At 43.0% G+C, this 288,358-nt stretch overlaps 10 protein-coding genes, 1 long non-coding RNA gene and 1 pseudogene across 16 annotated transcripts in view; 6 read left to right on the top strand and 6 right to left on the bottom strand.

Moving 5' to 3' along the window:
• kcnk12 (potassium channel, subfamily K, member 12) overlaps nucleotides 1-14,551 on the bottom strand; it is a 26,425-nt gene extending 11,874 nt beyond the window's left edge. The window contains exon 1 of the mRNA XM_076285074.1: nucleotides 14,215-14,551. Within this exon, the coding sequence (XP_076141189.1) occupies nucleotides 14,215-14,551 (337 nt within the window). The remainder of the gene's footprint in view (nucleotides 1-14,214) is intronic.
• A 9,959-nt stretch (nucleotides 14,552-24,510) lies between these two features.
• On the bottom strand, nucleotides 24,511-26,110 carry LOC143123795 (uncharacterized). The gene is made up of 2 exons (XR_012986906.1): nucleotides 25,095-26,110; nucleotides 24,511-24,754 (listed from the first exon to the last, which is right to left on the bottom strand). It is a non-coding gene; the product is annotated as an uncharacterized LOC143123795 (long non-coding RNA).
• Nucleotides 26,111-61,026: 34,916 nt separating this feature from the next.
• msh6 (mutS homolog 6 (E. coli)) lies at nucleotides 61,027-71,623 on the top strand. Its single transcript, XM_076285805.1, has 10 exons — nucleotides 61,027-61,386; nucleotides 62,296-62,498; nucleotides 62,743-62,918; nucleotides 63,445-66,031; nucleotides 67,368-67,660; nucleotides 69,075-69,192; nucleotides 69,663-69,752; nucleotides 69,861-70,015; nucleotides 71,057-71,256; nucleotides 71,455-71,623. The coding sequence occupies exons 1-10, from the start codon at nucleotides 61,133-61,135 to the stop codon at nucleotides 71,534-71,536; spliced, it is 4,158 nt and encodes a 1,385-aa protein (XP_076141920.1). The 5' UTR covers nucleotides 61,027-61,132; the 3' UTR covers nucleotides 71,537-71,623.
• fbxo11a (F-box protein 11a) lies at nucleotides 71,623-96,625 on the bottom strand. Of its 2 annotated transcripts, XM_076285807.1 has the most exons (23): nucleotides 96,344-96,625; nucleotides 93,349-93,488; nucleotides 80,534-80,667; nucleotides 79,880-79,961; nucleotides 79,456-79,600; nucleotides 79,123-79,252; nucleotides 78,837-78,920; nucleotides 78,612-78,744; nucleotides 78,379-78,485; nucleotides 78,122-78,233; nucleotides 77,668-77,774; nucleotides 77,345-77,482; nucleotides 76,708-76,925; nucleotides 76,239-76,419; nucleotides 75,970-76,092; nucleotides 75,468-75,553; nucleotides 75,284-75,360; nucleotides 74,977-75,120; nucleotides 74,404-74,514; nucleotides 74,203-74,310; nucleotides 73,973-74,081; nucleotides 73,787-73,885; nucleotides 71,623-73,561 (listed from the first exon to the last, which is right to left on the bottom strand). In XM_076285807.1, exons 3-23 carry the CDS (start codon nucleotides 80,645-80,647, stop codon nucleotides 73,432-73,434), a joined length of 2,538 nt encoding a protein of 845 aa, XP_076141922.1. In that variant the 5' UTR covers nucleotides 80,648-80,667; nucleotides 93,349-93,488; nucleotides 96,344-96,625; the 3' UTR covers nucleotides 71,623-73,431. The 2 variants fall into 2 exon arrangements, with proteins under 2 accessions (XP_076141922.1, XP_076141921.1); XM_076285806.1 differs by lacking the exon at nucleotides 93,349-93,488.
• Nucleotides 96,626-110,628: 14,003 nt separating this feature from the next.
• On the top strand, nucleotides 110,629-135,541 carry foxn2a (forkhead box N2a). 4 transcript variants are annotated; one of them, XM_076285802.1, is made up of 6 exons: nucleotides 110,629-110,759; nucleotides 122,613-123,208; nucleotides 128,240-128,364; nucleotides 128,811-128,860; nucleotides 130,338-130,406; nucleotides 131,798-135,541. In XM_076285802.1, the coding sequence occupies exons 2-6, from the start codon at nucleotides 122,627-122,629 to the stop codon at nucleotides 132,274-132,276; spliced, it is 1,305 nt and encodes a 434-aa protein (XP_076141917.1). In that variant the 5' UTR covers nucleotides 110,629-110,759; nucleotides 122,613-122,626; the 3' UTR covers nucleotides 132,277-135,541. The 4 variants fall into 4 exon arrangements, with proteins under 4 accessions (XP_076141917.1, XP_076141919.1, XP_076141915.1 ...); XM_076285800.1 differs by lacking the exon at nucleotides 110,629-110,759 and adding an exon at nucleotides 116,682-116,854; XM_076285803.1 differs by lacking the exon at nucleotides 110,629-110,759 and adding an exon at nucleotides 118,034-118,237.
• Nucleotides 135,542-137,298: 1,757 nt separating this feature from the next.
• On the bottom strand, nucleotides 137,299-151,290 carry smc2 (structural maintenance of chromosomes 2). Its single transcript, XM_076285799.1, has 24 exons — nucleotides 150,968-151,290; nucleotides 149,535-149,684; nucleotides 149,291-149,413; nucleotides 149,162-149,200; nucleotides 148,964-149,074; nucleotides 148,705-148,749; nucleotides 148,351-148,584; nucleotides 148,019-148,168; nucleotides 146,706-146,939; nucleotides 146,022-146,181; nucleotides 145,628-145,745; nucleotides 144,150-144,288; nucleotides 143,544-143,663; nucleotides 143,189-143,393; nucleotides 142,786-142,921; nucleotides 142,389-142,513; nucleotides 141,791-141,984; nucleotides 140,853-140,996; nucleotides 140,319-140,513; nucleotides 139,797-139,997; nucleotides 139,227-139,343; nucleotides 138,916-139,076; nucleotides 138,199-138,346; nucleotides 137,299-137,675 (listed from the first exon to the last, which is right to left on the bottom strand). The coding sequence occupies exons 1-24, from the start codon at nucleotides 151,133-151,135 to the stop codon at nucleotides 137,493-137,495; spliced, it is 3,600 nt and encodes a 1,199-aa protein (XP_076141914.1). The 5' UTR covers nucleotides 151,136-151,290; the 3' UTR covers nucleotides 137,299-137,492.
• A 575-nt stretch (nucleotides 151,291-151,865) lies between these two features.
• On the bottom strand, nucleotides 151,866-153,431 carry exoc1l (exocyst complex component 1 like). The gene is made up of 3 exons (XM_076285073.1): nucleotides 153,072-153,431; nucleotides 152,668-152,831; nucleotides 151,866-152,444 (listed from the first exon to the last, which is right to left on the bottom strand). Exons 1-3 carry the CDS (start codon nucleotides 153,190-153,192, stop codon nucleotides 152,187-152,189), a joined length of 543 nt encoding a protein of 180 aa, XP_076141188.1. The 5' UTR covers nucleotides 153,193-153,431; the 3' UTR covers nucleotides 151,866-152,186.
• A 3,110-nt stretch (nucleotides 153,432-156,541) lies between these two features.
• On the top strand, nucleotides 156,542-171,932 carry ppp1r21 (protein phosphatase 1, regulatory subunit 21). The gene is made up of 22 exons (XM_076285798.1): nucleotides 156,542-157,743; nucleotides 158,400-158,468; nucleotides 158,735-158,881; nucleotides 159,037-159,138; nucleotides 159,258-159,422; nucleotides 159,794-159,852; nucleotides 160,164-160,258; nucleotides 160,484-160,536; nucleotides 161,017-161,166; nucleotides 161,267-161,368; nucleotides 161,458-161,546; nucleotides 161,651-161,787; nucleotides 162,105-162,197; nucleotides 163,422-163,549; nucleotides 165,216-165,368; nucleotides 165,798-165,890; nucleotides 166,832-167,104; nucleotides 167,555-167,590; nucleotides 167,891-168,007; nucleotides 168,891-168,989; nucleotides 169,144-169,272; nucleotides 170,075-171,932. Exons 1-22 carry the CDS (start codon nucleotides 157,690-157,692, stop codon nucleotides 170,102-170,104), a joined length of 2,373 nt encoding a protein of 790 aa, XP_076141913.1. The 5' UTR covers nucleotides 156,542-157,689; the 3' UTR covers nucleotides 170,105-171,932.
• A 1,753-nt stretch (nucleotides 171,933-173,685) lies between these two features.
• On the top strand, nucleotides 173,686-182,450 carry ston1 (stonin 1). Its single transcript, XM_076285794.1, has 4 exons — nucleotides 173,686-173,889; nucleotides 178,531-180,478; nucleotides 181,146-181,348; nucleotides 181,706-182,450. Exons 2-4 carry the CDS (start codon nucleotides 178,597-178,599, stop codon nucleotides 181,769-181,771), a joined length of 2,151 nt encoding a protein of 716 aa, XP_076141909.1. The 5' UTR covers nucleotides 173,686-173,889; nucleotides 178,531-178,596; the 3' UTR covers nucleotides 181,772-182,450.
• A 774-nt stretch (nucleotides 182,451-183,224) lies between these two features.
• gtf2a1l (general transcription factor IIA, 1-like) lies at nucleotides 183,225-203,694 on the top strand. 2 transcript variants are annotated; one of them, XM_076285796.1, is made up of 10 exons: nucleotides 183,244-183,305; nucleotides 183,545-183,593; nucleotides 184,002-184,103; nucleotides 184,324-184,447; nucleotides 185,021-185,073; nucleotides 186,868-186,961; nucleotides 187,791-188,356; nucleotides 189,746-189,982; nucleotides 202,899-202,991; nucleotides 203,182-203,694. In XM_076285796.1, exons 2-10 carry the CDS (start codon nucleotides 183,570-183,572, stop codon nucleotides 203,287-203,289), a joined length of 1,401 nt encoding a protein of 466 aa, XP_076141911.1. In that variant the 5' UTR covers nucleotides 183,244-183,305; nucleotides 183,545-183,569; the 3' UTR covers nucleotides 203,290-203,694. The 2 variants fall into 2 exon arrangements, with proteins under 2 accessions (XP_076141910.1, XP_076141911.1); XM_076285795.1 differs by having other exon boundaries at nucleotides 183,225-183,593.
• A 1,268-nt stretch (nucleotides 203,695-204,962) lies between these two features.
• LOC143124354 (lutropin-choriogonadotropic hormone receptor-like) lies at nucleotides 204,963-233,067 on the bottom strand. Its single transcript, XM_076285797.1, has 11 exons — nucleotides 232,901-233,067; nucleotides 232,677-232,748; nucleotides 210,136-210,210; nucleotides 209,886-209,960; nucleotides 209,723-209,794; nucleotides 209,028-209,102; nucleotides 208,460-208,528; nucleotides 207,553-207,627; nucleotides 206,887-207,072; nucleotides 206,397-206,462; nucleotides 204,963-206,115 (listed from the first exon to the last, which is right to left on the bottom strand). The coding sequence occupies exons 1-11, from the start codon at nucleotides 233,062-233,064 to the stop codon at nucleotides 204,963-204,965; spliced, it is 2,082 nt and encodes a 693-aa protein (XP_076141912.1). The 5' UTR covers nucleotides 233,065-233,067.
• A 3,034-nt stretch (nucleotides 233,068-236,101) lies between these two features.
• LOC143123792 (LIM domain-binding protein 1-like) lies at nucleotides 236,102-258,871 on the top strand (annotated as a pseudogene).
• The last annotated feature ends 29,487 nt before the right edge of the window (nucleotides 258,872-288,358 follow it).

The raw sequence follows: 288,358 nt of genomic DNA, 5'->3' as shown, positions 1-288,358 counted from the left end.
GACGAGACGCAGCCGATCAGCAGAACCAACTCCACACTCCTCTATTCAGACACAGACAGAGCTTCCATTTTTACAATACAAAATATACAAACCTTGTCAGATATAACACAACACTCTGCACTCATTGCAAGACAAACGACCAGTCATAGTTTCTTTACTGATGCCCATCACGTTCCATGCGTATCCAGGCAGAAGGAATCATACCCTCCTGAGAACCAAGAAAAAAAAGTGTCCAACAATTTCTTTTTTGTTGTGATTTCCTTTCTATTTAGGATTAAAAAAAAACATCTTACAATTTTTATTTTTAAAAAATGTATTTTTATTTTAAATTTTATAGCATGTCCCCTGTGGTGGACAAAAGGACCGTTTTAGTATGAAAAGGTAGCCATGGAAATAGACAAAAATGGACAAATTATGCTTTTAGTGGTATTAAATTAAGGGGAAACTTAACCAAATATAAGGGAAAAGGTTATTTATCCTTCTAGACTACTTTATTTGCCTTTTTGGACAGTTGTATTTCTTTTTTCTGGATTGTTCATTTCATTTTCATGTTTTTCTTTCATCTGCGATAATTCATTTTTTAGTCTTACTCTTCCTCGCTATCTTCTTGAGGCACAGGTTCATAGTCCTCATCTCTGTTTCACTCACTCATCACCTGAGAGCTCCAAATCTGACCCCCCCCCTCATTCATCCTATACAATTGATCTCCTTAATTTCCCAAAAAATCTAAATATTTTGGTCTTGGTATCCATTATAATGGACATTCATAAAGTCACTATTATTTCAAAATGTAAATAACTTAACTTCTTTCAAAATGAATCATATGATTCCTGACATTTTCATTAACAAGACCATATATTGCCATCATAATGAATGCTTAATAAGAAGACACTATTTGACTTATCTCTCCTCCTTCCATAAAATGTGCTTGTTTTGATGTCAACCATTTTTGAGAACAAGAAAGAGGAGGTTCCCAGCAACCCAGCCAATCACATGATATATCATTAGAAAGCCCAGGATCCTCTTTAAAAGACCACAGGAATTGATAGAATAGCTCAAAGGGGTAAAGGGGTATGCATCTAGAATATGCATCTTATGTCCACTACAGAAGACATAGGTCTATGGATTCGATCTCAGGAGGATAAACTAGATGTACCGCATAGCAGTACAAAATATGACCGCCGCTCAGTCCTGTACATCCTTTCCGCGAAAATAAATCACACTAATCAATTTGTCTCCATCTTTTACTCCATCCCCCACTCTTGAAACTTTTATGTATGCTTGTTTGGCATGCCTGTGTGTGTGTGTGTGCGGCTGCACAGAAAGTAGCCTACTGGCGCTGAAAAGGTGAATAGATTGTAGAATAGCCAAAGAAGTTGTAGCATTGTTATAAAACCTTTAAAATCTCTAAACAATCACAAGTAGGGCAGTTCATTACAGTTCATCCATTGCAACTGGATTGATGAAAGGTCACTTACACCTGTAGGCTACATTGTATTTGGGAAAAGCAAAAGGTATCAGCATAATGTTATATTTTTATTTATTTATTTATTTATTTATTTATTTATTTATTTATGTATTTATTTATTAATAAACAAAAACATCTCTGTCAGTTCCATGCCGTTTTCAACAGCTATCAAAAACAAAGGTAATTTTTGGATAGATGGATTTTTTGTGAATGTTTCTTCTTCTGCATAAGATTTTAGTCATCTTTAGTTCATGTGATACTTTATTGTCAATGCACAAATTAAGTAACAGTAGTCTGAAACGAAATGCTGTTCTACATACATCTAACCAGTGGTGCAAATAACTGACATGTCCAAATAGGCCTTGATGAAATGCGTCGCTAGACATTTTAACGGGCCAAAGTTGAAGAGCTGTTGTCCGTTGTTGTTCGTGCAAATATAGGCTGATTCATGTTCCCTTGCATTGTGTAACTGAGGTCCATGGCTTGTCTGGCTTTCACCAGACCAAGCTCAATCTTTTAAGAAATCAAAAATAAATAGCGGGCAGATCAGGCTGGGTTCACCCAGCCTAGTCCATAGGCGCCCGATATTGTTTAATTTTCCGATTGAGATATCCACGCTCTGGCTATTCTAAATGCAAAAATGCATCAGGGAGTTATGACAAAACTGTAACTAACAAACTAGATCCTAATAGATCCTAAGCTACAGGTAGGCCTATAAGGTAGGCCTATTTACAACATAAATTGTCAATAGGCTATGCTGGCGACACAAATAAAATCTCCTTTGGAAACCTCTCCTATGGCTTACGCCTTACAGTAAGTATCAAGCGGACTTAAACTGCCATATCGTGTGAAAAGTTGTAATAAAATTCACGCAGCTCCATGAGTCAAGGAAAGCGCGAATGAAGTAGCCACTTCTAAATGGGACCCACTACACAGTAGCTCAAGGTGTGTTGCTAAAGCAGCCATAATGAAATGAAGGTGTCATTGTTTGGATACTTCACACACACGTGCTTTTTAATCTCACAGACTACAATTACCAAGCTGGAATCAAAGCACATCGATTCCCCTCTCACACCCTGCACGCACTTCAAAAAAATAAACAGGCGTCTCAGTCTCGCATGTATAGGCAAAACTGTATCAGACCGGTGTAACGTTGGTAAATCTTCCATTGCACAGAATGATTTTTGTAGCACATGCAACAAATGACAGTCGAAAGATACAATTACAGTGCTGCTATCAATTTGCTTGGTATAGTTTTCTACAAATGCAATCAAATTGGCCTCCATCACTCAACCAACGCTAACGGTCACATTATTGTACCTAGGTCCTTATTGATATTATAAGATTAACGTACCTGCAGTAAAAACCAAGCATGTCCGATAAACATTCTCAGATTTATTTCGGCTTCAAGAAGAAATGGGAATTACATTTCATGTGAACATCGTCCTATCCTTATTAGACGTTCTCTGCGGTAAACTACAGTCCTTGTAGGAAGCGTCCATTGTTTTTCCAACCCACTTTTAACTTCCAACAAAATTACGTCTCACTGCAACGATGCGCCATCTAGTGGACAAACGACTACTTATCGCCAATACTGGAAATGCAGCCATGATGATGATGATGAATATTTGGCTTTCTTTTAATCCTACTGAATTTGTAATTATGTATCGGCCATTCTAATACCGATAGTATGTGCGTACCTGTGTGTGTGTGCATGTGTATATGTGTGCACCGCCATCTACAGGCCAATGAGTGTACAGTCACTAAATGTACACATAACCTACATTTTTTTAGACCCCCCCATGGATGAAATTCTACGAAACTTGGCATACCCCCAGAGAATGCCAGGTCAATCAAACACATAGAATTTGGTGCAGTTCTGAACATCTTAACTGAAGATAGAGGCGATTAAAGCAGAATGATATTGCATTTTCATTTTTTACCGGGGGGGTGCAAATCACAAATGAGTGATTATGGGCCAGGTTGATGTGGGCCCTTGAGACCAACATACCATAAAATATTCTTCATCCTCAGTGCCACGGTTCAGGTAGTTATTTAGGAAAAACTGCTTTTTTTGCGGTTCGGGGGGCCCAGCACGGGGGGGGGAGTGGCCCTAGCTTCGCTAGCAGCGGTCATATTTATTATGGGACCTCCACATAATCACAAATCACAAATGAGTGATTATGGGCCAGGTTGATGTGGGCCCTTGAGACCAAAATACCATAAAAGATTCTTCATCCTCAGTGCCACGGTTCAGGTAGTTATTTAGGAAAAACTGCTTTTTTTGCGGTTCGGGGGGCCCAGCACGGGGGGGGAGTGGCCCTAGCTTTGCTAGCAGCGGTCATATTTATTATGGGACCTCCAGCACTTCCCTCTGGTGGTCTTTTCCCCTGTGATCTCCTCATCAGCCTGATTTCCTGCACAAATCAAAAAACCGTCCTGACCTCTGCCCCCTCCGTGGTGTCCTATTGATGTCCTAAGCAGTGGACAACTTAAAAACAGATGGAATTATTCACTGTCGTTAAGAAAGCATCCCTGATGATCCACTGGCAATACCTAACAGCATCCAGTCCCCAGCCTCATCAGGTTTTTATTGAGCAGAGTTTAAAGAGGTGGCAGCGTAGTCACAGATGTCATTCAATCTGTCTGTCTGTCTGTCTTCATACTTCTTGGAAGGAGAAGCTTTGGACCACTTCTATAGGCAAAACCCTGTATTGAGTTAAGAAGCACTCCCTGAATGAACTAGATGTACCGCAGAGCGGTACAAAATATGACCGCCGCCCAGTCCAGCACATTTTTTCCACAAAAATAAATCACGCTGAAAGGCCTATATGATTCTAACTGTCTCACTAAATTGCATTATCCACACTCAATTCTCACTGGTATCTGCTAGACAACAAGTACCAAAACATGATTAGTTCATAGATTTCACATGTAAAATTCATTTTATACAACCCCACCTCCATCTTGCCTGTTCATAATTCTGAGAAATTCTTGAATTGTGTGCATGTGTGCATGTACATGTTTTGTGTTTATGTTATGTGCGTGGGTGTGTGTGTGTGTGTGTGTGTGTGTGTGTGTGCGCGTGCTTGTGTGTGTGCCTGCGTATGTGCCTGTGCATGCAAGCGTACATATGTCTACTGTGTGAGTATGTGTCATAAGTATGATTACTGTGAATGTATGTGTGTGTGTGTATCTGTTTGTGCACATGTGTGCACATGAAATGGGTTAACATGACCCCTGGAGGCAAACATACGGAAAAAAATGGTCATCCTAGTCCCTACAGTTCTAAAGATATTCACAGAGAACTGTGTCTGCCCTACCCTCCTTTCGGGGGGTCCAGTCCAGCGGGGGGGCTACAGATCAAAACGAAAAACGACGGTTCCATGCTATCCATGTGGGGTTACATGCCCACCAAGTTTTGTGTACCCCGGTCTTTCAGTGTCCCAGGAATCCTTGTTGGTGTACGTCACTAAATGTACACATACATTATTTTATTGTAAGGCCCCCCATGAACGAAAGTACACAAAACTTGGCATGCATTCGAAGGGTGTCATAATGATCCTACACTTTTAATTTCGTGCAGTTTTGACCTTGTCAGCCAGAGATATTGTGATGAAAACACCTAATTTTTTGCTTTTTAATTTTTAACTAGGTGGCGCTATACATGAAATAAGTGGTAATGGGATGGGTTGACATGCCCCCTTAAGACCAACATACATTAAAAAGGTGGACCTCCTAGGCCCTACGGTTCTCGAGATATTCACAGAAAACTGTCTCCGGCCACCTACAGGCCAGTTGGTGTATATTAACACAGATCAAAACGAAAAACGATGGTTCCATGCTATCCATGTGGGGTTACATGCCCACCAAGTTTCGTGTACCCCGGTCTTTCAGTGTCCCAGTAATCCTTGACGGAAATTTGGGCATGCGAAAAAGAAAAAAAAAAAATCTGACTAAACCTATATGACCGCTTCGCTGCGCGGTGGTCATAATTAATCCTCAAATACAGCCTACAGTTGGAGAGTCAGACTATCTGAGCTTCCTTTAAAGAGGCTTTGACTGCATGGTATGGATGTCTCATGTGTTTCGAGGACCAGGCATACTTTCTTTATAAGACCCTCAGTTGTGTTCAAATGGGTAGTTCATATTTGCACAATTTAATGATATAACATACATTTTTCAGAGAAAATGTATTATCATAGCATAAACTGGCTTACATTTAACACATGTAAGAGTCAACAATTTTGCCTGGGTGAACCCAGATGAACCTGTTAGCAAATTTTAATTTGGTTCTGCAGATTGGTCTGGAAAGGAGCCCTTTGACGTCCGTTTCCGAATCACCACAAACCCAGGAACATGTTTTCTTTAGAATTGAGGAAACAACTGCATTTAAGACCTTCCTTTACAAGAAAGCTATGTTTGCTGCACTTCTGAAACAAATTTGGTAAGACTTTATGCTGCGTTCCATTTGTCCACCTGAGTTGATTGGATAAATCTGTCTAGATGGGCCAAATCCACAGCGTTCTTCTAATGCCATTTTTTAACATACAAGTTTGGTAAGTAGCTAACGTTAACGTTTTTAAACTTACCATTTGTATGTGACATAAACCTCATCAACGACAATCCCCACCAAGTTTTCATGGTAGGCTACACTTCTGAAGAAAGCATATTCCTTCCTGTTAAGCATATTCCTCCCATTAAGTAACTAAGATTCAGGGCTACCAAACACTAACTGGAATTAGCTGTGTCTGTGTCTGTGTCCTTCATTCCTCCCAGCTACACTGCAGAGACTTCTAGATTCCTAGCTTCCCCAGGAGTACTTGAATATTCGGATAAAACTTCAGCTAAAATAGCTATTGTATGCTCATCTCATCCGTGGACGTCGCCATGTTATTTAGATTCAACAGTAGCTTCTCGTTGCGTCACACCTATACCCGCCTCAAAACCAACGCTGATTGGACGTTCGTTTGGTGAACTGCTCCAAATTTTCTCTATCGGAGAGATGCCAGACTGATCTGCGAGTGAAAATCTGAAACTCGCAAGATCAGGATTGTCTCACGAGGCTACCTAAAACTAGCTGTTCTAAAATCAGTGTAAACTACGGACTTCAATGGCTTATTGTTTTTCTAAAACGGTTACTACATATATCTGACAAGATTTCATAAAATAAAGGCACAGCAACGATAAATGTAACAATTTATTCATAGATAATCATTCTTCCGCCAAGAAATATATTTCCTCTATCAGAATGGTTGCCAAGCAACTTTGAGACGCAGCTACTCTAACTTTTGTTGTGGTAGCGCAGTAATATAGAACGAAATGCGGTCAAGGTGTATATTTGTGCTGGATTTTACAAAGGTATCGAACACGATTCAGCCAATCATAATCAAGGACCAGAACTATCCGTTTTAGAATACCAAGTTGTTTTCCCAAGCTACTAACAGGAAGTTGCAAATGGAACGCCCCCTGAAGTTCTATCCCGACTCATCATCTTGTTCAAACCCCGAGTACCCCTGTTCGAATTTCCAAGATGACTGCGCCCATTACTATAACAATAAATGAGAGCAATAGATATGCACTGTTTATTAGCAGTTCTGTCCGATTTGTGTCTCATTAAAGCTGCAGTTGGCAAGTCTGACAGATTAAGGGGACTTTAGCCAAAATGTTTAATGTTTACAACTCTCATGCCCCTCCCCCACTACCACCGAGCACCCTCTCATCGAGTTTGTGCTCGTCAGTGCGCACCAGACTGTACCAGACTGTAATTGACAGTCAGATCTCACACAGCCCTGCTCTGATTGGACCAGAAGAACCGGGAGCTGTGGATTTTTGCAAAACAAATAACAGTCTCTGGGTGGAGGTAGAAGTGCGGGTTTTTTTCTAAAACCGGTTGATTTATGTTGTTCTGTCGGAGCGTAGTGTCAGTTTCAGTGAATATGATCACTGAAGTAGAAACAATAGTGTTCAACCTCTATACGTGGCTATGTTGCTATGATGTTTGTTTGTGTAAAATACTGTGTAATGCTTTGTTACAAACTGGTATTGCTATATCTGGTAAAAAACTGCTAACAACAGACAACTGATAACAAACAATAGCCTTTTGTTTTGTTTTTCTTGTTGACAACTGAAACGCAACCAGCTCCGGTGTTTACATGAATGGGACATCATTCTGAATCACTTGTCATTTTATGAGACAACTGGAACATGGCATTAATGCCCAAATTTATGTTTAATTTCACTGCTGGTTCTCCCTGTAGAAGTCATAAAACAGGCGTTTGGACGTTTGGAAACGGGTGCCAATGGGATCCTTTCAAAACATTAGCAGCATCTATGAAAGGACAACTGGGAAGTATACCCAATCATTACATTGTATCAAACTGACGAAATAACTAGAAACAACACCTCAATCCACTATTTTTCCACTAGATTTTTATCCACTAGATTTTTACTGCATAAACCAATATGTCCCCTTTTGCTATCTTTTCTGTTTGTGCAGAGAAGAAACTTGCAAGAATAAAAAAGAAATAGCAATTTAGACCAATGTCCATCCACCCTAGTACACAGAGTTCTCATATGCAGGATGTCACTTATTTTCACAGAACTGGTGTTTACAAACACTACAAATACATTTACAGTAATCTTTTCCCATATGTGCTTTGCACATTTTGGATACATTTTATATCGATTCAAGTCTTCCCTTCCTCAAGCTTTGTGCAAATCTTTGTCCTGTTTTAGAGCTTTCCACTCTGCCTCTGCAGTGCTCCCAAACATGCTCTCTCTTTAGCATGAATCTCAGCAGCCTAATTAATTCGTTCTCATGAAACGCAATGATACCCGCATGCATGTGTTACTATTCTATGAATGGTAATGTGCCGAGTTTTCATTAAAAGGGTCAGCACACTGAACTCAGCATGATGGATTAAAATGAAATGAGAGTGAAGGAGAGGGAATAAGTCAGGCACGCAGGCAGGCAGAGAGAAGTGCAGGTTCAGATCCATCCCTCTGATTTGGAGCGATGGAGAGAGTGTCCAAGCTGAGACCCGGGGGGGAGGATGGAGGGAGAGAGGGAGAGAGGGAGAAAGGGAGAGGAAAAAGAAGAGAGAACAATGATGCATGATCCAATCACAGGGTGATGTTCACACCGCCGTGACCAAGTGGCTACTATAAAAGAATGACAAGGGGGAAGGAACAGGGAGAGAGAAAGAGAAAAAGTGTGTGTGTGTGTGTGTGTGTGTGTGTGTGTGCACGTGTGCGAGTGAGAGAGAGACAGAGAGAGAGTATATGTGTGTGTGTGTGTGTGTGTGTGTGTGTGTGCATGTGTGAGTGAGAGAGAGACAGAGAGAGTATGTGTGTGTGTGAGTGAGAGAGTGAGTGTGTTTGTTTGTATGTGTGTGTGTGTGTGTGTGTGTGTGTGTGAGAGAGAGAGAGAGAGAGAGAGAAACAGAGAGTGAGAGAGACAGGAAGGGAGAGAGACAAGAAGACGAAGTGAATTTTGACTGTGGTGGTTACAGAGATAGAATCTTGGATATATATTTGTGGCCCCGGACCCGAACAAAAACATTGCTCCAAACCAGCAGCCTCAGGCTTGCTCAAGACCTGCACACACAGTAGCATTTGCCACCCTGCAGTTTCACTGACGTTCAGCTCAGGCTGCGCTGCCAAGTATACAGTATATGGGAAGTATACTCGAGAATAGAGGTATTGTTAACGCTAATGCTTTACAGTTGACTGCACCAGTGTTCCTGTTATACATAACATAATAAATAATGGCATTTGGAGAGCATGTGAACTCAGTTCCTTGACTCAGAATTTCCAGCATGACAAGGTACGTCGACATAAGGGATGCCAAAAAGGCAATGAAATGGAATGAGGATTACATGCACAACCAAATGAAAATGACCACTACAGTCCTTTAATTTGGACCCTACATGACACTGATGCTGAACAAGCTGTTTTGACGCAAGAATCAGTTTCGCCCCTTTCTTGTACAACAACAAGTCTCTCAAGCAGTGAACAGAAACAAGTTTAAATTGAGAAGGTTTTTATACCTGCTGTGCTAGCCAGGGCTCCAGCAAATCAGGTGCTCACAGCCCATGGACTCTACCACAGCCGACTGAGGACTAAGCACCTGTAAAAGCCTGCAAAATCCTGTCTGTGGTAAGACAGGTGTGTCAAACACCTTCCCGTTCCACCTGGTTAAGTCTCTCACCCTGGTCATGCCAAAGGGAATGCCGGCTCCTCAAATGGGAAAAAAAGCACCTTGGCCATGGGGGCTTAGAGGGAGAACTGCCCGAATGTCTTTCTTCATTTCACAGCAATTCACTGCAGAGCTGACTGACAAGCATTCCTTTGGGAGTTAGAAGAGAAGAGAGAGAGAGAGAGAGAGAGAGAGAGAGCTGTCATTAATTCTGGGCGAGGTAAATATGGAGCTACGTCAAATCTAAGAGTCAGTTTCGAGCCAGAGGATTTTCTCCTCAGCCGCCAGCTGAGTTAGGAGAGCCTCCTTCCCCCATTTCAAAGTCAATCTACGCGTTTCCACTTTTATAGACTGCTGATGAAAATAGGCTGTGCACAGCGAGGAACTGCTCTGTCTCTACGTACGGCGTGAGATACATTTTGGAGCTGTACTAATTTTTGTCTGAAGGCTCACCAGGACCACCCTCCCCCTGAGCACCTAAAACTCTCACCCAGACCAAACTATGACAGGATACGGCAATGGATGTACCTCACCAATTATTTTCCCTGTCACAATGTCAAAGCACTGCGTAGTGGGAGAGGCAATGGGCAGCACAGCCATCCAACCCCCTCTATTTGTCTGATTGTGGTGGTGACAGCAGGAGCAATAAAACACGTGGCCAGACTACAAGGCTAGCTGGACACAATGCCAGACAGCCGTGAGCATTCTGTGAGAGAGTGTAAGAGAGAGAGAGAGAGAGAGAGAGAGAGAGTAACAAAGCCTCAGACATCTGTGGTCAAGGGGCGCAGGAGATAGGGCACAGGGCTCGAAGAGATAAGAAACAACGCGGCCTTGGGTCGGCCACAGGACAAGCAGCACACTGACATACAGAGCAGAGCAGAGCAGAGAGGAGCAGGGGGGAGGGTAACCGAGGCTTTCATCTTTATCTCCCAAACACACTTGCCCGGTGTATCTGGGAATGAATGTGTGGGGATTCTTTTAAGCACTTGAGTTTGGGGTCTGCTTTTAAAAACGTGGCAGAAGAGGTCCAGGAAAGATGTGATCACTGGGCAATTCAGATAGTTTTGTAAGAAACAGTGCCCAAGGTTGTGTTTGTGTGTGTTTGTACAAGCATTGTGTTTGTGTCGAGGTCACCTACACAAATTCTCTTGACACTTTATTTCATCAGCCGGTATAGGCTGCCATAAGTGACAATGTTACAAATATTCAACAAATCTTCAGCTTATCACATCAGCCTACAGTAACTCTGAACTACAGTACACCCCGGTTATCTGTCAACTAACCCTCCCTAACCCAGAACTGCTCTCCACTGCTCTCTGTCAGCAGAGCATCCACAGATGGCTTGTCGATTGCCTTTGGTGGGGCATCCAAATAAAGTAGGCCCCAAACTCCAGAGAGTACTGTATGTCTCAAGAACTGTGTCTATTAATAGACATGTTGTTGCTTCGCAGTCGCAGTAATTAGCCTCTGGACATTAATGACGTTTCCCAGTTTGACAGTCTTGCGTGCTCCAGCATGATTGATAGAGGGAGCCTGGTACAACACGATTGGACTGGATACATAATTCCCAGAAATGGGATTCTGACTGCATGCAGCATTGTCCGCATCTCCTTTTAGTGACGTCCTACCGTCGACTAATCCAGTGGACAAGACAAACAAGGGACGTATTTGGTGATTTTACACAAAAATAAAAACACAGGAAGAAAAAGGGTTCACATGTTGATTGAGCAGACACTAGCCGCCATATAAATGCATATTTTATGCTCTGTCAGCTGCTATTAAACGCACAGAGCAAGAGCTCCCGGAGAAGATTTACATAGCAAGGCTACACACTCATGATCGCATCATGAGTAAATACCTGGCCAATCGATCACTTCAAACACACACCACTTTCAACAGGAAGCATATTAAATGCACTCCGCCACTCTTCTCAGAGCTGTGCATGGTGCACAAAGGCTGTGTATTTCATCTGAATATCTGCCCAGGGAAATGGAAATGTGAATGTGACCCCATAACTTCAGATTACCAACACATTATTTTAGCAGTTGATCTATAGTAGGAAGACAGGGCACAAACTCAGCTCAATCTCCCAAACCTTCCATTGTTTAAGTGGGAGTGGAATAGTCTGTACTCTTAAAAAGTCATCATGAGAGGCGAAAGCATTAATCTGACATGGATGATGGTGTGTTCTGGAACAGACTGTACTGAGGCAGACTTAAGAGGTTGTTGGGTTCGGGTTTTTACGGCTGTAGATTGTAAAGATGTCACTCTCTAAAGTTGTGGATGAAGGTAGTTTTCTGCAGGGTGCGGTGTACCAAGGGCAGCATATGCAGCACTGAGAAAGCCTCCCTTGTACCCTCGCATACCATATGCACACACATACACACACACACACACACACACACACACACACAGAATACAATATGCAATGGACCAGCTAACACATGTCAAGGCTAGCTGACACATTCACTCACAGTCTCGTGTGCACTTGCAAACACACACACACACACACACACACACACACACACACACACACACACACACACACACACACACACACACACGTGCACACACACATGCACAGTGCGTAGTGTGTTCACACGTGTCAGTCCAGAGGAACTGCATGGCATCAGCACCTCCGGGGAGTGACTCCTGCCCGTTTGTTCAGCCAGTCACGGTTTGACAAGGCCCCTGTGTTTCACTTTCCCATCTCTCTCTCCACTATCATTCTGTTCTTATCTTGCGCTTTGTCCATTTCTTTTTTCCCAAAACGCTGAATGTCAGTTTTATGAGTATACAGGGTTCATGTCAGCTGTCTCTATCATTGTGTGTGTGTCTGTGTGTGTGTGTGTGTGTGTGTGTGTGTGTGTGTGTGTGTGTGTGTGTGTGTGCGTGTGTGTGCGTGTGTGCACGCGTGCACATTTGTGCCTGTCTACTGTGAAGTGAGTCTGCTGTCAATTTCACTGGCAGTAAAAAAAAAGCCAAAAACCCTTTCCCTTCTGCAGGCACAGTAAGAGCACATCCCTTCACCTACTACAGACACAGATAGGGTGAAAACAAGGGGGAAGAGAGAGAATATGTTTTAGAAAGGCTGCCAGTGTTTCTCTCTCACACACACATAGACAAATAGGTGCGCGCGCACACACACACGCACACACACACGCACACACACACACACACACACACACACACACACACACACACACACACACACACACACACACACAGTTAATAGTCCACTCCTACTATTCCATTCCCACTACTCAAATCTCCTGCACTTGATCATTCATCAGTTCTCAGAGGAGGGACAAATTGCCGTCTGTGGACTGGATTGGAAATAGACCACTTGAGTCCAGCTGACCAGGCAGAAGGCCTAGGATTGCCTCAGCTACTGTTAACCATCACTGGCAGACGTTTTGAGAGCTGGCCTGACCTGGGACTACAGAGACCGATTGCTCTTTTGTGACCTATTGCACGAGAATTGTAAATGCTACGCAAGCAGACCAGGGGAATGAATAATGACCCTGTTCCAGGACTTGAAGCACGGTGGCAGCTCTGCAGCTATGATAGGCCACAGGAGGTAATGGAACCCAAGCCCAGACCATGGGCTGCCAGATTAACCAGAGAACTGCGCTGCCAAACGAGCGGCAATGCAAGGGAAATGGCACAGCAACAAGAAATCATCGTGTATCCTGGTGTAAAGCCAGTGGGGAAAGTAAACATGTAAACCGGGATCTGTTGTCTTTTGTACTCCAGCACTCTGCATATGAAAGAAAACATAAGAAATGTTGGAGAACACATCTTTGAAGAGGGGATGTGATATACATGGCGGATCAACAAAAACAACTGTGCTTGCTTAAAAAATGCCTACTACAACTCCCGGAACACCTAGCACAGAGAAGCAAAAGCCTGAGGAACTACCTTGGAGAGATGGTAGTTCTGGGGGAAACCTGTGTGCTCTCCCCCATCTCTCAGGTGTAGCCCAAAGGGGCATTCATATCAGGATAAGGAGACTGATGGCAGAGGACATCTCCTGTGGACAGAGTGGGATGGTACTGAGAGAGAGAGAGTAAGAGAGTGAGGTGGATGCCTCAGCTGTGCTGTAATGATTAGGGTCCATCCGCTCAATGGTCCCCCTGGGATTCAATTTAATTCACACTGATGTAAGCCCACCGAGTCCACCATGTTTGTACGTCCTTCTGTTATATTTAGAGAGGCCATGTCTTGAATGAAGGTTGAGAAATCCCAAGGACATACTTGCCTTAATTTTCGTAATGTGCTAAAAATCATTAATGTGTTTCTACGGAAGAGTCTGGAGACCAAGGTGGAAGGAAGGACACTGTGCAATGCATTGTGCAACACCTGACATTCAATACAACAGTCCTTCCTTAAATGATATAACCATTAGAGATAGCTGTAATCAGATGAGCTTATTATTCAGTTTCAGAATCATATAAATTCAAATAACCCAGGCTGTTCAGGAAACATCTTAAAAGTAACGAAAAGGATGATTGATAAAACATGGTGTATGAAGATTGTAACTCACCTATAGTTGACACCACTGTCCCAACAAAGTAAAAAGCTCCTGTAAAATCCCATCTTGGTCTTAAAGAATCAACTCGAATGCCGGCGGCGATAGCAGCCTCGTAGTCCCGGAGGAGAGCGTTCAGATCCTGCAGGCTGATGTTGAATGTCTCGCTGAAGTTGAAAAGTGCCTTGTTCCAGCGCCCGTGGGCTTGGAGCTCCGAGGGCCTCTCGACTGCGGAAAACACCGCAGCACCGCAAAGCAAGTAGAGTATAATTAGGATGGCAAGAAGCAAGAAGCGGCCGTTGTCTTCGTTTAGGTGAAGGGAGCGGCAGCCTTGCAGTCGCAGTCCAGGCATTATCCAAATTTCAGCACCACCAGCGCAGGGGACAGCGACCAGCTCAGCACAGACGGAGGGAACGACATTCGCTTGGATCGCACTTAAGTAGCTTACCTTGTTCCTCCCCAAAGTGTTATGGCCATAGACAGTACAATAATAGTACAGTACACTTACTATTAGTTGTACTACTATTAGTATTACTACTTAGTCTTAGATTGCTTAGTCTACATTATAATTTAGTAAGCCTAAGTCATACCGCTATGGGGGAAAGCTCACACCACTTGTAGGTTTATTTTTTAAAAATCAATACTTTTCTCGCATACCGGAAAGAGTCCTATCACATCCTTAGTTATCCCTCGGATCCAGATGATCACCGTACAATGCAAAATTGTTCGTGATGGTTACATATCCAAGAGGAATTTCAAAGTGTTGTTGTCTATTAAATCCACTATGAATAAAAACAAAGGATCCTCGCAATGTTATTGAAGTCAGCTGAGTTGATGTCTTTACCATCTAGCATGCCACCGATGAATTGACCGCCAGCTCATCCTTTGCTTCGCTGCACCAAATAGTCTCCTCAGAAATCATGTCACTTTTGGTCGCAAGCCTTGTATTCAACCCGTTCAAATAAAAGGTTTGTTGAGGGGGAAAGAAAAAATAGTTGCGCTTCACTGATCCGGGTACGTCATATTTATTATTCACATTTGTTAATTCTTCTCTTTTCCCACAAACTCACTGTGTATCTCTGGCGGGATCTATGATGCGGATATAATGCGCAGCCTGGTATCCAAATGTAGACGAATTCGTCTGTTGCAGTAAATATTACATCCCGTAACAAAACTCATCGTCATCCGGAGTCCAGTGCCAGGCTTACCTCTCCCATACCAGTCAACAGGCAAGCGGTGAAAAACACCAAAAAGAGCGATACTTTCTTAAAAATTCAATTCAGCACGCATGTGTTCGGATACTTGTGACTGATTGCAAAGCAACACAATCGCGCCCCTTGCTTCCATGAAGTGAAGTGAATTCGTTGGAGAAAGCGAGTAATCTCACACGGTGTAGGGTACGAAAGATCGCCTTTCCTCCTACCGCTCCAAATGTGTGTCTTGGCCGAAATCCAAGGGAACTCACAGTAGAGCGACATGGTTCATGGTAGCCTATCGCTAGTTTGAATCAACTCTTCTGTTGTTTCCGATAATAGGTGTTAATGTGACACCGTGCTACTGCACCTTGTCTTCTGAGTTGTGTGGGACTGATATGATTCAGATGACAGACCCTGCGCTCCCAGAAGACAGAATCAACGTGTTGCGTTGTCCCTCATATCTCTGTCAGACTTTCTCTCCAGAAAAGCCGTTCTGAAATAAGTCAAACTGATGAAGGCGCATCTCTCTCTCTCTCTCTCTCTCTCTCTCTCTCTCTCTCTCTCTCTCCCTCGTGTTCAGAGCCAAAGGCGTTCCCAAATGCGCAAAAAGACGCTTAGCTGGCAAGAGTGGCAACCATTTGAAATCATTGTATTGGCCTATGAAAAAAGGTAAAAATTGAGAGTGTGGGACACCAATACAGACACAGAAGTAAGAATATCAAAATTGTTTGACCAATTTCACAAATAGGCTCATCAAGTGGGTCCGACCCTGTCAGGTTAGAATGTCATTTTAGTGATCTGCAGTTATTTGATTTACCGTGTCTGACGGTGGAATACTTTCAATAGAATAGACGTCAGTTGACAAGACTCATTTAGGCTATTTTTTTTTAATGAAAGTTAAAATGATCAATAGTCAATGGTCAATCGTTGAATCTAAATGGTAACATATATAAACCCAAGCATAACTGTCCAGTGCTTTCAGCGCAGATCAATGTCATGCATTGGCAGGTCATTTAGAACATACACACAATTATATCTATAGGTCATCGAAAAATACGGGATAGTTTGACAGGGACATTGGATAAAAAGTACTCCGGAAAAAAAAACCTTACATAACCCCCCCACCCAACCCCTGCAAAACATGCCTGTGTTCTGCAGCCTTTTCTCAAGGAGGGAAATAATTGTAGATCACAGGAGTGCAATCCAGCAAGTTAATGAAAATAGTTGAATCAATTATGTAATTAAAATGCCTTATCTAATAAACAACACAAGCACTGTGAGACTACTTGCTCTACTTCTTTAGATGCAGTATATTACTCAGAGGGTGTGAAATTAGCCTTGGATGCCCAGCCATATTACAGGCTTAACAGTACTAAAAGGAATGGCTGGAGGTGGAGATGGCAGAGGGCATTTCAAAGCAGACTCCTATGCCAGGATACCTTGGGCCAGGCTTTTGTTTGGGGCTGGAGGGGGAATTAATTAGACTGCTGAGGGATGATAGGCACAAGAGCTACAACAAGGAGCGAGTCCTCTCTGATTGGTCCCCAGACCACGGTCTCATTACCCCATACCACCTTATCTCGCTCCCATTGACTGCTCATGAGGAAAAGCCCATCACCAGGCAAAGAGAGACGCTTTTGAAGAACAAATACAGATATCAAATGGCTGGGCAGACGGTAATTACCCTATTCCTTTATCACTTCACATCTTTCAGGTAAGATAACCACACACGCACACACTCACACACACACTCACACACACACACACACACACACACACACACACACACACACACACACACACACACACACTTTAATGGACAGTGGTGTATGCAGACTGAGGTGAATTATGTGATAATGTTTGTGTACTGGACAGTGCTGATTCAACAGAATATTTGCTAACTCCAGCCTGTGCATATCACCAGCAACTCAGAGATGATGGATGACAAAAACCCTCTGACAAATCCAAAGTATGAGAGTATCAATGCATCATCACCATTCAATTACAAAACTTACATGTATATATTGTAATGCTTGTATATAAGATTTCAAAATAATCAAATAAATGCCATTTATTATGATAGTGGAATTACCTATAAAAATACAAACGCTGAAATGGTGCAGCTGAAGAGTTCTGGCAGCATATGGAGCAGATGCCTAGAGATCAGAGCCTAGTTCACGTCAGGCTGATTTTGGCTGCAGGTTACAAAACACTGAACCATCAACGGCTCCCACTGGCAGGAGATAATGCCTTATGTGGCAGCCTCCACCACCGGCAGATGAGGGGCATAAAAGTTCAGTCATTATAGTGCTCTCAGTGGAGAAGTACTGTGTAAATGTGGGCCATTCACCATTTACCTGCCAAGAGGTCCACATGGTGTTATCTAGAGAAGAGGGAAATCTCACCTTGTGGAGTGAGTTGATGGGACAGTTGGCAGCCTCTGGGGAAAGAACCAATATGCATACAGAATCCATGGATGAACATCATCTGGAATCTGAAAAAAGAGAAAACAAACATCTATTCACATCCTGCCCCCCCCCCCCCCCCCAACACGAGGGCAGCTGCCAGACTTCAAACTTGTCTGGTGTCAGTTTTTGTCTCTATGCTTTTGTCTTTGTTCATGTAGCAGAGTTGGCAGAATGGACTCCTAGCATATGTCAGCATCAATCACCTGTCAAGCATCACTCCACAAGATGCACTTCCTTATTAATTACATAAGAAGAAAGCGTCACACCCCCTGAGACAGACAGCGAGAGAGAGAGAGAACTGTGGAGACTACCGCAGAGAGAGAGAGAAAGAGAGAGAGACAGAGAGAGAAGAGTAGTGGTATACTGAATATTGATCCAGGAGCTGTTGTGAAGTGTCCGGTGGTGTGGAAATAACCCTTGGCGTGGGGCCATGGTGAGAAAGAGAGAGCAACAGAGCCTGAGGCAAATGATTTGCCGTTCACCAGCTGAGCGCCACGTCTAAGGGCTCGCCGTGGACTCGTCCTCATGGGGTCAAGGGTCAGTGTAGCGTGAAGACATCAATGAGTTGCTGAAGTCCTGTGCGTGTCAATACATTTGTGTTCTTGCTGAGGGAACCAAATTCAACTGCCTTTTATATTAGTAGTTAGTAATAGTTTAACATAAATCAAAATTATTATATATTCAACTAAATAAATGAATCTTTCGAAGTAGTATTTCCCTACTGTCAGCAAGCTGTTTCTGGTGGATGTATAATGGTTCATTCAATTAGGCTTGAGTACTTTCAATTTGTTTAACTCTCCATGATAGTGAACATACACATGCACATGTAAAAACATAATGTGTGTTAATTGCTATGTTAATCACTTCTTACACTTACTTTATTTTCATACTTCAACTCATCAATTATCCATGAGATGTGTTCTGTACACAAGATGCCAGGGATATGGGAGGTTCTGACTGGCATCTTTAATGTGACAAAAAAAACCTTAGATATTATCTTCACCTTAGATATTATCTTCACCATATTTCTTAGAATTCACTAAATCTGAACTGAACAGATGGCTGTCCAAAACTGCAACCATTTATGAGGGATGGAGGTACAAGATATATTTCATTGCAGGTGGAGAATACAGAGGTCACCTCACACATTTTGCCCTCCACTCGTCTGGCATTCCTCACACAGCACAGACCTGATTTGTAAAGTTGAATTACTTTACAAATCAGGTCTGTGCTGTGTCCATGCAGCAGCTTGCTGGTCTCCTCAATGTGTTCTGGCCGGAAAAGAGCTCCATTTCATTAACTCAGTGATCAGGGTCAAACCTGCTCAAACCACCCACACCCTCCGGCAACTGGAGGTCGAGGAGTGCATTTCCATTCCAGGGAATTGGTGACAATTCTGGCCAAATTGGGATTCAGTCGTCTTGAGGGCCAATTAAGAAAACCTTGTTTCATTCTTTTTTTGTCAATAACATGCTAGAGCAAGCTGCAGATGGGTGTGATGGCACCTCAGGCAGAAGGGGATGTGCTGGAATTCAGCCTCTTGATTAGACATATTGATCAGTATTCTTTGATTTCTCTGTGCTTACTTGGAAGTGCACATCTTCTAAGGAAGAGTGGGGGTGATCAACTCCCTGGGGGGCAAGTTCCTTCTGTGTCATTTGTCTTGCTTGCAGATAGATCATTTAACAGTGGCCTCCAACATGACACACTGACAGTCATTCAATCTGATATATGCTCACATCATTCAAAAATGTATGAAATATCATATGGAAATTTTAATAATGACGTTTCAAGCATACATGAATATGCAGTGGCGTAACAAACCAATGGTAGGCCCAGGTGCGAGAGCACTATGCGGGCCCACATCGACATACTTTGGCCCAGGATGAATTAGCTCTGATACATGCAATACACATTAAGGGTGACTTCAATTGTTTATACAAAGGGCCAGAGGCACCGAAGTAGTTTAGTATTTACATATTACAATTTTAAATAAAAAACACACGACTACATAGGATGCATTACATGTGAAAACATTAAAAACTAGATGTACCGCAGAGCGGTACAAAATATGACCGTCGCCCAGTCCAGCACATTTTTTCCACAAAAAGAAATCACGCTGAAAGGCCTATATGATTCTAACTGTTTCACTAAATTGCATTTTCCACACTCAATTCTTGGTATCTGCTAGACAACAAGTACCAAAACATGATTAGTTCATAGATTTCACATGTAAAATTAATTTTATACAACCCCACCTCCATCTTGCCTGTTCATAATTCTGAGAAATTCTTGATTGTTTGTGTTATGTTTATGTTATGTGTGTGGGTGTGTGTGTGTGTGAGTGTGTGTGTGGGTGTGTGTGTGTGTGTGTGTGTGCTTGTGTGTGTGCCTGCGTATGTGCCTGTGCATGCAAGCGTACATATGTCTACTGTGTGAGTATGTGCCATACGTACATGTATGATTACTGTGAATGTATGTGTGTGTGTGTGTGCATCTGTTTGTGCACATGTGTGCACATGAAATGGGTTAACATGACCCCTGGAGGCAAACATACGGAAAAAAATGGTCATCCTAGGCCCTACAGTTCTCAAGATATTCACAGAGAACTGTGTCTGCCCTACCCTCCTTTCGGGGGGTCCAGTCCAGCGGGAGGGCTACAGATCAAAACGAAAAATGACGGTTCCATGCTATCCATGTGGGGGTACATGCCCACCAAGTTTTGTGTACCCCGGTCTTTCAGTGTCCCGGGAATCCTTGTTGGTGTACGTCACTAAATGAACACATAAATTATTTTATTGTAAGGCCCCCCATGAACGAAAGTACACAAAACTTGGCATGCATTCGGAGGGTGTCATAATGATCCTACACTTTTAATTTCGTGCAGTTTTGACCTTGTCAGCCAGAGATATTGTGATGAAAACACCTAATTTTTTGCTTTTTAATTTTTAACTAGCTGGCGCTATACATGAAATAAGTGGTAATGGGATGGGTTGACATGCCCCCTTAAGACCAACATACATAAAAAAGGTGGACCTCCTAGGCCCTACGGTTCTCGAGATATTCACAGAAAACTGTCTCCGGCCACCTACAGGCCAGTTGCTGTATAGTAACATAAATTAATTTATTGTGTGGCCCCTCATGAACGGAATTCCACAAAACTAGGCGTGCATACAGATGGTGTCATAGTGATCCTACACTTCCAATTTCGTGCAGTTTTGACTATGTTAGGTCACAGATACCTTCAATTACAACACCTAATTTTTACTTTTTTGTGTTTAACTAGGTGGCGCTATACATGAAATGAGTGGTTATGGAATGGGTTGACATGGCCCCTTGAGATCAACATACAAAAAAAAATGGTCCTCCTAAACCCTACGGTTTTCGAGATATTCACAGAAAACTGTGTCTGCCCTACCCTCCTTTCGGGGGTCCAGTCCAGCGGGGGGGGCCACAGATCAAAACGAAAAACGATGGTTCCATGCTATCCATGTGGGGTTACATGCCCACCAAGTTTCGTGTACCCCGGTCTTTCAGTGTCCAGGGACTCATTGACGGAAATTTGGGCAAAAAAAAAAAAGAAAAAAAAAATTCTGACTAAACCTATATGACCGCCACTTCGCTGCGCGGCGGTCATAATAATTTTATTAACAGCCTGCAGGCCATGGTAATCTAATATTACTGCATTAACATCAACTCGCATGGAATTATGGGAACACTCAATGCGCTCAATGCGCTTCTTCAACCCTCTGCTGAAACTGCAAGCGTTGCTTGCTTAAAAACTCGCACTGCGCAGAAACAAAACTTAATGTAGACTAACTTATTTAACCGTGCAGAAACCAAATAAAATCATTCATATGCATACAATCCCCAATATGCGTGAATTAGGCCATTAGAAGAAGGCCATCTTACGAGCCTTTCGTTGAATCGTTAACGATGTTCCCAATTAATGCTCTGGCTCTCGTATTTTCAATGGACAGGATAGCTAACCCACTGAGCCTCTCCTGCCCCATGCTGCTCCTTAGGTAGGTCTTAATAAGTTTGAGTTTGGAAAAAGATCGCTCAGCTGTTGCCACAGTCACAGGCAATGTCAGAAACAACATGAGAGCAGTACACACTTCCCCGAATGCACGCACGCACACGCACACACACACAATATTCAATATTCTAGATATAACACTAGCATTTAAAGCAACTCTTGGAGCAGCCTAGTGCAGACACATCAGCCCAGTCAATGCACAGCCTTACACAGCCTGGTGATGTGCTGTACCGTTCTTTGGCTTTATCAAAGAGCTGCCCCAGAAAGCAAATTTATCAGTGGAGCAAGTGAGAGAAAAATGTGCTCTCGTTCTCTCTCCAAGCTCACGTGGTTTAGTCACACAGTGTTTCTTCTATTTGAATTGAGGCTTTTGGAGAGCCACCATTACCCAAAAGCACCTTGCTTGCCCTAGCTGCAGCATATGTGTGATGTATGTCATTAGGACCAGGTCGTCCTGTCTAGTGCCTGTTCTAAAAGCGATGAATGACCCACTACTGACAACACCCTGCTTAGAGCTGTCTCAAAAGTATCTACTTGGAAATAGAGTACACACCACTGCTGCATACTGTGTATTTACATAAAATAACACGTATTTTATACACATTATATACTGTAAGTATATACAACATGAATGACATGATACACCACTTTGTGGTGATCTAAAGAGGCCATCAGATGTTTAGGAACCTTTTCCATTTCATGGTGTCATGTCTGCGGTTCAGCCCCTGGCTTCAGCGACTCATCTGTCATGGGGGTATCCCAGGGCTGGACCTCACTGGATATGATAATCACATGGTGGACTGCTCCACTAACCACACCACTCAGGGAGCTGTGCGGCTGGCTCATCACCACCACTCTCTCTTTTTTCAAATAAGGGAGCATTTCATCTCAGAATGAAAGACAGAGGCCATGGGAGAAATAACGCAGGATATTCAAGCATCTGAAACGGCAACGGAAACATTTGTCGAGAGCTTTTTGCGACAGCAACTGGAAGTTAAAATGTCGGTGAGGAATTATCGGTGGAATGTCTTAGAGGAAAAGGCGATAAAGGCCACTGGTGCCATTTTTTCCAGACCTTACATCAAACTGTTATCTGGAAAACAAAACTTCAGTGGCTTTTGTTTTTTGTTCTGCCAGTACCACAAGGAACACTTAATGTGCAGTCAATGTGTAGCCACTTCATGCGTGGAGCACAGTAGCATTATATACAACAGACCTCCCCAGAACAGAGAGGCAATAACCTGTCCAACCAGCTGACTTTCCAGGATCAATTATCATCCGAGGGTTGAGGTGACCAGATTCCTATAGCACCGAATAAAGCTATACATCCCATTATAAAATCCTGTCTCAGCTCTTCGAAACTATTGTTTATCTGGTAAATGCAGTGTTTTACTCTAAAGTATGTAGTTTCCTCTTATGTAGTCTCTGTTTACCAGATATCTTTGTACTGTTGTCTCTTTGCATTTGTAATATTTTGCTACTTTCTTAGTCCTACACAAATAAATTGAGGATATTAAATCAGTGAAGACACAGATGCCCTTGTCAGCACAGATAAATACATCATTAGGTGAACCTGCTTTGAGTTTTACTACAGAATAAAACCAGCAGGCTCCAAGGCTAAAGCATTTCTTGTTGAACACTGTGGACAGAGGCCTCCTCTTAGACTTCAACAGCTTCTAAACCTGCCACATCTGTTCACTGAGATGAAGCAGGAGTCCCAAGAGAGACGTGGCAGAATAAAGTGCTAGACAAACAAAGCATTACTTCCTGACAAGCCAAATGACCTGGTAGCCTACAACACAACCAAGCATGCTTTGGCTGTCTAATGGGCACACGTACGGCTGGCTGAGCTCTCCATATGGAGCTCTCTAGGAAAAACCTAGCTTCTTTACTATGTCATCTGTAATCTAATATACTGTGTGTGTGTGTTTGTGTGTGTCAGTATCTGTGGTATAATTAGCCTTATACATTTCCACCCCTATTTTGAGTTTTTCCTCGAAATTGCACACCGCCTACTTAAAATGGCCCTGTTGCCACATACTTTGACTTACAATCAAGTGCCTGACCTCTTTGGAAAGCTAAGGCCTTGTAGAATTTTTTGGTACCAATAGATTGACTGTGTGATGAACTATCAGAGAGTGGCAAAGGGTAGAATGATAGTTTTTTTTATAGGCGGTTATGTACATCTCTAGAAATGACCACATTCTGCCCTCTTGGTCACTTATTTTCTCTTGAAAACACCACTGAGGCCCACTACCAGGTCTTGTGAATCTGTATGTCAAAGTAGATCCTTATAGGATGATGTATGACTGTGTGGGACCCATATTTGTGTGGGCATACACATGCGTTTTGCTAAGTGTCCATTTGGAGACTCCAAAAGGACCTTTGGTTACCCAAAACTAAAATGCTTCCTATACAAGAACCCCTTTATGTAGAACCATGATCTTGGTGTCAAATGAAAGGTTACACTCTCTGTGTCATGTTGCTTGTACCTGGAGTGCTTTGCAGTGGCTGTGCCATGAGTCCAGAGAAGCATTATCTGACCTGAAACTCTTACTTTTGCTCCTACGCCTTTGAGATTTCCATGAAAAAAGGACAAACAAGGTAATGCAGTGAACATTTGTATTATAAAATGAAACAAAGGTAAAAAATAGCAATACCCTGGCAAACGAAACATCAAATGATTCACATTCAATGCAATAGAAATGTATTTGTGTTGGCAACCACGGTCAACAAAATGGAACGTGTTATGAACAACTGAAATAGTCTCGGCCACCGGCTCCTCTTCCTCAGACACAGGATCCTCAGCTCTTGTTTTTTTGCTTGGCGGGGCCCAGTCTTCATCGCTGTCACTGAAACAATTGTACAGATGGAAGTTAGGCTCAGACCCACTAAAGTATATGAAAACCCTTCCCAACAACTTACACAAATGATATAAATGTGTGTACTCAGGTCACACCTCCCCCTGCTCTCTCTTTTACACACACACACACACACACACACACACACACACACACACACACACAAACACACACTGCATTCTCACCTAACTCCCCTCCCCCCAGGTACCAGAACACTGTTCACACTGTTCACACTATGAAACAAAGCTAAATGAAAAACTATGCACTAAACATTACAAAAGCAAACTAAACTGTATCTGTAACTGTATATGGATATAAGTAGTCTACTCACAGCTCAAAATCGGGGTCCTTCCCAGCTAAAAAGTTCTGCTCCTCCTCGGAGTCGCATTCCGAGAAAATGCTTTCTTCTCCTTCATCGATGTCCTCCAGATCTTCAATGTCCTCGGGTTCTTCGACATGTTTCGTCTTTTTTTTGTCTCTTTGGCATGTTTTACGAACAAAAACCTTCAAAAACATGTATCTTGCTTGTTTAGTAACAAACTTCCAAACCACTGCTTCGGAATCTGGTTACGCATGGGCTATGCGCCTTGAGTTTAGCCGACAGGGAAGTAGAATGGGACGATGTGTCACATGTCTAAAGAAAGCTCTCCTCATTGGCTACACGGACATCTAGGTCCCATCTCATTGGCTCACTCAGACGCAGCGCTATGACCATTCAAAGACTGGTTGTCAGATTCATCGCTTACGTGACTCATTGGCTTTGATGGCATCTATCTCGACTCTCATTGGTCCTACAGACATGTAATGGGTATCGATGGAATCAGAAGAGCCTCGTGAACACGCGGAGTACCGTGAATCCAGCGACAATAATGGAAGTAAAACCGAAATATCTGGATTTCCGCGAAAAATAAGTGTTTACTTCGCTTCTTTTCGTATGTATCTGTTTTGTTTGTACTGGCGTGTACAACTACTCAATATATTGGCAATATAACAATGTAGATATTTTACATCTATGGATTCTTACGAAAATTTCAAGACCAAGCATGCTGGGCTAACTTATTGGTACGGCCATACAGACAAGTGACAAAATATGAACGCAGCAACTTTGGGGGGTGGTGGAGGGGGGTATTCTGATATGTTATATATCGGGATAAACTTATATTTTACACACGAAATATATGTTAATTCATGGAAAGCTTTACATATATCGATTCTTGAGTTTCTCAGCTTTAAAATGGTATATAGCATGACTATGGTAGTTCATGATAAGGTGCAAAGAAATGCATGGGGGTTGTTGGGGGGAGGTGGGGGGCACTGTATTTGCCCGAATACGGGTCACCCGTAGTGTACTGGGTTAGAAATGTGAGAATGTTACTCTTTATTGCCTCTGCCTCTTTTGATGTTTGCCTTCATTAACGTCACAATCTAAAACTTCCACACAAAACCCCCCAGCTATTTAGCATCTTACACCATCAGCATCATCGTTGTGCATATTTTTGTACATCCCGACAGACCCTCACTCACTCTCAATCAAAAACAGCTCAAGAACAGATGAGGATCCCTGGGTCTGAACAAGAAGGGATACCCACCCAGGATAAAACAGCAACAAGGGACGGGATTATGTTCGCGCGACGGCTGGCTGAGCTTCTGCACTTCCTTCCTCACATCCTCCTGACCGAGGCCCCATGTATCTAAGGCTCCCTAAAGAGGCACATTTCACGGTCCACTAGCGCTACCCTAAACCGCGCCTATGTATGCGGGACTGGAGGCAGTGTTCCCTGTACCGGAGAGTTTATCACTCCGCAAATGTCGATTCTCAATTACGCCACCAGCAGCAAGCTTCAGATGCTACAACAATGAGTCTCTACAGAGCTAGCACCTTATCTACCGCCTTTGAGAAATAGAAGGACATAGGGAAGCAGGGTAATTGACGTCACTTCATTGAGCCAATATCATAATAAGGTTTTTACTTACTGGATAACCACTAGTTTCCTTTATAACTAAAGAATGTATGTATGCACCATGTGACATAATATGCTATATTATAGCATTGTCAACATAATATTTCGACACTAGCCTATAAAGAGTAGAGGTCAAATGATCAACATGCTTCCCATACCTCATATCCTTTCTCTATTCTTTTTGTACATTTTTATACAAATTCTTTAATCCAAACTACCTACTTTTTAAAAGAAATACTGTTTGTAACATTCCTTATACAGTTGCATAGTTTACACATTTTTGTAGTTATGTGCATGTATTTTGTGTTTGTAGACAGATGTTGTATAGGGTGTGTGTGTGCTTGCAGTGTAAGTGTGAGTGTCCCTATCTCTGCTCCACTGGGAATACCAAAGATTCACTGTCACCCCCTACTCCTGTCCCCACTTCTCTTTCCATTATGCTCTTCTACATCCTCTCTCTTTCTCTCTCTGCTCTCCTCTCTTTCCCTGTCTATGTCTCTTTTTCCTCTCCTCCTTCTTATCCTCCTTGTCCTCCTTGTCCTCCTCCCCTCTCCTCCCGTGCTCAGCTGTCTAAGGGCCTCTCCAATTTAGATGCAGGTTAAAGATAGCTGCCCGACTAGCGTGTGCCAGCAAAAGATCTGAAAAAAAAAAGAGCCATATCTGGAAACAGCAGGGCTGCAAGCGTCCAGCAGCACAAACAGGATCAGAGCAGTACAGATCTGTGTCTGGAGCCCTCCGCGGTGTGGGCTGCCGGAGACTGGCTTTCAGCCTGACGCAAGGGTGACTGAGAGTGGTGAATTCTGGGACAGCTGGAGGTCCAGGTCAATGCTTTGGATCCAGTGTTCAGATATGCTCTGTGACCACACTGATGACATTTTTTGGAAATAGAACATGTTTTGTTCTGTTAGCTAAATGCACCACTTTTGCCTAGTTTGAAGAGTTTGAACAGCAAGGCTAAAGACAGCATATGACTTGCAAGAAAAAATTCAAATTAAGACAGCGAATTCAAATAAAGGAGAATGGTTTCTCATAGTTTGTGTTCCCTTTTAACTTAGTCAGCGACAGGATAACTCTATTATTAGTACTCTCGCCCATGAGAAGGAGAAGGTATTGTAACTGTCCATCTGTCTGTCAGTCTGTCTGTGTGTGTGTGTCCGCTTACATAGCTAACACTACTGGTCCGATTGCACTTTCAGTGGTGCTGCATTTCACTGCAGTCCGTATGGAAAGGGAACCCTTTGGAACACTGTCATGTGGGGGGGGGGGGGGGCCTATACTGTAGGGCCCATCATGGCACCCTTATAAGGTACCTTATAGGGCATTACATTACGTTTTCACCACAGAAGGGCACTTGTTAAGACATTGAATTTCCTCTGTTAAAGAGACAGATCCTCTGAACTTATTGCATGAAGGGGCATTCTAGAGGACACTGAATATATATTTCCCATGAGAAGGCCAGCCAGGTCATAGTATAGTATAGTATAGTATAGTATAGTATAGTATAGTATATAGTATATAGTATAGAATCTTGATTGTCCTATAAGGATATTCTTTTTCACACACATCATTTACATTCCATGCAGGATATACACAGCCTCACACATATCACATATAACATAACACACACCATACCACACACCATTCCCCCCCCCCCCTCTTGATTGTCACAGGAGTTTGTTAAGTGCAGTGATAGCTGAGGGTACAAAACTTTTCTTAAAGTGCGCATAATATTGGTGCTATAGGACATGATAGTGATTTCTACAGATAGTCTGAGCTTGATCACCACAGGCCAACTGAACCCACATTACTGTGTGAGTAAAAATATCTTTACAGTACAGTGGCAGGGGAAACTGGCGACTTCCACCAACTTTACTGCATGACCACTGTAAACCCTCAAAATCTCTCTCCCCACTCATGACATTATGCTGATCAGACACCACTCAGTCCTAGCATTATTACACTCCAAGACAGAGAACAATGTAGACTATATATGGTGAATGCAACGCAGTTTGAGGATTAAAACTGACTTGACATTTTATATTCCACTGGAGCCTGTTAATGTTTTGTGACAGAAAACCATAATCCCACCCCCTAAATAATTTCAACAACGGCAATGCTGCCAGTGTTTGTCTGGGTGTTGCTAAACTCAGAGAGAGTGGAGAGAGAGAGAGAAGGTGGGAGAATGTGTGTGAGCGAAAGAAAGAGGCAGAGGAGGTTGAGAGAGAGAGAGGTGTTGAGAGTGTTACAGAGAGATGTGCAAAAATATTGAGCTTCATTGTTGGGAGTGGCAGTTTTGGAATACATTGGGGAACAGAGCAGTCAATAGTGTAGAAATCCATCCTAACTCACACCATGTGTTTATGCATCTCAGTAGGAGGAGGATGCACTGGCTGTTCTCACAGTCAGACCCCTGCAAGGACACTGTGCACATCTCATAAATATCAGAAAGAGACAAGACAAGAGGAAAACAGAGAAAGCAGAAAACTGCATAACATACTGTATAAGAAAACATGTTTGTCTTGGGAGAGGGAAACTGCAGAAAACTGCATGACATATAAGAAAACATGTTTGTCTTGGGAGAGGGAAACTGCAGAAAACTGCATGACATATAAGAAAATATGTTTGTCTTGGGACAACTAGAAATGTTAGAGGGAAACTGCAGGTGCTTTATCTGCATGCTTGGCATGTTGCTTTTTCATGTAATTCAGAAACAAGGCTAGAAGAAATGCTATGGGAGGTGTTGCCTTGGGCATTTCAGGTGGAATTACGTGCAATAATAAAAGCCTACTGCATCTCCAGATCTTACTGCAAGGGGAAAAAGCAAATTGAACAAAACAGAGATGCCAAGCCAAAAAGACCCTCTCAGACACACACACACAACACACACACACACACAGGTTTGCTTTGTGTTCTTCTGGTACAACTAAGAAGATAAATGGAAGATTCTGATCATTCAGTCATAAAGACTAAGGCCACTAGAGGCCATGGCTTAAGGAAGAACTGGTGGGGTCACACTCATAGTGATACTCTTTGGTGCTACTCTGGGTCTCAGAGGCGTTTACAGACACATGCACAAAAATGGACACATGCACACACGCAAGCACACAAACACATACACACGCATACACACACGCACACACATACACACACACACAGACAGACAGACAGACACACACACACACACACACAGACACACACACTTTTTTATTGACAAAAACACATACTTTTAAGTGGCAGCTGTATTACATATATATATGTACACAAGACCCTACTCACATTGTGGAAAAGACTGCATATATTTGTATAAAGGTAGATGAGACACACACACACAGACTCATACATGCTCAAGTAGACACATGCTCCAGGTGACAAATTGTAGAATGCAGAATGCATTTCTTCTGCTGATGACACAACAGATAGTGCTTGAGGTCCATTATCATCATGTATTCTTTTGTCATTGATTCACTGTAGAAACACACATACGCCCCAACGTCGTCTTCCAGGCAGCGCTGCATCGAAGGCACTTGGGTTAGGGTTAGGGTTAAGGTTAGGGTTAGGTGCCTTGAAGTTGACGGTCGCAGCACTGCCTTGAAGTCGACGGTGGGGGCTTAAAACACCATCGAGCCACACATACACACCCACACATACATACATACACACACACACACACACACACACACACACAGTATAAGTATAAGTATACAGTAAGTATATATATATATATATACTCTTTTGATCCTGTGAGGGAAATTTGGTCTCTGCATTTATCCCAATCCGTGAATTAGTGAAACACACTCAGCACACACTAATCCCGGCGCAGTGAGCTGCCTGCTACAAAAGCGGCGCTCGGGGAGCAGTGAGGGGTTAGGTGCCTTGCTCAAGGGCATTTCAGCCGTTCTTACTGTTCGGGGTTTGAACCGGCTACCCTCCGGTTACAAGTCCGAAGCGCTAACCAGTAGGCCACGGCTGCCCCCAAGTAGGCCACGGCTGCCCCCATACAGTGGTGTCGTTGAAATGAGGATTATCTATTCGTGGGGATTAATAAAACTGTTCATTGCCAAGATGCTACAAACAGCAAACACATTAGATTGGTCCTCTGTTCTTTCAAATACCCATGCCTACGCTTTCTGAGATGGCCATTGGAATGTAATGTTTGTGTGGATTTGAATTTCACAGTATAGAGAGCACAAAGGGGTCAGTTTAATTAGCCACAGTTGAAGGGATCTTCTCTGCACCACATGGAAGTCAGTAATCTATTCCCAACCATGTGACCTTCCCAATCAAAACCCATCACCCACTCGCCACACACAAAACACACACATGCACATGCACAACCTTACACATACACATTTTCCAATGACTACAAAAAATATTAACTGAATGAAAATGTCTGCCCACTCAAGCAGGTACTTAAGGTTTTGCATATGGTATTTGCATTTGGTTATAAAATATATTGTGATTGCTCCTTATAACAAACTTAAAATGAGGGGATTTATATTGTGCATATAATTATATGGTAAGGAACAATCTAGTGCACAAATAGATTTAACAGATAAAACTGCCTCCCCATGCAGTGGCATTACAAATGTATTATCTGTATAAATAGAACAATTTGCAGGCCAATAGAATATCTAATCATGTTTAATAATAAGCTTTTATACAATTGTTGTGCTACTCACAAATGCTGCCCTTGGCTAATGTGTCAAAATTTAAAAGGGTGAAATAAATATCAGCCACATAAAGCTAATTGGGTGTGTAAACACAGACACAAAAACAGGCATTCCCTCTTTCAATATTGTTCTCTGGATTTCTCTCCACCCTTTCTCTGTCTCTCACAAACACAGGCACCACTGAACGAGATGAACCCAGTGAACACACACACACACACACACACACACACACTCACAGACACACCAACACACACACACAGAAATACACACACACAACTCTTCTGAGAGGGAGTCAAGTGATTTTCCGACGAATGACCGTCGCAGGAAGTTGCGTCCTAACAAAGGGACGCCAGACCCTCTTGTTACAGCTGTACTCCGCTCCACTTATACTGCAGACTCGTAAAAGTAGTTAGAAAATAAGGCAGAAAAATGACAAGTTTCCTCATGCTGCTTCCTTATGTTGGAATATGCAAAAATGTACAAACAATCGAGGGGATGCTTTCTTGTATGTGATTTCTGCAACAGTGATACTGCAAACGTGTTGATAGCCTATTGTTGAGCCTATTTTTATGCTGTAGCCTAGTGTAAAGCATGTCACACAGTAGCCTAGCCTACAGAAAACACTTAATTGATGTGATATTATGATAACTTGTATGCCTACAATGGTTTATTAAACATCATAGTCATTTATTTAGTCAGTCATCATGTTCATGTTAATGAATAGGAAGGACATATAAACGATACCAACATTTAAACTAGAAATGCAATTCCAAGGAATTACCAGTGCATGAAAATGCTAAAGTTGTGATGTAAAATATCATGTATAGTTAAAACAGATAATAAAGAGATGGTTACTACGGTGATGCTAGGATAGACATGGTGGTTGCATAGCTTAATAAAAGTTGATAGTTTAAAAGTAGACTGTTTAAAAGTTGAATGTAGATAGTTTAAAAGTTGTTGATAGACAGTAGATAGTTTAAAAGTTGTTGATAGACAGCTAGTTTAATAGATAGTTTAATGATAGTTTAAAAGTAGACCGTTTAAAAGTTGAAGGTAAATAGTTTAAAAGTTGTTGACAGACTGGAAGTTGAATGAATGTTGATATTCAAATAGTTTAATGGCTGTGCATAGGTAGATATTTGACGATAACTGAAAGTTGGAATGGCTCTAATGTTCGCTAGCAGTTATGCTAAGATTTTTAACTATGCTAACCATGTTACTTATCTAATGTTTTATAGCAGTGCTAGCAATGCTAACCTGCTAACCATGCTACTTAGCTAACGTTTTCTAGCAGTTTAATGAATGTTGATATTCAAATAGTTTAATGGCTGTGTATAGGTAGATATTTGACGATAACTGAAAGTTTGAACGGCTCTAATGTTTGCTAGCAGTTATGCTAAGATTTTTAATTCTGTTAACCATGCTACTTAGCTAATGTTTTATAGCAGTGCTAGCATGCTAACCATGTTACTTAGCTAACTTAACTAACATTTTCTAGCAGTTTTACTAAACATGCTAACTATGCTAATAATGTTAGCATGCTAACTATGTTAACCATGTTACTTAGCTAACTTAGCTAATAATTTTAGCAGTTATGCTAACTATGCTAACTAGCATGTTAACTATGCTAACCATGTTACTTAGTTAACCTAGCTAATCATTTTTAGCAGTTTTGTTAAAAATGCTAACTAGCATGCTAACATGTTAGCATGCTAACTACGCTAACCATGTTACTTAGCTAACTTAGCTAATCATTTTTAGCAGTTTTGCTAAAAATGCTAAGTAGCATGCTAACATGCTAGCATGCTAACTATGCTAACCATGTGACTTAGCTAACTTAGCTAATCATTTTTAGTAATTTCGCTAAAAATGTTAACTAGCATGCTAACTTGCTAGCATGTTAACTATGTTAACCATGTGACTTAGCTAATCATTTTTAGCAGTTTTGCTAAAAATGCTAACTAGCATGCTAACATGTTAGCATGCTAACATGCTAGCATGCTAACTATGCTAACCATGTGCCTTAGCTAACTTAGCTAATCATTTTTAGTAATTTTGCTAAAAATGCTAACTAACATGCTAACATGCTAGCATGCTAACTTGTTAGCATGCTAACTATGCTAACCATGCTAACTAGCTACAGTGGGTAGGAGTCATAGTTGATGACAAGTAACAGTTACAATGGCTAAACAGTTAAAAAGTTCAGTAGTTTAAAGGGTTAAATTGTTTAACAGTGAAATATTGTAGTGAGGACTTTTATTTTGAAACAGTTTTTGGCAGAGGAAGCAGTTTAACAGGATGTGTAGTCTTAATAGGGCCAGTTTGTATGCTTAAAGCCTGAGACTGGCAGTTGAGATCCAGGTGGCCTGAACACCTGCCATAGGATTCTAATTGCTTAATGGCCGTATTATGATGTCATAATCGGCAATGTTAAGTCTATGGGGATTTTTAAAAAGTTTTTCTTTAATAGTTTAAAAAGTATAAAAGTTTCAAAGTTGAAAAGAGATAGCAACCCGATCTGTTTGAAGACCTACGTTACAAAGTTTGAATGAAGTTTCTAAGTTAAACTGCTCAAGAGAAATTGCGTCTAGAAAAAGTGGTAAGCGGAATAATAATAAGAAGAAGAAGAAGAAGAAGCCTAGGAAGAACAGTACAGTGCATTTTCATGCACTGTAATAAACCAACATTTCGCGCAAAATCTGCCTTGAGTCCCTATGCGTGAGTCACGAGCTCCTCCCAGCTGACTCTGGCAGATCACGTGGACAGTCAGTCGCGATCGATTATTTAATAAATACATGTGAATTACGAATAATAATAAAAAGATTCTACCTAATGTGACTATTTTTTCCATGAACTGTAAAAGAAAACACGTTTTTTCCCACTGTATTCTCCATAAAGAGTAAAATAAATTATTTACTTATTTCTGGAATTGACGTCACTTCCTGGACTCGTCTGAGGCTGGTCTAATGGGTCATTCGTCTCTATAAGACTTGACTCCTACTGACTCTTCTGAGATCCCGTCTCGTCATGTTTTCACCTTCCGCTGCTGGGGTGGCTAGCGCTAGCGCTGCAGTGCACAGCAGTGTAGCCTCTGGGACGTTATCAGATTACTCTCCTCTCACGTCTACTAATGGGATCTCCCCTCCATACCCCCCCCCCCCCCACACACACACACACACACACACGGCCCACCCTTCCACCCTGAGGAAGGCGAGCAGATAAAAGTTATCATCCTCCACAGCCAACAGCACTGCTTTTAATTACCACACCGGCACAGAGCAGCCCCACAGCAGCCGACAGGATAGGCGCGACAGTGGCTCTAAAATGCCCTCCCCCCAGCGTCCTAAACTTTGAGGAATGACTGGAACGCACGGGGCCCATAGTGACTGCGAGGTTTAAACACTAGATGCAAGAATGTTTACTCGACAGTGTTTCTAGGCAGCGAACTCTGTGTTTTTAATGAGCTCAGGTCAAGGCAGAGGTGTACTGTAATTAGGGGGAGAGCGAGCCTGGAGAGGAGTGACATGACAGATCCGTTTTGAAGGCGAGGTGTTTTGAGATTTGTTATACTCGAGGCCTTATCGAAGCATCTGTCTGACAACAATTTGACTAATTAAAAGTGGCAGGGTACTACTCACACAGGTGTAGCCAGACACAGATACACACACACACACACACACACACACGGCACAGTATAAGCACAAATGATCCAGAGATATTGATACGGCTCTAATTATGCAGTATAACCTCCTGAATCAATATTTAGATTGCAACACATCACACATATTATCACACATTACCCTAGACGGCTCACAGCGTGGCTGCCTGCCCAGAGACGACATTCAGACTGTTTTATAAAACAAGAGTGGGAAGGCAGTTAGAGGATGTTTACTGAAGAATGTTTTCATATGGATTACGGTACGATGGATGGCCTGTTCCTTGATGTCTCCCTCCCCATCCCCATCCCCACCCCACTCCTATGTGTCGTCCACCCCAAACCCTCCCCTGGTGTCGTCTCCTCTCTCCTGCCACCGATGATCTGAAGGGCAAACGTGGACATGTTCTGATCTGCATGGACGGCACGGTTTGCCGTGCGCTATTACGGGGCACAACCTTTTGACAAGCGGAGCCGAAACGACGTCACGGCAGAGATGTTTCACCAGATGGCCCGGCAGCTGCCACGAGCTACGACACGCTCCGCCTGATTTTCAGTAACGAAAGGATGTTGAAAAAGACTGAAAAGAGATAGAGGACGTGAGAGACAGAAATAAAGCGAGAGAGAGGAGGATATATAGATAGATGGAGTGATAGAGAGGGAGACGGAGAGAAGATCACCCGGTCGTAACGAAATTTTATCCTCCCTTGACGTGATGAATCTTTAATGGAGTGGCTTTGATACCCTCACACTCTCACGCTGCCTGTCGGAGGGGCCCGTGAATTATTGCCATTAAACATTTCATTGAGAGCAGAGTCATCTTTCTGCCACAGACACCCTGTTTAATCCAGTTTGCTTTTGTTTGCCTGAGGTAGCTGTGGAGGGGTAAATACATGCGCGTAGGCATAAAATAAATCGATGCGGCGAAGTCAGTCCTTCCGCAGGGCCAAATTCATCATCGCTTGGGGTTCCAGCTCAGACGCTGCAGGTGGAAAGAAAAACTATGTATCCCAGGAGGGAGATAGAGGGAGGAAAAAAGAGGAGGAACGTGTTTTTAAAGAAGGAGGTGGGATCCTCCAGTCAGAAGCGGCTGCTTCCTGAGTGAATCATGGCCGGAAGGTAATGCATTGCGATAGCCTTGCACCTCAGCAGGGGGAGTGGACTTTAATTGGCTTACTGGTCACCCCCAGCACACAGAGCGATCCTTACTACTCATTTGTATCCATGTATGTGTGTGTGTGTGTGTGTGTGGAGGTGGTGATGGGTGTTTGACCTTGGCCACAGTGGCGCAGGAGCCAGTAACGGGTCTCGTGACTGCCGTTAAGCGTGAGTCCTATGCGCAATGTGATGCACAGCGGGCTCAGACAGATTGTTGTCATTACGCGCAGGGCTCCCAGGGGCGCCGTCTAAATCGCCGTGCTAAAGTATTACCTCACAATGGATTGGGGCCATCGCTCCCACGCACCCCCGGGCATTGAAAGGGAAGTGTCACAGGGAGGCTATCTACCTTCCCCGTTATTCCACACAAGAGATTTCATGTGACTTACACACGCACACACACACACACACACACACACACAGACCTGCTGACCGCACTATCAGACAGTATGTTGATTCAAAACAGCAATCTTTGGAATCACTGAATAATGAAGTCATAAGATTTACCAAGCAGTGTTTGTTCTACGTCTTTACACCATCCTCTCACACCATCTCCATCCCCCTCTTACCCTGGGGTGGGGGTAACATTCTGTTTCAAACGGATGAGTCCACTGTGAGATTTTTGCTCTGTATGACAGTTTCATTTTGATGTTTCATCCAGCGGAACAGTTTCATTAGTGTGTGTGTGTGTGTGTGTGTGTGTGTGTGTGTGCATTGTGGAGGGATGGCCATGGCTGCCATATCCTAAACACTACTACATGGCAACACACACTCTTTGTGTGCAGTGACATTCTCCTTTCCACTCACTGCAGGCCTTCTCTCAGGGTTCCATTTATCGACGTTCCAAACTTCTGTAATTAGACTATGGCTATCAATATCATATTAGAAGGAGTGGAATGACGACATTGGTCTGTGTAAAACGTGTATAAAAATGTCCAATTTTGCAGGGGACATCTGTTATGGCCAGCTTGTGTGACCACACAATGAAGAGCAGAAAGTTTTAGAAAAAGTTAGTCAGTGAACACTTCCATCTGTTTGTCAATGTGATACATCCAGGCCTATAGACAACATAAACACAACTGAAAATACCTGAGGAGCCTGAGAAAATACAGTATCAGAGGTGACCATAGGTGCAGTCCCACTAGCTTCGTCCAGGTATTTGAGATTGGTGGTGCTCTAAAAAAAAATAAAACACTTCCTTTTCAACATACACTCGTGAGAATGATTTGAATGTTTTGTCCATAGACTGTGTTTTATACAGTCTATGGTGTTGTCATTAAGTAGCCATTTTTTATCCAACACAACAGTTAAATGGGAAACAGAAAGGCTTCTGTCTTACCTTTCTGGCCATCAGGTCTTTCATCATCTTTTCCCTGCTGATAGCCACAGACATAAACGCAGACTGCAGGGCCTCCTCTCTCTCCCTCATCTGCCTTTCCCACTCCATTCTCTCCTGGATCCTATTCCTCTCATGGGCTTTTAGTCAGAGATGGGAAGTAATGAAGTACAAATACTTCGTTACTGTACTCAAGTAGATTTTTCAGATATTTTTACTTTACTTTACTATTTATTTTTGAAGCAACTTTTTACTTTTACTCCTTACATTTTAACACGAATATCGGTACTTTCTACTCCTTACATTTTACAAAACTGGCTCGTTACTTTAGTTTAAAATAATTTCAGCCTACCGTTATTATTTTTCGCATCATCAATAGCGGATCAGAATATAGGCTACATTGCACTTGACGCACCACTACAAGATGACTCGATTTGGGCGGCATTCATTCATATTCATGTTGTTTTATCCAATATTAGTTGTGCAGATGTATAGTCCATCTTATACACACACATGAAGCCAACAAAGAAAATGCAAAAATAGAGCCTTTTGTGTAATTTTTCCATTTTGTGTAGTCATTCTATATCAGAACCTGACACACAATCCAAATAGTCTACAAGAAACCTCAGAAATGCAGACTTTTATTGTCAGTATGCATTTTGGGTAACCAAAAGTCCTATGAGGAGTTTCCATAAGGCATTACAAAACACATGAGCATACCTTGGCAAATAATGGTCTAAAATACTGATTTTTCATTTTATATTGATCTACTTTTGCACACAGCTTTCACAAGACCTGGTGCTAGGGCTCAATTGTGTTTCTAAAATCATATCAATTGACCTAGAGGGCTGAAATGTATAGTCAGTTCAGAGATGCTTGTTATCTCGCAGAAAGAAAAAAAAAATATTCTAGGCTCTGTAACTCTGTGCCAGTGCTTCCTAAGAAACTACAGGATCTTAGCTTTCTAAAGATGTCCAGCATTTGATGATAGGCCAAAATAACACACTGCCCTCTGAAGTAGGCAGTGCAATGTTGGGGGAGAAAGCCAATAAATGGCCAAACAGGTTATGGGAAGAAAAGAGAGACTGGCACTCTTGCAATTTGTGTGGTCCAGGTGCTGTTGCATAAAAAATGGTTGTCATTCACAAGACTACTTTTACTTTTATACTTTAAGTAAATTTCCAAGCCTGTACTTTGTTATTTTTACTTGAGTAAAAAAGTTAAACCAGTACTTCTACTTTTACCAGAGTATTTTGTACTTCTACTTGAGTATGGAAAGTGAGTACTTTTGCCATCTCTGCTTTTAGTGCCATTTCGTGTTCTTCCTTCTGCTCTTGCAGGAGATCCTGGAGGTTTCTCTTGTCCTCCTCAAAGTACTCCTCCAGCTCCCTCAGCTCAGAGGCCCTTCTCCACCGTTCCACAGGTCTTCATCTCTTTGAAAGAGGTGGTGTTCTCCTCCATAAAACAGGCCCTGTCCTCCTGCTGCATCTTTCCTGGAGGTCTCCACCTCCATCTTTACCTCAGGTACCTCAACTCTCTTCATAGTCAAAGATTCCATTGTTTATCCAGATTTCTACAATGGCAGAACACGGAACTGTCATAAAAAATTCATACCACAGACTCATAATAAAGATTCACATCCATTAGCCTAAGAGTTCTTTGCAGTAGCCTGCAATGCATCGATGTAGATGGCAGGCTATTTTATGGTATTCCGAAGTTACATTTCTTTTCAGTACTTAAGGCTTTTTTTTATTGTTTCGTATTGAATCGATTGTTTGAAATGAAGTTGGGTTGTGTCTATTAACCATTAACTGTTCGCATCAGGTTGCCTTCTACGTAGTCTACAACTTCAAAGAAGCCCAGTTCAGGTCCTCAGAGATGTGTACTCCCAGATACTAACTCTCTCTACCTTTATTCCATCAATCAAGAGAGGGGTGTAAGTCTGCAGCTGCCTCCTTCTGAAGTCTACAATTACCTCTTTGGTTTTGCTGACATCTAACTGGAAACAGTTTGCCTGACACCAGGCAATCAGCCTCGTCACCTCCTCCAAGAAGGCAGTCTCATAGTTGTTGGAGATGAGGCCCAGGACTACTGTATCACCAGCAATCTTAACGATGGAAGTTGTGAGATGACACAGTCATAGGTGTAGAGAGAGTAGAGCAGTGGGCTCAAGGCACAGCCCATCCTGTATTCAGAATGATGGAATTAGAGGTGAGATGGCCTATTCTCATTACCTGGGGTCAGCCAATAAGAAAGTTCAAAACCCAGTCACAGAGGGGGTGTTCAGTCCAAGGTCTTTGAGCTTAGAGTTCAGCAAGTGAGGAACAATGGTGTTGAAAGCTGAACTATAATCAATAAATAGCAGCCTCACATAATTCCCTTTTCCACTATCAATATGCCTAAGGGTGGTATAAAGGACATGAGAGATGGCATCCTCAGTAGATCTATTAGATCGGTAAGCAAATTGCTTTGTGTACTATCATACTTCCAGTGAAATGAGAGGTCCAGGCTAACAGCAAAGACAATGATTGGGGGGCTAGTTATGTTGTCAATGGTGTACAGATAGGAGATAATGAACAGGCCAGCAGCTCACCAGCACCTTGGACAGCGACCAAACCACAGCCCATAACAAAAGCACACAGACAGACGCAGACATAACAACAGAAAAAAAACAGGTCTAGGGGTGCATGGATGCAATGTGTACAGGGCATATCTGAGATCTGAGGGAGAAGTGCAGATTGTGGACAATCATCTAATCAGCTCCTCTGCACTGCCCGCAGTCCACACACAACCACGGCACTGCAGTGGGTCGCAACACCTCAGTGACACTTATGGCTGTGGATACCAGTTAGTGCACTAACGAATCAGTCTCATACCCATGTTTTCATTTAACAGCACACGGAACTTTGTGTCCCTGGGGAAATGAGTCTCCATTCTACGCTTACTGATTATTTGGCTACACCTCGGTGAGCTCACTGCCGATATGTTATGGAGACGGTCTCTTTCCTACTGTGCCCCATGTACTCTGACTGTACTCTGACTAGAAAGAGCTTGAAGGCAATCTGTGGGGATCTGCAGGCTGTCTGGCAGCCCCCAGCGCCGGGAGAGGAGGATGGCCGCCACATGGGATCATTAGAGAGGCAGAGCTCAGTCCTCTTGAGCTAATATGTGTCAAGGAGGAGTTGAGATTAGTGGAGGGATGAAGATAAGGGTAAGAGAGAGAGAGAGAGAGAGAGGGAGGGAGATGGAGAAAGAGAAAGGATGGAGAGAGAAAGGGATTCTTTCCTGAGTAGGTGGCACTTCAGTAATCACCAAGGGGTATGTCTTACTCCTCTGTCTTATAATTACAGAGTTATTTGATGTTGCTCTTTCTTCCATCTTTCTCTCAATTGCCCTTGACAATACATGTGTTGAATACCACCATATTGTCAACTGGGATCTGCAGTCTTGCTTTTATATAAAGACTTAGTCACAGAGCAGCTTCATCCCAATACCAAGACATTATAATTTAGACACATTATTTAGAACAGTCATAGAGAAGTTAATTCAGTTGTTTTTTTTTTAATTTATGGAACACTCAACCTAAATGCACAAAAACAGTTGTGTTTGGGGCTCTCGGTTAAAAGTTAAATAAAACATCCACATTTACAAAGGGTGCTCTTTTAGACATGTCTAAGTTGGGTAAATGATACACAATGAACAAGATTCAAGATTGAAAATGAATCACCACATTAGAAAGGGTGCCTATCTAAGAGGAATTTAAAGATAGACATCTGTGGTGGCTTGATAAACACATGTCTAATGCAGTGGTCAGGGCAGTTGACCAAAGGTGTACACTGCAAACACTCAAGCTTGCTCGAGAGGAGATAGAAGAACAATGTCACCCCATGATGGGAGTTCAGACTAGTCAGAAGAGTCTAAACATCCACATTCACAAACATTCACATGCTGAACCTAACATTGTCCACCTATGCAAGACTTTTTCCCCCTCAACCCATTACTAAAGCCCCCCACAGTGGGCCACTAGGTGCAATCTAAAGGGCACGGCCCACTGCTGTCAGTTTAAGCCTGTGCCCCATCATGTGCCCCAACAACGACCAGGGCAGAGAATGACAGCTCCCATTACGGACACAGCTAAGGACACAGCTGAACAACAGACAGCGACGTTGGAGGGAGCCAACACCACACATTAGGGGAGAGAGGAACGAGATAGAGAGAGCTGCCTTCCACAGATAAAAGAGCAGCAGTGACAATTTCTCTCTGGATCGATCGCCTCTGTCTCGGTTTGAGACTTTAAAGATCCTGACAAAGGACTCAGGCACCTCCTTTGAGCCACCCCCCTACTGATTATAGCACCCCACGAGCCCTGGCTTCTGCTTGCCTGTGGCTTTTCAGACAACTTTTTTTTTACAGCATGTGGGGAAAGGTATCTATTTATGTCTCTATATAAAGACTCTCAAATAACCTGAGGCTCTGAGATGGACAGGTGGCCTAAGTGGGACTAAGTAACAGTAAGAAAGCGATAGAGGTCGATGCACTCCTGAAGGCCACTTTTACCGCTGAGACTAAGATACTAAATACTCATTCCGTGCCGAGCAACTTGCTGAGCTGGCATGACTTCCAAAGTCAGTGATCTTTAAAGACCATTGTCAGGTGAGGTTTGGATAGGCTCTGGTTCAACCCCAGTTAGGAAAGAGTCAAGCTTGACCTTCCTTACAGGGCCCATCACTAGTCTGTGGAGACATTTCTAATAATTTATTGCTCATGCTGCTTCAGTGCAAGCAGCTCTCTCCTCATTATGCGTGATCATCCTCACGTTGTGCTCATTAGCTACGTGTCCACATACACTTCATCATCCGGACACAGCCATTTATTACGTCCGTAAACAAGGTGTGGACGAGAGACTGGTTCCATAAACCACTCAACTCCACAAGCACCCACCGTGCAGTAGGCATCCAATTTCCTACTATAGTTTCGTTACATATTTTACTGCCAAGATACTGTAGACCTGCACCAAGTATTTAAAATGCACTTCTTAGAGCAGTAACATGATATATTATGTTTTGGAGTGCTGAGACACAAAGAGAGATAAAAAGGTAAAAAAAGGAAGTGCATGAGAGAGAGAGAGAGAGAGAGAGAGAGAAATATAAAAATGAAGGAAATGTTGTATGAAGATTAACACTGTCCTCAGCTCTGACTGTGCACCGTCCATTTCACAGCTTTTACAATATGTGCATACAATTGCAGCTACTGCCAACTCCCCTAAAAAGGTGCCCTGGAGGGCCTTCAGAAGCACAGAGCCTCTGAGACATGGACCACGCTCCTCTGAATCACACACGTCCGATCACCACAAAGCACTTAAAATAATGACACCACTCAAGAACATTACACAACAGACTGGCCCAAGAATATGAACCATGATGTTGTTCTTGGTTATTGTTAACATTCATCATCAGCATGCTGTTTTGTTCCAGGGGCCAGTGTTTGGCTGTTTTGAACACGTGTAGTCGTTTCACCATATTCGACCTGCTTGTCCCTCTTCATCATCTCTGATGTGTCTGCTGGAAAAAAGGAAACGTCAAATGTCCCCATGGCAAAGGGTACGGCATCAATCAATAACTTACCTTCAGCTTGGGAAAAAAACAAGGTCCACCCCCACCACCGAGACAAATGTGGGTTTGAGTTTAATGTTATTAGGCAATGTCATTAGAGACTAAATACTTAACCGTGTTTTTGAGATGTGGCTGTTCGGATTATTGCACTAGGAATGATATGACAAATTGTGCTGACAGTGATGAAGCGGAGCAAACCCACTCGCCTGCTCGAGAGACTCCCTGTGGGTAGAAAAAAAAAAGTTTTTTCCCCTCTTCCAAAAACAATCCTTGAGAAAAGAAAATACATTTGGACACTGGCCGGGTACTCCAGTGTCTGGCTGATGCATTGATGTGGACACCCCAATGCGTTACGTAACTGACTGCTGCGTGGCTCTCGAAAAAAGCATGTGCTTGACGGCGAGTGGCATCCACATCCATTTTCCACCGCACAGCTGTTCATGTGATTAGAGTGGATCGGAAACCCATGAAAGGAAGCCTTGGTAAGAAGGTGTAATTCCTAAGTAGAGGTGATACCTTTGCTAAGCACCTTAAGCTGTTCACTTTTTTTAAGGAAAGCCAGGGCACCTAGCCCCAGTGGAAGCCTCTGACAGCACCTCCTGAATTCATCGCAGAGTGACTCAACTGCATCAATTAAGAGGTAGTGTTCCCATCCGTGAGTCTTTTGTTAGTGTCAAGGGGAAAAGGGCCCTGTTAGAACCGAGCCGGGGGGAAAAGCCTACTAAGGGGAAGAAGAAAAAGAAATCAATAAGGCAAGACCAGCTCCCTGCTATGTATAGCCTGTCCTCACTCCACCTCCCAAACTCCAACTCCTCCTTCGCTCTCCTCAATTAACTTTGTTTCTCCGGCACCTTTGGGGAGGTGCTCTGGAGTTTGCTAATGATGAAGGCTTCATCTCTCTCCCTCTCATCTGGTGGGGAGTGAGCCATTTTAAGAGCTGTTACCTAACGCCCATCTAACTCCTGAATTCATTACTTGAATGGCTTGATGAAGAGTCATTCAATAGCTTTGTTTTTTTTTCATAACCTCTGCCTTCCTGTGGAGATGGCGGTGGTGAGTTCCAGACAGCTAAATGAAAGTAATGTGTTCAGGGTGGCTTCAGGTACATTTGGTGAAATGAACAAAAATTACCACAGGGAGTAAAGTGCATTTGGCATTAGACAAAAAAAAGTTTCAGACACTCTCCGCTAAAACCTCACCTCACCTCCCCTCACAAAGCACAAATGGAGGAACACCCTCTCTTCTACTACCAAGGGGAAAGTCATGAGAGAAAGATTTCCCATGCTCTCCCAAGGCATCTTGTCCAATTACACATTTTTCAAACAGTGTGAAATCTGCTTAGAGAAACAGTGTATGTCAAAGTAAGATTGTTGCCACTTTTCATAGTCTCTCTTAGGACTGAGGACAAAAAGGATTACGAGTACACCAATAATGTAAAAAGACAGGAGCAAGGCTCAGTATAGAAAAAAAGACATTTGATGAGGCCATATAGACTTAAATATCCAATTATCAAACAAACGGTCCACTGGTTTTCCAGTAATTGGGATAGGAATTGTGTTTAAATTATTCACACTTAATTAGTGATTTCTGCCATAGTGCATGTAATGCACAAATATTGCAGGATTTGTCATTTTCCCGAAATACTGTTCTTCAATGAACCTCAATGATTAATACGTCTGCTGTTTACAGAATTATTTTTAAAGTGCTGACTGGACAAAAATGATTCATCCATACTCCACAGTGTTTCCAGGGCTCCCTGTATCTTCAAAACATTCACAAGACCAAGATTCGGTCTCCTTCTCAGCTGCTCCTTGAAGAAGAACTGCAGGATTGTATGGCATGTGTGCAAGTAGAAATGTACAGCTAAGATAGGCAGAGGATGGAGCCAAACTGCTGTTTGGTTGTCCTTGAGTAATATATTGCAGTCTCCTACAGGCTCAGCATGATAAATAACCTACAAAATATAAGCTATAAACCACTATATTTTAAAGTATGGTGATCCAGTTCAGGATGTTTCTGACCTCACTCTATAAGGACAAAAATTATGGATTTATCTGAACTAATTATTGTAGAGAGTGCGCAAACAGATGATGCATCCTGCACAGAAATGTGCGATCAGGAGGTCTTGGCTATTAATTTGCTAAGGAGACGCCTACTCAGCAAAAAATGGGGAAAGGATGAAGTACCATAATTTCTCCATTATTGATAATATATTCGCCGCGGGCGAGTGGTTCACACAAGGACATCTCTATTCAAGTGCTTCAGGCCGGGGGGTGTTACTAAGGTGAGAGGGAGGTATGTGCTGGAAGGTAAGAGGACACAATTAGATTGTCAAGAGATATTCTGCCTGCCTGTCCATGCCTAAACACATATGCAATGACATGCAGTACAGCGTATGCACACATAAGCAGACAGCAGCCTGTTGCAGCATCCCCACGATGGACCTTGGTTAATCTCATCACTGATTTACAGTGCCTATAAAAACTATTTACCCCCTTGGATATTTCCCCTTTTACTGATTTTATAAATGGAATCTTCATCAATTTAATTGGGCCTTTTTTACAATAATTCACAAAAATCCCTTCTTCAATGTCAAAGTGAAAGCAGATTTCTACAAAGTAATGTAAATTATTTAGAAATATATAATACAAAATAAGCAATTCCATAAATACTCATCCCCTTCAAGTGAGCATTTAGTAGATGCAAATTTGGTGGCAATTAAAGCTTGGAGCCTGCATGATATAGGTCTCAATTAGGCTTGCACATCTGCTGGATACTGCAATTTTACTCCATTTTTCTTTGCAAAACTGCTTAAGCTCTGTCAGGTTGGAAGGGGATCGAGTGTGAACAGCCATTTTCAAGTCCAGCCACAGATTTTCTAAAGGATTGAGGTCTGGGCTTTGACTCGACCACTCCAGAACATTCACCTTGTTGTCTTTAAACCATACTGTATGCTTCGGCTCATTGTCTTGCCAGAAAAGTAAATCTTTGTAAGTTGTAGTTCTCTTGCAGACTGAATCAGATTGTCCTCCAGGATTTCCATATATTTTGCTGAATCGAGAAGTATCCCCACAGCATGATGCTACCACCACCATGCTTCAAGTTAGGGATGGTGCATTTTTGGTGATGTGCAGTGTTTGGTGTCCGCCAAACATAGCATCTAGTCTGATGGTCAATAGCTCAATTTTGGTCTCATCAGACCAAAGAACCTTCTACCGTCTGACCTTGGAGTCTCCTACATGTCTTTGGCCGAACTTTAGCCAAGATTTAATAACTGGCTTTGACTGGTGAAGACCTCTGCTGCTGAAGCTTTCAACTTCTTCAGAGTTGTCATAGGTGCCTTGGTGGCCTTCCCCACCACTATTCTTCTTGAACGGTCACTCAGTTTGTGGTGACGACCTGCTCTTGATTTGTACATTTGCCATATTCCTTACATTCTATGGATTTCAATGAACTCCAAGGGATGTTCAGTGACTTGAAAATTTTTTGTATCCATCCCCTTACTTATGCTTTTCAATAACCTTTTCTCTGAGTTGTTCATGGTTGAATTATAGCCAGGAATACTGACTGACCAGTGACTGGACCTTCCAGACACAGGTGTCTTTATATTACTATACTATCAACATTCACTGCACTCAGGCAATCTCCATTTCACTAATTGTGAGACTACTAGCACCAATTGGCTGGACCGCTATTGATTAAGGTCAGTCACTTTAAGGGTGGTGAATATTTATGCAATCGCTAATTTTCCATTATATATTTTTAATTAATTAACATTATTTTAGAAATTTGCTTTCACTTTGACATTAAAAAGGAATTTTTGTAAATTATTCTAAAAAAAAGCCAAATTAAATTGATCAAGATTCCATTTATAAAAGCAGTAAAAGGGGAAATATCCAGCAGGGTGAAGACTTTTGTGTGATCATGTTGATTATGCCATTGCATAAAAGACCCTTAACAGAAAACATCTATTCTCCGAGACTCTGCAGCTGTGGTGATACAAATCTCATAAATGCTCTGTCTGAGTGGTGAGTGGTGACATCAGTCTTTAAAAAGCTGATCCTTATATTAGCATGCTTCAGGGTGATGGAAATCACAATCCCTGGCTAACACTGGCTCCCCATTAAGCTCTTATTCACTACCTGTCTAGATCTCCTATTGATTACGGTACTCAAATACCATGGCAACAACTTCATTTTGTTTTAACCTCTATTGTTAACATTGTAAATGTAAATGAAACTAAACTCAGAAATTGGAGCATACCAGGAAAAAGAAAATGAATACTCAGTAGGCATTAGAACAATCATCTTTCTCAGAAACACCACTGAAATAGTGCTAAACCAGATTGGAATACAAATTTGAATGAATTAGTTGAATGAATGGGAACCACACATGACGGGTTACAATTTACATTAAAGGAAATGTGTTTTTTTACATTAAAGGAAAAGTATTTCTGTCAAATGAAAGTTTCTGGATGTTCTCAAAAATTGACCAATCATAAACGATCATTGGATGACTGAGATGGTGAAATCCTGAATAGTCGAAAGCAAGAACACTCAGATAAGCACTGCATACATTTAGACATCATGTCACAGTTAGGTGACCAAGGGCGAAATCTTCATCAGAACACCATTCTTTGACTCAGCAGGGGAATATTATACATATTACATTTTGTTTGTTATAATATTGTAACCTTATATTGCATTATAGAGAAGAAAGCTCAAGGTGAGAAGCTGTTTAAATGGCAAAATTTGAATGTGCCATGAAGCAATTTCCAAGTGACAGTAACAGTAAAAGCAAGTGACACACTATGTTTTTCTATTCATAAAACAGCCTGTAATTTAAAACTGGTCTTTGTTGTGTTGTGCTGTTATCTCCTCGTTGCTATTTTAGTATCTTGCTGATCCACTGTATGCATGAACACCAAATTCTAATGAAGTGTGGAATAAGGCCAATTTGGCTCAGTGTCCTCTTTACTAACTGATAGAGAATAATGCAGTCAAATCTGTGAATATGGGAACAAATGACATACACTTCAAAAGGAAAGTAAAATATAGTGATTATGGACCAACACCAAGCGACCACAACTATACGCACAATTCATCCAACTTAATGCCAGAGCTTATCAGCTTGGACAATGGCGATGTCTGTGAGCTAAGATAAGTGCCGCCATGCAAGCATCAATCAATCAACCCCGTTTCACCAGTCCCACTGATGCCCTCTTACATGACCGGCTTCAAGATTTCGGTTCCTATATCATTAGTGGTGGGTGTCACTGTAGCCACACCACCACTCAGCACACCATTTAAGAAACACTGCTTTACAACTAACAGCAGGCTGAGAAGTCGTTTATCATCTAAAATGAATAGTCTGTCTGACCTTGTGGCCTCTGAGCTGACTTTCAAATGTCTTTTAGTGGGGGGAGATCTTTAAAGTAAAGCCCTGCGTTTTACATAGAAAGCAGAATGGGAGACTATGAAGCCTTTTGCATTTTATTTTGCAAAGGTTCATTGTGCTTCCTTATCCTGTCACAGGATTCACAGCCTTAGCTGTGTCTTTAAATCCCCTGTCAATATTGTGTCTGGATGACAAGAAAGTCCTCATTAAGAGCACATAGGCAGAGCTAACAGGGCCATCTCGAGGCCTCATTAGCAGAGCGAACCCTGCTGTCTAGCATTCAACGGAAAAAAAAACTCCTTACTCAGCCCTGAAAGTCAAAACATACTGTACTTCAATATGTCTTTAGACATTAAACTGTCCCATCTTCTTGTCCACCCCATCGCACTTGAGATTCGGCCAGCCCCTGGACCGTGGACAGTTCCATCTTGGAGGAAATGAGCGAGCCGGGGGCCTTCATGCCTCAGAGAGCCACAACAAGCAGGGACTATGAAAATGGAACGCATGTCACAGCTGCAGCGGTGACAGACAGACATGGAGTGGGTGAGGAGGAGGGGGAGGTGGCTTCTGGCCTCCAGAATAGCCAGTGCCTGTCTTCTCATCAAGGAAAGAGAAGAGCAGCGGCTTAATGAAGGCTTGGGAGGTCAGCCAGCATATATGGCAAGGCAGGTCTGCCAACTGTCCAGAGCCAGCCTTTAGTAACCATGCTGCAGTATTCTCTTTTTTGCCATCCCCATCTTTTTCACAGTTTTTTTTAAAAAACTTACAGTGTAACACAGTCCATTATATATGCCTACCTCCCTCGGTCTAAAAGGCAGTGTGCTGTCCATCGACAAGTGCAGGAAAGAGCATGAATAATGGTAAGCCTTCTTACATATGCTTTTAGCTGGAATTAAAAAAGCTGTAGAATATGTAAAAGCCAATTATGCCACCTTCCAAGGCCACAACCCATTGTGGAGGTATTAAATTTGCATTTATTTAAACCTCTCAAAGGCGGATTTAGGATATCTGGAACTCACAGAAGCGGATGTAAATGTTGCAATAATTGTCCTGGGATGTATGAATGTCACAGTGCTAACTATCATAACATTTTCAACATACATGCATCACAAGCACATGTCTTCTGTCCAGTTGTGATTACTGAATGTTTTATGAGCTACTTTACACTGGATGTAGCCAGTGTACAAAGGACTTAAAGACAATGACCACAAAAGCTTTCACTATTTTGTTTGTCTTTATTTGATTTTCCTAGCTAGCTTAGAAATGTTAAATATGTTGAGGCCTAATTTGAAACTGCTATGGTTCAGTATGAACAGGCATTGGTACTGTTACAGTTAGAGAATTGTTTATTACAATATTACAATTTTAGCATATTGCCTGTCGCATTGCGCATAATTCAAATTAGGGCCCTTAATGATGTTCATGGTATTCACTATAAGATTCAGATGTAATTGTATTTAAATGTAGACAACTTGGCTGAGTTAAAAGTGTTATTCCATTTATCATCACACTTTGAATATTTCCTATGGCATACCTCATGTTAATGCCAAACTGAGTTTTAGCCTACGTATTCTCCTTAATGAGAGACAGCAGGGGGATGCACAGTATAAGTATGCCACCTAACCAGAGTAATAAGGCGATAAGCAGAGGCTTTGGTGCCTTTGTTTAGCATCTAGAAGATCATTTGTTGGGTAAATGGTGTGTGGGTCAAGCGGAGCATACATCCTCATTAGGCAGAGTCTATGTGTCCTCACCTCTGGGTAAACCACGAAGAAGCAGTGGGGTGTTTAAGGCCATCAGTCCAGCTTTGGATGCCAACTTCATCACATTGGAACCAGCAATGTTATTATGGCTAGATTACCTGGGGAAATAAGCAGGAAATCCAGTGGACACATAGCAAGTTCTATGCGATGCCTGAAACAGCTCTCTGGACGGGCACTTCATCCATACCTGCTGCATGCCAGGCCGCAGTGGGAAGCGATTCTGAGCAACATGAGAGCATAATTGCTGTGTTTCTGCTTGCCTGTTCGCAGGTTTGTTCTTGTTAAACTTAAACTAACCCATTATTCACTGGGAGATCAACCCTGAAGTGCACTGCAGTGCATAGAGAAGAGATTATTTTCACGTGGCACTCGAAATCCCCTTGAAACAACCACTCATAGAGAAACAGCTGGTGCAATTTTCAACATATTAAAGGGTGGAGCATGTGAAGTGTTTGTAAAAAGATACAGTCATACTGGAGGAAAGAGCTCCAGGACGTGTTTATCATTACATATGGGCATGAAACAATGGTCTACCTGATTCTAATTACAACACTATACTAATCTTTTTTTATTAGTTCCTCATAAGCATAGATGACTCAAATGTTTTGTTAAACACATCCTCAGTGCTCCTAACTTCTTCCTAATTGGCATTCCCAATTGAAGCAGGGTTGTGTTTTGTTTTATATATACATTTTATTTTTTGTCTCCCTCAAGGTTCACTCACACCCTTCTCAGCATATTTAAAGGGCTGCTGAGGGAAACCATGTCAGAACAAAGTGTGAATAATTACCCATGTGTCTTTGTATCAAAGTGTGTGTGTGTGTGTGTGTACACTAGAGAGAGAGTGATAGATGTAGAAAAAGGGAGAGAGAGATGTGGAAAAAAGAGAGCAAGCGAGAGAAAGAGAAAGAGAGAGGGAGAGAGAGAAAGAGTTTCATATGCCTACCTGATCTGATCTGCATAGGCTGCATTGATGGAATTCCTTCCAAATGAAGGTGATTGGATTTTCTCCAGAGGCCCTCTTCCCCCAGACCATGGAGTGAATCCCAATGAGTCCCCTTCATCAGAAACGTCTAATTTCTCCCGTTTTCAATTTGTGGTCTGACGTCTGCCCCTCAGCTTCTTACTCTAGACCGGTGTCATGAGACTTCGCTGAAAGGCTGGATGAGAAAGGAAGGAGTGGACACAGTCACAAACAGGAAAATTGGTCCGGTAGTTTTTGCATAATCATGTGCATATAGACAGACAAACTGCACTGACAACAAGTCCTCCTTCACAGAGATAATTAATGGCAAAAGTGAAATCAGAGTTTGAAGAACAGGATCAACAAACAAAATGCATATAACTGAGACATTGAAACACTGGGCCCCTTCTCTGCAGGGTTAGTTTTCATTGGGTCTTCCATCTATGGTCATCATTAGGACTTTGACTGATCCTTGGTCCTTTGGCCTGTGCTTTATTCTCATCCTAGTTTACTCCAGCTGCCCATTGCAGCACTGATTCTGGTAGATTAAATTATACATAACTGATTACAATATTACACTTCCTAGTATTGTGGCTTTTTATTTAGCCAGCTAGAGGATGAAAAGCGACAGCCTCTGGAAGTAGCTTTATGGCAGTGGGGAAGGCCTGGGAGGTGGTCAGCCAGATAAGCCCAGCAGATTTATGATCTATGACAAGCACACACACACACTCTCTCTCTGACAGCCTGGTGATAATGGGTTTAAAGGCCTAACGAGCATCAGAGCAAACTGTGATCAGGGAAACGGTGCCTAAGGGAATAGCAGGACATGAGGTGACAGCCAAGAGCCTTCGGCAGAGGCAAATCCAAACGCCAGAGCAGCAGTCGAAGATGTTACTGTGTCAAAATAGACAAGCGACAACGACATCACACAACTGTTCAAAATCATTCAGCAAGCATTTTTTCCTTAAACTTATTTTATTTTAATGTTTGCGTTTGTTTACATACACAGGACGGTGCTGTTGTGCCAGTCAAATTTCTATACTTTCTATTGACTGTGCCAGTCAAATTTCAATCAAAAGTATTTCTTATTCTTATTACATTTGCAAAAACTATTACAAAAGCTACTCTTGTTAGTACAGCTGCTAAGGCCAGATTTTTACCTGAGTTTTTGCAGAAAGCACGAAACTTGGTACAGGTATAGTACTACCCCTAGTGATCAAAAATTGAAATGGACCCCAACACATAGCGCATGATTTCAAATACAGCCACCAAAATATGCCCTTTTTTTCTACATTTATAATGCTATGCTGCTTTTAACACATACTATGACGTGTCTATAGCCATCTTTCAGCATTAAGAAATGCATAATGAGACAATCATGCATAATCAAAATGGCAGACATGTTGGATTATAAGGAAGTAGCCATACATTCTGACACCGAGTCAAAAACTGGGGTGTGCGTTTAGGCTATGTGTTAAGTTTCGACTGTGTGACTAAACCCTGTACTTGCCTGGGCTCAATCCTTCTAATTTGCCCCCTAGAGGCTGGCATGCTAGCAAGGAGGCTAAAACCCATGGATGCTAGCATCTGTCAAGTCTCTTAAAGAAACATATGCTGCCTTTTGGGAAATTAGCTATTTTGTCTTTTATCCTAGAGTTAGATAAATTAGTACATAACCCAGTCCAACACATCCTACTGTTAGCCTAATTCAATTGAGGTGGGTGGGGCCAATTAGCATATACTAAAGTTTCTTTTAAAGGAAAATTCCGGTTTTTAGCACTTTCTGGTTCTGGTTTCACCACTAACCACTCGGTGAGTTGCACAGTTTTGAAAACGAACGTTAAGGGTTGTTTTAGGACATGTTTGAGTAGCCTACTACAGTATGCCCATTGCCAGCCACCCTGAGAGGTGAAAAGGCGATTCAAAACGAGTCAGAAAAGTCGAGACAAGACCAATCGTCAAAATTTCGGTGTCCACCACTCTAGTTCATCCAAAACAAACCAGAAAAGGGCCTTAAAGTGCTAAAAACCGGAATTTTCCTTTATGGCTTATAGTGATTGTTTGAAAAGGTCTATTTTGTTTTATTGTAGTTTAACATTTTGCATCCCATAAAATGATTATGCCTGTCAATGAAGCTAATTTAAATACGTAATACCTTATGACTTTAGCTCCCTCCTGGCACATTAGGGCTCATGCTAGTAGTCAGTGAACCAGCACTTTTAGGACACTTGCTAGTGCATTCAGCGCCCAGTCCTTGGGTGTGCTTTGTGGTGGAAACACCAAAAGCTCAAGACAGGTAAATTTGAGTATCGTCTGCATAGCAGTGATAATCAAATTCATGGGAGCGAATGGTCTCACCCAAGGAAGTTTGTAAATAAAGAAAAGTAGGGGCCCTAATACTGATCCCTGAGGCACACTTGTGGTGAGGTCATGTGCTGTTTAAGGTAGGATTTAAACCAGTCAAGGGCTTTCCTAGACATCCCAGTTCAGATAGTGTAGAAAGGAGAATGTCATGGTTAACAGTATCGAAGGCTGCAGATAAGTCTAGTAGAATGAATACTAATGACTTAGCAACTTAGATGAGGACTTAGCTACTCTCGGTCACAGACAGAAAAGCAGTTTCAGCACAATGACTCTTGAAAACAGACTGGATAGGGTCTAGCAGGTTGTTCTGATATAGTCCAAGACTTGCTTGAAGACAACTTTCTCCAAAAACTTTCACAACAAAGGAAGAAGGGAGATAGGTCTGTAAAAACAGGAATGGTTTTAGAGGTGGTGGCAAATGATACATTTTGCATCTTTATCCTCCTTGAGTGATTTTTCACTAGTTTCACATTTGGCTAGGGTCAGTGTCACTACTGGTAGCATAAGCCAGTACCTGGAGCCTACAAACGTTGCACAGGTAGTCCAATCCCTCCAGTATGGCACACCAATACGTTCCATTGCCAGAAGGACTGCTGTGTCTCCCAGCGCAGTCTCAAGAGCATGTAGGAGATTCCAGGAGACAGTTGCTCTAGAAGAGCTGGGAAGGATGGTAGAGGGTCCTTAACCCAGCAGCAGGACCAGTATCTGCTCCTTTGTGCAACAACAAACAGTAATCTGCCAGAGCCCTACAAAATGACCTCCTCCAGGCCACTGGTGTGAATGTCTCTCACCACACTGTCAGACTTCATGAAGGTGGCCTGAGGGCCCAATGGCCTTTGGAAGGACCTATGCTCACTGCCCAGCACCGTGCAGCTCAATTGGCATTTTGCCATAGAATACAAAATTGGCAGGTTCGCCCTGTGCTTTTCAATTCAATTTCAATTTCAATTTCAATTTATTGTGCTTATAGAGCGCCAAAACATAACACATGTATCATGGCGCTTTACAGAATGTAGGCAATCAGAGAAAGAAGGAAAGAAAGGAAGAAAAGAAAAGCAAGAGAGAGGCCCATGGGTAACAGGGGCGAGGAAAAACTCCCTAGAATTGGAGATATATATAGGAAGAAACCTCGAGCAGATCCACGACTCAAGGGCCTGACCCATCTGCCTAGGGTCAGTACATGACAGTAAGGTCTGTATACATGACAAATGCATATGATAGTCGGGTGTAGAGAATAAGACATGGTGTTAAGCACTTGAGCTGAAAGTTACAAGAGGTGGGATGATTACGTATCCGTTATGGTAATTCATTATTCCTGATTTAGTGACAGAAATTTCAATAGTCCAGCGTTGGAATTGTCCAGGGGAAGGGAGTTGTCGAGGGGCATGCGGTGGGTTGGCAGACGGGCCAGTAATCCAGGCAGAGTTGTCATAGGCTGGTGGTGGGTTGCTAGGCTGTACGGGCCAGGAGTCCAGATAGGGGGCAGTAATAGGGCAGTCGAGGATGGGACTTCAGGTGAGATGGGTGAGAGGAGGGCCAACACACGGATGGTTGATGACTGGTGATGATAAACCTCACAAGTGAGGTACAGTAAGGGGGAAGAAAGAGAGATGTAGAGTGGGTTAGTATTACTGAAAATCAAAATGGTTAATGTCAATAAGTAATCAGTAGTACTATATATTGTTACAGTATACCATGGTGGGAATAGGCAAGAGAGGGAGAGTTGAGGGAGAGAGGGAGAGAAGGGGGGAGAGGAGAGGGGGGGGGTTGTACGGCGTGACACATGAAAAGTCCATGACAGCACTATGCTATAGCAGCATAACTAAGGCATGGTGAGGGGTAGTCGATACCAGCGCAGGTATGGTCAGTGACCACCATCGCACGCGCGACTGGGGTGCCAGTCACACGAGGACTCAGCAGGGTGGTCCATTCCAAAAACCCTGAGGTGGGTGAATTTCCACGCACCATACCTAACTATGGGAGGCAGTAAAGAGGTATGTTTTAAGTCTAGACTTAAAAATAGGGAGGGTATCTGCTAGTCGAATTGAGGTAGGAAGATTATTCCAGAGGAGGGGTGCGCGATAGCTGAAAGCTCTGCCTCCTACTGTAGTTTTTGAGATTCTTGGAATTACAAGAAGGCCAGTATTCTGTGATCGTAGCGGTCTGGGTGGGTTATATGAGACTAGGAGATCTTTAATATATTCTGGTGCCTGGCCATTAATGGCTTTGTATGTTAGAAGTAATATTTTGAAGTCAATGCGACTTCTAACAGGCAGCCAGTGTAGAGATGCCAGGATAGGGGAAATATGTTCATATTTTTTAGTTCTAGTGAGCAGCTGCATTTTGTATAAGCTGTAAGCTCTTTAGACAGGTGTTATTGCAGCCAGCGTATAGAGCATTGCAATAATCAATCCTTGAGGTGACAAAAGCATGGATTAATTTCTCAGCGTCTGATAGGGATAAAGACTTCCTTATCTTTGAAATGTTCCTTAAATTATAGAATGAAACTTTGGTAATCTGTTTTATGTGATTACTTAGTGATAGGTCTTGGTCAATTGTAACTCCTAGATCTTTAACACATGTGGATGAGGATAGTCGGAGATCAGTAAATGTAGCCTGCGATGAGGATAGGATATCCCTCATCTTTTTAGGACCTAAAACCATGACTTCTGTTTTATCGGAGTTCAAAAGCAGGAAATTGTTTGTCATCCATGTCTTTATGTCTCGTATACATGTGTCAAGTTTGGCTAACGGAGTCAATTCGTCAGGTTTTATGGAAAGGTATAGTTGTGTATCGTCTGCATAAGAATGAAATTTAATGCCATGTTTCCTAATTTCTGAGCCTAGAGGAAGCATATAGAGAGAAAATAACAGGGGCCCTAGTACTGAGCCTTGAGGCACCCCATATTTTACCATAGTCTGGGTAGATGGTTCATTGTGAACCTGTACAAATTGTCTGCGGTTGGAAAGGTATGATCTAAACCAAGCGAGTGCTGAGCTGGATTAAGGAATGGGCCTTCTGATAGGCCTACCACATGAGTCCGGAATGGGGCAAGCGTAAGCGAATTTTTTTCAAGAAAGTCTGCATTAGTTTTTTCAGATAAGCCGCGGCTGTAGTATTCAGCTAAATTAGGTACTGCATGTTGTAATGACATTGTAAAAGTAATTAGATGGTGGTCAGTTAAGGTCGGGTGTTGTGGCAAGATTGTTAACTGCTCTATGTTTATGCCGTATGATAAGACTAGATCAATAGTATGGTTATGTCGGTGCGTGGGTGAATTAACATTTTGGCAGAACCCGACATGGTCAATTAGGGATTGAAATGCAATTGTGAGACAATCGTGCACATTATCCATATGAATATTAAAATCACCCAATATAAGTATTTTTTCTGTTTGGATAGTTAAAGTGGAAAGGAAATCAGAAAATTCCTCTAAGAAATCAGTGTAGGGGCCAGGGGGTCTGTACAATGTGACCACAGTTACAGGCTGATCAGTTTTCACAAATGAGACCAGGTTCACCCTGAGCACATGTGACATACACACTCTCACACACACAGACACAAACACACACACACACACACAGACATACACACTCTCACACACACAGACATACACACATGCACTTTGCCTGCTGCTCTCACACACCCACCTGCAGATACACACACACACACACACACACACACACACACACACATGTGTGTGTATGTGTGAGTGTGTATGTCTGTGTGTGTGTCTGAGTGTGTATATCTGTGTGTGTGAGTGTGTATATCTGTGTGTGTGTGTGAGTGTGTATGTCTGTGTGTGTGTTTGTGTCTGTGTGTTGTTTATTTACCAGGAGCTTGGGCTCGTTAAAATAGAACCCTGAATGTGTATGTCTGTGCGTGCGTGTGTGTCTACATGTAGTTGTGAGAGTTAGTGTATATGGCCTGTGTGTGTATCTGCATGGGGTGTGAGAGTTAGTGTGCATATTGTGTGTGTGTGTGTGTGTGCGCGTGTATGTATGTATATATATATATATATATATATACATATATATATATATATATATATATACACACACATATACATATACATATACATACACACATATATATATATATATATTATTTTTTTTGTGTGAACATTTTTGTGTGTGCGTATATATATATATATATATATATATGCACACACACACAATATGCACACTAACTCTCACAACTACATATACATACACATATATACATATATATATATACATATACATATATATATACATATATACGCACACACACACACACACACACAATATGCACACTAACTCTCACACCCTATGCAGATACACACACACAGACCATATACACTAACTCTCACAACTACATACAGACACACACGCACGCACAGACATACACATTCAGGGTTCTATTTTAACGAGCCCAAGCTCCTGGTAAATAAACAAAGTTTACATATTTTTCATATTTATTATTGCCATTGGTCTCAGTGTTCATTTCAGTTTGAAAAGTCCTGTCAGAATACCTTTATTTTAACAAAAAAGCAATTTGAGCAACCTTTAATTGAGTATACGCATATTATCCCACCGGTCACAATTGTAAAGTGATAATTGAAAAGTGATAAAACTCACTTTTTCATCTACTTTTCTACATTTAAAAAAAATAATAATTCTTGATTACTTCAAAGGTTTGCTAATAACACATGATTTGCATATTTGCATGTCTGGGAAAAATTTGGGCTTAAATGGGTTAAGCAGCTGCCAATTAACCAGGGATGCTGCTAAATAAAAATAAACACTGCAAAGCACCCCTATGCCAAATTAAATACTACCTACCACCACCATCCTGCTCACTGAATTATTACTGCACACCCAGCATTACAGATAGAACTGTGGAGCTCTTGCGCCGGTACTGTGCCAAGGGAAATGGCGAATTGCTGATGGAGACTTGCAGATCTCAGGAGAAATGAGAGTTAGAGATAATCTTAAGAGGACATTTATTTTGTGCCATCACTGTAAGTTCCAGTATGCTGACGACACCTTGTCCTCCCATGCCCTTCAAGGCCTCTGCCAAATGGCTTTCCAGGAAATTCTGAAGTTTGTTTTCTGCCTAACTCTCACTTACTGTGTGTGTGTGAGAGAGAGAGTGATAGAGAGAGAGAGAGAGAGAGAGAGAGAGAGAGAGAGAGAGAGAAGGGGGTAATCACTTTCCTTGTTTAGCCTTTATTCTATTTCATGTGCACAAAATCTAATAGCACCAGTCATGAGGACAATGTGTCATTTCACACTGAACTCTTGAAATGCCAGCATGTGCCCATGTTATCTCTCGTCTCTGACATGACTTTCTTGTGAAGATAATGCATATTTCCCTATTCAGATTCCTCCGAAGCCTGGCCAATTCTAGGTGCTCCCCTTTTTAACATCTGATTTATACATACCACTCTTAAAGGTCTAATGGCTCCTTTATCTTTTTTTCTCCTCTTGCTCCCTTGTATCTCCCCCATGGCCACTGCAACACAACAACACCATATGACCCACTGAGGTCCTATTTATACAACTGTGTGATATTGCATTGCTGACAGATGCTACCCCAACAATGCAAAGAAACACTGCAGATGAAAACACAAGCCCCACAGCTCACAGGGCTACATGCATAGTGTAGCACACAGTGTGTGTACTGTACATCCTGTCATGATTCATCCTAGAGACAATGGTGACTCAACATCTCAAACACTGCTTGTGTTATTTTTATCCAGTTTTGAGTTCATGTTGATTGGGCCTTCTTCCATATGTGCTTGCAAACATATTCGTTCAGAAAGTGAGAAAAGCTGTGTCATTTTCATAAATGAACAGAAACAATACTGTTGCTGTAATGTCTAGGAGTGTAAGCTTTGTCCGACAGCACATGTAGCCCACATGTGTTAGAGACTGAAGATGTCACATCAGAAAACATGCCCTGGTGCAGCATGAGTGAATATGTGGTCAGGACAGAGAGAGAGAGAGGCAGAGGGGGGCCATATAGATCAGTATTAAATAAATAAATAAAAAAATAAATCCACAATCTGAAAAAAGTATATTTTCTCTGAAAAAATACAGAGACCTAACATAGGCTTGCATAATTATACAAAGGCTCACAGTAACTTCTTTAGCTGTGTCCCGTTTCAGGAGTATGGTTAAGTATAAGAATAAATACAATATTTACATCTGTACATTGCGGCTGGGGATGTCCGCCTCCTTGTTGTCCCTGTCAAGCTTGCCGAGTCGTGGACACCTCAACAGGCACAGGCCAGATGCAATATACAATTGAAAAGAGGGTGGGAATAGTGCAATGTCATATACTGTAGACTGAGGTTTAAGATTAAATCTAAATATAGTGCAAGGCAGTTCAGTGCAATGATAATGTATTAATAACAATATTGTAACTGTAAGATTGAAGTACACATGAGGTAGATACGCAGAACAATGTTGATGACTTTGTTCAGTGCAAGGGTGGGGGCTGTTTCTGAGTGTTCAACAGAGTGACTGCTTGGGGGAAGAAGCTGTCTTTGTGTCGTGCTACCTAGCACTGGTCTTCTGTGACTGCATAGACCGGACTTGGCTGGACCAAATTTTTTTTAAATGAGAGCCCAAAAGAACGGAATAAGAGGTAAAACATAACTGAGGAGACAGACACAGCCTGAGCTCTCTGACATTCACTGATGTGCTGTCCAAAGAGCATAGACAAACCGTTAACAAATATAAGGCTAATATAGGCTAATGAAAACCAGAGTAGGTTATATTATTTCCAGAAGTTACCATCACAATCACACCACTAAAGGCCTCCATGTTGCCCCCCTTCTCCATAGGCCTATACCAGGTCATTGTTTTGCACAAGAACATGTGTTTCCCTGGCTGGAAACTTCTTGTGAAGTTTTTATATATATACGAAAACACTTTAAAATTTGACATAAGGTGATCTTCACCTACATTTCTTTGTTCTTTGTCATCTTCAAAGAAAGTTATTGACAGACAAAGCAGACTTTGGACCAATGGCCCTGTTTGGGATCTATAATCAATCAACATCAGCAACAAGACGACGTCTGCTCTCTGCCGGTCAATGTTGGAAGTTCGGGAAACGTCATTATAAGGGGCCTATGTAAAAGACATGGAAACATTCGTAATTTTAAAACTTACCCTCACTTAAATGCATTCAAACCATGTAACTAAAAACAACAGTGCGATTACTTGTTCAACTGTGAGAAAGGTTCATCAGGTCAGGAGCTCAACAGACAGTGTCAGTGTGTCTAAAATGTTTCCGGTGTGTTCAAAGGAAATCCAAACTCTCATTGGCTAAAAAAAGCCGATGACCGAAGGAGTCCATCCCACATCCGTTTCACTCTTGTGGCAGATTTCCCGCGAAGACTGTAGCATGCTTGCATGTTGTCGAGAGTGGACCAACCTGCATTATGCAAGATCTTCTTAACGTATATCCTCGAAATAGCTATTAGAGAATATACGCAAAATGGCGAAACAGAGTTCACTTTTCAACTTTTTTACTAAATCACCGCCTGCTGCTAAAAGTAAGCCAAGTCCATCACCTGTCGAGGCTGATTTGCCTTCCTCGGTGCAGAAGTCTAACACATCTCCAAAAGAGGAGGCCAAACAAGCAGCAAAATCCGGCAAAAAGACGCCGGCAAAGCCCAAGGCAACCTCAACAAAAGCAGGCTTAAATAACTTGTTCGGGAAAACAACTCCTTCAAATGTTGTTCGAGAAAGGTGAGTTTTTCAATTGTGCTATTCGTGATAATTTAGCGATGGAGTGTGGGGATTGGCACAATTTACTTTAGCAGTTTTGTTGCACACCTGGTCGTAAGATAACCAGTAGTGCTAACCTGGTTGCTGCCTATGTTGTTTACTCGTGAAGTGATTAATATTGCTTTTTGAACTGAACGTTTTGTTGGTGTGGTTGTATGAAAGTTATTGTTTACGTGTGTCACCCATGTGTGGTGGGTAGCATAGTGACCTTGTTGACTTGGTCGACTTTTTAAGTAGATGGCCAGTTAATGTACGAAATGTCGATTGCAATGTTGGTCAATAGATAGCTAAGTGCCTTGCTAACGATGTCGCAGAACCAGATGGCTGCACAGTGTCCCATATTGAGCATTTCCTCCTGAGGCCTGAGCCGATTTGCTGGCGGGAATTTTAGGAAAATTTGGAAGAGGGAGGGGGCTCAGTGCTGTGGTCTGGCCATGAGTTGTATTTTTTGATTGCACGGCCCTAATCTTAATGACTGCGTTAGCTGGTTGGCACGGCACATTTGAGACATGTTTAGTTGTTTTACTTTGTGTTCGATCAAGTAATTTTTGTGTTGCACTTGGTCTTTTCGAGGGGCGTGATCATTTTCTTTGCATGTCTTGTCATTCTTGTGCAAACTTGTGATGGTGGCAAAAATACACTTGTTTGTTGATCATGATTTCTCTGTATTACAGCTGCAAAATTCAGGAGTTTAAGCTACATCAAACTAGTAGATTTATATGGCACTTACGAATACAATATGCTTGAGTGTAGCTCTAATGTTTCTAAGAATGCATCTTGCTTGTTAGTCTACATTCAGAGTTGTAGTCCTCTGTAGGTCCTCTCAATCCTCAGGCCCAGTCTGGTCTCTAACACATTGTTCTTGTGTAGTCCATCATGCACCTTCAGTGCCGGTGGTCTGGTGTGGACAAAGCTGGAAGGGCACCCCTGGTGGCCCTGTATGGTGGTGCCCCAGCCTTTAAGCGGCCAACAGATGCGGGGCAAGGGCCGAGACCAGCGCCTCCATGTCCACTTCTTTGATGAGCCCCCAACCCGAGGCTGGGTGAGCACCAAATATGTGCGAGAATATCAAGGTAAGTGTGCTGAAGTGTACAGCAGATTTGGAGTACATTTGTGTAATCTACCAGTTTATAAATCCAAAAACTCACTGTAGATGTGTGACTGACTGAAAATATAATCTTGGGTGTGGGTTTGTACCACTGCTTTTATGATTAGTAAAGTATCAGGTAAGTATGGCGTGTTAAGGGTTAATCTGAGAGTGTTGTTGACCTTCAACAAGATAACGATAACCGTTGTTTACCGTTTTGTCCATGCCAGGTTCAAACAGCACTGAGGCTAAATCAGGAGGCCTGTTCTTCAGTGGGAAGCCTGTGATTCGGCGCGCCATGGAGCTGGCAGACGCTGCCATGGCCAAAAGTACAGAGGAGAGACTGAAGATGCCACTGTGCACAGATCAATCTGATGATGAGGAAGAGGAGGAAGATGAGATGGAGGTGAGGCACTTCAAAGAACAGGTGGATGGAGGTGGTGGTGATAAATAACTTAGTACTACATGATGGGGCTATTAATAAAAAAATATATAACACAATTTTTCACATAGATCTCCGTTTCTCGAGGTCACCGGGTACTGTCGGTACGAAACAATTGGTTTTATGTAGCTCGAGTTACTGCAGCAAACAGCTAAAGTATCCAGCTACAGCGCTACACTCTGGGGGCATGAACATGGGGGCTCATGAACATTAGTGTAGCAACGTAGCTGGCTGGAAGCTCTAACTGTTGGCTGCAGCAACTCAAGCTAGTTAAAACCAATTGTTTTCATACCGACAGGTCCGACAGTACTTGGTGACCTTGAGAAACGGAGATCTATGTGGAAAAAAAATTACTAGACTTTGCTATAGAATACCATAAGTAGTAGCAATATGTACTTATACGTTGCATGTAGCAAAGACTCACAATTTGGTGTTGGCATATACACATTAAATGTTTTGTTGAATTTAAATAGACCAATTTATACTGCAGGTTGACAACTCCACCGTGAGTGATGAGGCGGAATCTGAGGAAGAGGAGGTGAAGTCCGGGCGACGCTCATCCCGGATGGCCGCTGAGAAAGGCCAGAAGTCCAAACGGCGCCGCATTGTGGTGGCATCCGACAGCGATGACTCCGGCGACGAGTTCAAGCCCGACAAGGCGGAAGGCAGCAGCGAAGAGGATGAGGACGGTGCTAGCAGCGGTGAGGAAGAGGTTGAGGAGGAGGAAGAGGAGATCGAGCCAGAGACCGAACCGGACAGCCCCGTCAAGCCCCTAAAGCGCAAGCGTCCCACGGAAAAGCCCGCGAAAGCCAAGCCCAAGGCGCTGGCTCCCTCAGAACCACCCAAGAGAAACGTCTCAGCCGCCTCATCCGCCTCATCCGCGTCGGCAGGTGCCAAGTCCAAACTCTCGGCCTTCTCAGCGCCGACCACCTTTGACAGTGAGAGCAGCGGTGCCGGAGGAATGGAAGGCGCCGTGACCGTGTGGGACCACGAGAAGCTGGAGTGGCTGCAGGAGGGCCGCAGGAAGGACGCCCGGCGGCGGCGGCAGTCCGAGGAGGACTACGACCCCACCACGCTCTACGTGCCGGACGACTTCCTGAACCGCACCACGCCGGGCATGCGCCGCTGGTGGGAGCTCAAGTCGAAGATGTTCGACGCCGTGCTCTTCTACAAGGTGGGCAAGTTCTACGAGCTCTACCACATGGACGCAGTCATCGGCGTCAACGAGTTGGGGCTCACCTTCATGAAGGGCGCGTGGGCGCACTCGGGCTTCCCCGAGATCGCCTTCGGCCGTTTCTCGGACGTGCTGGTGCAGAAGGGCTACAAGGTGGCCCGCGTGGAGCAGACGGAGACGCCCGACATGATGGAGGCGCGCTGCAAGAAAATGGCGCGGCCCACCAAGTTCGACCGAGTGGTGCGCCGCGAGGTGTGCCGCGTGATCACGCGCGGCACGCAGACCTACAGCGTGCTGGACGGCGAGCCGTCCGAGAGCCACAGCAAGTACCTGCTGAGCATAAAGGAGCGGGCTGAGGGCGAGGGCGGCAGCGGGCAGTCGCACACCTACGGCGTGTGCTTTGTGGACACCTCGGTGGGCCAGTTCTATGTGGGCCAGTTCCGCGACGACCGGCACTGCTCACGCCTGCGCACGCTGGCGGCCCACTACACACCGGCGCAGGTGCTCTTCGAGAAGGGCAACCCGTCGGCCGAGACGCGCAAAATCCTCAAGGCCTCGCTGTCTTCGGCCATCCAGGAGGGACTCAGCGCCAGCTCGCAGTTCTGGGATGCCCAGAAAACTCTGAAAGCCCTGGCCGAGGAGAACTACTTCAAAGAGAGCGCTGAGAAGAGCGAAGACTCTGGAGGCGCCGCCCTCCCGTCCACACTGAAAAGCATGACCTCCGAGAGCGATTCGTTATGCCTTACCCCTAAAGAGGGCTATGAGCTCGCCCTCTCGGCTCTTGGAGGTTGCATCTTCTACCTGAAGAAGTGTCTCGTGGACCACGAGCTGCTCTCCATGGCCAACTTCGAGGAGTACGTTCCAGTGGATGTGGAGATGGAGAAGTCGGAGGGATCGTCCAGCTTTTTCGCCAAGACCCGCCAGCGAATGGTCCTAGATGAGGTGACCTTGGCCAACCTGGAGATTCTCCAGAATGGATCCACAGGTGGTCTGGAAGGTACTCTGTTGGAGCGTCTGGACACCTGTTGCACACCTTTCGGCAAAAGACTTCTGAAGCAGTGGCTGTGTGCTCCACTGTGCAACCCGTCCTCCATCTCGGATCGACTGGATGCCTTGGAAGATCTCATGGGCGTTCCGGCCCAGGCGTCGGAGGTGACCGATCTCCTCAAGAAGCTTCCGGATCTTGAGAGACTCCTAAGCAAGATTCACAGCATCGGCATGCCTGCGAAGGGCCAAGACCACCCTGATAGCCGGGCCGTCATGTACGAGGAGGTGGTCTACAGCAAGCGCAAGATCGTTGACTTCCTCGCCGCGCTCGAAGGGTTCAAGGCCATGCAGGAGATCGTTGCCGTCCTGTCGGCTGTGACCGAGGGGTTCCGCTCCAAGATGCTCCGCCAGGTGCTGGTCCTGAAGACGGACGATGGCGAGGGACTCTTCCCGGACCTCTCCCCCGAGCTGAAGCGCTGGGACACGGCCTTCGACCACCAGAAGGCTCGCAGCACCGGCGTCATAACCCCCAAGGCCGGCTTCGATCCGGAGTACGATCAGGCCTTGAGTGGGGTCAAAGACTGCGAGAGGAACCTGCAAGAGTACCTGGACCGTCAGAAGAAGAGGCTCGGCTGCAAGACTCTCTCCTACTGGGGCACTGGCAGGAACCGCTACCAGATGGAGGTCCCGGACAGCGTGTCCGAGCGGAACATCCCGGAGGAGTACGAGGTGAGGTCCACCAAGAAGGGCTGGAAGCGCTACTCCACCAGGGAGATCGAGCGCTGGTTCTCGGAGCTGCAGAGCTGGGAGGAGAAGAGGGACGCCGCACTCAAGGACTGCATGAGGAGGCTCTTCTACAACTTCGACAAGAACTACAGGGACTGGCAGACGGCCGTGGAGTGCATGTCTGTGCTCGGTATGATAATAACGTCCGATCTTTTACACACACACACACACACACACACACACACACACACACACACTCTTACTCAGACACTGAGAGAAAGTGGAACACACTCACTCACGGTCTCATTCTCACAGTCAAAAGATTCTAAGAGATGGTCACGGTGGTGAATTTAATTAGCTCTTCCAAGTGTGGAGTAATTACTCCATAATGAGGTCAAGCATAAGTGTATGAGTATGCAATCCATCTGTGTGGAGGAGGAGGAGGACGGGGACAAAACAGTTTGAATGGGCAGATAGGGGAAGGGTCATACATATATTATGGAATTCGCCCCAGCTGTGTCAATAAGTGTTTGTTTGGCCCGAATGATTTCCCACCTCTTGGCCCTCGGCCTCTTTCCGTTTAGTGCCCTCCAATGGGCTGTTAATGCGGTTCTGGAACAGGCCATCGCTAGCAGAGAGGCTTTCCTTTGAATAATTGATATTGCCACACTGGCGCCCTTCATTCAGAATGCAAAGAGTGCACTGTAGCCTTTAGTGCGGCGCTACTAGTGGAAGCCGGGCTGTATTTGCCCAGATGATGATGATTATCTCGGTGAGCTATCGAAAGCGGCCTTTTGGCCATTAATTAGCTCTGCAGATGAAGCGAAGAATAAGCGCAAGGGGGAAGACGTGCGTAGTCATGTCTTCGGTACTGAGAGTTTAAAATGAGAGCTGTCGACAGTCGAGAGCGGGAGTCTCTTTTATGAAACTGATCATTAGCCTCGTCCCCGTCTTTGCTCATCTGTTCTCATTTAACACAGAGACTTTAAATATTCAAAAGCTCCTTCCGCCTTCAGGTAGAGGAATTATGGCAGCACATTCTATGGTGACTGTTGATTGCGCTGATCTCTAATCTAACTCGGGCTGCCTCTTTCGTGTTTTATTAGTCTGAATTAAGTAGACATGGCTGGGGCTAAAAGGATACGTGCTCCATTAGTTGGTGAGAGAGCAGTGCTAGTCAAGGGGGTATTTGCTCAGCGCATGCAGAGAGAAGGGCCTTTATGTGGTCTGTTAATTAGTTTGGATGTATAAGTATAAGTATATATACTCTTTTGATCCCGTGAGGGAAATTTGGTCTCTGCATTTATCCCAATCCGTGAATTAGTGAAACACACTCAGCACACAGTGAACACAGTGAGGTGAAGCACACACTAATCCCGGCGCAGTGAGCTGCCTGCAACAACAGGATGTATGTGCGTGGGATTTCAAGTTTAAAGTCAATGTAAAATGTGGCTACATGTGTTGGTTCAAATGGTTTTCACGTTGCTGAAGGATAAGCCTGTATGTACATTGTGTGTGTGTGGCAGATGTGCTCCTGAGCTTGTCGCGGTACAGCCAGGCAGGAGACGGGCCCATGGCCCGGCCGGAGGTGCTGCTCCCGGGGAGCGACCAGGACGCCTCCCCCTTCCTGGACCTGCGGGGGTCCCGGCACCCATGCGTCACCAAGACCTTCTTCGGGGACGACTTCATCCCCAACGACATCTTCATCGGCTGCCCGGGCGCGGAGGAGGACGAGAGCCATTGGGCAGGGAAGGAGAGTGCAACCTGTGTGTTGGTCACTGGACCCAACATGGGGGGCAAATCCACACTCATGAGACAGGTGGGTCTCAACAGACAGGACTGTTAGTGAGATGCTGTGGTTGGAAATCAGTTTACTAGTATGTAGACATTCTTTGTTGGCTATGCTTTTGATACGTAATTATGCAGCTTTTGTGCAAGTTTCTTACTAACCCTGTTGCTCTCACTCAGTTGAAGTTACACAGTAAACAAAGTTACACAGGAAACAAACATCTCTCACCACCCACACCTTTCAGATGTCCCCAAAAGTAAAGTATTTGTGTTGAATAATAAGGCTAGGGGATCAGTCATTGGTACCATATTTAAAAACATGTTTTCCTATCAATACAACTTTTCACTGGTTGGTTTTTGTCAACCTTCATGCTTGATTGTTGCATACCCTACACCCACCACCTGTGCCAACAGTTTGTTTGGTGAGGCAGGAAGGAGACTGTGGTTTAACACAGGCACACTGCTTATCTTAGTTGTACCACAACAGGCAACAGCTCTATAGTAAAACATATAGAGTTCATATTGACAGTTAGGAACTGTCATCCCCTCAGTTGCTAGTTTTTTTCATAGCTTCAAAATGATGAAACACATTTGCCTTAAACATTTTATCCCTATGATGTATTTGTCTCATGTTGAATCCCTATTCTTCTCCGCGTATAATGAAATTTAATTCAGTATGAAATCAGTTTAATATGAACTCTTCATGTAGCTTCCAAATGAATGTTCAGTCGGTAGGACCAATGTACCTTCCGCAAGAGTGGTGTTCCCCCTGCCATTGGTTGATTCCCTCTCTACACATCAAACTGGTGTGAGCTTTCTGACACAAAATGGCTGCCATGTGTCACCCAGATGGGTGCTACACATTGGTGGTGGTTGTAGTGAGAGACACCCCCCCCCCCCTTCACAGCAAAGCGCTTTGGGTAGAAAAGTGCTTTATCAATTAAAACAGCGATGTAGTGGTAAAATAAGAGGTGGGTAAACTATGATTTCTGTGATCACGAGGTGGACTGCGCCATGCTTTTGGATTTTTAAAAAAGGCATTCAGAACATGTTTGATGATGGTGGAGGTTATTGTCCAATGTTTATAACAATATCAGTGGTGGGCAATTCCACGCAAAACTGTCATGTCCATAACGGCAACTAAATACCATGGCATTGTGTTGGTGTTATGGGTGTGACGGTTTTGCGTGAAATTGCCCTGGTATTAAATGGTTCCTAGAGTATACATATCGTGAATGTGGATAATACAGTGTGATTTTTAAATGTTAAAAGTTGGAATTGGTGAATAAACTCTTTTGAGGTAAGAGGTAGATAAACTCTTTCTGAAACTTCAGAGGTGGTTAAACTGTGTTTTCTTGCGTTTAGCCTCCACTACATCCCTGAATGAAAATGTGTTGTTGTTGTTCTTGTTTACTAACCTGCTGACTCCTCTCCTTCCCGTCCAGTGTGGGCTGATAGTCATCCTGGGCCAGCTGGGCTGCTACGTGCCTGCCGAGTCCCTGCGCTTCACCCCCGTGGACAGAGTCTTCACCCGCCTGGGGGCCTCCGACCGCATCATGGCTGGTGAGTTAAAAACCACAAGCCGGTGGTTGTGCGCCAAAGCATGGTACTGGCAGTGCCACATACAGATCAGGTCACTCTGCTGGTTTGATTCCACTATCGTGATGTTCACCAACTACACAATGATTGAATGTAAGTCTTAATATTGTACTTATACTGCCTTTGGGAGACGTCATTTAAAAACTGTTAACTGTTAATTATAACTATTGTAAGGTTCATTTTCTGTAAGTCACTTTGGACAAAAGCGTCTGCTACATATAATAACCATAACCATGTAGTTTTAGCTGCGTCACATTTCATGTCTGGGTCCTGCTCAAGGTTTAACTTACCATTCAGGCTTTTGGCTTTCAACGATTATTAGCGCTATAAAGGAAATTAAATTGAAATTGAACATGCATGTAATGAATGTAAGTCTTCTGACTGAGTTGGAATGGCCTGTGGGAGAGCAACTCTGACTCATTTCTGTGTTCCAGGGGAGAGTACCTTCTTTGTGGAGCTGAGCGAGACGGCCAGCATCCTCCTGCACGGCACCAGACACTCCCTCGTGCTCCTCGACGAGCTGGGTGAGGCCATTAGCAGTCATCCTGGCTAACCTCTGTCCTGCCTAGATACAGTCCTGTTTCTGTGTGTGTGTGTGTGTCCTAACGCCATGGTTTGTGCCTTCTGTGCAGGTAGGGGCACAGCCACGTATGACGGCACGGCGATCGCCAGTGCTGTGGTGAAGGAGCTGGCCGAACGGATCTGCTGCCGCACGCTCTTCTCCACCCACTACCACTCCCTGGTGGAGGACCGTGCCCAGGACCCCTCTGTCAGACTAGGCCACATGGTGAGTGCTGACTGGCCTGGAGGGGACACCAAGGACATGGTTTAATGACAAACCTGACGGAGTTAATTAGGTACTCCTTTGGTAAACCTCTTACACGAGGAGCCCTGCAGGATTGTCCTTTCAAAACAAAGCCGTAGGGCTCTTCTATTTGGTTTACCCATTTGGGTCTACCTACTCAGGTTTGTCATAAAACCACATACTTGGAATTCCCCACAGTTCACTAATGTCAGGGGACCACATTCAGATATTATGGTAACATATTCATAATGATGAGATTTTATATTTCAGAATCATGATTATATATGATTACAGTAATTTGGTCAGACTCGCCATTCCACGTATCCCTCATTCTGGATGTGTACTTATTGGTAAACTTTTGTCACATTACTATAATTCTGAATCCAGACAGCCAGCCCTTGTGTTAATGTGCAATTACCAAATGGCGCATTTGAATGCAGTTGCACCAACATGTCCTTTTTTTGGTTGTTTTGTTTACACTAGTTGTACATGTTTGCCACAAGGGGGCATCATAATGTAGGTTATTGGCCAGGGATCAATTTGATATTTTGCATTGAACAAGTTGATTGAACAACGATTGAAGGCTGCTAATAGTATTTTAAGTGGTAATCAAATAATCATAGTTAAGGATAAGGTATTTTCTAGTATTAAAAGAATCTCCATCATCCAAATATTTCTGGAAATGCATGTCGAAATTGACATCCTGCAGCATACTTTCTTTTTTGCCACTGGAGGGCAGTATTTTGTGATCATATACAATTACTGGTATGCAAGTGTTGAAGGACTGTTTGTCTCAAATAATCCATCACCAGAACGTGTCTATCTGAACCCTAAGTGCGTTATAAACTTATACACAGGCTCTGTGGTTAAATCTAGAAGTTGGCCGTAGATCATTTGTCAACTCTTACCAATTGCAGACTTGTCTCTGAACCATGTACTTGGAATACCCCACTGGATTGTAAGCCCAATATTGACATCATGGCATCTTCGGTCTTGTCTTTCCCCTTTCCGCTACATTGACAGGCTTGCATGGTCGAGAATGAGTGTGAAGACTCCAGTCAGGAGACTATCACGTTCCTCTACAAGTTCATCGGCGGTGCTTGTCCCAAGAGCTATGGCTTCAATGCTGCCAGACTGGCCAGCCTCCCAGAGGCGGTCATCCAATCTGGCCACAGGAAGGCCAAAGAGTTTGAGAAGAGCACAGTCACCCTCCGGCTCTTCAGGTAAGAACTTTTCTGATTCTATTCTGTGTGTGGATTCTCAGTAGTAGACAACAGCGTGATTTGGTTCTGAACTTATCACATATTATATATAGATTGATTGTATGATTGCGATTTTGAACAGTCCAACCACTCATTAATTTGCCGAATCATGCCCCACTTCTCACACTGACCCCCCCCCCCCTTCTTCTCTCGCAACAGGAAGCTCTGTGCGTTTGCTGAGGATCCCTCTGCCGGCTTGGAGCAGTTCACCCCCCTAGTTGAGATGATTGGCAGTCTGTGATGGAAGCCACTGACCCCACCCCTCCCATGAGTTCTGTTTCCATACTGTTTTTCTACCCCCCACGTATCACAACATTTACTACTGAAATGATCTAATAAAGTTTATTTTTAAAAATGAAACACTTTCCTCTTTGCCTAGGAAATTATACCCTTTTTGATTAATACTAACATCTACATAATGGTTATTGAATACTCCACAATATATTAAGTCTAGATGTTATGGAACATGCATACAATTCAGGCTGTATGAAAACCCACAGTCACCAAATACACTTGGATTGGGGGAGGAAAACAAAAAAAAAAGCAAAAAAATAAAACGGCTGTCTAGATACTCGTCTTGGCTTCACTGGAGCAGAAGCTTCTCTTTGTAAGAAGACAAAAAAAGATAAATATCTCCAGCAATGTGTACACCAACGGGAACCGACGCCATTTTGGCCAGCCCAGTAAAGGCTAGATCAAGGCTTGGTTCTGACATCAGTGCTTCCACGAGACTGGCCCTCAAAAGTTGACTACACAGTCAGGCTGATCTTTAATCACAGTCAATTCTGGAGGATAATCTCACTTTGGGCATTTCAGAGAAGTGTTCTAAACACACGCACACACATCAGTTCACCAAAAACCAGGAAATGAAAGGAACAGGATTGGGGACAGGGCAAAGGGTGGGCATTTTTTTTTTTTACTAAATCTAAACACACTACAAAAATGTTTATAGGGCCAAGAAAAGTGTCACACCACCAGTCTCGTGAAAACACTGTATTATGCTAAAACGGTTAAAATCCAACGTCTCTTTTTCTTAACCCCCCCTTTTTCCTTCTATACCAATAAATTCAACATTGCTGGAGGGCAATTAGTGTTATCCATTGCTTCCCTCCCCTTACCCCCAATAATCTCTTTCACAGAAAGAACTTACACCCTGCAGCATGAGTACAATTACAGCAAGTCTAAAGTATAGTAACCCCACCCTCCCTCCCAACCCACCCACAAATTAATATATTTAATAAAATAAAAGATATTCAAGTACATTAAGATTTTTGCTTGAAAATACAAAACTACATGAGAAAGCGTTAAAATCAAAATCTCAATAACATCTTTTCTTTTAAAAAAAAAAAAAAAAAAAATGATGAACCAAAAAAAAAAGTGAAAAAGCTGAAGTGCTGGGTCATCTGTCCGTACTTGTACACACACACGCTCACACACACACACACTTGTCCATACTTGTACACACAACAGGGCTGCTGCTCGGAGGGCCGGCGGCACACGCATCCTCGGGAGATTCCACTTCCTGTCGGGAACCATCTCCCAAGTGACTTGGGGACAGGACTTTGGGGTGGGTGTGAAGGGAGGGGGGGGGATAAAGGAATCTCTCTCTTTCTCTCCCTCTCTCTCTCCCATATACCCCTCAGCCTCCAGGAGGGGAGGGCGGGCGGGTTGGGTGGTGGGGGGGGTGCTGAGCGCCGGTTACACACCCAGTTCTGCATGCTGACAGCTCCATCCCATTGGAAATCTTTTTTTTTTTTTTTAAACTTGGGGTCGCAAGAAATGAAACAGAAAAAAAGCCAAGTCCACAGCAAAATGCATCCCCCCCCCCCCCCCCATGACTTCTGTTTTGTTTTAAATATAAATGTCCCCTCTGCTTGCGTTGTCCAAGTAGACATTTTCTCTTTTTTTTTCTCTCTCATTAATTTTTACGTTGAACAAGTCCAAGTGACGTGTAACTGTTTTACATCTAGCTTGTTAAGCCCTGTGAGCTGGGTTTGGAGCACGCGCATGATGGGCTGGGGAGAGGCGGGGGGGGGGTGTGTGTGTGTGTGTGTCTGTGTCTGTGTGCGTGCGTATGTGGTGGGGGAGCGGGGGAAGAGTCTTGGAGAGGCGTCAGGGGGCCAAGGCCTCGGGAGCTCAGTTGTGCTGCAGGGTGTTGGACTCGATAGGGGGCGCCGAGTCATAGAGTGTGTCCGTGTCATGCGTGGGCTCTCCGGCCAGTGTGCACGGGTTTGACAACGTCCCTGCGCCGCAGTCACAGAAAAACCTGGCAATAGAGACAAGGCAGGTGAGTGACTATAGCACTAAAGTCAATCAGGGGAAAACATTTTTACTAGTTACTTTACTTTCAACATAATTTCACTTTCAATTAACTTAAATGTTTATTTCACTTTGAAAGTGTGAAGCATAAGGCCTTGTTCACTTTATTTGAGGATACCACTGGAACCAATTGCTGAACATCATTTGAGGAAGTAGGGGAGAGGACACTAACCGATCATGCCTAATAAACTCTACATCATGCCCTTGGTGGCACTTCTTGATGCAGTTCACACAGATGGCGTTGCGGTCTGTCGTGTTACAGGTGTGACACCTGCAGGGAGAGGAGATGAACATGAGGTAGGGCCAAATTCTGCCAACATTTAGAAGAGGTTGACCAGAAGAAGACAAGGGTGGTTACCTGTAAAAATCGTGCATTGGATAGCTGGTGTAACTGGAAATCTTGTACAGGCACTGACCTCTGCTCACAGCCTTCTCGATAGCATCTTGATTGTTCATTATTTTATTATCTGCAGAGATGGAGACAGTGAAGCAAGCGGGACATTAACGCCTGCTCACTCAGATATGCACGTCTCATTACTTTCAGCATTTCTACGTAAATATACAGAGAAAATAATCTTTGCTTTTTACCTTTCATAGTAACATTGACACCAGATGCTAGAAACAACCCTCCAAAGCGATTATTGAAAATCTGATTGCCCTCTAACGTCGCCGTAGCATGATTTGTAATCTCGATACCTGTTCAGGGAACACAATGCCGGCTTTTACTTACAAATCAATCATTTATTAGATACAAGTGACATCACCATGTTTAATCTCATTCCATCCTACCTGCGGCGAAGCCATCAAATATCCGATTTTTCCGTAATACGGGATGACTGTTGGTACTAATAAGAACTCCGGCCTGAGCGTTCCTGAAGATGTCATTCTCCTCGAGCAAACCTGAACACACACAAAAAAGTATCAGTACTACTCCATCCAGTAGGTTTCTAATCTCTCCCAATAGATCTATTTGCTCCCTGTTAGAGTGTGCCAAGCCATCTTTGCAGACAAATGAAGAGAAGTGGCTTGAATCTTCAAGTCAGAGAGACCAGCCCGATGTCTCCAGACACAGGGAGAGCTGACTAGGCCAGTTGAAGACTAGAGGGCACACTTAGATAGGGGACCAGAGGCACGTTCAAATTTGGCAAACATTGGCAAACGTTTGTGGTGAACATGTTTTCTCTGAACAGTTCAATTCGAATGATTTGGTGTTAACATTATATTGTAACGGTAATTGCATTGTTACCTTCATTAAGCTCACGCCCAGTTCCACTGTATGTTCGTAGAGAACTACCTCCGCAGATTGTGTGCAATTGTTCGCAAACGCAAACATTCGCATCTACGGTCACCCTGGAAGCTCACCTCTTCCGCCGTTGAATATGCAGATGCCTCCATCCCTCCCATCGTGGATTTTATTCCTCCGTAGCGTGGGGTTGCTGTCCGTTTTGATCCACACCCCAGCCATGGCGTTGTCAAAGATCTCATTGTCTTCAATGAAACCCAAACCTAAGTTGAAGAAAAGTTAAGATATTCAATGTGAAATAGCACAAAGCAAAAATGATTCTTACCAGATTCTTACCAAAGCCAGGGGCAAGACTTTTTGAGCACTGACAAGAGTGTTTGGGCTCCAGGGGAAAATAAATTCAGAGACTAACATGACAGTACTCACCAGAGTTGTAAACAAGGATGCCACCATTTTGCCCTCCCCAGATCTTGTTTCGTCTGATCTTGGGGTTACTGCCAGTTCTGTTTATCGAGGAAGAGCAGACAGGCATTAGCAATCGATCGGCAGCAAAACAAATTTATGATGAAGTAAAAATCCTCATTATGACTGTTGCAGGATCATCACTCACCTGATCTGGACACCAGAATACATATGATTGTAGATGTCGTTGTCCTCTAAGACACCATGGCCGTTGTCATAGAAGTAAACACCAACCTGCGTGTTTAAACACAAAAACAAATATTTAGCATGCAAATTCATTACTGCACTACAGATAATTCCTTTGAATGAACCACAAACATGGCACACACAGTGAAATAACTTTGTTGGTCTTGCATTGGCAGTTTCACGCGGATCATTGCCCTTGGACTTTTTCAGCCGGTTGGAAATTGGACTAATTTTAACATGATTATTATTATTTTATTTATTTATTTTCAATTTGCTGTGTTGTCTGTCTTGTATGTCTTGGCGTCACGGGAACGCTGGCGACTACGCCGCTCCGTCTGGCATTTTTTGTCTTATTGTCTTGTATGTGGAGCGCTTTGGGTTGCACTTTGTGCATGTTAAATGCGCTATACTAAATAAAACTGACTTGACTTGACTTGACTTGACACACACACACACACACACACCTGTTTCCCACTGTGGATGCGGTTCCTCCTCAGGACTGGTGTACTTCCTGTGGTCACCCACACCCCGGCTAGCGTGTTACTGTACACTTCATTCTCCTCGATCACACCCTGGCCCTTCTCATGCTTCAGAGACACAAGAAAATCCGTCTTTACAATCTTATGACAAATTAAAAACAGATCTTCCATACATAGCTTAGTTATGGTAAAGCTTGCTTTTCCCCATGCTGAAGCGGAGGCAAACTAAATTTCTAGATTGCATGTTTACATACCACGTAGATGCCTCCGTGCTGTCCGTCGTGGATCTTGTTGTGCCGGACAATGGGGCAGCTGTTAGTCCTAATCTGGATACCAGCTAAGGCATTGCCATAGATATCATTGCTTTCTATAAGACCCCGTCCATCGCCAAATATGTAAACTCCGCCTTGGTTCCCATTGAAGATGGCATTACCCCTGTGTATAGTAGACCAACTTTAGTCTTCCAAAGCGCCATAAAGTACCATTCATACTTCTTGAACAAACCCATACATGTTGTACTAGACGGAAACATATGGGAGCAGGGCCATTCCTCTACATGAATTAAGCCCGGTCCTGAACTAAAGAAGAACTTCTATGGAAATCTCCATTCAAAGAAACAAATCTTGAACTAAGCCTTGGACTAGGCATTATCCATGTATGGGAAAATCAAACATCAGTCATGCATATACAACAGAGCATAAAAGATGATGTTATACTAAGCACCTGATGGTGGGGTCGCTGTTGGAGGTGATCCAGACCCCAGCAAAGTTGTTTGCATAGATCTTGTTCTCAATGAACTGGCCCCGGCCCTTCTCGTGCACGTAGATGCCACCTGTCTGACCGTGGTGGATCTCACAGCGTACGACCGTAGGGTTGGCGTAGGCCTTCACCTCGAAGCCCGCTATCCGGTTCCGGTGGATGTTGCAGCTCTCGAAGTAGCCCTGTGAGGGGGAGAGTGTGGTTTAGTTTTGAGAGGTGACTTTCTTTTAGGGAAAAGGGGGGGGGGGTTGTTCATCCAAAACTTCAAAGTAACAAAACAGCACTGGGCGGATCTCCATAAATTTACAATTTACTCCTTTTTGGAGGAGTTGAATTTTCCGGCACAGGATTAAGACACTTATGTAACTGCTGTGGTAGAGGGGTCCGTCAGTGATGAGGATTAAGCTTCAGGATAGCAATGCTTTCCTCTTCAAGGCGATTAAGCAGTATACTACACACACACACACACACACGTTCATACACAGCCCCATGTCCACACACACACACGCTTTGTGCATCTAGTGCTTTCTGAATGAAGGAGGGAAGATGCCACTCAAGATCCTAAAGTCTAAAGCAGTTTGTTGTCCGCCGTTGTACGCACCATGCCATGGTCAAAGGTGAACACGCCCACGTCTCGGCCGTGGTGGATGTGGTTCCGTCTAATGATGGGGTTGCCATGGTTTTTCACCCAGATGCCAGCTAAAGCATTGTTGGAGATCTCATTGTCTTCATATATACCCTAGAATGAGAGAGGAGGGGCAATTATTAGCTTGAAAATGGTGTTCTACTGTGGCCATTTAGTACAATACATCGTAAACACAACACACATTTGACTGTGGAAAGGAATTCAAAACCTTTCAAATGTTTAATGTTTTCGTATGCATCTAATTTTTCTTTGTGAGAAAAAGAATGAGTTTGTCTTACCTGTGCGTGGTCTGTGATGTATAGGCCAACGTTCTCACAGTCGCTGATGTTGCAGTGTTTGATGGTTGGACAAGCGCCCTGGCCGCTTACGCACACGGCTGAGCCCACTGCAGGGACACCAGAGCACACACACGTACGCACACACACACACACACAGAGCTTTGGCAAAGGGCTCACACCAGTATGTTACAGGGGATATGCCAAAACACCTCACACTAGCATACCCAAAAATCGGTCCTAACCAAATGCTCAAATGACACAGTATACCTGACACCAATGAAATAGATCTGGGTTTAATGCAGAAGTTATATCGCACAATAAGATTATAGAGAAGAATTCAGTTTAGGTTGTAAACAATATGGTATTCCAATCTGGTCTAGGCTCAAGACTGCTTCAAACTTAAATAGTCAAGGTCAGCTAGGACAGACACAAAGAGAGTAGTTGTTATTCATACCGGTGCAGGTGCTACGGATGATACAGTGGTCGATGATGGGACTACAGTTGACCGTGATCTCCAGGCAGTGATGAGCGTTGTGGTGCTGAGCTGACTTGTCATCAGGGTTAAACTACAGAAAAGACAGACAGTCACACACAGACAGACAGATCAGGATTTAGCGCATAGAGCGCACAGCCTTATTTACCTACTGTTTATTACCACAGACGAGGATAAAAACATCAATTCTGTAACATCCAATGATGTTCACAACCTACCTTTATGGTCATATAGCCCACGTACGCGTCCTCAGATCCCTCCATAAACACAAATGTGGAGTCTCTTGTGTTTTCAATGATGACTTTATCAGCTACTTTGCCAGGGGCTAAAATTAGGGACAATAAATAATTGTGAAATTAATTAAATTAAAGTAGTGCGTGTACAGAGGCAGTGTATTTACAGACCAGGACATGATGGTCATGAATGACTATGTCCAGGCCACACCACATACCAGCTCCTATCATGGTGATTGGTGACTCAATATAAATCCACTCATCCGTGTAGATCCCCGAGTGGACAAATATCAGGCCATCAAAGTGGGCCTCCTGGACCCCTCCAAGGGCATCCTCGATGGTGTCGTAATACTGGAACAGCAAGATAGGGAGTGGTGTTAGTTAACAAGTTACTGACCAGGATGAGCTTCAGAAGACCATGACGACCAAATACCACAACTCACCAGCATGTTCTCCCTTCCTTTGTATCTGGCTGGGTTGCTGTAAAAATGTTCAGCGAAGCCTGGCTTAACATGCGCTCCTTTGTACTGCACAAACAAACAAACAAACAAACAAACAAACAAAGCCTGTTAGTTGTAAATAATGTTACTTGAGAGCAACTGTGAAACCCTCCACCTGTAAAGCTCCACCTGGCTTTTAGATCACCTCCACAAATGAGGAAACTAGCAGGCTGATCAGGTCTATAACTGAGCAGAGGCAAAACTAGTGGGTGTTTACAGAGACGCATACCAGCTGCTGAAAGCTCTCCTTCCAGGGGTTGGGCTGTTCGTACTCATCGGGGTTGATCTGGTAGAACTTTCCAGACTCGGGGTGCATCATGGGACGTGTGTACTCAAACACATCCATGTAAAGCCTCTTCCTGTAATGTGTGTGCGGACAGACACACACAGATAAACACAAGGTAACATAATGAAGACATGAGGGAAGGGGTAAAGAGCTCAAGCAGCATCATCTTCAAAAGAATAGAGATATGAGAATAGAGATAAGCATCTGGAGATATGAACACGTACAACAAACAAGTAAAGCAGAGTAAATGATACTGACGTCAAGCAGATGTCTCACCATAGGATGGGGTCATTGGCCAGCTCAGTAAAACGCTTGCAGACACAGGCAGCCCGACAGAGGTCCTGCTCCAACAGGTACGAGAAGATCTTCAGGACCACCTCGTCAGGTAGTCTCACCTGGAGATACTGCTCTGCTGGTGCAGCTGAGACGGGGAGGGGAAACATTCAATTGGACTTTGCAAACAAGGGCTGACTCGTATGCTACGGATTTATTGGCCCCTATCCTTACAGAAACTTTAATATTTATCATAACTGTTTTGTTATGATACATTTTTACAGTTCCTTGACAGATATGACGGAGATTTTGCATTTAAGGGATGACTGGACTGTATATCTGTAGCAGCACTTGTTTGATGTTGGTGTAAATTGTGAGAATTTTTTTTTTCTGTGTGTAACAGCTAACACTAATCCTAGCTCCTTACCTGGCAGGTCTTGCGATTTTCCACATACTCTGGCACGTTTGGCTCTGTGACCAAAGTTCTCTGTGGTTGAAGTCGAGGCACCCTGTGAACACAAAATATGATTAGCTACAAACATCCCTTTATCCATCACCATATGTTCCATATGTTCAGCCTACTTGGATTGACATGACCAGGCCTTCCATTCAAAAAAGAATTCATGAGGTGATGCGATCACCGCTAAGTTAACGGATTCAAAATGGTGCAGGTGCTGACTGATTTTGTCGGACCAAATTAGGCCATTACCTCAAATGGCCTTTATCTAAATGTCAGTTGGTTTTAATGAAGCGGGGACTCCAAATGAGTTAAATAACAGATTGAAACATCACCTTTGCAATGAGAGAGATAAATTACCATGGCAGCTGAGCCTGGCTCTCTCTCAGACACCAACAGTAATGAATTCAGGAGGATAGGGAGAAGAAGGGGGGGGGGGGGTTTAATTCCACTCTCCATGTTATCAAAGGCCCGAGTTTTTCAAACAGGACTTCACATTTATCTGAGGCCAGAATATGTTCTAAAAGGATATTTCAACCATTAAAGGCTACAAACGGTTCTGGATTTGTAATCCCTGTGCAGTTAACACAGAAGCTAGTTGGAGCGGGACTATAGTGGACTTGCCTCCATGCTCGTTTTGCTCATGGGACAGGCTGTTCTCTTCGGTAGCAGTGACTTCCTTCGTAGCTGGTACGGACTATTTTGAGCTGCCGGATTCCCAGATTCCTCTGCCACCATATCTGCTGGAACCTCTTCATCTGTGAACAAAAAGCATGAAGCTCATCCTGTGTGTTCAGCAAAGATCTGATGATCATCATTGTGCTCCATAGTTAGGTCTTAACCTCGGTGTAGTCATGACTGGTGTAAACACTCAGTCATCAAGCTAAAAACCAAACAAGCATGAACATGGCTTAGTCACAGAAATTGTTACAGACAACAAACGGTACATTTACATGTTGGGGGAGGGGATTAAATGATTGTATTAGTAACTAAAACCGCCTTACACATTACTATCAGGGCTCTACAGTGCACCCATTTTACGCATGGCATGAGAGTGCAAAAAAATATTTAGGCGTAGTGGCACTGGTTAATGACTTCTAAACATGTAAATCTTTGTCTGCAAAATACACCGCAACATCGAAAAACATTACTGGTGCAAACCATAGAATCAGGTTGCGAATGCAGCATAACAACTACACCTCCCATCAACGTTAGCAGTTTCGCAAAACCTTAAGTGTCTCAATCGCTAGTCGCTTCTATCCAATTCAAGGGTGCGCAGAAAAAGTTTGGCGGAACGTTAGGCTAGCCAGCCAAGTAAATCTAATTTCTTCAATCCACTGAATTCATCGGGAAAATGTAAATGTACCAACAACGAAGAAAGATATAGGAGCAGCAGGATGATATTCTGAAAATGCAGTGAGAGAAGGAAAGGAAATATGCCTTTTAGCCCAGTTGAGATATTGACTGCAATATGCAAAATATAGCTGTAGTGAGGCCATCCTTAAAAATATTTTCGTTTGCCGTAACCCGACCGACCCTGTTAATTTAGAACCGACCCAAATATTTATTTTTTCCCCTTTTAGTCCGACCGACTTGCCGGTTGTAAACTTGCGTTAAGACCGACCGATTTTTTTTTTTTACTCTACACAACCAATACAAATAAAATACTATTTATTTTAGTAGGCCTAAGTATTGTGAATATAAATTGCCTACATACAAACGTAGGCTCTCTTAAATAAAACCCTGTGGCATCATCTCTACACCATTGGTTTACGCATGTCACACTATGGCCTATACGCTTCGTTTCATTCACACAAACATCTCGACAACGCTCATTACTTGGCACGAAGTTCTGGAAGAACTGTGCCCAGATCTTTTCCCATCCCTTCTCCCTCTGGTTTAACGGTGGCCTTGTTGAAGAATTGAAATTGGTTGTGGTCTATTCAGTATTTCTCAAAATATGGGTCCGCAACGTAGAGACTGCTGGTCCGCGGAGTCGTGGAGTGAAATTAGGCCCGGTGCTTCGTCTGATAATTTGCTCGAAGTTGATCAAGATACCGCGGGCCAACAAAAAAAGAAAACAAACGTTTCTGCTATCGAGGTCATTAAACATGGAGCCATATAATAAAGTGGTGGTATGTATGAGCGTTCATTCAATGCAGGCGTACGCGTCTGCGCGAGAGAAACTGAAACTAATCAATAACGTTGGTATCAAAGCTCCGCTTCAACCTGTTGAATGCTATTTAATTGTTTAACGACATAAGCACATTTTCATTAAAATTTCGATTTTAGGTTTTGTGTTACGTAGTAATGTCTACATATGTGTTTTTAAAAGACCTCTTCAGACAAGATTAAGCATTAATTCAGTTAAATTCAACCTGCCAACTGCTCTTTAATAGAACGACGTTGATTTTTGGAACTTCCATAGAAACAGAGCAGAGACTGTATAATACACTGTATAGCACTGAGTATTGTATAGTCAAATTTGAATATAACGTGGCACAAAAGCTATTAGCCTTCTTTCTATCTGTTAAAGATCAACAGATCAGTGATTTACGCCTAATCTGCTCGCCAAAAAAGCTGGTATTGTGTTTCCTGAATCCTTACATTCAGGCATTCAAATTAAACTTCATTAAAAAACATGTATTTTTTTTTCTCCATACCAATGTATGATGCTTGCATGAGGGAAACATCCCAAAAGAATAGCACCCATATAATTGTTGCTGTTTTGAGAAGCATTTCTTTTCTTATGCAAGCATCAGGCAACCATGCAAAAGCAATGAAACTAATTATATCTTACATTAGTAAAGCAGTCCTCTGATGTGCATGTCACAAAACATTTAAGTGAAAGTGCATGTATAACAATATAGGCATAATAATGATTGTGATAATGATAATGACAATTTGATTGGGAGGGATTGGGGTTGGGTGGGCCATGACTGGGCCTCAGGTCAAAGAAGTTTGAGAAAGGCTGGTCTACATAACCTGCATCAGATTGAGGTTTGCAGTGATGCGCCTGAAGGCATGGGTTGAGGACCCAGTCAGTTACGTCACAATATACACATTTGTTTAAATTCAAACCTACGTACAGTAATCACCATGACCAAAATTGTACTTTTTTTTTTACTTTGAATCTTGAAAAAAAAAATATTGACCTACCTACCGACCCATTTTTTTATTTTTTTGGCTGTTACTGCAAACAAGAATATTTTTAAGGATGGCCTGAACAGAGACAAAAGTAGCCTCAGATAATACTCCTGTTTTCTTCAAAGGTAGAAAGCTACAAACAACTCCAGGCTTCCATGCATGCTTGTTTACACCGAATAAAAGCTAAAGTACAAGTAACATTTGCCTTCTGCCCCCCATCAATGCAGATATTTCAAATAAATATAAATATCCTTGATTAGGCTACGTTGGGTTTTGTGGAAGAGAAAATGGGCTGTTTTAGTAGTAGTATTGGGCAGTATGCAGATAGGTCACCATGGTCATATTCAGATTTACAGATGGAATCACAAATAAATAAATTACATTTTGCAGGATACTTGATATACAGGCTAAATGCAAATATGGCAATGCATTATATAATTTGGAGAAATCCGGACGATTTTTACATGGATCTTTCATAGATTGCTAGACGTCACTAGGTACCGTCGATAGTAGTGTTGTCACGATACCAAAATTAAAACTTCGATACGATACCTGCCATAAATATCACAACTCGATACTGAAACAATACTACGGTGAAATCCTAAGATATCTGGAAAAGAAAGGACTCATACCTACCTGTGTTGAGTCATTTGTGTTGAATTCGGTGCACTTTTGTAGTGTGCAGGTCAATTCTGGGTTCTAAACTTCCTACATAATTATTATTTTTTATAGTCAGTAAAATAGTAGGCCTACTTTGTGTAATTAAGTCCTTTATTGTTTGTTATAGTTCATTTACATTGTGTTGTGTTTTGGCAATAAAGTAGCTTTAAATAGCCAAACTAGGCTAGATCAAGGTCAGTGTTGAAATTACTGCATGCAAATGACTGAATGCTATGCAGAGGGGCCTAATCTTTAGGCCATCTGATGTACAGTATAGGCTACTCTAGGCCTTCCCGTGTTCATGGGATTTCTTTGACAGTTGCAAAGGGATAAATGTGAGGATAGTCTTCTTTGCGCCCAGTGTACAAGTATGACGTTCCAACCACTCAGGTCTTCGTCAGATAGGCCTACACCATTACCTGTTGCAATATATCTGTGTGCATTCCTACATTACGTCTATTTCTTTGATAACATGATTTGCTACCACGTAACAATAAGCCGCTATCATTATTAGGACTCAATGGTAGGTATTATATGCTGTGGGCTTTAATTAGCGCATTTAGGTAGCCTATCCTACATCTGGGCAATAATTATTGAACAAATAAACAAAGTTATGGTAATGTTATTCTGGCGTGAACATTTCGCTTTCATCACGTTAGCACATGATTACAGCTCGTTATGTCTCGTCAAAATTCATTGATGAAGGAAGGTTCGCTTTATCCCAGAGAACCATACTCGTTTCACTTAGGCTAGACTAAAACAGAAGAAGAACTTGGCACTAACCATGTAGTCGTGTTTTCTATAGCATATTCGTTAACCTGTCGTTCTTTGAACCCTTTAAAAATGTTGGGATATGTCTGCGAAGTGTTTAGCTAAGTTCCATGCGTAGCCTACTGCTTTTAAATGATTTAGAAACATATTTTACAAACGGGCCTCTGTGTACCTGATGACTTGCTTTCAGTATTTGCGATGTATCCGAAATAGTTCCAGATTTCACCTTTTGTTTTATCCATGCGCACTCACTCAGAGCTGCCTGCTTGACACGCCCACTTGCCTAGATGCGTTCAAGGAGCAGTGAGAGCAGCAGTTCACACAGACACAGAATGTTATTATTTTAATAAAGTATCGTTTTTTTGCGTGAAGGCATCGTGATACCTTTTTAGTATCGATACACCGTGCAACACTAGTCGATAGGAAATAAAACAACCAAAATCGGTGCTACCGAACTGGAGTAGCTGCAGCTAATGGCCAGTGCTCCCAGTAAGCTACAATGCTAGGTGTGGGGGCATCATCTAAATGCCTCTTAACAGACTCAAAATGTCATTTTTTATTTTATTTTTGTCTGTGTTCCTACATTTTTGAGCTTGGGCGCTCAAGTGCTACTGGAAAAAATGTCCTTTCCAATTTTTTTCCTACATATATGCGTTCAATTGGACCCATACTGGACTAGGCACTCTGCGCATGCTTCACAATTCTCTCCCTGGGCTTTGACCTGGAATAACAGAAGAAATGATGGCGTCTGGCTTTGGTAACACCACTACCACAAGGGATAACGTAAAGAGTAAAGCATACAGCATCTACGAAATGTACAGAGCTGTAAAGTTATCCAATTTACGGTGACATGGCCAGCTAATTTGTTTGTCAATAGTTTTGATTTACGATGTAAAAGGTCAACTGTAAAGAGCCTAATATCAACAAGCTGAAAAGAGCTCAACATAAACTGTGCATAAACATACTGTGTCCTAAATTTACAGTGCTCTGTAATGCTCAACCCCCTCAATTCTTGCCATGAACTGTGTGTGTGTGTGTGTGTGTGTGTGTGTGTGTGTGTGTTTGAGTGTGTGTGAGTGAGTGTTTCAAAAGCAGCCTTCCGGAGGCCCCTGACTGACAGCAGTAATATTTGCCCACATTCCTTCCTTTCACAATGGCAGTTATGAGTAAGTGCCGCCCACGCTGCCTGTCAGTGACTGGGAGGGCTCACTCCTTCAGCCCCAAGGACAAATGTCGGCTGCCCCCACCTCCTCCTAACGCACTCACGCACAAGTGGCCGGGTTATCGCAGACCTACCCACGTGCCTTCACCTCAATAACAGAGCAGAGACAGCGTGTAAACACCGCAGGCCTTGTTAAGAGAGTGAGCCACAAAGACACAAAGCATCTTTCATCATTGCTGATTACATGAAAATAACTCTTCAATGACACTAGGGGAGGGGATAGGACAAGTGTTCCTGTAGATGGCCTCATCGAATGCTCCAGGCCGGGTGAGACACAGGCATGGGAGTGCAGGGTTGGATTTCCCAGCTCTTCCCTGAAGAAGCCCTTCATGCCAGCTGGAGGCCCCGCGTCGCTCGGCAGCTGCGTGGGAAGAAGCAGGTGAGGGACAACCCTAAAGGGCTCTGTAGAGGCCCAGGGGTTGTTTTTGGAGAGGGGGGGGGATGGGGGCCGTAGTCTGGACACTACACTGGCATGCCTTTGATGACCGCAGAGTGCTCAACTCAGCCGGACACCATTCCTTCAACGTGCTAGGTGACTACCTTTAGGGAGCAGTCGCATTACGAATGTCCGCTCTCATTCAACTCCCTTCAATCAAAAGCAGACAGAAGACAGACCAGTTGGCTACTTCCGTTTTCACATGGGCCCATATATGTTTCTGATGTGAGGGCAAACTGCAGCAGCTGGTAATGGAACGTGGTTAATCACAATCAACCAAGAGCTCATCATAACAATGAGCCTAATGTAACAATAAATCCACTTGATGAAGGGCTAGAAATGACTAAGTGCCGGTGCAATTAGTGCTCAAAACACTCGGTCTTGGGTATAAATAGGCTACTTGTTTTCCTGAGAACTCCTTGATAAATCTCATGACAAAGACAGCAAGGCAATCACTGAGGAGCAGAGGAGTTACAGGCCTTCATACTGCCATTTCTATGCACTGGCAATCCTCTGCACTAAACAGCACTGCACCCTATTATGATTAGGCCATTTACACAATTATGTGTGTGAAGAGGAGTTCTAGCCTTGATTGTGGGATACTCTCTGCCAGTTTGCCGATGTTGCTTCCATCTCTAGCTTCTGTTCTGCCTCCCGATCCCATCAACCAGTGGGGTAGGAACAGCAATCACTCTAATCACCTCTGAACAATGGGGCAGCGGTCTCATTAACCAAGATGGCATACAAAAACACCAAGTGGGGTGACGAAAGCATCGGAATTATCACCGAAAAATTTTTTTTCACAAATGTTCATTTTCTTCCTCCCGTCTTGTTGGTGAAACCAAAATCGCCTGTGTGTTTCCTTCAGTAAGAAATCATTTCACGGAGGACAAAACTCATCAGGCCGGGAGGAGAGAGCTGATGAACTCCCGCTCTGCTTCTCTGCAGAGCTAATAGAGAGAGCAAATAAGAGTCCAGAGAGGGAGAGAGAGAGAGAGAGAGAGAGAGAATTGGGGAGAGAAAACATGTCTAGGCCTACTCTAGCAGACTTGCGGCCATTTTGACTTCATTGAGACCATTTGCAAGCGAGAGAAGAGACACGAGGCCACCATGCCTCCGAGCTGCCCGCTATCAGAAATCAATGTAATTACTCAGAAGAGGCGCACGGCTAACCAGGTTAAAGCGGCATACAGTTTCACAAGGTCACTCGCTAAAGTGGACGAGGTGACCCTGTTTTTAAGTGCTGAGCTGCACCTCTGTAGGAAGCCGCTGATGATCAAGGAGAGGCAAGCACACAGCTGTTCTTGACTGAAGGGGAATCCCCAAATAAAAACGGCATTTCCCATTTCCAATCTAACACCCTTGAGCATGCATGTTTCCAGTTCACAGGAGATGTATTGCATTCTCTGCTCCAAACAAATCACAAAAAGAATCATTAACTGTTAACAGTCATTCTAGGCTATTCTCTACTATTTATGAAGTAGCCTAGGCATATATATTTGTTTTAGTATTGTCATTTCCTTAGCAGCCTTATCTATAGTCAAATACATTCCATAGTAAGCGCTCTCAATGGAGAGCTTGTTCAGCTCCTTTAGAATGCTGTAATTATGCAAAATGCCATAATTCCATCCAGTCTGGTTCACGCTTGCCTGCATCCTGGAACGGCGACTGCACGGCAACCGGCTGCCGTCACCCGGAGAGGGGACGGACTGGCTTGCTGTCACTACTTAGGGTTAAAGCCAGTGGGATAAAACAGTAAGCCGTGAAGAAGCATCCCAGACAGCTGCCTAACCTCTGACCACTACAGTGCAGCAAACGCAAACCTAAATCATTGCCGTTTACAGAGCAGCGACAGAGAGAGTGAGCGAGAGAGAGAGAGAGAGAGAGAGAGAGAGAGAGAGAGAGAGAGAGAGAGAGAGAGAGAGAGAGAGAGAGAGAGAGAGAGAGCAGAGGAGAGAGGGGGCAACCACAGACGACGAGGTGGCTCACTGCCAGGCACTGGAAAGCAACACCACTGCACGGAGAAAAGAAAAGTGAAAGCAGACAGCGGAGAGGGAACAACCGAGTCAAGCAGTGATACACTTGAAGTGCTTAGCATGTGTGAGTCACTGCCGTACTACACAACTGGCTACACGGCCAAAGATGTATGGGGATGTGTGTAAAGAGCGAGCACTGGTGTGAATGAATCAGACATCCAAATGGCCACCACAACTGAGAAAGGAAACTTCTAAAAGGGGATGAATTCGACATACCAGATTCTAACCCCTACACTAGAAGTCATCAGTCACAATATTATAACACACCACCATCTCCAGGCAATTCTCTCAGGTGATGCCCAGAGTTGCAGGAAATTATAGCAACATACACAATTGGTGTTTGTAACTGGACCTATAAGTTCTACCTAAACATGTGCAATAAATCAAATTAATCAATTAATCATCAATTATGACAATCAACAATATAATTGAAAATTAGCGCATTCCTGCATTCTATTTTGCAACAACGCTTGCATTTTGTCTTGAGTTATAAATCCAGTTGAATTATCTTCAATAGAGCCTATATTTTTTATCACGTTTAGAAAATGGATGATGGATCATTATTGATTCAAATAATTATGATGATTTGTCCAATAATCGAACAACCCTACATAAACACACTCCACCTGCAGACACATTACTTATTTGTTCACATGCCATTCTTCCAGTCCTTTAATAGCAGTCAAACAAATCACTGAATGCAGACCTGAGAGCCAATCACAGGATTAAGTATGCATTACTCTTGATCAAGCATCATAACCTGCCATTATAACCAGAGGTGCTCTTAGCAAATGGTTTCTAATTACAAGCCTAAATGTATACTATCCACCATACATTTTTTAAACTCCTGGCAACTCCCACAAAGGCTTTTGACCAAATATAGGCTAACACACATTTATAATTGTACTAGCACTAGCTCTATGTATAGCAGACATTTCATTAGTACAGGGCTTCCTAAAAGGCAGGTTGGGATTGAAAGGTTACCTGGCTGGGAATTAAGATATCACAGTTGTTTACTTTATGCAACCACTAGCCTACTAGATTCAAATTAAAGCCGACAGTGGCTCAAACAGAAGGGAATACTGCAATGCTAAAGTGCAACCCAGACATAGCAACCTTACAACTCAGATGTCCTTTCCAAACCTGCTCAGCATCCAGTGTGGACAAAAGAAATGTCATCATCTAAAACCACCCATTCAGTTAATTATGACTGACACCACGCTGTCTGAGGTGAGAGATGATGAAGCAGAACACACAAAAACACTCTTTTCCAGGCCAGGCAGCGCTTAGCTTCCTGCAGCAAAAGAAATTGCATTCCTGACCCATATTAAGAACAATGATACGGCATACTTCTAACCCACTTTCAACTTTTTTTTTAAATAGCGATCATTCAAACAGGATGATGACTTGAGATCTTTCATCATCTGCTTGCCTCCATGTATATTATATCAACAGAAACTCAAATCAAAAAGAATCCTAATACTGTTCCACCTGTCTGTCCCTCACTAACATAACACTAGAGCACATGTACCAAAGCAGACAAACATAGACCAGGCGCGCTTAGATCATCGGACAGAGGTGTACGGGCGCCGTGATCCCATTTTACCTGCAGGTGAGCGGGGGGACGCCATCCATAAGGCAAACAGGCGACCATGCAAACCCCCACCGGTGGACGCCAGCCTGTTGCTCAGGCAGCAAAGGTGCTCTCCCAGGCTACTCGTCCAGTAACCACTACAAACACTACGCACCACACCACAGCACAACACAGGGCCTCATCACAACAGAGACAACAGAGAGACTGCACGTAAACATACGTATGCATCACCTGGGAATGGGTGATTTTTGGTGACTGACCTAATGAACTACCTAACAGGCATAAAATTCTGCATTCACAGCACATTATTTAAATTAATAGAAATTCTGGGCTGCCCTCAAAACATCATAGTCTGTGAAAGCTACCCCTCATCCAAAATGCATGATTCTAGGCAGTTGGGGATATTCCGAGTCAATCTTTTTTTTCGGGTAGAAGAAAACTGAACAGTGTTTCAAAAAGTCCTGCCTTAAGGTCTTACTTTCGTTCGATCTGGTTTTATCTTTCAATGTGAGAGGGTAGTCTGTGCAGCTGCCCTGTCTGACAAAAGCAGGCAATCCTCCAAGAATGGACAGGGGTAGAACACAGAAGACGGCAGGGCTAGAGATGACAAAGGGGCTTGGTGCTGTGCTGAGCCCCTCGGTGGCTCCCTATTGTTTTAGCCACAGGAGTACATCATAAAGCTGATCAATGAGGGGAGGTGCATGCACTAAGGGCTCTGCTACCATCTACAACTGAATAGACCTGTCTCTCTTTCTGTTAGTGTGTGTACACGCACATTAGGGTACACTAGTCAGTTGTCAACAAAAACAAAGATTTTCTGAAGGGACTGGTAAGACAACATCAAAAAAAAAAAAAATCAGTAACAGTTCATATCATCCCACTTCTGTCTACATAAGTCTGATGAAATGTGTCAATTTCATAGTGGACAGTAATTCCAACCAAAACTACCTGTAACGGCATAACAACGAATCAGTGAACTACAAATGTCTTATAAACAGTGTTCATTTTGTTGCTCGCTTGCTCGCTCATGCAAACAAACACTAGAGCTTTGTCACCCTTTGTCACGCCGTTAACTGCTTCTTACAATTCAATATTTTGGATAAGCTTAACTGTTTTCAGTCAGTAATGACTACATCTACAATGCAGCTACCCTAAAGAAAATGCAGCTACGATTTCATATGCTACAACTATGTTTATCTCCATCTCGTACCACTGAGTTCAAAAACATAAAAGTAGCCAGATTTGTGGATTTACACTGACTCTAGTCTACACAATTTAAGACTCTTGCAGAAATTGTTCTCTGTTGAGTCTAGCACTCACCTAACCAACGTAAGGCCTACACTTTGTTGAGTATTTAGGGACGGTGTTAATACTTGTGCGCTTGTATGTCAGTGTAGCTCGGTACTTCACCACACTGGTTGGGGACACGTAAACAAACTCCGTAGAGGGCGTTACATAGAAAATATTTCTAATTTGTAGGGATGCACAATATTATCGGTAGGACATCGGTATCAACAGATCATCACTTAAGAATTGTATCTGCAGATATGAACATTTCTGCAGATATTCCTGGCAGATAAACCGGTAAGATTAGGCCTATATTTGGAACACCCTATCAGGTTCAGATGCATCATACAAATCTGTTCAAAGAGATCTACATATCAAATTGCATATTTTACATCTATGCCATGTTGCAATGATTTCCTTATTTTAAAAATATGGGCATCTCTTTACTGGCATCAGCCAAAATTAGTTTGAAATGGCATATTGAATAATAGCAGAAGTCCAATATAGTGCAGTAGAGTTTTCGCTAACATTTTGTAAATGTTACTGATATGTTATTCTTTCCTGCTTCAGCTTAGCTTCAGTTCGAGGAGTAGCAATTTTATTCAATCCAACAGTTCAAACTGCATAACTCACCTTCACTACCTTTGCTTTGGTCACAAGCTTCCCTCTCATCTTCCAGCTATTTGTGTACTCTTTCTCATTCTCTCTCTCCCGCTCTCACTCATTCTCTACACTGTTCTTAATGGAGCTACATCACTTTTATAATAAAACACGTTATCTTTTTTAGTTTTAGTTTGTTGCTGCTGTACCTGCTGCTGAAGGAGAGGCCTAATATGAGTTCTGTATATCACTGATAACAGGCTTGGGTAAAATGACTACGCTACAATTCAATATTTTCATACCAAAATGACATTTTGAGAGAAAGTAAGCCTAAAACAGATTCAATTTTGTGTTCAAAAATTGTTTTAAGATTTTCTTCACATAACCCCCTTGGGCCCCTATCTAGCAGCACAATCACCACCTCAACATGCTGTGATGGTCCTTAACAGGGAAAACACTGTATTTGACGTAGTAAGTTAAGGCACATATGAGATAAAACCTGTGTAAGCATCTTCTCACAATGTCTCATATGACTGCTTTTGGTCTTAGTGGGCAGCCGTGGCCTACTGGTTAGTGCTTCGGACTTGTAACCGGGGGGTTGCCAGTTCAAACCCCAACCAGTAGGCACGGCTGAAGTGCCCTTGAGCAAGGCACCTAACCCCTCACTGCTCCCGAGCGCCGCTGTTGTTGCAGGCAGCTCACTGCGCCGGGATTAGTGTGTGCTTCTATGTGTTCACTGTGTGCTGAGTGTGTTTCACTAATTCACGGATTGTGATAAATGCAGAGACCAAATTTCCCTCACGGGATCAAAAGAGTATATATACTTTTTTAATACTTTTGAAATTATGAACTGAACCGTGGCTCAAAAATCAAGGTATGAACCAAACCGTGGATTTGGTGTATCGTTGCACCCCTAATAAACACCAGACCATATTACCTACATAGGTCTCTAATACACCAACTGCTAACACAAAGACAAAACCAATCAGAAAGAAATGTGTGAGCCTTTACCAAAAAGTTTCTTAGCCATCATTAACATAAGATTAGTGTGAAGAAAATGATGTTGAGCAACCAACCAAAGAGCCCTAAACAAAAGGCATGCATCTACAATCTAACAATGATATCTGCCCTAAAGGTCCTCAAAGAACACAGAATATCATTACAATCTTTTAATTAACAAGGGCCCTAAACCTACATTAACAATGGCACTATGGCAAACTTCATTCATTCTTTATCATACATTTCAATGACACCGAGTGACATTATCTAAACTCTTACAATTTTGTCACCGAAGTACTGTCTTTTTAGACTTCATTATCTGAGGAAGATCCCAGTTAATCTGCATAATCCATGGTCTCCAGTTTCCACAACAACAACAACAGTCTTAAAATCACAGTTAACAATTAATTTAATAAACGAAGAGTCTATCGGAGTCGGTGTTGATGGGTCAACTAGACCAGCGTCCGTCCAGTGAGCATGACCCTAATCCAGACTAATTTTACATGGCTTTCTTTGGAGCGATTAGCCTGATACATTATACAACCCAATGACTACTCCATTTCAAAATATATGCTTCCACCCATTCCTACTTATATCAATCAATGTCTGCACTATTTCCAGGACATGGACAGACATTGTATTTTACACAAAAGCTCATATTTGCATCCAAGCCTTAATCCACATTACCTTCTGAGCAGCGCAGGGATCAGTCAGTTGCATGCCAGAGACAACCCATCAGTGGCTGAGAAAGCTGCTGTTTGGTCAGTGTTGGCACAAACCTGGCTTGGTTGGGGATGGCAAGACACGCCACTTCAACTAGGGCTGAACTGAGAGTGGGAATCAGGGGACTAAATCAATATCAAAGAGGGCTAGCCTACACACAGAACTGAATGCACACCTAGTCTACCAAAGAACATTAAGGAAGTCATCAATGCCTGAAGCCTTTTAGATGGACTTCATCAAATAGTAGCCATGTCTTCTTTCTCGCACAGTAGCCAGTTTAAGACAACACTTTTTGCCAACATAAGGCTCTTTAGAAGTTCTGAAATGTTAAATTCATATTTGTTTGTTTAGCAGATGTTTTCATCTCAAGAGACTTACAGCACAAGGCAGTCACTAGGGCTGCATGATTTGGCGGGTGACAATTGTGCAGCCCTGGCAGCAACACATTTCATTAGAATGCTGACTGAGGGCACTGCTAGCACTGTGGTCTAGCCATTAGGATACATGAGCAACATTGTGTGTGGAATACTGGTGAACAATCAGGTGTGCATTACAAACAAATCTACAAATGGCAAAACACAGCATTCTATAGCATGAGACATCAAGCTCACTTAAACTTTGACATTACATATGCTGTCAAGAACGAGATACAGCCCTGTCTGTATTACAGAAACATAGGCCTACCCTTTGCGTATTTGAAAAGATTAGGCTATACAACAACCTACTACTGATTTCCCTCTCTCTTCAAACGATAAACCACAATTTTCCTCACCCTAAAAATACTCATTACATAGGCTGAGCCCTACTTGACAGCTGTATGTAATCCTGTCAAAACGGAGCATGGCTGGAAAAGAATACAGGGGCATAACGTCACAATGAGGGTTCCAGTTTTGAGAGTAGAGGACTCATGTATATTCAAATTAGTCTGGCCTATCCCAAAGGATGTATGAAATTCAAATTTGCATGATAAGCAACCAGGGAAGAAAGACTGCTGTGGAGGTACCTACCCTTCATCACCATAACCTTCTTTGTATTATCAATGTATACCAATGACAAAATTACACGTTGTTTTGGTCTGTCATTTGACAAAAAAAATGCCCCACACCAACCTTGATGAGGTGACATGTTACACTTGTAAAACAACAATCAGCAACCAGATAACACCGCTTTGTATACATATTTTAACATGGAAACTATACACACACTGAGTGGCAAACAATATGTCAATAGACCTCTGAAACCCCTTGGGACTTCTTGCATAACGTGCTTTTCTTTAGTTGCGACTGAAACGAGTGAGTTAGGTCATGAGATTTTTTTTTTAGGTTTACTAACTTCCAACTCACAAACGTTTACACACAGTAACCATGGTCTAGCGGACATCAATTTGCCTTTGATCAAGTTGTGCATCATGCACAAAAATCTGTCTGGATGATTACTATCCAAGATTACCTGTAGCATACTATGTTGCATTAAGACAACATTTTAAGACGAATGGAGCTATGGAGTTATGACAGACTTTCAGCAGCGTATTTATGGAGACTAACAACATTTCCAATGTCCCGTGTAACATTAACATTAAGCTACTTGTAAAAAATAATTTACAAGAAGTTGTGACAGTTGCCTTACTTTAAAATGTAGCGAAGGCATATAGACCAATTCAATTAACGATTAAATTTGATTAAAATAACCACTGTTAACATTTGTTTGACAAAACGTTTAGTTACTGGGAGTCAACACAGCTTCTCCAGGTTAGATCATTGCTGACGTTTATTGGCACCCAAAAGCAACGTTAGCAAATTAGCTAACGACGTACGTTAAGTGAAAACTGATTAATGTAACATTACGACTAGATGCACAACATAGGTGACTGCTGTGTTAACTGGCTACTTGGCAATGTAGCAGACAAATGGCAAAAATGAATAAAATTTGGCTAAATAAACCATTTTAAATCACAGAAGAATTAACGTTAACCTTAGCAAACATAATGGTGGCCAGCTTCTGCATGTTCCGTCAACTATCCGAAGTTAGCCATCCTAGCTGACCGACGTGAGCTAATAACGTCAACTGGGTAAAATAACGTTAGGTGACAGTGATGTTCCATGTAACTTAATTAGGCAACTTTCGGTATGCAGTGCGTAAACGGGTTAACTGCGTGTTGCTTAACGGCTGATCGTCGTTACCTAGTTTGATCATTGCACCGGTTGGGCATGCTAATTCGTTAGCATAGTAAGTTAGCAGACTGATCAACGTTACAGCAGTGCGAAATGTTTGACTAGCATAGAAACTAATGAGTCAATCCATCAAGTCGTTATGCTATTTAAGTTGACGTTACAGACACTGTGCATCACCCAACAAAAAACAACAAACGTCCGCTCTGAAACCTAATTCACGTAACTGACCAGACCACTGCTTTTCCAATTACACTTTTACACTCCATCCTCGCTAAAAAATGGCAGCTCTTTCCTCAGACCCAGCGCAGTAAAAGCAGATTTTCAATGGCTACAGCTCGGTGGCTAGCATAGCTTCTAGGGTTGCGCACCGGCTAACATTAGCAATAGGCTAGGGCAGGTCTACGAGTCAATGTTACTGTTCATAACCATTCAAAAAAGGAAAGATTTGAGGAACGCTGTATATAGTTATGTGAAAGTTCAAACTCGTGAATGAGAAAGCTGCAATTAAAACATACAAACATGAATCAGAAAAATGCCAGATCAGTAAGGATTAAGAGCAAACCAAGCCAAACAAAGCGCGGCCTACGCTAACGTCCGATTATGGAGAAGCCTCGGTGTTTCCTACTGACTCCAGATTAAGATTAATGGTTTGTCAACCCGCAATATACACACATTGTAGTGTATAATCTGTACACACATGACAAGACGCAATCTGTCAAAGTACTAAAACTGTTGAATTCCGAATCAGACATAAAGCGAAATGTTAAAATATGTGCTGGTTTGGCTACCTCTTTCCTGGTTGTTCCTTTCCGGCTGCACCGGGCGCGGCCTCGACACTCGCCTGGGTCTTCGGTTGGTAGCTCTGACGGAGTTCATTTGAGGGTTTTAGAATTTGAAAGAAAACAGAACCCTTGCCAATGATTAAGACCAAGCTCAATTTTTTAAGTGAAGATTAGAAAAGGTATAACATTGCACTAAAACGCCCCGTTGTAAATTTAAGGAAGATTTGATCAAAGTGTTTTTCCTAACACTACCCCCGTAACACTCCGCTCAACCCAATCTTAGCCTTGCAGGAGGAGCCATTTACTCTGAAGCACCAAAAGACTGAAAAAAAAAATCACATGGGAAGAATCTCCACCAATTGCAAAGCGCAATTCATGCTCCTCTGGCGACTGCAAATAAAAACGAGACTCTTGGTTTATGATTCTCGTGAGATTGGGACAGAAATAAAATGCAGAAATATTGTGGGACCATGACAGTGAGGTATGTTGGTTTTGTCTGAATGGTAAACTAGTCTTTTTAAACAAAACGTTGCAATGCCTTTTTCGCCTCTTTGACGATGTGAAAATACCGGAAACTGGCCATACAAATAGTTAAAAAGGGAGTCATCTGGTTAAATCTGTGGACAGGTTCTGACCATTGTTAGGTGTCTCACATTCACAGGGTCTACTCGAGATAGTGTTGAGTGTGCTTTGTTCATGTACAATTAAGCAGGTGTTACACGAAATAAGCTGTTGTTTATCTTGTGTATATGTTTATATATATATATATATATATATATATATATATATATATATATATATATATATATATAAACACATTGCACAAGATAATATATGTTTAAGCCATGTATATACTGAAAACAGTGAAAACCTGAAATTAGCCCAAATAATTTCTGACTGTAAAAGGGGGCCATCTGACTGCAAAGGTTCACATGTTGACCAGCTGATTTAGCTACCCTCTTAGGCAGCAGAACATTGCACTTGGTGGATGGCATGCAACCACAACCCCATACATAGGCCTACTCTGACCTGAAATGACTACTAGAAATTACTAAATGTTAGTGTGTAAGTGGATGATTGTTTTTTTTGTTTTTTGTTTTTGTCAGACAATGGGTTAGAAAAGTTCTGATCACTGAAAACAAAAACCTACTACCTGATTGTGCCCTTTTTGCTCTTCCCTGTCAAATAAATGACCACATTTCCAGAGTGTTGAGATATTTGAGAGAAAGCCCCACATCTTTTAAGACTGAAAATTCCTTAATTGGTGTGTAAGTGTGTGTGTGTGTGTGTGTGTGTGTGTGTGTGTGTGTGTGTGTGTGTGTGTATGTATGGCAGTTTGACAAATCTTTCTTTGAGGAATCAATAAACTACAAACTACAGATAATGCCTCTGAACTTCATCTTTCACTATGTGTAAATGTATCAAATACCCTAATTTTACCTCCTTTTTGTTTGCATACTGTATTTTATCGCCTCCATAACTAAGTCAGTCTAAATAGGAACCTAATATGGCATCGTTTTGTTTTTTATTTTATTGACAGCAATAGTGTTTTGCCAGACCTACATTGTTTTATGTGGATTATGTTGACATAATATTGTTTGTTGTTTCTCTGGAAAACTTTTACATAATTTCAGACCAATATACCAATATTATTATAATACTCACTTGATTATTTGATCACATAAATGCGTTAATCAGTTATGCACAGTGATGTTCCCTCACTGGTCTTTATTTCAATAATGGTAGTCATGCTTTTATCCTCTAGATTGTATACAATTCACTAGTTCTGTTATTGCTGCTAATGCAGCAATATTAAGTAACTGACAAAATAATGATTGATTGAATGAATGGATGTTGATGATCTCAATGATTTGCTAGAAAAACATTAAGGACAGACATACACATGCTAACCACTTTAAAGTTACAAACCCCAGGAACTGATAAAACATAAATGTGGTTACATGTTGGTGGAATGAGTTGCCCAGTTCCCTGTTCAATTTCCCTGTTCAATTTTAAATATTATGTTGTTTTGTATTTGTGTGTCGCTTTGGACAAAGGCGTCTGCCAAATCCATAACCATAACCATGTGCCTTATGCGTATGCATTTTGCTTCTGCAAAGGTCAGTGGGGTCAGTGGGGTAGGCCCCACTGCATTGTTCTGTAGTTGTAATTCTCAATTTTGCCACTAGATGTCATAATGTAACAATGTAATCTGAAGAGACATAAACAACTTTGGCTGTTCAACAAGGTTTAACCTTTTTTTTTCTTTTCAGAAAATGATGTGACCAGCTTGAATGGTTGTAGTAAAAAAAATGGCATTATCCAAAAGGTTTTTGTTATGCTTATACAGTCCTTAGAAAGAAAATTAAAGTTTGTAGCGGGTAATGACTCCACTTGTACACTTGCACACTTCGCACACTTTGCAACTTGTTGTTGTCCTGTTGTCCTGAAAACACAACACTTCTGCTGCTCTTACATAACTTGCACCACTATGCCACTTGCTTACTTAGGTCAAACAGAAGTACCTCAGCCATTTATTGGCCTGACTTTGCACTAATATATCGACTGTCTATGCACAATTTCAACCCAATTTTGCTGCCCTTATTTCTTCATTGTATGTGCCTTCTTATTTACTCATTTATTGTTTATTTACTCAATGTTATGTTGGTCTGTGTACTTAATTGGTAAAATATGTCTTGTCTTCACCGTGGGACAGTGAGAAACATAATTTCGATCTCTTTGTATGTCTGGGCATGTGAAGAAATTGACAATAAAGCAGACTTTGACTTTGACTTTAACTTTGACACAATGGCATCAGAGCAGTAACAGGGAGGTCTGTCTGTCTGTCTGTCTGTCTGTCTGTGCGTGAGTGAGTGTACACGAACACACAAACGCATGCATACAAGCGTGGGATTGCACACACAGCAGGATGTGGCCAAATGACAACTGTCAGAAGAAAGAACTTCCCATGATTGAGAAAAGAAGAACTGAAAGTTATTGTTCCAAAACATGGCCACTAAGATGAAGAATTGTGCTAACATGTGTGGGTTGTTTGATCTAAAGGCCAAGATCATGCCTCTGGCAATACCGTAGGCTCATGGTTTGTCATAACAGTTTAGCTTTCATTACTCACAATCACAATTTAAAGGCCTTCAGGCAAAACCAAATGCCTTTGACCATGTGTGTATAATTGCTGTGTAGCTGTGAAGAACTAATAAGGACATAATTGTGCAATACTTCAGTTGCCATAACCAGCCAGCTAGGTGAATCAATATTTAGGCTAACAAAATGTTTCCTGTAAAATTCTCAACCATTCACAGCAGTGCTTTAAACAGTATTTGCACATAAAATCCTTCCACATATACAACCAGCCTACCGTCACTCTATATATCAACTAACATCTCTGTGATCAGAATTGCTGCCATGGCAACGCTTTTACCCAGTCATCTAAGGCATGTGTCCAGGTCACAATGTCAAACATCAGCACAGGAGTCATGTTATATGAGGAGGATGTGGCCGAGCTGGTGCCCAATGTTTATTGTGTGATGATGATCACACACTCCATGGTGTGATCTTTGTGAAAACCACAAGACCATGGAGGCCACAGGGTGAATAGACAGGGATGTCTTTGGCCAGTGGCAGTGAGTTGAAGCTCTCTTGTTTGCTGAGTGCAATTGCACGGTTATATAGAAGATCCTGTATACCTATCTCTCTCATGTCTCCACCAGTCTTTCACACACATTGCTTTTTTTCAAATTCAGGAATAGACTATATTTTTCTGAAAGGTTAACCTAGAAACCAGAGGCCTATGCAGAAAGGCAAACCGTAGCTCCCAACTTTCCAATTTAGGAGGCACTTTTTCAAGATAATGGGCATGTCAGTTCTATGGCTGATAGACTTGTATGTCTTGGTAAACTTTGGTTCAGGCTCCACAATTGCTGGTCTCAAAACTTTTAATACTGATTGCTTTAGTATTTTGTTTAGTATTGTAACGCCAGAATTCCTGTCACTCATTAACTCGAACACCTCTGAGTTTATGTGTGTCATAATAGTCTTTGTGTGCACCCCAGTGGCTTCCTTCTCACCCCAAAAGGCCATCTGTCCTGAGATATAGGCTAGTAGCCATAAACTCATGGAGGATGTCCTTCTGAGGGGGTCAGTGCTCTTTCACCCCACACACGAAAGTTACTGGGGTCATCTCAGGTCACTCGCCCCTGGACATTACCCACTAGGCTATTGTATCATGTGAAACCTGTAACCTAAACTGCATCCATTAAGGGGTGGGTCAGTGTGGGTAATATTTTCAATGTGTTCAATTCCATCCTAGGGACTTTTTGAAACCATGATATTGTGGTCTCTTTCACTCTCTCTTTCTCTTCCTGTTTAAAGTGAATGTGTGTGTGTGTGTGTGTGTGTGTGCACTTATGTGTGTGTGAACAGCTGCTTACCTTTCATCGTCCAGTGTGATTAGACTGGTGGTAGTCTGTGATGATGGCAGTCTTAATGAGTTAGGCCAGCAGGTGACTGAACACAGGTGGAGGGAACTCACTCACTATCACTGTCTGTCTGTCTCTCTCTCTCTCTCACTCTCTCTCTCACACACACACACACACACACACACACACACACACAGTCATGCACACTCCCTGTCTTACACATACTCTCTCTCTCTCTCTCTCTCTCTCTCTGTCCACGTGATTTGTGGGTCACCTCTACTACCACTCTTTCTCATTCCTTACATCTGAGTGGCTCTCTTCAGCGTGCGTCGCTGCCGCCACCACCACCAGCGGTAAGGGACAGAAGCAGTCGCTCACTGTGCCCTTGTGTCCCGCCAGCCTGGACCTGGCCTCCCAACGCCCTCCCTGTTTGGGCGGCTGTCAGAGCAAGGGCAGATGGCTCATTACCATAAATAGGACAGATAGAGAGAGAGAGAGCGAGTGCATGAAGGGAGTGAGAGAGGGAGGAGTGGAGGGAAGCTCGCGCACCAGCCATAAGGACCCTGCCATCCAAACCCGAGGAAGTGGGAGGCCGTTGCTAGGAGCGAGTGAAAACAGCTCTGTGATCATACAAAGCAAACCAACCCTCCCCACCCCACCCTAACACACCCTGCTCCAAGCCTGATTCTAACCCCTGCCCCCACACACACACGCCTGCATGCACACATGCACACACACACACACACACACACACACACACACACACACACACACACACACACACACACACACACACACACACACACACACACACACATACACATACACACACACACACACACACAGTAGCCACGTTTTTACTGCCTCCTCTCACCGTGCACTTGGAGCCGGTGCCCGTTGCTGCTGGTTGTGGACAGATGGCCAATGGGCCCCACTGGCCCTGCAGCTGGGTGTGGTGTGATCCAACACAGTGGGATCTGGCGCAGGGGGAAGTCACACCTTCTCCGGTCTGTGCCGCTCAGTAGCAGGCGGGAGCCACCCAGCACCGCGGCCGCTCTCACTACAGCTAAGAATAGAACCACACTTGTTGCCTCCTAGGTTTTATGACATGTCAGCGTCAAAACACACACACAAACACAGAAAATGACACTCACTCTTCCATGCACTGATGACAGCAAATGAATCAGATTTTGAAAGGTTATATAACACAAATCAGAGTGACAAACTGTGTAAACTCTCATTTCAAAGCATTCAAAATAATTTGTTAATGTACCAATTATGTAGTCTAAGACAGCGAAGCTAGATTTAAGTTAGTCTCTTACTAAATATAACAGCACACACATACTATATCATCAATATAACACCTAAATAGTCATTGTTCTGATTGGTAATGATTGCTACACATTTGAATAAACAGATCCCACAGAGAAACAGACGGTGTTTGCTAACTGCTCCCAACTGTGTGTGCATTGGTGCGCTGGAGGAAAACCACAGCGTTCCTACTGTTGTAGCCAGCTCATTTAATCCACATTGATCGTGTTTTGTTTGTGGTGTAATGCATTCATGCCTCGTGCTTCAACAAATCGCCCTGAAAATCATGATAGCAAATGTGAAGACATTAACTAATGGATGAGAAACAGAGAAACAGCCAACGGGTGGCGGAGCAAAATAGACAGAGTTGCTGCTCACTCTGGGGCAGGAGAAGCGGCGACGGCAGAGAAAGTACAACTCAGCAAAAGCCCACAAGAGAGAGGGACGCCACAGGACGACAGTGGGGCCATGTGGAAATGTGGGAAGAAAGGATGAACGAGGCAAGAGGAGGGGAAGGGAGTGCATGGGGTGGGGATGGGGCCGAGGGAGGCAGAAGAAGAGCAGCGGCTCCACTCTCTCTCTCCCTCCCTCCCTCTCTGTCCCTCTGCCTTGCCTGAACACCTCCCGTTCAGTGGTGGTTGCGTAGGAACATGGGGCCCAGGCTAACCTGCGGCCACGCACAGTCCTCGCTTCATTAGCCCGGGCTCAACCAGGCGGAGAGAGAGGAGCACACGCTCAAGTGCAGCTCCTCACACACACACACACACACACACACACACACAGATACAGCAGCAGCAGCAGGACTCACACCCTCCACGCACAGCCAGGGTCCCCTTAGTCCTCCCTTAGTGCCCACAGCTCACTGAGACCACAGAGAGAGTGAGAGAGAGGGGGGGGGGGAGGGAACAGAACAGGAGGGCTCTTTCATTCATTTGCTTTTTAAATCTTTATCTTATTCAGTCAGTATTTATTGCTCTATCACAAGTTTAATGTTGGACATAAAAATCCAAAAATCCCTTGGGGATCTTGTATTGATCATGCAAATCTGACTCTTGTATTGCACGCAGTTTTGTATTATCATGCTCCCTGCACATGAGAGAATACTGCCCCCACTACATTGGCCAGATTTGCATTCTTAACTCTAAATACATTCTAAAATGTAAAATGAGTTGAGATTCTACGCACACAAACACATGCGCTCATATACATTTACCCAGTGTTATTATTCTTGCATATGGGGTTGGGTGCCGGTTGCTGAGACAATGGGCTGCCTTCGCATGTTCCCCAGCCCACGCCAGGGCTGATGGTGCCAGATGACATTGCCAGGCACAACATCTCGATTGTCCCCCAAGACAACAGTGTTCTTATGCTGGAGGCAGAAGGGTGGGGGGTGGGTGGCAGTGAGAAGTAGTGTGTGTGTGTGGGGGGGGGGGGTGGGGGGGGGGTGGAGGAGGGTCGAGTGCACAAAGTAATCAGTGTTGCTCTGACCGACTGCTGCCATTTAAAACTGTGTGGCTTCAGAGCTCCTATTTAGGGGAAGACGGCTCCCAAGTATAGCATAACTTTAAAGTGTGCCACAGGGGTCCTGCCGCAAGGCAAGACGAGGACATATTTTGCTGTTACCGCAGAGCTTGCATCTTTAAAATGAATGTTGGGGAAGATAAAAGGAGTCTCATCAATGAGTAAAGTGTCTCCTCCCCCCCCACTCTGTTTTTTCACAGTTGATCTTTTCAGGTAATTGACTTCCAGAGGTGTTCATTTGCCTGCATGGGGCAGTCATTACTGGTGAAAAACATAATTTACAGGGGCCATAAACTACTGCAGGATCAATGGGCTAATTGAATCGGCCCTGCAAGTGCTGTATTGTGTTGCAGAGCTGTTTGCGAGGTCTTTTGTTAGGGACACACTCTAGAGTGATGCAGTTTTAGTGTCCTACTAATGACAGAGGATTATTTTAAAGAAAAATAGCCAAGAGTTTGAAAGACTTGAGATAAAGTCTTATTCTCAGAACTGTGTTGCACAGAATTGTCTCACATAACTTTTTTGGGGTTGTAAAACTTGGTTAATGGTTTGCCCAGTAGATAAGGGTCCACCTATAATACTGATAATAATATAATAATAATTGTGAAATGTGATATAGTTAATTTACCCTTTACACTTTAATTGAACACTTCCCCACCCCATCTCATTGACAGAAGATCAAACAACGCAAATCAGAAGAGATAACCTGGTTGAGATACAATGCATTTACAACATGTGTGGTTAAAGCTCAACTACTTTTAGGGTGTCACATAGTTATGTGAATGCTATCATCAGATGATGTTTTCATCTACAATAGTTGAATTACACAAACAAACAATCATGCACACACTCTCTGTCACGCACACACACACACACACACACACACACACACACACACGCACGCGCACACGCACGCACATGCGCACGCGCACGCGCACGCGCACGCGCACGCACACGCACACGCACACGCACACGCACACGCACACACACACACACACACACACACAGTAAAAAGTGTGATCCAAATAGCAAAGTCTTCTGTGTTGGTTTTGGTTGAATCGGGAAGATTGGGATGCTGAGTGGTCTGGTGATGCCTGGTCACTAGCAGACTACTGGAGGTTCTCCTGCATACGAGTCATATCAGAGTCGGACCGTCCTTCAGTCCATCCGTCTGTCCGTCCATCCCTCCAGTGTGCTCATGTTAGGAAAGGAGGCAGTTGGACGGTCTGGTATCCCACACACACACACACACACACATAATGACCAGCCCAAACATGATGGGTGACATGATACACAGACAAACTAAAAGAGTGAATAATAAATAAAGCGTATTCCTAGCTCTTAAACTCATTCTTCCTCATTCTTTTATACCCGCATGCTTTTCTTGTGCATCTCTGATTTCCTGTGCCAGTGTCTGAATGTCCTTCGCTTGCAACAGAGACTCTAGGAGATTCACTAGTAAACGTAGTATGAATTTCCCACCACACAACAAATGAAAGTGATATAGCAACAGGTCATGCCTTAAATTAAGTGTTCAATTTCACACCCTGGCCTTCAAAGACTGAGGCAGGCTTATTAAGGTCTTTTTTTAATGCTGTGCACTTCATATGATTTTGTTTTTTGAGAAAAAAAAACTGAGTCATAAACACAGCACAGCACATTTTTAATCTGACTAAGTAGGTCAAATCGATATGAAATTGCCCTTAATTAAGAAGGATGGCTCATAGTATGTCCTCTTAGTCTGTACTCATTGAGCATTTTATTGCACCAGCATTGAGAAGGACCTCTATCAGCCTACAGATAAGGGAGAACCCAAGCCTGTTGACACAATTCATAAGGCCTCGACACTCACAAAGGCCTGTCAAACAAGGTGCTTCTGTAAGCAAACACACTCAACATCGTTGTTTAATATTACTCTCTGTGGTCTGTGGGCCGCCCGGGGATATCAGTCCACTCTTTACGAGGAGAAACAGTGGGGCTGTTGATAGGATTCTCTCAAGAGAGTCAGTTCAAACATGGCCATGATCCTTGTCTCCCGTACTTGACTGGCTTTTGGAGTTATATTCATCCACAAAGTTTTGGTTATTTAGGATTACATGAGATGTGTCAGGGGTTCGATCTCTACCTTCAATCCCACAATACCTCATGTGGAATGGAATGTGATTATAATACAATAGGATCTCTCAAATTACCTCAGTCATATTTCTAATTCTACAAGTAAAAAAAGCAAACAAACAAAAAAAAAACCCCATTAAATATGAAATATCCAAAAGAAACATGAAATACCCAAAACATTTAAATTGGGAGGCAGAGCACTCATTTGTGTCCTGACATGTCATTACGCTTGATAGCTTTGAAGCTCTTGCCAGTGGGTAAATGCAAATAGCGCCTGTTTACCCAGTCTGACACCCCTGAGACCTTTATCTATGAAAATGGACCCAACCGCTGGAGAAGTGAGGAGTGGTGGGTGTGTACCTGGCAGCTTATAACACATCAGAGCTGTGCTTTCAATTTCAGTGCAAACTACTCTATAAAACTATTTGTGATTCCAAGGGCACACTAAATAAAATTAGAGCACCTTTGTGTAAAAAACCTTCAGTAGATGTATATGATACTTTGACCAAAACAGAAAGTGTTGAATATTGAAGTGAGAATATCTCATTTCCTTACTGTATATCCAATTTTGCTAAATAAATAATAATAATAATAAAATACATGAATTTAAATGCATGGATGGATGTATGGCTTTGTGTCTTATCCAGTTTTCCCAAAGCACACACAATGGCCATTCGATAGAGTAGCTCTGACTCAGAAGATGCTGAAGACAGCTGATGAGCAATATAACCCTCACCTGTCCAAAAAGATGGATGGACAGGCAAGGGGTAATGTCAGAGTGTGTGGATGAGTGCATGTGAGTGGCAGGGGAATACATGCATCATGCAGACAACACATACACACACACACACACACACACACACACACACACACACACACACACACACACACACACACAGAAACATCATCCTAACCGAGGCCAGACAATCTTGAAATGCAATCACTTTCACAATCACTCCCTGTTGGGATCTCAGTTACACCCCTGCATAGAGGGATTAAATGGACCTTTCTTATGATTAAAGAATGCAAGAAAGAATGCAAGAAAACAGAATTGGCATGACAGAAAAAACTCCTAATAAAATGCATTGTACATAATTACCACAGAGTGTTGGATAAATACACATTGTCTGTGGGGAGGAATGCTGGTTTTCTAAATTATTGTTTTTATCTTACAACTACATTAAAAGGTTGTTTTGAGTCATTAGTTTGAAACCACTGGACAAAGTGACTTAGTAGTTAAAAGAAGGGTGTCATTGATGTATGTGTTTGTGAGTGAGTGAGTGTGTTTGCGGGGAAGAGAGAGAGAGAGAGAGTGTGTGTGTTTGTGTGTGTATGTGTGTGTATGGAGGGAGGGTAGCAGTGCCTGTGTTCTCACTCCAAGAAGGCTAGCAGAGCCAATAGGCAAACGATAATGAGAGCGAGCGAACAAACACAACTTGTCAGTAATGAAGTGTTTTACAAGCTTGAAGTGCAGTGTGTGTGTGTGTGTGTGTGTGTGTGTGTGTGTGTGTGTGTGTGTGCCGTCCATGGATCTGTGTGTATTCCTGTATTATGTGAGAGTGAGTCTTATCTATCGAGCCCGAACAGAGGTGTGTGTGTGTGTGTGTGTGTGTGTGTGTGTGTGTGTGTGTGTGTGTGTGTGTGTGTGTGTGTGTGTGTGTGTGTGTGTGTGTGTGTGTGTGTGTGTGTGTGTGAGTGTGTGTGTGTGTGTGTGTGTGTTTGTGTGTGCGATCCCCGGTGCTGGCGCTCCCGTTAAAACAGCCTGATTCATTTTCCGCATCAGAGGGTCTCAGTGGGGTGGCGTCAGCGCAGCCAGTCCAGCTCTGATTTATGGACCATTAAAGCAGCAGGGGCACCTGACCACAGCACCACCACAGCCCGCCCACTCCACACACACACACACACACACACACACACACACACTGATCTGCTCACGAGCTGGCCCATAGAAAAGAGGAACTGCTCCTCAAGAAAAGATGGGCTCTCCTGGCAGTCAATATCTTCATTCATTCATTCATTCATTCATTCATTTGTTCATTCATTCACTCCGTTTGCAGGTCTATTTGATTTGAAACCTCTCTATTCCAACTCACTGCGGACACCCCTAATGCTATACAATAGCCTATCCAATTGTAATTGGACATTTGTTTAAAGGTTCTGTTCATTTATGCCATTTATTTCACTGCACTATGCATTTCCAGTCTGTTCTCTTTCCATTTGTGTTATTAAACACAAACAGGTTTCTCTGTACATGTCTCTGTTCTCACAGTCACAAAACATATGGACCATATCTTTATTGACCACTTGTTCACCTGAATTCCTATTTTGGTCTGAATAGGGCTGCATTGAAGAGGGCAGGTACAGAGGAAATGCCTTTCTTTCTGATGACACCTTAACCACTGTTGCCACAGCGATCACTGTGTCTTGTCCTTCTCCCTTATCTGCTGGCGCTGCAGTTTCATCTCTCTGATGGAATGATCCGGAGAGTGACAATGGAAGTGCCCTACACAGAATGGTGCTATCTTGCCAGGTACCGCAATAACATTGTGGAGGCATTAAGCAAATTGAACAGAAGAGATAAATGCCATGGAGCAAGGTTTTTTTTTATTAATTACATCAAATATCAATACATTTATCACAAGTATAGACACATGTTCCGATTGACAATCATTCACACACAAATAGATCTTGGTGAGATGAAAGTGACCCAAAAAGTTTCATTTTACATTACATACAGACATGGCCTAAACCTGGACACACAAGAAGATGTCACACATACTGGTATGTGCAAACAAAAGCACCTGCAGGCCTCCTGAGAAATTTTTCTAAGCTTCATTTACTGAAGTCATCTCTGCTTAGGCACTGTCCAGACCCTGTTTAACCTGTTCGACAACAAAATGTAACTTCTGGTAAAACAGGGTGTGTGCAAACTGAGAAACCCACAACAAAGTGCCAGCCTAGGCTAAATGTCATGGCATTTAATTTGCTGCTGACTTTAACTCTTTCCCGACAGCCCATAGAGAAATCAGTACGTACGTACTGATGACGGAAATTAATAAAAGTATCATTTTTCTTCACTGAAACCCTGTGAAAACGTCTTTGTATGTCAATGAGTGTCTAAGCCAATCAAATAAATAGGTTTTCCTTGGATATGTGTTGTATTTTTGCTATTGGTTAGATTTTATATTTTGTGATTGGTTGTCAAGCGCCAATCGCGATATTTCAACATGGCGAGTAATGACAATCGACCGAGGTTCAGTGGTAGTAATGACATACTGTTCAGCTGTTTTTAAAAGTACATATGCCCATGTTGTCTAGTGATATGAAACTGTGTGGTGTGAGAGGGTAGGGGCCAAATCTGTAGTGTAACTCCGTGTGGGAGGTATCTGAATCTGTTGGGTCATTTTCAGCAACACTGACTCTGTTGGGTCATTTTAACTGTTCATCTGTTTTAACAGTCTAAACTGTTGATGATTATTACACATTGACAAAAAAAAATCATGATTATTAACCAAAATAATATGTATGAGATGAAATTGTAAGTTATTTTTTTTGATACAAATGTGATATTGCAACTAATTGATAATAAAACTATATAATGGTTATTTAGGCTCGTCTGTATACATAATTTCAAAATTAGTTATTTAGAGTTCCTTTCACCCAATTGCTACCAAACTTGGTATTTATTTAGCCAACAGGTAAATGCAACTTTCTGCTATTTCACTTTTTTTATAACATGCTGTGTTGAAGCTGAGGAGCTTCACAAACTCAAAAAATGTGCCCGAAATATGCAAATGGTATGCTAATTTATGCTAATTAGTATATATAAATAATACATAATTGTCATGTCAAACATATATTTGTGTAGCCTAACTATCTGGCTTCAAGAGAAAATGGATGGTTTCTTTGAGATATGCTTAGGTCACCCACAGCAGAATGAAATATCAAAGGAGTCATTTTTGGCCTGTTTTGGCCCTGTCGGGAAAGAGTTAAGAGAATGGGTGAAAACTTCAAAAATTAGATCATTCAGAAAAAATGAGGAGAAATCAGGAGGTAAATTATGTTGGATTACTATAGGCTGTGAGGTTTTTGACTCCACTGGACAGCTGGGTAAGCTATGTAGGCTACAGAGTCACATATCACTCTGCTGTTGAAGTGACAGTTTAGTGTGAAATCACAGATGCTCCACACCAGTAAGGCCAACATACGCAAGAATGTGTAAAATAGAAAGATATTTGCCTCAGTCAATAATGACAACAGTGGAAGATTTTTTGTGTGTGTTTACTATTTCTTTCTTTCTTATTTTGCTTTAAAATAGTATTTGTTTTCCTTTTACTCATCAATGGCTTTGTTTCGAAAGACAGTGAGTCCAGGGGGTCTGACATAAGGCTTCAAAACTGGGTTTACCCATTTTCAGCAGTAAGATTACATAAGGGAGTAAATGGAAATGCTTGGATTAAACGCGTTTGACGTCACACGTAGGCCTTGGCTGTGGTTACCCTAAATGGATTCCCCAGCAAACGTGGAACAAAAACCCAGTGATTGTCATCAATCTGATATTGCTTATTACATTATTTTATCTTGCTAAATCCCAAATTAGCCAATGCAGACATACTATTCAGTCTATCATCGCCTCCACTTCAATGCATTTGCAATGCATAGGGCAATCCACATTTGCTTAATGAATTGTTATTTTACATTTCTAAAACAACTGAAACACTATCACGGGAGAAATGTATAATTGAGCCATAATGGCGTGCAGTGAACATTTCACCAGTAGTTGTGCTGTGCTGCGGCAGTTGCCAGGGGGATGTCAGAAGGGAGGGGGTTTGATTGGCTGAAGTAGGTCTGTTGCCTTGGCGACGGCGCAGGGTTTGGTAGCGTTGCCGTGCGGCTCGAGCGGCGTGATCTGTTCGCCGCGCGGATGGAGGAAGCAGCTGCTGCTCTCTGATTCAGTCCAAGCAGACAGGCATCTAAACGAGGGCACACTAAGTACACAACCTGAATTACATTGCTTCACAGGGACAGCGTGTATGAATGTAAGTACATAAACCATTGTTTTTAATAGAGTTTTGAAGTCAGTAAACCAAACACAATTTATTTTAGTTGTACGATAACTGTTAGTGCTAAGGGGAAAACTGACTCATAATAACGCAACCAGTTCTGTCGTTGTAGCAAGCATGGTAGCCCGGACGGACATTTCCTACATTTCTTTTATTCAAGACAGTGACCTGGGGTTACATTTAAAGATGTATCTATAGTAACACATAGGCAATCTAGTTGAGTATCCATTGTTTTACGTTTGAATAACAAACAAGTGAAAATAAACCACTTTTCCGAAGTGTCCATGTGGTTCGTCGGTCGTAGCTAGTTAGCTGTGGTGCTGCTAGCGAAGGAAAACTTCTTTTGTGGTCAGTAGTGGTGGCGGAAAGCACGAAAGCGTTGACTCATTTGAGTGTTCGTGTGGCATACGTTATTCTTTGCACTTGGAACAGACAGTAATGTTACTGCTTCACCACATTTCATGTTTCAGATTTTTTAGCATATCCTACCTACCCAACGCGTAACTGGCTCGCCAAGCGCAGCGTGCTGTAAAACTGTTTCAGGTGAAATAAATAACGTTAGGCTTTTCTATAATCATTGGTCCTGCACACCCATATATCAAGGCTTATCAAGTAATGGTCATTTAAACTATGGAACATCCAACCGCAACTTGCATACTTGGACTTTATGTCGTCTTTCAAATTGTTCATCTTGTATAGCGCCTGTCTAACTGTTTGAAATGTCTTCTCGTCTAATCCAAGCCCGACAGATGTGTGGTGCATCTGGTGTTATAAAACTGACAATGTAACCAGCTCAGCTGCCCACTGGAGCCAAACTGGGGCAACTTTGTAGCTAGTAGCCTATGTAGTCGGGCAGAAATGCGAATTTATATGACTGATTTGTTCGTAGGATGTGGCTGTTGTGGACGTGTTGTTGTTAACCACAGCATTCGGTCATAACAACTTTGACGATGCCCTTGCTATGGTGATTTTAAAGTATGGTTCTTTCTCCTTAGAGAAAATCAAGTGTTTGGAGTAGTTTCTCAAAGGAAAATGTCAGGGATTTTGGTTCGCTTCCAAAAAAGTACCAATTTGATGCGCTACCTAATTTTCATGGAGTGCCTGTGTTGTAGGCTACACAGTTTATCGACATATAAACTCAGACTTGCATGCACTAGGTCTAGCGAACCCTGCTCATCGTTTATGAATTAACTTAATTTATGATTAGTTGTTATTTTCGAAGCATTTCATTTTAGGCAGGTTGAAACTGTCTATAATGGATGACCAGTAATAATGGTGGTAGTTTTTAAACATTCTTGATGAAGAGAATGCTCTGTATCTATCAACTAAGTCATTGCAGTCACTGTAGCAGCTGATTTTTCCCTCCCTGGTTTAGGCAGATGACCCTTGACCTGAAGCAATCTGTTACTCTGATAACTTTAAACTAACGCACGGAAAGGCATCGATCTAACGCAGGTTGTCGCTAAAGTTACCAAAGCAATCGCCACAGATTTAGAGCTAACTGGCCATAGAACTACTTGAATGGACTGGACCCTAATGTCGCCACCGACATGTTTCAGTAGGCCCCAGTTCTATCTGTTATGAAATCTGTTAAGACATTGGCATCCTGTTTTGTCAGTTACTATTATTTACCATACAGAATGTATTTGAGAAATGTCAATGATTACAATGTTAATATGTGGAATTTAGGTGTATGACACGTCATCATAACACCGCAATATTACAATTAGTTTCTTCTTTTTTGTATCATTGCCACTGTGTGTTTGTTCAGTTAAGTTTAATTCACCACTCCCACCCCAACCACTGCCAACCCTGAAAGGTTTTCTGATATAACTGATGTATGAATCTCAAAGTCCAAAAGGTTAATGGCTGGGTTCACTGGTGGAAACAGAGGAAATAGTAGGCTAGTCCTTATGGAATGGATTTACAGGATTGCCCTAGATACTAAGCAACGTTTGAATGAAACTGCCTCTTTGTCATTCCGTTGTCTAGTTGGTTTGACAGAGGTGGAGCAGGATGGGGGTGAGGCTAATGGCAGAAGAGATGGCCCCAGTTATCCTGTTTCATTCAACAGATGTTGTTTGCTGACAACTCTGCTCCAGATAAACGGCAAACAGAGGAGAGCAAAGATAAAAGAGGAGAAACCCAAATGATCAACCTGTCGTCCTTTTTACTGCCAGAAATTCAGGCCCTGGGCAGTCCCTGTGTTTGTGTGTTGTGTGTTGTGTGAAGTCTTCAAACCATCTGCTGGGCTTTCTGTGTGTGTATGTGTGTACGAGAGTGTGCATGTGCACGCATGCACTCATGCACATATTATATTCACATGCAAATGCTATGATGCCGTCGGGGTAATTATTTGAGATCATTCCTTAACTCAAGATTCACCCTTATCAGGGGTTGAGTCATGGGAATTGCCCCCTGCAAAACATTGTTTACAGCCACACGCTTTTCATTGCCACAGACCTTTAGACCTTTACAACATCTGAAGACGGGAAAAAAGCTGTCATAAGCAAAAGGGGTCACTTCCACCAGAGCTTGAGAGAGCAAGGTTAATTGGGTAACCAGCATAGGAGCGTTAATTGCACTAGGCTTTTGCCTCACATGCAATATGGTGAGTCGTGCAATTTCTGGAATGGGGGGTGGGGAGTTAAGGGGGTTGGTTGCAAGACCCGCAGGTCGAAAGCCTGTGGCCATCCACATCTGGATGCCTCAGTGCACCCTTGGAAGACCACCTCATCATTTGAAGGTCGCTACAGCATGCCTGCTTAGCCTCTCTCTCTCTCGCTGAAGTGGTTGGTTGGGAAAGCTACTTGCTTGAGAACCTGGCCACTCAGTGACTCGAGATTGCAAGGCCTCTCTTCATTCTGTCCCCTTTGAAAGCAGTGGGGAGGATCAGTGCCCTTTAAAAGCAATTAGCACTTTGGGGCAGCATGGGGAAGTGTCCACTGGTCACAATGTGGAGTGATTTTTTTTTTTTTGGGAGTTAGTGACTGGTACTGCTGGGGGAGGCTGCTGGTTTGCAGCCCTTTTTGTGTTGTTGGCATTGAAAAATGAGATGAGCCTGCAGGAGGAGGGAGAAAAGCCTCCCGTTTCACTCCAGGTGAAGTGGCAGCACTGACCTCTCTAACCCCTCTTTGCTTGATTTAGTTAACGGGAAATCTTGGAGAGAGATTTTTTCCTCCTGCCTCAGTCAATCGTCACATTGCCCTAAGATATAATGTTCTCAGGCTATACCTTGTTTACCTATGGATGCATAGATGAATGTCTCCTTTCAGGAGAAAGAATGGAAACATTATTTTGACCTTTATTGAATTTCTGACGATGGGTCGTCATTTATGTCCTTACGTGACAAAATGTTTTGACGGGAAGACTATTGTTTACCTCATGAGAAACATGTTTTGTTGTTGTAGTTTAATTTGCATAACCTATGCTGTATGGCTACCTGTTTTTGTTTATTTGTTCCCACATTTTTAAAAATCTGTTAATCTGAGAAGAGTTTGTGGAGGGATGCAACAAAGCCAGCACATTTCTGCAGACGCACCTGTGTCTAGGTTTTGACAGACAGTCGAGCCACTGGATTGGGGATCGTTCTTTTGAAGTCTGTTTTCATCACTGAGGTGCCACTGCAGAATTTGAACAAAGAAACCTGTCTCTAACATGTTATTGGGGGAAAATTGGATCGTTTTTTATAAAGAAAGTGGAAAAAATGAAGAAATTAATTTTTAGAAAATAGTTGTGGTGCTTTATTTGAAGAACCACAGTGGTTACTCGTCTACTGTGTGTTCAAGATAGGGGTGGGCGTAATGCAAGCGGTGTCTCCTGACGTCCATGTCAGGTTTCTCTGGTGACCACTCTGAGCCTAAACTGCAGCCTCTGTTCAGCCTCCATCAAGGCCCCAGCGCTCATCTGCTGATATTATCTGGCCTTTGTTGCGAGGTGACTGCTCTTAATGACTGCAGCTGCACACATTTTTCATCGTCTAGCCCGCCCCCCTCCCCTCATCCCCATTATATATTTTTTTGCCCAGAGCAACGGACCAGGGGGAGGGACATCCCCATGAGCTTGCAACGCTTTAGTTGTCTTGGTTACGTGACATCAGCGTGCTGTAATTCAATATAGGTGGCTGTGCTCTGAATTTGGGTTGCAAATTTTGCACTGCTCTAGCCCCCCCCCCCCCCCCAAACCTCACCCTGCTTCCTGCTAAAGAGCACATGTCATTTTGGATCTGATATTTTTTTGTTAAAAATTGCTCTTCGTCATCACAGTGAAAGTTCACTGCGTTAGCGATTCCTCATTGATTATGGGGGCAGTTTGTTTTCCTCTGAGTGGTCTTTGGTGTGTGTGTGTGTGTGTGTGTGCTTGTGTGCTTGCGCTTGTCTGTGTTTAGTTTATCAGTGTTTTTCCCAGTCACATGGGTCGTTTGTATGGCGAGCGCGAGGAGGGTCAGCTTGTTTGGTGGCGCCCGTGAGGCGACTTCATAGTGTGTGTTTTGCATCTCCGAATTGGTCACAGTCCCTGTGCATTGAGCCTCTTGCAGCCTGTCACAACTCTGCCCTGGACCCCTCCCATCCCTTCTCCCTCAGTTTCCCTCCCTTTTCTGTGCGCATCCCTCCCCCTGTCTGAGCATGGCCGAGAGGATTTAAGATGTGTGCTAGCAGCCAGCGCTCTCACTCTCTCCCATTGTAAGCAATGCTAATGTGACCGTTGGCTTGATTGAGAGAGAGGGAGAAAGCGCGAGGGAGAGGACCTAGACTGCGCCTTATGTCACAGGCAACAATGGCTCTTTGTTTGGGCCGCGCTTGGCCGAGTGAACGGGCCTTGTTTAATTGAGATGGCAGTGTGACAGCGGACTGCCTCACTTGCTAGCGTGGGTGATGCAGGTCAGGAGGGGAATGGTCGGGATATGGTGGTGGTGGAGATCCCCCCCCCCCACATCCCACAGAAAATTAGATGTAACCACCAGGGGAAGATGTGATGGACAACAATCAACTACTAAAACAAGCATTTGTTGAATTGCCACATTTTTTTCATCCTGTTGACTTCAGTTGTGCAGTTATGTAGGTATTCTGTTTGAGGTCCAATAGACAAACTCAGGTGTGGCTTTGGGGTAAACATGCTACCACAGATATTATATTTTTTCATAAAATAAGAAAAGATATTGGATAGTTTTGCTGAGCAGACTTTAACTGGCAGACATTGCCTGTTTGGTAGTGAACAATCTTTTAGTTATAGTGTATATTATATATGTTATATTATATATTGTTTGTTCAATTTAATTTATCTTTCTTTGAATAGAAAGACTGGAGGAAACTGAAAGAATCAGATTGGAAGCCATTCAGACAGTGGCATTTTCAGAAATGAAAACATCACACTCACACACGCATCTCGTGCTTGGCCACAGCTGACTTCGAGGCAGTCGGTTAAACAAGTTTGATGGGATTCGAAAGGCTGTTGTTTTTCAGCGACATGTTTTGAGACGTACTGCGCCTGTATTGAATTCTGCCCTTAATCCCTAAATCCTGAGCTCTAAAAGGAGAGGCCGCTGGGACTATATGTTATCGGAATCCCTCTAATATTAAAATGCATCAGTTTGGGGCGTAGCAGGATGCAACATTTGCCTGTGTGACACATGTTTTAGTCAGAAGATGAGAGCGGGGAGGATCGAGCAGGTGCGTCGGTGTGTCACGCTCTGATTACTAGGCTCAGGGCGTGCTCCACAGTGGGGGAAAGTTGGTGGTTTCACAGCTCAGAGGACCTACTTTTTTAACCTTCTCTTCACATGTGTACGTGTGTTGAGCACAGCTTCTTCTAGTGTGTGTGTACAGGCGCGTGCGCGCGCCATGTGTGTGTTGACAGCTTTTCAGTGCTCTTGCTGTGTGTGTAAGCGGCACCCGTTCTGCCTCTGCTGGAGAGCTGCTTGTGTCCCAGAAGCACACCGCTCCGAGGCACGCAGCACGTCTGAATCTTTCCACATTCCTGACCTCAGTGCCTGGAAGCCTCTATTCTCAGCTGTGATCTCGCTCCAACATGACTTTCATCATCTCTCAGGATGCATACGCATGTTGTGTGTGGTAACGTATCACGTTTCAGTGACATAGAAGTATTTGGATTGCATTTGTTCTCTTTCATGGGTAAATTGCAGGGTCTATGGCTAAGTGGGACTTGTGTGAGCGTTTCAGAGTCCATTCGTTGTTGCCCCATGTATTAGCCGAGTCTGGAATGTGGCCAGTGGACTCGTCCAGAGAGAAGCTGTAGTGCTTTTAGGAAGAATTACCAGAAAATCCCCCCCTCAGAGTAAATGGAGCCCTGTTTGAGGGGGCAGGTCCTCTCCTGCGGGATCAGTACGCAGGCCAACACGCTCGGTCAGTCTCCGTGAGGTGCTTAGAGGGGAGGTTTACTTGTTTGAAAGGGGGGGGGGGGGTGGAAGACAAAACAAACACTCACGGGGGGGGGGAGGTATTGAACTTCCTCAAAGATATGGTTGACGTTTCCTCTTGTTTTTCAGCCTCTCTGGAACACCCTCACCACCATATTGTGCAGTGAGATAAAAATTAAAACAACAGCTCTTTTTTTCTTTTTTTTCTTTATCTGGACTGAGCGAAGGGGTAGCGTACTGGGCCTGAATGTCATGTCAGCTTGCTGGCTGGCCTGTTCTACCCATGCTGCAGATGCAGAGAAGGCCCATTCCTCAATGCAAGCAGGAGGGCTATTTTAGTGCCGGCTAAGTCAAGGGGCTGCCATTAGATAAATGTGAGGGGTGAGGAAAAAAGCAAAGGCTCTCTGTTGATTATGTGTCTGGTGTCGTGAATAATGAGGCTCCAAATAGTTTTGTCACAGACTGTCGCTCGACCTTTCTGTCCATGTGTTTGGTGTTGTTGATCAGAGCCCCCAGTTGTCCCATTTAGCATGTGGTGGTGTGCGAGTGTGTTTGGGGGGATGGGGGTGGGTGGGGGGGGGGGGGTTTGTGGTGGCCCTCCTGGTGAGTCACATGACCTCCTGCAGTCCTCGTCCGGTGCATAGACCCAGCTGACACACAGCGCTGGGTGCCTCAGCAGCGGGCCTGCACTGGAGTTCTTCGAAATCACCAGGCTTGTTTATCTAGGGTTGAACACGCACAAGTTTGGCCTTGGGGTGGTGGTTTGTATGCGTGGGTTGGGGTGGTAGTTGGGTGGTTGCTATATTCAGTCCCTAACTGTGACATGGGGGGTGGGGGTAGGATGGGGAGTAAACTTCTCTTCGTGTCAGTGTCAGGCGACCCACGAGTGCGTATCTGAGCCTCCTCGATGTGACGTTTACATAACCAGTCGAGAGGAGAAGAGCACGCAGAATCTGACCTCGCGGGTCAACGTGAAACCACCACACACCACCCTGTTGATCTGGGCCAAAGTTAAAAAGCTCCAGACACAAAGCCTGCGTAGTCCACTGCTGAGATGATAAAGATATCACACTGGAATGTGAGTAGTAGTCATTGTTTCTCTGTTGCAGGGGAAGTGTTTTTTTAAAAAAAAAATTTAGGCAGTCCGTGTTGATTGGGGAGAAAGGCACGTCGTTGCAGAGCAAGACGTCACTTCAGCTCACTTGGTGTGTTTATCTTGTGAATTTCTGCTTGTGTGCGTGAGGTTATGACTAAAAAGTGTGGTTACCGTTTCCAAAAGTGAGTGTTATTTAAACTTGTTAAACTTGTTCAAAGTTTTTAAAGTTTACCGGTTTTGTTCAGTTAGCGGTAGTCCTGGCGCGTTCTTTCGCTTTCTCTCTCTCTCTCTCTCTTTCTTTCTCTCTCTCTACCCCTCTCTGTCTCTCTCCCTCTCCGTCCTTGTGTATAGTGTTAGGTCAGGGCTGCTGTTGGGGCGGACGAGCTACGCTGCGTATCGCTAGCCTCAGCACTTCTAGACAGTATTGATCTCACTCCATTATCTGCTCTCTCTGCAGCAGACTGGAATCACACCCGCTCTGTGGGGAGCCGGGGTCGCCGCGCATCCAGTTCAACGCCCCTGTTATGATAACCTTGTGAGGGTTGGATAACTTTCTGTAGGCTGCGCTGTGCGTTGTCTGCATGTCTCTGTCTGTGTGTCTCTCTCTCTCTCTCTTTATCTCCTCTCTCTCTCTCTCTCTCTCTCTCTCTCTGACTATATTATACATGCTTTTTCTTCCTGTAGTCTCCTGGATGTTGTGTTGGAGGTTACTTTTCCACCACTTTCATTTTCAGTCTGTCAGTTCCTGTCTCGTCTCTCTGTCTGTATCTGTCATTGTCTCTGTCTTTCTTTCCTCACTATTGTCCTCTCTCACTCTCACACCGACTGTCACTCTTTCTCTCACACGCTCTTTTTATCTGTCGGTCTGCCTCTATCTCTCATTGTGAATTTCTCTCTGTGTGTGTTATTGGATATGATGGCTCAGCTCATAAGTAGATCCTGTCACTGATTAATTGACACCACCCAGTAATGACTTCTAATGTCTTAAATGAGACAATTAAAGCATGTGGGCACATTGTTGTTTTTTGTCACATGCGCTTGAACCTGCTGCTGAAGAGGAGCCGAGCTAAAAAGGGTCGTCATTTCATTTCCCCAGTTCTTTGTTTTCCCACACGCAAGCAAGGGGTGCCAGATGCAGCCGTGTGTGTGTGTGTGTGTGTGTGTGTGTGTGTGTGTGTGTTCCCAGGCTCTCAACAGACAGAGACGCTTCTCGTCTCCTTCATCAGCTCACTGCTCTCCCCTACCCAAACCCCCCCCCCTACTACCACTCTTTTGCTCTCTGTCACAAGTGGCCCATTATGGTGTGCCTGTCGGGTGGCGGCGGCACCCGCTTTGATGCCTTTTGATAAGAGCGATGATAATGACGATAATCATAACAAAGCTGATAATTGACTGGCGGTAATCGCGTAAAAAGCACTTTGCCGCTTCGCAGACGGCCCGGGTGGCGGCTCCGTCTCTCCCACCCCTCTTCATCTCGTGCCTATTCAAATGCCAAGAAGGTGTGTGTGTGTGTGTGTGTGTGTTTTAAATGGGCAGAGAGCTCTGTTCTACCCCTGGCTCGACACGTGTTAATATGTCAGGGCCTGTGTGGATGAGCCAAGGTGAGGGGGGTTTTATGTCGCTAATCGGGATTAATATACCCCGCGCTGGTTGCTTAGCAGCTGTTGGATACACTGGGAGGCGGCGCTCATATCGCTCATTTGTGCATTTGTGTGTGTGTGTGTGCGTGTGTGTGTGTGCGTGTGTGTGTGTGTGTGTGTGTGTGTGTTGGGGGGGGGGGGGGGTGTACACGTGTTTGTGTATGTGTGTTGAGTTTAAGATTCTATGACACTCTTTCACTATCACCTATTCTTGCCAGCCTGATGAGAATATGCTGCTCTAATAAAGTCAGACACTTAGTCATGCTTGTAAACTTGAACGCACGCGTCTCACCAGTTAGTCATTCGTTGTCACATTTTGACATGGAGCGCGCCACTCTACCGAAACGCTCTGCTGACGCGCAGGAGCTCCGTGGAGACGGATGATGTCTCTTTCTCTGCGCTGGAGCCGACCTGCAGCCATGTCTACCCCTGTAGAGAGAGATTGACTGTGGGTTGTTCTCTTGTGTGTGTGTGTGTGTGTGTGTGTGTGTGTGTGCGTGTGTGTGTGTGAAAGAGAGAGAGAGTGTGAGTATTTTTTTCTTCCATGTCTGAGGGAAGCTCTTGGTGGAGCATCGCTTTAACGAAATCGGGCAGTTCTGTTGCCGCCTGACATGTCTGATCGCTCCTTTTTTCTGAGAGTTGTGATTCATCGTAGGCTCAGGACGACTTATTTATTAAAATACTGTTTCCATGGCTCCTCTCACTTCTTGCACTTACCATCTCTCGCTCCCTCTCTCTTTCTCTTACTCTCTCTCACCCTTCCTCTGCCTCTCTCAGGCCTCAGTGCATTGATTTCAATGGGCACTCCTTCCTTTAAAGGCAGACACTCTTCCCTCTATCCCCCGGGGCCAGCCGTCCTGGAAGCCTCAGGCCCTTCCTGCTCCCTGTCTGAGTATATCTAGTGTCTGCCTGAGTGTATGTAGTCAGGGCTGCAGACCCTCTCCAGAGCTCTGCCTTTCCCTCCAGTGGTTTAAGACTCTCAGTCAGGACGTTGGCTGGGAACCAGGAGACGGTGGTGGGAGACCTGGTGTACCCCTCTCTCTCTCTCTTGGTCTCATCCATTTTTCTCCTGCACCCCTCTCGTTTTTTTTCTCTCTGTGTCCCTCGTCTGTCTTTTTCTTTCCCTCTCCCTCTTGTTCCCTCTAGCATGCAGTAGGTTACGTCCTTAGCATGACCCACTTATGCATTGAAAAGCCAGTGAAAAAAGCCTTCCCGAGGTTCAAAATGTGTGCCCGTGCCACCGCCCCCCCTCCCCCAAATCCAGCCCAGACAGGGACGTCTGGTGCCCATGCTGGGTGTGCCAGTGAGGGGGTGGCCTGCCCACTTGGCTGGCTGGGTGAGCATTCAGGGAGGTGTGGATGCTGATAGTCAGAATGAGGGCAGGGTGGAGGACCCCTTAGCTCACTCGCTGCTGTCTGTCACTGAGTGTCTGTTTGTGGTTCTGTCTCTCTCTCTCGCTCTCTCTCTTTTTTTCCCTCTCTGTCTCTCTGCTTCACCCCCTTAATTGAAGTGACAGCATGGTTGTCATGGTGACATGCAGGGCATAGATTACAGCTTGGTGTGAGCAGACAGGAGGGGCATCACACTGTGCTGCCGGTTCATTTGACCAACAGCTCTTTCTTTCTCTCTTCATCCATTCATCTCTCCCCCTCTCTCTATCTCTCTCTATCGCTTTCTTCCTACCCTATTTCACCATTTTTTCTCAGTCACTCTCACTTATTCTTCTTATTTCTTATGCCATGTGAGAACACAAGCAACAGTATGACTTAGTTGGCTTCGTGCAAACTCAAGTGCTACATCATTATTTTGACTTTTCTGAAGTACAGTGCTGAGGAATGCCAGTGATTTTCTACAGAATACCCCTCTATGAATGGGCCCCCCTTTTGTCTGTAATGACTTAATGGCTTAAAATTAGCCAAGGCTGCCGGCAGCATTTAGACTGTCAAGCACTCCTCTTATTTAGCCTCATTCATTTCACACCTAGATGGAAACCGCGTCAGCTGGCCTGCATTTGTTTTTTAAATCCCATCTTCTCACTGGCTGTCTTCTGATCCTTTGGTTTCTGTGCTGAGGAGGTCTTTTTCTTTTCCTCACCCAGAGGCAGCTGGCTGACCTCTCCTACTCGTACAGTGGAGACGGAGAGAGAGAGAGGGAGAGCACGAGGCTTGTCTCTGGAAACCCCTCCATTAATGTGAAGCATCCCCCCCCTCCATCTCTCAGCCTCACCCACCCACCCCTCTCCTCTTGGTTACGGCCTCTCAGTTACAGCGGCTCGTTTCATGCTCGTCAAAGGCTAACGAGCAGCTGCGCGGAGACTCGAGAAACGAGGTAGGCGGCGATGAGAGGCCGCACGAGCGCACGAGAGAGTCATCCCGGGCCACTCGAGCAGGACTCCTCAAAGAGAGCCGTCTGCTTCAGACTGGAGCACCAGAAGGAGGGGAGAAGGGAGGAGTGGAGAGAGGAGGCTCTTCATCAGATGCTTCCTAGATGCTGAAGGGGGAGGTGGGGAGGCAAAAGAACAGGGAGGGGGCAGAATCGGATGTCATATCAGTCATATCAGGAGTGTCACTCCCTAATCAGTTACCTTAGTTAGTCCAATGCAAATCATGTTTTCAGTGTCTTAAGAACAAAATACCTTGCTGTGCAGTTGTTTGCTCCCATTTCTTGAAGTTGTCACTGTCATTAATTCTTTTCTTTGCTTTCCTGTGCTCCTGTAGACCGTCTTGGTTTAATGGGTCCAATCATCGGGATGTCTCCGGATAAGAAAGCCGAGAGCCCTGGGGTGGTGGCGGAGGAGCGTGCGGGGAGGCAGGCCCCGTGGGGCGGCGCGGGCACCCTGCCCGAGGCCCAGTGCGGCGCGTCCAGCCCGCTGGCCACGCGATTGGACCAAGCAGCGGCCGACGAGGAGCTGACCAACCTCAACTGGCTCCACGAGAACCTGCTGCAGAACTTCACGCTGGGCGGGCCCGGTGGTGAAGCTGCACCTGGAGGGGGCGGCAGCCCGCTCTTCGACATCGAGGGCGAGCCTGCGCTCGGCCCGCTGGCGTCAGCGTCCTCGTCATCCTCGGGAGGGGCAGGCCAGGGCGGGGAGCGGGACTCGGTGAAGTCCAAGCCGCCCTTCTCGTTCTCGCTGCTCATCTACATGGCTATCGAGCAGTCACCCAGCAAGTCGCTCCCCGTCAAGGACATCTACGGCTGGATCCTTGAGCACTTCCCCTATTTCTCCAGCGCCCCCACTGGCTGGAAGAACTCGGTGCGCCACAACCTGTCCCTCAACAAGTGCTTCCGTAAAGTGGAGAAGAATATTGGGAAGGTGAGTTGAAGCCAAAGAGTTCTGGAGAAAAAGAAATGTTTTTTAGAATCTACAGCAGAATGTTAATGATCCGATTCCTGTTCTAAAACTCTACCTAGTGCAATACCTCTATTGATTGCCACATACCACAAACAAGGGCCCTCCTTTAATATTTATTCAGTGAGATAGCCGGCCAAACTGTACTTTGTTTAGTGTTCTAGTAGATGAGGTTTGTGTTAAACCACTTAATCACTTACGATGCAACGGGAAGGCTTTTTTCTCCTATTCTTTTTTGGTGACCTTTTTATTGGGAGGAATTGTAAGAGGTGTTGCTTTGAGTGACTCATTTGTTGCTGTAAGCGTAGTGGGTCTGAGTGTTGCAGAGGGGCGTGACATAGTGACACAGTCTCACAGTAATGACTGTACAGAATTCTCTCATGCTGCTGCTGAGGTCTTTAGAGGTCATCATGGTCTATGTTGTTGCATTACGGGAGGCTACTTTTGTGCGGGTTCACTACAGCTATATTTTGCATATTGCAGCCAATACGTCAACTGGGCTAAAAGGCATGTTAGGTTACCTTTCCTTCTCTCACTGCATTCTCAGAATCTCATCCTGTTCCTCCTATATCCAATGAATTCGGTGGATAGAAAAACTAATTTCTTCAATCTTTGCATCTTGGCTGGCTAGTCTAACTTTCCGCTTTTTCTGCGCGCTCTTGGATTTGATAGAAGCGACTACTAGCGAGTCACAACGCGAAACTGCTAACGTTGATGGGAGGTGTAGTTTTTATGCTGCATTCGCGACGTGATTTTATGGTTTGCACCAGTAATGTTTCTCGATGTTGCGGTGTATTTTGTAGACAAATATTGACATGGTTAGAAGTCATTCGCGCCAGTGCGCCTAAATATTTTTTTGCACTCGCACGGCATCATTTTTACTCGCATGTGCGAGTGAAATGGGCGCACTGTAGAGCCCTGCTAGAATGTAGTGCTGCAAATATCTATCTATGAATAGTTTGTGGCATCTATTTCACGCTGTCACGAAAAGAAAAGGTAATCGACAGATTAACCGACTATGAAAATAATTGCTAGTTGCAGCCCTACTGTGTACGTGTGTTCATATGTTAGCGCTTATGGTTATAGTGTGTTCGCCACTGGACATAAATTAGCACTGTGGCTATGGTGTGTTTGCTGGTGTCCATATGTTAGCACTGTGGTGTGGTTAAGGTGGGTTCACCACTACATAAATTAACCCTGCGATTGTGATATGTTTGCCAGTGTCCAAATGTCAGTGCTGTGGTAGTGGTTTGTTTACTAGTGTCTATACAGTTTGTCTTGGTGTGTTTGCCAGGGTTAATACTGTGTTTGTTGTCTGTTAGGTGTGTGTGTGTGTGTGTGTGTGAGAGAGAGAATATGTGTGTGCGTGTGTGTGTGTGTGCCACTAGTCACTGTGTTCCAGTGTGGGGGCAGTGAGTGCCAGTAGGCCCCTCAATGGCCCTCCTCCTGATAAGGCTGGAATCTGGTCAAGGTCGCACAGCCTCCTGCTCTCAGAGGAAACACAAACACAACCGTGCAAGAGCAGCCTCTCTCTGAGCAGCCACGCTGGCTAGGGGTCGACTCGACAGATATGCACTTTTAAGGTGCTAATATCGATATCTAATGGCTCTGGATGGCCGACAGCTATTTAGCTGGTTGGTTATTTGCCTGGTAATAATCAAACTTACATGAAAGGAATCAATGTTTGCAAATTCCTTCTATATGAGAAGCAACAGGCAATATAGTAGCACCATTGAGTAGCCTAGTTAATCATTCATCAAGTAGGAAAAAAACATGTGAAAAAAAAACTGAAGTGAAAAAATACTGTCCACTGTCTGTCCAGACATCACAAAACAGTTGAATGTTGTAGTTGTAATGTAAGAGGCAGACAATTGTCAGACAGCTGCATGTGCCATGCAATTTGACCAGTGCACATACTCACTGACACAAAAACAAACAAATACACACGCTCACACACAGCACTGGCACTGTAATAATGAGAAGGCAGCGGATCAGTTGATCAGTAGCACACACACTCGTTGACTGCAGGTGGCTGATGGTGAAGTCAACCTTTAAAAAGGCCAAAGAATAAAAACAAACCAGCCCAGCTCTTCCCCCAGCTGCATGTGCAGCGCTTTCCACAGACAGTTAACCTCTGTGGCTTTGCGTCAGCCCAGTTCTCACAATTAGGGAAAACTTTGTAGGTTGCTCCATGAGTAAAGTACAAAGTCAAAGTTCATGGCTCAAAGTCCCAGAGAACACAACAAGTTGTTTTTTAGCCCAGAGCTTCTGGAAATGTGATTGAACAACAGTGACTTATCACCCCCAACTTCACTGATCAATATTGATCATTGATTCCTGATCATAGTGAGTGAGTCAATGTGGGGGGTGGGGGGTCTTGGCTCCATTAATTTGCTTAGCGGTGGACTTTTGAGTGACAGTAGGATGGGTGGGAGATAGATACTGTGTGGTCTGGGTTGGCTAGTCATGTAAACAGGGGAGTAGTGTGGCTATTGGACCGGAGCATCGAAGGCGTTTGAGCACCAGTTTTGTGGTAGCACAGCAGACAGCAGCACAATGCTTCTCCTCTCCCCCTGGGCTTTTGGAGAGAGGCAGGTCTTTTTGTGAAGGCACCAACTGAAACCAGAGCGCTTGTGGGCCCATTGTGAGCTGGTGAATGCACTCATCCCGGCCACAGCGCCCAGTACTGAGTCACCAAAAAGCACAGCGGGGCTGCCCCGCACCACACCGCACACAGACCCACCAGGGGGACGGCTTTTTTCCCAGCCCAGGAGGTGATGGTGGCTAGCGCTGTAGCAGCCTCACTGTGTGGCGGGCGGCGTGCGCTGTGCTATACCGCACCATCCCAGCCAGCCCCATCCGTCTGCCTGCCGAGCGAGCACTGCTGTGGGTTTCAAATGACACTGCCTGGTTTTGGTTGCCGCGGCAACGCTTCCTCCTTCCTGTTTATGAGTCGACCGGTAATCTGAGTCAAGGTTATATTCCTCTCTGTCACTCTCTCTCTCTCTCTCTAGTTGTCTTTAATCTTTTCTCATTCGGTGGCATCTCTGTCCATCTCCATTGCGTGGGTCCTTGTCTCATCCCCTTCATGTGTCTTCTTTTTCACTCATCCATCCATCCTCCCTCTCGGTCTTCATCTCATCCTCCCTCTCCCTCCCTCCCTCCCCTTCTTTCTGTTTCCCTCCCTCAACCTCCCACTCCTTGCAGACAGGACTGGAAAAGCACAGAGAGATAAATGATAAGAACACTGTGCACTCCCTCAGACACACACACACACACACACACACACACACACACACACACACACACACCCACACACACACACACACACACACCTCTGAAAAAGCACAGTTTCCAACCACAAAGCCCTTTTCTCCTCCTGAGCCTCAGCATATATTCCCCATATATTTGCAACAGAGGCCACTCTCTTCCGTTCCAGCACAGTCATACATCATGTGTCTGAAACACACCTAAGATGCACAAGAGAGCCGATGCAGGCTTGGCCGCTGTCCAGCCCGCCGCTATTTCTCTGCCTAAACAGTGGATCGAGCAGAAGCATGAGTCTCTGAGCCTTTTGATCCCGAGATGAGGACATAAAGCGTGACCTCTGTCCATCTCGGCTCATTTATTCATTAACATTTATGTCACGCTATCATTTTGAAGCATGGAACATTCATGATCGATTCAGTAATATTGATACATTTGTTTTTCTTGAAATTTCAATATAAATGCCTTTGCATGGGGAAAGCACAGTTATGGCAACTGCATGACAGCTGTTACTCCACTCTTAACAGCACAGAGGTAGTTAAGCATGTAGTAAGTCACTGTTTTCTATTAGCATAATTGCTTCTGCATTCCAAAAATATCTTCTTGCAGCATTCACAGGTATGCCTGCACGTATAATCAAAATCCATTCTTCATGTTGTTCATATTCATATTGTTTATATTTTCAAATTCATATTGTTTATAACGTACGCATACCTGGTATACCACCCACCTCTAATTTCGGCGCACAAACCCTTAAGTATCCGCCGCAGGCATGCAGGCAGTGGCTGGATTTTCACCCACGTCTCGCCCGCTCAGGTGACCACATGGCTGCAGTCCCCCTCCATAAGGTTCACACCGCTCGTGCTCCTCCATTTGTATGCTCTGAGCGTCTGCAGCCACCAGCGCGCAGAGGAGAGCCCCCTGTACATTCACGCTACCTTTGGGGGGGGGGGGGGGGGGTAAAGATTGTGGTTTTTTTGCTGTAGCCTGCCGCCAATGCCTTTGCCTCGCAGTTGAGAGGGTGACATTATCGGCTGTCATCAACACTGAGCTGCCAGGGTGACGAGAGAGACGTTTGAATGGTTGAGCATGCGCTAAAGGGCTTTTTGGGATTTGGTGATTTTATTTGTCAGGGTGGGAAATGGAATTCTGTGTTGAAAAATGCTGTGTGTAGAAGTGAATCAATTAAGTTTGGATATGCACATCACATAAACCATAAATATGTACATGTATATGTTTGCCTGACAACAACCTTCTATATGTGTATCTATGCAGGTCATTAAATAGCAATCATGTGATGTACATTTGTCTAAAAAATACCTTCACTTTCACTAAGTATTATTTTGGATGTTTATGTAGTTTCAATACTTTGCAATACTATAAAAGGAAATGGTGTCGCTCATGTCATGGGGCAGCCGTGGCCCACTGGTTAGCACTCCGGACCTGTAACCGGAGGGTTGCCGGTTCGAGCCACGGCTGAAGTGCCCTTGAGCAAGGCACCCAACCCCGCTGTTGTAGCAGGCAGCTCACTGCGTCGGGATTAGTGTGTGCTTCACCTCACTGTGTGTTCACTGTGTGCTGAGTGTGTTTCACTAATTCACGGATTGGGATAAATGCAGAGACCAAATTTCCCTCACGGGATCAAAAGAGTGTATATATATACTTATACTTATGTCTGCTATCTCTCCCTTCCTCCCTCTCTCTCTGTGTGCGCACTCGCTCCCTCAGGTGAACGGGAAGGGCTCTCTGTGGTGTGTTGACCCAGAGTACCGGCCCAACCTGATCCAGGCCTTGAAAAAGCAGCACTTCCCTACCGCACACGCCTTCTGTACACCACCCGCCTCCCCGCCCAGGTAAGTCAAATGCACACAATCCAATAATACTTAGCCTATTTACACAGGAACAACCCAAGAGGTGCGTGTGTGACGGAGTGTTAGTTTTTTGAATGAGGGGAAAGGTCTGGTCTGCTAGTTAAACACCTTGGAAAATAAATGCCTTGAGAGCTTCATGTGTGTGAATTCCTGTTTCTTTATGAATTTACCGGCTTCAAATACCGTCACACACAGAGTAAATACACACACTCACACACACACACACACACACACACTTTTTTGTTCAAACAGGCTGGAATGGTCCAAAGATGTCATGGTACTGTCTTGACAACAAAGCTGGTGTGCTTTGATCCTTATCCTCTGTTGCCCTCGAGTGCTCACTCTTTCTCTTTGTCTCTTTCTCTCTCTGTGTGTGCGTATGTGTGCATGTGTGTGTTTGTGTGTGTGCGTGCGTGTTATTTTGACAGTGCCTCCTCGCCCCCGCGCCACCTCCTCATGCAGGGCTGCTCCCTCAAAGGTGAGTCTCTCCTCCCTCCCTCCTTCTCTCCTTCATCTTCACCTCTGTCTCCCTTCTTCTCCTTTTAGTCCTTTCATTCCTCTACCATCTCTCGTCTTTTTCTTCCTTTTTGTCCTCTCCCTCTCAATGTTCTCTCTCTCCCTCTCTCTTTTTCTCTCTTTCTCTCTTCTCTCTCATCTCCACTCCTCTCTCTCTTTCTCTTTCTCTCTCTCTCTCTCTTCTCTCTCATCTCCACTCCTCTCTCTCTCCTCTCCTCTTTTCTTCTCTCCTTAGCTCAGGTGTTTGGGAGCGTTGGGCCGAAGCTCCCGCTTGCGTTTGCTAATTAAGACACACAGCATGTAGATCCGTGCATCTGTGCCCGTTCTGGAAGCGAATGCACGTGGCCTCATTTACACCGAGCTGACGATACAGTCACGAGCAGCACACACACACACTAACACACACACACACACACACAGTCACGATCAGCACACACACACACACACACACACACACACACACACACACACACACACACACATTCTAACAGTACGCTCAGTTTGGGGATGGGGGAGGGGGTGTTGGGCTATGTTGATCTGTGCATATGATTGTTCACATTTGCTGTGTCGTATGTGCTTACAGTATGTTCACGGTGGGTTCATGTTTCAGCATCGCAGGTCATGTTTGCCACTGTACACAGCCATACCACTCATGTATATATACCATACACATGACGCTGCGCCTGCATATATATACCATACACATGACTCTGTTCCTGCATATATATACCATACACATGACTCTGTTCCTGCAAATATATACCATACACATGACTGTTCCTGCATATATATACCATACACATGACTCTGTTCCTGCAAATATATACCATACACATGACTCTGTTCCTGACCATACACATGACTCTGTTCCTGCATATATATATATATACCATACACATGACGCTGTTCCTCTTTGACCTCGTTCAGTACAGGGCTAATGTTTAATTTAGAGCACTGGGAGGAATGCTGTCTGTCTCCGTTTCCCGCTGTTGCGTTCTCCATCCTTACACATCTTTGTCACTCTCACTCTCTCTTTCTTTCTTTTTCTTTTCTCTCTCTCGCTCTCACTCTCTCTCTCCCCCTTACTTTCTCCCCTCTGCTGTAACCTTGACTACGGAGGCTGTGGTGTTCTGCTCTCCACTCTTGTCTTGTTGCCGATGAATAATTCAGGTGCCTTGAAGTGTGGCATGGGAGTTCAGAAAACCTGCCCCCTTTGCACACACACACACGCAAGCACTCACACACATCAGTTATGTCAAGCATGCATACCCAAGAAGCTGTGCAAATGTATACATATGTGTGTGTTTACACACATTCTTGAAGTGAGAAGATAGGCGTGCGCAGTCTCCCACATGTGCAAGACAACACACACACACACACACATTTTTTCTCTCACAGAGTAGAAGCCTGACCGCCATGCATGTTCTCTCCTTTTCCAGAGTCTGACATTGATGCTGCCACTGCCATGATGCTCTTAAACTCGGCCCCCGGGCACCATGCTGACCGATGTAAGAGAAGCCATCCTCTCCTCTCTCTCTCTCGCTCTTTGCCACCTCACACTCTGCTACCTCCTTGCCTGCATTAAACGCATGGCCCCATGTTTTTTTTTTTTTACTTAAACATTTCACATCCCTTTATCCACTCAAGTTTTTTTTAGAGTTACTGCAGATACACTGGGGAGTCCCTGTCTGTGTGTGTGTGTGTGTGTGTGTGGTGCCAAAGAGTTGTTATATTTACTACCAGTCAAAAGTTTGGAGACACTTAGAAATGTCCACTCCATTATAGACAGAATACCAGCTGAGATCATTTGCATAATTCTTTTACTCAGGGCAGCAGTTTTCAGATTACATTATGTGCTTACATAATTGTAAAAAGGTTCTCCAATGTTTTCTCAGTTAGCCTTTTAAAATTATATCAGATTAGTAAACAGAATGTGCCTTTGCAACATTGGACGAATGGTTGCTGATCATGGGCAATGTAAATATTTCATTAAAGATCAGCCATTTCTTTCTTCAACAGTCGAGAACCCTTTTGCAATTATGTAAGCACATAATGTAATCTGAAAACTGCTGCCCTGATTAAAAAACAATGCAAATGATCTCAGCCTGGTATTCTGTCTATAATGGAGTGGAATGGAAATTTCTAAGTGTCTCCAAACTTTTGACTGGTAGTGTACACTACTCACAAAAAGTTAGGGATATCTGGCTTTTGGGTGAAATGTAATGTTTCAGTACAGAAAGTACTGAAACATTGAACTGTTGGACATACGCATTCAAAAGTTTAGAGAAGGTCACATTAAGTTCACTTGTAAAGGTTATAGTGGATTTAGGTTCATCCTGAAATTTTACCCGAAAGCCGAATATCCCTGACATTTTGTGAGTAGTGTATAGACACCTGCCTGTGTCTGCAGATGCCTCTAAGCATAACTGTATGTCCTGGTGTCAAAGCCCCCTCACGTCACAAGTGGCTTCATTAAGCACGACACATGCTAATAGGTCTCATAGTCATAGGTGTTTATCAGGCTTAATCTCCCTGTTATGGAGCCACATGTTGATGACCACATCCTGAGCCAAAAGCAGGCATGCACACAGCTCTTGCAGCTGATGGCATATATTGATTGGCACCATCGCCCTGCGAAGCCGAAGCTGGTGCCAGGCTGGCATATTCAGTTACAGATGATGGATTTATTCAGAGGGAATGTCAGGGTTCCCAACAGAGTTCATGACTGAGGATCATTTGTGTGATGGTTTCTAATCAACCGCTGATGCCTTGTCTCTTTGTTCTCTCTCTCTCTCTCTCTCTCTCTCTCTCTCTCTCTCTCTCTCTCTCTCTCTCTCTCTCTCTCTCTTTCTCTCTCTTCCCCCCCCCCCTCCTTTTTTCTTTGACCCCTCTGTCTCAGGTGGTCCTGACAGTCCACTGGACCTGTCTCGTCCCGACTCAGTGCTGGTGAGCAGCGACCCCAAGCAGGACCACAACTACAGCAGCGTTCCCGTGCAGCGCTGCGCCTCTCCCGCCTCATCCTCCTCTTCCTCCTCCTCGCTCTCCTCCCTGGACGAGGGTGGCCGCCGTGCCCACCGGCAGCCCCGCCGCGCCGGCAGCGAGGGCTTCCACAGCGACGAGGACTCGGACGCCGAGCCGGACACGTACCCCGAGAGCCCAGAGCAGCGGAGGGGCCCCCACGGGCGGCCTTCGTCCCCGCCTCCGCCGCCCTCGCTGAAGGCGCCGGCCAACAAGCGGGCGCGGCGCGAGGCCAAAGCCGAGCTGGACGAGGAGCTCAAGGAGGCGGCCGGCTCCCTGCTGCACCTGGCCGGCATCCGCACCTGCCTGGAGGCCACCTCCAAACATGCCGCCAGGAGCAAAAAACTGGGCAGGAAGTGAGGCGCGTGGAAGGTGTGCGTGTGTGTGTGTGTAGCGTGGCGTGGCGCCCGTCTTTTGTGGGAAAAGAAAAAGGAGAGGCTAAGGCCTCCTCTACAAGACGCAGCCTCTTCCCACCCTCCCTCACTCTCTTTCTCTAGTTCTCTCTCTCACTCTGTGCTCCTGTGAACACTCCCACAGATTGCCCTTGACTTTGTGTCCTGGCGTGCATCCTTCCCTCTCCTCTGATCCGTAAATTGTCCCATTTTTTTTTGGACCATCATGACTAAAAATCAAGAAAAACTGAAAAAAGTGACAAAATGGAAAACGGTCCCTCACTTTCAGCCTCACCTAGCATCAACCATAACGACAACAACGGCAATAGAACCATTCCCACAGGAGAACAAAGCCATACGGGGACTTTTGTGAGGGACCGTAAAAGACATTGATGCCTATCCAACACAGACCATCTGCCTTGCAGTGGGTTTCGCGTCGTGTCAGAGTTCAAGGATAGTGTTTTTTTGTTTTTTTTTTGTACTTTTTTTTTTCTTTTGGTTTCATTTTGTTTCCTCGAAAAAGATGGACTACAAGATGTTGCATGCTTCCTCTTCAAATCGGTGTCCTCTTCCACGTGAATCTATTTATACAGAGAATGAGTGCATGTCTGTGTTATATAAAGCTAACTTCTCCTGGCCACTGTTCATTCCCCATTACCCACGCTAAAGAAGCGAAAAGACAAAAAAAATGTAAAAAAAAGAAAACAAACAAAAAGTGAAAAGTGACCACCTCTTTTTTCGTCTGAAGTGTACTGCCTCACCTTCCCTACATCCCCCCTACAATATGAGATGCAATAATTATAATCACAAAAAACCTTTAACCCTCGATACTGGTCTGGGTTGAGAATGTCACTGTCCTGGACTGTTGATGTCAGAAAAAAAAAATGTCTCTTTGTGGCGGTTTTGTTTCTGTTTTGTTTTGTCTGGTTCTTGCTTTGGATGTCCAGCTCCCTTTCGGTGGCTACGGGTCCGTCTCATGGCTGCCAACAATCACAGTGTATCCATGGAGAGGGGCCTCTGCTCTCAGCTACTCAATGGACTTGATGGGTGAAATAAAAAAAAATAAAAAAAGTGGCAAAGACACTCAATGAACAGCCACTGCCTGGAGAGCTCGCTTGGGGGAGCAGGGGAAACAGAGAGGAGAGGGCCGATTCTCCCCGCTCCAGCTGAGAAGATCCTTACCCCCCTCACCCCTCCCTCTTGCCCCCTCAGGATGGGAATCCACTGTCTGTGCTCTTTTTCTCTCTCTCTCTCTCTTTCTCTCTCTCTCTCTCTCTCTTCTTGTTACTGTTGTCACAGTTTCTTCTCAGTTATTTTGTTTCCATGTGCAAACTGAGACTGATATTCGTGGCAAACCTCTTTAATTTGGTTTTCTGTGTTAAACCTATGCAAAAAGAAAAGGCAACCGTGGTAGCTCTTGTTCAAAAAGTATGACCAATTAACCTTCTGTGTGTGTGTGTGTGTGTGTGTGTGTGTGTGTGTGATGTGCACCACACAGTGTTTAGAGCTCAGTTGTGGGACGTGTGTGTGTGTGTGTGAGAGAGATCCATGGCCGGCAGCCTGGACTCATGTCTCCCTCTTTTTAATATTCGACTCGATTCGTTTATTTTTGGTTTCACTGTGCTTTCTCCGCTCATCACACTGGGTCAGGATGGAGCTTGTTTAATAATAATAATGATGATGAGGTGATGGATCACTGCCAATGGATCACATTTGATTAGATGAAAGCTAGAGAGGAATGTGTGCAGTGAGAGAAGAAGAACGGAACAGTTCTGTAGGCAGAGCAAAAAAGGTGGATCTAGTGATGGGTACAGTAAGAGTAGATTGCACGTGCCACAGTGAAGTGGGGTGGAGAGCGAGAGGGAACTTTAGACGCTCAAGGATCAGGGCTTCAGAAGGGTGTTGTCACTCATTAGCCAAGTCATTAGCCCATCTGAGTGTCTTATCAGCAACACAAGTCCCACTGAGAAGCATTATAGTGTCAAATAAATCCCAGTAGTCATGGTTTATTTTGTGCCATAAAGACCCTTTTTAAAATTCATTATTGTTGCCAAAACATTTTGATTTGCTGCCATGTACATTTTCTCTGCAAAGGCTTTCTGATTTGTGGATCAAACTGAAGACAACTGTGCACTTGGTGACGAGCTTTAGTGTGATGGGTGTGATCTGCTCAGTTCATGGTCTCTACATTGAGATTCTGACTTCTGAATTATTGTCAGATCCTGTTCTGTCGCATAGGTTTGTCTTGGCAATGGTTTGCAAGTGAAGCCTAGTTATGCTGGTCAGGACAAATTGTATTTTCTCTCAGTATCACAATGGCCATACTGCCACAGATCAATGGTTTTGCTTGTCATTACATGATGTTTTGTCAGATGCACTGTTTGGGTGGGTCTTCCTAACCGGAACCATTACTGCCAGGCCTCCTGTGTGTCAATAAGCAGGTGTGCTAGATTATTAAAGAAGCTATTGTTTTCAAACCTTTTTTTCTTCTAATTATTCAGTTATTTGCCAACATTTTACAAATGAATTCATGTGACCTGATCATCCTGAATCGACTAATTCCAGAATGACGTCTGGGTTTTTGCTCATTAAGCTCATTATAGCTTATTTTCTGACCCTTGTTTGTCATTTGATGTTATTTAAGTCAAAGCTAGTTTAACTGCCAACTATTAATTTGTTTGTGCTGCCACATTGCAAACATATGTTTGCAAGTCTGTCAACAGAAGTCTGTTAGCCAGAGTTGATTAGGACGAATAATAAATAATGTGCATTCATAGTACATGGGTCTGTGTGGAGATGGCTTCACATTGGTCTTGCCAGTCTTTATGATTGCTTGATGGAGTGATTGAGATTAGGGTGTGTATTTTGTGAGTTGAGACACAGTGCTGTTCTTGTAGATGATATAAGCGCCCCCATTTGCAAGGACCCTTTGCCACTCACTCACTCATTAATTGCTTTAATTGAATTAAAACAATGCTTTGAGTTTATCAAATGCCCATTCACCATTATGAGGATCATTACCTTTTCTCTCTCTTGTTTTTGTCATGTTGAACTAACTTGAGCTGCCAATCCAGTATCAGTTTGCGTCTGTTGTCCAATGTCTGTCAGACAGACATACCCTTGAGTTTTGTATGCTAACCTCTGTTAATAAAATGTTTATAAAGTTTATTTTCGCCAAAGATATGCAATTGCATTATATATGGTATTACTGAATAAAAATGTTCTTGTTTTAACAGAGTTGCTACTTTGTCTCCATGTAAAGTGTATATATTTATATAATCAAGTCATTAAAGCTACAGTTATTCATTTTATTTGGATACAATTTGATATCCAGGGGGCATCTTTAAACCATGGCAGTCATAGTGGCTGGTCTTCATTCCAGATATTCTTTTTTTTAAATAATTTAATCAAGAGTTTCAAAGTCCAGGGGTTGGACCCTTATACTATTGGTCAGGCAGAAGGCAGGTGAGGAACTGAATGATGGAGTCAACAACAGCAAAAAACAAAACAAAAAAGTCTGAAAACATAATATCAGCCTTGAATATTAATACAATATTACTACAATAGAAATATGTGGCTTTACATCATTTACAGCAATTTCCTAAATTGAGGTAAATTTGCACTTGCTGCAAGCCGTCTAATGTGCAATTGTTTGTAATGCATAAGCTATTCATCTATTCAATCAATTCAATACAATCTATTCATTCTAATAGCCAAAGCAAAATGCTTCTTTGAGAAAACTGACTCTAAGAGACTGTAAAAACGGTTGGGAATCTTGGGATTTATTATCCTGACCTGTATGTCTAACCATCAACTACATCCACTTAGACATTGTAAGGTGTTGAGGTTTAGTTATAAAAGACTGCTCCAGTGCACTACTGCTCACCCGACCGTCTCCTCGTTATTTTGTGTGGACATGTCCACACTTGAGGCTTGTGTCAAATCTGGGCACCAGCCACTCCTATTTTGTTTTCTGAATGGTGCAAATACAAACATGGAACAGAAGTTAGTGAGGCCACTGCTGTGGTGGGCAGTGTGCTGCTGCAGCTGCGCCCGTGATAGATGTCCCATCACATGTCCCAACAAAGGCTTCCCCTTTCGGCTAATTAGTCATAGAGGGGCCCTGCTCTGACAAAAACACGCGACCCTGAACGCGAGCCTGGTCTCTGCCTAGCCCGGAGGCGCAGTCAGCCCTGTCTATTGTTCATTAGCGCTGTGTGTCTGGTGCAAACGGGGGCCTCCCCTCTCCCTTTCCCTCCTGACTAGAAATCAGAGCACCCGTCCCACCCGCGACCCCCTCCCCTCTCGCTTGCCACGCTGCCCTGGCAACCACACCACGCCAACAGTTACCAAGCAACCATGACTGGGCTGGATCCCCAGGCTGCGTGCTGCTGGTGAGTACAAGTGTGTGTAAGTGGAAACCGTGCAATGCTCTGTATGTGTGTATCTGTAAGAGGACACTGCACAAGGCAGTGGAAGTGAGGTTTGGAAGTGAAGGAATGTGAAATATTTTACATATGTTGGCATGCTCATGGTTTTTTTTTGGCAGAGAGAAAGGCTACTACAAAGCTCATCCATACATTGGCTGGAATATCTTGTAGGAAAAGTTGCAAAAGCATAGCAACATGATATTTGTATATTTCTATTCCAAACATTTTCACTGTGAGCTGCTTTTTACAGTTCATGTTCAAAAGGAAACACTGCTAGTGTGTGATATTTACACATTCAACCTGAAACATTAGGTCTCAGCTGAATCAGATGAGTGAAGGTCTATGAATGGAGCACCAATCTCCCTGGCTTCACAATCAGATGAACTCAGTGGGGAGAATCTCTGGCGTTCCAAATCTGCCATCGTGGCGCAATAACTCTTCCTTAGTCAAAGTGAGACACCTAGTGGCTAAAATGACACTGCATTTTTGTCAAAACTAAACTGTGTTTACGTGAAATTACATTTCCCCTTTTTAGAAAACAAATCTACCAGTCAAAGAAGTAATCATGTTTTGTATAACTTTATTAGACATAAAATACAATGCTGTATAAAATCATATATGGGTGTTACAGGAATAGATAACAGACATAATTTAGCCTGGAAACAGCTGACCAGTAAAGAGAAACAGAACACATACAACACATAAAAAAAGACATGAAACAGACAGAGAATGGAGACACTTAGTAGGTTATTTATTAGTTGGCCAGGATCTGTCGCTGTTTCTTGATCTTGGCCTTGTCCTGGGCTTTCTGACCGGGTCCTTTCCCCTCCTGCACCTGGGCTGTGCGGGACACTGTCGACACGCCGTCCACAAACTTGGTCTTGTAGAGCACGTTAGCGTTGGTGAACATGCCGTCCTTCAGCGACACTACAACAAACTGGACACAGACACAGGAGAATGTAAGTTTCCCTCTCAGTCACATTAGAAGGTCATAAAAACAGAGGAATACTCTATTGGTCTTGAATAATACCAGGCTCCAGACACACCAGATGGCCGATTCCCATTACATCTAACTTTATCTGCATCTTAGCTGCAATTCCAGCTAAGTGGTTTATTGTGAACGCAAAAGCATCAATTTGCTTCAAGTCCCAGGTCCCAAAATGTCTAACTACCACTCACAGAGGTATCTAATCATGTGCTCTTCTACTCCCTTAAATGGGAAATCTGACTTGTACTCACAATGACAATGCACTGTGGTCTTGATGCCACCCGAGTACCACCTGTCAAACTGTGCTGGCTAGATTCTCCGGACTCACGCCTCAAGTCTTACGGTCAGTCCTGACATGACAGAGCCTGTCTGAGTTCAGTGTTTGAGACAGTGGACAGTCCCCCAGCTGTGACACGGGTGCCAAAGAGTGCGCGAGGAAGAGTGTGAACGTGCGAGACGAGGCGGCACGCACCTGTGAGTGTGTGAAGTGTGTGCGCAGCATCTGGCCGATGTTCTGTGTGTGAGACAGGTCCAGAGCGGCGTCCACCTCGTCCAGGATGTAGATGGGAGCCGGCTTGAACAACAGCATGGCCAGGATGAGAGACAGGGCCACCAGAGACCTGCAGGATTACAGCATAGAAGAGGAAGACATGAGTAAACCTTTTTTTATTATTATGAAATTATTACATTTCATTGATTCAGCCTCGTCTTGAGTCTAGAGGCAGTAGGATTTGAGAGGAAATCTCTGTAAATATATATTTTTGTCCCTAATAATGTCCAATTCTTATAGACATAATTAATGTTATCAGTTTCTCTTCAAAGGTCTATAGCTGGTAGACACTACACGATTTCGGCTCAATTTTATCCCTGATTCAGTCAAACCCAGTCGGACCAAATTCCCGTCCTATTTGTTGTGCAGTTTGAGCAGGTTCACAAAGCCCATCAATGTTCAATGTACCAGTTCTGGACTGTTCAGAATGTCAGAATTTGTGTTGGCTGTGTTACAGTGTTATAAGCTTGAACACAGTAACCGCAACGGATTGAAACGATTTACTGCAAGTTACCGTGTAGTTGTAGTCCTCGACTGCTGTTAAGCCAGCCTGACGCTCAGTTTTGACATACTGACATCATTTTATCCTTGACATAAAGAGTTTAACATTTATTTATTTATTGAGGCTCATTAGCTCACCTCTGTCCCCCACTGAGTTCTGTCAGGTTCTCCTTCCAGGTGTTGCCCAGAGCCACCTTAAACTCCAGCCCGTCCAGAACCCCACAGCCCTCAGGCGGGGCGAGCCGCGCGTCAGAACCGGGCAGCAGCATGGAGAAGATGGAGCCAAAGTCCTTATTCACCTGGTCATCAAAACACCACAACAGAGCACATCCATTACCTGAATCAGCCTAATCAAACCTTCAGTAATATCACTGATCCTGGCTAGAGTATCTTCTTCGGAGTATCACAAAGTAAAAAAAGCAAGATGACGGACATTAAATCTGCCACACCTTTTGCCAGGCCACATTCAGTGCCTCATTCTTCTTCTCATCCAGTTCCTGAATGGTCTCAAGGATCTTGGCCTTGTCGTTCTCCACAATTCTCTTCTTTTTCTTCAGGTCATTGTACTAAAAGGGGAGAAATTAAAACAATTTTAATTTAAAATGACAAAAAGACAATTAAAAGGCAAAATGTTCCTTGTGCGTACTTCTTTGGCTATTTTGTAACAGCTTTTATGAAACAATACAGTGTAGCGCTGTAGCTGCCTGGCTACTTTAGCTGTTGGAACTAGCAACTCGAGCTAGGCAAAACCTGATTGTTTTTGTTCGTACCGACAGAGTGACCTCGAGAAACGGAGATCTATGTGAAAAATCCAATATCTCCTTTAAGATGATCAAAGCTTTACAAAAATTCACCAAGTGTTTTTGTTTTGTGGGCTTGATTGTATTTCAATTCTTTCTGAGTGCAGTCTGATGACTCTGATGAGTCAAGAGTGCACTGTATTGACTTTGGCCAGCAACAATTAATTAAAAACAAACAAACAAACAAAAGGAGTGAAGAAGAGTGGCGGTGCTCCTCACCCTCTCCTCGGCCTCGCTCAGCATGTTCATGGCGCGGCGGTTGACGTTCCTCTCCAGCTTCTCCTTGGTCTCCTCCAGCTTCCTCAGGCGCTGGCCCGCCTCCTTGGGGTTGTTGGCCTTGAAGTCGTAGGCCGAGTTGGGCTGGCCAAACAGGTGCCGTTCCGAGGTGATCCACTCGTGCTCCGCCAGCATCCGAGCGACCTGTCCACCAAGGTCAAAGGTCAGGAGTCATGTAACTTAAGTAAGGTCTCCCAGCATCTGAACTAAAGTAATGAACTGCTGATCTGCCGACAAAATGATCATCCTAAATACAGGAGCCAAAGGCTACCAGCAAGACGGTACGGGCGCTATCCGCAGCTTCCATTTCACATCACCATCCATGTTAAAGGTAGCACCTGACTAGAAGTAGGTGAGCAGAAATCATACCCAAGTGTGTATAGCGCTAATGTGGTCAATGTGCATGCCTGTGCCTGTGTGCATGTGTGCGCGTGTGTGTGTGTGTGTGTGTGTGTGTGTACGGACCCTGGCCTCAGCGTCGGCGCTGTCCTTCTTGTGCTTGCTGATGTTGTGCTCCAGCTCCTTGATCTTGAGCTGGGCCTCGTTGTTGTGCTCGCGCAGGCGGTTGGCCTCGCTCGTCTTGCCCTTGATCTCACGCTCCTGGCCCAGGATCACCTCCTTCTGCTGGCTCAGCTGCTCCTGGGCCTTCTTCACCGCGTCCTGCACATGCACGCACACACAGTTTTACCATAGAGGCAGCAGCATTTCACTCTGTTGTATCATGGGAATTATGACAGTAAAATAAAAATAAAAAAATAAATAAATAAAAATCAAGACTTCAATTTGATGATTATATAATGCTTGTGTCTGTACTTTAAGATGGCCATCAGCCTAATGCAAGTTCATCATCTATGGTATTATGGGTTTAGTCTCCCACTAAAAGGCGCCTCCTTCAGGAATTCTATTTTAATATTTCAGCTGTTTGAGAATCAGTTTCCTCTCCTTTCATTTGGAGTGAACACTCCACTCGGTGCTTTGTCCTCCTGCTGTGGTCTGTACCTTATTAGCAGCGACCGCCTCGGACATGGCATCGATCTGCTCCTGGATGGCCTTCATGGCCTCGTCCACGGCCTCAATCTGCTGCTGGTAACCGGCCTGCTCCCGCTTCAGGTCCTCCAGCTCCAGAGACGCAGTTTCCACTTCCTACAGAGAGAGCGAGAGACAGGGCCAGCCAGACAGAGAGACATTGATGGAGAGAGAGGGAGGGGAAAGAGGGGGTGTGGAGAGAGACAGAAAAAGTAAAAGAGACAAAACAAAATAAGAGAACCGGTCAGTCTGTTGTGGACATGATGGACTGGGAACAGGAAAGAAATAAACTGCCCATCACAAATTTGTTTGCCTGGACTGCAATATTGATTTTTCCTTTCAAAGTGCTTTTTCAAGACCCCATGAGGGTTTCTCAAAGAGCATGAAGAATGGGGGGGGGGGAGCCAGTTTGAGGCTAAAGTTGTAAATAACAGCATGAAGAAGCCCTAAACACACAACATTTTTAAATGCATCAACACAAGAGCAGCAGGGTTTCGCCATGCCTACAGCTCCAACAACCCTCAAGACTGAACATCACCACCTTAATAGGACCCAGGTGATTTACTAATGTCTGAAAACACTTTTAACAGGAGAGTTATGCCAATGGGTGAAGTCCTTCATGGGAACAAATAACAATAATCCCCCCCCCCCCCCCCCCCCAACACACACACACACACACACACACACACACACACACACACACACACACACACACACACACACACACACACACACACACACACACACACACACACACACACACACACACACACACACACACACACACACACACACACACACACACACACACACACACACACACACACACACACACACACACACACACACACACACACACACGTGATAGCTGAAGAGGTCGGAGAGTGACTGGTGGAGCAGATGAAGTCTACCTGCTGTTGCTCTTTGAGCTTCTTGTTGTAGGCGTCCGCCTTGCTCTTGGCCTCGTTGAGCTTTTTCTGGGCTGCCTTCAGCTCCTTCTCCCGCTCAGCCTCCTTGTTCTTCATCTTGTTCTCCAGCACCTTGTACTTCTCCTCGGACTTCTTCTGGACCTCTTTAGTCTTCTGCAGAGTGGCCTCGCTCTCCTCTATAGGACCACAAACATGGCCTCGGTCACTTAGAGACAATTTTTTAAATGCCAGATATTTTTTAATAAAAAAGGCCTGTTAACATAGTATTATGTGCACAGGATTAGATCAATATGATGTTTTTTTTATTTCAAATTGGTTGTCAAAGAGAGAGGTCTGAATATGCAAGATAATACTACTGAAATATTACAGGGTAACATATTTTTGTAATTTTAGTTATACCTCCAAATAAGATTTAGTGAAATCATGTTCTCAGATTTTGAGACAAATCTGAGATGGTCAAACAGAAAGCATTTGCTGAACTGGCATAGAGCGACTAGCTTCAGATATGTGAAGAATAGGCCTAACGCTAATGGATTAAGGAAAACAGTGGGAGGGTGCTGCTTGAGAGTCTGTACAGTACCGATGGTCTTCTGGAGAGCATCCAGCTCCTCCTGCTGCTGGTGGAAGGAACTCTGCTGGAGTTTGGTCTCCAGGATCTGAGCCTCTTCTGTCTTCAGGTCGAGCTGCTGCTTCAGGTTGCGGTACCTGCAGGGCAGATGTGGTCATTCAAACTTCACCGCATGCCAGCGCAGATTGGGCCAAACAACAACAAACTGAAGACTAGAGAATATGACATCATCCCTTTCCAGTTGCTGAAGAGGTCAGCAGCCAGTCTCCAAATCATAATATGATTGCTAGCAAAATTCATAAAGATATGCATTTATAGTACAGGTAGATCTTTATTTTTATTTCCTTCACTGTATCCCGTGTAGTTGGATCTGAACAACTGGGGTAAAAAAAGCTCATAAAACACTCACTTATCTGCAGTGCCTCTGAGGCCAGCGATCTCCTTCTCCACACTGGTCAACTCGGCCTCCTTAGCGGTCAGATCATCCTGGACGTCCTTCACTTCAGCCAGCTTAGACAACACAGAGGCCATCTGGGGCCGCGCTCCTACAACACAATATCCACCTTTAGAAGACAGAGGGTACCGAGAGAAAAGTCCCTCTCTACAAAACCAAAACGTGTTTTAAACACTTCCTGAGTGTGGCCATCGGACATCTGAAGAAGCCTCTGACTACATATAATGGTTTCGGAATGAACACCGCAGTATGTTCTATTAAGATTTAAAAATAGGTAAAAGGCTAAGCGTCAGGGCAACAAATACACTGTACTCTCTCTTAAGTTTCAAACTCTGGGGATGGAGGGTTTGTGTCGCACCTCCAGTCAGTGTTCCCTGTGGGTCAAACACGTCTCCTCCGAGGGTAACGGTTTTGGTGGTGACACGCTTGTCAAAGGCCACCTTTTTAGCGTTGTCCAGAGTGTCGCACACCAGCGTGGTACCAAAGACATACTCCATGGCCTTCTGGAGTTCAGACTCGTAGCCCACCAGGGACAAAGCTGTGTGGACGTTATCCGGACCCACCTGAACCAAAAGCACACAGGATTAAGAAAACATTGTTGTTGTTTAAAAAAAAAAAAAAAAAGACCTCATAGAGTGACCATAATTTGCAGCATAATTTTCAGTACTTAATTCATTGACCGTTACTATAAACAAACATTGTGCAAAACATACCAGGTCCTTTGCGTTTTTCACGACATTTGCATTCAGAGTCCTGGCTGCTATTTTGTTAAGGGGAATAATTGTGTAGCGCCGCTTCAGTTCACCCTTTTCCAGAAGTTTCTTGCCAGTGACCTAAAAGGAGAACATTCACCCACATGTTCATGGTTTCTGTTGGGCTGGTGCATTGACGAGGCACAAACAGAACTGATCAAAGTATTTGCAGTGACAGGATTATGAGGAACTGGTATGCCAAGACCCTATGAGTTGGCCAGTTATTATATTAAAGCTATATTGCCTTCACAGCAAATTTGAAGAATATTATTCAAAGTGGATGCTGATGAACACCTGCATTAAGGCCCTTTCACACCAAATCCAAATTTTCAGATGAAATGTTTGCACGAAATCACACAGGTAATTAAATATATGCCTATATCAGCCTCAAATTTATTTTTTAATTGCAACGAATTCGTGTCTAAACAGAACACATGTATTTTATTACCAACCTTTATTATGATCTTATAAGGGCCTTTATTTGACAAGACCCCAATTCACTTTTGACTGGAGAAAGATACTGGAGAAGGATAGGTCCTACTGGCTTAGAGTTTTCCATAGACTGACCTCATTGTCGACAACAACGTTGTAAAGCCTGCCTCCGGCAACAACCTCCAGCGCTGTGGCAGTGGACACATCTTTAACCGAGAACAGGCTGGCCACCAGACCCTTCACCTTGCTCCTGTCCCAGCCCCGCTCTGGGTCTCTGCACAACACAGACATAACACATCCTCAACCAACACAGACATGAAAAGACAACCTCAACCAACACAGACATGAAAAGACAACCTCAACCAACACAGACATGATCAGACATCCTCAACCAACACAGACATGATCAGACATCCTCAACCAACACAGACATGATCAGACATCCTCAACCAACACAGACATGATCAGACATCCTCAACCAACACAGACATGAAAAGACAACCTCAACCAACACAGACATGATCAGACAACCTCAACCAACAGACATGATCAGACATCCTCAACCAACACAGACATGAAAAGACAACCTCAACCAACACAGACATGATCAGACAACCTCAACCAACAGACATGATCAGACAACCTCAACCAACAGACATGATCAGACATCCTCAACCAACACAGACATGAAAAGACAACCTCAACCAACACAGACATGATCAGACAACCTCAACCAACACAGATATGAAAAGACGACCTCAACCAACACAGACATGATCAGACAACCCTCAACCAACACAGACATGATCAGACATCCTCAACCAACACAGACATGAAAAGACAACCTCAACCAACACAGACATGATCAGACAACCTCAACCAACACAGACATGAAAAGACAACCTCAACCAACACAGACATGATCAGACAACCTCAACCAACACAGACATGAAAAGACAACCTCAACCAACACAGACATGAAAAGACAACCTCAACCAACAGACATGATCAGACAACCTCAACCAACAGACATGATCAGACAACCTCAACCAACACAGACATGATCAGACAACCTCAACCAAAAGACATGATCAGACAACCTCAACCAACACAACAGACATGATCAGACAACCTCAACCAACACAACAGACATGATCAGACAACCTCAACCAACAGACATAATCAGACAACCTCAGACAACCTCAACCAACAGACATAATCAGACAACCTCAACCAACAGACATAATCAGACAACCTCAACCAACACAGATATGAAAAGACAACCTCAACCAGCAGACATGATCAGACATCCTCAACCAACAGAGACATGAAAAGACAACCTCAACCAACACAGACATGATCAGACAAACTCAACCAACACAGACATAAAAAGACAACCTCAACCAACCAACATCAACAAGACATGTTCAGCCGACACAGATATGCTATACACGCTCAATCTAAACAAATATGATGACATGCTCAACCAACACAGACATGAAGACATGCTCATCCTCTGATCTTTCAATGATGGTAATTTAAAGGTGGTGCAGAGTGCAATATTGCAGTCATGAGCTATTCGTCCTGTGCAATAGTAAAAGGGACAGACTTACGTGTACTCAAAGCGGAGGTTAGGGAACTGGCCCATCAGAGACTCATACTTCTCCCTCAGGTGAAGGACTTCTTTGGACAGCTGTCTCTTCCTCTCAATCAAACCCTCCTCTTTGCCATCTGTCCAAAAGCAGAGACAGTCAACAATTAATAAGGATAGATTCCAATTTCAATTCACCATTGGAAATTGTGTGAAAGTAAACATTTTGCCACATGTACTTTTTTTAGTGTTAAAGCTAGCATACCTCCCTGTGCTCTTACTAACTGGATGGCACATTATTGCACGGGATAAAATCTCTTTGTCTTTTTCTATTGCCATTTTATCATGGTAAAACGCCTCATTTACTTACAACCAGCAATAGTCAGGAGCCAGGGCTTGACTGTTTTAATACAGACCTTCATAGTTGAGCTTTTTCATTTCAGCTTCAAGCTTGTCCTTGGATTTCTTGACCGCTTCGAATGCGTCCTGGTCTTTCTTGTAGCCGCTGTCCATCTTCTTCACCTGGGCCTGCTTGGTCTTCAGCTCCTGCTGCGCATGCTTCAGACGCATCTGGGCCTGGACACACAACGCACGCCATAGCAAGAAGAGCAATTAGCATAGAAGCGCTCATGGCTCCGCACACAAATATAAAAAATTTAGCGGCCAAACCAATATCAAAGAGTAGTTACTTCTATACTCTTTGCCAATATTCAGTGTGGTCATTCAAAATAAACCTTTATTGACAGGAATACTACTTAGAGATATGCTATATTATATATCGTTAACAATATACTGGTAGAATTCCTCCCCATGATAGATCATATCACAATATTAATGATATAGTTTATGACATGTGTATGACAAGGTGGGCTTGAACAAGCATGACTGAATGTGAATGAAGAGTTTAAACTAGAGATGAGGAAGAGGAGTTCATTGATGATGGTCAGGATCTAGTTTTACTTTTTTGTGTTTGCACAGCTCTCAAGACTGTAAGCGGACATGACTTGGCCAAGAAAACAGTGATGAATAGTACTATTTTCATATTGTCATTTATAGTTTTAAGTCTACATCGCCCATCCCCTAGCACCTGTGTGACGCACCTGTTTGGACTCCGTGTCTGCTTTGCTCATGTCGTTCTTGCAGGCCATCATCTGGCCCTGCAGCGTGGCCTCCTCTCCGTCCTCGTTGGTGGACAGGCCGGCAGAGACGGCGCGGAAGTGCTGCTGGGCGGCCTCCAAAGCCTCGGCATCCTTCTGGCCCTTCTCCTGCACTGACTTTAGACCCTCCGTCGCCTTGGACACCTCCTTCTCCTTGGAGGCAAGCATCTTTTTGTCCTGTGGGTGGCGAGGAAATGCCAGAGTTCGAAATAGCATGCAAAAAAAAAAAAAAAAAAAAAAAACACTCGAGGAAGCCAGAGTGTCTAGCAAGTACCATAAACCATTAGGTGGCTTCAACTTGTAATGGCCACCCATTAAAATTATGTGTTTTCTAAGTACTTTCCAATAGTGTATATACCGGTAAATGGAAATGACGCTCATTGAGCCTGGCAAGATACTGCCGCAAAAGTACTTGCTGTTAAAGGCTGACTTTCACACTGAAGTTGGCATCAGCAATAGCCTAGAAATCTAGACGCGCCCCTAGCGGCAGCAAATTACATTTGCTGCCAGGGCTAGTCTAGCAACCCTACATTTTAATGTGGGTCTGGCTCGTCAGGCTACATCAGCAACAAAAATATCTAGAATGTTTGTGTTTTACTGTGATTTACACAAGATGTGCATGAATAAACCAGTATTTTACAAATGGTAATTGGGATTGGGAATAATTAGCCTGACGAGCCAGACCCACATTAAAATGTAGGGTCTGGGCACTCACCGTTCGCAGTGCTCAGTCCGAGGGGCGGGATAATCAGTTGTCTTTTAAATTCCCTCTGCACGCAATAAGACAGCGGCAGCTGTCCCATGCGTTTCCCACCAGCGGAGCTAGTTGGCTAGTTCAAACGTTTGCCAACTTAATAAAAAAGCTTAACTCGTGTCACACTGTTCGCCAACAGCAACGTCCATCTTATTTGTTTTCAAGTAGCAGGGAATTCAAGCCAAACCGTTGCAACTCTGCCATCAATCATTATGTTAAGCCCACCTAACGACTCTATACACGATTTCATTGGCCTGATTGAGTTTCGATTTCTGGAGCTCACAAGCCAACGGAGAGTTGCTAAACTAGCCCTGGCAGCAAATGTAATTTGCTGCCGCTAGGGGCGCGTCTAGATTTCTAGGCTAGGGAATAATACCATGAAAAGCAAAAAAAACAACAACTATGTATGGGCAGAGGGCCAAAGACACATCGTGTGGTGTGTGTGTGTGTGTGTGTGTGTGTGTGTGTGTGTGTGTGCGTGCATGAGCCTTTGGTCACTCACCTCCTCCATGCTCTTCACCAGCTCCTTCCTCTTCTTGGTCTCGTCCTTGAGGTTCTGCTTCTTCATGTCCAGCGCGCTCTGAGCCTTGGCGTCCACCCTCTGCACCTCAGACAGGTTATCCTCCAGAGACTTCAGAATGCCGCCCACCTCCTAAAAACACCAACAACAAAAAAGACAGGACAGTGAGTTTGAGTTCCAGTCACTAATACTGCACTTGTCACTTGTCAAATGTTAATACTACTAACACTTTGAACTTTGGTTTATCGTGACGAAAGTCCATGTAAATATGAATGTCAGTTTAGAGTTTCAAAGATACGCAAGACCAGCCTAACCTTATCTCGGTTGTTCTCCAGCTCCTGGATCTCCAGGGAGAGTGCCTTGACTTTGCCCTCGTTCTCCAGCATGCTCTCCTTCAGTTTGCCGATGGCATCCTGCATGCTCTGGAGGTCCTCAGACGACTTCAGCTTGGTCTCCTCAGCGCACACAAACTGGTAGGCCACATACAACCTGCTCAAGTGCTCAATCTCACGCATGAGCTTCTGGTACTCCAGGTAAGATGATCTTTCCTGAAGAGACATTCAGAGAAGAGGTATAAAGGTTTTGTCTTGGACCAAGTCTTAACTTTGTCACAATATGTTGTAGTGTGCTGTGTTCATGTCTGAGGATTCAAAAGAGGATTTCCCCACCTCCTTCAGTTTCTGCATTGCTGGAGTAATCTCCTCATCCAATATCTGGGGAGCAATCAATCACAATGCCAAATTAGGGGCATAGCCAAAACAAAGGCAAAGTAAGCATAGGAGACTGGTGCTTTTCTGATACAGGCATAACTTGCAAATGGATGTAGAATGATAATGCATTTCCAGGCATAACAAAAGACGCAGATCTGGAAAATCATTTGAAAACTAAACTCTTTGTTTTTGACCACAGATTTGTCAGAAATCGCACCGTCTGGATTTCCTTGAGTTTGGCCTCTTTCTTCTCAATGGTTTTCTGTGCGCTGATCTTCTTGCATTCATACATGCGTGTTCCAGCCGCCTCCTCAATCATGGCAAGAATCTAACAGAGAAAAAACATTTATATGAAATGATAAGTCCTGGTCATGGCTTTCATGGACCATTGCTTAAATGAGAAGGCATGACTCACCTCAGGTGGCTTCATGTTCAGAACCTTAGTGATTCTCCCCTGAGAGAGAGATGCAACATACATTATGTTATGCTGTCAACAAAGGGTATGTAGTGACATGAGGATTGTTTGTGGAAGCTTATATCTTGCCTGCATGATAAGGAAATGCGGGTTGTTCACGTTGAGGCCAACGGAGCAAAACAGATCCTGGACTCGAGTATTGTTGGCGTTCACCCCATTGATGAGATATTTGTTTCTTCCCCCGATTACCACCTACATAACACAACATAGAATGATATAGAACACACACCATCTGATGAACTAGGGTTAACTTAATGTCTACGGTCATATTTTACACCAATGTTTCTTCTTATGACTACTTTACTACTCTTACCTGTCTGGTTATAGTGATTTCATCATGTGTCTCAAATCCAAGTGGACTCTGCTTTTTGTCTGAATTGTCAAAAGTGATTGACACAGTGGCTTTCGTGATTCCAGCCAGTCCATTCTTGTACACCAGATCTTGAAGGTTGGTTGCCCTCACCTAAACATAGAAAATAGCAGGTGTTTGAAATATAAATACACAGTTTTTCTCCCCATTGCTGACCATCAACAATGACACTTACAAGAGAAAATAACATCTTATTTACTTATCTGCAAACTTGTAAATCAACAACATTGCTGTCTAATATTATCACTTTTCTAAGTTGCTTTGGTGATGCCAGTGATGGTGGGTCTCGAAGAGCATTTCTCGAAATAAAACAATTAATACAAATCGAACAGCAATCATGATTTTGAGTCCATCAAAACAGGTTGTTTTTGTAGAAATGTTGACGCACATGACCACACCATACTCAATTTGGCATGCTACTATGAAACCCCTCACATAATGAATATTTATTTTACATTAGTAAACATTTTGTACTCTGTAGAGCCCAATTCTTTCACACAAAACATTTGTGGGCGTTTTTGGAAGGTAACCAGGTACGCCATGCTGTTGGAGGTGCAAACAAACGCTGCATCGCCATTGAGATCACATAGTAAGGAACTGGCTCAAGGGTTATAATTTTTGTCATGTTTAGCTGTATAATGAAAGCACCGTTTTTATAGCTATCCATGTGTGTTCACTTCTGGCTCCTTGGCTATCAATTTGGTAACTACAACGGGGTATTTGACGTCTTTAGAACACTAAACATATCGGAGGTGTCAAATGTTGAGTTAGTCCAGTCTATTTTTTGAGGTGATTCACTCCTATGATATATTTCTATTGGCTATCCAAAGTAAAGTGCCAACCAAAAATCCGATATTGTTTGCACCTCCAAGTGATCTGTGACGTACGTGTGTGTGACAAAAAAGGTGAAGTCACAGATGAAGCATAATGGTTGTCAAACAAGAACTGCTGTAACTCATGAAAGGACCTAATCAGAGCTATCTATATGGCTCTGGACCTAATGTTACATAAAGAATAAAGAATAATACATCTACATATCACACGTTTGTAACGTTAGGCCCTATGGTTACTGCTACTCCATTTACAGGAATGCGCAAAGGCATTCCCAAAGTGCTCAAAAAAAGAATAACAAATTGCTAATGTAATGTGACTAAAGTTTTAACAAACAGGTTTGAGAAATTCAATTTTGAGAATGTAATATGTCACTTAATATTAAGTGAGTGCGGTATCACACAACTCACGTTGGGCTAGTAAACCAACGAGTGACAAGTGAATCGGCTAGCCAGCGATAGCATTATTGTGCCTCCCAATAACGTTAGCCACATTACCATATCGATACAGACTAAGGTTGACGTAAGTGTAAAATCAAAACTTACCTGAGATAAATTGGATATTCCAAGGAGAAAGCATATTGAGTCCAAAATGTTAGATTTCCCGCTGCCATTTAACCCAGTGATTGCATTAAAAAGTGGATCAAATCCGTTGATTTCTGTCCTCTCTGCGTAGGATTTGAACCCCTCTAAAATAATAGATTTTATGTGCATTTTGATACGAGCTTTTTAGTTCCGTATTCAGTCCGTTGTAGCTCACCAAAGACAGGTTAAACCTTTCATCCAAATCCTGATAAATATATGATCAAAAGACAATATTGTAACCACACTTGTGCAACAACTACGTAAACACACCGTCCTAAAGCTAACTTTTTTCGAACTTGAATTTTGGCGCCAGGCGGCATGAAGCGTCAGTGCGGTCCTGTCTCCGCCTGCTTTAAAATGAATTTAAATCTTATCTTAGTGAACATTATTTAGGAAAAACACATTTAATTTCGATATAGAGAATATTTACATGTAACGTAATTCAAAGTAGTCAGTAATATCATAAAGTTTTAAAATACTCTATTTTTAAGCAGGCCCATTTGTCTGAGCAAAAAGGGGCTTGAATGGCAAAATATTGCTCCAGACTGCCACCTGTTGACAGCATGAGAGACTGAAAAATTATTAATTAAGCCAAGGGCTACTTGCTGCAGTGTAACTGTGCATCTTTTTAAAAACGTCGACAGATGTACATTTTATGCATGCTGAACATTTATTTAACAATACATAAGCCTATTTTACAATGCATTCTTTATTTCTTCTTTTGAATACACACAGATACATTTACAAGTAAGTAGGCCTTTTTGTATTTACAGTACATTTTCAAGGACGAGAAGCAACTTGCTGTATAATTAATAAATAAATAATTAAATAAATGTAAATTTGTAGGACAACAGTAAATGTAAGCAATTACACAAAGCCTAAACTGAGTTTGTACAGATTATCAGGTTGGACACGAACAATGTTCTATGGCAGTTTTAATTATTGACTGTGTATGGTACATGATTGCATCACATGTAATATATTCTGTTTTTTGTAACTTAACAAGGTTAATACAAACAATGTACAGTACTATTTTATTATAAAACACATTCTTACAGTGTAAAAATACAGCAATGGCCAGGTCCAGTGTCCAAGTCAAGGAGAAAGGTTTGAACCCTGTATAATGCTATATTCTGCTCCAGATTTCTGACACCTTTTCAACAGTGGTGTAACAGAAACATTAAGGAGCAGGGCACATGGAGAGCCACACAAGGTTGACAGCATAAAAGCAGACTCTCATTAGCACTGTGCAGTCTCCCTGGTCAGAGCAGACGAAGGCTGGTTGGATGTAATTCTGGTCAAAGTTCTTCAAGGTGACTGGAGACTCATGTGAGCTGCTTAGGGCAACCAGAGAGCGTGCAAAGGAATACTTTGCAGCACAGCTGACTGCCCTGACAAAACGAATGGAAGTAAAATGCATAAGGAAGCATGGGTCATCCTAAAAAGAGAGCAAAGGGAGGAAGAAAAGTACATTTAATGGACAGTTTGATTTTTCAGTACTATTTTCAGTGCTATTTGAGTCACAAATAAAGTGTGGCACAGTCTAATACAGTTGAATAAATTCACTGTTTAAAAAAATATCAATAAATAGAAAGACAGATAGATAGGTAGATTGATAGATAGATAAATAGATAAATAGACAGACAAGTTGAGGCACTCACTATGTCAGGATTCCTTCCATCAAGCAGTACAAGGTCCTGCAAAGGCCACACCTCAATTTTCTGGTAGAAGTCCACGAAATGAGACCGTCTCAATCTTTTAGAGTTACATGACTGATGTTTCTGGCATTGCACCACAGACAGCTGGACCTCCTTGTTCTTCAACACTTTAGCCACCAAGACATTAACATTTTCATTCCTGTCTATTTCTACATTATTATATAGACATACTCTACATTTATGAATTTCTGAATACATTTTCCCTAAAAGATATACTAAACAATTCATGTCAAAACAAATTCACACAATTGCTAGAAAGTTTTTTTTTTTCCTGAACCTTTTATGATAGTTAATATGGTCACTGACTGCCTTTACTATGGGCATTATAAATAAAAGTGATAATTTACCTGAGACACAGAGGAAATGTCTGCACTGCACTGGTTCCTCGATCTCTATGAAGTCTTTCAACGTCTGTCCCTCTGGCCAAAACAGACGCTTCTGCAACTCCTCTTTTAACAAGGAAGACATTTCTAAAAAAGAATGAGACACAACAAACAAAAAGGGACTATTCGCCTTCAAGAGGACACAGTTGTTTCTGAGTCAGGATCTTTTTTGTGGAGGTTCTCGGTCTGCCTTCCTCTTTTTCTCTCCCTCTCTATCATTTTCTCTCTCTCTCTTTTTCCCTCTCTCTCTGTCATGGAATCATGAATATTTATTAAATTCCCCCAGAGGACCAGGAGAGAACTTTGGCAATCAAACGTTTCTTCCATCTATAGCTTTATTGCAACCTCAATTAGGGGCCATTACAATCATTTTTATCATGGCAGGATACAGAGACGTGACCTCCATTAAGAATTTACTGCCATTAGCCTGCATTTTGACAGTGAAATTCAAGACAACAGAAGCAAGTGCACATGAATTTGTTTGAAGGATGCACAAGCATCATGCCGGAGAACATTAACTCATTAAAAATATCTATGGACACCTTTGACACCATTATTCAATTGTACACTCTGGTGTCAAATAATTGAATATCTGCTTTCAGGGTGAAAGCACTTTGGGTATAATGTGTTTTACCTGATGGTGTGTGTGTGTGTGTGTATTTTCTTTTCTCTCCACAAAACATGTAAATGTAAATCACATAACTATCAAACAGGCTGATATGTCACCTTAATATTGATCTTATTCAACTATGGCCTAGTTAAGTTGGTCAGGTGGCTATTGAATGCAAGATATGTCATATTGAAGATTTTGTGATCAAAGTATAGTCCATTGTCAACAAATGAGGCTAAGAAATGGTTTGTTTGGGTGTTTGTGTACTTCTAACACTGAAGGCCAGTTTACATTTGTTACATTTGTTTAAAAAAATGGTGAGAAGCTGAGAATCTACGTTTACACATGTATCCAATACAGCCAGAGACGTTGCCCACTTGTGTTAAGATTCCATTGCTGCCATGCAGCATCACATTCATTAGAACTCCCATTGTGCATTCCTGACGACCTTGGGAAGTGGTTTAATCGGCACTGTGCTTTTTTACACCTGTTTAGAACTGACCACTTGTGATCTGATTACCCAAGATGCATGTTAAAAACAAAAACAGTGTCTGAGAGAGACCAAAGGGACAAAACAAGTTGATGATTGTTCAAACAAAATATTGTTGTGCTTGTGTTATATCTGTTGCCATAACAGAATTCAGAATTCAACAATCACTTTGGAATTATGGAAATAATGGCATAATTTAGAAGTAAACGACTATTTCATTTATAAGTAATGTACATCATTGCTATACTAGGCTACAAAAGTGTCTGAGGAACTGAAAAAACATTTGGGAACAATGCAGGTGAGTGAATTTAGACCAGTATTATTTGTAAACAATGAAAAGAAATGTCTTGCCAACATTTGTTTTAATTGCAGAAAATAATGCTGATGGTTTAGGCTATTTTGTTGCGAATCGCTCGACAGTAAACGTTCATTAATTTTGTTAAACCAAAATGTTTTTTTTTTTTTAAATAACCAACTAACGCTGAATAAGGAAAAGGAGGGAGAACATTGTTCACTGATTTCCAAAGCACCAACGCATGGAAATGAATATCTAGACCCAGTAACTTATAAACTGGATGGAACAAATGATGGTATTTTTAGAATACACTTGACACATGGACACAAAAATAAACTCACACATTTTATCTGTAATTCAGACCTGCATTAGACCTAAATGTTTTCCGAATTACGTAAATCAATTCTAATTTTTTTAATGGGAAAGTTGTGGAGGACTATATAAGACCAGATGTGGAGGAAGAATTAGGATATGATGAAGAGGAGGAAGCGGAGGAGGAGGAGGATGATGGCATCTACGATGACAACTATGATGATGACATCATTAGCAAGTATGGGAGGAGACAAAATATTTAGATTTAAAAAAAAAATCTATAGCTAGGTATCATTGATTTATTTTATTTTTTGCCAGGTTTAGTCACTGTCAGGTGTGGCAGCCGAAAAGGAAGAAAAGAGAGACATTTGGGCAGCTGAGAGAGATAACAGGAGAAGACTATGTAAAAGAGGTTACCCATGCAGGGAGAGGGGTCAAAGTTTTACTTTTCCTCTGCAGGCCAGGGTCTGTATTCATGGGGCAAACAACACCTATAGCTAAAGCAATATTAACAGTTAAATTACTTTTTAAAGTCCATAATTCTGTTTTAAGTTATATGATCACTCTTTTGCATTTCGGTCCTCTCTTCTTCCTATTATGGTTTGTTCTGCTGAGAATGATATTGTCTCTCTCTCTCTCTCTCTCTCTCTCTCTCTCTCTCTCTCTCTCTCTCTCTCTCTCTCTCTCTCAGGATTCCATTGTGCTTCCTCATGAATCACCACTTCTTAAGACTGGCTCCCAAATTCCCTGACACCAAGTTCCTTAGAATTCTTGACAGCAGCTGTATCCCAAACTATCCAGAGAGGCACCTCCCTACGGTGTTTATCTATGAAAATGGCTGCCTGAGGAATAGTATGATAGGTGAACAAGAATGTGGAGGCAGAAATGTTCTTGAGGAAGGTAAGAGCACTATTGGTAGTGGAAAAGTAAAAGATTATCCACAAGTGACAATTTTGATTAGAACTGAAATAAATAAAATTATGTTACATTCATTTGGAGTAAATGTCTTTCTCCCTAGAACTGAAATGGCTTCTGTATTTTGTGGGGGCCATAGACTGAGAGCTGTTTTCTTCTTGGTTTAGTAATATACTGCAGCACTTTTTCAAATAAACAAATACATAATTCAAAGAGGACTCCGTCTCTCATGATGCAATTTGAGACAGCTATAAATGTATGGGTCAGGGAGTGAAAGTTTTACTTAGGCCAGCATTTTGTCCACCCGCTCTAAAGGTGTAGTAAAGTAAAACAACACAGTATCCCATTTTCGTTTCCAATTCCCACTGTCATTCACAAAGCACAGCTGATTGGACTGCATTCATGTCTGCTGAGTGTAGGCCTACTGCTCCAGATGTGCATCAGATATGACAATGACAGAGAGAATAATTATTATTAGAATTATTTTTACATCATCAATAGCATAACAGCATAAATAGGCCTGCTGAACCCTGGTTCATTGACCTGTGGACCCAAAGTGAACTACCAGAGGGCATATTAAAAATGCAGAAATGCATCAACTTCAAAATAGTGGAGTGAGGATGTCACTTCACCCTATCAAAACTCTCATAAACCTAAACAGAAATAGGCCCCAACTGAGTTAATTACATAATCTTAATAAACCATTTCCATTTTCGTTTTCAGTATCTTCTTGAAGAAAGATAGTGCTGACATCATTGAATATGCCCTCCCAATATGAACTTTGAACTTTAATGGATTACAGCGGGATATGCCAGTTAGCTTGCTAGCTGGATAGCTGCTAGCATAACAAAATCTGATGGGAGCTACGAGGATAGGATAGGAGCCACCGACATCGGCATTTGACCCATTGTCTGCCAAGACAACCAACATTACAGTTCTGTCACGGCGAATACTTGTGAATGATGGAATGCAATTGTGGATTAAGACATCGAAAAGATCGATGGTATTACTGCCATACCTGTCAGATACAGGGACACTGAGATCAATTTGTTGGCTCTCTAACAAATGTCGATGTACTTCTAGCGATTCTAACTAGCTATAACTAAGCAGGCTAGCCGTCGCAAGATAGACAGGCTGCTAGCATTCATATGTTAGCTTGCTAGCCATTCTAAACTTTCTTGTCATTACCAGAGAAAACGGGCTCTGTCATTACCATTTCAGAATTTCTCGCTTATTATTCGTACCCTCTCCTAAGCGGCTAACAGGTGATAGCTGTCATTCACAAGATGACCGCAAGCTAACATTAATCCAGCTGCCCAGGTAGTTTGGTTGGGACCTTAACGCGTTAATACGCTGACTTTACAGAGAAAATGGGTTGCAACGTTAGCAAGCAATCTGAGATAGTTGTGTAAACCTATTAGCCGGACGATTCTTCCTGCCTTTAACGTTACTTTATTTTCATAGCAGCAGCATTTTGTTAGTCGGGCAGACATAATTTATGTTTGGACATCACTAATGTTAACTCTTCTTACAGTCACACTAATTTTAACTTAACATTTCGTTTCGGTTAAGATTTGCTCACCCTAATTTGTGTTAAACGCTAACGTTAGGCTGACTAGTCCTACATTACTAGAACTAACTGTTACCAATTTGTTATTTGATAATACTCCACATATCTAATGTTAGTTAGCATAGCGAACTGGCTACCGTTAAATTATCCACCATAACGTAACGTCAGATCATCTTGCTTCCTCTTAGTCAAATGATGTGGATATGCTGTATCTAGTTAAGAAACGTTAAATCCATTTTCACAAATCGTCGGTTATTGTCAACCTCCGAAGAAAGGAAGATAACATTAACTACACAGCCAACGTTTAACAACGTGTTAGACAGCAAAATAGTCAAGTTAACAGTAACAATAGCGAGCTAGCTTCACTAGCCAGGGTGCCGTGCAGAAGATATGGCAGCAGACCTTCAATCAAAATATACCAAACTGGCCCAGGAGTATTCAAAGGTGAGAACCTGACTATTTCCCCCCGTTCGAGCTTGCTATTGCTATCGTATTTTGTTCTGCAGACCTTCTAGCCCTGGCTGCATATTTAGAAAATATCACACCTAACGTTAACGTTACTGATTGGAGCAACAGCGTGGCTGGGATAAAGTATTGAGACTAGTTATTTTGTAACAGTATAGTTAAAATAATGCAAAATACAATATTTATATATGGATAGAAATTAATTATAACTTAACTGTCTAAAAAGTAATTGGTAAACCATAAAACGTGGCGAATGTGCTTGCTCTGCAGAGACTGAAACGGTCAGCTGACATCACGGGAATTCAGAGCGTTTCCTTTTGACTTTTGAGCTTAGCTTATACTCAAGTTGCTAGAGAGTTGAAGACAAGGCCCTCTAGCACAAGACTGTAGACCCAATAAAAAAGCTTGTGGGAACTCAGTTTTCAGCTTTTTAAATATGATTTATTGTGTTACACACTTTAACTCTCCATGTTGCTGTAGACTTTCTCTCTATCACACACACACTCACACACACTCACACACACACACACACACACATCCTTCCACTTACTTGAGACAGGAAAAAGGATCAGTTGTGCAGGCTGATGTGTCAGCATAATATAGTCATAATTGTTAATGTTTCTCAATGGTTGTAGCTCCGGGCCCAGAACCAAGTCCTGAAGAAAGCTGTGGTGGATGAGCAGGCCACCTCTGCTTCAGTGAAGGTATTTTCATTCCAGACAGCTCACTGTCATGACAATTTTATAAACATCCTCAGTGTAGACAAATATATATCATTATTTTTTCAATTTCTTTCTTTAAAGAGCTGTCTGTTCAAAAAGTAGGACATGAACACACAATGTTTAAATTCATTAAATGTGTTGTGAGAGTGAATCAAATCTTATTAGACCCTGTTGTCATGTTGTATTTACATTTTATAAATATGTCTATTGGACCACTCTCTGTGTGGATGTACTCGTTGTCTGTACAGGATGAGCTGAAGCAGAGGGAGCAGAGCCTGAGGAAGGTGGAGCAGGAGATGGACAGCCTCAGCTTCAGGAACCAGCAGCTGGCCAAACGGGTGGAGCTGCTCCAAGAGGAGCTGTTGGCCTCTGAGGCAAAGGGCAAGAAGAGCAAGGTGAGGAGGAACTGGTGGTGGTGGTGGTGGTGGTGGTGGAGGAGGAGGAATAACCCTGAGTTGATATAGACATGTCACCAATCAGGTGAGAAAGCTTATCATGACTGCTTATGGAACTAGGTTTATATATATATTTTTTGCTTCCCCCCCAAAAGAGTAAAGGAGACTCACCTTCCCAGCCGAACATGCAGACTCAGATTGTGTTTGATGAGGACCTACAGAAGAAGATTCAGGAGAATGAGAGGCTCCACATTCAGGTGTGCACAGTTAAAGTAGTACAATCCCAGTAAACCGGTATCAGTTACTTTGCATTATCGAAGTAGAGTCTCGCACTAGCCCTGCGGTGTGCAGTGATACCGGTTGGTTCTGTGTGCAGTTCTATGAGGCTGATGAGCAGCACCGGAGGCAGGAAGCCCAGCTGAAAGCTCGCTTGGAGCAGCTGGAGAAAGGCTCCGAGCAACACCAGGCCGTGGTTGACGGCCTCACCAGCAAGTACATGGAGACCATCGAGAAGCTGCAGAGTGACAAGGCGCGATTAGAGGTGAGAGGAAGAAAAGAGAGGTTGGGCGTGATGAGACAGACAGGCAGGCAGGCAGGCGGGCGGGCAGGCAGGCAGGTTTTGAGGAAGATGGAGAGTGATTCATACACATATATCAATAGATTTTAGTGAGAAAAAGAGTATCTTGTGAATCTTTTTATAACCACATTGTTCCTGGACGGTGTGAGTGGAAATTCTGTTTGCGGTTTGAATATCTATAAGACTAGTATCAGCACTGAGAAGTGTGTCACATGATCTAATTCAGTGATATGGAGATGAGATATGGAGTCAGGATACGTCTTTGAAGAGGATGAATGGAAACTGAATCCTCTGTAATATGATGTCTGATGCTTTGCTGCTTCCGTCTTTGGCAGGTTAACGCACAGACATTGGAAAGGGAGGCAAAGGACTGTCGAATACGCACAGAGGAGTGGTAAGAAATATTTGGTCTCAAGTAAATACATTGCAGAGCTAAAATGAATTCAGGTGTGGGCAAGGTTGTTTAAGATTTGAAAATGGATATTTCTATAAAGTGACTTTATATGAGTTTCTGATAACTTCAGGCACAGCAATTGTCCTTGCTTTGAGCCATGACATTGTAATGATAATGTTTCAGAAAGCGATCCATGTTGTGTTTGTCCTCTTGAACGGTTATCCATTTATATTTTATTTTTGTGGTGGTTTGCTATCCCCCCCCCTCTCCCTCTCCCTCTCCTGTGTCATCTCTGTCTTTCCCCTCCCCAGTCAGCAGCAGCTGAGAAAGTACCAGATGGAGCTGAACCGGCAGCTGAAACAAAGCAGCAGTGTCATCCAGGAGAAAGTGCCCTTCAACGACACCAGTAAGTGGTTTAGCTCTGCATGACAGTGCTCTCTTGTGTACAGTATGCGGTGTGAAGCTTGCATGGTCAAACCTGTAGTAGCTTTTTTAAGTGGCATTTCGGGAGTTTTTAACTGCTCTGTTGTTTTGGAGTGAATAAGTGGAACTGAGCAGAAAACCGTGCTTAAAGTGTGTGTGATAAGCATGTGTTTTATGTTTTTATTTGTGGTTTTCCTCCCTTCATTAGAATTTAGTGATTACAACAGCTTGAACGTTCCTCCACACAACCGGAGGCACCAGGTGAGTTTGTGTCTCTCTTCTTCTTCTCAGCAATAGCAATGGCAGATTGTACCATATGTACTGCATGCAGAGGGAAAATTGATATTGACTGACCGACCATGGTGTCCTTGGCTGTGATCACCATGTTCAAATGTTATTGCCTCGTATTCAAACTTAGAAGTCTTTGTTATTTACGTAATTGAGGTCATAGTAAAGAATAAGACCCTAATCAGAATATCCCTGGTGGTGATGGAGGCTCTTTGAATATTTGTATTGGTCCATATAGAAATCAAATAGGCAGGAGATTTTTAAATCCCTCAATCCCTGTTTTAGTTCCTGTTATCTGGGAGGAACTAAAGAGACAATAAGTAGATTAATAGTAGTATAATAATAAGTAGACTTTTTAGTTATTTTCCTGTTGGGATGTAATGATGGAAGATCATGTTGCTGGCAGTTCCTGTAATCCTAATAGTGATGCTGGTGATTGCATTTGTCTTGCAGCTGAAGGCTCGTGATGTGGCGGGACAGGCCCTTGGGTTCGTCCAGAACCTGGTGGCGGCCCTTCTCAACCTCCACTCCTACACTGACCAGAGGGTGCACATCTACCCCCTGGACTCGTCCATAGAGACCATCTCCCCCCTCAACCAGAAGGTGAGCAGACTCTAACCAAAACATCCCGCTGTTGTAGTTCAGTGCAAGAGTATCTGATTCTGATCTGTTGTTATATCCTTTTTGTCTGTTCATTTTCCAGTTCTCACACTACCTGAACGAGAACGCGGCCTACGTGCGCCCACTTGAAGACGGCCTTTTGCAGCTGCACCAAAGCATCACGGAAGACACTGTAACCATGCTGGTGAGTCCTGTCATCACATGCTTTTTTTTACGGTGCACTAGGGGGAAATGGAGCTTTATCTCTGGTACACATGCTCTTTTTATCTGTAGGAGACGGTTAACAAACTGCAGGACTTCTCAAAGTACTTCACCGCCTACACACACTTCCTTCAGAAGATCTTGCCCTACCAACTCAAAAGGTAAGCAGATTTGGCAGGGTGATCTGTGTGTGTGTGTGTGTGTGTGGTGTGTGTGTGTGGTGTGTGTTTGTGTTAGTGATCCTTTCCTCCCCCCTTTCCCCCAGCCTTGAGGAAGAGTGTGAAGCCCCTCTCTGCAGCACCTCCCTCACTTCCAAAAACCAGGAGCTGCAGAATGACATGAAGAGAGTTACCTCTGTATTTGAGAAACTTCAGACCTACATCAGTTTACTGGCCTTACCGAGTAAGTCACAGTGCATTGGGTGAACCCCTTGGCCTTCTTCATGACACCAGTTTTGTTTGTCTCTTTTCCATTTTATATTCATATACTTAAAATGAAAAATGCATCAGCTCCACTGAATTTAGCATTTTGTTCTGTTCATTTTAAATTACTTCTCTTTACCAGATGGATCCTGTTCCATGCATAGATCCCATTCATTGAAAACACCACAAGGGCATCAGAAGAGACTTTCTTTTATATATAGCAAAAAGGAGTCGTACTGAATATTGAGGCAGCTGTACCAAGTGTGAGTGTTAAAGTGTGTTTGTTGTTGCTGACAGGTTTGCAGGAGGATGCCATGCCTCAGAGCAGCTCCAGCGCGGTGTTCACCCAGCTAGCTGCCTCCCTTCACAGCCTTCACGACGCCATTAAAGGCAAGTCAGCGTGCAGAAGCACTTAAGCCCAGTGGCTCCCCTGCCAATCACAAGACCTCCTCATACACAGCAGGGCATTTTGGGTAGTGTGCTAGTGCTCTCGTGAGTCCTGTATAAGCTCTATGCACGACTCCATTTTGGATTTGCTTGTGCTGGCATATCAACTTCCTGTTTACATTAAAACATTGGCAAATATGGCCTTTTTTCTATAGTGATTGTCTTCAGGACCTCGTCTCACAGTAATGTAGAACGACTTTGTGAAAATGTTGTGTGCCATTCTCTCCAGCAAATGGGAAAAGGGTGTAAAATGTTCTTAACCATAATCAAGCAACTGATATTACTGAACTGGTTAAATAAATTGAGCTATGTTATTCAACTACCAATAGCCTACTATATTAAAACTGACAGGCCAGTAATCTGTAATTTTCTGTCATAGCCTACTGTGTACAGTGTAAACAGGAAGTTGATTGCCCAGTAGGAAGCGAATCCCAAATGGAGTTGTGCATAGAGCCTATTGATGCTTTTAGGGATTGCACATACATCTTATCTCTAGTTGAGCAGATGTATGCAAATAAATGTATATAGATACATAAGAAAATGTAGGATGTTTTTATTTGGGTGAATGACTTTTGTTTTAAAAACAGCTACTGTAAATAAATCACGAACTAAAACACATAGACCCCCATCCTCTTGAAACCTCCAGTCAGTGCAGTTTTGACACATTTTGTTGAACCAGGCCAAATCGGAGGAAGGAGAGTTCTTTGTCTCTCCATGATATGACTTCCATAAACAGATGGTTATTGTGTCGTTGGCCATCAGTGAGTGTGCCAACCGGAGAGCCCCACAGTGACATTTGAAACAAGCGCTGGCTGCAGACGTCAAAGGGACACTACTCTGTGGGTTCTGAATGCAGCTGCTGGACATTGCTGGCATAGTGGCCCGTTTGGCCTTCTTTGATCCCAGCCGGATGTAGTATTATTACTGATGATGCTACTCAACCTGCGTCAGATTTCTAATCCACTTCCAGTTTGTTTGCCTTATAGTAATTGTAATTCTTCCAAAGACACACACACACACACATATATATATATATTGGTATTTGTCACCCGCCCAATACATTATGTGCTAGGGGGCATTTCATTCAGCTGACTGACTGAGTTATCCTCCCTCTGTTCCCGGCTCCCTCCCTCTCCACCATTCTCTTCTGTTCCGGGCCGACCCCAGAGATGTCAAAGCATTACAGCCAGAAGGCCAGCCTGGAGCAGGAGCTGCCCACGGTCACTCAGAAGCTGCGCACCACCAACGAGTGCCTGCTGTCCTCACTGGGCTCCCTCACAAACAGCACCCAAAAGGTACGCCCAGGACATCGGTCAGCGGCAGTTGAGTAACGACAGTGTTTGGTGGAGTGGTCACTGTGAATGGCAGACTGGCTGACACGTGTGGGAGAAGAATTGACGTAGCAATAGCGTGTTTGTGACAATGGACAAAAGAGAATTGTTGTGTCTGTAATTGTGTCACAGTATTGTGCAGATTTTAGCCACTAGACTGAGGAACTGTAGCAGCTAAGTTTGGCCAATGGCATTGGCTGTTGGTTTATTTCTCACAATAGAAAGACCCTTTATTGCTCTCCATTTACGCTCAGTGTAAACCACGTAGGTTTCTCCTTGAAGGATTACGATCCGCCATATAGATACTAGCATTTTGTGGAGACTTTTACAGGGTCAGAGGAGAGACTAATGTTCAGAGTGGTGTTTTATGGGAGGCCTTTTCCCCCGAGGAGGTTTTTACATCCGAGAGCTGAGAGAAGTCGTGACCTTCACCTGACCTCCACCTAGGTCAGCTATGGAACGCACCCTCAGTGGAGCAGTGCAGTCAGCGACCGCTAACAGCCAGGCTACATGGGGCACCCCAAATGAAGCGCTCCGTTCACACAGTGTCTGCTGCTACAATTAGCTTCTACTGTAGTCAGTTCCACTGATTACAGTAGAAGCTAATTGTAGCAGTACACATGTGATAGCTGTGCACACATTCGAAAAACAATTAGACCAATCTTTTTTACGCCTTGCGAACGTAGCGCTTCAGTTGCGCGCCCGGTGTAGTCCGACGGTAATAGTCAGCGGCCCAGTCTCAGCAAGTGGTCCAGTCTGAAAATGGCAAATGCACCACAGACTCAATAAGTGACCAGCTTATATTGCACTTTCAGCATGTTGTCCAAAACCTTCTATAATCTCTATGCATTTCCTATAGTCTCAACATACTGTAACGTGTGCGTGACTGCTTTAGTTCCACTTTGTTGCATAAGGATAGCAGTCGTGATATTGACGTGGCCAGTTTGGAAAGTTTCCCTCTGCCTTTTCTGGGAATGAGGTCCTACGTGTAAACAGCTGGCTTTGTTCAAGATTTTATAATTTATGAGTCTGCACCACAGCTGCTATTTTTTGTCGTAGCTCCATGTGTTTCAGAGGTAGAATGGTATGTGTGGACAGAAAGGTGACGCTTTGTTTTGATCTGTGGGTGTGTGTGTGTGTGTGTGTGTGTGTGTGTGTGTGTGTGTGTGTGTGTGTGTGTGTGTGTGTGTGTGTGTGTGTGTGTGTGAGAGAGAGTGAGTGAGAGAGTCCCTTTGCCAGGTCCACCGCTGGCTTTTTGATACAGTGATATTCCAGACAAGAGACTCCCAGCAGCAGAGAGAGCAAGGAAAACAGTGTTTATCTGAGAAGGGAGTTAACGGCTGCAGGGGGAGGATGGCTGCCAAGACTCCACTTGGAGTGTGTGTGTGTGTGCGTGTGCGCGCTCTGTATCTATGTTCAGGTTGTTAGTCCTGATATGCTTTTCTCTACAACATAATACTGCTATTGCACATGAATGCACAGAGAAGCAGATACTTTTTGCGTCAATTAAATGTAACAGCCATTTATGTTGAAAGTCCATAAAGTCCTTCCCACAGTTGAAAACACTGCTGTGAAGTGCATGCGTGGTAGAGTTAGTACATCGCTGACTGATGACGTGTGTTTCCTGCAGATTGCGACCTTCTTCAGCAACAACCTGGACTTCTTCACCTCGTCCACCGGCTACGGCCCCAGGGGGGGCTCGGGGACCCTCAACCCGGTACAGGCAGAGAGCATGCTGGGTAACAAGAAGCAGGCATCAGCCTACATGCAAGCTGTCAGGAAGGTCAGCTCGCCCTGAACCACTTTCCATTTGTCTCCCCCGCACTCGACCCCTCTCTTGTTGACGGGGACAAACACACAGTCTCATTTACCGGCTCAAGGATGTAATTAACCGCCTCTCCCCTGGCTCCCTTACAACTGGCCCACACAGTCAGCCACTCTTCAAGGGGCTTTCACCATCCTCCTCTTTGTTTTTGTTTAATTCCTCATTGACGTTAACAGCTCTTCTAGATCAGCTGTTTTATTAGCTGCTGCCGCTGCCGCCTTGGCTGATTAGTTTATGGTTCACTGCTTTGCCTTTCGTTTACGTAACAGCAACAGTGACCAGAAGGGCAGAGAATTTGTGTTGTCACGTTCCGTTAGACTAGCAGGTTGTTGAGTGGAGTGTTTTTTGTGGCTGGTGTGTGAAAGCATCGTGGGTGTTTTCCTCCAGGCCAGGCCGCAGTCTGTCCCCTACACCGAGGCCCTGACCAACCGTCACGTGCTGACCAGCTCCACGGAGAGTCGAGAGGGACTCACACAGCAGGTACGGTGACCAGCGTTCAGCTCCCCTGACCTCTGATGGTGTTTGTCACCACAGGGGGTGCTGCTAAAGATTGCCTGGTGTTTAGTGTTGTATTTTACTGCAGAGTCCTCTCACGTGGCCTGATGGCATGCCACCATATTATTGACGGGACCACATTACTAATGGGATTGATCATCTTGTTGGGGTTTTACTCCCCCCTCATTTTGCATGGAGTGGCCCAGTAAAACGTTGTTCATCATACCAATGGTGTTCATGGCATGCCAGCTTGTTTACATAAACATTGTGTGCTTTTTTGTCATTCGTTTTTATTTTGTGTTATATATGCAGCCTGTATTTGAATGTACGTGTGTGTGTGTTTGTGTATATATATGTGTGTGTATATGTGTGTGTGTGTGTGTGTGTGTGTGTGTGTGTATATATATGTATGTACTGTATCGTAAACGTGCTAATTACCAACCATTTTGTTGGAAAATCCTAAAACAACGATGTTTTTTAATACTTCAAAATAACATTTGTTAAATTAACCTTATATTTTTCAGTAGCCATAGGTGTGTAGATTTGAACAAAATCTAGTTTGGTTGAGTTTAGTGCTGGGCTAGTGGGTACTTATTACCAACCTTTCTCACTGCACATCTACGGTTAGCCCGAGAATTCTCGTCGTCGCAATTCAAAATTCCACTAGAGGAATTGTACGCGGATTTGTACGCAGCCTTACAACACTGTTTACAGCTCTTGAGTCACGGTAAAATGTAATTTTTGGTACATAGCTAATTTAGATAAAATTAGCCGTCTTGGTTTGTATAGAAATGAATATTAAGTGACACATACACGTAAGAGGTTGGACATACATGACGGTAATATGTGACGTTCCTATGTGTATGAATACACTATGATTCCAGCACAGTGCAGTGATTTGTGTGTGTGTGTGTGTGTTTGTGCAGGTGCTGCAGTCTCAGGAGAAGATTGCTCGTCTGGAGCAGGAGAAGGAGCACTGGCTGCTGGAGGCCCAGCTGGGCCGCGTGCGGCTGGAGAAGGAGACCCAGCGCATCACCGATCTTGAGGCCCAGCTCTCCGCCGCGATGGGGGGTGCTGCTTCCACCGCCCCGGCCCCCGTCACCCCCGCAGCCCACGACAGCCCCGGCTCGTCAGGGTTCCAGGACCCGGACTGTGAGGAGAGAGGAGCTAGCAAGGAGGCCACCCAGAGCACGAGCCTGGTTTGTGTTACACTGGCACAGACACACGATTGAAGAAAGACAGGATACCATCACCACAGTGCATTGCTCCTGTCTCCACTGCTAGACAGGGCAGTATATGCTGCCTGCTTAATTGGTCTGCATGCAAACATAGAACCGTAATGCCCTTCATTGCTGTCCTGAGAGCACGGCAGTTATTGCTGTGTTGTGTGTCTGTGCCTGGCGGGTGCCTGGGTGTCTGTAGATGACAGCAGTTCCTGAGTCCTCACTGGATGCTAGGGGAGATGGAATCATGTGGTAGTTCTGTTTATGAGCCCCAGGATTGTGATGTACAAGCACTTACAAGAGTAATACCATGCATTTCCTCTGCTATTGGCCTGTAATTTGCTGTTATAGATTTCATGTGTTATTGGTGTTTTCTGTTTAAGAGTAGTTGGAGTTGACCGTCTTTTCTTCCTTTGGTCTCTACAGGTCGGCATGCTGACCACGACGACTTGCAGTGAAGATGTAAGTCTGTAATTTTTTTGAAAACAAAGCTATTTGGCTAGTGGTGAAGTGACCTGGGAACATATTTGGGCATATTCAGCTTTGACCTAGTATTTTCATAATGTAACAAAACAAAAAAGCCAGAGATATCTCCGGTGTCTATTGTCTACTACAATGGTCTACAGAATTGTAACTGGTCCTGTGCTGACACCCCTGTGTGTGTGTGTGTGTGTGTGTGTGTGTGTGTGTGTGTGTGTGTGTGTGTGTGTGTGTGTGTGTGTGTGTGTGTGTGTGTGTGTGTGTGTGTGTGTGCGCGTGCAGGTGAGTGAAGAGGAGTCACGAGAGCATCTGATTAAGTCCCATTACATGTCGCGAGTGGCCGAGCTCACCTCCCAGCTGCAGATGGCCGACAGCAAAGCCGTGCACTTCCACGCCGAGGTAAGGGCACTGCCATGCTTTTCATTTTCTTTTTAAAATCCTCTTAATGTTTTATTGCTTGTCAGGGCTTTTTTTTTTTGTTGCCTCACTCACACCCCTAATATTACACCTTGCTGCCACCTTGGAGTCCAGTTGACTTTTGTAATAAATATTTTTTAAACTTCTGTTTTCCCCTTTTGTTCCTCTTCCTTTTTCCGCTCCGTCTTTGTCCCATCCTCTGACTCATAGCGGAGGAAAGACTCTGGTGCATGAGCTCAGAAGTAGGCCAGGTGCTGCCACGGCTTTTGTCTAAGCTGTTGTCTTTGGGACGTGCGCTCACTAGGCCATGGCCCTTTGGCAGCATGGATGTTTTCCTTTTGTGCGCGGTGGCCAGCCAGAAGGTCTGACCTCATAGTATCCCCAAAACAAACAAAAGAAATCACCCAGGGTGTAGGCAGTACTCATGTAGCAATAATGACGACTGGTAATGACTGTGAGTAAGAGGCACGCCGCATTCTTCTGTCTGTGGTGTGGTTTTGTGGATGTCAGGGCCGGCTGATTCTGAGTCAGCCACTGTGGCTTCTCTGATGAGTAGCTCAGGCGACAGGTACTGCATCTCCATGCAGAACTAGGGCTCTGACTTTATAACATACTGCTTTAAAAGCAACACTATGTAACAGTTTGCCCTTTATTGAATTTTTGTAAGTAGCTCATTGTATGATCTGTAAATTCATTTTGACTGTATATGGTCATATGAAGGACAGATGTACATGCCTGTCAATACAAAATGGTGGAGCATGTCTGTGTTGGTTCATTGGTCTTTCTTATGTGATGTATATGTTTTTGTAAATCATAATGAATGATTGTTTAGTGTTGAGATGTGCTTATGTGTCGTGTCCCATAGTGTCGTGCCCTGGCCAAACGGCTGACCATCGCTGAGAAATCTCGTGAGGCCATGACGGAAGAGTTGAAGGTGGCCAATCAAAACATTTCACGACTGCAGGTACAAACACGTGCGTCCGTGGGAGAACAAAACACCCAAGTTCCCACTCAACTCGCATAACACCATCTCCCTCATCAGATATCACACACACAGACATTCTTACAGAATGAAACACTATGGGTCTGAAGTCTAATGATGTGTGTTGTGCCTGCAGGATGAGCTGGCCACGACTAAGCGCAGTTATGAGGATCAACTGAGCATGATGAGTGATCACCTGTGCAGCATGAACGAGACCCTGAGCAAGCAGCGCGAGGAGATCGACACACTCAAACTGGGCAGCAAGGTCAGCCAGTCACCAAGTGCACATAGATGGAAGAGGGAAACCAAATTTCATGTTTCAATGTTTAGTAAAAACACCTGCATTTAAAGTGTTATTGAAGTTTTCATAAGAATCGATTTAAACACCCCAACCTGTATAAAATGAAATAAATTTTTTGAAATTGCAAAAAGCGGGACATAATGTTGCCCACTTGTTATCGATGTGAATGACCAAATCTGGGGTTGTGCTTGTGGAGCCATGAAGGCATACAGCCGGTGTCGTGTTTCTGGTGCCAGAGTGGGACATTACTGCGCGGGCTGCTTCCGCACTGATGGGAAAATCACCTGCCTGCAGGCCCTGGGAAAGCCATTAGGCCAGTGGCAACTTAAGTGACAGGGGCTGTTGTTACAACCATTCAGATGAAAGGGTGTGTGTTAGTGAGTGTGCTGGTGTTTCAGCCAGCTTTCATGTTGACGATCTGAGTGGGGTGAGTTGCCTGTGCCCCAGCTCACATAAAAAAAGCTGGCAGCTGTGTTGGCCAAGGAGTTTTTAGGGATTATTGAAGTTTTGGGTGGAGTATCATTACATGTTCTATTCTGTAGATACTTTCATCCATAGCTACTGCTTAAACCCCCATTACCTGTGTTTACTTAATAGACTTTAGGGTAGTCACAAAATTATACTTGCACAAATACCAATATGGAAAAATGGGGACAATTATGCGCTGAATCAAGTTTTGGTTTGTAAAGCTTTTCATTGACAGATCCTAATTCCTTTAGTCTCATATGACTGTTCTCATACATTTTCTTTGTGTATCCATTTACAGGGAAATTCTAAGAAGAATAAGGGCCGGTAGTTATGCACCCGGCCCCAAGGACACCGCGAGGGAAACTGGAGGGATAAGCTATGGGGCCATCCAGCACTGTCCTGCCATCACCACCACGGCAACAAAGAGAAAGAGAGAGAGAGCGAGAGAAGGAGAAAGAGTGTGAGAGCCCACTCTCCTGCAATTCTCTCTATCTTGCTGGGGTACTCTGGGGAGTGAGTGAGTGAGTGAGTGTGTGTGCTGCTCTGCTCTCTTCTAGAGGAAAACCTGATTTATTTTTTTATTTATTTTCTATTTCTCCCATCCGGTTCCATACACGCGTATGAACTGTATTTGTGAAGTGCTTCCTGGAGCTGGCAGGAAGCAGCTGCCCACTGCTCAGCACATGACGCCCAGCACAGGAGGGGCCGAGCCTGAGGAAGTGCTTATAGGGGCCCCAACGTTTTACTTACTTACTGTTTGAACATGTGTGTGTATGTGTGTGTGTGAGTGAGAGAGAGAGAGAGAGAGAGAGAGAGAGAGAGAGAGATAGGGAGTGTGTGTGTGTGTGTGTGCGTGCGTGTGTGAGAGAGGGGGAGTGAGTGTGTGTGTGAGGGAGAGGGAGGTGTGCGTACATGTGTGTGTGACTGAGAGAAGAGGAGGAAAATTGTGTGGCTACACACACACACACAAACGTGGGATAAATTCATGTCAAACACAAGGACTTTTGTCTTGGGCATTGGGTGTGGGATCATTTTAATCATGTGAGCTTGTGGCGAGAATTCATTTGTTCATTTACATGCGTGACGGAGGCACTGTTAAGGGACTGGCAGTGACAGTTTTTTTGTATTAATGTATAACTTGTATAAATTTTATATGCAAAGATAGTTGTAGATGAGAGCAAATATGTACAATGAATATAAATGCACCAGTAAGTTCATGAAAAAAAAGAATAGATTTGCTTTTATCTAGTTGGTATGACAGAGAGGAGACTGATTTGGACACACACACTTACAGTACCTTCCAATTGTTTCTCTCAGTGTGTCTGGAGAAAGCTCAAATAGCTGTTTGGTATTTGAGGACTAGAGGCCAAGGGAATCTGGAGAAAAATAATTGATGGGCCTGTTATTCAAAGTACTTTTAAAGTAGCGCTCTCATAACTCAACTGTTAATGGCTGTGCACTGACTTCTGTCTTTAGAGAGGCAGTTTGAAAATAAAATAGGGATCACCAATGGATCAAAAAGGGTTACGTATGAATATACACCTCTTGGGAGGGGGGGGGGGGGAATCATGTTTAATATGTGTCGTTCAGTGTGCTTTTTCTTTCTTGAAAATGTACGTGCTACATAGGCATTTTATTCAAAAGGCTCTGAATGTTTCACTGAACCAATGAAGTTGTTTCATGTTGACGTGTCGGAAATCAAACACCATCACTAGATGTGCAAAGGAAGCAGTGAAAGAATCGTGGGAGCTGCAATGCTGCCGATAGTTTTTTACACCAGTGGTGATCTGACATTTGGAATATAAATACATCTATTCCATTTCATTTTCTGTGTGGCTTATCAATGCTAATTTGTGTGATGGTGTGTTGGCAAACTGTGCACATTCTCCCCCAGTTAATTGGAAGAGTTCCCTAACAACTCATATCATCGTTTACATGTGAAGTCAGATGACTGGCAAGATAGTTTACAGATGACATTTTCCAGTGAATTTCCATGCTATTCTTTTTTTTATAGGCACAGAAAAAGTTAACCACTGTGAGAACACAAAATGTGAATAGATTGCCAACACACCTCCTTTGAGTGTCTGTGCAAAGAAAATGTATGTCATTCAACTAAAATTTCCAAAATTAAAATAAAAGTGCTACTCAAAATCTAATCTACTTTGTTTTTGTTTATACATCAAACATAAGAAACCCTCTTTCCATTTTAAGTCTAAAATAAGGTTCCACTCCTCAGCCTGTTCAATGTGGGAGTGTTTACTGTGAGTGAGCTTGTTCATCACAACTGCCTTTATTAGACGTTGAATGGCCAGTCAGCATGTGAGAACAGGGAGAGTAGAGAGAGGGGGCTCTTGATTCCCCATACTGATCACATTTGCATGGCAGACTGCCAGCGCTGTGCTGACTCTCTCACCCCTCCGGCTCTTCTGTGTTTGTTTTCGTGTTTGTTTTGGGCATGCTCCCAAGGGGGCTCTACACTGACTGTGTTGTGGGGTTAGCAGGGATTCCCTCCCACTCCCCACTTTGCTTTTCTGTGGGAAAGAAGTTCCAAGGAAGGCCCCCGGTACCTTACCATCATGGGCACACTCTTGTAATGCTGTGGCCATGATGTTTGCTTTCTGAGACTGGTTTGTGGTTAGTTAAAGGATGATAATGATTGAACTGTGCTCAATGGTTACACTTCAGGAGTTCAAAATCACTTTTCTTTTGTACTTTGTTAGTATATGTACATGGGAAGTTGTGTATATATATAGCCTATATATGATATATTGTTGTGGATCATGTTTGAGACTGACTGATGTCTGTAAATGTGTGCAACACGGTAGAGACTTGTGGTGAAGCGCCACATAGCACCACACCAATACAAAAATTACTACTTTGATTTAACCTGTTGAGGAGTACGGTCACAAATATGTGATCAGATGCAGCTGGGCCCCTGGGAGTACGTTAGAACGTTTTCGAAAAAGGCTCTATAACATGACAATTACCCTCAGGGACCTTTCTGCAATTAAATAATTTTGAAACTATAGAACGTTCGCGTAGAATTCTAGAAGGAGCCAGGAAAATAATTTACTCTCTGGGGAACGGCATTGTCTTAAAGAATTCACTCCTCAACAGGTTAAATTAATGGAATGGTAGGACATTGTATCTGTGGACTAGAAGCTTCTGTGTTGATATTTGACTTCTAACATGCTCTGCTGAAGATCAGATGGGATGGGATGGGAAAACCCCATCTGTATTCCCAACCCCACCCTTGGTGGTGTCTCCTTTTACAGACTTCTGTTTTGTGGCCTTTTAACCCCACCCCGGCAGTGACCGTGGTTATTGGGCCTTCTAATTAGGTCTTGCCGTTCAGCTGTCTCTTCTCTAATGAATTACTGTAATACTTGGATACTCTCATTCCTTGTCCCCCACTCATTCCGTACTTTTAATTGCTGCTGTATTTTGATTTTGGAGTGTGGTGAGGGCAACAGTATTTGACTGTCTGGATCATTAAACTGTCCTCTACTGTGGGGTAGATTAAGTTAACTGTTCCTCTGTCAAACTAATACTGAAAGTAGGCTGAAAATAAAGAAAGGCGAAGAAACACCTCTGGAACAAACAATAGCAGACAGCCAAGGCAAACCCTGCAAATCCACCCTATGCCATTGCCTATGCAATTTGCAACCTCTTGAGATCTAGCTGGAAAATGATTTTTTTGGAGGATAACAATCACTGCTTCACTCTAATGAGATGAAAAAGAAGAGACAGACCGTGTCCACATTGTTTGTCTAGCTGCTAGTCGGTCCACTAGGGAAGTTTCACACAGCTTTTTGGTGGATTCCGCTAGACAGTCGTCACCAGTTGGGAGGGGAAGGTTGATAGGGTTGTGCTACGTTGGCTACAGTCATTCCATCGCAGAGCCTCTTGTTTGGCTGGGCCTCTCGTCAGCCCTGGTTAGCGAGGAGAGACGGAATTGCGAACAGCATTGCAGCAGCTGGCCAGACTATCTCTGCCATTTTGTTTGAATCCGGTCAATTTCGGACAAGGAGCATCCGCACGAGGAGTTGGCAACAACAGCGGGACAATGACTTGAATTGTACTTCGGTTCAAGCTCGGCATTTTTTATATTAAGTAAGTTTATGTCTCGTTTTTCTTGAAAAGTTAAATGACCCACTTGAAGTAAATAAAACTTATAACTGACTGCGCTGTGGACCGCACTCCACAGGCATTGCCTACCGTTAGGTTACTTTGTTTCGTTACTGGTTGACGACTAAACAAATGTCTCTTCTCACTTTTATTTACCTAGCGTAGCACAGCTTGGGGCGTCTGAGGGTTGCAATATCCTACTTGATATATTATTCCTTCCTTATTATTCCTTCCTCAGTCTTGAGTTTAGGGTGTGTTTTTTAGTAACGGTAGCCTATCCCGTATTGAAGCAAGTATACTTTCATATTAGCAGACGTCATGGTGTTATTTGTTTTAACAGCTGTTTTGTGCTCCATCATCGAGGGGAGAGAAGTTGTAACGCTGGCCATAGCATGACGAGCATCATTATCCTTTTTCATTATCCATTATCCGTTTTCTCCTCCATCAGTGTTGCGTGGGTTGTTTTTGCCCCGGCTCAGTGAATCCAAGCATGGCTGAGTTGTTTATACCACAGCCCGTTCTAGAGTAGCCTAGCCTAGGTTATGGGAATAGTTTCCATGCTTGGGGGATGTTGGGATTTGGGATTGTTGTTAATCTCAATATTTAGGCCATCAGTGCCATTTATCTACTGAATATGGTCCCAATCAGGCACGGTCAGCTGTTAGCAGTCGTCTTTAGTTTATTTTCACATTAGCAGGTTTCTGCCAAGCACCAAATATAATCTTTATGGGTAGTTTTGGAATAGTCGCAGGATCACAAAAGCACAGCCTTTCAACCTTAACCTCAACCTTTTAAAAAAATTCAGTCCAGGCCTAATCGGTGTAGCCTAATAAAGGAATAATGTAATTTTGCTCTTCTCCAGGATTTTGAATTGTCATATCTTACAAAATTTGGCCTATGCCAAATACAAGTCTATTAAGTCGTGTAGTCTAAGTGTTTAAAATGACCAGATGAATCAGGCTACTGGCAATAAACTCTTATGGCTTCAGTTACTGTATGGGTAATTTTAGCTGCTTGGAAACAAGCAATTACAGGACTATACTTAGCTAGTTGGCTTTCATAGACTTAGGTAGGCCACCATTAATCAGAGTATTTGAAAATCTACAGAGAGGAAAATAAACATCCTCCCCTGGTGCAGGGTCACACGCAGTTCATCTGAATTTAGAGAGGGGATGTAGTTGCACACGGCAATGTTGTTGTCCTTTGTAATTATCTAACAGGGCAGATCTGACGTGGCTTCTGAAGATGGCAATTTTATAATAAAAAAAAAAAATGGTTTAGAAATACAAATGTAACAGCTTGTGTAGATATGTAGGCCTTATATCTGACCCTGGTTTCATACTCTTGGACATTCTTCATGGACATTTACTTTATATCAGTTCCATGGGATTTTCCCATTTCATGTCTTAATAGAACAATATCCATCACTGACCAGTAATTGTTGTCATGCGGACGTAAATAGAGACAAATCTAAAATGGGAGGGCCATTCTTGCTGAAATTGGCTAGAAGATGAAGGCAGCAGTATAAATATATACTATGGGGGAGTTATCACAGAGATTGAGGCATGAAGCACATCCCATGATAGAGATGTCACACAACAATCTTTGGCCATTAATACAAAGCTACTCATCCATGACAAATAAAGGGAGTTGTTCTTGTTGTTGATGTTATTAATTTAGGCCCTACTAATTGTTCTCTTTTGTAGGACATACCTTAATGCCTAGTAGGCCAACTGACAAAACATCCAGGGCCAGTTCCCTTTGCATCGATTAAGCCTGTTGTAGTCCTAGTTTAAAAGCTTTTCATCAATGAAGTTTTCTTTTTATTGAAGGACAAAGCTTAACCCATGTATAGGAAACCCACAATGTTACACCTGCACTCTTCAAATGTCTACTCCATTTCCCCTCCCATATGGAGTAGACAGAACCAAATAATGGCAATTTGACTTAACTTTGTGGCAAAGCTTAAGCTCTCTGAGTTTGTGAGCAGAGGGGCACATGGGTTTATTCAGAACTATTATTAACTGTAATATGAACTATTTGTTTCATGTGCAAATGTGCAGTAGTGAGAAGAACTGGCATTTCCTGTGCGCTTGGTGCTCGTCCCAGCGGAATGTGAGGAATGTCTGTTTTGGTCTCTAAAGATTCTGTAACCTCTCATTTATCTGCCCTCCCTGTTCAGGAGAGCGGCAACTGGCAGCCGTAGAACTGGGTCAGTGCTATTCCCTCCTCTGTTTTCACTCTGGGGAAGGTCTGTTGGTTTTTCCTCAGAGAGAAACATTTTTCCTCTCCTCCATTAAAGGCTTTGCATCACACTAGGCCACAGTCTCTCCATGAGTTTTGAGGAGTGAGATTTGAAAGATCTTTGCTGCTTAGGGGTTAATGTCATAGTTCAACATCCATAGTACACTTGCTTATTTATAGTCCCGTCTTGTAATGTGACCTTATCTAGCAGAGTGGCAGTAGTAAAGGAGAGGGTTTAATACTAGAATGCAACTCTTTATGCGGAAGCACATTTTATAGGGATTTTCTTAAATAGCCCTTTTAGGAACTTCTGCTTATAGTTTGTTGTGCCCCCATACGGACAGCACAAAGATTAAAGGATGTACACAACTCACACTTTGGACATATTTTCTTCCATCATTGATAATCATCATAATTACTGCCTTACATTTTTGTGCAACTCAGTGAAGCTTGGTGTGCTGTACACAAAACAGGAAATAGCAGACATTTTGTACTTTCCAACCAAGCACCTATCTCTTTGGGTTTAGATGGGCTGAATGTCATTGCCTTTGTGGTGTAACCTAATCTCCTATCTGTACTGTATTCCATGCTTGTATGTTAGATTTCCTTCTGTTCTTTGTGCTGAGATTTCCAGTGGTTTTCTTTTTTGATGGCACCATTCAGACATTACTCAGCAGTCACCAGCTGATACCAGCGGCTATTTTTAAACACTTCCACAATCTGCCGAGGTGAACTCACGGAATGTTGTGGCATTGGGCATTTTCCCCCTCTCTCCTTCTCATTTTTTTCCACGCCTGGCCTCTGAGAAAGAACAGTCCTCTGGTCCTCCCGATGTTTTCACTTAGGCCTGCTTGGAGAAAACTGGTTCACATAAAATATTAACATGAAGGGCAGGTAAAGGGAGCAAAGGCAAATGCTGTGCCATTGAATAATTAAATGTAGTTAAACCAGCAGTCATAGGAGAATAGGTCAGAGCTGGCAGAGTGACAGAAGCCAGTTGGTCTCCTGGTATGAAAAACTGCAGTTGAAAGGCCCAGAAATGTGCAGAGGGGCACATGTGCAAACATAATATCCCTCCGTGACAAATCTGGTCTTTGCTTATTTTAAAGTGGCCCGTAGTTCATTCTATGGCATTACCAATCAGATGTATTTAAGGGATAGAAACAGTAAACATGGTGTATGAAATAATCATGTCTCTAAGCAGAGACTACTACACTTTAGATAAGAGCTTTGTCTTTTTATGCTGAAGCACTGTGGATTTCACCACTGCCAGCAGACTGTATGCATATGGTGTGACATCATACACTTGTAAAGAATGGCCTCATACTTTAGACACCTACTTGAGGAAAGCACTTAAATAAGGGAATGTGCACACAGTGTACACAGTTTATTCACCATTCTATGATTAGCGGGGTCCATTGTGTATGAATGCACACATATCAAGCACATAAAAGACCAGTGATGTTAGAGGCTTTGTACCTAAGTCAGCCACAACATTTCTTTTGGATTTTGGTTTTCAAGGACAATCACTGAAAGATCCTTTAAAGGAGTTGTTTGAAGCTACTGAAAAGGCAAGCCAATGGTTATGGCTGAGGTGCTCTCACTACTTGGGGTCAGGTAACCCTGCTAAAACCTCATTTGACTGTTTGATATGCGAGTTCTTGTCACTGTGTTTCTGGTATTTGTTGGCGTCTGGTTGTGACATGTGTCCTAATAACCCATGATGAGTGTGGAGTGGGGTGGGTCTGGGATGCCAGACACTGTTGAGCCTTGACTGTTGAAGGTCTGGTGGGGTCTGATTCAACAGAACAAAGATGAAGGAACATCCATGCCTGCTTGAAAACACCAGGTCTTGAATGCTGCTCTGTAGATGATGTACATCTTGGCTGCTTTGGCTCTTTGGTTGGGCTTTCAGGCTGTTGGCTTTGCTTAGAGCGCGCTTCACCAAGGTATTTATATCTTTGGGCATTTAGGTTACTGGCAGGCAGTGGATATTTTACCATGGAGGGCTTTTACAGATCCCGGGTAAAACATGCTGTTTGCAACTGCCACCAGCCAACTGTGCATTGCTGTTGTATACTGCATCCGATTGTGTAATGATATAGGCTGAGTTGTTGACCGGCCACTGTGAGAACAGTGTTTCCCACAAAATAAGTCAATGTATGGGAAACACTAGAGAAATCCCCTACCCTTTCCTTTGTATATCTGAAATATATATGTGGATATTGAATTTGTGGATTTCATTTATTAGGCTGCCTAATGTCCATATGCCAATCTAACATAGACTCAACCATAGGTTTAACAAAAAAAAACACTTTTCTGATATGTATCTGACAAAATCATTACTGTGTGGTTTTAATGTGGTGCCTGTTCTCTCTACAGATTATCATACAGACTACAAGCATACGTCACTGGTTGCCACACAGTGCTGATGCCAACGGACCAAGAATGTGCTCAATGAACCATCCCAACTGGGTTACCTTTGAGGATGAGGGAACCCCTGTCTCCTCGCCTCCAAAACAGCTACAGACCTCATCCTCCACCCCCAGGTCCTTGCCACGCCCCAATGGCCTCAAATTAGTGCTCCCGCCCCCGGGAGATCAATCATGGAGCTTTAGCAGTGCCCTTGAATCCCCCCAAATGAACTTTGGCCTGAATGGCAGCATGTGTGTCCCTAGTAACACTCCTATGTGCACACCTGTCAGAGAGACTCCTACTAGTGCCTCCCCTTTCAATTTTGGCCCTCGGGGACAAGACCTCTTCAGTAGTGTTTCCAGCTCCCCCTCGACAGTTTTATCGTCCTCAGGACTAGGTCAAAGTACAACTCACCCCACCTCAGAGAGCTCCACCAGCCCTTTCCCCTCATTTCAGAATGACCTGGGACACTGTAATCCCTTCTGGGGCGAAACTAGTCACAATGCTGACTCTGGTAGCTCTTCGTCGGATTCAGAGTCTGGCTCAACGTTGCCGCGGTTCTTCATCAGGACCAAGGAGGGCTATGAGCCACCCCCCACCTCCCACCTTCAGAGCTCCTATTCGTACATCTGCCATAAACTGGAGCGTTTACGCGCTGTCGAGGGAGATGGAGAGCAGGAAGACGACACAGAGGACAGTAAGAGGACAGAGCCAAGTGTGGAAGAGCAGAGAGATGAGGGAACTGGGGGGAAGCCAGTGCTTTCTGTTCCTCAGGGATTGTTCCGCAGCCAGAGGAGACATGGCTGGCCGCTGATGCTGAGGATCCCGGAGAAGAAAAATCGGATGTCTTCCCGTCAGTGGGGACCCATCTACCTGCAGCTGTTGCCTGGCGGAGTCCTGCAGCTTTACTACGAGAAGGGCCTGGATAAACCCTTCAAGGAGTTTCAGCTCCTGCCCCACTGCCGACTCTCCGGGCCCAAGCTGGAGAGTTACGGCGAGCCCCGCAAAATTCACGCTGTGAAGATCGAGCATGTGACTTACACTGAGCGCAAACGCTACCACCCCAAGCCCGAGGTGAGTCACGAGGCAGAGGTGGAACAGCTACTGAAGTTTGGCACCACAGACCACGCAGACATGGAGGACCTCATCGTGTCTCTCGAGGAGGAGTTGCTGAGGCTTCCACCCCCGCACCAACCTAGGAAACACTACGAAGAGCAGGAGATGTCATTGCAGATAGCTGATGACATTTGGATGAAGTTTGATAAGGATGGAGCCACACTGGAGCAGGCAGCCATCACAAGTATCCACTGTCTGGCCTTCCTGAACGGTCCTGGTGAATGCTTCATGGCGCTGAACGACGAAAAGCTGCTGCTGAGGGACTCGAGCTACGGGTCCGAAGAAGATGATGATGTTTGGATGGAAATCACAGACTGCCACTTCCACAGCTGTGTAAAAGAAGCTGAATTTAACAACACACGACTGGTGAAGTTCTCACCTCCGGATGCTTGCAGAGTGGAGCTGATGCGTTACAAGACGTTATCGTTTGCGTGCAGTGACCTCCCCTTTTCCATAAAGGCCTTAGTTACCGTCCAAGGGGCTTATGTGGAGCTGCAGGCCTTCCTTAATACGTCGTCATCTTTCCCATCCATAGGAGTAACAACTGAGGGTCAGCCTTTATGTGAAAACGTAATGATCCGGGTGCCTGTGCCAGGGGACTGGATCAAGGTGTCCCGCACTGTGTCCTTGCTACGGCAGAGGTCCCTAAAGTCTCGTATGAACAGAAACACCTGTCTTGGCTCTGTCAATATGCCTGAGTCTCATCCTGTCATGCAAGTGTCTGTTGGCACTGTCAAGTATGAGAATGTGTATGGAGCAATTGTTTGGAGAATTGACAGACTACCTGCTAAGAATATGGGTAAGACACTTTCCCTAATTGTTGGTCTTGACAACGTGATTACATTGTTCACCACTGTTCACAAAAGGAGGAGATATGTTGTTTTTTATGTCTTATTCTTAATGAAAATATTTCCAATGATAATGATTCAACTCTGAAAGAACACTGAAAAGATAATTTGCCTAATGTCAGGTTTGTAAGCATTTCATTTCTGTTGTATTACCTGAAGAATTTATCAAAAGTAAATTTAGAAAGCAATATAATCTTGAAACAGAAGATCAAGATATAGAGAATGCAGAAAAAGCTTGTTTTAAAATAAAGCTGACAGATTTTGTTGTTTGCACATTACCCCATTAAAACACTAGACGTCCTCCCATTACCCTTCCAACCACCTCTGTTATTATATCCGTTGTTATTATATCCTTGAGGCCTAATCTCTGGATGAACTTTTCAGAATTAGTGACTGTCACTGAAATAGACAAGACTTGCTGAGACAAATTGCTGCATCCCTAGTTGTTCACTTATCCTGACAAAATGGAAATCTAGGAGGTTATTTTTCCACATATCAAAAAAAGTGAAAACCCCTGGCATAACCATATGTGAAATAATTTGGGCATAAAATGCTATTGTACACCCCCTGCTGGTGTTAAGGCATTACTACAACTCAAAACATGCTTGCTTCTTGCAGCACTGAACCACCCACATTCCCTCTCCTGCAAGCTGGAGCTTGGGTCTGACCAGGAGATCCCAACTGACTGGTACCCCTTTGCCACTGTGGAATGTGAAGTTGCTGACGTAGTTGCGTCCCAAACAAGGGTGAGATCTCTTGGCACAGAGAGTGACATTCAACCACAGAAGCATGTGAGCAGTCGAGCTTACTATCACTGCCAGGTAAGTGTGCACGATGAACTACAGTAATGGTTGCATAAGTTGTTGAACGCGGTAAGTTACATTACTGCTAACAAAAAAAAAAAAAGTGAAAATTTAATTTACTAATTGAATGTAGTAAATTTACTATCATTGAAATACTACTTAACTATACTACTTGATCATATTTTGCTGCTGCATTTGAGTACATATCGCCGTCTAGATATGAAATTCACTCAAGTTCAAGTGTCATCAGCTGGGTTGTGAAATAATAAAGACTAATGCATAGGTGAGGAAAATATGGCAGGGGTAGCAAAAACAAGCCATTGTTAGAGGATCCATTCTGATGTTTATTAAAGCTATGCTTTTTTCCCTTTGCAGGTGGAGATAGAGAAGAAATGGATCGAAACAGAGTCTCAGAGACAGTCAAATTGCATGATGCAGTAAAGATTCAGGAGCAAGAGAATCTCTGGAGCAAAGATGGAGGACTCTTTAAGCTGGCTCTAATATATTCTTTCTGATAACTGACGAAATTGGACCCAGAGAAACATAGCTGTAAAGTCTCTTGGGCTCATCATGTTATTTAACACCTCAACAACATCCAACAGAATTCTGCCTATTCTTGAACCAACCATATTACTCCAGCATGAATACAAACTGTATTTTACATGAAGACGCCACAAACTGGTGATATTTTTGATGCATGTTATGCAAAGTTTATATCCCCACTCTTGCAGCTGCATTGCACTTTACATTCCTCTTTAAGACATTTGATTGCTTACTGACAGGGAACTTGAATTATTTTTTATATGAAGCCTAGAAATAATGTACAATGCAATAACAGTATCACTAACTGACAATAATCTTTAGAGACCAATTGGCTTGTATTTAGACACAGGTTGTTTTTAAACATCTTCTCCTACATTTTAAATGCACTATGTTAACCATTCTTTCTGCAAGTATTGATAAAATTAGCAACTGAAAGTCCATAGTCTACATGAACTTGTGTATAGTGCTAAACATAGTAAAGCCAACAGAATTGATCTATTGTATTGTATGAAATTAGACTACAATGTTTATTCTCAATAACTCAAAGAAGCTAATAAATGTTTTATTTGCAATTGTGTTATTTTAATCATTTCTTCAACTCAATTATCAATTATTTTCAACTATTACTTACTGTTATTTGAAATAAAGGCACATATATGATAGATATTATGTGATATTCAGATATTCTTGGAAAATGAGAGATTAGGCAAAGTGAGGATCCATTGATTAGCTCTCTAGCAGTGAAAGGTGAACAGAGGAGTTTGGAAGCCTAAAGCAACACATAGCAGACCTAAATTACATTTGATGAAGCACTGACATAACCAAACAAAGAGATTCCTCCTACATTAAATGAGCAGAAGTTAGAGAAGCCTATGCTCCTATAATTCATAAAGGCTCCTTTTCATTGGAATGGTTTCTCAACCTGAAGCAGCTGTTTACAGATAAAGTTATATCCTTAAATACTAATTGAAATAATTTATTTTTGTATTACAATTCACGAGGAGAGCAGTCATACAGCAAAATATGTAGGCCTAAGGAGTTGTAGGCAAAAAAGAAAGACCAAAACTAAGTCTGACTAGCAAGGCAATGTTCCCTGCCAGTATGGGCTATGCAGAAAACTTTGAGTAATTTGTAAAGTGAGTGCGATATTCTCATCAAAAGGGAAATGTGCTTACAGGACGTTTTGCTGTCACAGGGAAGTATTCAAATAAAAATCTTCATCAAAATACAGCTGACTACAACCTTTCTGTAGCTTGTTTTATGTCTACCAATTAAGTTAGGGCCTCGTGGGCCTAGGCCTCAGCGGATGTGACCTAGCCTAGGCTACCACCCACACCTGCGAAAACCCAGGTTTCTACACCTGATGTTAATGCTGCAGCAGATACCATAAACCTAGCCTACTTGGTGAATGCCTCAGAGTAAAGAACAATGTGTGAGACCCTTTATTTAAACCATATTACAGTTGTACAAAATATTGTTGGACAATACGATAAATTAATGTTATGAATGTCAGAATTAGCAGCTCAGAATCTGAAGATTAGCTAGCTGCCTTTAGCCGAACATTTGCTAGATAGCACTCTATCAAACATTTGGGTCAACTCTAGGAGTTAACAGTAGACTATTATAGGTAAACTTACTACCTACTAATGTTACATTTGGACCATCGCCAAGGTGTTGGAGGACACTTCCAGTAGTCATGCATTCAAGCGCAAATGCATTGGTAAGTAAGCTTTGGATAACGTTAACAGTATCGCTAGGTTACATGACATTCCATGTTCGCCTTTGAGAAGTTAGCAGTAGCAACAACCTCAAATTCATGGATCCCTATCAGCCGATAATGTTAACGTTAAATATAACACATTCAAAGTGACTTGAATGTGCCTACAACACAGCCATCGCAGCCTACAACACAGTAGCAAGCTATATTGATAGGGATAGACGTGTGTTTTCTTTAAATTCTTTGTTTCCCTATCTAAATGTTGCCGTTAATGTCACTCACCAAAATGTCAAAGGCTGTGCTCAGCGAAATAACTTTATCTAGCTGTTTGTAGGCCTATAGTAATTTAATCCCTCCCAGCTGTTCCCTGATTTCGCATTACGTTAATGATGCTCAATCAATCTTCTTCAGTGCAAACTTTATCTTTCGGTTATCGACGATGTCATCGAAAATGTGCGAGAGACGTTTCTGGATGAAGGAGTGGAAGAGAGTGTCCTGAATGAACTTCGTCAGGTTGGTGATTTATGCGTTTTGTCATGCTCCATAGTCCTACTTGAATGTTTTTAGCAAGGACAGGCTACCTATTGATTGCTTAGGGCCAATAGGCAGACCCCGAATTCAGACATTCTGTCTGCAGATTGAATAGCCCAGTAAATCAATTATGTTTTGGAATAAGGCTTACAACATGCTAAAAAAATACAAGGCCACTGCTTTCACTTTTCTTCTTTTGTAGTTGTGGGTGTCAAAGGTCATGCAGTCTAAAGCAGTCGAGGGTTTCCGAAAGGATACCATAAATCCATCAAACTTTGTTCTTCAGCTTCCTGCCAACTACACTCAAACCCTTCAAAAACAGTCTGGTTTGTGACACACCTTTGTCCACAGCTTTTATGCAATTTTAGACTTTTGTACATTGACTGCAGTGAACAATGTGAGAATCCATTACCTTACATTTTACATGTATTCATTTGCTGATGCTTTTGTGATCCAAAGTAACAGAAAGAGGCATACCATTCAAGCTACAGTGCAATAAGAGACCTTAGTGTAACAAAACATTATTATTATTATTATTATTATTATTATTATTATCATCATCATCATTGTTATTATTATTACATTCAATACAAAATAACCAGATAATCACCATCCAGAGTTCAGTAAACCAAGGGAAAATTTCAAGATGGTAGTAAACCTAATATAGTGGCGTAGTGCAATCTTTAGTACTTTATGTACTTATGTTTTTTTTTTTTTTTTTTTTAGTGGACTCCTGTTTTTTCTGCAGTGTATGTCAGGCTGGATTTGTATGAAAGACTTTCTGTGAGCACTTTGTTTTCCATTTGATCAGAGTAACCCACTCACCCCTCTGTACTTTGTAACTCTCTGTAAATTTTTTGGCATGATTTGTATTGTTTTTCTCTACTGTATCTTTGCAGCCTCAATCATCCTTCCACCTGGACAGAATGTGCAGAACTACACAGCTAAGGCGGTATGTTCCATAAATTCCTATGAATCTTCTAGGAGAAGGTATGAGTATGCTTTTTTGTTCTGGATGGCCCTTTTTTGTTCTCTTGGTGGAATTTTTTATTTTCACTAAAACTTTTGTTTTCTGAAAATTAACCCAAATACAGCAGAAAAGGGCCAGCAAATGATCAGCACTGGCTGCCTGACTTGGTGTATCATACTGCTGCACAGCTTGCCTTCGGTCCAGTTTCCTAGTCTACTGTTAAAGACATGGTTGAAGTAGCCTTCTTTGACTATGCTTCATGTACTATGATTAATGACGAGAGCTGTCACCTGTTACTCAAGACTGTTATGTATGGTTTGCCGTTATGTAGGTTAAATGGTAATGTACATATGTATATCAAGATTGTTTCTAATAAGATAAGCATGGCTTTTGATAGATAAGCAGGGCTTTTGATATTAGCATTGTTGTTTTTAGAGTTGTATAAACCTTTGTCCGTGTTGCCGTTATCCATTAATAAATGGATTGCCAGTGGATACCATGTCTTTGCCAGTCATGTCGAGTCCCTTGATCACACTACATCCATGTTACTCGGGTTGAAATGCTTTATCTTTATTTTTCCACAATTTCATCCCATGTCTGATTGAGCTAGTGCAAGGTGTAATCTCAGATTATACAATTAGTTATTGGATATTATGTTGCATGTGGTATCTGATTTAGAGCAGTGACCTGTTGGTTGCACACCACTCTAGACTATACCTACCTGATTCTGTTGTGTGTGTGTTGAGTGATGACGTGGGAGAGAGGTGCAGGGGTGCAGACCTAGTCAGTGCATGAATTCTGACCTCATGCTACCAGCCCCCTCTTCAGGAGCGAGCTCCAGGAGAGGCTCTGTTATGACTACAAGCAAGATGGGTCAGCCTGACACTGTATTAAACATACAAAGGAAACAACACCATTTAATTTAGATAAGGTTTGACAGGAACCAAGAAAGCAGGAGAGAAAGAGACAAGAAAGCAGGTGGAAAATAAAAAGACTAATTCAGAAGCCTTTTGTCACACACCTGAGATTTGGACAATGGAGACTGTTAGGTGGGAAGCTTTACTCGTGTGCCCGTGACCTGTCGGCTGTCGAAGTGCTCCCTGAGCATAATTATATGTCTGGCAGCAATATGACTAAGGGATTCAAGCATGTGGCTTCTGGTCCCCATTGTATTTCTCATGCTGGTGAGTGTCTAGGAAGATAAACCTTTAAGGGCTGCAAAGAGTAAAACCTGACTTGAAGGTTCAAAAACACATTGACTTCTCATGGAAGTGCAATGACTTAGACCAGCCAGTAGGTGGGGGTGTAATAGGAGAACTGTCCGGTTCATTTGTCTGTAATAGTTCAGGGTATAATTGGAAGAATCTTAATCTCAGAAGAGCCTACTACTTGTAGTGTTAGGAAATCATATTTGTATAATTTTCAGACCAGGCTGACCAAGTGAGATTTAACATCAAACCATTCGGTAGATTAAGCACCAAATAATTTGTAGGGTGTGATTTACAACCACAACATGTGGTATCTGTTCTGCATTCAAAATCTTGTATTGATCAATGCCCACTTTGTTTTTCTCAATCTCCATACATGTGTCCCAGCAAATGCAGCTGGTGTGCTTATTCTTGCAATTAATGACCTTGCTTGTAATTTGTTTCTGCTTATGGCAGTTACAGATTACAGTGACTATGTCATTAGTAGTGCCTTGGATTCGAGATGAATGGTAGCAGAGCTACTTGTGGTGCTGCTTACCTCATGTTGTTGTGTGCTAATATATCCTAGAGCGGCGCTGGTGCTGTCACTACGTTCTCTCTTCCACCTGGAGTTACGTATCCAGTACACATCCCAGCAGGAGTCACACTACAAACTGCCTCAGGTAAGAGGTGCATAAGATGGAATTTAAATGAAGGTTATGTATAACCAACCCCTCCTTTGATTGTAGAAAAACATAAAATACTCGAGGGAGTTTTTTTGCACATCTCCCTCCTGTCTGTGAGGACCCTCACATTCTGTCTGACCCCTTTACACTGATTTTAGGAACAATAATAACAGAACCATATGGTCTTCAATTCAGAATGTGTCCTGTTATACTGTGTTGTTTATTCTCATTGTTCCTAAAAAGACTTAAAAACCTAGCCTGACGAGCCAGACCCACGTCAAGATGTAGGGTCTGGGAACTCACCATTGGCAGTGCTCAATCCAAGGGGCAGGATAAACGGTTGTCTTTCAAATTCCCTCTGCACGCAATAGGATAGCGCTACAACTCATGAGTCCCATGCATTTTCCCACCAGCGGAGCTAGTTGGCTAGTTGATCAAACTTTTCCCAATTTAAGAAAAGCTTAACTCGAGTCGCGATTCAAAGACCGCTGTTCGCCAGCAGCAGCATCCATCTTCTTTCTTTTCAAATAGCAGGGAATTCACACGGAACCGTCCCAACTCTGCCGTCATTATGTTAAGCCCGTCCACCGATTCTATACACAATGTGATTGGCCTGACCGAAGTTTGTTTTTTCCAGCTCGCAAGCCAACGGAGAGTTGCTAGACTACCCTGGCTGCAAATTACATTTGCTGCCCCTAGGGTGCGTCTAGATTTCTAGGCTAATAAAAACCTATATTGTGAAGTAAACTGTTATTGTGCCTCTAAATAGTGATTTCACAGTTGTATGACTGGTCCTTTTGCCATGGTTTTGATTGTGTCCTGCCAGGCCATTTCTACAAAGTAAATGTACCTGTGGTGGTGACTCAGGCCCCCAGATCCAACCGTGTATTCACTCAGCCCGCCGCGCAGCGAGCCCCCCCTCGTCTGCCCCCTCCTCAGCCAGACCCCAGCCAAGCCCGCCCCACCATCCAGCAGGCACCCACCCAGACCTCTAACCCGGAGTCCACTCCAGCAGCCTCATCATCTACCGCCTCTGGGACCCAGCCTGATGGTCAGGCAAGCCAGCCGCAACAGGAGCCTCCAGCACCTGTGGATGATATCCAACAGGCTCCAGTTCCTCAGTCCGCCCCACCACCGCCTCCTGTCAGTCCCCAACCAGTGCCGGAGAGCCCCGGGGACTTCACCCTGGAGGGCATCGAGTTTAGCCCTCACCCTGAGGGGATTCTCAAACAGGAGCAGGGCCAGCTGTTGGCCTGTGAGGTGGGGGAGGGGGCCAGCAACAGCCTGGACACACCTGAGAAAGAGGTGAAGGAGGAGGCTCCCGACGGACTTCCTGTGTCAGACGGCACAGCGTTCTCCAGCCTTGGGAGCCAACTGGATGAAGCCATTAAGGTAAAAGATTTTTTATTTTTATTTTATGCTAAACTGACCTCACACAGTGACCGGGGATAGTGACCTATAAGCGGAACAGTTGCTAGAGGTTATACCATGTCATGTGAAGTTATACTTAGTAGGTCCTTATAAGTGATTCACTAGCAGCTGAAAAAAAATCATTACAACAAAGCTGAAGGGAGGTATAGCTGGTTGTTTTGGTGCTCATCTTTGTTGAAGGTGCAGTCAGCGATTGCACAGGAAGTTGTGTTTGTTTGTGTTTATGTTTATATTTTCAACTTATTAGCAAACACTTTTGTCCAAAACGACGCACCAAACAAAACATGCCAGAGAGGTATCTCACCCCTACCTTCAGTGTTCCCAGAGAAACTCCACGCAGGGTTTTGTGTTTTGTGCGGGGGCAGGCTGCCTCCACTTTGTTTCCAATTTGTTTTTTTTTTGTTCTACTCAAGGAATGGGCAGCTAGCGGCCGTGAGATAATGATGATTGCTAGGGGGGTGATGACATCTCGCGTTATAAAACATGTCACAATGTTTCTCGTCAAAGTAAAAATCTGACAAGATCTCGTGCCACAAGATCTGGCGATACAAGAATATGACGAGTCTGACTAGCATGGAAGATGCTCCAGCCACTTTTACTTTTTTTTGTGTGTAGCAGCATTTTGGGTACCTGCTGGAAACATAATACCACTCAATTACACCGTTTTCCCTGAAACACTGTAGCAAAACCGCTACTTGAGCTGCCACTGCGCTTATTTCAGTCTTGCACAGCTAACTTAAAAATGTACAAGGTTCATGGATCTGTGTTGTATCTACACAGCCTAATACCCTCACACAAATGGTTCTCCATTGAAACTAAACCAGTGGAAGTGTCTCACACTTGGTGGCCAGTGGGTTACAGTAGCTCAGCACGGCACTTCAATGGGAGTTGAAGGAAAAGTAAACAAAACTACATAGAGGGAGTGATGTCACACTCTTAAAAAGAGCCACACCACTTTTTCTTTAGGGAAAATGGCTGCTACACAAAAAAAGTAAAAGTGGCTGGGGCATCTTCTATGCTAATTTAGTCAGACTCGTCAGTCATGCTGGCTACAGCTGGATACTTCACCACAAGACAGATTTTAACCTTGACGAAAAATATCTTGACATTTTTGTATCGCCAGATCTCATGGCGCAAGATCTTGTCACACCCCTATTCTCCACGGGACAGAGTTTTATCTTGATGAGAAATATAGTGACATTTTTGTATTGCCAGATCTCGTCGTACCCCTAATGATTGCTGAATGTGACAAAAAAAAAATGTATGGGTTTGAAATCGCTGACTGCGCCTTTAAGTGGTCTCTGCTTCATCTGTGTTAAGTGGTCTGTCCTGCTGTGTGTTGATGTTCAGATGGAACTCTTGAGGGACTTCAACTACAGTGGGCTGGAAGACATAGTGCAGTTGGACGGGACTGGTGATGGCAGCTCCGAGGATGAGGACGTGGACATCGGGGGGCCGGTGGGAGAGAACGACTTTCTGGGCATGATCAGTGCGGAGGCCCTGCATGTACTCGAGGAGGCTGGTGGCAGCGATGACAGCAGCAGCACCTCGAGCAGTGACATGGAGAAGCAAGAGATTATAGAGGAGGTAATAGATAATTAGTGTGTATGGGGAGTGGACCTATTGAAATGAAATAATAAAGGAAATGGGTAGTAACAGACAACTATTATCATAAGGTAGGGTTTGAGTGTATGCTCTGGCACAAAGCATTAATAGGGCCAGAATTAGAACAAAAGTGCATACTTTCATATTTTGCATATATTTTCCATGATTGCCTTATAGGGTCCTGGCAAGATGTTTTTTGTATTCTAACTTGATTGATTGATTGTGGGCTTGCATCATCCTCAGTCATTTTTTTAATATAGTTTTACAATGTTTTGCCTCATAGCATATCAGAACAGCCCAGCCTTCATTCATGCAGGCCAGTGTGATTTCATAACCGTGACATCATATATATAATCCCAGCTAAAGTCAACGTATTCAGAGGGTATTTTGTCTGTTTCATGAATAAGCTAAAGATACAAAAGATGCCACTGATGAATGTGTCATGGATTTGGCCAATATGCTGATTTTTTCCATTAAGCAATATATACTGTTAGTTGAGATGAATCACTTAATATATCTCTATATATGAAATGGAAAGTTATTACTTTTGCAACTAAATGCAGAGATATCATACATTCTCCTTGATATTCTTTAACCTTATCCATTTCTTTTTGTAGCTTTTAGCATTAGCTCAACAATCCAGTCATACATTATTCTAGAGGGCAAATTGCCATGAGGTGCAGGTTTTGCACACAGACATGAAGTTAGACGTTTTAGATGTGAAGGCTGTTTGTGTTGTGTTAAATATATCATGTAGATCCAGAAGTGCATATTACGTATTACATTAATACACAGGATTAGATGTTAAAATCCCTTGTGCCAAAATCCAGGTAAAAACACATTCAGAAGCCCCTGCTCAAGTTTAACTTTAAAAAGCACGCTACCCACAAATCCGCCAACAAATGGTCACAAACACAAGACAAATGGCCCATCCAACAGCAGTATATAGCAGTGGCGGCTGGTGGTTAAAAAAATAAAGGAATGTCTGCTTGATTGGCGTTAGTGGCAAATGTGAAGTTGTGATGGTGTTGGTGGCATATGTGAACAATAGAATATGTAGGCCGCCTACCCAGACACATTTATAGCAGCAGTATGTACTATGTAGCATTTTAACTGGCAATGTTGTGCAATAAATGCTGTTCTGACATTCTCGGGGAGGGGGAGGGGGGGGCATCATGCAGCAGCCAGAAAAGTTGTGGGTTCAATTTGTGGCTTCCAACATTGTGCATTTGAGCAAGGCACTTAACCCCAAATTCGTCCAGGGACAATGGACTTTGTAATATAATTTAAATATATAAGTCACTTTGTTTTTAAAGCCAAATCGCTATAATTTAGACAGGTTGTAAGAATTTATGAAAGCATGTAACTATTTACCATTAAAAATAGACCTTAAATGTGGTTATTTGTAACATGCTATTGTTTTTAAAGCCAAATCGCTATAATTTAGACAGGTTGTAATAGCTAAGTGGGAATTTATGAAAGCATACTCGAAAGGCAAATGTTATTGAAGATGTCATTAAAGGAATGCATCATGGTCTGAAACATTCATTAACAATGTTACCATCCAAAGATACATTTAGAACGGTGAAAACAAGAACATAACAACAAGAACCTTATTAACAATTGTTTAGTTAAGGCATAACTTGGATGATCATAACAACGCATAACTATCCAAAAATGTTTTATCACCAAGTGAACTGTCCACGTATGTGACAGGCCAGCAGTAGGCTATGGCTGATTGTTTTCTGTGCTAACGTTACCAGTTAGCCATGAGTAGCCTATTTGTCTCATAGATATATACACTAGATGTCGCCTATGTAGTAGCAGAGGTAAATGTTCTACAGATCTACAGCAACTTCTGGTGAGATTACAACTCCTGAGTAAACGAGACGAGGGGTATGTGGCCTCAACCAGAGCCTGTCTACGAAGAGCCTGTTTACTTTCATTGTATCGAACCTGGTTGCAGTTTACTCATTGTTCCTCTAGGGGCCGCCGCTAGCTAGTGCAGAATGAATGGGAGTCTATGGGGCTAGACGGGTAAAATGTATCTTTATTATCGTCTTAAGCTTAGTTTTCTCTAGACTCAACCATAAATACATGCCTGTCAGTTGGAACAACCCAAAAAACTAGATAATTGCTTGAGATTTTGACGATTTATGGTGATTTTATTTTCGCTAGATCTTTGCCCAGATTGACGCTAATGCATTATAGAGGAGTGGATCACTGAAGCAAGATGGCGTCTCGATTGACGCATTCGTTCCAATGAACAGCAGTAGTCAAGGCGACATCTAGTGTATATATCTATGTATTTGTCTGACTATGTAGCATTCAGTAGCCTACACTTACCATCTTGTTTTGGAATATGAATTTTTGGAGCTGGTCTTCCTGCTTTTATAAACATTATCAGTGTATTCGCAGTGTATTTGAATGTATAAAAGATTTGAGATTGTCCTCTGATTCCATTGTACTGTTTATTTCACGAGCAAAAAACAAGCTTTCCGTTCAACATAAGATTCGTAGTTTGACTGCAGATAACATTCTTGAACCGTTGTGCTAAAAACAGCACCCCCTATCGCAATTGAAAATTACTGTACGGAGGAGCTTCCTCGGTCCGTGTAGGCTACCTTCTGTTCATTTGATTTTCAAATTAGAAACGAAAATTGAAAATCGAAAAACGTCCTTATATATGTATTTTTTCTGTATTCGCACAACAATAATGTGAAATCGGCACTTTCCTCAATTTTTCATTTGGCCTATCCCCGCTAGGCTCTCCTACATTGAAACGACGTTTTAATTAGAGACATGTTTGTAAACAAGCTAACTTACGCAGAAATGTCAGCTACGTTGTAGCCTATCAACTAGGAGCAAGGGGAGTGGAAGCCGTAGAACGCAGAGCTGGAAAAAATCTGACAACAATTCACTGGCCTAGCATGAGGCACTAAAATATGCATTTGGGCTCCTCTGTTGTTCTGTATTAGCCTGGAAACCAGACTCTCTGACTTCGCAGAGAGTCTGGCCTAGATCAGAGAATGTTTAATAAGGGGAGAACCTTCACTCTCGGAACTCTTCCGGTGTGGTACTGCATCTAGGGGCGCTCACGGGCGAGTCCAGAATGAATGGAGGTCTATGGAGCAGTACCCCTCAAAATCCACTTTTCTCGGGATATATATATTTTTTCAAGTAATTTGAATATTGTATTCGAAAGGGGAGGCAAAGACAATACACTTGGTTGAGTATTATATTTTTTAAAGTCACTTAATTGTTCTAAAAAGCCTTTCAAACGTGTCAATGACGTCATTCATTAGCATGATCATAGCATAGCATAGCATCAATGCTAGCGTGTTATGGGCAACAACGACCCAACCTGTAAGAAAACGAAAGGACATGACTCCCGGATTATTTAACTTTTGATTGATAATCCATATCCATTTTGCGAAAAATAAAATAAAATCTGAGGGTTTCAGTTGTTAAATAGGTGAAAACAATAAATTTAGCCATGTAGCTCCATAAGACCCCATGTATTTTGGACTCGCCCGCGATCGCCATCTAGGTGAACTCTGGTGAACTGCAGCCAAATTCGGTTTGTATGGGATTAATAGAGAGTGGGGAGGCTCTCCGTAGACGGGCTCTGCCTAGATCCATAGGCATTCGTTTATTTCAGGGTGGGAGGGCACAGTTTGAGGTTTAAAATCATTGGAGTTCCTTTGAACCAATCACTAACAACCGGCGTTTCGTCATACAGAGAAGTTTCTCTGCAGCACGCCCCTAACAAGCACGGGTGCATCTTATCAGCAAACAATCACACGTTTCATCTGCGTAACTCTCGCCAAAATGCATCATATAGTGTTTTGTGAATGTACCCAAGTCAAACTTTCATATAAATGCATAAGTACGTCCAAAGCGTCACTTTTAAGCTTGTATGCGTTGTCGTTTTCGGGTGAAATGACCTTTTGAATGGGATTCCTATAGGGCTACTACTTATTTGATACAATCGCGTAAAAATCACTATTTTTCAAATACTATGAAGGCTCGACACAACATGAAACTTTGATCGAAGTATCATCAGTGTCTCTACACATGAACTCAAGCATTGAGAACATTGTTGGTGTACACAGAGTTTACTAAAAGAGAGGTTTTGAACAACTCGCTTGTTTTTTCTGCTCGCTGTCATTTTGCCATCTTGCAAGGAGTGAGTTGTCCAAAATCTTTTTTTTAGTAAACTATGTGTACACAAACAATGTTCTTAATGCTCGAGTTCATATGTAGAGACACTGATGATGCTTCGATCAAAGTTTCAAGTTATGTCAAGCCTTCTTAGTGTTTGAAAAATAGCGATTTTGACCCGACCATGTAGCCTACTAAACTATCAGTACAAAGTATCAAATCAGTACATTTATTGGGTCAGGAGCGGGGAACACAGACAGGTCGAAATATCATTATAGAACACACCAGGCTAGTACACATGAATAAACACATGAGGTACAACCATAGACTGTATATATATATATATATATATATATATATATATATATATATATATATATATATATATATATACACAGTCTATGGGTACAACCAAGGGAAGACTACACATGCTAACACACCACAAGGTAAATGCAAATACAATAGGCCTACTAAAACCGATATATCACATTCCAACATGCACATATGGCATTATGGGAGTCCGATACAACGAGTCACGCACCGACGTTACAATTTTTTTTGCAGTTTAAACTGTTAAGCTAAGCCTATACCTACAAAACATAGGCAAATAAATGCATGATGTCGATTGTCTTTTCAGTGACATTTCCCCTCTTTCTTCGAAGGGTGCACGAAACCTTAATCCCACTCCCTAGCATACCTGGACATAAATTAGGCCTACATATCGATCAAAATGAAAAGCTTGAAATGTTCTGGCGATTTTTTTTCTATGTGCAGATCACTGTCCTTCAACATCACCATCTTGCTCCCTCTGATGAACATAGAGGCTAGCAATTATCCATTCGGGCAGTGGCAAAAAAATGCTGTCAGCATGCAGTAGCTTGTTGAGTGTGTGGTGGCCACATGTGCCTGGGTTTTCATTTTTAACTTGAATAATGACTAATGGAAATTACAATATTTAAATTCAAACCCTCATTGTATATTTGATTATTTTTTCCACAAAATGCTTCAATATTTGTGTTTTATTTTTCTCTGGGATATACTGTTTAAGGTAAAGGTCTTCAAATCCGTTTTTTGATCACTGTTTCAACCTTGAAAATCAAATGAACAGAAGGTACACGGACCCTCCCTTGGCCATTGAAAACCAAGTACCCCTGGCTGCAGCTTGCAGATCGGGGCTGGGCTCAATGTGGGGCGGAGCGCAACGTTGAGCTCAGCCCAAAACCAGCTCGTCATTACCCGTTGACTCCTTGAACTACTGCCCACGTTAATCATGTCCCTTCCCTCCTAGCATTCTAGAATCTGTGCTACACGATCGGCGTTTCTTGGGTAGCCTAATCTAGGCTACGCTATAAAGATCATTACATCCAGTCTGCATAAAATCAATAACATTATCAATGCATTTTATCTCTAGCGGAGCCTATCGGTATTTTCTTTATAGAATAGTTTAGTAGCCTGTGCGAGTACCACAGGGAACATGCAACAATGGACATCTTTAGTATTAATATGGTCAACAACAATATGAAAGGTCTGCTAAGAGTAGAGAACATAATATTGGCCTATTGTTTACATTTAATTGGGTGTGATCGCGACACAAAAATCATATAACTCGCAATCAGAAGTGTTTGCGCGATAAAATCAGTTCATTTGGCCATAGAGACGGGTGTTACAACTGTTATTTTTATTTAATTGCATTTGCTATGACTATATAAATGGCACTCATGTTAACTTGAAACAGAGGGGCTGAAGATATGAATGACATGTGATTGAAGTCTACACGCTCAAATTTCAGAAGCAAAGTTAAACACAGTTAGTTTAAAAAATAAATAAAAAACCGCTATGCTTGATTTTTGCACCTTTTTCTTAAGATCTCTGGTCGTATTTAAGTAGCCTAGCCTACACCATTCATATTTGGATAGCTGTAAGATTCTACATAATTACATGATCTGTGTCTATTTACGTTTCCGTAGCTACACCATATCTTGAGAATAAAACACTGTTACATTTGTACCGCTGTTACAATTGTAGGCCTTCCAGTTCTCCTCTATCCATTATAGGCTACCCTACCCAGTACTGTTAGCCTGCCTAACAGCGAGAGTCTAACCATGTGTTTTTTCTCTTGAAGTCGAGGAAATGCTTTTATAGATCTAAGCATTATTCCTAGATTATGTTGAGAAATATAACTTGGACAGTAGGAAACAAGCTAGGCCCTACGGATATGGTCAGCGCGAGAAGACGTGCTGAAGGTGGGCTGAGCTCAACGTTGCGCTCCGCCCCACATTGAGCCCAGCCCTGATCTGCAAGCTGCAGCCAGGGGCTTCTCTTGAAAACGACGTGATTCACGAGCTGCTGGGGTCCGAGGCGTTTATAATGGACTTCAATGAGAGGCTTGAGGAGGAAGCTCCTCCATACAGTAATTTTCAATTGCGATAGGGGGTGCTGTTGGCATTTTGACCTAGGGGAACGATTTTGTTAATTCAAAGTGTTAAAAATGGTAATATTAACAGTAATTTATCAGATTAGTAATTCACTTTAATATATTTGTTATTTTTCTCTGAAATTTTAGGGAGGGTGTTCCTCTCTTTCCTCAATGAAGGAGTCTCCTCTGGTATATAGTATGCGGCATGTCATTGGGGTTATCAAGTGGGCACCCTCATTCACCGATGTTTCGTTAAGTTAGGCCCACGACACCTCATGAAGGCTTAACAGTGAAACCAGGGTCCTGGAGACACTCCCCTCCATGCTGCCACCATATTACCACATTGAAATATCCAATACCCAAAATACTCTTAACCAGCCCACGGCAACCAGGCATGGTTAAGGTTGGCTAGGTTGGTCCGTCCCGTTGATGTGGACTGAACCATAACCATAAAAACCCTGGCCAACCAATCATCAACATAGGCACAGCCTATCACAAACACAAAACAAATTAGCCAGTTAGCTTAGCCAGTTAGCTTAGGCCCCATCACAAACACAAAATAAATTAGCCAGTTAGCTTACCCCCCATGTTGCCACCATATTACCACAACAAACAAATACCCTTAACCAACCTAGGCATGGTCAAAGTGCCTGGGAGGCAAGGACCATGCCTGGGCTGGTTAAGAGTATTTTGGGTATTGGATATTTCAATGTGGTAATATGGTGGATATTACTACATTGAAATATCCAATACCCAAAATACTCTTAACCAGCCCAGGCATGGTCAAGGTTGGCTAGGTTGGTCCGTCCCGTTGATGTGGACTGAACCATAACCATAAAAACCCTGGCCAACCAATCATCAACCTAGGCACAGCCCATCACAAACACAAAACAAATTAGCCAGTTAGCTTAGCCAGTTAGCTTAGGCCCCATCACAAACACAAAACAAATCAGCCAGTTAGCTTACCCCCCATGTTGCCACCATATTACCACAACAAACAAATACCCTTAACCAACCTAGGCATGGTCTAGGTTGGCTAGGTTGGTCCGTCCTGTTGATGTGGACTGAACCATAACCATAAAAACCTTAGCCAACCACCATCAACCTAGGCACAGTCCATCACAAACACAAAACAAATGAGCCAGTTAGCTTACCTTAGCTTGCGCCCCAGGAAGGGTAACTTCTCCTTACCCACAACCATTCGCTTGCTCGTTCTGCTGCTAAGGACATGTTACTAACCACCTGCCTTAGACTTTGACCACAAATGCCCAATTCAGACAGCAAGCCAATAGCAGATCTGGCCGCAAACCCACGTGCACCGTTTTTCAATAGGTCTTAATCGTGCACTCCAACCTCGCTTGGCTGCCTCCTCTGCTTTTTCAGTGTATTTTGCTCTCTTCAGCTCATTGGCCTTTTCCACTGCTCTTCCCAAGGAACAGTGAGTTCAATGAAGTAAACTATCTTCTCTGAATCCAACCATAGAATTACGTCGGGTCGTAGTTTAGTACTCACTATATGTGGAGGTACCGCCATCTGCTGGCCAAGATCAACTTTCATTTCCCAGACCGCCCCATTTTTCAACTGTCCGGTTTTACACCTGGCCTTCGCGGAACAAGGTTTATCCCCCTAACGTACAAAGTTAATTTGCCTTACCCCTTTACTAGCTGCTAATGAATTGACTTCTCTCCTTTTATCCTCTATTGCCGCTGCCACACATTTCAATACCTGGTTATGACGCCACGTATACCGCCCCTGGGTGAGACTTACCTTGCACCCTGATAGGATATGGTGGAGACTGCCCACACACGAGCAAAGTATGCATTTATCATCCTCACCAAACCATTGACTTAAATTATTGGGAGATGGGAGCACATCATATGTAGCACCGAACATAAATCTGATCCTACCAGCTTCCATGCCCCATAGATCTTTCCATTTAATCTGTCTTTTTTCCACCCCTTCCCAGTTCACCCACTGCCCTTGTTTTGCCTGCGACACTGCCTTAGTACATCTTACAGTCTCCTCCTGTCTATGCATTTCCTCCACTACCATTTTCCTCTTTTCTCCTGCAGAAGCCTTACTCCACAAGGGTTTACTTACGCCCACCCCTAGAGCAACCCGCCCGTGCAGCACATGGCCCATTATATCCCTATGCTTCAATGCTGATTGAGCTTGCTTAACTGCCTGTTCTGGGTTCCACTTCCTCCCTGCATTATCTGTGGGTGCAACTTTCCTCACCACTGGGTCCTTGGACTGAGTAAGAGTAATTTCCAATCTAGCCTTAGCACACTTAAATTCCTCTGTCAGACTAGATATTGGCAACTCTACAATGCCCTTCCCATACAAGGCTACACTGCTTAAGCAGCGTGGGGCTCCGAGCCATTTTCTAACAAAGGAGTTGATCATTTTTTCCAACCTCTCTACCTTTGACAGAGGAACTTCATAAACTGTCAATGGTCACATTAGCCGAGGCAATAAACCAAACTGCAAACACCACAGCTTGAGCTTACCTGGCAGCCCTGACTTGTCAATTTTTGCAGTACCTTGCCTAGTGACCTGTCTCAAGTCTTCAACCTGTGATTTATCACTAAGGCTTGCATCATACCACCTTCCCAGACTCTTCACTGGTTTCTCCAGAACTGAGGGAATCACCTCTTTATTTATAGCAAACTCTTTATCTTTACCTTCCCTTTAACAATTGAGAGACTCCTAGACTTACTTAGCTTCACCTTCATTCTGGCCCATTGCAGATTACTATTTAACTTATCCAGCAACCTGTTGGTGCATGGAACGGTTGACGTCAAGGTTGTCATGTCGTCCATGAAAGCCCTAATCGGGGGGAGGCGTGGCCCTCCCTGCAACTTCTCCCCACCCACTACCCATTTTGAGGCCCTAATAATGACTTCCATTGCCATTGTAAAAGCAATTGGGGAGATGGTACATCCCGCCATGATTCCTATCTCGAGTTGTTGCCACCATGTGGTGTAATCAGCTGTAGTAAAACATAATTGAATATCCAGAAAGTATGCTTTTACTAGGCTTTTAATGCTACCTGGGATTCTGAAATAATCAAAGGCCTCCCACAACAGACTATGCGGCACTGACCCAAAAGCATTAGCCAAATCCAAGAACACAACATGCAGGTCTCTCTTCTCACGCTTTGCTAATTGAATTTGGTGCCAAATCATGCTGGTATGCTCTAAGCACCCGGAGAAGCCAGGAATTCCAGCTTTTTGCACCGTGGTATCAATTAGTTTATTCCTTTCAAGGTAGTTTGTCAGTCTCCGTGCCACCACACTGAAGAAAACCTTCCCTTCAACATTCAGTAGACTAATTGGCCTAAATTGATTAATCTCCACTGCGTCCTTTTCTTTGGGAATAAATATTCCCCCAGCCCTCCGCCAAGCCTTGGGAATACTCTGCTTTTTCCAAACTATCTTCATTATTTGCCATAGAAATCTTAAAACATCTGGTGCACTCTTATACAACCGGTAGGGCACTCCATTAGGTCCCGGGGCTGAAGAGGCCCTTGCACGTTTTATTACTTCTTGCACCTCTTTCCACCTTGGTGGACTATCGTTGCATTGGCTACTTAATTCACCAATAGGTGGGATATCAGCGGGAAGTACTGTTACGTCCCAGTTAACCCTCCCGGCTCGTCAAACCCCTGTAGACATGTGTGCGGAGGGAAACGGGAGCAACACTAAGGGTTTGTGTGTGTGTATGTTGTGTGCGTGAGTGTATGTAAACAAGCCAAAACCAAAAGAAACGGCACCAGACAGATTCCCCAGGTAGATGGAGCTTACCTCGTCTCACGGGGACTGTTGTCAGGGCCGCTGCCTTCTCGCGGAAGAGCCCGCACGGTTCTTTGTCCTCCTTCCGAGGATGTGCAGTTTTTAGTTTGTTTAAAAACTTTGGTGTATTCCCAGGTATTTCCCGTGTACAAGTGTGTGCTGGCGTTGGCGTAACCCGGCGTGGATACTAGGCAACTCGGCGACGTACTGAAAACAAAACTATATGGCTAGCCAAAAACAATGCAAAACCCGTCGCTCATTCAAAGGGACACCCTCCAATCCTGGAGAAACTTGGTAGGCCTCCGGCTGATCACACCAGGCCAAAATACGAAAGAACCAACATCCACCGCCAACTTCAGAGTCAACACAACTCGCCATTGCGAAACGCCATGTTCCCAAAACCAACACAAGTGCCCTCGTCGCAGTCAATTGAGGGTGTAGCCCCACCCCCTGAGGGACCGTCAGCCACACATAGTTGTTGTGTAGCAGGTGCCATTAAAATTAAACAAAACAATCGGTATCAGTGTGTATTTTCGTAACAGTACCATCTCTCTGAACCTCTCCTTATCTTTGTGCACTCCCTCTATATACTCCTCAAGCTTCTGCTTAGGTTCCAAAAGACTACCACTCTTCTACATTACGAATAAAGACTTAACAAACTTAAATGGGTCTTTATAGAATGCTAGTCGAGCTCGTGATTTCTTCCTATTTTTCCTAATATTTTCAGCTCTTCTTAGCACTGCCAACCGCTCCCTCACATCTGCCTGTAGACAGTCAATACCTTCCTTCTCATCATCTGTAGCTTTTCTCCACTGCTTCTTAAGCTGCCTCCTCTCCTTGATAAGTTTATCTATCTAATCTTTCCTTACCATAGCTATAAATAATGTCTCCCATTTTCTCTAATTTGCTTTCAGCTGTCCCCTTGAGCTGACCCAGGATGCTGACCAAATCACTATTAACATCTTTCCACATTCTACATTCTGCTGCGCCTGGCCACTTAACCCCAGGCCTATGACCATTAATCTTCTCCCTCCTTGGCTGACTGGCCTCTCTTTCTGCCTCAGTGCTACAACATTCCTCAACAACAGGGGTGCTGATGTCCTGCAAACTGTGGGTTTCTTCCTGTCGCTGAACTTCAACCGACTGACTTGATGCACTTCTTAAGAAATAGCTATCAATGCGGGGACCGCGGGGACCCTGTGTTCCCTCTACCAAGCACTTCTTTTTCCCTTGATGATTTTTTTAGGCTCTTTAGACTTGTAACCTTCTGCCAACCACACACACACATCTGCAGCTTTTTCTCAGTTTTCTCTGAACTAGTGGCTTCCACAGACATGTTTTCCTTACTCACAATCAAATTCGTTCCAGGGTCAGTAACCATGTCTATCACAAGTGAGTCATCTTCCACCCCTGCTCTCGCTGACTCTAGGGGTATTTTTTTCATTATGTCGTACTGTAGCTTGGTAGGGTGTAGCCCATAGCTTAGTAAAGCCTGGGCTACTGCCACAATGAGCTGCTAACCCATTGTAGCCCCGGCGGGGTCTATTTCCTCCTGTCAGCCGTCTTTCTGTGCTGTCACAAGGTCTTTCCCTAGTTGCCAGCTGCCCTATTCACAGCAGTCACTAGCCTACGCTAGCTTCAGCATTACATTAATACACAGGATTAGATGTTAAAATCCCTTGTGCCAAAATCCAAGGTAAAAACACATTCAGAAGCCCCTGCTCAAGTTTAACTTTAAAAAGCATGCTACCCACAAATCTGCCAACAAATGGTCACAAACACAAGACAAATGGCCCATCCAACAGCAGTATATAGTATGCGGCATGTCATTGGGGTTATCAAGTGGGCACCCTCATTCACCAATGTTTTGTTAAGTTTCGACATCTCATGAAGGCTTAACAGTGGTCCTGGAGACACTCCCCTCCATGCTGCCACCATATTACCACATTGAAATATCCAATACCCAAAATACTCTTAACCAGCCCAGGCATGGTTAAGGTTGGCTAGGTTGGTCCGTCCCGTTGATGTGGACTGAACCATAACCATAAAAACCCTGGCCAACCAACCATCAATTTAGCCACAGCCATCACAAACACAAAACAAATTAGCCAGTTAGCTTACCCCCCATGTTGCCACCATATTACCACAATAAACAAATACCCTTAACCAACCTAGGCATGGTCTAGGTTGGCTAGGTTCGTCCGTCCTGTTGATGTGGACTGAACCATAACCATAAAAACCTTAGCCAACCACCATCAACCTAGGCACAGTCCATCACAAACACAAAACAATCATATCAACTATCTATTGTATTAGTAAACTATCTATCGTATGTGCTAATGGGTAAGAACATTTTACTCCAAGATCGTAACATGATTGTTGTCAGCTTCTCTGCCCATGCTGTTGTTGCATGTGGAAAGCCTACACAGAACGGCAGTTATTCACACACAAGGAATGAGCTGTCACACTGCTTCAGCTACAAGCACTCCTAATGTGATCATCCAAACCTTCAATCTAACCACAGCTGGACCCCCTGAACTCAGGAGACGACGTGAGTGAACAGGACATCCCAGATCTTTTTGACACCGAGAATGTCATTGTATGCCAGTATGAAAAGGTAAGTACCATGGCTCTGGCATTGAAATGTTGAAAATGTTGTGTGAAGTGTATGTATTGTATGTGGCTGTAGTCATGCGTGTCTTAAGTGTAATACAGACACACATTATATATTTGTGTTTCAAATTTTACAGTCTGTCTACCATTAATAAATGATCAGCTGTTTACAAAGTCTATCATTTCTGGACCAGATTCATCGCAGCAAGAACCGTTGGAAGTTCAACCTGAGGGACGGAGTCATGTGTTATGGGGGAAAGGATTATGTGTTCTCCCGTGCCATTGGAGAAGCAGAGTGGTAAGGGTTTACCGAAGACATCACAACAGCAGCGAGGCCTTTGTAGATCAACACTCTGAAAGCGTGACCAGGAAAATACGTATCTGTAATAAGCAGAAATTCTGAAAATTTGCCAATTTATGAATGACTAGTTAAAGTGGTGCAGCCTTAAATGAACATTAACTAAATACATTATTTACGTATTTATTAACTTTAACTTATATTTTGTTAAGAAACTATTTATTTTTGGGAGCTCACTCTGTATAAGCTATCGCCTAAGTTCTACAGTATGTGATTCAGAGAGCCAGCGTGATTGAGACTGATGAGAAGAATGTTTATTTGTGTATGTTTTGTTTATTTATTTACATTTATTTTTGTGCTTATGGTTATTCATGAGTGTTTTTCTAAATGAACTATTTGCTGCTCTCAATTCCTTGTGGTCTGTTTATGAGTGTGTGTTTTCTGGTAAAGACCTTTGTCATACACTGATTATTAAGCTTTTCAGAACGCGCACACACTTGAGGATGTGGTTGTTTGAGTTCTATTTTTATAAACATCCCATATTCCCACTCCTCAACCGTGGAATCCTTACCAAGATGTTGCTCCCTCAACCCATACTCTTCATCCCTGCATGAAAATAAATTCCAACTATTAAGTCCTAAACTGAAAGAAAATGTAAATGAAAACCCCCATTGAACAAAATCTTTTAATCTACAGTAGGACATGGCTCAACATATGGGAAACTGATGATGTATGGGATTATTAAGTAGCACCTTGCAGGAGCCTACCATGTAGGGTCATTAGTAGTAACCTACCATAAACAGGACAGGTGATAGGGTGCTCCTTTATGTGGATACCTGCATGGTTGTTTGTATTCTGGGCTCCAGTGTAGATGACCTGAGTCACCTGACTTACAGAGTTCCTATTTAGTTACCTGCTGTTGTTTTTTTTTTGTGTTGATTTGCCTTCATGACTTGGTGACGAATCAGCAATTTGTCTTAATGTGCACAAATAGTTAAATACTACTATGCTTTCAGTCCGCCCGTTTGTGCATCACTAAACAATTAAACAAATACGTCCTTTAAAGCACCATAATTGGTACCAATTTACCCTGACCTACCATGAACAGCGTAGTTCAGAACAGTTATTTGTGTGTGTGTGTGTGTGTGTGGCTCTGAGGATGTTGTAGAGTTATACATGGCTGACCATGAGCTCTCTGTGGCCCTGGCAGATTAAGGTGGTCAGGTTGTTCTCCAGTATCTCACTGCTGATTGTTAAAAGCTGCTCTTCCGTGGAGGAGGTTTCCCTCTTGCCAGACATGTCTGACTGTAGGCCAGGCAGTGTGTGCTAACAGGGCCTGTGGAAGCCCCATTCATCATGAAAACGAAGACAGACTTCCAAAAACACCTTGGATGTTGTTTCTCAAATGCTAATTTAGCTGTGTGCAAAAGATGTGTGTAGAAAAATGATTAGACTTCTTAGACTTTCCTAAGATTTAGAAAGTCAAGCTAGCTCACCTTATCATGTTTTGTATTTAAGAATCCACAGATGTATGGAACACTGGTCATTTTATCAATACCATATTACAAAAATATTATACAGAAAAAGATAGCTATATACATTGTATTGACAGCACCAACGTAGAAAACATTAATTTCAGTAGATAATGTCCATAGCTTTGTCAGTAGAGGCTCATAATCATGTTGGCCCTTTGTTGAGGAAGCAGCCCTGCATCTTGATGTGGTATGCATAAAACTGTAGAGAGTGGGGCTTCTTGGACGGAGTCTTGCATTTGGGTATACTTGGGTGAGGACTGAAGCCCTTAGCCTGGTACAAACAGGCCTTGTCTTGACAGCAGCCACAGCGGCTGAGCAGTTGGCAAATGTCCTGCCGGAACGCCCGTGTGAAGATGGTGTAAAGGAAAGGGTTGCACAGCGAGTTGATAGGGTAGAACAGGACCAGCAGGATCTTGGAGTGGGAGACGGTGATGAGGGGCATCCACAGCGCCGCTGAAATGGCGAAGAAGGAGATGGGCGCCATGCACAGGAAATTCGTGAAGATCAACACGGCCATTCGCTTGGCGATCTTAGTGTCCCCGCTGCGGCCCGCCAGCTCTGGGTTGCGCACGCTAACATAGATGCGAATGTAGCACGTGCACACCACCAGGAAGGCCACCACGTTAAGCAGGAGCACCATCACCACGTAGCCCTGAGCGGCCGGGGTCTCGATGTCCATGGGCAAGCAGATGCTCACTTTGGTGTAGCTGCTGACGCCCAGTATGGGCAGGAGGGCCACGAGGAGGGAGAACACCCAGCCGCCGGCGATCATCAGGGCTACGTGCCGCAACTTGAGCCTCCGGTCCATCTCCATGGCGTAGGTGATGGTGTGCCAGCGCTCCAGGGTGATCATCGTGAGCGTGTAGACGGAAAGCTCGCTCGCAAAGACCGTGAGGAAGCCGGCCACTTGGCAGCCGGGACCCGTTTGCCAGTCGGTGGCGTGGTTGTAGTACTCCTGGCGCGAGTGGTAATCCATGGCGGCGATGAGGAGCAGGTACAGACCCATGCAGAGGTCAGCAAAGGCCAGGTTGCACATCAGGAAGCGGGACACGGTCAGCTTCTGGTGACTAGACAGCAGGATGAACAACACAGCCAGGTTGCCCGCCACAGCAAATATGGTGACCACCCAGGTGACGGAGCGGAGGAAGCCATAGCCCAGCAGGTCCTCGCAGGGATTGAAGGCATCAGGCTCCGGGGTACATGTGATGGGAGCACTGCTGCTGACACACAGCTCCAGGTCTGGGTAGTAGAAGCTGATGTCATCGGGATCAACCAAACCGTCAGTGGCAGGATCCCTGTGGAGAAGATGATTAGATGTGTCAACAAAAAGGTTATAGGGTATTTCATGAAGTGAATTATTGTATATCTAAAAAAGGAAATGGTGACAACAAATCACTGTTCTACTGTTTGACAAAAGTCACAGACAAACATATGTACATACAGTGAGTAGCAAGAAAAATGCAAGAAATGTAACATGCACTTCTATGGTAAGGGCTTGTAATTGTTTGTATTATTTGCTGCCACCATCCTGGTATTATTTTTTTCAATTCCATCTACAATTAAATAAATTGCTTACATGTCTGCTCCAGCATCTTCATTACAGAGCCTTGTCAGGTTGAAGAAGGCTTTCAGAGGATTTTCTCTGTGAGGAGGAAAAGGGAAGTATTAAGCAGCAGACGGAGTAAAATGTGGAACAATCTAATGCAAAACCAGTTTTTTTTCTCTCACCTTGACTCATAGGATGAGTGAAATTGAAATGTTTGGTAGAAGATGACAAACTAATGAGCCACTAGGTTGTACCAAAATGATACACTTCAAAAATCATAGAACAGGTATTTACAACAGACTTATTTACACCTTTGTGTGTTTATTTGTAAAACAATTGCATAATAATTTCAACATAAAAATGGTCTCTCGTCCCTTTCCCTTGTTTACTGGTGTATTTAGGATCATCTGGGCCTACTTGGAGACCTGTGTAAGCGGTCAGTGGCCTTAGGGACTTGAAGGAGACCTGTGTAAGTGGTCAGTGGCCTTAGGGACTTCCGTGTACGCGGTCAATGGCTCACCTGTTCCGGCGCCAGGTGTGGAAGGCGCAGCAGTGACTCGAGTAGGTGAGCTGGGCCTCCTGTAGGTTCTGTAGGTTCTCCAGTGGGGGCAGGGTCTTAAGAGCAGGTGTGGAACGTGCCGTCAGCTTCTTCACAAGCGTCAAACCACGTGCAGGGAGTGAACTCAGAGCGGTGGAGGACACGTCACTGTACGAAACACACACACACACACACACACACACCATGTACATTATAACCACAGCTATATGTGGGTAGGCTGATGGCCAGAACCTAGGGCAATATGAAATTTGGATAAGGCAGAAACAATGGAGAATACAATAATATGATTCAAACGCAATGCAGAAAACCATCAGGGAGTCATAAATGTAAACTACCAGCATTGCCTGTGGCACTATCTTTGTGCGACCATGGTTATCATTGTTTTTACAGAACCAATGACACTAACAAAGACTTGAATATGACCTTGCCTCCTTTTATGTAACATATTTTTTATAATACTGATTATGAACTCATAACAGGCGTATTCATACAGATTCTACAGTAATAGAATAGAAGAAAAGCGTAATTGGACACAAATTAATTGAATATTCATTGAATATTCAAAAGCACATTTGATGTTCATTGCATCCATGCTGTGTGCATCTCATAAAATCACTATTTCCTTACAGGGCTGTTGGTCCACTTGCTCCCTCAAAGGCATCTTCATGGATTTTGTGAAGATACCGGTTATCTCTCAGAATCCTAAAGAAGAGACACAAAACACAAGCCACAATTACATACAGTATACAAGACATGTCAGAGTTTATATATGGGTCATTCCATATCAGTTCAAACAGCCTTGACATTTCTGGTCTAAATTTCTTCACCATGTACCTTCTTTATAGACTGTTCCACATTCAAAATCCCTTTTGCCAAATGTTTCAATGGGACATCAATGGTTGGTAGGACCATAATTCCAATGTGATTAGAAATCTACACATGATACTACCAGTGTGCAGATTTTTAGGGAAAAAAATGGTTTTGTTGAGAGAGTAAATTATATATAAAAATAATAATTGAAAAGGCATATTAGCAACAATATTTTGCATGATATTCATATGAAATGGGGGATTGAGAAACAAAAAGCTGATGGTGTCAAATCCAATATTTCCGTGCTGAATTGATGTGGAATAACTCATGTGTCTTTTTGTTTATCCTTTACAAATTAGTTTATTGTGGTATTGAGAGTAAAATACCAAATATTCAGATTGAGTTTGAATGAAACAAGTTTTACTCTATAGGTATTTCACTGAAATGCACTAAAGCGTAAAACTTTTCCAACGTAATTCACATGCAATTTAGGTCACTGATAATGTCTGTCTCTGTCTGCGAGTCTTCAGCAAATATTTTGCTTAACTCAGATTTGAAAATCAATGCTTTGTCTGTGTTGATATTTTGTGTTGTGTTGACTATGTGACAAAGATAAGTCATATCTCAGTCACTGTAAAAACATTGATTGACACTCAAATATGAATGTGACAGAGACACTAGAAACTAGAAACTGGAATAGATGGAGATGTTGCCTCGTACTTACAGCGTCTCCAGTCTGGTTCCATTGAAGGCATAAGACTTGATTTCCTTGAATCCATTTCTGACAAGATTACTGAAAATATGACACATAAACTTAAGTAATCAAAGGAACTGTAGATAAATAGTCAGTGTTTGAAATACTAATCTGTATAATGTAATAGAAGGGAAAAGGTAGGCCTAAACCACTGACTGTAGAAACAGATGTTTTCAGACAGACGCATCTCTATATATCTTATGATAACATTATGAGCCTCTTAGAGGAGAAAACAAATGTTTACTGTGATCCAGATATTGTTCAGTTATATTGTATCTCCAGTGTTAATACTGGACCACCTTCATTTTGACTCAACAAAATTGTAAAGAAGGGCTCAAATTAAAACAAGTTTCCTTTTAAGTTTTGATATTAGTATAAGTATATATACTTTTTTGATCCCGTGAGGGAAATTTGGTCATTATATTCACTTACATCTACAAGGCCATAATGATAATTTCATATTAAGTACACGTCATATTAAGCAAGAATATATTTTTTTTATCTTATCTCTTTAAAAAAACCTTTGTAGTGTACTTACATGTAATTGTACTCTGGTATGCCTGAGAAAGCATTTGATGGGATGCTCTCCAATCTCATATTATCTCCTAGCTCTCTGTAAAAACGGAACATGTTCTCCGAGTTCAGTCAAACTGTGTCTTTAAACCAAAGATGTTAAAGATCATTGGGATGATTGGATAACATTTCTGCAATCTTACCAACAGTTTGATCACATTTATTATAAAAATTATAAATAGGCAGTAGCCTACAGTGTTGGTAGCATGGGTGAACCCAGATGAATCTTTGAGCGAAATTGAATTTGCTCAACAGATCCATCTGGCTATCTTCCCAAATGAGCCAATGTGAACCAATCACACCTGCTTATGTGACATCGGGTGGGTTTTATATGGTGACAGTATGCCAAGAAATGCTGTTGAAAACTACCAACGGTTATGCTGTCAGTGTAAAATGACACAGACATTTTCTTTGGAATTTAGTAAACAATCACATTTAAACATTTGTTTACAAGAAAGATGTTTAATGTACTTCCGAAAACATTTGGTAAGAGTTTGGTAAGAATACCAGTTTAAGTAAAATTTCACTGCTGGTTTCTCTCTTAGAAATCGGAAGTGAACAAGGCACTCCCTGTCCAATTCTCAATCTCAATTGTGAATCACTCTGGTGTTAGCCAGGCTACCATAGTGGACTAACAGTCTGTAGACATTCGATACTCACAGAAAGTTTAACTCCAGTGTAAAGATGAAGGAAAGATCAGGAAATTGTGTTATTCCTGTATTACAAATACTCCTGGAAAACAATAGGAGGTACAACAATCAGAAAAGGTGTCATTGTCACATAGCACAAATGTTAAGGAATAAGTAGGCCTAGATATACTTACAAATATCGTAGTTTGGGTATATCAGTGAAGGCTCCACTCTCAATTGACACAAGATGGTTCATGTTCAGTATTGCACTGAGAAAACAAAACAGACCAACTAAATGTTAGATGACCATATATTGGTATGAGATGTGATGTTCTGTTTTTGACCATTCAAAGCAACTGTGTAACAAGTTCCCAACCAGAAACACTGTTGAAACTAAACTTACATATTCGTTTTTGGAAGAGAAGAAGAGTATGAAACACTTACATTTCTGTAAGGGTTTTCAAAGAAAGGAATGCCTGGTGTTTTATCCTTCTGACCGAGTCACTTTGAGCGATTTCTCTAGTGAAGATACAAATAAAATATTAGATACAAAAAGAAGATACAAATGTCACTGACTTTGTCATATATCACCATAATAGTACATAATCATTTACACTGTAGTATTTTGATTGCTTTATTGTACTCTTTTTAGGGTGAAGCAAAGATTACAGAACAAACTAAGAAGCAGATTCTTGGGGCTGACGTGAAACATCAGCCTTCTGCTGCCATGTACTTTGTCATTAATAATAAATAAGACTTTTGTATGGTATTTTAGCTATTCTAGAGTCATAGTAATCAAATTTGTAGATTATATCCTACTCTATAGACAGGGTTAAACATCTATAAGTTTAACTATCTCATTGAAGACACCTGTGTCATGCCCTTTAGTTGTTGGTAGGTGGTCTTATTCAGCTTGCTCTGACACACACACACACAAGCACACACCTACTTTCAGTAAACAATTAACACCATTTCAATTATATCTTGGACTTCCAACCGTCCTTGTGTATTGTAGGCTACCCATCTCTAGTCTCCCTGCATGTCAGCTTTCTGAAGTAATTATCCCAATTAGCTGCTCTCAACTAGTGCACCTCTAAAAAGCAATTACAGAAGAGGCCAATCTTCTGCTCGAAAAGCTTTGTCGGCATTTACGTCACAAATAGGACTCTGTCTGTTAAGACTATTTTAGAGTTGCTTTTTGTGGATACCTCATACAGTGTGACATGGTCAGAGGAGCACCATGGGGCACAGATGTTCTACTGCATTTGTTTTCTCTTGAGAGAGTGATATGAGTTTGAGCTTTGATGAGCACTCCACTTAAGGCTGAGTGAGCTGGACCCAGTGATTTCTGTTTGAAAAGTCAGAGGGCCTGCCCTCAACCCTGTGTCTACAATTGTTTAAAGTGCCCATATTATGAAAAAATCACTTTTTCTGGGATTTGATGTGTTATTGTGTGTCTCTGGTGCTTCCACACGCATACAAACTTGAAAAAAAAAAACACCCATGCTGTTTTGAGTGAGATAAGGGTTTCTGGATGTATCCTGCCTTCAGCCTCCAGCTGGTCAAAATCGGCAAGGCTTTTGACGTCACAAGCCGAAACATTTCAATATTCCCACCCACCACCTCCTTTTAGGGCAATTACGTTATGTGAATATAATGGAAACCTATGGAACTGCATCGAAGTAGGCAGAGAAAAGGATTTATACTTACTAAATCGTTGAACAAACGTAAATAAAAGGCACAAAATAAGGTTGGTGTAAGAGTTATCTGTTTGTTCATGGGATTCATTCTAATTCCATCACTTACATATTTCCTACAACTAGGTGAGATAGCTAAGCTTATGTTGTAGGCTACTGAAGTTCCACTGTTAGATAGCTAGCTAGCAAGCTAACTGTTTTACATAGAGATTATGGTAGGCTAAGTGTTAGCTACGGGCTATACTATGTAAAACGAAGGTGTAGTATATGTTAGGGGATTTTGAATTGGCGTGTTTCAGACGTTGCATAATCAACACCCCACCTCTCCACACCAAGCCTACAAGTTCAACTGTTTATTAAGCCTACATATCTCAGAAAATAATGTAGATACAAGCTTAAACCTTTGCACATAGTTAGGGAAAGTTAGACTTTTTTTCCAGCAATTTGCAAAAAAAATTCTTACCAATAGCTTTTTTTACTATGTGTTCCTATAGGTGTCTAGTAACACCTCCCAATTTATCCACGGCCAAATCCTTGGGGAAACACCTGGAGAGCCCATCAAGTTTGGGGTGCCCGAGGGACTGGGCGAAAATAATGAAAACATTTTGTTGACCAATATTTGCTTTTGAGATGTCTAACTATAGGGGTTTTTAGGGGTGCTGAATCTATCCCAGCCATTAGTCCATAAAAAATCCATAACAAGTGGTTTTATTGAACAATTAAAAAACAAAACTTTCTTAATCAGTTTAGAATTGAACAAACATCATCCCTCAACTCCCCTGCACTTCCTCACTCCTGTTATCTTCTGGCTGGTTGATGTTCTGGCAAGAGTTACCATGACAGTTCCAACAAGCAGAAATACACTTGACTCCTTGCTTTTTACAGCAGCACCTGAGAGTTGCAGCTGACAAACTTCAGAAGGTAGTCTGGTGCAATGGGATCTGGTGTGACTGGCGCATAATCATCCACACTCAAGGATATCTAGTGATGGATTTTGTAGCAGTAGCCAATCTCTGGTCTGGAGATATGCCCGCAGAGAGTGCTATGCTGCACCTCCTGTAGTCGGAGGTAGTTTCTAAGGCTTGACACTAGTTATGTTGTCCTCATGAGTTTTACATGTTGCTCACTGTCCATCCTCAACGTTGGACACTCTTTTCTCTCTCTATCTATCTCTCTCTCACACACACACACACACACATTTATGCACATTGACTATCTCACAAACACATTCACAACCACACACCCACACATCAATGCACATTGACTCTCTCACAAACACATGCAACCACCCACCCAAACACATATGCACACACTTAAAAATAAAGTTCACACCTTCACTGATACTGTCTCTCTCTCTTACACACACACGCACAAATACACACACATGCAAAATGTCCTTTCTCACACACACCAGGGCAGTCGTGGCCCACTGGTTAGCACTCTGGACTTGTAACTGGAGGGTTGCCGGTTCGAGCCCCGACCAGTGGGCCGCGGCTGAAGTGCCCTTGAGCAAGGCATCTAACCGCTCACTGCTCCCCGAGCGCCGCCGTTGTAGCAGGCAGCTCACTGCGCCGGGATTAGTGTGTGCTTCACCTCACTGTGTGTACACTGTGTGCTGTTTGTGTTTCACTAATTCACCGATTGGGTTAAATGCAGAGACCAAATTTCCCTCACGGGATCAAAAAAGTATATATACATATACATAAATTCAGTGTTTCCCATACATTGACTACTCTGTGGCGGGGCGCCACAAAATAAAAATCGGCCGCCACAGATGAATATTCTATGTTTAATTTAATTCAATTTAATTTAATTTAATTTAAATATAAGGTCAAATCCTTGCATTGCCATTGAGCTGCGCTTTTTACGCACGCAGCCTTTCCTTGCCCCGCCCCGCTCTCTCTCGTAGCCCGCTGCCACTCCTCTGCATGTGCATTTAACAAAATATTCACGATTGTTGAAGGATTGTTGTTGCCACATAGAAGCATTGCATAGATAGAAGACGTCTGGCTAAATTGCTATTAAATCCGCTTAGCATCGTGACCATGCTGCGCAAATTTGTTCAAAACTGCTGCATTGAAGTGAACTCTGCTAAGGTGTTATCACAACATAGTAGGCTACATTGAAGAGACTAAACTAAGTTAAGTTATGAAATCAAGCAGTATCTCAAAGCTAACGTTAGAATACTGTTTGGATGTCCAATTTAGAATGCTTAGCCTACTTACAGCTGCTCATTTTATTGACTCTGACACTGAATGTTTGCAAAATCCCGATGTTAAATGGAAAAGTGTTTTCCAAAATTCAAAAGTGCTTGTCCCAAGGAGAAGTACGAACCTTTATTTTAACTATGTAGAAAACGTTATGAATTGCATCCACACATCAGCAGCCTTTCAACTGTGTTACAATTGCAAGGGTTCCCTCAAACGTCTTAAAAAGTGACAGGCACTCAATTAGACCTATACACTACCAAGACGATCTTAATACCCCCCCATTGTCAAAGTCAGCTAGCGCCACAAATTGAATCCAATTCTGTGGGAAACACTGTACATACAGTGATGGCCAAAAGTGTTGGCACCCATGCTAAAGTTGACTGAAAAGAGGAATATAAAATCATCTTTTGGAAATTGATCTTAATGCCTTAAGTGAAAAATGAGGAAATATCTAACCTTTAAGGACACCAATTTTCTTAGTAAATGAATACTGTATCATAAATAAATAAATGTTCTTCCTTAAAATACAGGGGTCATAAGTATTGACACCACTATGTTAAATTCCTATAGAGACAGGCAGATTTTTATTTTTAAAGGGCAGTTATTTCATGGATCCAGAATACTGTGCATCCTGATAAAGTTACCTTGGCCTTTGGAATTAAAATAGCCCCACATCATCACATACCCTTCACCATACCTAGAGATTGGCATGGGTGTTATTTCAGTTAGCCTATTAGCTGGTTTGATTTGCATTGAGCTCAATGAGCAATTAGCCATTTTCCCTCCCCAGTGTCATGTGACTCGTTAGTGTTACAAGTTCTCAGGTGTGAATGGGGAGCAGGTGTGTTAAATGTGGTGTTATCGCTCACACTCTCATACTGGTCACTGGAAATTCAACATGGCACCTCATGGCAAAGAACTCTCTGAGGTTCTGAAAAAAACAATTGTTGCTCTACATATCCATATGTTGTCTTTGGAAAATAGACGTGAGTGATGCCAGCATTGCTGCAGAGGTTGAAGGGGTGGGGGTCAGCCTGTCAGTGCTCAGATCATACACCGCACACTGCATCAAATTGGTCTGCATGGCTGTCGTCCCAGAAGGAAGCCTCTTCTAAAGATGATGCACAAGAAAGCCCGCAAACAGTTTTCTGAAGACAAGGAGACTAAGGACATGGATAACTGTAACCATGTCCTGTGGTCTGATGAGACCAAAATAAACTTTTTTGATTCAGATGGTGTCAAGTGTGTGTGGCGGGAACCAGGTGAGGAGTACAAAGACAAGTGTGTCTTGCCTACAGTCAAGAATGGTGGTGGGAGTGTCATGGTCTGGGGCTGCATTAGTGCTGCACTGGGGAGCTACAGTTTATTGAGGGAACCATGAATGCCAACATGTACTGTGACATACTGAAGCAGAACATGGTCCCCTCCCTCGGAAACTGGGCCATAGGGCAGTATTCCAGAATGATAACGACCCCAAACACACCTCCAAGACGACCACTGCCTCGCTAAAGAAGCTGAGGGTAAAGGTGATGGACTGGCCAAGCATTATTCCAGACCTAAACCCTATTGAGCATCTGTGGGGCATCCTCAAATGGAAGGTGGAGGAGTGCAAGGTCTCTAACATCCACCAGCTCCATGATGTCGCCATGGAGTGGAAGAGGATTCCAGTGGCAACCTGTGAAGCTCTGGTGAATTCCATGGCCAAGAGGGTTAAGGCACTGCTGGAAAATAATGGTGGCCACACAATTACCCACAGGTGGGTGGTTGTGAATGTGTTTGTGAGAGAGTCAATGTGCATAGATGTGTGGGTGTGTGGTTGTGAATGTGTTTGTGAGAGAGTCAATGTGCATAAATGTGTGTGTGTGTGAGAGAGAGAGATAGATAGAGAGAAAAGATTGTCCAATGTTGAGGGTGGACAGTGAGCAACATGTAAAACTCATGAGGACAACATAACTAGTGTCAAGCCTTAGAAACTACCTCCGACTACAGGAGGTGTAGCATAGCACTCTCTGCGGGCATATCTCCAGATCTCCATATCTCCGAGATTGGCTACTACTACAAAATCCATCACTAGATGTCCTTGAGTGTGGATAGAAACAAGGAGAACATGATTATGCACCAGTCACACCAGATCCCATTGCACCAGACTACCTTCTGAAGTTTGTCAGCTGCAACTGTGCAGGCGTCTTTGACACTCTCAGGTGCTGCTGTAAAAAGCAAGGAGTCAAGTGTATTTCTGCTTGTTGGAACTGTCATGGTAACTCTTGCCAGAACATCAACCAGCCAGAAGATAACAGGAGTGAGGAAGTGCAGGGGAGTTGAGGGATGAGGTTTGTTAAATTTTAAACTGATTAAGAAAGTTTTGTTTTGTAATTGCTCAATAAAACCACTCGTCATGGACTTTTTACTCAAAACTAATGGCTGGGATAGATTCAGCACCCCTAAAAACCCCTAGTTAGACATCTCAAAAGCTAATATTGGTCAACAAAATGTCCCTCTGGGCACCCCAAACTTGATGGGCTCTCCAGGTGTTTCCCCGAGGATTTGGCCGTGGATAAATTGGGAGGTGTTACCAGACACCTATAGGAACACATAGTAAAAAAAGCTATTGGTAAGATTTTTTTTTGCAGATTGGCGAAAAAAAAAGCCTAACTTTCCCTAACTAACAGTAGTTGTTGGGTAATATTTAGCATTATTGACATAAAGTATGAAGCAAAGCCAAGATGGTCAGGCTAGGCTGGAGGCATTTGTTGATTTGGCACGAATGACCCTGGTAACAGTTAATGGAGTGGGGCGTGGGTAAGTGAGCAGCAGCTCATTAATATGTAATGAGCAGCAGAAACAGCACACTTTGACAGGGACTGAAAAAGAGTGTAATAGAGGTAGGCAAGAATCTTTTCCTACAAGCTATTTCCAGCAAACAACTTCAGAAACATGTTTTCTGGAACTCATAGACCTATTTTAACTTGTTGAAAAATAGTCATAATATGGGCACTTTAATAACCTGACAATGGTAAATGGAATGCATTTATATCAGGGGTATTCAATTAATCTTCAGCGAGGTCCATCTACGGAAAATTTCCTCAAGCAAAGGTCCGGAGCATCATAATATTTAACGCGTGTGTTTAGGCTATGTATGTATGTATGTATGTATGTATGTATGCATGCATGTATATATATATATATATATATATACAGGGTTGGGTCAGATTACTTTTTTCTGTTTATTATTTCATTACATCTATGAAATCTCTTTGCTCTGAGTAAAGCATTCCTGTGTGAATTAACTGATCTTTTCCTCCAAAAATCTTAATGTAGCCCCTTGTTTTAGCGTTACCATTTACTTTCGGGTCACCAGGTCCCATTGTCTGAAAAACACCCAAAACTAATACATTTCTATAGCTATTCTCCACTTTGGGGGTGGTATTTTGGTGGTTGAAATTTTCCCCATCCCAAAATTGATCACTTAGTCATGGATGTGATCATGGATCACTATTCTCCAAACATGCACAACTCAGCTTAACCTTTATAAGTATAAGTATAAGTATATATACTTTTTTGATCCCGTGAGGGAAATTTGGTCTCTGCATTTAACCCAATCGGTGAATTAGTGAAACACAAACAGCACACAGTTAACACACAGTGAGGTGAAGCACACACTAATCCCGGCGCAGTGAGCTGCCTGCAACAACAGCGGCGCTCAGGGAGCAGTGAGGGGTTAGGGGCCTTGCTCAAGGGCACTTCAGCCGCGGCCCACTGGTCGGGGCTCGAACCAGCAACCCTCCGGTTACAAGTCCAGAGTGCTAACCAGTGGGCCACGGCTGCCCCAAGGGCACACCTGGACAATGAATTTAGCTTTGTCCATGTCCATTTCAATTGTGGGGGTGAGAAAATTATTCCTTTGGGATGTTTTTCAACCAGGGGGACCTGGTGACTTTCTCAAAGTAAACGGTAACACTAAAACAAGAGGCTACATTAAGATTAGGAGGAAAAGATCAGGCAGTGTGCCGAGAGACCTGCCCAAATAGTAAATAAGTTAGTAAGTAAGTATAGATACTCTTTTGATCCCGTGAGGGAAATTTGGTCTCCCAATCCACGAATTAGTGAAGCACAGTGAACACACAGTGAGGTGAAGCACACAATGAGCACACAGTGAGGTGAAGCACACACCAACCCGGAGCAGTGAGCTGTCTGCTACAACGGCGCTCGGGGATCAATGAGGGGTTAGGTGCCTTACTCAAGGGCACTTCAGCCATGGATGTGGGCATGGGAGAGCAGTGCTCAACCACTTTCCCCGCCCACATTTTTTCTACTGGTCGGGGATCGAACCGGCAAGTCCAAAGCTTGTCGAATTAAAAGATAACTAGGCTATCATTAAAAAGTTGCATTGCTTGCATGATAAAATGTAATCAGGTAATCCCCAACAATGTAACTGTAATCTGATTACACAATTTCTTTATTGTAATCTTGGCTGATTATAGTTACTTGATTTTTGTAATCTGATTACGTAATCCAGATTACATGTAATCCGTTACTACCCAACCCTGTATATATATATATATATATATAATATATATATAATAGATATATATTAGGATGGATGGATGGAGCCTAGTTGTAGGCCCATAAAATAAGTAGCCTAAAAGGCAACATTCGAAATGAGGAGAAATAAGGCAAGATAGAGTAATTGGGGAGAAAACTGAGTAGCCTTGGCTATTTTTAAGATCTTAACGTGAACTTAACATAAAATTTGAGCTGAGACATGGATATTCTACAGCTGGTTCCTTGAACCCATTAATCAGCAAGTTTTTACGTTGACCCGAAATCCTGGAAACCCAGGAACATCACGTTGTTGGGCAGTGAATGCATGAAGGCTTAAAGGAACCATATGTAATATTGTGGCCAAAACTGGTACTGCAATCACTTTCAAATTACTGTAGAGCGGAGTATCCCCTCCCCCTCCCCCCTGACTCGAGGTTGCCAACCCGGATGCCGAAACACTACTGACTTTGTGATTAGTACATAGGTGGATGGTGGCGCATCAGGCCAAAACACAACATGACATGACAAAACACAACATCAACATCAGTTGAGGGCTGCAACTTCACTTTTTAAAATGACAATATCCTGGCCGGACTGCTGTTGTCAGTGATATAAGTATTTGAAATGAACATGATTTCTTAATGTCTAGTGACATACCAGGGCCATTTTATGATTAATTGAAATACATTTCTTACATACGGTTCCTTTAACTAGATTGTGGTGGATCTATCATATTGCCTTCTTAAATCGTAAAATATTCTGTGGTCTCAGTTAGCCACATAGAAGCATTGCATAGAAGAAGTCTGGCTAAATTGCTATTAAATCCGCTTAGCATCGTGACCATGCTGCGCAAATTTGTTCAAAACTGCTGCATTGAAGTGAACTCTGCTAAGATCTTATCACAACATAGTTTAGTCTCTTCAATGTAGCCTAAGTTAAGTTATGCAATGAAGCAGTATCTCAAAGCTAACGTTAGAATACTGTTTGGATGTCGAATTTAGCATGCTTAGCCTACTTACAGCTGCTTGTCAATTTCGTTGAAGGTCTCATTTTATTGACTCTGACACTGAATGTTTGCAAAATCCCGATGTAAATGGAAAAGTGTTTTCCAAAACTCAAAAGTGCTTGTGCCAAGGAGAAGTACGAACCTTTATTTTAACTATGTAGAAAACGTTATGAATTGCATCCACACATCAGCAGCCTTTAAACTGTGTTACAATTGCAATTTGCAAGGGTTTCCTCACGAACGTCTAGTGCAGGGGTCGGCAATTACGTTTGGACCCGGGCCAATTTTTTTTCAGACAATGGCATCGCGGGCCATAGCTTTTGTAATGGGGGGGGGGGGGGGGGGGGGGGTGTTATAGGCCTACTATTTAAATTATTAATTATTATATTATATTAAAATAAACATCATCTAACTTTTAAAATGCATTTAATTTAATTCCATTAAAAACGTTTATTTGCTTATGTGCGCTGTTTTTATGCCGCCTGCTGCATCTCCTGTCGTCTCTCATGAAACAGGCGACTTGCCTAGCAACTTGCCGTAACTAATGTGTAGGCTACAAATATTATTCTTTTGGATGACGTGTAAATGATTAGCTGAACATTGCTATATGCTAGTTATCGATGCAAAATGTCGTTGTCAAAAGCCTTGAAAAGAAAAATTGATTCAGAATGCAGGACCTACAAAGAAGAATGGAAGCAGAGGTATGTGTTGAGCCTGCCTGCATTTCTTAATGCCAAGCCTATTAATTTAACGAAACATAGGCTATTTTTGACCTTGCCCACTGGAAGAGGGAGACAGGACACTGTTGTTTTTTTGCACAAGATTACGCGCACTCGCGTGCCAATACCGTTCCGACCTGTGCGTCATGGATAACTGCAAGGATGTTCCACCTGTTTTGTCACTTTAGTAGGACTATCATCTATACCTCAATAAATGTTTTGAAATTGATGGGATTGCTGTAGGCCTTTTTTTCTTTTTAAAAACATGGGGTTAAAAAAAAATTTCATTCAACAGCAAATTAACGTCATCTCGCGGGCCAGATAGAATCAATGGCGGGCCAAAATTGGCCCGCGGGCCACTATTTGCCGACCCCTGGTCTAGTGTAATGGATGTTGATAGACAGAAAGTTGAATGGATGTTGATAGGCAGATTGTTTAATGGATGTTGATGGGATAGTTTAATGCAGGGGTCGGGAACCTTTTTTGCCTGGAGAGCCACTTTTACCAATTTTTTTTTTTTTTTATCTCAGAAGAGCCACATAAAGACGGTTACAAGAAAAAGTTTAGATATTTAACGTACATTTACTTTCATTCAACAGAGGATTTTTAAATACATATTCTACTAGTTTTAAAAGTAATGTGCAAGTAACTTGAAATGTAAAGTGGAATGACAGAAGTATAGGCCTTAGGCTTCCCATGTAGACTAAACACCACCCCCTATTTTCCCAGTGTTCTTTTGGTATGCAAAGTAACCTCATAGTTAACAACACAACACTCAATTTTCATGACATGACATGTCATTGGCGAAATTGAACATTAGGCCTACTGTACCAGAGATTAGATTTGGTGATGGCCTTGGAGTCTGGCTGGCTCATATTCAGTGAGGTGAAGTTTCATGCAAGAATTGAGGCTGTCATCATTTAAGGGCAACTCCACGCAAAACTGTCATATATCCATAACGCCAACATGGCATTGTGTTGGCATTATGGATGTGACAGTTTTGCGCGGAATTGCCCTTAAACGTGAGCGCAGGTTTGTCTTTATATTTTTCATATGTGAGAAAGATTTCACATAAGTGGAACCGAACAGGGTTAACACAGCAATACTAACTCGTTGCAGTGTGCGATATATAACGGGCAGTTCATTTCGCGTTTTCAGAATCAGTCTTTGGATGGAAACTTTCCCATTTCAGCCCGCTTGTGTTCGCGCTCGCAAGCTGTGCTCACTGACGTTTCCTTTTTGACATTTTCCTTATCTAACCTACAGCAAGCGCACACATCAACAATAACAATTAAAGTGTTCTCGTTCATCTTTTTTTCTCTTCGCCATTTTCTTTGTTTTGGATACAACCGTTAGCTAGCTGAATTTTTAAGTAAAGCATCAGCGGGTGGAATGTTATCTCGGCACAGCATTGTCCAATAAAAAAACGCGTTTTTCATATCTGTACAGTAGGCTACATCGACGTAACCGTGAATTTCAGCGGTAGAGAACAGACATGGGATGGATTAAACTACGTGAACATATATTATATTTCGAACACTATTTTAACATTTTGATTTCAGTAGGTCCATTTTTAATTTAATACAGTACCAAAATTATTCATGACTTATTGAGTAAACAAATGGCAGGTTTGTCCGAGAGCCAGATGCAGTTCCCAAAAGAGCCACATGTGGCTCGCGAGCCATAGGTTCCCGACTCCTGGTTTAATGGGTAGATGAGTGAATGGTTTGAAGAGGATGAATGGATAGAAAGTTGGATGGAATGTGCCTTATATCCTTGTAGAATGGAGATACACAGAGAGAGTTGGTCTAATTGAGCAGAAAGCAGTTGATACAGGTGCAATCAGTTTAACTAGCTTTTTGATGGGACCTAGTTGAGCAGCTGGAAGTTGATACAGGTGCAAATCAAGTTACATTAATTAGCCCATTATGATGTCATAGTCCCCATACAAAGTCTATGGGGAAAAATAAGCTTGTTTTTTTATTAATATCTCAAAAAGTATGAAGTTTACAAAAGTGAAAAATACATTCCTCAAGTCTCCTTTTCAAGACCTACGTTACAAAGTTTGAACGAAGTTTCTACGTTAAACGGTTGAAGCTGAATTAGACGCAGAAATTTGGTGGGAAGAAGAAGAAGAAGAAGAAGAAGAAGAAGACTTTGGATAACAGAACAGTGCATTTTCATGCACTGTAATAAATCCAAAAAACGTGTTTTAGGTAGGCTAGCCTAGGCCTACTATAAGTTGGTGTTCATATGTAAGCTATTCAGTAGGCTTCACCTCAGAATTCTCAAGATAATCAAAACCAAAGATTCTAGAACAGAGCAAGATGGATTACTGGCAGGATATTTTTCTCTAAATAAAGATTCATAATACTTTGAACATTCAATGAATTGACAGATGCACTTCCACTTACGATTTACTTATTTATTTTTCATTACAATTTATTCACTTTAAATAAATTATAATGTAAAATTGTAGGATTAACAGGAATTGTAGTTGCTCAACACCACAGGAACAGTTAAAAAAAAAAAAGTCTTAACTCACGACTCCAGAGGTTCACAGAACGAGAAAGGGGAGGAACGATGGTGAACTTGCATGTTAGTAAAGGCAGGTAGCCTGGCGAGCCAGACCCATATTAAAATGTAGGGTCTGGGCACTCACCGTTCGCAGTGCTCAGTCTGAGGGGCGGGATACCCAGCTAACACAGTTACGTCGCCGTTACGTAACTTTATTACCAAACATACGTTGCCGCCACGTAAGTTCTAACGTTGCCGATACGTGCGGGTGAAAGACGCGATTACGTTGCCGCAACATATCTTGGCAACGTTTCTCGCACGTAACCTCCACGTCGCGGCAACCAAAAGACATACTGGCGACATTGTAGCAACCTTCCTGAGAAAGGTTGCCATAATGTCGCCAGCACGTTAGGGCGGATCTGCATGTGCAGTCCTCATTTGCCCATAGAATCCACAAAATCTAGTCACATTCATATACCTGCATTCTGGCTGGTGGCTGTTGCTAATGTTGACCCCAAGCCTATTCAAGACAGCTGCACTAACAAGTATCAATTTATGACTGCCACGCACAAAATCTAGTTGAGATAGCCTAGACAAGCCACATTCATATTTTACCTGCATTTTGACTGGCTGTTGCTAATGTTGAGCCTATTCAAAAGAAAAGACAACTGTACACTAACAAATGATATTTTATTTAAAATAATGTGGAAATTCAATTTTGCGATGATCTTCCACCTGCTGTTCCATCCGACCCTGTGAAGAACAAATAAAAGAGAACAGGTGAGTGCATTTATATTAATTTTACATTCAGTCAACAGTCATTTTACATTTAGTCAAAACTTAAATAGGATATGCTAATAGCTGGTTACGCTAGACTTTTTTGCTGCTGCTGGGTCATTCCTTCGCCCTTGCACTTGTAGCCTAGATCAAGTGTGAGGATGCCGGCGCCGACGGTAGGCTACCAAGTCGCGGGAATAACGGAGCAGTGGACTGGAGATGCGGATGGTGTTTCTGTATTAATATTATTATTATAACTGTGCGTTCAGATAGCCTACCCGGCCGTAAGTATTGATACTGCTCCTTTGTTAAGTTTAGTTCATACTGTTATCAGTCTGTGCTCGTTAGAAGCATTATTGAGGATTGTAAATGCGTTGATATAACGCGAGTGTGAGAGTGAAATGGTCGCGGTATGATCCGGTATATGGTATGCACATTTAATGTACGACGTCTGACAGTTACTTTATAAACATGGAGATAATCTTGTGTTGATTCACCAGCATATTGCAGCTAAACTGTAGGCCTACTGTGTACATTGCTGCTATAGCTGTAATGTTAGTGAACCATGATTCCATGCGTTTTTGGCTATAAGCTTCATTGTTTTGGAGTTTTTTAGCTTGTTGCACTAAGATGTCTCGCCTAGAATTGGGTTATGTCTATACAAAACCATCGGGTGTATTTCCTCTTACCGCTTTCACACCTTTAACGATAGGCCTACCGGTAAGGAAAAAACGGCTAAAAGTACTGTAGTGCATATGCCAGACCAGTCGATGGCGCCGCGGGCCGTGCAGAGGCTTCACATTTAGGCCTAATTCGCGTAGAAGACAAAACATTGTTGAAAGTTTGTTAAGCTGTCGCATAAAATAAGGAGACTACATGCAATTCGGTTTTCAATTCAGCTGTTAAAGTACTAAAGTTCATTTTCAAGGTATGTGACTTATGTGGAATTTCAAATGCTTAGGCCTACGTATTGCATTAGGTCTGAGCACTATTGGAGAAAACATTAGCATGCGTCAGTCAGTCATAGGTTGTAGTAAGCTTAGCTAATGTTTCACTAAGTTAAGCTATTGGTGTGCTTCAGTAACTTGGCCACAAAAGGCTGATACATTGCGCACATAAATCATGACAGGGGAAAATAATAACCGGTTTAAAAAAAAACAAAACAGCGTCGTGTAGATGGTGTCGAGCCGCCAAGGTTATTGCTTGAAGATGAAGACGAGTAACCACGTCTTGTGAACAAGCTTAAAGATGAACTGAACTGGAATTTGAAGTAAAGGTGATATAACAGATGTATTTTATTTCTTCTCATTGGTACAATGATTAAAATGGCTGAATTTATTAAAAGGGATAAAATTGTACGTTGAAAGTGGTGTTGTTGTTACACGGGCGCCGGCATGTTGGATTTCAACAATCGGCTACGTCACTGGCATGGTAAGCTACTCTGCACTAGCACTAGCAGCCATAGCAGATAATGAGTCTGAGGCTAGCTGACATGGCTGAGGAAACTAACATTAGGCCTAGCTGAGTTACATATTGGCCATAAGCCATTTATCATAGGCTAGCCTACATCACAAAATCTCATACAAAATGAAACCAAACTAGTGAAACAAAGGCGAACACTTTAACAGGGGAAATTAATTTGGCATGAATCATACTGAACGCTATTTTGTCAATGAGCAGAAACACACACGACATTCAAACTATTGATAAGATGTGCACTATGGAAACTGGTCTGTAACTTTGGACGAATAAATGCCATTGACTTGCCATATCCTGACTTAAAAAAACCTTTTCTTGCTTACTTTATCGCAAACTCGGTGGAACAGCTTGTAGTCTTTTTCAATTCATAGAAAGGCGAGCCCACAGTCTATGTGCCATGGAGCCTAAGTTTCAACTTCGGCTTCGTTCATTCAATGCAGTCACTGGTCGCAATTACAAAGTCTGGGAAGGTTCGTTCAATCGTTTAAAGTTTTAAGTGCAGTAGCCTATCTGTCTCCTTTGGAATAATATCTCAAAGTAGCCTCAGGTGAGGTCCAGTGATAGATAGGCTACCATACGATCCAACCTAGGAAAGGGCTAGCAGCTAACACCTTGGAAACACTCTTATGTCAAACTCCACAAGCTAGCACTCCGACCATAGAGAGTAAACCATGACTCCGACGATATCACAGATCGATAATAATGCTTTTACTAGCTGGTAACTAAACCACAGCGGGTCTGTAAACAGAATCCAATGTCCCTTTCTACTCACCCTGAAGCCAGTTGTTCACCGTCTCAGGACAGATTGTTGATGCGAGGGAGTTTAACTCGCAGTACTGCTATCCAAGAGACTCGTGCAATATCAACATCCACAAGGTAAAAATCTGCAAACTCTCCACTAACGTTAGCCTAAAATAAACGGCAAACTCGTGTATCCTCCGTGTATCTGGGGTCAACTTGGGGTAACGAAGTTTTTAACAGTTTCAAGGGAGGGAGAGAGAGAGCCCGTGTGAGTTGCTGTTACTAGTGCCAGTAGTCCATACTGCGTTAGCCTACATTGACGTGACAATGCGTGTTATATAGCTTATTTGTATATGCACGTAGCCTTCGCATAGGCCTAATGTAGTGGTGGTGAGTGAGTATGCAGTTGTGTGGAGGATGTACAGTAGGCAATGTATGTGTGTGAGGGATGGAGGGAGACAGAGAGACAGCGTGCGTGTTGCTGTCTCAAGCGCCCCTCGTCCAGTTTTCTACATGACCTAGGCTAGGTCTACAGTAGCCTATGTTGTGCCGCACAAAATGTATCTATGTTGTACATTGCACAAAATGTATACCCCCCGAAATAAACACATACATAAATAAACACATTTTTCCCGTCACTTTGGCTTCCTTGAACATTTTCCCTACGTTTCGCCACTGCTTTGCAACAGATAGATTCCAGTGTCCATGCTCCGGCAGCGCCCACACAGTCATTTTCACCCAAATGATCCTACTGAAGGTTGAGCTGGAGCCTGAAACCCATCTAGTGGTAGTCAAGACACTACAGGCCTGTCCCTCACAGGCTCAAATTTGTAACCCATGCCATTAAAATTACAAATTTTCGTGTATACATAATATGCTGCAGCTGTTGCCTATAGAACTTCTCAGGTCCTACCATGCCAGTGACGTCATTGAACCTGGCAGCGTTCTAATACTAACAAACGCAATTTTGGTGTTGCTTAAAAAAGGCTACGTATTGATTTTTTTAAATTATTTTTTTAGTGTCATTTATTTTTAATTGTCATAATCAACACATTATCAATGTTGATTCTTTCAGTTCAGTTCATCTTTAAAAAGTAGCTAGGGCATGGATCTGCATATCATTTTGAGGTGGTGTACAAAAATATGATAATTGTTCCCTAATAGTCGGCATGTTCGTATAATTGATTTAGAGGGATATTTGCCTCTCTCGTTTCAACTCACCTTAAACTTTTGGTGTGGGCTGCAGGGGCATGTTTTAAGACCTCAGCTATCAGGAGCTCTACCTCCTCTTCCAGCTCTGGCTTCCATTTCATGATCGCTTCTGTAATAAGATTGAATTTGTGATCAAATTTCAGGCAAACGCTTACAGATATTAGACACTTTATTTTTCTGAAAGCATACGAGTCCATGAACCACAGCACAGGACAGGCCCAAAAATGGGCGTGTCACCAACACTCAGGGAGAGATGAAGTGCACAGCTAACTGTCTGTATCATAGAAAGAAAACGGATAAACTCACCTGCACAACAGGCCATAAAAGTAAATAAAACACTCAGTAAATAAAGTTAGTACATGCCATTTCCCTCGCCACTGACTGTATCGCCATGGCAACACCAAACGGTCTCACAAAACGCTAAGTTAATGTAACGTTATTTAACCGTAAAATAATCCACGAAATGTCAAAAGATAGGGAATAATCTTAAACACATTTCCCTTTCTAACATAAAAACATCAGAAAACAATAAAAACACTTACAGAACTGAGCTGTATTTGGGTAATGGTGATGGTTTTATACAGTTAGCAGCTAGCATGTTCTGTAATATCTTCATTGAACTCAGTATTACAGATAGCCTAACGTTACACTTTAGGAAATAAAGTGAAACTCACCAAAACACTCTTCAATACTATTGAAAGCACCACGAAATTGTCGCTTAGATGTGATAGAACAGACTCGGTTTGGTGATAGAAAAGACGTGAAAGGTGTTTAATTACTATATAGTTCGGTGCTGTATGTTGTCCCATGATGAATGATTTTGCGTCTTTTCGTTTTTTTCCGTTAGGTGAACTTGCTCGTGTCTAACTCATACTAGCTCGTGGCTAGGAAGGCGTCTTAAAGGGGCAGTAACATTAATTTAAAAGTGGTGATCATACAAATAAAGTTGAAGGCTTTTGGTAACAACAAGTGTATTTATTAAGAAATGTCGTATATATTTATTACTATATATTAATTTGTATGTTAATTTAGTCTGTTTATTATTCTATTTTGAACCATTCAGATGTGACCAAGCATGGAGATTACTTGGTCACACTTATCTGTGAACTACAGGCATAAAAACAAGACCAATTTGTCAAACCCAGCTAGTTAGACACAATTGTTCTTTTATAGCTGCCCTCGCACACTTTTTCATTTCGCTGGATATTTTATTCAACTGTTTCTCAGCATAATGTATGTATGTGAACAGAAAGTAAGACATTCTTACCTTTTTTTTTCCTTTTCCAGGAACCGAACTGAAGATGCTGGGATCCACCATTTTAAAGACGACTTGAGGCAAAAGGACATCTTGACAACCCTCAGCTGCAACAGCAGAACCAGCACCTCTGCGGCTTAAGGACAACGTCAGCTTGATAGAAAACTGGGGGGCAGTTACCTTTGGGGTCTAGTGTTTCCCTGTCCCTTATATGCCTTGTGAATCACTGTTTTAAATCGGAGATGCCGACCACAGTCTTTGTTTGTTGTTTCCGATAGTATTTTGAAATAGCCTCTTATATAGTTCTGTTAATTGGGCAAAATGTCCTGCATGAGAGTGTGATTAGTAAATGACATACCCATGGCTGTATTACATTTGTGCTGCACCTCAAGCCTTGTCCATACAGACACCAGCTTGTTCAACGCATTTCTTGTCAGACCATTATTCCTAGTCTACCTGTTCAAGTGGAAGCATTTGATGGGTTTACTTTCTTTCTATGTAGTGCTACTCTGTGTGCTACTTTGTGTGTTTTGTTGGAAGGTCTGTGGAAAATGGTGTTTATAAGGCTTAGCTTGACCTAGGACCTTGGACCATGGCGAGTTTTAGGGTGTGCAAGTGAGTTTATGCTGTGTAGTCATCTTTTTTTGGTGGTCTTGGTCCTTTGTAAAATAGAACCTTTTTTTATTTTGCCCTCTGTGTGGGGTTGTTGAGGTGCCAGTAGCTGTCCTCTGAAATGGAAAACAAAAACAAAAAAAAACACCTCACAACAGCATTGGTGTTTTGCAGAACTTGCATAGAATTTGTGACATGATTGACATAAAGGTTTTTAGCATGTATTCAACATTAGTCGGAGTACTAAAATTCAAGATCAATGACTGTTTTGAGGTTACTGAAACAAAGTACAATCAAGATTCCTGTTAGGATAATTATTTGTCGTGATTCCTGTTAGGATAATTAATTGTCGTGATTTATTTATGTGGTCCCTGTATATGCATTTAAAATAAATGCTTCATCAATTCAGTATCTGAATATATCTCATTGCTATTTTTTCAACTGGGTCAGAGTTTGTGGAACTGAGAATTGTTATGTAGTTCTGGATTAATCCTAGTTGAGCACAAATAGTTTCTGTGGGAATTGAGTCATCCCTAGGTAGTGAATAAACAATACAAACCAGTGGTTAATTTTTCCAGCTCGAAAATAGTTTGACTTAGAAAAAATCTGTTATTTTATAGCATGTTAGCCTATGGGTTTTGCTTTGCTGTCTGAAGGTGAGCCCTTTATTGTCACTATAAAATGGAAATACAAATTCTAAACTAGAAATTGTCATACATATCCAGCATAGCATTCAAACCTAATCTTTGTGCTGGACATGGAAACAACCTTTAATACTCGTATGGTGTAATTCTGAACTTTGACGTATCACGGTAAGGAAATGACCACAACACTATGTCGCCGCAACATTACTTGCGTTACCAAGTGGCAAAGTTAGCAAAATTACCAAGCCACTACGTTGCGGCAACGTAATTTGTTTACTTAATGGCAACTTCCTGTAGGCAGCGTTGTGGCAACGTCACTCACAGTACCAAGAGGCAACGTTATCAAAATTACCAAGCCACTATGTTGCCGCAACGTAATTTGTTTACTTAATGGCAACATCCTGTAGGCAACGTTGTGGCAACGTAATTTGTTTACTTAATGGCAACTTCCTGTAGGCAATGTTGTGGCAACGTCACTTACACTACCAAGAGGCAACGTTATCAAAATTACCAAGCCACTACGTTGTGGCAACGTCATTTGTTTACTTAATGGCAACTTCCTGTAGGCAACGTTGTGGCAACGTCACTTACACTACCAAGAGGCAACGTTATCAAAATTACCAAGCCACTACGTCGTGGCAACGTAATTTGTTTACTTAATGGCAACTTCCTGCAGGCAACGTTGTGGTAATGTTGCCACAACGTTGCCAGAAAGTAATGTCGCCATGACCAAATGGCAACTTATAGGCAGCGTTGCCATTTGGTCGTGTGTTAGCTGGGTAATCAGTTGTCTTTCAAATTCCCTCTGCACGCAATAGAGCTGCACAGTCCCGCCCACAGCCGATGCCGGATGTAAAAATTCAATGCAATTTCTCCATTGACAATTGCGGTGTAAGCCATAAAAACTTAACTGCACGTGGTAGACTTAAAACCAGCTACGGTTGTACTAAGCGATTGTATATGCTCCTATAGACACCAAGAGTTCGTGGGGCACTAACCTTGTTTTGAGATAAATGCCTTTTATTCGCGATCTCTTGTATAAGTACTTTTTTACACACAATCCTGAACAATCTCACAATCCCACAGTGATGCCTCTGATTGGTGGAAATGCCGTTATGATCATAGTTTGAAACTTTCTCAGCGAAAAATATTGACAAAGATGGCGGAGTCTTTTACTGCCTATGGCGAAAATCTTAATGTGATTAAAAACTTTCTTGACGAATATTGGTACTTGTATCAACAAGGATTGGGGTTTATACATCACACTAACTTAGTCAGGGCCAATACACTATCAATTAGACCACTGTAATATGTTAGTTTAAACACTCAAACTTTTCAGGTAGCCGACAGGCTAACCTTTAGCATTTCCGACATTGTATGTCATTACATAATGCAGCTAACATTAGCCTACATGCTGCAACACAGGTATGAAATATATTATGTTTTAGTGAGTGTCCAAAGGGGTAAAAGCCACTTTAAATCGGGTCACATTATTGACTGTTGTGTGTCCGAGAGTCAGTTTGTGGGTTTTGTAAGGGCCAGCATAAGGGACAAGACCTACAAAGTTGTGGTGAGTTAAGCAGGGAGGTTGGTAACGTTAATGCTGCTAGCAGTGCTAGTTAACATTAGCTAGGCTACTGTAGCCTTCATACTGTATGATTCATATCAATCATTAACCTAGGAATACTTCGTGCATTTAATGAACATTTTGTGTAATAATTCACAGCAAATTAATAAACTGAATATGGTGGTCCAAGAGCAGACCATGCACCAGTCCATGCATCAGCCCGACTGAGTAGTGATGACCGCATAGGATGAGTCAGGTAGCTGCTAACGTTACGAAGCACTGCCGTTAACGTTAACCGCTTTCACACACACAATATAAAATACACGATGATAAATATGAAATTCAATATCAAAACACTATTATTTACACGATTACTCCTGAAATAACTGCTATTAACTGCACATTCACTATATAAAAATCACTGTTTGGAGGAAAGGGTTCGCGTGCTGTCGTCGGTTGGAAATGATTTCGCGCTGGTTCGTGCATTGCTTATGTATTATTCAGTGAGGCGTGGTGGTTTATGGGATGAGTAGTTCCTTCGCTCGGAAATGAAAATATGTACACAGTCTTGTACCTTTGACTTTTTTTGGATTTTCTCTTCGTTTTTTCACTCGAAATGATATGTTGTATGCTTATGAATTATGCCGTAGCTGGTTAGCCTAAGACATGCTGTAAAACTCTTTAGATACGGATTTTTCCAAACGTCAATGTGACAAATGAATGGCAATCTTACATCCGGCACCTAACCGCGTTTTGGCTGTGGGCGGGACTGTGCAGCTCTATAGGACGCAATAGGATATTCGTTTTCAAGTAGCAGGGAATTCAAGCCAAACCGTTGCAACTCTGCCATCAATCATTATGTTAAGCCCACCAAACGACTCTATACACGATTGCAATGGCCTGATTAAGTTTCGATTTCTGGAGCTCACAAGCCAACGGAGAGTTGCTAGACTAGCTAGGGCCGCGTCTAGATTTCTAGGCTAAAAGGCAGGCGCAAGGGGAAAAAAAACTGTTCAGTGTTCGTTAACGTTACGTTAACGTTCACTGTAATGTTGTATGATAAAGCCACATTTAGGTTTGACTTCCTCCGGCTTCAAGAGTGGCAAAGCCTGTGTACCTTTCCTTAAGACCATTACCCGTTTAAAAAAAAAAACATCAACGGGGGGCTTCAGCTTACACACACACACACACACACACACAAACACACACGGACACGCACACACACACACACATACACACGGACACGCACACACACACACACACATACATACACACGGACACGCACACACACATACCACTTAAATCACCACTAATATCACCACCCCATGTGTCAATGACAATGTCTTATATGTGGAGCGCTTTGGGTTGCACTCTGTGCATGTTAAATGCGCTATACAAATAAAACTGACTTGACTTGACTTGACCATTTAAATGAGAAAGCCATGTTAACAAATTACCTACGACAGACCTTACAATTAATTGATAAACTTTTAGAATACTTTGAGCACTGATGCAGTCAGCATAGGCCTCTTACATTGTTTGCAGGTAGGCCTACATTTCATTCCGTTTTCGATGTCAAACGCGAAACAGCGCCAAAACAACCACCAGTGGACAAAACTGTACACATGTAATTTAAGACTCGCCATAGAGAATGAATGGGGGTAATTACGGAGGTTATAGTTTGACGATGTCGTATTCCCGTGCGGGCCAGATGCTATATACCACGGACATGTTTTGGGGGGGCACCCAAAATGAGTTGGCGGGCCGTAGTTTGGGGACCACTGCTAGCGGTCGATGCGGCGTCTATATTATGTCTATATCATGCCTATGACGTAACTGATCTATCTTGCTCCGCTCTAGAACCTTGCTCCGCTTTAGAATCTTTGATCAAAACATAGGCGTCGTCAACGCTGTCAAAATGTTTGCTGCACAGAGGTTCAACAGCAAAAGTTCAGGCAAGTTGAATGAACTGCACAAACGGACGGTAGACAGAAAGAATACACTTACATTCTGGATACATTGAGTAACCCTTTGAAAGAACTGCTTTGAATTTCCCTCAATGGCAGGTGTACAATTCGCCTGGAAAATAGATGAGATAAGAAGATTTAGATAAGAAAGAGACCCTGGTCACACTAAACTGAGTTGAAGCGATAAAACAATTGGAGGTAGAACGATATGCCAATATATTAAAAGTATGACAAGTTATCCATTCTGTGAAAGCGAAAACTTACAGTGCAGATGGTGAATGTCTTTGCGATTTCTCTTGTGTTTCTCTCGTGCAGCATAATTTCTCCAGAGTGCACTGGCAGACCAGTGGACACTCGAATGTCCAAATAGTCCTCACGTGTTGGACGCTCACCAGCAAGACCACCGACCACACAGTGCGCAAAAGCATACTGAGCAGTCCCTCAAAACTTTTCCTTCACAAACCTTACCCAAATTGGCACAAAGCTAAGCCGCACAAGTTCTGCGATCTCAGTGTCCGTCCTGTCTTTACACGAGAATTGGCAACTAGCGCTCAGAGCGCCGCACGCTCACTTCGGTAAAGTTAGACAGAAATTGCCAGATTCGCAAGATTCGCGTTTTGCGGTTCAATAAATCATAGGAGAAATGTTTTCATTGCACAATAGAGAGCTCTATCTAACCGTAGTAGGGTAGACAACAAGCTACAACCCGGTTTCATCCGAAAGAACCGTGTACATATGCGGATAAATAAAACGCATCCCTGTGAGCATTCTGCTTTCAGCCGAACGTCTAGGGATCGTCTACAAAGTGCAAAAACGAAAGTGGATACAAATACATTTAAATAGCTTCACTGTTATTAAGCCTAGTGCTTCCAAAATCATAACACACAGTTAGTGCTTCACTAACAACACACTACACCTGCCAATTACGGGAAAAACTTACTCACCCTACTTATAATATATTTTTATTGGGGGTAAAATTCAATAGCTTCACTGTCATTGATCCTAGTGCTTCCAAAATCACAACACACATATAGGGCTTCCCAAGCAACATGCTACAGCAGCTAATTATGGAAAAATTGACTCGCCCTATTTATAATATATTTGTATGGGGGGAAAATTCAATAGCTTCACTGTTATTGAGCCTAGTACTTCCAAAATCACAACACACATTTAGGGCCTCACTAGCAACAGACTACACCTGCTAATTATGGAAAAAATTACTTGCCATATTTATAACATATTTTTTATGGGGGGAAAATTCAAAAGCTTCACTCTGTTTGAGCATAGTGCTTTCAAAATCACTACACACATCTAGGGCCTCCCTATCAACATACTACACCTTGTTTTGGTAAATTATGTTCAGCCTAATTATAATATATTTTTATTGGGGATAAAATGCAATAGCTTCAGTATCACAACACACATCTAGGTCCTCCCTATTAACATACTACACCTGCTAATTTGGGAAAAGCTGGCTTAGCCTATTTATATGTTTTTATTTGGTAAATAATTCAATAGCTATCACTGTTATTGAGCCTAGTGCTTCCAAAATCACAACACACATTTAGGGCCTCCCTATTAACATACTACACCTGCTTGTTTTGGGAAATTATGCTCAGCCTATTCATAATATATTTTTATTTCAGAAAAAAATCTATAGCTTAATTGTTATTAAGCCCAGTGCTTCCAAAATCACTTCACACATCTAGGGACTCCCCATCAACAGACTACACCTGCTTGTTTTGGGAAATTATGCAGCCTATTTTTAATGATTTTGTATTGGAGAATAAATTCAATACCTTCTCTCTTATTGAATATAGTGCCTCAAAAATCACTCCACAAATCTAGGGTCTCCCTAGGAACATACTACACCTCGTAGTATGGCAAGACCTGGCTCGGTCTATTTTTCATGATTCATTTCAGAGTAAAATGTCAATGGCTTCACTGTTATTGAGTCTAGCGCTTCCACAATCCTTGTACACATCAAGGGTCTCCCTTCGGTTGTACTAAACACATCTAAAGTCTCTATTGTGACAGTCCAGCTCTAATATGCCAGGTCTGTCTTTCTCCATGGATGGCCTTGCCGCTTGCCTTGACTTTTTCTTCAATAAAGATTAATGAAAGATAGGCTGATCAAGAATTCCCCAAAGTAGTAGGTGTAGCAGATAGGGAGACTCAGGATGTCTGGAGTGACTTGGGAAGTGCAAAACTCAAAAATAGTCAAGCTATTTACATTTTTCAAATACAAGTATATTATAAATAGGGTGATTCCATTTTTCCATAATTAGCTGCTGTAGTATGTTGCTTGAGAGGCCCTAGATGTGTGGAGTGATTTTGGAAGTAATAGGCTCAATAACAGCGAAGCTATTGAATTTTCCCCCCATTAAAAATATGTTATAAATAGGGCAAGTCATTTTTTTCTAATCAGCAGGTGTAGTATGTTGTTTGGGAGGCCCTAGACATGTGTTGTGATTTTTGAAGGAGTAGGCTCAATAACAGTGAAGCTATTGAAAATGTCCCCCATTAAAAATATATTATAAATAGGCAGAGTCCATTTTTTTCATAATTAGCTGCTGTAGTATGTTGCTTGGGAGGCCCTAGATGTGTGTTGTGATTTTGGAAGCAGTAGGCTTAATAACAGTGAAGCTATTGAATTTCTTCCCCATTAAAAATATATTATAAATAGGGCAAGTAATTTTTCCCTAATTAGCAGGTGTAGTCTGTTGCTAGTGAGGCCCTAGATGTTTGTTGTGATTTTGGAAGCACTAGGCTCAATGACAATGAAGCTATTGAATTTTCAACCATTAAAGATAGATTATAAATAGGGTGAGTCCGTTTTTCCATAATTAGCTGGTGTAGTATGTTGCTAGTGAGGCCCTAGATGTGTGTTGTGATTTTGGAAGTACTAGGCTCAAAAACAGTGAAGCTATTGAATTTTCCTCCCATTAAAAATATGTTATAAATAGGGCAAGTCCATTTTTCCATAATTAGCTGCTGTAGCATGTTGCTTGGGAGGCCCTAGATGTGTGTTGTGATTTTGGAAGGAGTGGGCTCAATAACAATGAAGCTATTGAATTTTACCCCCGATAAAAATATATTATAAATAGGGTGAGTCCGTTTTTCCCGTAATTGGCAGGTGTAATGTATTGCTAGGGAAGCACTAGCTGTGTGCTATGATTTTGGAAGCACTAGCTCAATAACAGTGAAGCTATTTAAATGTATTTGTATCCACTTTCGGTTTTGCACTTTGTAGACGGTCCCTAGAAACTCGGCTGAAAGCAGAATGCTCACAGGGATAAGTTAAAAAATGTGGGATGTGCCATGATGGACACAGCAACCATGTCCTGTGCGGAATTTTGGCTTTGCCTGTTATGGTCCATGTTGGAATGTTTTAAAGCTGTGTTGGAACTCTGACCATGCCGCAGGTGCTCACTCAGCAACCCTTTCTCTCGTCTTGGTAGGCTGCTCCTCTAAAAATGTTAAGCTGTACTCCCCAAAGGAGCCCCCCAACGGTAGTGCCTTTCCCCCCTTCCACCCAGGCACCATGCTGGACAGAGATGTGGGGTAGGTCTGCTAACAGAGCCCAGTGCTTGTGTTAGATAATCATCAGCTTTACTTCCTCCGAGATAGTTTTTTAATAAGCCCTTTTTCTACTGAGTGCTTGTGTAGAATTGCATCAGATTTAACTGCATGTTTGTGGCTTTGCAGCCCCACACCAATGTACCCTCCTACATACTTGGAGCCGGGAATAGTGTAGGTAGATTTTTGTTGCATGGTGATACGTTTTTATACAGTAGCCAACCAAACACCCCGTCTACCCTGGTATACTGTTAAACTGTTCAATCTCTGTTTTCTTAGAAGGCACACACCGTATGGGAACCAGGCAGACTACAGAATATTTGAGCTTAATAAACGGCTACAGAACTGGACAGGGCTGTCACTTTTGTAAAAAAACAAAACTGTTCGATTTTTGAGAAAGTGGCAACTGGCAAAGTGCATCTGGCAAAGTGTTCATTGAATCGATTGTAAAATAAAATTTTTTTATGTCTAAAGACGTTTCCATTTTCAACGCCAAATATAGGCCAATCAATCCACAAACAACTAGGCATTAGGACGAACGTTAAAGAGGGCGCTTGTAGACGCAAGCCAGCAATTAGGGGTGTCACTCCCCAATGTGAGTTGCTACCGGATGTGAGTCGCGAATGCGTCACTTTGCTACTTTGCGACTACTGTTGTTAGCCACAGAATAATGACATTAGCCTACACAGCAGTAATGCGTAAGCGTAAGGCATCACTTTTTCACGGCATGATCTAATGTCAGTTCTAGATTAGAGGCTGAAGTAGCCTGCTAGCGAGAGACTTCTGTAATATCAATAAAAATTGACCTACATAACAAAGTTTGTTCACTGCTGGCAAGTAAGCAATCAAGCACAACAAAGGCTGTCACTTGAAAGGCGCTTGCTAACGTTAGCAATCAAACAATCTTAGATAGCTAAAACGTTTTTGAAACAGAAAAGTGAATTATTTTATGGATTTCAGTCGGATCCCTTGGCGTTATGCCGTAAAACCTATCAATCTGAGCATGCGTGACTCACATCGGGTAGCGACTCACATCGGGGAGTGACCATAGACAGTAAAAGAAATGGACGAACAGACTCCGTCGTTTTCAATGGGAGGGCACTGAGTCAAATAGAACGATTTTTCAGTTGGTCCCCCCAGTACTGTGCAGACTCACACCTAACTTCGTGACGTTAGCCATCGAACTGAATCTTGTAACTCATATGATAGATACACAGAAATTCTTCTCACACTTCCTTCGCCTTCAAAGTCATCAATGTTAAACATTTATTTATGTATTATTATTATCATCCTCACCAAGTCGTGTTAATGTTGAAGCTACCATACATGATCATCTTCAAAAACAGTCATGCTAAAACAAAACAAAAAAGTTATAGCCTTGAAGCTAATCTTCTTTCCACTTTTCCGACCTACGGTCAATCCATCGAAAACCTCTGAAATGATTAGTGCCGTTTTTAAAAAAATTGGGTTTAATTTTTTATTATTATTAGGTTGCCTCTGTGTAATGCTTTCCCAGACAGCATTTACATCTGTGCCAGATCCGTTTTTGAATCGGCAGATTCGCGCAGCAGTCGCACTCACTATGCAGATCTGCACCAACTTTGCGCCAGACTTGTCTGTAGCTTCTGACTGTGACAGTCCATCCAGCGGGTGCGGCGCCTATCCGGGGCAGCTTCGCAGACCAGACGCGCCACAACTGAATTGAGTCCGCCCGGCGGGTGTGGGCCAGATCCTCAGGAGCTGCGCAGACCTGACGCGCCACAACTAACGGACCACTTTTCCCCCACATAAACCTGCAACTGCAACTACGTTATGTGATTATGCAGAGTGGAAGACAGGCTGCACCATCTTTGTGATTATTGGTAAGTACATTATACAAGTATCATTTTAAATGTAAACTGGTGTTGATGTCATTTTAGTCTGCTAAATATTTAGGCCTGTTCTGTATTAAACATGAAAGTTTACAAACTTAGTTTACTCTGAAATTCTGACAACCTGAAACGTGCCAGACAAGCTGGGTAGTAGCTACGGTTAGCTTGTAGTCTAGGTTCTTTTAAACATGCATCCACAACTATGTGAACATGAGCTTTAAGGCTAAATTGGTGAGCTTTGCTTATTATTCACCAAAATCGCTTAATATCGTGTCCTTGTGTGTTAGCTGCAAATTCGTAGCCATTTGTCTGTAGCTAGCCTTGCTGCTAGTAGCACTGCAGGTAGCTTTAGACGGCCAGTGTTTTTTAAGCCTGTTTAAAATGGATTTAGAGTGGAAAAACTGGGCTGTAAAGCCTTTTATCGAAGGTTCACAAGAATTGTCGCTGTCCTCCAGTTTATCCGGTTTGGGATGCAATGCGTTGTTGGCATACTATAACGTTACTGTTATAAAATAAATAATCTTTGGATGTTTAATCTAATATTTACTCTTTGTTTCTTTGCTTTGTGTGCTTTTTGTACGTCTCACAGGAGCAGTGAGGAAGAATCGCAGGTTGATGCCTAACTTTAACGTTAGTCCATTGGGCTAGTTTTTGCCCTGGTCCTCTGATATCCATCCGTGAACGGCGCTGCTATTCACCGTCTGCTCGAAAATATTTCTCAGGACAGCTAGCCTCTGCGAGAGATCTACCAAGGAACTGCTGCTGACCTGCGAGCTGCCATGATAGCAGCCTGCCCTGCAGTCTGGATTGAGTAGCCTAGCTAACGTCGAAGAACTCTCACGAAACAACACTGTCGCTGTCAAAGTCCACCGACCTGCTGATCTGCAGGATCGCCCAACTGTTCTGTGCTTTCAGTGCTCCCCAGACTGCCAGTAATCTTCCTCCGACACAGCTGAGCGCCGTCGTCATCATCATCGGGACATCAGCCGGTTAGATGCAACGGACTATGTTAACATGACATTTTCTTTCAGTGCGTTTAGCGGAGTTTGTTTATCAACATAAGCCTTATATTTCACATATTGGTTTGTGTTATGTTGTAGGCCTAGGCCTAAACTTAGGCTAGCGGACACAGCGTTCTCTTTTGCCTTTTTAAAATAAAAAACTATTTTGAAAATTACAAATTGTGTGGGTCTTTGTCTGATAGCTTAAATATGAATCACAGACCAGGGCCAGATGAGCCCCAGATGTAGAATATGAGTCTGGGCCAGATCCGCACCAAATGCCATGGCAATATTAACTGTACTGGGCCAGTTCTGGCCCAGATCTGTCTCTGATCCGTAATTCCAACCTGTTCCGGTATTGGCCCGTTGGAAGAAATGACCCCGGGGCAGGTCCGTTTAGAGGATCTGCGCCAAATGCTAATGAAGATCTGGACCAAATCTGGCCCAAATATATTTTGCTGTCTGGGTTACCTTAACATACGGTAGTGTATGCTAGGTTTTGCTTATGAGTTACCGTCAGACAGTAAGGTGGACTGAGCTTCTTATCCAAACAATACGGTTATCTCCCTACGGCGCGAAAGAGAGATTACGTCAAAGCTAGCTTCCCTCCAACCGAACAAGCTAACCATTCTTCTTACGGGTAACCAACGTTACGGACGAGGTAGTGGAGTCTGTTTTGCCTTTGTAGTGTTTATGTGGATTACACAGAAGCTACAATATTGGCACAGGATATATGTTATATGAAGTTATAGTATTTCAAAAAAATCCTAGAATGAATGGGCTTCTATGGGAGTTAGCAGAGAGGTGGTCCCTCCAGCCTACATCGATTCTTCTACTTCCGGGAATTCGCCTGCCCCCTTGGGAGTGACCATAGACATATACACTAGATGTCGCCTTGACTACTGCTGTTCATTGGAACGAATGCGTCAATCGAGACGCCATCTTGCTTCAGTGATCCACTCCTCTATAATGCATTAGAGTCAATCTGGGCAAAGATCTAGCGAAAATAAAATCACCATAAATCGTCAAAATCTCAAGCAATTATCTAGTTTTTTGGGTTGTTCCAACTGACAGGCATGTATTTATGGTTGAGTCTAGAGAAAACTAAGCTTAAGACGATAATAAAGATACATTTTACCCGTCTAGCCCCATAGACTCCCATTCATTCTGCACTAGCTAGCGGCGGCCCCTAGAGGAACAATGAGTAAACTGCAACCAGGTTCGATACAATGAAAGTAAACAGGCTCTTCTAGACAGGCTCTGGTTGAGGCCACATACCCCTCGTCTCGTTTACTCATGTAAATTGTAATCTCACCAGAAGCTGCTGTAGATCTGTAGAACATTTACCTCTGCTACTACATAGGCTACGCCAGTCGTTACTTTTATAATCATGGGTCAGTGCCATGGGCAAACGAGATGTAGCTGAATTCATAAATGACAAAGCCATGAGAAAGGTGATTTTCTTACGTTTCAACAACAAAGAAGCCGATCTGCCATCATTGTGAGAAGTTCCCAAATTTGTCGCTAATCGCTAAAAAGGTTTTCTATCGCTGGGGATGGCCAAACGTCGCTAAATAGGTAACGCTGACAATACAGGAGAACTAGTTTAGCGCTTCAGATCCCTGTACAAAGATGGCGGCGGTGTTGACGCATGCTGAGAAGCAGAAGGCGACATCTAGTGTATATATCTATGGGGAGTGACAAGGGGTTTGCACGGACGTCACGTTCTGGCCGGTAACCATGGTAACCCAGCACGCGCGGCCATATTGGCGATACTCGGTGAATGAAGTAGGCTACAATGGAGTATTATGCACTTTGGATATCTTACCTGATTGTAGCCGTGTCTAAACAACAGAAAAGCTCATCAAAATACGTCTAAGATGCAAAGGCATATAGGGCAGGACTTGGACCACAAGAGATGTTTCGAGAAATTAGTTTATTGGCAGCGAGAAATTAGTTTATTGGCAGCGCAGATCCATATGAGTTGGGTGAGGGAGACGAAGTACCAAGTTCAACCACAAGCGCCCCCCTTCCTCTGATAACTTGGCATTCTCCTTTCTCCCTGTTTTTTTAAAGCAACACCAAAGAACTTTCCCTCTGTCGCACGCATGCAATCCAGCACCGGCTTTGCAAATAACGATGTCCACAGACAAGGTAGAATATTTTGCATGACTTATAAAAGTACGATGTATTGCGACATCAGATGCAAGTCAAATTTGTAGTTTCTTATGTCTCATTCCATCGAACTACAGATCCGCTACCCGATCCAAGTACAGCTCGCTGCAGCCTGCGGGAAGGCGAGGCTTGACATCAAGCCCCGCCCACATCCAACTCAGCCATGTTTTCTTTGCCTACGTCACTCCCCATACGCTTTGGCTTTAGGCCTACTGCCGACAGCCCGGTAGCGAATTATATAGTATATTGTTTCATGTTAGATGATAGAAACTGATGATTTAGGCTAAACACAAATGACATGTCATGCAACAACAGTGAATTTTTCATGTAGGCCTAGGCTAGTTACTGTAATTGGGTTCGTGTAAGCCTACTTTTTCGTTCATTTGATTTCTGGTTTTGAAACAATAACCATGCACATTCACAAAATTGGTCATTTTAAATATTGATGACAATGTGTTCAAACAGAACAGCCATATTTCATTTAATTTAGCCCTCAAAAGTAGAATGGTGTGTTGTTTCATTATCATGGACTATCAGTTTAACAGCAAGAATTCTCCATTACAACCAAATAGCCTACAAAGGGGCGATTTTGCCTTATTAACAGGTGAACCAGAAACATGCATTGTGTAACGTTAACCGGTTAGATCAAGCTCGACATCCTCATCTCAAATATAGGCTACTGCCCAGATAGCAAGCAGCTATCGGACCACCGGTAGATAGGCTACTTGTCAGCAACCCGCGATGGTAACGTTAGGCCACCGGCAGTCTGCCGTAGGCTATACATGAATAAAGAAAAGTTTGTCAAATCTGAGGCTCGTTAGCCCAGCGGACCGCGGTAGAACCGATGTGCAAAAACTCAGCGGTCCGCCGGCGACAGCGAAACCGGTGGGCCGCCGCCAGTCTATTGTCATCTGGCTCTCTCTGCCGACTGCCTCCCTCCCTCTCGCCGCCAGCAATTTTAAACTGCGTGACGTAATACAAAAAAACATGGCTGACTAAGTATGCTTCAGAAGAGCTTCTGCTTGAATTCAAAGTATCATTTCAAATTATTCAATAGGCTACATTTAAACACAATGCTCAATTCACAGCAGCACCAAACAAATACTGACGCCTATGTGTAAAGAGCTAAATTACTAAGATTGTCGTAGACATTAATGTAATTTAGCTATCACTATAGGACAACTGAAACAACATGAAATAAACAGGGCCTTTGCTGGAAATATTTTATTCCTGTAGGATACTACCTACCTACATTGCTGGTACATTTTGTATGGAAATGTATAGCTACATAAACTAATTATCTTTAATGTCTTCCAGTAGCCTATCGTATAGGTTATATGCATGACTTGACGTTTCGTAGCATACATTTCCGTCAGCCTTTAGCCCATCTTTACCATGATAACCCTTCCAAGATAGAACCCAACGCTCTACTTGGAGAGACCAACAGGCACTCATGCAATCGAGGTTGAATTTTGGGCGTCTGACAGAAACTGATCAATCTGACCAACAATTAACATCGATTTGATAGGCTACTCTTTTGCTGTCCGGGTTTGCAAATAATTAATTTAGAAAATTTAAGTTGCGCTATTTGTTATTATAATCACAGCACGACCTTATTATCATTAGGCCTACCATATAATTATCCTACATTATCGCAATTAATAAGTCATCATAATCATCATCATGGCATGTCACACATAGCCTACCTGCTCCACCACTGAGTTCTTATCATGTAGCTCTACACTCTCCAGCACCTGCTCAATGTCCCTCTGCTCTGTATGCTTGCTTACATCTCCTTGTTCAAACTCAACGAACTTCAACATGTTGCTGACATATGCTAGCCTACTTTCTATATTGTATTTTTGATATATTGTAGCTTCTACATTGGTGTTATTTTCAAGTACAGCTCGCTGCAGCCTGCAGGCTTGACATCAAGCCCCGCCCACATCCAACCCAGCCATGTTTTCTTTGCCTACGTCACTCCCCATACGCTTTGGCTTTAGGCCTACTGCCGACAGCCCGGTAGCGAATTATATATTGTTTCATATTAGATGATAGAAACTGATGATTTAGGCTAAACACAAATTACATTTCATGCAACCCCAGATAGCAAACATACACTGGGACGGAACTGGGCCACACCTACCGCAACGTCCGGCACGGATCTGCATAATGGACCTGATCCGGCGTCCAAACGCACATCGGTCCAAAACTGGTCTGGATCCGTTTGACGGATCTGGTTCCAATAAGGGCTAAGACTGGCCCAGTTCCTTATGATAGTCTGTGTTACTGACGTGTTCCAGATCTGCTTATCATATGCAATACGGGTCCGCTTATTGTGTGTGGTATGGACCCGTTTATCAGATATCAGCTGGCTTTGTTTGACATGTGAAATGTGATTGGTAATTAATTATCCTGAAAAATCTGTTTGCTACACATTTGCTAACAGGTTCGTTATAGGTTCACCCAGGCTAAAGTTCGTAAAGTTTTCCCAACAGCTCAACTAATAAACATAGGCTACAAACACGCTAGGGGGGTAAAAAAAACTTTACAAATAAGTGTCTTATTATTTTTTTTATTCAACAACCTGGCTGTAGAAGTTTAAGTCGTGTTAATTCCACTGTTCCCATCGATATTCAGGCTGTCTTCCTCAGTCATGGTCAATCTGAAACAACACAAAATAAACATTAGCCATTTATTCCTTTTTGAAAATAGGCTAAGTCACAATTACACTCGTTTTTTTATCATCAGTAATCCTGTTAGCATTATCACTGTTTTTTCCAAAATAGCCTAGTTATTGTGATGGCTGTTTTGCTCAAGCTAAGCTAGTAGCCGATATTGCTGGAAAATAATAGTATAAACTTACAGTAAAGTTATCAATCGCTCGGCTGCTTGTTGTTGTCTCTGAATAAACCAACAGAGATAAAAAGCAGATAGCCTACCTTGAAAAGTTGGGCTGTGTCCTAGTCCAACCCCAGGCTGGCAAATCATGTCAAAAGATTGATAGTGCGCAAACCAAAGATCCTTGATTAACGTTACTGCTTGGACTTCTGCATGCGTGCCAAGAATATGGGGTTGTTTCATAGCACTGTTAGATCTGACACAAACAACAATTGACTACTTTTACCACTGCTACGTACTAATAAAAATAATGAAACGAGCATATGATCAATATTGAGCCAACTATATCTTCTTTTCCAGCCTTACTGTAGAAATGAAGTGGCCATGGGAACATAGTGCACCCCCATGGTTTCTAAATTTGTGCCATTCCAAAATACCTTTTTTTTTCTTTAGCAGCCAGTTGACAATGAAGTAGGGAAAGGACAGTCAATTTAGCAGAATCAGCACCTTAATTAATATCATTACCACCTGGGTCTGCTGTGAAAAAATGGTCCTTCGGCTCATATCCGTATCACAGGTTTGGGCCAAATCAGTGTTTTGTATTTTAAACGCATCTCCTGACTTCCAGTTGAGTTGCGGAAATCGGACCTGGGACAAATCTGTAAACCGGTGATAAAACAGCATTACTAGCAGAGCTGAAACCTCTATCAGGAGCAGATCTGGCCCACAGCCAGATACCGTATGTCCGCTACAGGCGGATCTAAAGGCTTTTATGCGGATCCGGCCCAAAGGAAATTGCTATCTGGGACAACAGTGAATTTTTCATGTAGGCCTAGGCTTTACTGTAATTGGGTTGGTGTAGGCCTACTTTTTCGTTCATTTGATTTCCGATTTTGAAACAATAACCATGCACATTCACAAAAATTGGTCATTTTAAATATTGATGACAATGTGTTCAAACGGAAAACGAGCCATATTTCATTTAATTTAGCCCTCAAAAGTAGAATGGTGTGTTGTTTCATTATCATGGACTATCAGTTTAACAGCAAGAATTCTCCATTACAACCAAATAGCCTACAAAGGGGCGATTTTGCTTTATTAACAACAGGTGAACCAGAAACATGCATTGTGTAACGTTAACCGGTTAGATCAAGCTCGACATCCTCATCTCAAATATAGGCTACTGCCTAGCCTGGCGGGCCATCCTATATCATTGAAATGTATAGTCTGGAATCGAACCATTCACCTCGCTAATCCAAGGGGCGGGCAGAGAATTGTCTTTCAAACTGCCTAGGCATGCAATAGGCCAGCGCTACGACCATATCCGTATCCGGTCGGCAAAACGGCAAATAGGCCTACATCCTTCTTTGAAAGGAATGACTTAAGTGCATTGTGTTGCTCTACTTTCAAAGAAGTTCAAGTTTCAAGTTGACGCCAACACTGATTCAAACAACCGCTCTTAGTTCGCCATAGCCACCTTCCTTGTTGTTCACCGTCGCAGGACTGTCGTTATCCTGTTAAGCCCGCCTTAAGACTCTCTAACAAAATAGAGCGCTGTGATTGGATGAGGTCCTATGGTTTGATACTAGACGTACAGGCTGAGCAAATTAATTTGCCGCCGCTAGGGTGCGTCTAGATTTCTAGGCTAGCTACTGCCCAGATAGCAAGCAGCTATCGGACCACCGGTAGATAGGCTAGGCTACTTGTCAGCAACCCGCGATGGTAACGTTAGGCCAGCAATTTTAAACTGCATGACGTAATACAAAAAAACATGGCTGACTTGGATGTGGCAGAGAATAGGCTTGTTCGTCTTGACTGAGTCTGACTTTCGTCTGGCTTTCTACGTAAACGTGATCTTCAGAGGCTAGCCGGGAGGAGCTACAACAGCAGCTCATCCCGGACAGAAAGGCTACAGTCTGCCTGACGTGACTCGCGGGAGATATCGCGGAATGTTGTTTGCAATAAACACAGCAGAACTTTCATTCTTACTCATTAAAATGAGCATGATGACTGGCGAAAATAATTCTTATGATGTAGTGTAAATAAACCACTGTTGTCATACAGTTAACAGGCCTGCTTTGTAGCACATAAATTCAATATCAAGTGTTTTCCCTATATGTGTGTCTATTTATTTAGCCAACAGCAGAAAATAACAGAATATCCAAACGTTTTCAGTAGGCTAGCCTACCATTGTTGCAGAAATCACGTATAAGAAGGTATCCCTTCGATTTCTGTTTATTTTCGCATATTCCAACATAAGGAAGCAGCATGAGACTGCCGTCAAAATCGTCATGAGGACATTCCTCCCAAATGGCCCTATCACGTCTTTGAACTGACGTCATGAGGGTGTGTTTTAGCTCGTGCAGCTCGTGGAAGGCAACTGCAAGATCTGTCTGCAGGCTAAGACTCCCGCGATATTTTAAGGTCATGTGACATGGTGTCACGGTGGTAAGTCCCTCCCCGGCTGACAGAAGTCGGACAAAATTTCTAACCAGCAAGCATTGCGTCCATCCCAGTATGCATTGTGTTCAACCCAGCATGCATCACATCAAGTCAGATCTGCACAGATCTGCCTCAAGACGAACTCGCCTAATGTCTATGTGGGCTGGGCTTGATGTCAAGCCCCGCCTTCCCGCAGGCTGCAGCGAGAGGCTCCTTGTTATACAATTGTCACTACCGGCACCTGTCGCAATTTCGTGTACTTCGATTAACTTTAGATGCGCGCACAGAATCCTGGCTCTGAGCCAAAATGGGAGGGGTGGGGCCTGACGTGAGCTGTTATTGGATCAGTCAAGTGTCAATATGGAAATGTAACCATTGTCCTTCCTTTGGCCCGATCGTTGGCCAAAATAATTACATTATAGCCTATTCTATCGGCCCAAAAGGTGCGTCGGCCTGCAGGCTGCAGCGAGAGGCTCCTCACCCGATCTGGCAAACTTACATAGTGCGGTTATAGCCGATAGAGGGCCGCGAATGCATAATTGCCGTTCACCCTGTTACGAGTTGATGAACCAATGAAACGATTTTGGAAACATTATTTTAGGGTAGAAAAAAACTCTTTGGTGTTGCTTTAATAACTTTTGGAAGTCGATACCTACACCAGATGTTTTTCTCAGTCTGACCTATTGGTACAACCTAAAACGCGACAATAACTAACCATTTTCCTTGACGATGTTAGGGATTTACTTCAGCCTAATGCTTTCTAATGAGGCGAGTATCTCCAATATGGCAACGTCCAAATCTGATGACACGCCGTGCAAACCCCTGATATTTCTGATGATTTATTGGCGTGAAGTTTCGTGCACAATGACAAACAGGAGTGCAACATTCTCGAAAAACAATAAGCCGAGTGGACTGCCATTACATCAGTGACAAACATGACTGCAGGCTTCAACGTAGCTGTGTCTGTGTTTACGATTAGAAATGTCAAACAAATTTCGCCTTCGTAGAACTCGATTGCACAGTTTGCATAGCCTACCGCATTGTTCTTCTCCATAGTGTCGTGTTGTGACTTCTTGAATGGGCAATGCACCGCTCGTCTGACGTGGGTTAAATAACTTCACACGACAAAGAATCCTCCTTTTGTGGAATTTACTGAACTTCGGCAGGTGAGTACAATACATACACATCAGTGGCCGTGGCTAAACTAGGCTATGATCTCTAGCTCGGGCACAGAACAGTTATGTTACTACTGTCCATGCGGTGAGCTGTGAGCCTATCAACCTAGAAACTGAAACTGACATGGTATCTCCACTACGCTCACTATACGTGATTATGTCACGCTCATGGCCAGTCAACGTAAGAATCACACAACATAAACATGAAAGGATAAAGGACAATATATGTGAATGGCCTTACACTACCCCCCTCCAGGAGTACTGAGTCCCTTCAGTACAAGTGACTCCAAAACACATCTAACACAATCAAATGCAGTAGAACACATTTTTTTTTTCTCTGTATCACTCTTAAATTCACATATTCTCTTTTAACACTAAACTTGGACTTCGATGAACTAGAGAAATCTGAAAATTAACTAAACAGTCTCTCTTCTAAACTACTAGTTCTTGAATCGTTCTGGCTTATGAACAATACGCCCTCTAGAAGTCTTCATAATCTTATCTGGGGTAGATTGGGCTCCTGGTCCTCTCTCCTCCTGACGTCTTGAAGCTTTAAGGTGTGATGCTTCGTCTTCCTCGTGTGACTCCTGAGAAGCACTTCCCTCGGCTGGCTCATCACTAATGCTTAGTAGTGGTAGCTCTGGTACCAACGGGAGATCCTCTTCAGGCAGTGGTGTTGCCAGGTCCTGCTGCTGTAGCACTTGGTTTCTCCGACGCCCAATCCAAATAGGAACCACATCACTGTCATAGGGTTTTAGCCGGTCATGATGAAGTATCTTGCTGCGCTTAAAGCCTTGGATTTCATAGAGGACATGGCCACGACGGGCAGAAACAATGAAGGGGCCATTCCATGGTGACTTGAGCTTGGGGCTTAGTCCCTTCTTCTTAGTGTCATCCTTCACATACACCAAATCTCCAACACTGTATGAATGCTCTTGAGCTCGCACATCATATATCTTCTTCTGGCGCTCTTGTGCGGTGCGGAGATGTTTCCTTGCTATGCTTTGAGATTCCTCAAGTCCTTCTCTTAGATTGCAAAGGAACTCCACTACACCCATTCTATCTGACTTGAGTTCTGCGGCCCCAGATTGAACATCATGCGGTTGGTGAACTTCTCTGCCAAGCATGAGCTGGTTAGGTGTAAACCCTGTAACTGCATGCCGGGAACTGCGATAGGCTGAGGTAAGTAATGGCAAGTGCTCGTCCCAGTTCTTCTGATTTTGGTCCACATAGCACCGGATCATTTGGAGCAAGGTCCTATTGAACCGTTCCACTTGTCCATTAGAGGCTGGGTGATATGGGGTAGTCCTAGTTTTTGTTATCTGCAGAAGCTTGCATACGTTCTGAAAGAGTAAACTTTCAAAATTGCGGCCCTGGTCGGTATGCAACTCAAGGGGGGCACCAAATCGAGCAATGAAGTCATACACAAGCTTCTTGGCTGTTATTTCTGCCCCTTGGTCAGGAACAGGAAAGCTTCCACCCATCTAGTAAACTGGTCAATTATGACAAGAATGTACTTGTTTCCTGAGCTGGATTCTGGGAACAGTCCAAGGATGTCCAGGTGGAGATGGTCCAAAGGAGCACCAGCTTGATAGTTTTGCAGCTTGGGCCTTTTTGTTGGTCCTGCAGCTTTGGATGCATTACAGTGTTGACATTTCTTCACAAACAGATGGACATCTGTGCCCATTCCATACCAATGGTAGCTTTGGCGCAGGCGCTCTAAGGTTTTTACCTCCCCAAGGTGACCAGAATTGGGAGGGTTGTGGCTAGCCTGCAGGATTTCTTGTTGCATGGAAACTGGCACTAACAGCAGCAATGTTGGATGTTGCCCTCCGACTCTCTCCCAGGAATAGTATAGAACTCCTTGTCTCAATACCACCTGAGGCCAACAGAGCCAGAACTTCCTCACTGCAGGGCTCTCAAGCATCACCTGATCTTTAGTTGGAAGTGTCCCAGATTCTTTCCACAGGTGAAGGATGGAGAGGACAGAATCAACTTTCTGGAGTTGGGCAAGCTCATCAGAGCTGATGGACTCTATCCAATTAACTACTGGAGTCTCCAGCTGGGTTGTTGATAGTTGGCCTGATTCCATCGACTGTATGGGATCACCACTGGGCTCACTGGCAGGCTCAATGCACCTCACCGTCAATGGCATAACGTCATCAACATCTTCCTCAAAACGTGTCCACTGTTCATGAAGCCTTTGGCAGTACTTGCAACCTTGACATGGGAGGTCAGACAAGTATTTCCCTGCTTGATAGCAGTCACATTTGTCTGCATATTCCATGCTTCGTCTCGACAGGGCGTCAGCATTTGAGTGTTTGTGGCCTGCACGATGTTCTATTTGGAAGTCATACTGGCTCAACTCCTCTAACCACCGTGCCAGCTGGCCTTCGGGATATTTGAACCTGAAGAGCCAGGTGAGACTGCCATGATCCGTTCGCAGCAAAAACTTCCTTCCCAGCAGGTAGTGGCGGAACTGGCGGGTGAAGCGCACAACAGCAAGTAACTCACGCCTTGTGACGCAATACCTCTGTTGAGCTGGTGTAAGGTGACTGCTGGCATATGTCAGTACTCGCTCCTCTCCCCACTGGAGTTGTGACAGGACTGCTCCAATACTATGATTTGATGCATCAGTGTCGAGAATGTATTTGCCTTCTGCAATCGGGTATCCCAACACTGGGGTAGTTGTTAGTCTTTCTTTTAGCTGTGTAAAGGCCTCCTGATGTTCTTCTGTCCATTGAAACATGGCTCCCTTCTTTAGAAGATTGTGGAGAGGACTTGCCAGCTCTGCAAAAGCTGGTACAAATTTCCGGTAATAGTTACATAGTCCAAGAAAGGCTTGAAGCTCCTTAACGTTGCTGGGAGATCCCCAGAGCTGTACATCCCTGACCAGAGCTGGGTTTGGCCGAATACCTTCTCCACTCACAATGTGGCCTAGGAAGAGAACCTCCTCTTGGAGCAGGTGACATTTTGATGGCTTTAACTTCAGTCCATAGCTGTGGAGGCAATCGAAGACTTGTGAAAGACGATCCAGGCTCTCATCCCCATCTCTACCTAGGACAATGACGTCGTCCAGATAAATGAGCAACGTCTCCCATTGGAGTCCCCTGAGGACAAGCTCCATAGCCCTTTGAAAAGTGCTGGGGGCGTTGCACAAACCAAAAGGCATACGGGTGTACTCGTAGAGGCCCCATCTGGTGATGAACGCCGTCTTCTCACGGTCTTTGTCATCCACTGCTATCTGCCAATATCCAGATTGCAAGTCGAGTGTCGAGAACATAGTAGCTCCCCCGAGAACATCAAGACATTCCTCTATTTTGGGTAAAGGATACGCATCTTTGACTGTCACACTATTTAGGCTGCGGTAATCTACACACCATCGTACTCCTCCATCCTTCTTGCGTACCAAAACCACTGGAGAGGCCCACTCCGATGATGATGGTGTGATGACACCTGTTCTCAGCATGTCTTGAAGATGGGCTTCTTCCTCACCTTGGAAGCCAAGAGGTGTTCTTCTCACTGGCTGACGCACAGGTCTAGCTGACCCAGTGTCAATCTTCTGTGTTACAGCAGAGAGGTAACCCAGATCAGAGTTAGTTCTGGCAAAAATGGATTGGTAAGTTATTAGTAGCTGAAGAAAACGCTGCTGCTGTTCCTCAGTGAGTGTTTCGCTTGTGGTAGCAACCAGGTCATGGAGATGCTGAGGTAGGTCAGAAATAGTTGCTACTCTTCCAACCACCAATGGTCGCACACTCACTGACTCGCTCTCTAATTTGGTTGCTGCACCTTGTTGGCATGGACTTGTTGGTTCGTCAGGATAAGCTTCAACTAAAAGCCCAAGGCATGCTCCTTTTGACAATGCTGCTTTACTGGTGGAAAAGTTGCATAGTCTGACTGGCACCTGCTTCTCCAACACTTCCGGAAGCTACAGCTTCAGTGATGTTCAAAGGCTCGAGCACGGCTGGGACACCCGGTCTTGGATTTTCTACCTCCCCCCACACCACACATTCCGATGTGGGTGGTATAGTGGTAGTCTCTCTCAGAATCACATTGGCAAGACAATAGTCAGATCCATCCCCTCTCACTATTTTGGACGGTACAAGTTCATTTCCAATGAAAACTTTGCCACGGGTGTGGATGACGACGTCATGGGCCTTCATCAAATCCAATCCTAGGAGAACAGAGTCACGGATGGGGGCTATATGCACATCCCAGTCAATGGTCTTAGATGCTATTTTGAAGGTGACGGTCAGCCCACGCTTTGCCTTCATGCCATCTCCAACACCTGCATTCAGGAGGTACGTCTTGTGCAGGTTTGTCGGCTCACATCCTGAGAAACTCCGATACAGCTCCTCAGAGATCACTGTTGTTTGGGATCCAGTGTCTACCACAGCTTGAGTTGGAACACCATTTGCAGTTACAGGAATCTGTAGACTCTCGCCTTTGTTTTTGGTGCAGCTAATTTGTAAGTCCTGTGGCTGGTGACTTGAATTTATGGTGCCTTCAGGTGGTGTCTGACGGCCTGTGTTCTTTTCACCATGGTTTCGGGTTCCTGTCGGACTTGATGACCTCATGCAGTCTCTCCTGAAATGCCCTTGTTCTCCACAAGTGAAACACGTACCAGGTGTGCCACGGTTCGGGCTTGAGGACAGGGAGCGTGTTCGACCAGGGTGCACTTGTTGGGGACTTTGCCTCCTCACTTGGGGTCGTGCTGATGCTCTTGTTGGCTGGTTTTCTGCATGATTAGACTTGAGATTATCCATCTGCAATTGCAAGTTCCCCACTGTACTAACAAGGGCCTTGATTTGGTCAGTCAGTACAGAAAACTGATCAGCAGTGACATATTGAGGAGCCTGCACTCTACGAGAAGTAGCAGTAAAGTCATCGCCGATGTCTCCCTCATCAGCCCAAGATATGCGTCTCGCTCTGCTCTTTATTTCAGTTTCACGCCCCACAGTGGCTTTGAAATTATGTTCGTGGGCCTCTACACACTTCTGAGCCTCTGCAAGAGAACATGGGTCACGGTTCATAACTTCATAGGCCACCTTTTGATTTCTCAAACCCTTCAAGAAGGCATCAGTTGCCAGCTGGTCTTGTAGCCGAAGATCGACTCCTGGATATGCAAAAGTGACGAGACGTCGTACCTCTTCTGCAAATTCAGCTGTCGTCTCCTTGCCTTGGCGAAGTTCTCCTAGCTTTCTTCGTACGGTAGTAGGAGGGTCTTTTTGCCCAAAGCGCTGAGTGAGCTGCTCTACTAAAAGGACATAGTCCTCTCTTGTGCGCTCTGGTAGTGAACAGACGTATCGAATAGCTGCTCCTCTTCAAACATTCAAGCAGTCTGTCTACTCTCTCAGGAGCACTCCATCCATATTTCCTGGCCAGGCGCTCAAACGGTAACAAAAAGGCATCCCAGTCTTCTTTACCATCGTATGTGGCAAGCTTAGGCCTACGTACTTCCTGCACAGACGGCTGACTATTATTAAGCCTCTGCCCATCTTGGTTGGGGAATAGACGTTGTGTTTCACGTTCCGGATCTCTGCTATCTCTCCGTCTAATGTCAAGTTCAGGATTAATGCTCCGCCTAGTCGGACCTGAGTTGCGAGCACGCTGGCTGATAACATCCAGCTCAGCTGCAAAGGGCCCACTGACATGTTCTCTTGGCCTTACAGACATGTCCAACATAGCTGGAGGCATAACATTAGGCTCAAATGTATGCCTGTCCCCTGTTGAGCGTAGTCCCATCTCTTCCCCACCACCAGTAGGAGCAGGTAGATGTGGTGTGAGGGTCTGTACTGCCGCCTTTTCACTTATGTGAGTAAGAACGGGGGCAAGCATCATTTGCAGTTGTTTTGCCTGTTGATTTTGGCTATCTAGTAAAGCCTGCAGCCATTTTGGAGCTTGTTCCGACTCGTTTAAGGCTGCTGTAGCTCCTTGTAATTCGTCGGTCATTTTTTTGTTATTCTTTCTTCAAGAAGGTGATTAACAGCCCAATAATTTTTTTTTTTTTTTTTTTTACTGCCAATATCAGCTGACAAAAAATCCCTTAAAATGCTCCTCTAGGACTTGCACAGCAAATTTTGTGAGTTTAAAAAGCTGTTTCTTTTTATAATGTCTCTTTGACTTGTATAGTAAAACTCATGAAACGTTGCCAGCAAGAAGGTCTTCCTTTAGCTTTTCTTGGGCTTTTATTTTGACAGGTGAATGATTGCCACTGCTAGTCCACTAGCTAGCCGATTAGCATTAATCAACGAACAATAAACACTCCTCCGTTTTGCAATGTTGCTGAACTGCTAGCGTCGTTCAGCTGATTAGCTTGCACTTATCTCTTGGGTCCTTACTTCATCCGTTGGATTTACTCACGGTTTGGAAAGTTGGATCCCGCTTCTGACACCAGTTGTCGTGTTGTGACTTCTTGAATGGGCAATGCACCGCTCGTCTGACGTGGGTTAAATAACTTCACACGACAAAGAATCCTCCTTTTGTGGAATTTACTGAACTTCGGCAGGTGAGTACAATACATACACATCAGTGGCCGTGGCTAAACTAGGCTATGATCTCTAGCTCCTGTTTAGCGTGTCCTTGTTTGCCTGTCATCATGTCATTGCTCTCGTCTCGTTGATTCTGGTTGTAATCTCACATAGATATATATACTGACTGGTAATCTCACCCGAGGTTGCGGCCATAGAGTTGCGGCACCTTCCAATAACGTTGTCTGAGCTGTTAGATCTATAGAATATTTACTTCCGTGTAATAACATGGGCTGATACTACAGGCCAGTCATTAGGCCTACTTTTATAATCATAAAAACGCTTCGGGCGAGCTCGATGTAATTCACAAATGAAACAGGCATGAGACTTTCACACAGCACGAACTCACTGCTCACACAGAAGAGTAAAAAGGGACGTTACATGCCATCACATCAGAGTCTCCAAAAGTCTCCAAGAACGCCAGAAAAAGTAGCTAGATTTGTCGCTAGTCGCTTTTTACAAAAAAAGTCGCTTGGGGGGTCTGAAATCCTGCAACACTGTCTCCACTACGCTCACTATACGTGATTATGTCACGCTCATGGCCAGTCAACGTAAGAATCACACAACATAAACATGAAAGGATAAAGGACAATATATGTGAATGGCCTTACAATAGTTTGATAGGCCTATACCAAAAATCCGAAGTACTTCCACATCGAACTCCTCAAGTTATTAGGGCCCATAGACATATATCTATGATTAGGGCCTATCACTCGTCTCTCTACATGTCCCACAGGTTGATCGCGTTGTCCTCCATTTTTTGGCAAAACACGAGCAGCACAGCAGCTGATTGAAACAGCCGTTTCCGGTGCGTAAAATTGGTGGGAATTTTCTTTTTAGCTTTCGCAATGCTTACTGCACTTCGGAATTCTTTTATATTCTTGTTTGTGAATTTTGTTACATCTATCTTTTTTATTTGTTTAATTCGTTTAAAATTAATAGTGTACATATTTGGTTAAAATCGATTCCCTATTTTAGTTTTCGAAACTTGTGTTGTTTGGTCCAATCGATTGTGCAATCGATTTTCGAACGTAAAGTGACAGCCCTACTGGACAGAGGTATGTTGTTTGAAGAAAAAAAAAATTGGCGTTGTTAGAAAACAAATGTGAGTAATGGCAAGTCTAGTACTGTGAACTGCTAATCTTGCATTTTTAGTCATTTGACACATAAAGTATGTTATGTTTATGTTATGCTCCCAATGAATAGATATGTTCTCGTTTGGTTAGCAAGTGATGTTCAGTGAGAGAGAGGCATAACCAAGTAACACATCTGGGCCAGCTTTGATATTTCATCTCTGTGTTTGGTCTGAATTCACAGGACTGTGACAACTTATGGTGGGATGCCTTCACCACCGAGTTCTTTGAGGGTGATGCCGTGCTCACCATTACGTTCTGTCTGGAAGATGGGCCCAAACGATATAGTAAGCTTATAATGTTCTGTTATTTACTACGCCATTATGTGCTATTTATCACCTATGTTATTCAAAGAAAGAAAGTAATAATTGACATTGATCCGTAGTTTATTTTAAAAATAATAACGCCTACAAGTTAATTGTAATAACTGAAAACAATTTATCCCCTACCTCCAACAGCTATTGGTCGGACATTGATTCGCCGATACTTCCGGAGTATCTTTGAAGGGGGAGCTAAGCCTACAGAGCTTTTTTATGTTCTGAAGCATCCTAAGGAGTCCTTTCACAACAATTTTGTGTCTTTGGACTGCGATCAGTGCACACCATGGTCACACAGAATGGAAAGCCCATGTTCACACAGGTATAGCACCACCATTGCTAATAAGATAAGACCACTTTGTTAATGTATCTCTGAGATTGATCCTGTTAACACAATTTTAGGAATTGTTAACAAATGGTTTATCTTAATTTGAAATAACTGTTTTGATAGAAGACAAGTACAAGCAATAAAAATCATGTTCATGTTTGACGATAAGATGAGAATCAAGACGTGGCACTTCAGCATACGGCAGCATCGCAAGGTGGTACCCCGCAGCATCCTGGCCATGCATGTAAGAATCTCCAACTGTGTAGATTGTGGGTTTCATTGAGTTTGTCTCATGAAGTTGCGAGTAGTAAAAAAACCCAGTTGCGAGTGGTAAAAAAAAAAACTTAGACATGAAAACAAAAAGAAATTTATAAAATTGTTTAACAATTCAGTGGTTGACAGTGATTAATGTATAATTGGTTGTGCCTAGTCATATGTTATCAAAATTTACAGAATAGGGACATTTATAATACATACTCTAACAAGGATGACTTTAGGTTGTACATGTCAAGAAGCACATGTTGTTTATTTGTAAATAATCATGACCCTCTTGTTCGTGTCAGGCCCAGGATCCCCAGATGTTGGAGCAGCTGTCAAAAAACATCACACGATGCGGCTTCTCCAACTCCACGTTAAACTACCTCCGAGTAAGTGTGCTTTTAAAAAATACTCCAGTGTCTAGTATGTTTGTTGAATTCTAGCAGCAGCATTATCCGCAGTATTGCTTTGTGTAAATCATTGGGCTTGAAAGGTTAAAGAATAAATTTGGTTTTGTATCTCAGATTTCAGTTTGGTGCACTGACCTAGAGACTGGTCAGACCAGTTACTCATGTGGTCGTGGTGTTAGTTCCGCATAAAAGGAAGAGGGGGGTAATTTGTTAACTTTAGAAAGCAATGAATTGCTGCAGAAAGTAATTTGCTATGTCATCCTTCTCCTCCATCAGCTGTGTGTGATCCTGGAGCCCATGCAGGAACTCATGTCCAGGCATAAGACCTACAGTCTCAGTCCCCGAGACTGCCTCAAGACCTCCTTGTTTCAGAAGTGGCAAAGGATGGTGGCTCCACCAGGTAATGGGAATACAAAATACAGCCTCCTCACAACTCACTTTTACAGTGAATGCGCAATGAACAACAATGATGTTTCCAGCTTTTCGTAACATATATTGTGCGATCTTGCGGTCAAAATACGGGATTGTAAATTGTAGGGGTGGGCATGTGAATACTTAGAAATTGCTCTCAAAAGGAGTTTCAGAACTGATCAAAATCCAAAAAGGTGCCAAAGAGCCATGTGACGAGAGCCCTTTATGTCTGAACCTCCCCCAGCCGAGCCAGCCAGACAAGCGCCCAATAAGCGGCGGAAACGCAAGATGTCCGGCGGCAGCACCATAAGCACGGGTGGCGGCAACAATAACAACAACAGCAAGAAAAGCCCCACCAGCAGCTTTGGTCTCGCCAGCCAGGTAACTGTAAGCTGTGTTGTATAAAGTACTAGAAAGCAATACTTGAGTAAAAGTACAAGTATCGTATTAGAAAAAGACTTTGGTAGAAGTGAAAGTTACCTTTTAGAATATTACTTAAGTAAAAGTCTTAAAGTATCTGATATATACTGTACTTAAGTATCAAAAGTAATTTTCTGATATTTAATGTACTTAAGTATTTGAAGTAAAAGTAAAAAGCAAGCGGTTTTATTTTGAACTTTTATTTTTGACTTTATTTTGGCTTTCTTATAGTAAAGCATAAAGCATATTCAGGCTTCCTATATTAGGACCTGTTTACCTAGTTGTAAGTGAGTATGTGTGTGTGAGAGAGCTACTGGAAGCATGGGATTGGTTAATCTCCTGATTTCAATGCGAGGTAAGCCCCATGTCTTAAAAAAATAAAAAAAATAAAAAGACACCAGGACATGATCCAGTGATGGGCATTCCCTGGTCCTTCAGGACCGCGCGTTTGTGGGTTGACACATGCTTGGTTTGGCAATGATTGACAGGCGAATTGACCAATGACTCGAGACCCGAGGTGGAATTGAACCTGTGCTGCTCTCAAGGATCAGGGATGCCCACCGCCGGCCTGGTCACTAGGGCAGGCCCACTGAGACGTGAGCCTGGAAGGCTGCCAGAAGTCTGTGCCCCCAGCCTAGCTGCTTCTGAGAACGTCTGCGGAGCTGTAATGGCCTCCCAGGATGACTGTTGTTGATCCGAGGTGTCGGGTGCTTCACTGACCGTCTGGCAGTCGAACAGGGTCATGGCTGGGTCGGCCCTGCAATGGGCACTCCTGAGGGAAGCGAAAGTGATTGTTACTTTTTTGGGAATTTTTGATTTACCTGACAAGTTTTATATAGTGCATCTCAGCAGTCCTGTATCTAGATACAAGTTAAAAGTGTTAACAGGTCCAGTTATAACAAAGATAATGGACAGGTGTGGAAATCCTGTTGGAAATCCACACAAATGGGCCCTGTGTAGCTCCATGGTAATTCCAGAGCTTTTTCAGCACTGTAAGCCCCTCACTCACGTTAGTCCTCTGCTATAAGGTCTTTTGCTGCGCTGCCCTGTCCACCCCACCCCGACCCAACCCCGGTAGCGGGGATAATTTTTTGCGGCCCTTCCTGTCCTCTGCAGGATGTGATGGTGGTGGGCGAGCCTACACTGATGGGCGGGGAGTTCGGGGACGAGGACGAGCATCTGATCACGCGGCTGGAGAACACACAGTTTGATGCGGCCAATGGCATCGACGACGAGGACAGTTTCAACAACTGGGCGCCAACAGCCCCTGGAACAGCAAAGCTCCCTCCAGCCAGGAGAGCAAGAGCGACAACCCCACCTCACAGTCCTCCCAGTAGACTACTGCACTTGTGCGGCGGTGGGGTTTAGAGGGGGCGGGGGCAGGTGGTGGATTGAAGTGGGGGGCAAGTGGAGGTGTAAACAAGGGGGAGAATTTGAAGCCAGGGAGGTGGTCACTACTAAAGGACAGTTGACATATTCATATATTGTGTGAGTGTGTTTATGTGTGTGTTTGCGTGCATGTGTGATATGCGTGTAGAATCATAATACAAGTCCTCAAAACCGGGCCTCATGGTCATTGCTCACTGTTCTGTAGGGTCCCTAGTGATGGAGGTTTCCATTAACAAGCTTTTCTCAGATGTGCGTTTGGGTGTTTTATAGAGCAAAACTGCAAACTCAGCTCTCGCTCCTCAGCACAGCACACTCCCTCTCGGTCATTCAGCTGAAGTGTGTGGGTGCTTTTGAGTGTGTTTTTTTTAAAACTTTTTTTTAATTTTTTTTATTGTGGGTGGGTGTGTATTGATTTCCCATTGCTGCATACAATGGCTGGGTCCGGTGCGGTCCGGGTCTCTGACTAAGCAGTGTTAGCAATGGCCGCTGCGTCTGTGGGTTCTTGTTCCAACCTCGGGTCTCTTGTGTGCAATCTGCCTGACATGGGCACTCTGGTTTCTGTTGTGCTCACTTCACAATGAAGGATTATATATTTTATTTAAATCGCTTAGTAGAGACAAAAAGTATTGTGTGCACTTTAGATAAAAGAGAGAGAGAGAGAGAGGATAAAAAAAACACTCCGTTTTAAAAAAAAAACTTAAATATTTGTTTTGTAGGACCTGGCTGGAACAAAAACCTGTACAGTGCCGGAGCTTGAGGACCGGAGTTGAGAACCACTACCTTTTAATCTGAAAACAAACGAATATTAAAAAAATGAGTACAAAAAAGCTCAGAGCATTGAGATTGAGGTACTGGAGTTTGGGGCACATTTACCCTGATCAGATTGAACTGACCACAAAAAAGTCCCAGACTCAGCAGAAGTGTTCTTTTCTTTCTTTTTGTATCTTTTACATGGGTTTTGTTTTTTAAAAAACGAAACCAACTAGCAAGCAAAACAAAACACCCTGAATATTCTTTGCGCTGTTTTCACTGTTTTCTCAAACTATTTTTCTTCTAATGGTGGACTCTGTTCTTTTTAGAACTCTTAATATTAAAACATGTGAAAAACATCAGAAAAGTGTAACTGGAGAGTAAAATCTATAAATGTGTATAAAAGCTATTACTGTCAAATATTTTGTAGCATTGTTCTCATAATGATTATGTAATTACATGGTCTGTGTATGTGATTTATCAGACAAAATCATGAAAAGACTATCTTAAAGGTGCAGTAGGTTTTTTTTGTCAAAAGGAGAATGTTTTTAGTTATATGTTTAAGTATAAACATATAACTAAACTCCACTGTACAATAAAGACAGTAGAAGATAAGACAGATAAGAAAACTAACAAAACTAAATACTAAAAATACACTATATAAGTTAAATTAAGAAAGTCCAATGTGCTTGAGGGTGATCAAGCATAAGACGCTTGTAGTGACAGGGCCAGGACTGGTGAGGTGCTAAAGGAAGTGAGTGTCATGGTGAAGGTGCAAAAAGTAGTCCAACATTAGTCCAACAGTGCAAGAGTAAGGTCTAGAGACCAGCATAAATAATATAGAAAAATAGGAGAGTAAAGTGTAATGTAGACAAGGTAAAATAAAAAACTATTTCAGTGCAAGAACAGGTTGAGGTAATATTCAGTATTGTATCAGAAGCCTGACCGCAGCCATTGATCATGTGTGCTAATATAGCATGAAAAACAGTGTAGCAGTAAAACAGTAGTGAAAACATTAGGCTGTGTACAATAGTAAAACAGTAGTAAAACAGTAGTAAGCAGTAGTGGGCAGTCAGTACTCAAAAAACATGGACATGGAGAGGGTGGAGAGGCAGACAGACTAAGCAGAGAAGTCTATCTCTCCTCTTTCCTTTAGTGAGGCATTGAACAGTTCAATGGCCCTAGGAACAAATGACTTCCTCAGCCTTTGTGCATGGCAGTGAGCGAAGTCTCCAGCTGATCAAGCTCTTTTGGTTTTTGATAGTATCAATCAGATTTGTTTGTTCTCTGTGTTTTTATTTGAATTTTATATCGTCCAATGATAATTTATAAATGTTTAATGCCCGCGAAATGGTGAGCTGTCTGAACATTCGAACGCCTCAGGAGAGGAGCTGAGAGTTCAGTCCCAGTCAGAGTTCGGAGGAGCGAAGTCCTGTTTTTGATAGGCTACTCTATGACTGTGTCTCAAATCGCATACTTCTGCACTTACAATACCTAATTTGAGTGCATGAGGGTGTTCCAACGACACGAAGGGCGCTGCAAGTTCCCGGATGGTGCACTCATAACGATCAAAAAGCTGAGTGTGCAACGCTGGACACTTTTCGCCCTTAACGGACGCCATCTTGGCCAAATAGCGGAAGGGGAGGGAGTGTTTTCAAACTCTTGGTAATCGCGGTTGAGAAAGCTGAAGCAGCAGCAGTGGAAAACAGACTTTACGGAGGTACAAGCAAGTTATAACATAAATGGTTCATGTTTTGACACAGTATGACCATGTCACTGTCGAATTGAGGACGCGAATAAAGTTATATTAAAATGTTTGCGATCGTCATTTCCGTGAAGTGCACGGAGTTAGTGTTTGATATGAGACAATAGGCCTACTATTTTGTTAAAATTTGCGCACTCCGCCAGTAAGCACACAGTGCACATAGTGTACTACACGAAAGTACTACACTACCTACTATAGTCACGTACTTATTATCTGTTTTATTTTCAGAAACACACACACGGCCGAATTGGGACTGAACCGGCTTTTGGAGATGAAAACAATGCAATAAAACTAGAGAAATGTTAAAAACAGACCACGTAGCATTTGTTTAGGGTTGTCTAGCAACAAGTGACTACTTAATTTGTAAAGCAAAACGATCTAGCTCTACATTGCAGAAGAATTAAGAATACTGCTTCTTCTTGACTTGTTTAAATGTCATTGTAATTTATTTGACGCATGCTCGCGTTTAAAAGTGTCACTCATAGGCCTAGCTGTCACGATGTTACAGCAGCTCCTTGTGGAAACCGCAAAGAGTGCACATATCCGATGAGATTTCTAACGAGGAGCAGAAGCTCTCTGCCTCACCAGAGCCTTACTCTTTATTAATAAAACAATGATATAGAATAGAAACATCTGGAATCTATTTATTTAATCTTAAAGTTGGCTACAAAGAGCATTCATAGCCTAGAGAAAACGATACATTTTTCTTTATCGGCAATGTTCAGGAAGATAGGCTTACATTTATAGGCTGTCCCTGTTTGATCACAGGTCCAAAAAAAGAGTGGATATAACGTCAATGCATTCTAGTTATGTTTCATGTAGGCCTACTTTATTTCATGTTGAGTTTTGCTTCTCAGCATGCATTGCGATTCATTTAGTATTTTTGGCTATTATTAGTTTTTAATATTTTGAAACAATATGGTTTGAACAATTTATCTTAGGCTGGCCTAGGCCTACTCTGGTGATATTTTGAACAATATGCTACGGGATATGCCCATTAAAACGTCGTATTAGTTTATTAAGAAAATGACACCGTAGATGTGAAAGCAGCACATCCTAGCCCGGTATAAATGTCCATGTCTACTCATCATTAGTGTAATGCATTCGGAGATGTGATTTCATACATGCGTGAAAATATGAGGTGAGTGAAGTTGACTGTATAGTTGTAGAACAAGTCATTAATGCGTGTTCATGTTCCGTCTACCTCTCTCCTACTGTAGCAACTTACAGGATGTAATACCATACCAAATCGCGCTTCATGTTTTTTTTTTTTACCATCGTGGAAATATAAACGTCGCGTGCATAACGTCGCGGTGACCATTACAGGACATCCTCTCAAAGTCTCGTGGACGTCTTTTAGACCTCCCAAACAGAGGTCCGCGGGACGTAAAGGGAACCCTACACAATGTCGAGGAGGTGACGTTCGCCAGGGGACCTTTAGGGGACGTCGCCAGGACTTTATTTTGTTTACTAGGTTCCTATGCTGCTTTTCATTCACTCATGTTAATCGAGCTCATGATGTTATGATGATGCCGATAGTGTCTGAAGAATCTGATTCCAATCAAAGGCTTGAATGAAATATATAGTCAGGTAGAACCCAGGATAGGTGTGACATAAGGTACTAATGCATTTTTTTTTGCATAAATTGATAGTTTATCTATAGGGGGTGTAGACTCAGAATCTGACGGGTGCCGCTCTTCTCAGACAGAAATCAATTATGTCAATAAAAACATGCTAAAAATTATTTCAAGTCCCTCCATAGAACATAATAACTGTAAAGCCTGGTAAGGTCACAACGCTGAAATGGTAGGCTGAGCAACAAATTGTATCAACCCTCAACAATTAGTCAAATAGACAAAGTTATAAGGAACAAAGTAGAACTTTCTCACAGATTCTGAAAGCAACTATATACAGAACATGTTGCCAGGCTGGCCTTGTACACATCACAAACATCAAATGTCTCTTCCAAAAAACATTCATTCAATCAGACATTTCTCCCTCGCTGTCATCAGTATCCTCCACTGAAAGTGTAGCCATCTCAAATTTTTATTTGCACACTGTTCACCACCTTTGCCATGGCAGTAGGTGGTGCATGGTAGTCCATCTGACTGACAGCAGCAAGAGGCCCTGGAGCATGCTGGCACTGCCTTGCATCCACAAGCAACAAGCTGTAGAACTGTTTTGGGTGCAATATCAGTGTTGCCATGAACAGGCACAGGAGGTGGGGTTTTTTTTGTCAGCTGCTCTCCACAGAAAGACTTGCAGCCATGCATGCTTGATGTGTTCCGCTGCATATTCTCTTGTTGGAGGAAGACTCTTTATTTTAGGAGGGTCTCTTTTCTTGGTGAATAGCATGTATCTCAAGTTACTGAGGCTTTCAACAGTCTTTCCATATAATAGTAGAGGCAAGAAAGGAAATCCATTCCTGCCTTCATGCTCATCAGCTTCTACAGTACTGTACATATGTAAAATTCTTCAAATCAAGATTCCTCTTGAGCATCAAATTGATTGCTGAGGTTTTCCCTTTGCCATATGGATATGACACATGAGCACTGCTCTCCCATGCCCACAACCATGGTTGAAGTGCCCTTGAGCAAGACCCCTGCACCTGACCCCTCACTGCTCCCCGAGTGTAGCAAGTGAACACTAGTGTGTGCTTCACCTCATGTGTGCTCATTGTGTGCTTCACCTCACTGTGTGTTCACTAATTCATGGATGGGATAAATGCAGAGACCAAATTCCTTATATGCAAGTATACTTGGGCTATAAACCTGATTTACATTTGTTATTATATTTGTTGTTGTAATTCCAAATGATACGTCTCGTTCCTTGCAATACTGGAAGAAATAATTTTCTTGATTCTGTCCTCTCCTCCTGTAATCAACTTTGCAGTTTACTCTGTAATAAAGGACCTGAAGGTCACTGCAAAAGGTATTTTGTTCTCTGGAGGGACCTAAACTATTTTTTTCTACTTTTTTATGGTCAAAGCTGATTTTTGTATGAAAAGAGCTTTAATTGATACCATATATGATGGGTTTATATGTTAATGTCTATTTAGATGATTTTATATGATTAAAAAAGGGGTGTGGCAGCTGATGCCATTTTAAAGAAAATGCGGAGTGGCACCAGTCAGATTCTGAAAGGACACCCCCTTACCTATCATTTTATGCAAAAAAATTGCAATAGTACCTTATGTCACACTTATGCCCAAATTCCACAAAGTTCTACCTGACTTAATATACTGTATATTGGAATCAGATTCTACAGAAGTACTGAGATGTCAGTTTTGTTCTACAATGTAAAAATAGTGAGAAAAAGACAGATCCGTCAAATGAGTAGGTGTGCCCAAATTTTTGACTGGTACTGTAAATGACTAAACCTAATAATGCATCCTTTTCTAAGAAGGTAGAGGTATGGTTTTCTGCCATTTGTTGATGCGTAGTAAATCAAAGATTCATTTGACTTTTGAATTGTCCTAGACCCCAAATCCTGGTGTTCATCTCACAAAGTAACACTTTTGGAGAAGTAGTTTCAGCATACAGATGGCACTCTATTGTAGACATTCAAAATAGGTGAGGAAAACAAAGAAGAGAAGTGGTGGTCTTGTGCATAGTGGTTAAGGATCTGGGCTAGCATGCAGTAGGCTGAAAAGTTGTAGGTTCACCCCTCTTCCACCATGGTGCCCTTGAGCAAGGCACTTAACCCTGAGTTGCTCCGGGGACATTGAGCCTTGTAATAAACAGTACCCTCCAGAATTATTGGCACCTCTGCTAATGTTGACTAAAAACCGGTATAAAAAATAATCTGTTGGTGATTTATTGTAATCTCACAATGAAAAAAAAATTGAAATTGGGGAAAATCACAACCAGGGAACGTGCACAGCCATGGGCGGACTGGCCATCTGGCATACCGGGCATTTTCCCGGTGGGCCGACGCACCTTTTGGGCCGATAGAATAGGCTATAATGTAATTATTTTGGCCAACGATCGGGCCAAAGGAAGGACAATGGTTACATTTCCATATTGACACTTGACTGATCCAATAACAGCTCACGTCAGGCCCCACCCCTCCCATTTTGGCTCAGAGCCATTATTCTGTGCGCGCATCTAAAGTTAATCGAAGTACACGAAATTGCGACAGGTGCCGGTAGTGACAATTGTATAACGAGGAGCCTCTCGCTGCAGCCTGCGGGAAGGCGGGGCTTGACATCAAGCCCAGCCCACATCCAAGTCAGCCATGTTTTTTTGTACTACGTCACACAGTTTAAAATTGCTGGCGGCGAGAGGGAGGGAGGCAGTCGGCAGAGAGAGCCAGGACTCGCAACGAGACTGGGCGAGCTGCTAGTGCTACATTCTACAAACCAGCAACTTACTGCAAAACACGTTTTATTGTGTAATTCAACACGTAAACTGTGGATTCAAACCAGTGCAGCAACTCGCAACAGCACCAACGTTTCCATAAGAACGCTGTTGTCACACTACTCGTTCGTCAGATAGGAACTAGCTAGCTGGCTAGCTAGCCAGCAAAGTTAACCACCCAGATGGCAATAGGCTGGCGGCGGCTATCGCCGGCGGACCGCTGAGTTTTTGCACATCGGTTCTACCGCGGTCCGCTGGGCTAATGAACCTCAGATTTGACAACCTTTTCTTTATTAATTTATACGGCGGACTGCCGTAGCCTAACGTTACCATCGCGGGTTGCTGACAATAGCCTATCTACCGGTGGTCCGATAGCTGCTTGCTATCTGGGCAGTAGCTAGCCTAGAAATCTAGACGCACCCTAGCGGCGGCAAATTAATTTGCTCAGCCTGTACGTCTAGTATCAAACCATAGGAATTTCTATTGGCTGATGCCGTGGACCTCATCCAATCACAGCGCTCTATTTTGTTAGAGTCTTAAGGCGGGCTTAACAGGATAACGACAGTCCTGCGACGGTGAACAACAAGGAAGGTGGCTATGGCGAACTAAGAGCGGTTGTTTGAATCAGCGTTGGCGTCAACTTTGGAGGAGTTGGACTTGTGCAGCGCTGGCCTATTGCATGCCTAGGCAGTTTGAAAGACAATTCTCTACCCGCCCCTTGGATTAAGCGAGGTGAATGGTTCGATTCCAGACTATACATTTCAATGATATAGGATGGCCCGCCAGGCTAGGCAGTAGCCTATATTTGAGATGAGGATGTCGAGCTTGATCTAACCGGTTAACGTTACACAATGCATGTTTCTGGTTCACCTGTTGTTAATAAAGCAAAATCGCCCCTTTGTAGGCTATTTGGTTGTAATGGAGAATTCTTGCTGTTAAACTGATAGTCCATGATAATGAAACAACACACCATTCTACTTTTGAGGGCTAAATTAAATGAAATATGGCTCGTTTTCCGTTTGAACACATTGTCATCAATATTTAAAATGACCAATTTTTGTGAATGTGCATGGTTATTGTTTCAAAACCGGAAATCAAATGAACGAAAAAGTAGGCCTACACCAACCCAATTACAGTAAAGCCTAGGCCTACATGAAAAATTCACTGTTGTTGCATGAAATGTAATTTGTGTTTAGCCTAAATCATCAGTTTCTATCATCTAATATGAAACAATATATAATTCGCTACCGGGCTGTCGGCAGTAGGCCTAAAGCCAAAGCGTATGGGGAGTGACGTAGGCAAAGAAAACATGGCTGGGTTGGATGTGGGCGGGGCTTGATGTCAAGCCTCGCCTTCCCGCAGGCTGCAGCGAGCTGTACTTGAAAATAACACCAATGTAGAAGCTACAATATCAAAAATACAATTTAGAAAGTAGGCTAGCATATGTCAGCAACATGTTGAAGTTCGTTGAGTTTGAACAAGGAGATGTAAGCAAGCATACAGAGCAGAGGGACATTGAGCAGGTGGTGGAGAGTGTAGAGCTACATGATAAGAACTCAGTGGTGGAGCAGGTAGGCTGTGTGTGACATGCCATGATGATGATTATGATGACTTATTAATTGCGATAATGTAGGATAATTATATGGTAGGCCTAATGATATTAAGGTCGTGCTGTGATTATAATAACAAATAGCGCAACTTACATTTTCTAAATGAATGATTTGCAAACCCGGACAGCAAAAGAGTAGCCTATCAAATCGATGTTAATTGTTGGTCAGATTGATCAGTTTCTGTCAGACGCCCAAAATTCAACATCGATCGCATGAGTGCTGGTTGGTCTCTCAAAGAGCGTTGGGTTCTATCTTGGAAGGGTTATCATGGTAAAGATGGGCTAAAGGCTGACGGAAATGTAGGCTACGAAACGTCAAGTCATGCATATAACCTATACGATAGGCTACTGGAAGACATTAAAGATAATTAGTTTATGTAGCTATACATTTCCATACAAAATGTACCAGCAATGTAGGTAGGTAGTATAGCCTACAGGAATAATGTTTATTTCATGTTGTTTCAGTTGTCCTATAGTGATAGCTAAATTACATTAATGTCTACGACAATCTAAGTAATTTAGCTCTTTACACATAGGCGTCAGTATTTGTTTGGTGCTGCTGTCAATTGAGCATTGTGTTTAAATGTAGCCTATTGAATAATTTGAAATGATACTTTGAATTCAAGCAGAAGCTCTTTAATAATTGCTTAGCCTACTTGAATATGGAGATCATGTGCTCCATGGCTACCTCTGATCAGTCAGAGTGATAGCCAATGAGGCCTACATCACTTTCAGTGCTCCATGACTGTTGAAAATATATGCATATTTAAGGGTAATGCCAAGATTTTGTATTTAATTAGGTGTGCCCGACCGATTTGAGGGCCGCTTGGGCCAAATATGCCAGGGCCGATTTTTGGTCCCAGTCCGCCCCTGTGCACAGCACAAAAGCCTGTCACACCAGAAGCCTTATAATGAGCCAAGCTTTCAACCCTGGCACCCAACCGAACCTCCAATCTCTCTTCACAAGTGGCCTATGAGTGTATATTTGTGCTGCTGACCTGCAGCTTACAAGTCTCAGTCAGCCAGACAATGTTCCTGTCTCTTTCTTGGTGCCTGCCACCCCTACATTACCAGATGTGAGATAGGATGCTGCTTTTATCTGCAAGGGGGGCGTTGGTGTTTAAATAATCAGTCTTGTTCAGGCCAGTGTACTGAATGAATATCCATGATGGAAAATCAGTCAGCCAGGCAACTGTCATTATAGGGAGAAAGAGAGAGAGACAGAAGGGGAGAGGGATGGCTCCCTATTCTCCCTTAGCTAACCATGTGGAGCATGTGAGGACTACAGCCACTTTTATCTGAGTCCATTTTGTGGCACCACGTAGAGAACAATGTCTCGCTCCAGGGGGAGTTGTTCCCCCATAACCACGGTTGCCTTTGTGCTTGCTCTCAGGTGCCAGACTCTGGGGGTCACAGTGAGACAGTGTCTGTTACTAATGGCACAGTATTGATGAGCGCAATTGAGCTGAAATGTCTGCGCTCTTCATGGGGACTCATCACGTTTTTAGGTTTCCCCAAAAGAGAAAATGGGACAATACATGTTTTGAGTAAGTTTACCAGACTGCCTCCTGGGTGACTGACTTGGTGTTGTTTTTGTTGCCTTTTTCTCTATGTTGTGTTTCTCTGTGGGGCATCTCTCACCTCTGGCTGAATGGCTGTCAACATCTTTCTTGTCCCACTGCTGGTTGTTACACGTGGGAACCAGGGCAAGGTGAAGAGGTCTGTGGAAACCTACTCACGTGGATACAGCTACCCACCTGTGCAGCTAATGACACACAAATGTGCTCTCTCTCTCTCTCTCTCTTTCTTTCTCTCTCTGTCATACACACACACACACCCACACACACACACACTAATATGCATACATACAAATACCAACACATTGCCTACATGCACACACATGATTTCCAAACGCAATCAACAATTTTGTTGGTACCATTAAAGTTAGCTTGCCTGCTAACTGATATATGATATACGTGTGGCAAAATGTTTGTCAACTTTGGGCTATAAAAGTTTTTATTACAATTTTCCATCACCTGGAAGTCTTATACTGTGAATTGCTTAGGTGGCTAGAGGAAATAGATGTGTTTAATATTCCACAAATTTGAATGGGCTATATATAAGAACTAGTTCCCCACAAAACTTACCTAAAATTTTCAAAAATGCACACTGTTTCTTTTAACAATTCACATAGGCTAAATCAAATCCATTTCTCTGTCAACAAGAAGTGGTTTGGGTAATGTTTTATCTCCCATGAAGGCCAGAGAGGGAACTGATGGATGGGTAGAGCCCTGACACACACACACACACACACACACACCATCACACACACACACACACACACACCATCACCGTCTAAGTCATAATTATAATAATGTCCTTTTATCAGTTCTCTTTACACTGGGGCAGAGAATGGTCTTACATTTTAATGAAGAATGGGTAAACAAATCCCAGTTGAAAAGGTGTGCATTATTTTGAATGATTAAGCATGCCTTCTTTTAATGCTATGTAACCTTGAGGCTGACTCGGCACAGAGAAAAGAGAGAGGGAGCGAGGGAACGAGAGAAAAAAGAGAAAGAGAGAGGGGGTGGTAGAGGGACACACACACATTCCATGTTACCATATCAGGAATGCAGAAATCCTTGGACCTCAGTGCTCCCAGTGGTTACTTGAAAATACATGTAAAAGGAAAGAAAAATCCATACCAAAGAGCATGGCTTATAGATAAGTAACAGAAATATATTTTTTTGCTAGAATTTTTATATGATTTAACTTCCCTGTCAGTAATATGGTAGATCTGGGTAGTTGCATGTTCTAGTTTTTCAAACCCACAGATATGAGTTATTTGTTCACAGCACCAATGGCTACAAAAAGTACTTTTACATGTATTGAAGTGTATGGGATTGCTGAAATGTCCCTGCTTATTAAGAAATAATTCGGTAACACATTACGGGGTAAGGGTACATGAATTATCATGAATTCCTTAATATCTCATGAATCATGAGGAATTTACATGAGTTCATGGTCTTTCATTTGTGACAGTGAGAACAGACACGCTCAACTTCCAAATTTGGAAGTTGGAACAATTTCAGGTGTGAGTTATAAAGAAACTGTCAAATTAATGTGGAAAAAAATGGATTATCAAGCTTTTTTTCATTGCTTACATTTATTTAGACCATGCACATTTCGGCCTAAGCCAACACTGATGATGGCTTAGGCTGAAACATCTGTGTGGACATGGTCTAAATAAATGTAAGCAATGACAAAAAGCTTGAGAGTGCGTTTTTTTTCTCACTTTGACTATCATTTGTGACCTCATGCACAACACATCAGCTAAAGCATTACAGTAGGTACGGTGGGTACATTATTATGAATTATGATTAAGCATGATCATGATGATTTATTTTTCTGCCAAAAATGTGGTCATCACTTGCATGGCACAAAATGCAACTGTAACAACTGGGGCGCAGCAAACCACATGGAAGCTTCAATTTATTTTGGGGGAATATAACTGACAGACTCAAACAGTTTCTGCTTTTTGCATTTTCCTTTTCTGCATTCAAGACACTTTTAATCAAAGGAAATACTTACATATCACATACTTCTGTAGCTACCACTGTTACTTATCACAACACTAATTTGCATTTAAAAGACAAACACAATTATTTGGCTAATATCAAACAAATCGGTCAGTTAAGTATTTTCAGCAACACTATACGCGATAAGTTATTCATATGGCTATATCACACACGTCACTTTGAAGAGCCTGGTTTCAGGGATGCATGCAGTGGTGTAGTCCATGTGATACGCAGGACTACACAGTATACCCACTTAAAAAGCATAACCATCTCAGTACACCCACTTAAAATAGGCAAGGATACGTATTTACATTTGGGGTTGATCACTATACCCACTACAGCTAACTACTAAATCACAGTATCCACAGCTCTAACTAGACTACACCACTGGATGCATGATAGGATGGATGGATTCAGGAAATACTGTCATTCACATTTTCACTATCATTCACTGTCATTAAGTATTCCTGAATACTGGAAACTAGAAATAACTCCCATCTGTTATGTGTGTCGTGCTAAAAGTCATTGTTGTAGAATTCACTTGACAAGTATTTCTAGTTATCCTAATTTGCCAGCAGGTGGCAGTATGACCCTTGTAATGCTGGACCTCTTCCTCCTGTCTCCCCCATCTTGTGGTGGATTCCTGCAGAGCCAGCCAGCTGGCCTTTGATCACTTATTCATTCAGATCCAGAGTGGTGGAATAATAAATGTGGTGAAAATGGGACATGGGCTTGTTTACCTCTCCTGTGGATGTGGGCTAATTACAAAGTGGCTTGTATTGTGTGCAAAAAAAAGATTTGAAAAATAAACTGTCTCTGACCTTGAAATGTGTGATTTCAATTGCACTATAACACAAAATTAAGCTTCATATGTGCCCTGGTGACCAGATGAAAATGGCCAAGCTGCACAGATGTTCAGTGCTACCCAGACTGGTATGTGTGAAATGTGTGAATATTGTGTAAAAGAAAGCAAAAAATAATCTAGTCTCACATGTAAGTTCACTTAACTGTACGTTTACGAATTATGTTCTCTCAATGCATGTGCACAAACCAAAACCCACCAAAGTCTCAAACTGCTTCCATGTGCTACTGTATGTGTGCATAATGTGTATGCTTGAGAGTGAGTGCACATCTTTCCGTGTGTAGCATACATATTACTATCTTTGAGTGTGAGTGTGTGTGTAGGCTTATGTTTGTGTGTACACAACAGTAAACCTTGGAATTTTATTGGACTGTTTCTGATAACGTTCAGCTAGACAAGACATGAAGATGGTGCACATTACTAGGAAACTCTTGGATTTTTCCCAGTCTGTGCCCCTGCTCGAAAAGCACATATTGATGATCAGTGTTGTGATCTTGGCTGTGGATGGAACCAATATCGTGTTTAGGTTACATCATTCAACTAGCTGACCCATAACACGGCAGTATTGGAGATATAAACCCATTTTGGGTCTAAATAATCTCTGCACTCACTGAGAGATTTTATTATGAACGCTGCGCAGTCAGATTTTTTTTTCTTTTTTTTTCTCGCATGCCCAAATTTCCATCAATGAGTCCTGGGACACTGAAAGACCGGGGTACACGAAACTTGGTGGGCATGTAACCCCACATGGATAGCATGGAACCATCGTTTTTCGTTTTGATCTGTAGCCCCCCCGCTGGACTGGACCCCCTGAAAGGAGGGTAGGGCAGACACAATTTTCTGTGAATATCTCGAAAACCGTAGGGTTTAGGAGGACCATTTTTTTTTTGTATATTGATCTCAAGGGGCCATGTCAACCCATTTCATGTGCACACATGTGCACAAACAGATACACACACACACACACATACATTCACAGTAATCATACGTATGACACATACTCACACAGTAGACATATGTACGCTTGCATGCACAGGCACATACGCAGGCGCACACACAAGCACGCACACACACACACACACACTAACACACACACACCCACACACATAACATAAACATAACACAAACAATCAAGAATTTCTCAGAATTATGAAAAGGCAAGATGGAGGTGGGGTTGTATAAAATTAATTTTACATGTGAAATCTATGAACTAATCATGTTTTGGTACTTGTTGTCTAGCAGATACCAGTGAGAATTGAGTGTGGATAATGCAATTTAGTGAGACAGTTAGAATCATATAGGCCTTTCAGCGTGATTTCTTTTTGTGGAAAAAATGTGCTGGACTGGGCGGCGGTCATATTTTGTACCGCTCTGCGGTACATCTAGTTTTTCTTACAACAAGTCTTGCTGATGCTAGCACTTACCAGCCGTCTTGAACTGACACTCAACGGTTGAAAAACAGCACTCACTGATGCACTTATTCTTACTGTACTGTACCATTTTTAAATTATCCTAAAATTGTTGAGAGAATTGCTTTAAAACTTAACTGTTACCATGTTGTTAGTCGCTTTGGTTTAAAAAAAATCAGCCAAATGTAATGTAATGTAATGTTTCTCTGTGTTGGTGCAAACATTAGAGATGTTAATGCCTTTGATCACAAATCCACTTTTCAACAGCATTGAGAGAAATATCCTGCAAAATTCATTGTTTATAAAAATATCAAGATATTATATATTACCCATGAGTTACCTAAAGGTAACAGAGTGATTTAAAAGGCCTAGCTGACAAAAGGAATAGGCTAGTGTTCAAGCTGCAGACAGTTTATTTGTCTGACTTCGGCAAGTTAGAGGGCAGTAACTGTATGACTAGACTTTGTTTTGGTGTATGTGTGTAGATAAATTAAATTACTCAGCCTATTGATATGATGAGTCACAAGTATGCTAACGTCAATGTAGGGAGGGCTATTCAATTCATCGCATTATAGGTAAGACATACACAATCACAATAACTCACACACACACACACACCAGGCTTGTGCAAAATTCCAGAATTGAATTGAAACTGGCTCTTAAAGTCCAATTCAATTCTTGAATTTCATTTGGATTTCAATTGAGCAAACAGGAAGCAGAATTGCAATTCGAATTTTGCACAACCCTGACACACACACAGGACACACACATTAAGACTTCTGATGACGACGAATTTATTTAGTGTGTGTGTCTGTTAGTCATAACAATGTCATATTTGTAAAAAAATCTAAATCAGTGGAAAGATCTCTGTATACATGCAAGTGAACTGAAAAGTCAGTGTTTTAAGCTGCCAGATGGCCTTGGTTCTCGTCACCCTGCTAGGAACCCCACACAGTCTTGGGTCCCTCCTAGACCACAAGGAAATACACTCTACCTGTATTTGTCAAATGAGTAAGGGATAATGTATAGAACGCCGGTCATTATTGGGGAAATAAGTCCCGACAGGGCGAACCGGCGTTTTATACATTATCCCTGTTACGATCTTGTGGGTCTTGTTGTTTATTATTTGTGTTTGTTACTTCTGTTGTGTGTTCTTCCAGGCAGATTGGCGCAGCTGAGGGGTGGTGTGAAACCCTATGACGTCAGGATAGCCCGGCCCTTTAAAAGGGGCTGACGTCATTGAGCTCGCTCTCTTGCTCTCTCTTGCTAGCTGTGGGGATCGTTCATTGCCACCGTCGCTGCCGCACATCGCTGCCACTAGGGCCAGCCTCGGGCCTTGCCCGTGCAACTTGCCGTCATCTTTCTCACTCCCTGGGGTGAGACCAGGAGTGAGCACCTGGCCGCCGAGGCCTACCCTTGTTTTTCTTAGTTTAAACATTTTTCCATACTGTTTTTTTTTGTATTAATAAATACACCATTTTATTAAGTTCAAGTATCTTTGTTTAACTACAAAGCACGTGTGTTTCTTTTTTTCGTGGCATTAAGTGGCAAATGTTTGAGAATTTTTTTCGTGGCTTTTAAGGTTTTTCCTCTGCTCGGTGGCTGTTGGTCCGAGCATTCGTTTTTGGGTTAGAGGGGGTAGCCTAGAAATTTGATAAGCCTTTTGTGAACGACTGAAATTGGTCATTATTTGTTAAATTTGACTACCGCAGACTGAGTTAATTCGTTGATTAGGCTATATTTTTCTTCAGTGTTTTCCCAATGTCTGCGGTTGAAGAATTTATTAAAAGTCCTTCCGAGGATCTTTTGTCTGCTTGCACTAAGGACCAGTTAGAAAAAATTGCAGAGCATTTTTCAATCACACTTACTTCGGAGGACAAGAAGCGTAAGGAATTGCTCCTTAAAGCTGTGGGTTTAGGTTTAGTCGTTAAAAATATTCTGCCTGCTAGAGAACCTAGAGAAGGTCTAGTTTCTCCTGTGTTGTCATCTGCGAGCAATGCTTCTGATCGGGAACTGAAAATTAGAGAGTACTCCTTCGAAGAGCGCAAATTACAGTTAGAAGCCGCACGCATACGTGCTGAAAGGGAAAATCGAGTGGTTAAAGAGAAGGAATTGGATAAAGAACTTGAAATTAAGAAATTAGAGATTCAGCACGAGCTTGATTTAAAAAGGTTAGAGCTTGAAGCAGCTGAGAATGAGCGTCAGCGCGAACACCAGCGCGAACACGAACGTGAACGCGATGAGCGTAACTTTCTTCTAAAAAAGCTTGAGATGGAATTGGAGGATAAGAGACTTACCATCGCTCAGCCAGTTCCTTCAGTTCCCTCTCGAGATTTAAGTCACTCTCCTGTTCACTCTCCTGTTCGTCCTTCTGCTTTAGGCCTAGGCCTACTGTCGGCTCCGATGGGCGAGATTGACACCGCGCCTTTACTCTCGGTTCCCCTGAATACTTCAGATGCGTCTGATGTACATGCTCCTGCGCCTGCTCCCTTAAGACATCCCGATAATGTCCTTCCATTTGCTCCTGGTCTTCCTTTGCCATTGCCCCCAGCTCAACCTTTCGATGTGAGTCGCAACACTCGAATGATTCCGCCTTTTAACGAACGTGAAGTGGAGAAATATTTCACGCATTTTGAAAGGGTTGCTATTACATTGAAATGGCCGGCTGAAGTCTGGACGTTGTTATTGCAAACGGTCTTGACTGGCAAGGCACAGTCTGTATATTCTGCCCTTACAGTGCAACAAAGTTTGAATTATGATACTGTGAAAGCTGCAATTTTAAATGCGTATGAGTTAGTCCCTGAAGCCTATATAGTCAGAGATTTCGTGGCCTTCGCAAGTCCGACAGGCTCACGTTTGTGGAATTTGCGCGAGAGAAAGAGAATGCATTTGATAGGCGGTGCACTTCACAACGTGCACACACCAGAGAGCATCTTTGTCAATTAATATTGCTAGAAGAATTTAAAAGCTGCATTCCAGACTCAGCAGCGATGTATATAAATGACCAAAAGGTAACAACATTGGCGCAAGCTGCTGTCTGTGCAGACGAATTTGTTCTCACGCAGGCCCGTCGCTAGAAGGCAAGCAAACCAAGCAATTGCTTGGGGCCCCGAGCTGGCCAGGGGGCCCCAAGACAACGACTGGTTAAGAATAAAATGCAACGACAAACTGTGAGCGCCCCTTTGATAGTCAATGCAGTTAAATGCAACGACACTGTTACCGGCAATACTGGGATCCCCCTCAAGGGGGCCCCTCTCAGTAGTCGCTGACGGCAGCCAGCCAGCCAAGTTCGTGATCTCTGCTGCCAGGAAAATATAAAACCTCGAGCGTTATGCGTCCAAAAGCCAGAAAAGAAAGAAGAGAAAAGAAAGAGGATGACAAGAAAAAACAAGATAGTGGTAAGTGATAAATTACACTGGATAAAATAGCTCTACTTGTCTTGTACAAATGGTGTAATGTCGCAGCAGGAAGGCTAGCCTAGCAAAAAATGTTTATGTTAACTACCTGCCTGACGGCCCATGCTGCAAACAGTTAGCGCAACTTTTTTTTCTCGAACGGACGGAATATGGTTACATACTGTAATATGTTTATTAACGGGATAAGGAAGACGCAGATCTGTCCCAGAATCACTCAATATCGTATTTAATGACATAACATTGCTATAGCTTTGTAATAGGTTTTGATGAATGTGGCATAGCTTCTCTGCTATACTAACTATTCGACAGTGATAATCTATTTACCAAATGGGGGTTAGGAAAACCACACGATAAATTCCGTGCATCAAAGCTGACTGGAACATTCATGTCTAGCAGTATTCATGCACGCCAGCTGTTTACTGTCTTTAAAGCACCAGGTGCGTCTGTCTAATTCTCAAACAGCAGAATGCTTAAATGCTATGTTAAGCTACAAGTAGCCCTAGGTCAATGTATAACATTAGCTTGGAATGTTTTTACAGTAAGCATTGGTAGTTGTGAAAGCAGCTGCATCCCTTCTAAATATCAAAATATGGAAATGCTAACATATCTTTTCTTTCTCCCTCAAGGTGCTTTGCTTAAATTTCTCAGCCCTCAGGCTCTTCCTAAGGATACCTCCACTGATGAAGGTAGAGTGATGACCTTTTCCAATATGCTAACAGTGAAATAGTCAAACGTACTTCACAGGTAATTTCAAATTTGTTTTCAATTATTTTCCCAGGTACACCATCAACTTCATCCTCCATTCATGAGGAAGAAGCTGACATTAGATTTTATGGTACGGTGGTGTTTTTGCAAATGTTCAAAATGTTCAAAACTAATGCACAGTATCTATATGCAACAGCAGTATTTGCACTGCCAACATTTTTTATTTATATAAAGTGTGGCTGAACTTAAACTGTATGGCTATGCTGTGGTTCCTGTAGGCTGTGCGTGTGTGGGGGGGGGGGGGGTTCCATGTCCATTTTGCTTGGGGCCCCCAAATTCCTTGAAACGGCCCTGTTCTCACGCACAAAACCTCTTTCAATTCCTCCTCTTCTCGGCGTGACACAGCTCAACCTCCCAGTTCGCAGCAGAGCTGGAGAAAATCCAAGTCTGATAGTCCACCGCAGAAGATTGATTCGCGGGAATGTTTTTATTGCCACAAACTTGGTCATCGTATTGCAGCATGTCCTGTTTTGAGTGAAGAATTCGAAACCCCCTCCGAAGCAAAAATATTCGAAAGGTTCCGGTTTTGTCCGTCCGTTAGTTCAGTCAAATTCGAAAATCGATCCAGTTTATGAGCCGTTTGTTTCTGTAGGCATGGTCTCGTTAACGGGGCGTGAGCAAGATAATATTCCAGAGATACAGGCTCCGCTCAGAGTTTCATACTGGCTTCTACGTTATCATTTTCTGATGAAAGTTATTGTGGTTATGACGTACTAGTGCAGGGAATTGACATGGGAATTTTGAAGGTTCCATTACACACTGTCCATATTAAAAGTGAGTTAATTTCTGGTTTTGTCAAAGTAGCTGTTTGTTCCCAGTTACCCATGGATAGCATCCATCTTCTGATCGGAAACAAACTTGCAAATGAAAAAGTAATTCCTCTTCCTGAAGTCGTTTCGAACCCGTCTGAGCACACTGATGTAGACCCTAGCCTATCTGAAGTCTTTCCAGTGTGTGTAGTGACTCGTGCTCAGGCACGTAAGTCCAGCTCTGCCAATTTATCGGATTCATTTATGTCATTTGACAATCCAGTTGTGTCTTCTCCCGAATCTTTGGATTCGGCACGTCGGTCGCTGTCCATGTCAGAGGGTGCTGAAATTCCAAAATCACCTCGTTCCCTGTCCACTTCCGGAGGCGCTGAAATTTCGAAATCTTTTCTGTCTCTGCCTGTTGACAGAGAGCTGCTCTGTCGTGAATAACGTAGTGTAGTGAGACACTGTCGTTCGTGCCACCGCTGCCAAATAGCAGGGAAACCAAATCAGGCTATTCCACCCGCTCCACTTCACCTGATTCCAGTCATTAGTGAGCCATTTGAACGTATCATTTTAGATTGTGTTGGACCCTTGCCTAAGTCAAAATCTGGGCATCGATTCCTGTTGACCATTATGTGTGCCGCTACTCGTTACCCAGAGGCTATTCCGTTGCACTCGCTTAAGGTGAAGCCAGTTGTGAAGGCACTTATTCGCTTTTTCTCGACCTTTGGTCTGCCAAAAGTTGTTCAAACCGATCAGGGATCCAACTTTCTGTCTCGCTTGTTCAAGCAGGTGTTACAGGAGTTGTCCATCAAGCATGTGATATCCAGTGCATACCATCCAGAGTCACAAGGGGCTCTGGAGCGGTTCCATCAAACCCTGAAGTCTATGTTGCGCACATACTGTCACAGTTCTGCAAAACAGTGGATGACGGCCTCCCATTGTTGTTGTTTGCTGTGCGTGAAACGACTCAGTGAACAGTTGGGGTGTGAGACCACTGATCACAAGCAAACTAACATCCTGGAGTACGTCAGCTCTTTTCGTGAGCGTTTACACTGTGCATGTGCTCAAAAAGCTTTGTCTTCGGCTCAGTCAAAGATGAAGACTCGTTATGACCGTAAGTCTGTGCACCGGTCCTTCCAGGCTGGCGACAAAGTTTTACTATTTCTGCCAGTGGTTGGTTCCGCTCTACAGGCTAAGTTCTCGGGGCCTTACAAAGTAGAGTCCAAACTTAGTGAGACTGATTATGTTATTTGCATGCCTGAGAGAAGGCGAAAAACTCGTGTATGCCACATTAATATGTTGAAGCCGTACATTGCTAGAGAGTCTGAGACAGAGGTGGATGAGTGTCCTCTGTCTGTGGGTTTTGTGGTTCCTGTGGTCTCCTCCTATTCCCCAGAGGAGGATGGCATAACTTTTCGTGATGTCCCTGTGTCTTCTCCTAGGCTTCAGAATTCTGAGATTTTGAAAGATTTGGATGACTTTCTCGCTCATTTGTCAGATACACGCGCTAAGGATATTCAGCTGCTGATACAATCAGTTCCAGGTTTATTCTCAGATATCCCTTCGCAGACTAATGTCCTTAGTCACGACATTGATGTGGGTGACCATCCCCCTATCAAGCAACACGCATATCGCGTGAATCCGACAAAGAGAGCCATTATGACTTCTGAAGTCCAATATCTCGTTGATCATGGGTTTGCTGAACCTAGCTCGAGCTCTTGGAGTTCCCCATGTATCTTAATTCCAAAACCCGATGGAACATTTCGTTTCTGTACTGATTACAGAAAAGTGAATGCAGTGACCAAGACTCCTTTCCTCTGCCACGCATGGAAGACTGCGTGGATAGAGTCGGCTAAGCACGCTTTGTCACCAAGCTTGACTTGCTAAAGGGATATTGGCAGGTTCCCTTGACCTCTCGTGCTGCAGAAATCTCTGCATTTGTTACCCCCGACTGCTTTATATAGGGCTGTATTTTGGGTCACCAGCGCATGGCGTAAAGTTCGTTATTCACCGGCGCGAAGTTGAATTCGTTATTTTGCACCTTTATTTTTTAAGCATTGCGCCCAGGGGTGTGGCAATTAACAACCTAGGGAGGGACCTGGCGCATTGTCTAAAAATCGCTATCATACACCACCTAAACCTGGTCAGAAGTCAATGGCGAGTTGTTCATATGCTATTTTAAGAGCGCATGTCAACAGTCATATTGGCAGGTGCACGCACCATCCTTCTATCATTCATGAACGCACACCAGCGCACGTCCATGCAAAGCATTACAAATTGCACGATTACAATGGTAAACATAATTAGAATAAAGATATTACGAAATACTGTACATCTCATGATGAGTAGTTATTCACCATCATTTGCAAATGGGTAATGACGGTTAAAAGTGATTAGGGGAGAGGCGAGAGACACGTATGGAGCACAGCTGAAGACGCACTGTCACGAGATATAAGCAACTCCTGCAGGATAAATGTTGTTTTATTCAGTCATTTGAGCAACATTAGGGTAAGTGTTGCTTTTTCCAGCCTATGTTTTCGATGGTAACCCATTGTCAGTCAATAGTGAAAGTAACTGCATATAACTGTCTTGTCGTTGACTGACTCCTTGGTGAAGTTAGTTTCACTTTGCCAATGAGTTCAAATAATAGACGAGTGCAAATGCGTGAAGGCTATGCTAGGTTTTAGTAAAGCATGGTTTAAGAATGACTATTCCATACGGTCTCGCAAGCAGCCTCCTTCAAATGCGCCGTTGAATGCCAAAATACCGATGCATTTATTTGACATATTGCGCGTTGCGCCGTTAAAGGGAATGACAGATGTCATTCTCATTGGTTTAAAATGATGTTACGCCCCAAACACACCCATATGACTGATTAAAAGACCTAGGAACACCTTGTTACGCCATGCGCTCCACTTTTGAGAACGAAACCCCTCCCAATGTGAACTGGACATCCTACTAAATTTGAATAGACTTTTGACGAGTGACGATGCACTTTAGAATGTCATGATAGGGCCCGCAGTATTCAGTCATGGCCTTTGGACTCCGCAATGCGCCTGCTAGTTTCCAACGCCTGATGTGTATCGTCTTAGCGGGTGTACAGAATTGTGAGGTGTACTTGGATGATATAGTGCTACATTCGTCCTCTTGGCCCAGTTACCTTGAGCTTATCCACACTGTGTTTCATCGTCTGCAGGATGCCTCTCTGACCTTGAACTTGGCCAAGTGCGAGTTTGGTAAGGCTACTGTGACCTACTTGGGCAAACAAGTAGGCCAAGGTCAGGTACGTCCTGTAGAGGCCAAGATTCAGGCCATTGTTGAGTTTCCAATTCCCAAGACTAAGCGTGAAGTGCGCCGGTTTTTAGGGATGGTCGGCTACTACCGTAGCTTTTGTAGAAATGTTTCTGATGTTGTGTTGCCTCTTACAAACTTACTTCGTACCACTGCTGAGTTTGTATGGTCTGCGGATTGTCAAGCTGCCTTTCAAAACGCTAAGACGTTGCTGTGCAGCTCTCCGGTGCTTGCAGCTCCACAATTTGAATTGCCGTTTAAGCTTGAAGTTGATGCTAGTGGAACAGGAGCGGGTGCTGTGAGGGATCCTCAAGAGGGATCAGATGGACTTGATCACCCTATCTGATACTTCTCTAAAAAGTTCTTAAAACACCAACTGAACTATAGTACCATCGAGAAGGAGGCACTAGCCCTGTTGTTGGCACTTCAACACTTCGAGGTATACATTGGCTGTACTGCAGCACCTGTAGTTGTACTTACAAATCATAATCCCTTGATTTTTCTATCCAGGATGAAAAACCCCAACCAGCGCATTATGCGTTGGTCACTTTACTTGCAGGGCTTCAACCTGGAGATAAGGTATAAGAAGGGGTGTGATAACATTTTGGCTGACACATTGTCACACACTTATCAGTGAGTCCACATTAGCTTAGATTTAATCCATATTAGATATGGATTTTTGGTGGTGGGGGTGCTACGACCCTGTGGGTCTTGTTGTTCATTATTTGTGTTTGTTACTTCTGTTGTGTGTTCTTCCAGGCAGATTGGCGCAGCTGAGGGGTGGTGAAACCCTATGACGCCGGCCCTTTAAACGGAGCTGATGTCATTGAGCTCGCTCTCTTGCTCTCTCTTGCTAGCTGTGGGGATCGTTCATTGCCACCATCGCTGCCGCACATCGCTGCCACTAGGGCCAGCCTCGGGCCTTGCCCGTGCAACTTGCCGTCATCTTTCTCACTCCCTGGGGTGAGAGACCAGGAGTGAGCGCCTGGCCGCCGAGGCCTACTTTGTGAGGATCAGGGCTCTGCTGACCATGTCGCCAGCATCTTTGATACTTCCCTTCGATTTCTTCTTGGCCTTCAGGTACTTATTCTGTAAGATCTTCCAGTGCTGGGGATAAGCCAATTCTTCCTTCCCCACCATGTTCTCTATCTCCTTCCAGGACCGACCTAGAACGTCGAAAGGTGTCCATGTACTCCTAGAGGGATAAATTGTAGGGGTTGGGTACCTCCTCACCTCTTCCAGCCTCTTGTTGCTTGGGTCAGTTGACGTCGTCTTCTGTGGACATTTCTTATACGTTGGGAGTGTTGTTTTTTTCTTCTGTATACTCCACTTGTGCAAACCACAGCCGCGGGAGTATGCCCAGGCGCTTACTATCTCTACATTCTCTTCGTCTGTATCCTCACAAAATAGCTGGAACTCACAGTGAATTGAAATTCACTGTGAGTTCCAGCTATTTGGTGTGTGTGTAATGAGTGTTAATGTGTTGCGTGATGTATGTTTGTTTATTTATCGGCATTAGGGGCAGCAAGGCACCTAACCCCTCACTGCTCCCCGAGCGCTGTTGTTGCAGGCAGCTCACTGCGCCGGGTTTAGTGTGTGCTTCACCTCACTGTGTGTTCACTGTGTGCTGAGTGTGTTTCACTAATTCATGGATTGGGATAAATGCAGAGACCAAATTTCCCTCACGGGATCAAAAGAGTATATATCTTATACTTATATATGTAGTAGGTAGCAGCCAGGAGCACTGTGTTGATTTCTGTCTAGAAGAGAGAGAAGTGAGGACTGGTTAGGGTGTGGCAGAGCAGACAGCTATTGTGTTGGCTCAGGCTACATTATTGTGTCCACATAGAACAACACAAGCCCCCTGCTATCAGTGACCAGTTTTCTGAACTAACATTGTATTATAATATGTTGGATTATGGTATCTTCAGTTCAAAACCAAGATGACTTGTACAGAACCAATAACGGTAGGTTAAGTTGACTATTGTAGTCTGCTCACTGCATGTGGCATGGTTGATTGCTGTGTCTGTAAGTGAAGAAGTTATGAATTATGCCATATGCGGTTTTCATCTTAACTTGTTATGGTAACATGGTGTATATAATGGTCTTCCTAGAGCAAGGAGCCACACTGCACTGCCAACTTGTTTGTGTTTCCAAGCCAGAACCAATTTTTGTTCCCTGTCAGACCCTGCTGTACTCAGTTTGGGCCGTTTTTTACTATCCATAGGTATCTTAAAACTCAGCTTACTTTCACACAGGAGAGAGACCTAATTGCTACACTCAGTGTTTTCACATGACATTTCACTTAGAATATCCTAAACAACATTAGTGCAATAAGACGGGAAAGAGGCCAAACCACTCTGTGTGGTTTGAGTTTCACCTGTCCTGAGCTCAACTCACCAGCCAGCGCATTCACACAAGAGAGGGGCACATTCACACTGGAGAGAGTCCACATCACTTCAATGTGCCCACAATGTGCCAGTGTGGCAGCAACAGTTTTACTCAAAACTCTGCAGCATTTACACAGGACATAAGTCGGGTAGCCTACTCCCAGTCAGCCACACCTGCCCTACATACAGTCCAATCACACAGCGAGTCCATGTTCATTCACATTACCATCTGTTTCACAGCTCACCCACATCACTATATTCATCACTGGATGTTGCATCAATGTGTATCTAATTAAAGGAACACCCAAAATAATATTTCAGTATTATTTCAAGATCTCAACTAGCCTGGTCCTACAAGAGTCTGGCCACTTTCCATTGCCAAACGTTAACTTCCTTGAAGGCGAGTACTCAGTTGAAGTTTAAAACTACTGGATCTGCCCAAAGCCACCCTGGATCTGCCATAACCAATCGCTAACGTTTGCTCGTGATGTATGTCATGCTCAAACTAGCGCACGACCTCAACGTCATCGTTCTCAGCCACCCCCTCTGTTCGCTGATTGGACAGGTAATATTTGGCCTGAGAAAACCCTCGAATATACCGAAATCCCAGACGACGTACTGAAGAGAAATGAAAATTGAGTGGAAGTATGTGAGGGCAGAGCCAGGCTAGATTTCAACTGCAATGTACAACAAATAATGGATGCAATAAGAAATAATAAGACAAAAATAGAAATCGTATGTATTGCTGCATTATTTAACACAATATCCCAATACACAATGGTGCTTGATAATTAACACAGAGTACTGCTCCTTCCTGGCTCCTCAAGGTTGCTCCTACTGACAGGCCTTCAACCTTTGGGTGAGAGAGGAGGAGAGAAATGACAGCCTTCGAGATTACACAAAATGCTCCTTCAATAACAATAGCCTCTGAATGAAAAAAGTAATTGACTGTCAAAGGGAGAGGGAAAAAAATCACCCACCTATGATGTACTGCTGTCTTTTCCCTTCTAATATATAGTACATTATCATTCAGTTTTCATGGATTCAAGCTTGTGTTTCTAGACCATGGGCAATCCCTCAATAGTGCACTCAAGCAATCATTATGAATAACTATGATGAATGATAAGACACCAGGCTCAGGACTTTGGATCCCTCTATTGTGATACATGTGATCAACAATTTTGAAAATGTACACATCTTACATGTAACCAAATTACTCCAGGTTCTTACCGACAACTGCTATAGACACATCCGGAAGACCAGATGACCACTAAGAGAGGACTGTGGGAAAAGACCAAGCAGCCACTAAATTAAGCACGTAAGCAAGCACATGTGACCAGCTATACTTGTGTCTAAGCCTATTGAAATACTGTATTGGTGCACCATGTACTTGTTTTTGATAAGCCTGCATAATAAGACATAATAACAAAGCATGCAGGGGCTCAAGTTTCAGTATGGCACAGCAGCACACTATTATACACTGCAGGGAAACCCTGTACACATGGGCAGTGATGATATATGAATTCTAAAATGTGCCAGCATTGCTTTTGTCAACTGTCAAAATGAGCTCTTTTGGCCTGTGTCCCTCACAAGCAGCCATAGCACATTTCAGGTATATTCATCTGCAAACAGGAAATCTTGGTCCAGAATGTTTTTTTTTCTCTGATTTTTTTTCTAACTGACTCATATTCTGCATTAAAGCAAATCACATTATCTTGCTACCACAGTGTTTCCCCGCAACACCCATCTCCATTCTCTCTCCTTGGGTCAAGGCTTGAATTTTGACATAAGAGGCTTTTTTTTTACTTCAGATGAATCCTTTGCCGTTTTATCTGTCGTCAGATGGTTCAGCTGAAAAGACAGATTTTATTTGGCATGAACAAGCATAGAAAAACCTCACAGCGTTTTTGAAGAGCAATGTCACCCACCACAGCTGTCAGTGCATGTCGTTGAAGTGTTTATTACACTGTGAGAAAGACTGAGTGAACGCACCATTGGCTCCTATAAGTTGACTGTCAAAGTGGATTTGCTGTGCATCCAAAATGACTGAACACAATTTTACCCACGGGATCAATACAGTCACTGCATTGCAGTCATGTTGAACTGCACTTGCATGGTTTTAATATGGCAGTGCATTCTTACTCTGCTGCGCTATAACTTATGGGGGAAAAATAGAGGCCATTTAAAGATTTGTAAAACTCTAGCATGGTGGACTTTGTGCTTAAATATTTTTTTAATTTTCTTACATTTTCTCTTCTGATCCTAATGTGTGTTAAGCTACAATAAATAGCAGAATACACCATTCCTCTACCACAGATGGTTATCGTCATCAAGAGTACAGTTTAGCTCAAAATCAGAAAATGCTCAAAATGAATTGTCACACTCTTAAAACAAATGTGTTTTGTACACATCTGGACACAAACATGTTAAAGAAAAAACCCAAGTTGTGTCGTTTTCAACGCAAGTTGTGTTCTTTTCAACACATATTGTGTAACATATAAAAAAGGAAACACACACTGTGTTGTCCCTATCTGGACACAGAGATGTGTTAAAAAGAAGGTTGCAACAAGAACACAAGTTGTGTTGTTTACAACACATTCGTTTTAAGAGTGCAAGGTCTGATCAATACTTCATTGTAGAAGCCAAACTGGTATGTCAAGCATGAACAAAAACAACAAAGACATAGTATAAAATCATTGGACAGAAGGGGCACACAAAATAATTGTAATTGGAAATATAATGTAATTAAATACACAATCTGGATTGGTCTACAACTGGATTGAACAGACAATAATAATGAACTGCATTTCAGAATGTTTGGCTGCCAAAATGATTTGGCAGCAACAATGAACTCAGCTTGTCTGTCATGAAACAAAGACTAAAATGAACCTTTAATAATAATGTTATAACTACATAACTACTATTACTACCACCATTCAAAATCCATGCATAGTGATATTGTCACGGCCACTGTGGCCGAGTTTAACAAAGTGGAACCAATTGCAGACACCAGTAAACTTCAGTCAAAAAAGTCTTCAACACAGAGAAAAACAGAGAAGTCTTGAGTTCAGTGCATGAGAGTCCATGAAAATCCAAAAACACAAAGTTCAAAAACACAGAAGATCAAAAACATAGGAATCTCACTTAGACGGCAACACACAGGAGAGCAGCAGGCAAAACTCACAGGCCAGGCTAGGGCAGAAAAGTCTCAAGCGGCAAAAAACAGGTATTTCCAAAAATCCAAAAAAAGGAGAAAATCCAGGGCAGAGAAATCCAGACAGGGTGAAGACATAGACGTGGTCGTGGTCAAGGTCGCGGTAGTTGTCGTGGTTGTAGATGTGGACAGCTTGGCAAGGCTCCTAACGTTGTGGCAGGGTAAGGAGATAATCCAGCACTGGGAGAGCTTCAGAGCCGGAGTTAAATACAGGCCCAGATGAGGGGCAATTGGCCACAGGTGTGCAGCTGCACAGGGTAGAGCAGTGGTCACCAAACTACGGCCCGCCACCTCATTTTGGGTGCCCCCCAAAAACATGTCTGTGGTATGTAGCATCCGGCCCGCACGGGAGTACGACATCGTCAAACTACCGCCGCAATTTCCCCCATTTATTCTCTATGGCGAGTCTTAACAGTACACATGTAATACTCTTTTTGTCCATTGGTGGTTGTTTTGGCGCTGTTTCGCGTTTGCCATCGAAAACGGAATGAAATGTACAGGCCTACCTGCAAACAATGTAAGAGGCCTATGCTGACTGCATCAGTGCTCAAAGTATTCTAAAAGTTTATCCATTAATTGTTAATAACTAACTAACGTCTATTCAAGTCATATTTCTGGGACTTTCTGGGATAATTATTTCTATTTTTTATTCACTCGTTCAAATGTTCATACAAAGAGTTCACAAAGTTCTCATAAGGTGAGTGAAAGTTAGAATGGTGGTAATTTCAGACCACTTCAGCACTTCCTAAAATTCTCAGAGTTTGAGAACTTTAAATTATTTGTAGGATATTCACAACATGTGCTGTGTATTCAAAGACACAGAGTTCAGAGTTCACACATTTTTAATAAAATATACTTTTGGGACTCCCTGCTAATACTTTTGGGAATGCAAAAGTATTTTTATTAGTAGGCCTATTATTTAATTTGAGCTACATTTTACACTGATATGGCAATGATGGCAATATAAACACAGCTAACAATGGTATTAAATTGCAATGCCTATGATTAAATGTAATGGAATATTCAACTAAGGTAGACTGCTGTTCACAGCACTAAGCTATTTATGGTTACTGATATACTCTAAGTTTCTGGCCCTCTCTTAGAGCCAGGCATAGTGAGCTGGCCCTCGGAAAAAAAAGTTTGGGGACCACTGGGGTAGAGGCAGAGACGTGGGCAGAGCAAAACCTGGAGCACAGAGAGAGGGAGAGAGCACATGACCTGGAGCACCAGACAGGGAAAACATGAAAGCGGATTGTGACAGATAGATAATGCATTATTTA

This window comes from Alosa pseudoharengus, unplaced genomic scaffold (assembly GCF_046254945.1).
Source record: "Alosa pseudoharengus isolate Yale_2024_CS ecotype anadromous, Long Island Sound unplaced genomic scaffold, YU_APseudo_1.1 YU_APseudo_1.1_scf_15, whole genome shotgun sequence".
NCBI lineage: Eukaryota > Metazoa > Chordata > Actinopteri > Clupeiformes > Clupeidae > Alosa > Alosa pseudoharengus.
Note: the sequence above shows the minus strand (reverse complement) of the source record. Positions and strands in the feature narration are given on the sequence as shown.

Bases quoted from the DNA above. Each gene is read 5' to 3' on its own strand.
- msh6 (XM_076285805.1), top strand. From the start codon at position 61,133: ATGGCGAAACAGAGTTCACTTTTCAACTTTTTTACTAAATCACCGCCT. The intron at 62,919-63,444 runs GTGAGGCACTTC...TTTATACTGCAG, and splicing joins AGGAGGAAGATGAGATGGAG to GTTGACAACTCCACCGTGAG. The intron at 67,661-69,074 runs GTGGGTCTCAAC...CTTCCCGTCCAG, and splicing joins AATCCACACTCATGAGACAG to TGTGGGCTGATAGTCATCCT.
- fbxo11a (XM_076285806.1), bottom strand. From the start codon at position 96,431: ATGAACTCCGTCAGAGCTACCAACCGAAGACCCAGGCGAGTGTCGAGG. The intron at 80,668-96,343 runs GTAGCCAAACCA...TTTTGTTCACAG, and splicing joins AAGGAACAACCAGGAAAGAG to ATGAAGAGGTTCCAGCAGAT. The intron at 75,361-75,467 runs GTGAGTGATGAT...CTCGATAAACAG, and splicing joins TATTCTGGTGTCCAGATCAG to AACTGGCAGTAACCCCAAGA.
- foxn2a (XM_076285800.1), top strand. From the start codon at position 116,833: ATGCATACGCATGTTGTGTGTG. The intron at 116,855-122,612 runs GTAACGTATCAC...GTGCTCCTGTAG, and splicing joins GCATACGCATGTTGTGTGTG to ACCGTCTTGGTTTAATGGGT. The intron at 130,407-131,797 runs GTAAGAGAAGCC...CCTCTGTCTCAG, and splicing joins CGGGCACCATGCTGACCGAT to GTGGTCCTGACAGTCCACTG.
- smc2 (XM_076285799.1), bottom strand. From the start codon at position 151,135: ATGCACATAAAATCTATTATTTTAGAGGGGTTCAAATCCTACGCAGAG. The intron at 148,750-148,963 runs GTGCGATTTCTG...ATTGCTCCCCAG, and splicing joins AACTCAAGGAAATCCAGACG to ATATTGGATGAGGAGATTAC. The intron at 142,514-142,785 runs GTGAGTGTTTTA...TCTGCCCTGCAG, and splicing joins CTCAGAGGCACTGCAGATAA to GTACCGCAACCTGAAGCAGC.
- exoc1l (XM_076285073.1), bottom strand. From the start codon at position 153,192: ATGTCTTCCTTGTTAAAAGAGGAGTTGCAGAAGCGTCTGTTTTGGCCA. The intron at 152,832-153,071 runs GTAAATTATCAC...TGGTGGCTAAAG, and splicing joins ACATTTCCTCTGTGTCTCAG to TGTTGAAGAACAAGGAGGTC. The intron at 152,445-152,667 runs GTGAGTGCCTCA...CTCTCTTTTTAG, and splicing joins ATGGAAGGAATCCTGACATA to GATGACCCATGCTTCCTTAT.
- ppp1r21 (XM_076285798.1), top strand. From the start codon at position 157,690: ATGGCAGCAGACCTTCAATCAAAATATACCAAACTGGCCCAGGAGTAT. The intron at 161,369-161,457 runs GTGAGTCCTGTC...TTTTATCTGTAG, and splicing joins AAGACACTGTAACCATGCTG to GAGACGGTTAACAAACTGCA. The intron at 165,891-166,831 runs GTACGGTGACCA...GTGTTTGTGCAG, and splicing joins GAGAGGGACTCACACAGCAG to GTGCTGCAGTCTCAGGAGAA.
- ston1 (XM_076285794.1), top strand. From the start codon at position 178,597: ATGTGCTCAATGAACCATCCCAACTGGGTTACCTTTGAGGATGAGGGA. The intron at 180,479-181,145 runs GTAAGACACTTT...TGCTTCTTGCAG, and splicing joins ACTACCTGCTAAGAATATGG to CACTGAACCACCCACATTCC. The intron at 181,349-181,705 runs GTAAGTGTGCAC...TTCCCTTTGCAG, and splicing joins GAGCTTACTATCACTGCCAG to GTGGAGATAGAGAAGAAATG.
- gtf2a1l (XM_076285795.1), top strand. From the start codon at position 183,570: ATGCATTCAAGCGCAAATGCATTG. The intron at 184,104-184,323 runs GTTGGTGATTTA...CTTCTTTTGTAG, and splicing joins TCCTGAATGAACTTCGTCAG to TTGTGGGTGTCAAAGGTCAT. The intron at 202,992-203,181 runs GTAAGTACCATG...TTTCTGGACCAG, and splicing joins TTGTATGCCAGTATGAAAAG to ATTCATCGCAGCAAGAACCG.
- LOC143124354 (XM_076285797.1), bottom strand. From the start codon at position 233,064: ATGCTTTTGCGCACTGTGTGGTCGGTGGTCTTGCTGGTGAGCGTCCAA. The intron at 232,749-232,900 runs GTAAGTTTTCGC...TCTATTTTCCAG, and splicing joins AGACATTCACCATCTGCACT to GCGAATTGTACACCTGCCAT. The intron at 209,795-209,885 runs GTAAGTATATCT...ATTGTTTTCCAG, and splicing joins ATACCCAAACTACGATATTT to GAGTATTTGTAATACAGGAA.